This window comes from Anabrus simplex, chromosome 2 (genome assembly GCF_040414725.1).
Source record: "Anabrus simplex isolate iqAnaSimp1 chromosome 2, ASM4041472v1, whole genome shotgun sequence".
NCBI lineage: Eukaryota > Metazoa > Arthropoda > Insecta > Orthoptera > Tettigoniidae > Anabrus > Anabrus simplex.
Window position 1 is genome coordinate 858854639 of NC_090266.1, and position 288358 is coordinate 859142996.

General features: G+C 39.6%; 2 protein-coding genes across 5 annotated transcripts in view; both read right to left on the minus strand.

Moving 5' to 3' along the window:
• Window positions 1-22832: 22832 nt before the first annotated feature.
• LOC136864515 (E3 ubiquitin-protein ligase MARCHF6) lies at window positions 22833-175246 on the minus strand. 2 transcript variants are annotated; one of them, XM_067141581.2, is made up of 7 exons: window positions 175098-175246; window positions 174205-174607; window positions 139444-139686; window positions 126943-127569; window positions 88077-88352; window positions 64261-64461; window positions 22833-26084 (listed from the first exon to the last, which is right to left on the minus strand). In XM_067141581.2, exons 2-7 carry the CDS (start codon window positions 174583-174585, stop codon window positions 24879-24881), a joined length of 2934 nt encoding a protein of 977 aa, XP_066997682.2. In that variant the 5' UTR covers window positions 174586-174607; window positions 175098-175246; the 3' UTR covers window positions 22833-24878. The 2 variants fall into 2 exon arrangements, with proteins under 2 accessions (XP_066997682.2, XP_066997683.2); XM_067141582.2 differs by lacking the exon at window positions 175098-175246 and adding an exon at window positions 174752-174869.
• An 86753-nt stretch (window positions 175247-261999) lies between these two features.
• Dp1 (satellite-binding protein 1 Dp1) overlaps window positions 262000-288358 on the minus strand; it is a 344304-nt gene continuing 317945 nt past the window's right edge. For all 3 annotated transcript variants that reach the window (XM_068226305.1, XM_067141586.2, XM_068226304.1), the window contains exon 21: window positions 262000-263623. In XM_068226305.1, the coding sequence (XP_068082406.1) occupies window positions 263378-263623 (246 nt within the window). In that variant the 3' untranslated portion in view covers window positions 262000-263377. The remainder of the gene's footprint in view (window positions 263624-288358) is intronic.

The following is a 288358-nucleotide window of genomic DNA, read 5'->3' on the forward strand; positions in this document are numbered from 1 at the left end:
CTACACCACTATTTACATTCCAAGATCTTGCATCATATACAACCTCGTATTTCTTTCATACATTGCTTTTTCACTGCACATAAGAACTTATTCAGGCCGTTGCCGTTTCTCCACTGATTCGCTACCCATATAATAATTTTCTGTTCATCTTTTTGTCTACACATTTCCAGTTGCTTGGTATTTAGAAATTTTTCTCTTAGTTCCTCTGTTCCTCTACAGCCACAAAGTAAATGTAAATCATCATTCTTAGCTTTACATAGTATACACTGAGAGTTCTCTTTACTTCTGATCCATCCTTTGTTTCTATGCAGCCCCAACAACCACCATAATAACCCACTCTTAACTCTTCCATCTCCAAATCTTATGCTTAAGTTGGAGATCTGGTAGACCTTATAGAATAAGCTGAGCGAGGGCCTTTCTCTACATTCTTCCAAGCATTTCTGCATCTGAATGTCTTTAATTCTCAATGTCAGGGCCCTCTGCATTCTGCTATTATTCCCCTTCCATCCCTCTCGCCAGATATATCCCATACCCAATCCCTCAACATAACTTTTGATTTTTGCTAACCAACTCTCATCATACATTCCTTCCAGTTCATATCTATATACTTCCTGCACCAGAAAACCGCCATCTCCCCGTCTTAGTCTGGACCAATAATTTAATACTCTTTTGACACAGTTTAACTCGATAAACTCTCCGCATAAGATTAATGCCCCCACATTAGCTGTACATTGCGGTAGCCTCATAACAGCCTTACTGAAATTATATGTTATTTGATTCAGGCTTACCCTTTTCTTTTCTAATCCCCACAGTTCGACCCCATATAAAGCTCTGCTCAGGACTAGAGATTTCAGTATTAGCCTGAGTATTTTATAGCTTACTCCTGGATACTTAGCTACTAGAATTTTTATTGCTGCGAGGGCTGCTATCCCTCTAAGTTTGCATCTCTTGATGTGGTCTTTCCACCCTCGTTTCTTATTCAGTATCATCCCTAGATATTCTAATCTGTCTACTTCCTCTATTCTTGCTCCCTGTACCAACCATTCCTTTCCTTTTCTTACCCTCCTTCTCTTACTTACAATCATCACCTTCGTTTTAGTATAGTTAATTTTCAGTGACCATTTATTTGCGTAATCTGCTAGTTTATCCAGACTTTTCTTCAATCCTCCCCTAGTCAGCGTCATTAGCAAAATATCGTCCGCGAAAATCAGGCCTGGGATCTCCATATTACCTACCGTTGGTACAGCCCACTTTGCCTCACCGTGTTCGTCTAGTATATCATTAATAAACAGAATAAATAATATGGGTGATAGTTTGCATCCTTGTTTGAGCCCCAGCTTACACTCTATCGGATTACTTATTACATTGTCTTCTAGTTTAACGCTATTATATACTCTATGATATAGCGCTTCTATCGCACGTATCATTTTCCTAGAAACGCCCAGCTTCCCTAATTTTTCTATTAACGCCTTTCTGCTTACTGTATCAAACGCTTTCTCAAAATCGACCGCTGCCAAAAATATGCTGCCACTTCCCCGTACCGTGTATTTCTCGGTTAACATTTTCACAATCATGATATTATCTATTGTTTGTCTTCCCCTTCTAAATCCCCCCTGGTATTTTGAGATTATACCGTTATTTTCAGCCCAGTCCCTTAATCTATTAGCTAAGACTCCTGTGTAAATTTTGCTCAATGTATCTAAAAGAGTTATACCTCGGTAGTTATTAGGTAAATTTCTATTCCCTTTCTTTTTATATATTGGGCATATTATCCCATACTCCCATTCCTTCGGTACCTTCGCCCCGTTGAAAATCTTATTGAATAGCTTAACAATTCCTTCTACCATCGGACCGTATTTACTTATTTGTTTCCAGCATTCATTACTAATACCATTCCTCCCACCCGCTGATTTCAACTTAAGTTTCCCAATCACCCCCTGTACTTCTTCTATCGTAAAATCCCTATCTAGTTCGTGTATACTTACTTCCACATTAGACCACAAGGTCTGTTTTCTTTCCTTATACTCCCAATCGTCCCTTCCTCCTAATAGCTCACCGAAATATGTCACCCATTTTACATAGTCGATATTTCTTTTCTTCAATCCCTTCCTCCTTTATTGATCATATTTATTCTCCCATATTTTTTCCGTTTGATTATTGCTGCATTCGTTGTTTATTTGCTCTGATTGCTCCTTCAACCATTGTTTCTTCTTATCTGCAATTTTGCTTTTATACTCTTTCCTCAACCTGCAGAATGCTTCACGCTCTTCTCTCCCTCCTTTTGCTCTATACTCTTTTAGCGCTCCCAGCGTTGCTTTTCTGAGAGCCTCACATTCCCTGTCATACCAACCCTCCCCTTCCGTTTTTTTGCTTTTGCTGTGCCCGACTGTACGGGTCACTCTCTTCACAGGATACTGCAATAATTCGAGCGCTCTATCTGTGTTGTTTTCCATCAGCGCCCTTTCCCAGCCAATTCTAATTAGATGTATCTCTTTATCCATGAATGTATCTAGTCTTCTCTTTGAGTTCTCTGCCCATATATATTTAGTATAGCCACTACCCCACTCTGTCATTCTTTTTCTCTCTTCCTCTTTATTTTCCTCGCGCCTCACCAAATTGACCCATACCGGAGCGTGGTGCGATGCAATCCAGTCTTCCACTATTATGTTTTTAATGTAACCTAGCAAGTCCTGTGAGCTCATTACTAAATCAATAACGCTCCCTCCTTGTTCAGTGACATAGGTCATTTTACCTTCTTTGTCCCCCTCCAAAAAGCCATTCAAGATGCAGAAACTCCCGACTTCACATAATTCTAAGAGTTTTCTACCATAGTTATTGATTACCTTATCATTACTACTTCTTCCTGCTCCAACTGTCAATTCTTCTTCTTTACTATACCTTGGACTTCGCTCGCCTATTCTGGCATTCCAGTCTCCAAGTAATAATATACCGCCCTCCTCATACCTCCCTCTAATGATACCAATTTCTACTAATAATTCTTCAAAGAACTTATCATTTGCATATGGAGATTCCCTGGGGTGACAGTAGGCAAAAGCCAAGCACACATGTTTCTCTCTCCCTGCCTCTCTCCCCATATTAAATCTTATCCACATGACCCCTTCAATTTCACTCTCGATATGCTCTATACATTCGTTCAGCTCTTCTTTGACTAATACTACTATTCCTCCTGGCACGCGGCCCATTTTGCTTAATCTCTTCCTTGACTTGTGCCTTACCGTGAATCCTCCCCAAGTTATCTCCCTGCCTACTTCTAGCCATGTTTCTAAAAGCGCTACAATATCAAAGCTTTCTACTAATGTTTTTACTTTTATATTGTCTATCTTTCTCAGTACACCTTCAATATTAACAAATCCTATTTTCCAGCCTAGTTACAGCTTTTTCTCCCTACCTTCCAGACCGCCATCTTTAATCTTACTTCTCGTCACCCTCTCACTCTCACTCTCAGCTTCTGCCTCCCTTCCATCATTCCTCGACGGTTTATTGTCATCCTTCTTCTCTTTATCTTCTACACCTTTATTTCTTTTCCCCCATAGGTCTTTCAGGCTCCTGCTTCTTCCCCTGGTCGTAAGGTCTCCCTCTTTCTTATTCCCCCCCAGATCGGTAATCAGAGCACCCTCTTTTCCTTTCGGAACCCTGTCTGCTAACACTTCTTGAACCTGCACAATTGATCTTTCACTCACACTATCTTGCACTGTACTGATTTCTTGCCTCGTTGCTTCAGCCATGGTTACCACATTTCCTCCCTCCTCTTGAGCGTACTCCCGACTCTCTCTTGGCCGTTTCGAACGTTCCTCTTCCTGTTTCAGCCCTTCCTCCATCCTTTTTAGTTTTGTTACAGACCAAACACGCCACCATACACCATTTGTTACCACTAGCCTTTGATCCTTGATAAATGCTTTAAGGCCTTGATGTTTAGCTCTGCCTAAATGTTTCCGTAGGATTTTTATATTCTCACTCCCTTCTTTTCCCAAGTCTTTGTTTATCCAGATCCTTTCGCCTTGTAGGTTCTCTGCGTTTCTTAACACTATGTCCGCCATTATGGTTGACATCATCTTCACTTTCACTGGTCTCCTACCTTTCACTTTTCCTACTCTTTCGATGTCGTCCATATCCACTTCACTGAAGTTAAGTTTCAACTTATTTTGTATAAGGTCCACCACTTTATATATAAGCTTAACTCTATCTTCATTTCGTTCTTCCTGTAACCCATATATATATATATATATATATATATATATATATATATATATATATATATATATATATGCATTTCTTCATCCTTTGTTGGTTAACAATGCCGAGCTCGTTCTTCAGAAACGTCACTTCCTTTTCCAGATCTTTTACCTGCTCTTTTAGCACTCTCGTTGCTCTCTCATTCTCTTCTATTCTTTTTTCTGTGGCTCCCCACTGATCCTTGAACCAGGACTTCATATCTTCGAAACCCTTGGCTTGTTCCTTTTTGAGTTCATTTACCAATATCTCTCCAGTGCTTGTTTTTATCGCTTCACCTATCATTCCTTTAATTCTCTCCCAGTCCTCCCAGCTCATGTCAGGACCGGGATTCATCTCTACACCTCCTATAATTAGTAGCACCGTTATTACCGATGCTACGAAAATGACTTCACCAATCTTCCCCAGTTCTCCATTATTCGCCGCTAGCTTTGACGCCTTCTTCTGCCTGCCCATCCAGCCACCTATCGCCGCACGATATTGCTCTATGCCGATCATGATATGCTGCTCACACCTTACCTTGTCAAATACTCACTTAGTCTTGAGCTTGAAAACTCCTTTCTATCTCTTATACAGGACCACACGAGACCCCACACAACTTGGTTCACCCAGGGGATTGACACTGCGGTTGCACTAAGTGTTAGCGTGTAATAACCAAGATTGCATGCACTGACTCACTTTGGTAAGGGGAGACACCTATGCAATATTGGCACTCAGTCGTTCACACTGACGAGAAAAACCACCGCTGCAATCTGTGCGGCAAGACATTTACTGGTATCACGGTCGTGGGATGATTGACCTTGGCAGGCTCTTTGTTCAACTAGACGGTATGCAAACTTACATTACTTAACCTCACTATTAGCCCAGATTCACGTGCAACCAAAATTTCGCTTCCTACTCCACTTAACCCAAACTTTACCACTTACTACCACCTCCTCATATCCAGAACACTTAACTGCATCTCACTAATCAACTAAACATTACGTCTTCACTCGATCCTTCTTCTATTTCACTTATATATCACTCATTGCTCCCTCGCCAATCTGTAGTACTCCAATGTCCGCCGAAGTGTGTGGAATACCAGTATCTTAAACTGTTCACGAGTTATGTCAGGTGGACTTCTTAGCTGAATAACCCGTATAATTTGTTAATAATTTTTATTAGGATGTAATCCTACCTGGATGCCTCACAATCGTTGTCGGCAGGGTAGTTTCTTGTGATTCAGATCGGGCCGGAGGTGTTCTGTGACGATTCCTCTTCATTGATATTATGCGTTTGTAAGTGCCGGATCATCCACGAAGTATTTCTGCCGATGTATTTGACTTCTTTTGAATAAGCAACACAGTGGGCTGTGCTATGTGACATCTCTTAAAAATAACCGACATCCACGACTTACGTTGCGTTTCGGACATCGTCTTCTTGTCGCGTACAATTCGACACAGTTCATATTGCAACCTCATATATCGAAGTAGCTACCTAATTATGACGCGAATACTCTGTAGCAATTTAGATTGCACATTCCACTCATGCGTAATGGTGGTTGCATATGCAGCAAGGCGCATCTTGCTTCGTCTCGAGTTCGAATAATGCACGCCTCTAGTATCCAGTTGTGTGTACCTACAGTAGCCGTCATGTTCTGTACTTAAACCACTCATTCGTGTATCTACCAGTGCATACAATGCCCGATTGCGTACCCCTTATAAGTATGTTATACTTCGTCAAAATAGACCTCGGTGTAAATGAACGCCCTAGTCGCTTGTTGACACGTATTTAAGAAAATGAGAAGGCCCGTGGTTGGTTATTCGCATATTCGAAACAAACAACATTCAGCTCCGACTACCTCCAGGCCTACGACACGCTGCTCGCCGCACATTGTGGGGACAACGCTCTCGAGATTTCTCGCAAGAAATAATTGCCTGCGCTAGTCTCGAGTAATCCCGATAAATCTCGAGACCTCGTCTCAGACTGCCCATCACTAGTGCTGGCTTCACGAAAAGCTGCATCGGCTGCACCTCGACATTCCCTGACAGCAAAACAAAGCTTCTTCTTCTTCTTCTTCTTCTTCTTCACATGTGGCGCGAAATCGCCATGATAGGTAGAAGGTGCTAAATGCAGAGATTTCTCGAGCAGTAGCGAGCAAAGCCGATGATGGCTGCACCTCGACATTCCCTAGACACAAGTTTCAAAATTTTGTCCGCATAGTCGTAAAATGACACCGTCCACCCGCAAAACCATCAAATGTTGCAATTTCCGTACATTTTAAAGATAAAGTGTAAAAATTGGCAGGTATGTATTACCATCCTGGGAGAAATTGAAGTTATCTACCTGTTCCAGTTTTGTACCACCAATCTGACATTCAGTTCTCTTGGATTTCTTACCTACTGACATCAACTTAGTCTTTGAAAGGTTAATTTTCATACCACACTCATTGGACCTATTTTCAAGTTCCAAGATATTAGACTGCAAGCTTTCAGCACAATCTGCCATTAAGACCACCATTTAGTCGTCAGCATAGGCCAGACTGCTTAATACATTTCCACCCAACTGAATCCCCCCCCTGCCACTTTATACCATTCGGCAGATGATCCAACTAAACTATGAACAACAAGTGAAAGATTACAGCCTCGTCTAACTGCAGCCCAATTGTCAACATAAATACCTCTTATCGATTTTAATAATCTACATTTTATCCCACAGTCTCACAGTACGGCAAACATCTTTCCCCACAGGACCCTGTCATACACTTTCTCTAGATCTACGAAACAAACATAACTGTCTATTCCTCTTGTACCGTTTTTCAATTACCTAGCACATACTAATATTCTGATCCTGACGGCCTCTCTGTGGTCTGAAACCACAATGGTTTTCATCCAACTTTCTCTTAACCATTGATCGCACCCTCCCTTCCATGATGCCAGTGAATAATTTGCCTGGTATACTAATCAATGAGATACCTCGACAGTATTTACAAATCCTTCCTGTTCCCTTACTTATAGATAGGTGCAATTAATGCTTTTGTCCAATCTGAAGGTATCTTGGCAACACTCCATGCTAATCTTATTACTCTATGAAGCCATTTCATCCCTGCCTTCCTACCATACTTCACCATTTCAGGACTAATTTCATCTATTCCTGCTGCTTTATGAAAATGGAGTTCATTTACCATCTTTCCCACTTCCTCAAGCGTAATTTCACCAACATAATTTTCTTCCTTCCAATGAGCTTGGTTGTTCCCGACACCACAAGGACAATTTCTTTTTACATTGAGAAGATTTTCAAAATATTCCCTCCACCTGTCCAGTGATTCCCGGGGATCTAACACTGTTCATTTCCTTTTCCCCCCTATTTCCTAAGATTCTTTATTACTGTCCAGAAAGGTTTCTCTGCTGCTTGACCTAGCTTTTCCAGGTTATTACCAAAATCCTTCCACAACTTCTTTTTGGATTCAACAACTATTTGCTTGGCTCCGTTTCTTTCATCTACGTACAATTCCCTGCCCATATCAGTCCTTGTTTAGAGCCATTTCTGATAAGCCTTCTTTTTAAGTTTACGAGCTACTCTCACTTCATCATTCCACCAAGATGTTCGCTTTTTTTCCCATCTTTACACACAGTTGTTCCTAGACATTCCCGTGCTGTTTCTACTACAGCATCCCTGTATGCCACCCATTCTCTTTCTATATCCTGAATCTGCTTACTGTGCACTGTTCGGAACTTCTCACTAATCATATCCATACACTTCCGTCTAATGCCTCGTTCTGGAGAGTTTCTACCCTTATTCGTTTGTTAGTTGCTTTACGTCGCACCGACACAGATAGGTCTTATGGCGACAGTGGGACAGGAAAGGCCTAGGAATGGGAAGGAAGCAACCGTGGCCTTAATTAGGGTACAGCCCCAGCATTTGCCTGGTGTGAAAATGGAAAACCATCTTCAGGGCTGCCGACAGTGGGGTTCGAACCCACTATCTCCCGGATAGTGCAAGCTCACAGCTACGCGCTCCTAACTGCACGGAAAACTCACCTGGTCTTATTCGTTTGCAGACTGATTTCACTTTCTTTATCCTAGGCCTAGAGATACTTAGTTCACTACAGATCAGATAGCGGCCTATATCATCGAAAAATTCCCGGAAAACCTGTACATTCCTAACAGATTTCCTGAATTTGAAGTCGGTTAAGATATAGTACATTATGATCTGGTACCCCTATCCTCCCATGTGTAGTGGTGTATAGACTTATGCTTGAAGAATGTATTCGTGACTGCTAAACCTATACTAACACAAAAGTCCAACGAACGCTTGACATTCCTATTAGCTTCCACATCTTCCCTACATTTGCCAATCACCCTTTCATATATTTCAGTTCTATTTCCAACTCTTGCATTGAAATCACCCTTTAGCATTATCCCTGCTGTTGACCCTGACTACGATGTCATTCAATGCTTCATAAAACTTGTCAACTTCATCCTCATCTGCACTCTACATGGTAAATACACTGAGGCAATTCTCCTCTTAATTCCTCCAATTGCCAAATCTATCCACAGCATTCGCTCATTTACGTGCCCAACAGGAACTATGTTGCGTGCAATACTATTTCTGATAAACAGCCCTACCCCATACTCGGCCCTTCCCTTTTTAACACCTGTCAAGTACGCTGTATAATCTCCTCTCTCTTCCTTCTTATCTCCCCTTACCCGAATATCATTTACTTCTACCACATCCAGATGCATCCTCTTTGCTGACTCAGCCAGTTCTACTTTCTTTCTTCCATAAACCCCATTGATATTGAAGTTCCCCATCAAATTCCATTTTGTTCACCGAGTTTTTCCCAAGGAGTCCCTTGCCTGTCAAATGGGAGTGGGACTCCGTTACTCCCATAGGTCCGAGGCTTGCTTAAAATGAGAGTAAGGAAAGAGTAAAATTCAGGCCAGTGAGATGAAGTTCCTCAGGAGTATGGTAAGAAAGACAAATGAGAGACAGAGTAAGAAATGCTGAGGTAGGAAAAGAGATAGGGGTAGAAAAACTTACTGACAGGATGGAGAAGAATAAATTGACATGGTTTGGACATGTTATGAGGATGGAGGAGGGAAGGATACTAGAACAAGTGTTGGAGGTTAAGATAGAACGAATGAGGGCAAGAGGGAGGCCCAGAGCAAGATGGATGAGCTCTGTCAAGAACAGTATCAGGAAAAGAAGACTGGACTGGAATACAATTACTGAAGAGGAGTTGCGGAAGGTGAAGCAACGGGGGGGGGGGGGGGGAAGTACCATCAACGCCCCGACCTGGCAGGAGCTGGAGAAGGGGAAAAGAAAATGATGATTTCCAGCTATAACTTAATTAGGAATTGTGCAACAGCTACAACTAAAGATTTATACACGTTCCTTCATTCTTAAAAAATAAGTTCATTTTACTTTAATACAGAATAAAGGAGAAAGGAAATCTAGGTGTATGAATATTAAGAGCTCAGATGGAAAGCCACTTCTAGGGAAAGAAGACAAAGCAGAAAGATGGCAGGAACATATTCAACAGTTCACAGTCTAGCTTGAACAACCAAGGAGTGAAGTTGCGTGGTGCAGTGCGTGCCGTCAACATAGTCGGTTAGTCGATATTGAGCAGTACCGGGCTGCAATTGGGAAATGGCAGGTGAAGCAGAGGAAGGAGACCAAGAATGAACGGGTGTTAAGAAAAGAAGGAGTAAAAATGAGTGAAGCGGTGCTGGTAGTGAAAGTGATAGCGATGCTGCTGGTTATTGGGGGGGGGGGGGGGGGGGGAATTAAACCCAGGCCCAAATACCAGCAGAAAATTCAGCATGGAGGACTTGGCAACACTTAAGGTGGTAGTGAGTGAAGTAATACAGGAAAAGTGTCAATGGGATAAGATACAGGAAATAAAGGACATGATGGAGGAGCAGAGAAAGGAGATAGGGAACATGAAGAAATGGCTAGAAACGAAGACTGCGGAATCGAACAGGAGAGTGGGCAACAATGAGAAGGAAATAGAGTTATTAAGAGGAAAAGTGAAACATCTGGAAGAGGAGGTGATGACGATGAAGAGAGAAGCGGAGGGGTACAGGCAGGAGAGAATGAAGAAAGCCATATTTATATATGGTGAAGAAGGTGAGAGGGAAAGTAAGAATGATCTGTTATCCAAGGTGGTAGAGGTCATACAGCATAGGATGAAGATAAACTTCAGTGAAGTGGACATAGACGATGTGGAGAGAGTGGGGAAAACTAATGGATGGAGGCCAATTAGGGTAAAAATTTTTGTCAACCCTAATGGCAGAAATTGTGATAAAAACAGTAACAATTTACAGGGCCAGAAAGTAGGGGTGAAAAGAGACATGGGAAAGGGAGGAAGTGAAAATACGAAGATTCTGAACAGGCACCTGTGGAAAGCGAGACATCAGGGACTAAAGGCCCGAATAAGAGGTCAGAGGTTGGTGGTGACAAACGGAAGATGGGTTAGGGAGCACTCAGGGGCGAAACTGAAGGAGATGGACGAACATGTTAGTTCCGAGGGAGGAGAGATGACAAGGCAAGATGGAAGGAAGAAAGAAAGAAGTAACGAGGAGTGGAGCCGAGGAAGGAGAGATCAACTCAGGTGAGAATGGACAGTGCAGTGTGGATACAGAAGATCAGAACAGTGAAGGGGTGAGTGAGGGTGAGCAGCAAGAGATGGTGAGAGCAGAGTGCAGTGGTTTAGTGAGCACGAAAGGACATGAGAAGACTGATCGACAGGAGGGTAAAGCAGTTATCAGCAAAGGAAGGAGTTTAAAAGACCCTTGGGGTAAAGTATGTAAAGGAATGGAGGATACAGTGGGCTTGGAACGGAATAGGTTGGTAAAAAAAAGGAGGAATGGAGATAGGGAATGAGGGGGCGAGAACTACAAGGAGTATGATTAAAGGAGGAAACTTAGAAGGGAGGGAGGGGAAGTTATAACTATATTATAATAAATAATAATGCTATTTACTTTACGTCCCACTAACTACTTTTATGGTCTTCGGAGACGCCGAGGTGTCAGAATTTAGTCCTGCAGGAGTTCTTTTACGTGCCAGTAAATCTACCGACACGAGGCTGTCGTATTTGAGCACGTTCAAATACCATCGGACTGAGCCAGGATTGAACCTGCCAAGTTGGGGTTAGAAGGCCAGCGCCTTAACCGCCTGAGCCACTCAGCCCGGCTATAACTATATTGGAAAATAGGATGTGTGAATATTGAGGGACTAATAAACAAATTAGAAAATAATAAAGTTCGGGAAGTAATAGAAAGTTTCGATGTTGTAGCACTCTTGGAGATGTGGCTGGAAACAGGGAGGGAGATCTCATGGAAGGGGTTTGTGATTAAATATAAATATAGAAGAAAGGAGAGGACTAAGGGACGCGCACCAGGAGGGATGATAGTACTAATTAGGGAAGAAATTAGTGAACTGGTGGAGGATATAGAGACAGATATGAAAGAAACCATATGGTTGAGATTGAATATGAGAGGGGTAGAGGGAAGGGTGAAGAAAATAAATCTAGCATTCATATATTGCCATCCTAGTAGTTCAGTATATGCAAATAAGTATCTTTTTTAAGAGCTATTGGTGGATATTAGTATGATAAGAAAAGTTTGCAGGAGAAGAGGATAAGTTATTCGGAGAATGGAACACGAGAATAGGGGAACAGAGCCCAGTATATAGTAGGGAGGATGGAAGGTGTATGTTGAAAAGTAGAAGTAGCGAGGATAAAATTATGAACAGTTATGGGGAGAAGCTCCTAGAGACGTGTGCTGCAGGAAATTTGTATATTCAGAATGGATGGATTGAGGGTGACAGTATGGGGAAATTGACCTATGTTACCGAGAAGGGAGGTAGTGTGATAATGGTTTTAAGCTCGGAAGGAGTGTTGGAGGATATTGTAAGGATGGAAGTAGGAGATTCGATTGAATCACACCATTTTCCAGTGTGGGTTATGTTGAAAAGGGGGGAAGAGAAGCATTAAATGAAGGAACCTGAGACAAAGGATAAACAAGGGAGTGGATATAACAAGTATAAATGGTAGAGAAAGTGGGACGGGATTTGGATAGGGTAGCAAAAGAGGAATTACAATTTCTGAAATATGGTTGGGAAGGTGCGTTAGAGGAGAATAATACTTACAAAGCCTTGGAACTGCTGCTACATCCAATAAAGATGATAGCACAGAAGGTAGAATGTAGAAGGAGGAAAAAGAAAGAGGGTGAAGAATGGTTTAATAGAGAGTGTGAAGGAATGCGGAGGAGGGTGCTGGGTGCGTTAGGAGAGTATAGAAAGAAAGGTGGGATTGAAGAAACGAAGGTTTTCTGTAAGTTGAGGAAGGAGTATAAAAAGAAAATTTGTGAAGTAGAAAAGGCGTGGTTAGAGGAACAAACTGAAGCCATAAATAAAGATTGTGAGACTAACAGCATTGAAAAAGTATGGGAAAGGATTAATAGAATAATATTAAGGGTGGAAGGAGTATAGAGAGAATGAGCATTGAGGAAGTTCAGTGGGTGAGGTATTTTGGCGAATTACTCGGTGATAAGGGGTAAGAACGGTGGAGAGGGACGGGGGAAGAAGTAATTTGGAGGAATAGGAGTGGCAAATTATGAACTGGACAAGAAAATTACAAGGGAAGAAACCTTGAGAGTGATAAGAAGAATCAGGGGCAAGTCTGTGGGGGGATGTAATGGGTTAAATAACAAGTTTTGGAAAGAAATTAGCAAAAATATGACAATGATAGAGGGCATACGGTAGTTAAACTATTCAATAAGATCTGTGAGGGGGGAAGTACCCGAAGGAATGGGAAATAGGAATTGTATGTCCAATATATAAGGGAAAGGGTAGTAAGAACAGTTTGAACAATTATAGAGCAATATCTCTGTTAGACTTCTTAAGTAAAATTTACACGGGGGTGTTGGCGAACAGGTTAAGTGAATGGGCCGAAAGAAATCAAATATAGACAGATTACCAAGGGGGATTTAGAAAAAAGAAAAGAACAGTGGATAATATAATGATCATAAAGACAGTTTTAGAGAAGTACAGGAGCCTGTCTAGAAGTAAGGTATATGTGGCAGCAATAGATTTTGAAAAAAGCGTTTGATAGGGTGAATAGAGGCTCTATTGGAGAAATTGGGTAGGTTAGGGATTTCGGAAAAGATGATGAGGGCAGTGGAGGGAATATATAGGGTGGTCAGGTTTTGTGTAAAATTGGGAGTCGATAGATTGAGCAGACCCTTAGAGTCTAAGGTGGGTTTAAAGCAAGGGTGCAAATTATCGTCAATATTGTTTATTTTATTTATTAACGATATCTTGGATGGGCATGGGGATAGCAATTGGGCTGTGACGGTAATTAATGGATTGGAGGTACCAGGATTGATTTTTGCTGATGATGTGATATTGATAATTAACTTCAGGGGGGATGCAGAGAGCTTTAAATGCAGCGTCGCATTTCGTGAAGAAATGGGACTTGAGAATTAATGGGAATAAATCTAAAATGCTAGTAGCCCAGGTAAACAAAGGAAGAAGGGGGGACGGGAAATGGGTCCTGCAGCGAGAAAGGTTGGAACAAGTAAGGAAGTTGGAATATTTAGGAGTCATTATTAACAGTAAAGGAACTTGGAACAATCAGATTAGTAGGGCGAAAAGCAGAGGTTTGGCAGCACTAGCCTCAGTCAATAACTTGCTAGCTAAATATCCGGGTATCAGTTATAAAATCTTGAGGTTAGTGTTAAGATTGGTGATTTTCGGTAGGATATTGTATGGCGCGGAAGTATGGGGGTTGGATGAGAAAAGAGGTGAATTAAGACGAATTATTAGTAATTTTGGTAAGATAGTTTTGGGGCTGCCGCTGTGCACAGCTAATGCAGGGGCGGAATTAATGTGTGGGGAGGATTTGGAATCTGAGTGTGTGAAAAGAATAGATATTGGATGAATTTAAAAAGGCAGGAAGCGGGGAGGGTATTACAGGCCGCGTATGAACAACAACGGAAGAGTATGTATAAGGGAGGCTGCCTAGAAAAAATTAAGGGATATTTGGAGATGATATGTTTGGGGTACATGTGGGAAGAGGTGTGGACGAAGACAGCAGCTAGAGGGATGAAGGTGCTGTCAAAGAGAATTAAAGATATGTATAGGCAGAAATTATTGGCTGAAAGTAGAGTAAGAAGTTCTCTTAGTGTTTTTAATAAAGTAGAAGAACTAACGGGGATAAATATTAGATACATTGAGAGGTTAAACAGGAGAGGGTTGATATGGTGGATAATGAGGCTTCATAAAAATAAGTGATGGTTGAAAGGCAGAGATAAGTCGGTATGTACACTTTGTGGGGCAGAGAACAATGATTTTCACTTATTAAGCAATTGTGAAGAAACAAGTAAGATCAGAAATAGTCTATTGGGTGCCAAACATCGGAAAATGTTAGGAATAGGGGACGCGTGGAGTATTATAAGGTGGATTATTAAAGAATGGGAAGACAGGAAAATTGAACAGGTACTTATGTGTGATTAAAAATGCATGTGTGAGAAAAATGGAAGAAGGAGATTCATAGGGAGGTGGTGGTGAGTATAGCTTGGAAGGATAAGGGGGTATGTGTTTGGAATGGGGACAGGTGTTTATGATGTTTATGGGGGTCTTGTATAACAGTATCCGGTGGTTTGAGTTTGTTAGGTAATTTCAGCAGTAAGTGAAGTGCTGGTGATGTGTACATAGTGAAGGATGTAGAATTCGAGCCTGGAGGTGAAGTGGGACCGAGTGACAGCGATGCGCATTCAGATTGCGAAGCAATTAAGTAAATAATATGGTATGCCCGAAATGTAGAGGCCGTACCGATTGCGAGATTGCAAGTCAGTATGCGATTGTTGTCATTTGGTGTACTTTAAATCCAGGATAAGTAGGTTAAGAAACAAGGATTGCGAAGTAAGCAACTATGCATACTAGGACTGGAGTGGAATCTGTTGTAACATAATGTCAGCAGGTTTCTTTTTTTTTTTTTTTTTCAGAACTATCTGTTGTGACGGTCATATGGTGAATGCAAGGTCAGGGTAGGGCTAGATTAGTTGTTTTGTAGGTAGATTCTTGTTTATTATTATTATTATTATTATTATTATTATATTTAATAGGATTATTGCTTTGTGAATATGTATGTGGGCTGGAAGCCTGTTTTGTTCATTAATAAATACTGATACTGATTTTCAACAGTTGTATCAAGGTAAAGATGTAAATGATTTGGTTCTGGAACAAGAAGAGGCAGTTGATCCTGATGAAATGGGAGACCCAATTTTGAGGTCAGAGGACAGAGCAGCGAGTGACCTAAATAAGAACAAGGCACCTGGAATTGATGACATTCCCTCAGAATTACTGACTGCAAGGTTATTCCATTTAGTGTGTAAGATGTATGAGACAGGAGAAGTCCCATCCGATTTTCGGCAGAATTTTGTTATACCTATTCCCAAGAAAGCTGGTGCTGACAGGTGTGAAAACTACCGCACCATTAGCTTAGTATCTCATACCTGTAAAATTTTAACACGTATTATTTACAGAAGAAATGTGGGAACATGTGAAGCAATCCTGACTTACTTTACATCTGACCTTAGAGGATCGAATCAAGAAGGACAAGCCCACGTACATGGCATTCATAGATCTAGAAAAGGCATTCGATAATGTTGATTGGACCAAGCTATTTAAGATTCTGAAGTTGATTGGGATCAGATACCGAGAACGAAGAATTATCTACAATCTGTATAAAAATCAGTCTGCAGTGATAAGAATCAAGGGCTTTGAAAAAGAAGCAGCAATCCAGAAAGGAGTGGGGCAAGGCTGCAGTTTGTCCCCCCTCCTTTTCAATGTTTACATAGAACAGGCAGTAAAGGAAATCAAAGAGGAATTTGGAAAGGGAATCACAATCCAAGGAGAGGAAATCAAAACCTTGAGATTTGCGGATGATATTGTTATTTTATCTGAGACTGCAGAAGATCTCAAGAAGCTGCTGAATGGTATGGACGAAGTCTTGGGCAAGGAGTACAAGATGAAGATAAATAAGTCCAAAACAAAAGTAATGGAGTGCAGTCGAACGAAGGGATGCAGGAAATATTAGATTAGGAAATGAAGTCTTAAAGGAAGTAGATGAATATTGTTACTTGGGTAGTAAAATAACTAACAATGGCAGAAGTAAGGAGGACATAAAATGCAGACTAGCACATGCAAGGAAGAGCTTTCTTAAGAAAATAAATTTGCTCACTTCAAACATTGATACAGCAATTAGAAAGATGCTTTTGAAGACTTCCGTGTGGAGCGTGGCATTGTATGGAAGTGAAACATAGACGATAACTAGCTCAGAAAGAAAGAGAATAGAAGCTTTTGAAATGTGGTGTTACAGAAGAATGCTGAAGGCGAGATGGATAGATCGAATGACGAATGAAGAGATACTGAATCAAATTGGTGAGAGGAGATCGATTTGGCTAAATTTGAAAAGAAGAAGAGATAGAATGATAGGCCACATCTTAAGACACCCAGGACTTGTTCAGTTGGTTTTTGAAGGAAGTGTAGGTGGTAAGAACGGTAGGGGTAGACCAAGGTAAGAATATGACAAGCAGATTAGAGCAGATGTAGGATGCAATAGTTATGTAGAAATGAAAAGGTTAGCACAGGATAGGGTTGCATGGAGAGCTGCATAAAACCAGTCTATGGACTGATGACTCAAACAACAACAGAATAAAGCTATGAAAGATTTCTCTGTAAGTTAATTCACTACAAAAGACAGTTGCAGCAGGAACACTGTTCTTTTGTATAATGAAAGGATTAAAGATGATTTCAGCTGATACAGTGCTACTGCTGTTTGGATGTAATTGGTAGTATTTCAAATGCATCATCATCTTGGAGGTCAGTTCAAAAAATAAAACTTTGAAAAACTCTTTTGGGTGCTTACCTACAGACTTGGTAGACCCTTTCTCCTTTGAAGTACTCCCCTCCTCTATTAATGCAATGCCCCCAACACTGTTCCCACTTGTAGCAGCAGTCCTCTTAGGCAATTTGGAGGTCATGTGCAGTTCTGCCAGCAATTTCAACTTGATTTCTTCAGTTAATTGATATAGTCTTGGTAGGCCATGGCCCTTCGGGGCTGTTGTGCCATGGGGTTTGGTTTGGTTTAATTGAAAGAGTCATTCTTTCAGGCAGAATTTCAGTTAGGGGAATATAAAACAGTTCATCAAGGGAACAGAAAAAGTCTGCTGGACCTGGGTCAGGTGAGTAGATTGGATTCAAGAATCAAGTTGTGTGAGCTGGAGCAGACATGGTCAAGGCTCTGCACAGGTTTTTTCTCCATAAGTCTGGCCTTTTTTTCTCCTTACATTTTCCCTCAAATGCCTGCAGACTTTGAAAAAGTACCCTCAAATGGGAATTCACAGTCACATGACATTGACAGCATCATGAACTTATAACGTCTGTTGACTGTCCTTGAAACACTGGAACCACTACTTGTAACAGCGTATGACTAATGGACTGTTCACCATAAACTGTCTTCATAATTTGGTACGTCTCCACGAATACTTTCCCTGGTTTGAACCAGAAGCAAACGTTAATATGCTTCTCATAAAACTCAGACATCTAGGCAACCGCAAAAGGTTCACAAAATGCTTGTCAACTAACAGCTGCTGAGTAATAATTAATTGTTCCAGATGTGTGTCAAGTGGCTAGTTACTTAGGAAGGATACCACTATACAGCATCACTAGCTGGAAACCACTAACACACCAAATGTGTACATTTTCAAAGTTCTGTTATTTTTGGAACATATCTCCAGTATGCTAGATATTGACATACTATAAAAATTTCATGTGGCTATTTCTAGCCGAGTGCAGCCCTTGTAAGCCAGACCCTCCGATGAGGGTGGGAGACAGTGTTATGCGTGGTGTGCGAGTTGCAGGAATGTTGGGGACAGCACAAACGCCCAGCCCCCGGGCCACTGGAATTAACCAATGAAGGTTAAAATCCCCAACCCGGCTGGGAATCGAACCCGGGACCCCCTGAACCAAAGGCCAGTATGCTGACCATTCAGCCAACGAGTCAAGACATTGACATTACTACTATAAGGGGCAGTCAAATGAAAATGGAACACCCGCTACAACATGACTATGGAATGGTTGTATTCAAAAGTACCCAGTCTAGCCATAAAAACTGTTACAAACTTTTGACACACTGTACAACCGGTTTGGCAGGTAAAGAACTACCAATGTGCACACATTAACCTTGAACCATTGTTAACTTGTCTGTGAAAGAGGAATCATCTAGCTCCAGGTTTTCACCATGGAATGGGGTGACTATGAAAATCGTGTTGCAATAATAGCATTACATAAAGTTGGAAAATCTCCAAGTGACATTTTGAAGACGCTGCAAAAGCTGAAAATTTTTTTTTTCCTAGGGGCTTTACGTCGCGCCAACATAGATAGGTCTTATGGCGACGATGGGATAGGAAAGGCCTAGGAGTTGGAAGGAAGTGGCCGTGGCCTTAATTAAGGTACAGCCCCAGCATTTGCCTGGTGTGAAAATGGGAAACCACGGAAAACCATTTTCAGGGCTGCCGACAGTGGGATTCGAACTTACTATCTCCCGGATGCAAGCTCACAGTCGCGCGCCCTTAAGCGCACGGCCAACTCGCCCGGTAAGCTGAAAAATCAGTCTTAAGTTTGTGTACCGGACCATTGAGCGATTCACTGCAACCGGGACTGTAAAAGATCGTCCGAGGGAGGGTCTCCCACGCAGTGTCAGGGCTCCAGCAGAAAAAATAAGCAGTGTCGGCTTGTATTTGGAGAAATGCGGTGCGGAAGCAGGCTATCATGGCCCATGAAATGAACATTTCATAAAAGTCAAAGCTTCTGTCAGAGGACCGTGGACTATGGGCTTATACCCGTTGAACAGGACATTACCTTGACATCTCCTGCAGCGTTATGCACAAAATGGTCATCGAAACATCCTCTTCACTATGGAAAGGTATTCACTATTGAAGAATCTTTCAATGTGCAAAACTACAGGGTTTATGCATCATCATCATCATCATCATCATCATCATCATCATCATCATCTCGGGAAGCCAGTAAAAAGGTTCCGAAAGTTCAGAGGGCCCATCGTCCCTCCTCTGTGATGATGTGGTGGGGGGTGAGGTATTCTGGCACCACCCAGCTGCATTTCTGCGGAAAGGATGTTAAAACCAGCGCAAGAGTGTACGAAAGCACCGTTTTGGAGCCTATTGTGAAGAACTTAAGTGGCACATTGTTTCACAACCAACCCTGGACTTGCCAGCAGGATTCTGCTCCAGCCCACAAGGCTAGGTCAACTCAAGGGTGGCTTCAATGTCCCCGATTTCATTTCAACTGAAGATTGGCCCAGTAGCAGTCCGGACCTGAACCCTTTGGACTACTGACTGTGGTCAGTGCTTGAAGGCATCGTCTTCAAGAGACACCCCACCATTGGAAGTTTAAAGCGTTTCTTGTCAGCAGTGGCGGATTTCCCCCTGGATATCCTCCGTTCCGCCATAGACGAGTGACCACAAAGACTCAGAACCTGTATCAGTGCCACAGGTGACCATTTTGAAAAGTGATTGGTGATTTGTGTAAAGAATGCCTGTAAGAACAACATACTAACAGCAAATTAAAATACTTCTCAAAATATTTGCATTTTTCACTTTTTAAGTTCTAACAGTATTAATGGCCAGACTAGGTAATTACCACAAGTGTTCATACATTTTTCCCACTGGTAAATGAGATGTTCAATTCCAGTTTTGTAGAAAGAGGTAGGTTGCTGACAGATCCACAATCATACCCACTCTTGCAGTTCTTTATACGAATGAAACAGACGTCCTGTAAGGAGCATGTGGACGTGAAGCGAAGCCTTTGCCAGATTGGAAGTATGGGGGCGAGCATTATTATGCAAAGGGACAACTCTGTCCAACAGCATTCCACAGCAATTTGAATTTGTGGCACGTCAGATTTTCTACGAAGTGTCTTCGTAGCGCTGCGCATTGATTGTGGTTCCACGCTCAAGGACCTCAACAAGCAGAGGGCCCTGCAGTCAACTTGTGTGAACAGCTTTGGATTTATTTGGCGGGGGAGAACTGCGATGTTTCCACTGTTGGCTTTGCTGTTTGCTCTCGGGTTCAAGATGGTGGCACCACGTTTCGTCCGTGATGATACGGGACAGAAATGCTTCCTCTTCCTCGTGGTACTGCTGCAGTGACTCAGGTATGAGTCCATTCTGCAAATCTTTTGTCCCTCCACCAGTTGATATTGAACCAATACACAACAGACTCTGGCATCCAGAGCCACCAGAAAATGAACCACACCTTTCTGCCCTTCCTAGCTTGCCTCCATTTCTACAGCTGGAAAAACACACTAGACCAGTCCGCGCACCAACAAAGACAACCCAAAAACTGCGTGCACCTTTGAATTGTCACTATGCAGTTCTCCTACCACAGCGATGGCAGTATGGATATGTAACAACACTGTTGCCACCTTTCGTGTGGAATGTGTATTATGGCGGGTGTTCGGTTTTCATCTGACTGCTCGTGATAGAAAAAGATGAATATTTTCTAGGAATATCTTACCTTTCTAAAATGCATATTCCCAGCACAGTGAATTTCTTCCTTCTTAGATGTTTTACTTGCTTTTTGATGATTCTCTGAATGACTTTTTTGCTTATAATAGAATTAAATATCTTAAAAAATCCGTGTACATACATTGCCATAAAAGAGAAATGCTTTTATAATTACAGTAAAACCTCGTTAATTCGAAGTCGTTGGGACTAAAAAAATCGGACTTCGAATTACATGATTTCGAATTAACCGCCAATTTGCAATTCAGAAGTACCAACCCTTGCCGCGTTACAAAATATTCTGAGGCCCGTTACTGCATGCAGTTAACCTTGATTCACAGTTTATACCTTTCAAATGCCATGAAAAAGAACTGTTTCCAAAATGTATCCAAGAAGGTGCATTTACAGTATTCAAATAATGCACTCTGATATCTCACTGGCAAACATAACCTCACCCAACGAAAGAAAGAAAAAAAAAAAGCATGATTCAAAGACGAGGAGAAATCTATGCTGGCTCCCATGCAAGTGCTTTATTAATTGGATTACTATACTGTATGCATTTTAGATGCCTTATATTTACACAGAAAGTACCCAATGCCCTTAAAATCGAACTTTCCTATGACTATCCTAGTACGATTTCCCACCATGGCACTTCTCTCGAACCGGGCGAGCTGGCCGTGCGTGTAGAGGCGCGTGGCTGTGAGCTTGCATCCGGGAGATAGTAGGTTCGAATCCCACTACAGGCAGCCCTGAAAATGGTTTTCCGTGGTTTCCCATTTTCACACCAGGCAAATGCTGGGGCTGTACCTTAAGGCCACGGCCGCTTCCTTCCAACTCCTAGGCCTTTCCTATCCCATCGTCGCCATAAGACCTATCTGTGTCGATGCGACGAAAAGCCCCTAGCAAAAAGAGAAAACTTATCCCGTACTTCAGAAATGTAAACACTTGCCACGTCACAAAGTATTCTAAGACCCATTAATACATGCAATCACCTCGATTCACAGTTTAAACCTTTCAAATGCCATGCAAAAAACATTCTGAAATGTATCCAACAAGGTGCATTTACAATGTTCAAATAATGCACTTAGATAAATCACCGACAAACATAACCTCACGCAACGAAAGAAAAAAATCACACAATTCAAAGACGAGGATAAATTATGACGGTCCCCTGTGCAAATGCATTATTTTTTGGATTTCTGTACTGTTTGCAGTTTTAGATGCTTTGTACTGGCATGGAAAGTGCCCGACGCCCTTAAAACATTGTGGCTTATCGAACTTTTCTATGACGAGGGGATAAAGTTTCTCGCTTCCATGTGCATTGCAACGCACTACTATGATCCCCACCCCCACCCTTGTACGATTGTCCGGCTGGCACTTTCTCCTTTAAAACCATAAGACCGTTTGGGCTCGCATTAAAATAAAGCAATGCAGTTTCATCGGCAATTACAATATTGTTCGGTGCCTACGAATTTATTATATGAGCCATGTTTTTTCGCCAAATGTCGGCGGCGCCAGTGTTCGCGGATTCTGTTTTTCCACACACTGCCTTTTGCGTGATATTACAGTGTTCCTTAAAAGGTTGAATACTAAAGAATTCCGAATTCATTCAACTTAGCAATCATGAAGATTAGTGTAGACCCACTGAAGTGAGTTTAAGTGCAGAAAGCTGCCCCTCCATGTTCCGGAACGCGTGTTCTATTATGACATGGAGCGGATAAATTTCGAGTTGAAATTACTCTTTAACGTACTATTGTTTTAAAATGTAAAGGCAGTTCCGAATTAAAAGTCTGAATTTCGGTAATGGGGTCGACATTGTACTTCGAATTCAACAATTTAAATAACATGCAAAACTGTATCTCATGTTTTCGGGAACGAGAGCTTCTTCGAATTAGGCGGGATTTTGAATTAACAGATTTTGAATTATCGAGGTTCCACTGTATTGCCAAGTATTAATCAGTTTTCTGGTAACAGGTATGTATTGGTTCTTACATGAGGAATAATATTCAAATGAGGCAAAACAGGTTTATTGAAAATAACAAGAATCCTACATTGCTATTAACAACATAATGGCTTTATCTGTATAATTATACAAACAGAGGCCTCTTATTATAAAAATGGAAAATCATCTAAGCAGCATTTTCTTCCTATTAATCAAATAAATTTCAATAACCATAGGACTGCATATTACAGCTAACACTCAAGACAATCATGCAAACAGAAATTATCTCCGATTACCGGTAAATGAAATGTATGAGAAGGAAGGGTGAGTTAGATTTTTAAAAAAAGAAATATATCCCGAAATACAGAATCTAACATAAAATATGAACCGAAATGATTCACTTGCAAAATCATAGCATGATAAAACTCCATTTATATTGCTACTCAGACAACTGAGTTTAATTTGTTGCACTGTCTCAAATCTTGTGGGTAACAAGGTACAACTAGACTCAGAGAAAACAGAATTTTCAATAAATACGAAGTTCCTCTGATAAAATAAATAAAACCAAGAAAGAGGCACATTTGACTGTATAGTGAATCAAGACCAAGTGATTATCATTTGTTGGTACGATAACACTGCAGTAATTGTTTCTACTACTGCTCACTGATCTGCTCTAACAATCACATTCTGCTCTCACAGAGCATCTGATGAATGAAAAGGAAGCCAGATACTCTGTGATTAAAATAAAAAAGTGTTTTAAAAATAGATGATAGGGTTGAATGATCTGGTATGTAAGTTTCCAATACAGGGGTATAATATTAAATTCAAGGACACACAAAATGGAGCTCAAAAGGAACCATGCTGTTACAGCATGTTACATGAAAGGTAGGGGTGCTCTATAATGGACGTAATATTCACATATGATGTGGGATTGAATATCTTTCTCTATACCAGGCTACATTCTAACCGTTTGTACAAAGCTTTACAAATTCGTCCAGCATCTGTCTGTAATATTAATTAAAGTAATAACAAATTTGTTAAAAATACTCCCCATTTTTACTTTTTACTTAACATATATTTATATATATATATATAATATACACAATGCTTATGAAAGCACCTATACAAGATGATTCAATTAAATTGAAAACAAAAAAGCAATTGAGTGGCAACATCATCAGCCATAAAGATAAAATAGAGTAGTGTCACATCCCTGTATCAGTGAATTCCATCTTCTTGTTATGTTTCCTCTCTCACTGCTGGATTATCTTGTCACATATTAAAACTTTTTCTTAACAAGATCAATTCAATGTTTTCACATGGTTGCTGAGGTAGGAACTCACAAAGATGAGAGTTAATGTACTATTTCCTCCATGTGCATAGAAGAGTAGGCTTTCAACTTCAAAATCAAATCTATGGCTTTGTGAGAGTTTTTAAGAGTATACAAAGTCAATTATTTTAATGTAGTGCAAATGCCTATTGTAAGAGTATAAAAATGCACATTTCTTGCAATCTGTACTGTACAAATTTCTTAACTCGTTTTCTGGAAACGATAGTGAGTGAAAGGTTCTAAAACCAAAAGGTTCCATCCAGATATGTTTCCTGTGGTTAAGTACAGCACTAGAACATCTAAACGTTTATGTTTGTAAGATATTGCTGAACTTCTAAACTCACTGTGATTACGAAATTTTACTCAGTTTATGTAGTTTATTGACATTACACAATTTTTCATCTGTATGTACAATTGTGGTTCTTCTTTCATTTGTATTTTTTAAATTAGAAATTATCCTATGAAATTTTGAATTCCCATAAATTCAGAAACTAAGAGCAGGGATGAAGAAAAGACTCTTCCTAATACCAACTTGTGTCCACCATAAATGGATTTAATGATTATTTATATCTATTGTGAATTCTTCTAACGGGGTTGATGTTCCAAGGTTTAATTATTACAAAGTTATGCCTTCTTTAGCAATAACCACCTGCTTGGGACTACAGTCCATAGAAAATGAGCATAAAGCCCACTGAGCCAAGTGTTATGTAGTCCATTGCATTCTCATCTTGGTGAGTTGTACCTAATTTTAGCTCACTCAATTATAAATCAGGAGTAACAGTGTTTCAGTTATGAATGGATGACTGTGAAGTTGGTGGTTTATGTCTCCGATGATCGTAGTTGACAAGTCGCCTCCCGACAAGGTATTTGTCATTCTTGATGTGCTCATATAGTTTACGAAACTGTAACACGTGGAAAGAGACTACAGCACCAACTAATGCCACCAGCAGCATGAACGGGTACAACCGGCGGGCAATGAGAATACGTAAATGTGGATTGGTCACTACAAGAGGAACAATCCCATGTGCTACAGCATATGGGATCGCAAGAGCTAAACCAAAACAAGCCACAACTGGTGCTGCTAAGTCTCGCAATACAAAAGCTAGGTCCATACCCCGTATGCCATCCCTGTACGCTCTTTCAATACTGCGACGCAAAACCCAATCAGGTCCCATCATGGTCACAGCACATGCAATTTTGGTATACAGTACACCAAGTGCCCAATCTTGCCACACAAAAAGAACTGGAGTTTGATCTAATGGAACACGAAGAGGAACCACAACCACCAACTCAAGCAGCAAACCAAAAAGGAGAGGGATAAGGCCTAAAAGAATTGAGAAAGCTAAAGCTGCCTTGGCCCCTAATATGCACCACTGACGCAAGCGAGCAGTTATTGCTGCTCGTCCCTGTGGTAACCAACTGAGTAACAGTGCAATGGCTCGCGCAGATAACCAACACAAGTATGTTCCACAGGCAGCAGTATACAACTCATGGACGCGTCCACCATTTGCAGCTTGATCTCCCACTGGAGGTACTGCAGAACTAACTACAGGTGGAGACGGTGGGGGTGCACCAACTAACCATAGTGCCATAACTCGTCGACCCAACCAAACTGGCAGCGTGAGAGCCGTGAGACTTGCCAATACCAAGGAGATACACATTGCTACAAGCAGTCCAACCAAGCGTGCGTGAAACCAGCGTGGACGTACATAAGGTTCGAAACCCGTTGGTCCTTCCCGCTGAAGTAGAGCCTGATGTGCAGCACCCAATCCACCACCAACTGGGTTGCCTGGTCCACCAAACATGCCACCTCCACCTTGCAAGGGAACAGCTGGTTCAGCACGAGCACCTTGAGTAGCATCTGTACTTTCATCTCCCAGCAGATATGAATGAAGGTCTAACAGCCATGCTACAGCGCGGCACCATGCACGCAATAATCCTTTCAACCAGGTTCTTGTATGAGACTGCTCCAGAAGGGCAGGAAGTATCACCTGAAATGACAAATAACCAGAAGTTATTTTACTGCAAAAAATCCGACTGTTTAAATTACTGATCATATCAATCCAGATTTGAAAATAAAATTGACAATTTTTTCCCTAAAACCTTAAATGGATGTAGTCTATATCACGCAAAGTTACAAAAGTACAAAGTGCATGTGGTCTACATGCAATGTTCTGCGGAAAATTATTTTCCAAACAAACTTAAATTAAGTAAAAAACAAAAACAAAAACCCTACACATTTTACCTATAACTATTATTACTTCAAATTATTACCTTTTCCATTTTATATCACCAAACCAAACCAAACCAAACCAAACGACCGCTGCTCAGCCCGAAGGCCTGCAGATTATGAGGTGTTGTGTGGTCAGCACGACGAATCCTCTCTGCCGTTATTCTTGGCTTTCTAGACCGGGGTCGCTATCTCACCGTCAGATAGCTCCTCAATTCTAATCACGTATGCTGAGTGGACCTCGAACCAGCCCTCAGGTCCAGGTGAAAATCCCTGACCTGGCCGGGAATCAAACCCGGGGGCTCCGGGTAAGAGGCAGGCACGCTACACTGCGGGGCCGGCATTTTATATCACCAAGTAATTAAAAAAGTATCTCTAGGTATGGATAAAACAAAGGCTGCATTTACAAAAATTGCAGATACCTATTGCATTTATAAAAATTGCATATACCTATTGCATTTATAAAAATGGCATATACCTATATGTATTGCATAGCAAATGGAAAATAGTGAAAAAAGAGAAACATTGGAATATTAACTGAATTTTTTGTCCAGCCCCGTAGTGTAGGGGGCAACGTATCCGCCTGTCATCCGGCGGATTCAGGTTCGAGTTTCTGCCGGGTCAGAGGTATTCAATTGTAAATGATTAACATCCCTGGCCTGGGGACTGGGTGTTTGTGTCGTCCTTAATGTTCCTTTCCTCACATTCAACACTTATACACTTCTGCCATTTCCAAATACACGCACGTTCACAACATACGGTGCAAAGTAGGGGCAAAAGATCTCAGGTCGACGCCCCGAATAAATAGCATTAAAAAAAAAAACTTAATTCTTTTTCATTGAATGGTTAAATCAATAAGCATTAGGCAGAGTTACATGGTTAATGGTTTCCTGATCTTTCGCACCTCTCAGTCACAGTGTGTTAACTGTCCACTTCCTTAACATGTAGATGATAGACTGGATAAAGCATCCAGTCATACTGCCAGATCATCAGTCACCTACTCCGAGAGAAAAGAAGCAGAGATGCGTGTCCGTGTCGTACCATTTAGAGACATCCCTGTCAAATCTCCGGATGCCTCACCGATGGATTTCTGTGCCTTTGTCTCCTGTAAAGGGGGCTTTCTTCTAGACGTCCTGCCACTGTTGAGGGTCTTTGGAGAGTGCAGAAGGAAGATGTTACAGACATGAAACTTTTGGAAATTGAGATGTAGGGCAAGAGTCCGTGCCTGTGGCTATCACACCGAGCACATCTGGGTCTGGAGGAAAGGTTGATGATGATGATGCTTGTTGTTTAAAGGGGCCTAACATCAAGGTCATTGGTCCCTAATGGTATGAAATGTAATTTTGCCTGAGTCTCAATGTGGTTTCCGAACCTCCAGAGGCACAACAGATATGATCTTCTGTGCTAGACAACTTCAGGAAAAATGCAAGAGAGCAACAGCAGCCTCTGTATTTAGTTTTCTACGATCTGGAAAAAGCCTTTGATTCAGTACCAAGATCTGCTATGTGGAAAGTATTGAAACGTTTTGGATGTCCTGAACGTTATGTGGAATTGGTTCAAGCTCTTCATGATGGCATGTCTGGACAGGTTCTTCATGGTAACTCAGTATCACATTCGTTCCCAATCACTCACTCATGGATTGCAACAAGGCTGTGTGCTTGCTCCTACACTGTTTGCACAGTACATGGCTGCCATGCTGCATGAATCATCTGCAAACGACTCAGGTATGGAGATTAAATTTCGTTTTGATGGAGGCCTTTTCAATCTGGCAAGACTTCGCTCACAAAGAGGTACCCTGGTTACCCGGGTGACAGAACTGCAGTATGCCGATGACACCACATCTCCGGCTCTAACACCTGCAGAACTACAACAGTCAGTCAAGTGCTTTATAACTGCATGTGATTGCTTTGGTCTTAACATCAATGAAAAACAAAAAAGACAAAGGTACTTGTACAACCTGCCCCAGGATTAACTCTTGCTGAGTTCAGTATCTCTATCTTAGACACAACACTGGAACAGGTTGATCACTTTTCATACTGAATGACGACCTAAAACTGCATACTAAACTCATGGTGTACAAAGCTGTTGTAATTTCCACGCTACTGTATGGCTGCGAAACATCAACACTCTATTGCTGTGATATCAACAAAATTGAGCGCTTCCACCAACAGAAAATGAGATTCATCTTGAATATTAAGTGGGAGGACTATGTAACCAACACGGCAGTTCTTGACAAAGTGCAGCTAAATAGCACTGAGGCAAAAATCATTGCTCATCAACTGAGATGGTTAGGCAATGTTCACCGCATGGGTGATATCAAGATTCCATACCAAATTCTTTATGGTGAACTTAGCTCTAGCAGCAGACCTCATGTAGCCCCTCTTAAGCATTTTAAGGATTAGCTGAAACACATCATGAAGACAAGTGGTATAGATATACAGACATGGGAAGAATGTGTTGTGGACCGTTCACTGTGGTGGAACACTACAGCCACTGCTGTTAACTTGTTTGAAAGAGAACGCCGCAGACATCAAGAGGCCAAGCGACAAGCAAGAAAACTCCGCCAATTACAACCCCGCCCTCCTGCATCCATTCGGTGTGATTTGTGTGCACGTATGGTTTATGCCAGGATTGGTCTGTTTAGTCATCGTAAACACATCCATAAACTGAGCTGAACTGGACAATGTATGCAGGAATAAGTTATATATACTCAGATTGAGTTACAGCCAACGGCAATGACGACAGATCTAATATTATTATGTTTCTTTCCCCAAGTTTACATATTCATCTCTTTGTTTTATATATTTATGCACAAAACTGCTACGATATTAATTTTGTTGTAATGTCAAACTTAATTTACTTTGCAGAAAGGTGTGTCAGAATTTAATCTCTCTCTTTGTTATTTCATTTTGTAATCTTGTAGCTCTATGAAACACATTTGTGCCGACGATAGCTGCAATATATATATTTCTCAGAATGCAATTAATTTAGTCTCCCCTATTTAGTAGAATTTACGGTGCCAAAATATATTTCAAAAACATGTAATATAACATGTAAGCCAAAACATATACCATTTTTTCTTTTCTGTTTACACATTCATTTGTTTTAGATGTCTGGATATACAGTTGTGAACAGGAATACACAATTTATCATATATGGTATTATATATATAATACTTTCTGAATAAGAGGGAGTGGAATTGTGCTTTTGGAGTTTATGAGAATATAATCCATTAAATGAAATTTTCTACATTACTTGTGTTCCAATTCTTGCAGCATGAAGCAAGATCAACTCTCAACAAGCTCACTTTACATTGGTCTTTGGGCAGGTGGCTCATTCACAACTAGCAATCGAGAGTGCAACTCCCGCCCATTGCAAATGTATCCCCGAGTACTGACAGGCGTATCAGCTGCTTTTGACATTCTCTGCTTTGAAGGTTATTGGTTGGGGTAAACTAGCTGTAAAAGAGTACAGTAGAAGTCCGCTATAGCGAGTACGGCATATAACGAGAACTCAGTTATAGCGACAATTTCGTTCTGTCCCTTCAGAATTCCTATATTAAACTGTGTATCGTCCTTCGGTTACAGCGAGAGCCCTGAAGCATCCGTTACTACGAGTGATTAAGCGAGCACGATTTTTCTGTTCCCAATATTTACGCACCCCAGCGATTATATTGCATGCGATCGATTACCTTCGGTGTCATTTCCTCGCTATGTCCAGTAGCGAGTTCTCTCGTCGACATTCGAAGGCGATGTTGGAGTCGATTATAAATACCCATCGACTGCTGTTCCGTAAAGAAAATTCGAAATTAAAGAGAACATATTTTCGTAATAAATGCGTAAATAACGTGTCCGATAACGTTTGTTAACCCGTTAAAAGTAAAGGCTGACTAAGCGACCGCTTAATTTTAAGGCTAAATGCTCCAATTAAGTAAGAATGGGCTTCACCTCGAGGTATGGCAGGGTGCATAATAGATTTCAGAGGTTAGTTCATATTTTCTCGCGACTGTTTAAGTTACGGAAAAGCTATTATGAAAATTTATAGTGAAAAGTTTATCGTTTCTCTACTGGCGCTTGAAGTGTGTTTTCATCATATGTATAGTGCGGTTAAGTTAGGATAGGCGACACTGTTTGAATAAACAAAAAAAAATTTTGCCACAAAATACGATCGATCATCTTCGGCACGGTATAGTTTTTCTCACTATGTGCATTTGCGAGCTCTCTCGTCGACATTCGAAGGCAATTTTGAGGTCGATTAGTAATACCAGTCGACTGCTGTTCTCTAGAAAAATCGAAATAAAAGAGGATAACGCGTTTTCGTAATAAATGCGTAAATAACGTGGCCAATAGCAGTTGTTAACTGCTTAAAAATAAAGATTCAACAATCTCTTAATTTTAATGTTACATACGAAAATTAAGTATGAATGTGATACACCTCAAGATATGGCAGAGTACATCATTGATTTCAGAGGACAGTTCATATCTTCTCGCATCTAGTTAAATTTCGGAAAGGCTATTTACATGCCCATTTTTAGCGAGGAGATTATAATTTCTCTACATGTGTTTCAAATATGTTTTCATGATACATATACGTTTAGGTTAGGTGACGCCGCTTGAAGAAGAAAACTGAAGTGTTTGCCACACAAACCTCTGGAGTGATACCGTATTTCTCCAAATCCAAGACGACGATTTTTTTTCTTCCAGAATCTCATGCGAAACCTCAGGTGTTGTCTTGCATTCGCGGCCTAACAGTAAGTTAATGGTTACCACTAGCAACTACGGCAGTAACTACGCTGCTTCTTTTCTCCCCCACATGCGCACGCACACACAAAACTCGTTGACAATAAACGACCGCCTCTCTATTATACATCGCTAGCCGCGACAACCGGTTGTACAGTGCCTGTGTGTAACGTCACTGGATCACGGGAAATAGTGAAGAGGGAATGACGTTCTTTTAGCCTCTGCAAAAACGTTTCTCAGATCTGCAGAATGGCATCAAAACATGGGAGCCTTCGTTCTTAGAAAGGCCGGCTACTCAGTGGCAGAGTTATAACGCGTCTATTGTACTTGACGCTTAATAAAATTAAGTTTTATAGACAGCAGGAATATTTTCGTGATGAATAGTTGCTTTGTATACGTGGAAAAGGTATTGCTGGCAAATTTTCAACGGATTCTTGTCGATATTATGATGCCAATTTTAAGTTAATCGTTATTACACACTCAGAAATGTAGAATAATTGTGCAGCCGCAAGAAAATACGACATGGGCCTAACTAAAGCCAATATTTGGCGTTAGCATGAAGACAAAGAGCTACAAATAATGCGTACTGTACAAGAGAGTATTCAGAGGTCCGCAACAAGGACCCTTTAAAGAAGTCTAAGATGAAATTGTGAGGTATGTGCACGAAAAACGCAAGGGCGGAATGGCCATACCGTGGCGCAATAAACTCGTTTGTTGACTTTCAACGTCCGCGATTAGGCCTATCCTATACATCGCTAGCCGGCAAGCGAGATGTGCGTGTAGCGGTATCCGGTTATATCTGACGCTGAGTAAAAGTAACAGTTTTATAGACAGCAAGAATAATTTCCTGATGGATCATCGTATTGTAGAGACACATGGAAAAGGTATTGCCGGCAAATTTTCAGCGGGTTCTCTTCGGTATTATGCCAATTTTAAGTGAATGGTCGTTAAACCCGCGGAAATAAAGAATAATTGTGCAGCCGCAAAAAAAAAAAAAAAAAGGCACGACAAAAGCCAATGTTCGATGTCTAAAAATGTGCAGGCCTCCTGTACAACAAAAGCATTCGTATGATTTTACAAAGTACTTTTTGAGCATGATTAAAGTTTTTGAAGGAAAAAAATGTGGTGCGTCTTGTATTTGGAGAAATACGGTACTATATTTTTTTTCAAAATGAAATTAATTGTATCGGATTTCGAAAAATAACAAACAAATAAGCCGTAGTGTGGATATCGTCTGGGGAACCGTAAGTTTTGAACAAACTGGTTGCAATTTAAATCCGATTTTTAATGTGTGTGCGTTTTCCACCGGCTTTTATGCAAAATCGGATATAACGACAATGCGATATAGCAAGTAACTTTTCGCGGTTATAAATTCTCGCTATAACGGACTTCTACTGTATTTCATTTGTCGTTGCTTATTCGAGTGGCATATATTGTGCTTTTTTAATAACAACTCCAATGTTTGTTAGATTATCATGGATACATAAAATTTCAAAAATAATTTTCCACAATGAATGCTCACTTCAAGGCTTAAGTTTAAAGTTTATTTAAAACTTGTTTTGTGGTGTGGGTTACTGTAGTCATATCCTAGTTTGTGAACCACAAGGAATCGCTGAATGGCATACTAAGTGTTCCTAAGAGTTGGAATACCAGTTGCTATGGAAAAGGAACAGGCATCTCGGACATATTCCGAGTCATGGAGTTCCTTAGGACTATACACACCACCGATGGTCCCTAATCCATTAAAGGTGAGACTCTCGCTGGGATAAAGTTGGGTAGCATTCTTCTAACAGATTTTTACCAACCTCAGAGTCCCACTTCCATTAGACAGGTGAAGGCCTCCTCAGAATCAAATTGAATAAAATGGAATTTGATGGGGAGCTATTAATATGGAAGAAAGAAAGAAGGTAGAACTATCTGAGTCAATAAAGAAGATGCAATTGGATATGTTAGGAGTTAATGATATTTGAGTAAGGGCAGAAAACAAGGAAGAGAGAGGATATTATTGTTCGTAACAGGTACTAAAAAGGGAATGGCAGATTGTGGGGTAGGACTGTTCATCAGGAATACTACTGCACACAACATTGTTTCTCTTAGGAATGTAAATGTGCAAACGATGTGGGTAAATTTAGCAGTTAGAGGAATTAGGACAAGAATTGTCTCAGTCCATTCACAACGTGAGGATAGAGATGAGGATGAAATTGACAAGTTTTATGAAGCATTGAGTGACATCGTAGTCAGGGTCAACAGCAATGGGCTAATAGTGCCAATGAGCAATTTCAATGTGAGAGTTGGAAATAGAAAAGAAGGATAAGAGAAGGTTAGGGGTAAATGTGGGAAAGATATGGAAGCTAATAGGAATGGGAAACATTTACTGGACTTCTGCGCTAGTATGGGACAGAGTCCTGCAGAGAGGCCCAGCCCATGAGCTGCTTCGGCAATAGGCTGCAATGGGTTTTGAAAAGCTTGAACATACGAAACCTGTGACGTCATTGCACGGGCCGGTCTGGGCCAGCGCTCTGTCATTTGTACGCGGTGAACCAAGGACAGCGCTGTGGTAGTTCTATGGGCTGACTGCATCAGTGTGTACAGTGCACTGTGTGTCAGCGGAGTGTGCTGCATTACGGTCGAGTGGAGCCGATCAAATTTGCTGTGGTTTTCAGTTTGACTTCTCCGTCTATCCTGTTATCGGAAACGAATGTGGACTGCAGTTCCAAAAGAAAAGAAACTGTGGCATAAAATCCTGAAATGAAAGAAAAGAAGCAACAAACGAACTAAAAACCGCACAATACAAGACTCTGAATCGGATCCTAAACTTAAAAGTCGTATTTGGTTGGTATTCAAGCCTGCAGTTGACGGTAACGGGAAAGACGTTAATTTTGTATGCTGAACGATCTGTGGTGAACTATATGTACACTCTAGCAGTTACCCGCGACTTCTCACGTGGATTTCGTAATTTGATAAAAGTAATCGTTCTTCGGTACTGTACTAAGACATTATCTGAAAATCCCTGAAGTATAAAACCTCACTGAAATATTGAGTTTCATTTACCCCAGAAACTCTTTGTAAACCAAGTTTGTGGTATTGCATTTTGGGGCTGAGATGACCATGTGACATAGAACTGTACACGTGAGAGCGTCTTCTCTCAAGTAAAAAAAAGGTCTCTTTATTTTAAAGGAGATTACAAATACATATTTCCACATCTGTAACATCTTCAGGTTTTGAGATATAAGTAACCACATAAAAATAATTCAACCCCTTTATCAGCCCTTCCGCCATCCCCACCTACGTGGATTTTCCGAAAACAAAAAAGAGAGACGTGTTTCTTTATTTTTAAAGGACATTCCAAGCACCAAGTTCCATGTCTGTAACATGTAAAGTTTTTGACATGCAGTGTAGATATACCGGTACTCATTTTAAAAATTCATCTGCTTTTTCAATTCTTTTCAGTCCCTTAAGTGGTGTTATGAAAACAAAAAATACGTATTGTCCGATCCCAAGTCCGGAATGAGAAAGGAGGAGGGTTTGCTGGTCTGGCACCCAGCTGTAAAACTGCCAACGCCGAGTGTTGGGCGGCGGGAAATAACCCAACTCCCTAAGGGGGCCAACGGCTTCGGGCGAATGAGCCTCCTTGGGTGGGGTGATGGTCCCCACCGGTAAACTAAAAGTGATCACCGACATAATGGACCAACACAAAATCCTTATCATGGGATTACAGGAAATTAGAAACACTGACCTGGATGCCTTGGAATCTGAAGGGTACAGACTTTATAAAGGTATACCAGGGAAGAGAGTGATGAAGAATGTCCCACAATTTGGAACAGGATTTTTGGTCAGCCTTAAAATAATAAACTCAGTTCAAGAATTCAGATCACAGTCTCCACGACTCTCAACGCTCACCTTAGAGGCATCTAATAAAATCTATACTATAATAAATGCCCATGCTCCCACTAATGATAAAAACAACTCCTCAAAAGACCAGGAAGAAACAGGAGAATTTTGGGACCTATTGGACCAGACCATAGATAACATCCCCAAACACCATATAAAATTATTAATAGGCGACTTCAACGCTCAACTAGGCAGAGAAAGAACATACCGTGACATCATCGGAAAATGGTCAGCACACAAGAAAACCAATAAAAATGGAGAGAGACTTGTTGACCTGTGTAGAAACCATAATTTAATCTCAAAATCTACATGTTTTAAGAGGAAACCTCAAAAACTTAAAACATGGAAACACCCTGACTATACTAAAGGAGAATGGCAACTGGATCACGTCTGCATGGACAAATACCACCACAAAGAGATCTATAACGTCAAAGTCCTCCGAGGAATAGACATGGGTTCAGATCACTACGTAGTTAAAATTAAAATTAAACTCACTCCCCAGAGGAGGCAACAAAAGCAAACCCTTAAAACTAAAAAAGAAAAATAGATCCTACCCAGCTAATCAACAACAAAAATTACCAGAAAGCAACTGAAAAAATAAAAATCACAGATAAACTTGAAGACTTAGTACACAACCTTAAACAAATTGCAGAAGACCTGGCTCCAATTAAACCACGTAAAAAACACCAATGGTGGAACAGTGAATGTGATGAAACAGTAGAGAAAAGACATCAGGCATGGCTATTACATCAGTCCCAAAAAACAGAAATATCCTATCAAAAGCTAGTAAAACAGAGAAAAGAAACTACCCAAGTCTTAAGAAGAATAAAAAGACAACATCATAAGGACACCCTGCAGTTAATTGAAGAACAATTCAATAAAACTCAATCAAGGGAGTACTACAAAACCTTCAGAAAGCAGCTCCAAAAATATGAACCCCCGACCCTACTGATGAAGCATGAAGATGGTAAGCTGGCCCATAACAATAAAGACAATGCAGAAATTCTGGCTAAACATTTCAACAAGCTTTTAAATTGTGAGGAACCTGCAGAACTCCTTCATTTGGACACCAACACCCCGATAAAAACATCACCAGAGAACATCAATCCCCCCACAATAAAGGAAGTCTACCAAGCACTGAATAAATTAAAAAACTACAAAGCGCCAGGAGATGATCAGACCTTTGCGGAAATCTGGAAATATGCAGGAAAATCAGCAAAAGTTGCCCTCCATCAACAACTTGTCTCTATCTGGATTAAAGAAGAACTACCAGAACACTGCACAACAGCCCTCATTCATCCACTGCACAAAAAAGGAGATAAAACCGACCCTAATAAGTACAGGGGAATCTCGCTCCTAGACGTAACATACAAAATATTTTCAATAATCATCCTTAATAGGATAAGTTTTTTTTTTTTTTTTGCTAGTTGCTTTACGTCGCACCGACTCAGATAGGTCTTATGGCGACGATGAGACAGGATAGGGCTAGGAGTGGGAAGGAATCGGCCGTGGCCTTAATTAAGGTACAGCCCCAGCATTTGCCTGGTGTGAAAATGGGAAACCACGGAAAACCATTTTCAGGGCTGCCGATAGTGGGGTTCGAACCTACTATCTCCCGAATACTGGATACTGGCCGCAATTAAGCGACTGCAGCTATCGAGCTCGGTGAGGATAAGTTTACAACTTGAGAAAGAACTAGGTGGTTTCAGACCCTGGAGGAGCTGTCCTGATCAGATCATGAGTCTTAAGTTGATAATGGACTATAACAGGAGAAGAAACAGAGATATGGTGATGACATTTGTAGATTTCAAGAAAGCTTATGATTGCATCCACAGAAAATCTCTGTTTAAAATTTTAAGACACCTTGGACTACACCCCAAATTAATAAACATGATAAAATTGAATCTCACCAACACCAAATCAAAAGTGAAGTTTAGGGGTGAAACATCAGAGACATTTGAAATTAAATCGGGGCTACGGCAGGGAGATAGGCTCTCACCACTATTATTTAACTGTGCTCTAGAAATGGTAACGAGGGAATGGTTTAGGAAATGTCCCCCCAAAATAAAGATTGGCCGAAAAATCAAAACAAATTGCCTGGGTTTTGCTGACGATTTAGCATTACTAGCAGTGGACATGAAAGAAGCAAAAACCCAGATAACAGAACTTCAAAACATTGCAAATAAAATTGGCCTCAAAATATCATTTGTAAAAACAGAAATTATGCCGCAAAACCCAACGCAGCTAAAAGAAGTCACCATAAATGGTAATAAAATCAAAATAGTAACTCAATTTAAATATCTTGGAGAAGTAATAACACATAACCTAAATGAAAAAATCTCAATCCAAATAAGAACAAATAGATTAGCTAAAGCACAAAAGTTAACATGGGATAACTACAAAAAGAAATGTCTATCAATAAATACAAAAATAGAACACTACAACACAGTTATAAAACCAGAAGCTACATATGCAGCAGAAACACTCTTTCACCTGAATAAACAATCAAAGACTGACAGACTTCGGAAAATTGAAAGGAGGATTGGAAGAACCTGCATCAACAAAAAATACCAGGAAGATGGACAGTGGCGGTTAATACTTAACAAAGTCGTGTAAAAAGAGCTAGAACCCATTACAGATACTATGCTTAAGAGGAGACTGGGATTCTTTGGACATTTAATGAGGATGCAGGATTCGAGACTTCTGGAACAACTAGTACAACACAATCTCGTCTCAAAAAATATCACAACAGGATGTAAATGGATCAGAGAAGTAAGAGAGGATCTGAAGGAAATAGGCCTTACAACAGAAGACACCACAAATAAGATAAAATTGCATACAAAACTCAAGAATACAAACCTCCGCTTTACCCTTACAAAAAACAAACCAACAACACGCACATTTTCAACTGAGGAAAGGGCACGAAGATCGGAGCGTCTGAAGAAGTACTGGGAGGACCGCAAAGCCCGAACAATCCCTTCAAAGAGACCTGAACGACGGACTGACTAAAGTGATCCTATGTGGTCATAAAAGAAGAAGAAGAAGAAGAAGACGAAGAAGAAAGGAACTGCCAAATACCAACTATCACGACTGCAACATCTTTAGGTTTTTAAGATGTAAGTATCCTCATACAAATAATTCAACTAATATTTCAGTCCTTTTATCCCCCCTAAGTGGATTTTCCAAAACCATAAGTAAACGTATTCCTTTCTTTTTAAAGGAGACTCTAAACATCAATTTTTATGTCTGTAACAACTTCAGTTTTTGATATATCAGTACCCTAATTATTAATTCAACCCCCCTTTCAGTCCCTTTTACCCCCTCCCCACCACATTGTGGTTTTTCAAAAAACAAAATAATACCCGTTTTTTTATTTTTTAAATATTAAAAATACCAATTTTCACATCTGTAACATGTTAAGTGTTTGAAATATACTGTAGATATGCTCATCTTGAAAATTCATGCCAACCCACATTTCAGTCCTTTTTACCCCCCCCCCCCCCCCCTTAAGTGTCTTTTCCGAAAACCAAATAATACATCTCTCTTTATTTTTAAAAGAGATTATAAATACCACTTCATGTCTGTAACATGTTAAGTTTTTGATACATTTTGGAGAATATGCTCAGGGATTATGTGTACAAATTTAGGTTGGCAGCTATGCCCAAACGTACACGCATAATCTCGCTGCTGTAGAATCCTGGAGCTGGCGTTGCCATTGTTACGGCAGTTCATTTCCTTATCCGAGAGCAGGGGTAGTGTGGTGCCAATATCTCCATAGTGGTCGGTTTTAGGGCCTTAAAACAGGGTTTTTAGGCCTGTAGGGCTTACCGAGATTTGTTCTTTGGGTCAAGGGACTTAAAATGAGCTTAGTTTTTTCCTTGCACGACAAATTCAATATTTCGCCTATATTAGCCTAGTATTTTTATATCACCCCCGTCGCCCCCCACCTTGAATTGTTTTGAAAATAAAATACAGCCCATGTCCCTCAGGGATAATGTATATTTACATTAGTAAAAGGATTTTTAGAATCGGTCTGGTAGTTTCTGAGATTACCCTCCAGATATACACAAACTAACAAAATTCACGCTCTCTCTTTATTACATTAGTATAGATTAAAGGAGCCTGACTGATTTTGTCTTTTTATGATAAGATAAAAAACTTACGATGAACAACGTGTGTTTGAATGACGAGCATTCTAATATTTCCGTGTCATCAGACTCCACGACTATGCCACAACCTGCCAAAGTAATGAAGTTTTCTTCGTGGACTGACGTTCATGATGCTCCTATTCCAACAGATGAGCTGGAATGATATTTAAAGCAAAATTGTGGAATGGAAGAAGATAGTTATAGCATCCTATTGGAGAACAAATGGATAAAACTATCCAAAATTTCACCGGATCGGTAAGAAAGTAATATGTATGCAAGCATCAAGTTCAGCTTCAGAGAGAAATTTCAGTTCAGCGAGCTTCATTCTCAACGCACGACGGTCTCTTCTACAACCAGACAATGCTGATGCTCTTCTTTTCATTCACAGTAATTCCATTCCACCACATTAACAATGACCAATAAACTACGCACACTAAGTAAAAGCTATGTTCATGTTAGTTTTTGTTGTTGGCATATTGCACGTCATTTCTATTTGTATTTTATTTTGAGGTAAACGCGAATGAAGTCCTATGAATATGCTTCATGTTATTTAGATTCATTTTTAGTTAACTTGATGTCAATTCTAAACGAATATTAGTTCATAATAAAGTTTCAGTTTGTTTTCAATTACTATTATTATTAGTATTAATACAGTGCAGGAGAAATCTCTACCGCTTAATTTCAAAATGCGATTAGCCTACCTTAAAATATGTTATTAGCGTACGGGAATTCGTAAAGTGAATGATCCGAATAGTAGTGTGACATGAACATTTTACTGTGCATGGCGCACGTGTTATTGTGGAGAAGTACTCAAGGTTATTCTACTGAGCCCGCCCAGTGCGGTGGGCTGTATGAAACCAGTGTTGTGGGTCAGTACGCTGCCGCGCCAGAAGAGAATGGCACTGCACGGGCTGGGCTGCCGGAGCCTGTGGGTTTGAAGTGCTGCGCGGTGGGCCTGGCTGCAGAACTCTGGTATGGGATCAACAGATATGAATGCATTTTCAAGCATAAGACTATTCACCGCAGGTTTTTTGATGATACAGACCACTATCTGATCTGCAGTGAACTAAACATCTCTAGGTCTGGGACAGAGAAAGCGAAATCTGTCTGCAAGATGAATAAGGGTAAAGAATCTCCAGGACGAGGAAATTAGATGGATGTACATGGATACTGTTAATGAAAATTTCCAAAAATAGACAGACAGCAGGTTCAGGATATAGAAGGAGAATGGGTGGCATAGAAGGAAGCTGTAGTGAGAACAAATGCTTGAGGATGGGAAGAGATGTTTAAAAAAAACTGTATTGTCGTAAAGAAGAAGGAACAGCTTAAATTAGATCTGAACTGCAAGAACTACCGAGGTATTTAATTGATCAGTATACCACGTAAGGTGGTCACTGACATTTTGGTAGGGAGGGTGCGATCAATGGTTCAGAGCAAGTTTAATGAAAAGCAGAGTGGTTTCAGATCACAGAGGGGCTGTCAGGATCAGATTTTCAGTATGCGCCAGGTAACTGAAAAATGCAATGAGAGTAATAGACAGTTATGTGTATGTCTGTAGATCTAGTGAAGGCATGTGATAGAGTACTGAGGGAAAAGATGTTAATAATAAGTAAAATTCTTTCAAGAATAAAATTTACTCTGTCCACCTACTCAATACAATATATTCTGTAGTGATTAAATCCTACATGAATTACATATACTAATTAGGAACATGTTTCGCCCTAGTTTCGGGCATCTTCAGCCTAATAATCATCTTAAGGTCAAGTCTTTAAACCAATTAAACATTAGAACTTAAAACTAAATACAATGGTTCTTATGCTTAAAAAATTTTTTTACAAAAAGTTGTGCTTATGTCATATTTACATAGATTTACAATGTGTACATTAATTAAATCCAGAATTTGCAATTTAATTGCTTCCTTGTCACAAATTTGTCACTTTGATGAAGTGGTACACATAAACTGGCTTCAGTGGTGGATCCTGGGAGGTGAATAGAGGATAGGTTTCCTATGAGAATAATGGACTCTGTAATGGAGGGCAAGAGAAGTAGAGGGAGACAAATGACAATGGTTGGACTCAGTTTCTAATTATTTAAAGATGAGAGGTTTGAAACCAAACGATGCCACAAAGCTAGTTACAGAGAGAGGATTGTGAAGGTGTTTAGAAAATTCACCGGAGTCTTGCTGATTGAATGCTGAAAGGCATAACAGTCTATAATGAAGCTTCTGTTCCGTACACTTGCACCAACGTCACATGCATCTCTGTACCCATTTTTCTCAATTTGTAACAAAACATTATATTTATGTGTTGCTCCAGAGCACTATCACATGAGGACTTCACACGCACTATGTTTGGCAGCAACCGACTAACCTGCTTGAGCCCCATGTGTTCAATGCTACGTGGAGCTTCTCAAGGTGTCCCTCTATTCACATGTACACAGTGTTATCATACGTTGCCACTGCGATATCAGTCCATCCATCAAACTTGTTAGTCACACCTTGTATGAATGTACTGTATGTACGTACGTACAAACTGAACCAGGAACGCTGATACAGCGTCCCGCCTTGAAGTATTTATAGTTTAAAATCCCGCTGCGCAAGAGGTTAGCCGACTGCGGCTGGTGAACGAGGAGCGAACTCTGTGCTAGTTGGTCAAGGACAGGCTATGTCATATAGAATGTTCTATAGTTCCATGCCTCATAACTGAATAAATAAAATTAGCATCATGATTTGGGCTACATCACTGTGTAGCCAAAGCTAAATCATGCATAATTATCAAGTTTCAAACAAATCTATAAAAAATTGATGAAGTTATTGCAAGTTGAAGTTATACAGAAATCTCGTGACGCGACCAGCTGATTTTCTATAAATTGAGGACCAAGGTGACACGACAGATGTGTGATTCCACAGCCTACCCATGCTGGCTGACTGTAGGACGGTTGACGATGGAATTTCACCAGTGTGTTACTATGAACTTTGACAGAAATCCATCGTATAAAGGTGACTGAAAATTTTCTATCAGTTCATATTCCAAGTAGTGTACGTCAGACTTGCATGTTTCAAGTTACATTAGAACTGTGCGATTGAATTTATATTTTTGAACTGTGAATTCAAACTTAGTTGAATGTTAAGTGCTAATCTTAGGATTTGTGAAATTCAAATTATTTCTTTCTTCGAGTGGAGATGTTGGCTCAGTCTTTTTAAAACTAGGAGTTCATAAATACAGCTCGAAAGCTGATTAACATTTATTCTACATTAGAGTTGAACAGACTTAACCAAGTAGTTTCCGTCAAGAGAAATTACGTTCTAGTACAATAGTACAATAGTCATGACAATACTATGTGTAGTATTAGACATAACAAACTGGTCTCAGTGAACAAAGCTTTATTTACCTTCATACCTAAATACCCCATTTTACCAAGTGTGAACGGAACTAAATTCACATTACAGTAGAGTCTCGATTATCCTACCTAAACGGGACCTGGAGTACGTCGGATCACCGAAAATGTCGGATAATACAGAATAATTTTGAAAATGAACTAAAACTATGGTTTACGGTACTCTATTGACTTATCAATTCAATTGTACAGCAGATGCAGTATTGAACGAAAACATTCCAAATGTCTTACGAAAAGAAACTTGTCAACAATGTCCGCTTGCCTGCTAATTCACGTTTTCTTGGTGCAGGATCCCGCCATCGACGATAATCCTTCGCTGCGAGTCATCGTTTTCTCCTTTTGTTCTGCAATGCCTCCTTCTTGTTCATCATCCTCATTTTCGTTAGCATTCACAAAATCAATAATATCAGGGTCAGTTAGTCCAAACGGCTGATCTTGTGCACACCACTTACATCCCCACAGCCAGGAATGCAATTCGGTAAGGGAACAATGTGTTCCATTTCTTCTTGTACCACCTCCTCTCGATGTTCAACCTCACTCAACAATATGCTCCAAGACTTTCTAATGTTGTTGTTTCAACTTCTTTTCACGACTGCGCTATCCAGTACGCCACGTCTTTCATGTGTTTCGTTTTAACTTTTCTATCATATCGTTGCCATTGTCCATTTCCTCTATCAGGGATGAAAGGAGTTTTCGCCGATATTTCCTCTTCAATGTTTCCAGCACACCTTGGTCCATTGGCGGCATAATGACATCACGTTAGGAGGGAGGAACAGTAACATGAACAGGAACATAAGAGAAATGTTTTTAAATGTCCTAGGCTTTCTTTCCTTTACTGATCATAAATAATTTTGCTTTTAAGTTCCCAGTAATGTTACTATAGGCAAGAACAGTAAACCAAAAAAACAGAACCAAAGAAACAGAGCGTCACTTACTTTTTCGTACTCATATTTTTCATTGTTTTCCTAATTTTTAGTGCATCACTTTTCAATTTCTTCTCTCTTATGTTTCCAGTCTCCCACTGTAACACGTCCAACACCATAATCTCGAGCCACTTTTTGAAGAGTTTCTCCTTTTTCCGGTCTCTTTAACCCACTCAACTTTGTCTTCCACAGAAACAATCACTTTCTTCCGTTTACTCATCATACTCACAGAGGATATGAAAACTATAACATCCGCGCCGAACCAATACTACACTGAACAATGACTGAAAATTCGCTGCAACTGTCCTTGAGAAAAACCCGGTCCTACCGCATGACTGCCAGTGCTTGTCCCACGGTCGCACCCTCCACACCCGGTGTCCCAGAATTGCCTCCACCTAAAGTTCAAATTAAGACTACCAATGTCGGATAACACGGAATGTCGGATAAGCGAAGGCCGGTTGAGCGAGACTCTACTGTATATAAATATGAAGTGTAATGTTATAATAGGGTGTGAACGGAACTAAATTCATATGTCTGTACTTAAGATGTTGCAGTCTTACTGACTTGTAAATAATTCCGACAATAGTAGGACATAACGAAACTTCTTACACATTTGTGTACTCTTACTTCATGTACTGTGAAACGCATAAGTGAATCATTACTTGAATTTATTTAAAACTGTGCCCAGTGAAATTTTCAGAACTGTGCCAAGTGAAATGTTTCTTTTGAAAATCTTTAAAAACTGTGCCATGTGAATTTTGATTTTGAGTGCGCGTTTGATCCCATTAACATTTGAACCACACAATAATCTCTTTACTTTCGTAAGTGCAGTGATAGATAGTAAAGAAATGTTTGTGATAGATTCTATTGACATTCTACACAGTATAATGAAGTTTCTTTACTCCCTTCATGGGAACCATTCAATTTAATTTCTAACTGCACCAATAATAATCAGTCGAGTGTACACAATTGTACTGAACGAGTGAAACCTGGAACTTAAAACTCCCAGAGTGCCTGTGATCTTCCAGACTAATCAGAACTTCTAGTCGTCGTGAGAATTCACAAGCTGACCTATGGTGTGGGAACGAGTACCAGCAGCGAGGGACATCGCCTGCCACTACACAAAGGACATTCACTCCAACTCCAGCTGTATTAAAGGCGATATGAAACTTGTCTTCTTTTATGAATAAACAAACAGTTCAATTTAAAAAGTTTATTTCAAAAACCTCTCTCTGTATGCATTCCAACCATGGACCACACACGCCTTGTGTAAATCCATGCTCTCCAAGATAGCTAAGTACAGGCGTTCCTGGTACAGTATATATAAATTTGTTTAAAATTTAATTTAACAATTAAATAACTTACTAATTAATTAATTAATTTACAATTCATCGTAAACACTTAACGATTTACTATTTCTATTAGGAATTTCTCAAGGCGTTGTTGGCATTTATCTCAGACTTAATGCCACAAGTTATAACTAATAATTTTTTTTTCTTCCCTACCTGCTCCAGATACCATCCGACATGATTACATTCTTTTTTAATATATTATACCAGGAATATGGATATTGATAGGGAATATTTATGAACAGCCCTTTTGCTTTATTTTTTCATTTTATTATGTTATATTCAATTTTATCACTCCCATAAATATAAGGAGAGTTTAAAAAAAAATCATGATAAATAAAGCTCTTTTTCTTTTTATGTCCCCTCCTCAATGTATCAATCCGAACGTTCCATAACCTGACTTGAGCCCACTTTGTTCTTGTAGAACAGGTATGATATAAACTTCAAATTATGGGTTTTACTCCAGGGTCATGCGAGGATCATCCTGATACCGTATGTGACAGTAGACAGTACTACCTGCCACTGTCTGGTTGCCAGTACCAAACCAGGCAAACTAAGGGAGAACCAACGGTTGTGGGCGAAGGAGTTCTCCCTTAGCAAGTTTGATGAAACCCAGACGTCCTGTTCGCGTGCCCCGTTTAACGCAGCAACATCGCGCAGCTCGCCTTCTGTTTGCCCATACCCACATCAACTGCCAACTTCGCCAATGGAGACCTGTGTTGTTCACAGATGAGTGAAGATTTCCCGACACAGCGTGATAGACATCAACGTGTATGTAGACGCCGTGGTGAGCAGTACATGCCAAATGTTGTCCAGGAAGGCGACCGATTTGGACAAGGTTATGTGATGTGTGGGGTGGCATCTGTATTGATGGCCACACGGATCTTGTTGTCTGTGGTAATCTTACTGCTGGCGCGCGGTTGTGAGCTTGCATCCGGGAGATAGTAGGTTCGAATCCTACTATCGGCAGCCCTGAAAATGGTTTTCCATCTTCACACCAGGCAAATGCTGGGGCTGTACCTTAAGGCCACGGCCGCTTCTTCCAACTCTTAAGCCTTTCCTATCCCATCGTCGCCATAAGACCTATCTGTGTTGGTGCGACGTAAAGCAACCTAGCAAAAACAACAAAAAAAATCTTACTGCTGCGGGGCACATTGAACAGATACTGCTATAGCATGTGTTGGTTGCTGCATACGGTGTTGGCACTGAATTCGCACTCTTGCACGACAGTGCCAGGGCTCATGTAACGCGCATCACCAGAGCTATCTTGCAAGAACAGTACATTCAAGAGATGGAATGGCCAGCAGTGAGTCCCGACCTTAATCCCATCGAGCATGTGTGGGATAGGCTTGATAGAAGTGTTTGTGGGTGTCCTGTTTCACCACAGACTCTCCAAGATCTCAAACAGGCTCTCATTGAAGAATAGGACCTGATACCGCAATGTGACCTCCATCGACTTATACGGAGCATGCCACGTTAAGTGCCAAGCTGTGATAAATGCTCATGGAGGACATACACCATACTGAAGCTCTCCAACTGTGATAAAAATCCACCCTGGAGGACTTATCACATTGTTTTTGCCCCTGTTGGGACATTTCCGTTTGTGTTCTGAAAATGAACGTGAATCCATCGATGTTCTTTTGTATACTTCTACGGTAAAGAATAAAGGTTTAGTTGGTAATATACCTGGGTGTGAGGTATTGTTTTGTGGAGCATGGTATACGTTCAAAAACATGTTCCCCTAATTTTTTTGAACTGTATATTAATCCCACTGGGAGAGGAGACGGTCAATTCCAGTTTTGTAGAAAGAGGTAGATTGCTGATGGATACACAAACGCACTCACTCTTGCACTTCCTCGTCCGAATGAAACCGATGACCACAAATGTCTTTTTTCCTTTGTGATTCGTCGGTTTTCCCAGACAAGACCACCAATTCACCCTATCACATCAGGAGTAACGGCTTGATTGGCCTGTCCTGGGCGCGCATTGTCTTGCAGTGATGTATGCCCTTCTTGGAATCTCCTTTACTACTCGTGCACACTCGTCATGGACATGCAGTGTTCGCCATACACAGCAAACGTGCAACAATGAGTTTCATGTACTCCAGCAACCTCAGCCACCAGAAAAGGAACCACACTCCTCTGCTTGCCTCCATTTCTACAGTTAGACGAACACACTCGACCAGTCCGCACACCAACAAAGACGTAAGCCAACAACTGCAAGCACCTGTGAGTTGTCACTATGCAGTATCGCCTACCACAGCGATGGCAGTGTCGATACATAACAACAGTGTTGCCACCTTTCGCGCGGACTGTATGTTGTGGCGGGTGTCATGTTTTCAACTGAATGCCCCTTATATAATTCTGGTAAGGATGAGAGTAATAAGCCCAAAGTTAATCGGAATTATTCAAGGAAGAAAATTCCCAGATGGAAAAACAAATTCAAAATAGCAACATTCTGTCACCCTGACTGCTAAATGTGAGGAGCTTGTAGATCTCACAGAAAGCAAAAAGATTGAGGTTCTTGGACTGAGCGAAACAAAGAGGAAAGGGAAAGGAAATAAATTGCTGTGGAAAGGGTATAAACTCTACGGGCATGGAAATAAGAAAACAAGGAATGGTGTGGCGTTCATAATCAATTAGCAAGAACATCGATGCTGTGGCTGATACAGAATATGTTAATGAACCACTTATTAAGATACATTAAAAAATCAACAAAACCACCCTGAACCATTGTTCAGGTTTATGCTCCACAGACAGGGCATAGTCGAGAAGATAAAGATGACTTTCTTCAAGAATTAAGAGGACCATGTTAAACAGGAGTATTCTTGCTATGGGAGGACTTAATGCTCAGGTAGGAACTGTAAGGACAGGGTATGAGGCAGTGATCTGTCCTCATGGATATATCACAAATATTATTATATTATTTATAGATCCACCTGTTCAATACAATACAATACAATCCACTATTTCATGTGGTTAAAATTTATACATAATACATGAAAGTCATAGGTACAGATTTCACTTTTTTTTTTGTACGGGCATCATCAGCCTATATCAATCTTAAAAATTAATGGATATGGGATCTTTCTAATCTTATAAACTATCGAGTAAAATGTTGAACAATGATCTCATAAAATGTCATACTATAACATCTAAAATAGGGATATTGCACAGAAAGTATGTTAAAAATACTATGAATTAACAGTTTTTGAAGATTATAACGTGGTTAATCATGAATATTTGAGCGTTTAAAACCAAAATGGATCCTCTTCTTATACATCATTAGGACTGTGACGGCCTTGAATGTAAAAGCACAATCATCCAAGGAGGATGTTTGCTCAATTCCATAGCATGAGTTCAAAATATTAAAATCAATGTCAGTTATTTAAAATAGAAGTGTGAATGTATCAAATGTATTAAAATATGTAAGGTTGATTTACTATATATCCTATATATCCACGGTTTTCTAAAACAACATTATAAGTTTAATAATAAACATCCTTTAAAGAATTCAATCAAATTTTAAGTAAATTTGATTTACAACCTAACCACATAATGTGTTCCTATGATGTCGTAAACATGTATCCAAATATACCTACTAAAGAAACGGTCAAAATTATCTATGACAATATTTCAAAACATAGCAGGTTGAGTAAGGTGGAAATTGATGAATTTATGATCTTGAATTTTGTATTGAATAACAACTTTTTCTCCTTTAATGGAAAGATTTATCAACAGACTGGCTTAGCCATGGGTGACCCTTTGTCCGGCATCTTGGCTGACATTTACATGGATTCAATAGAGCATACGAAAATCAAAGCACATATAAAAGGTATATGTTTATGGCTAAGATTCGTGGATGACACTTTTGTGGTTATGACAAAAAATGTTACTAACAGCGACGAAGTTTTAGAGAATTTAAATAAAATTGACCCTAATATAAAATTCACTAAGGAAGACGAAGATGAACGTTCCTTAAATTTTGTAGATAAAACGATCACGCGCGTCAATAATACTTTTGATTTTCAAATCTACAAGAAACCCACACAATCTCCTATAACCATAAATAATTCCTCTTTACATCCTAATTCTAAAAAAAAGGCGTCATTCTATAACTTAATACACAGAGCTTTGAAAATCCCACTCTCGCCTCACAACTTAAAAATTGAATTAAAACTATATAAGGAACTTGGCTAAACTTAATGTGTTCAAAATTGAAATGATTAACTGGTTAATTAATAAAGTTAAATATAAACTATCCATGAATCTCATTCCGGATAAACCACGTTTATGTACAACAACCCAGCCATTCACCAGATCGCAAACACACTGAAGAAATACGACAATATTTCCTTCAGAACAATAAATGCAAATCAAAGTATATTTTTAAATCATAATGAAGTCAATTATAAAAACAACCGTTTTTCGAGATCTGGTATTTACAGACTAACTTGCGCTCAGTGTGGACTTAGTTATGTTGGTCAAACTGGGCGCAGCTTCTATATGAGATATATGGAGCATTACAATGCCTTCAAACATAAATATTCAGCGATGAGCTCAAATATGAGTGAAACAGGACACCAGTTTACATCAATTGATAAGGATCTCACTATTCTAAGATGTATAGGCAAAGGAAAACTTATGAATGAATTAGAAAGTACATCTGTTTAGACCAAGCCTATAACAAAGACCATAATCTTAATGATGCCATGGAAGCAAAAAATCCTTTATATGAGCTAACTCCAAAGTTATTAGGTATTGTGAATTCGAAACATAATACAATCCCATAGACTTTTAGAACTATTTGTTCTAAAGCTCCCACCACCTCGCCAAATGTTAGACCCACCCATCTTGCTCCTAACAGCCCTCTCAACAACAACACCTGAGCGCAAGGATCTGCCCACCCTTTCCCCCTCTCCGTGTCCTTCACCGCCTCAGCCACACCGGTATAATACTAGAAGTTGAAAGGTCAGTCAAGCTAGCATTGCTGAAACAGCCCAACGTACTTAACACGCACCTTAGGCATTTTTGACGTACGGGAAGTCTCATGCACAATACTAACACTCTAACATTTTGTTTCAGGTAAAACTTGATCATTTCTTCGAACAAATGTTTCAACAGGGTTAATAACACCCACTTGACCGTCTTTTGGATCCAATTGATTACTGAACTAACATAACTAAACACTGACATCAGCTAGCTTTGACCCAACATTTTATCATTAGCAACATCTCCACAAACAGTCCCATTTTCTTTTCTACGACTTTCCAATAAATCAACCGTACATATTTTAATACATTTGATACGTTCACACTTCTATTTTAAATAACTGACATTGATTTTACTATTTTGAATTCGTGCTGTGGGAATTGAGCAAACATCCTCCTTGGATGATTGTGCTTTTACACTCAAGGCCGTCACAGTCCTAATGATGTATAAGAAGAAGATCCATTTTGGTTTTAGATGCTCAAATATTCATGATTATCCACATTATAATCTTCAAAAACTGTTAATTCATAGTATTTTTAACATACTTTCTGTGCAATATCCCTATTTTAGATGTTATAGTATAACATTTTATGAGATCATTGTTCAACATTTTACTCTATAGTTTATAAGATTAGAAAGATCCCATATACATTAGTTGTTAAGATTGGTATAGGCTGATGATGTCCGTAAAAAAGGGTGAAACATGTAACTATGACATATATATTATGTATAAATTTTAACCACATGAAATAATGGATTGTATTGTATTGTACTGAACAGGTGGATCTATAAATATTATATTAATATTTGTGATATACGTCATCTTCAATACGGAACCAAAATGAGAATAGTAACTTGTAATCTCATGGATATGGAAAGAGAAACCACGAGGGTGAATGTCTCCTTGACTTCCGGATACAAGACAACAATCAAGAACACCTAGTTCAAAAGGCAGCTGAGCCAGAAGATCACAAGGTGCAGCTGGTAGAGAGAGCAGAAATCCTTTATTGAGTATGTCATTGCAGACAAAGTAGCTTTACATTTATTAGAGAAGAGGAAGTGCTGCCAGGAAAAAGTTTATGTAGTGACCACAGGTTCCTAGTAACCACCTTAGGAAACATGGTAAAAAAAGATAAATTACCAGGCATAAACCATAGATAAAAGTTTAGGTATTTAAAAAACCAGATAAAAGGTCTGAACACTAGATGAAAATGAGAGCCTAACAGCCCAAATGTGAAGTGGCAACAGGCGAAGAAAAATGGCTTGGATTTAAGAAAACCCTGATGAACACAGCAGTCAATACTGTTGGCAAAACAAGTAGCAGAGTAAGAGAGAAAGAAACCCCGCAGTGGAATGAAACAGTCCAAACAGCAATAAAGGAGAGAAATGAAATGAAGAAACTGATAGAGAATGTCAACAGTGTGGGCAGGAATGAAGAAGTTACAAGAACTCAATCAGCTGTACAGAGACCTGAAGCTTAAAGTTAAAAGAATGATTCCTAATGAGAAAGAAGAAACATGTACTGAATTTGCATAGAAATTAGAAGAGTACAAGTAAGAACAACAAGAAACTATTATATCTAGTGGTGAGAAGCAAGAAAAGCAACTATGAAGGAATGTGGTTTGTGGAGAAAGAGGATAGAAACATCACTTGGAAGGGCAAAGAGATAAGATGGGACAGTATTTTGAAAAATTATGTAATGGTGAAAATTTAAATATCAAACAACGGCAGACCATGGCAAAAGAAAATATTCAAAATGTAGAGCCTCCTATATCATGGATGGAAGTGGAAAATGCCCTAAAGAATATGAGTAATGCCAAGGCAACAGGCATAGATGAGGTAAGCGCTGACATTATCAAGCCTGCTGGAGTGCAAGGATTACAGTGGTTACTTGGAGGCTTAGCACCAATTGGAAAGAAGAAAATCTATCCAAAGATTGGACTAAAGGAGTCATAGTCCTATTTAAGAAAGGAGAGAGATGAAACCCAGCAATTACAGGGAATCACAGCAATTTCATGGAATCAGAATAATGGAACGAATCATAGAATGAGATTAAGAACCATAAATTAACCACAGCTTGAAGAGAAGCAGTATGGTTTTAGAAGGAATAGGTCAACAACAGATCTGACATTTTCTGTAAGGATGATCATGGAGAAGCACTGGAAAAAAAGGAAAATATGTCATCTTTATCTTCCTAGGTATTGAGAAGGCTTATGACAGTGTACAGAGACAAAAAATCTGGGAATGCCTTGAGAATACATCTGTACCATATGCTTTAATTAATAAAGTCAAAATGCTGCATGAACACAGTTGTGTACAAATAGGGGATGGATATTCGTAGTAGTTTGAAATTCGGCAGGGGGTACAACAAAGAAGAGGGCAGTATCGCCAATTTTATTCATCATTGTAGTGGATGAAATAATGAAACGAGCTAAGAGACTCAACAAAAACTCAAGAGTTTAAAGCTCTTGCCTTTGCACATGATATGGTGATATGGGGTGGTAGTGAGTCTGAAGTACAACAGAAGCTGAAAGACTGGAATACTGTATTCAAGCTATTTGGTCTCAAGATAATTAAGTCCAAGATGGCAGTGTTGCCTGTTAGTCGACAGAACATCTGTACTAACATCACTATATAAGGATCAAAGTTGGAACAAGTACATCAGTTCCGTTATCTTGGCAGAGTAGTAACAGATAACCGACCAACTGGAGACATCACTAGCAGAGTACAGAATGGAGCACAGTTTTATCACCTTGTGGGAAAACTACTTTGGGATAAGCAAGTTCCATTAAAATGAAAGTTAATACTCTACAAGAGCTTCTTTGTACCAGTTACTACAGACTCTAGAAACCTGCATGCAAACCAACAGAAATATCAGCAAACTACAAGCAGTGGAAATTAAGTTTTTACAAACTGTAACATATGCTTTAATTAATAAAGTCAAAATGCTGTATGAACAGAGTTGTGTAGAAATAGGGGATGGATATTCGGAACAAAATAAGAAATGACAAGAAATGCCATCTTGTCCAAGTGAAAAAAACACTTAGTGAGATCCATGTCAAAGCCAGGCTGAAATGGTTTGGTAATCTCAAAAGAATGGACCCCACAGAGGAAAGCTAGTGTAGTTTAAGAAGGAAATCAACAGGTTGGCCAAGGAAGAGATGGATCGATCAGACTAGAAATGATCTAGATAAATGAGGTATGGATTTGCAGCAGGTTATGGAAGAAGATCTCTAAATGGACGGAAGTAAACGGAGAGTATTCATTCACTGCACCCAGTAAACTGGAGCTGGTCCAAGATCAAGAAGATGATGATGACACCAGGCAAAACTTAGTAATAATTACAGGATGAAAAAAGTTTTTTTTTTAAATGTAACTCACAATGGTGGTAGAAAGACGAAGACTATGTCAGCAGATCAAGAAAAGCATTCAAAGGACCAAAGAGAGGAAAATTTAATATAACTGATAGGTGAATCACTGAATCCAACAAGAGTAACAAAACCAGAGTTATTGTAGATGGCATGCGAGTTTAAAGTCCAGAGCTCAATTTACAGGCAAGCATAACTTTATGTTAAAAAAAAAAAGGTGGTGTTCGGAACGGTGAAAGAGACTAGCAGCATATAGGTGAATTTACATAGGGCAGTGATATGTCCATTGCGAGTTTCCGCTGTTTGCTTTACATCGCACCGACACAGATAGGTCTTATGGGATAGGAAAGGCCTAGGAGTGGGTAGGAAGTGGCCGTGGCCTTTGTTAAGGTACTTTTTAGGTATGGAACATCCTGAGGTAGATAACCACTAATAATACATGTTATTTTTAAAGTACCACATCAGCTAAGGAGTCGGAATGAATCAGGTGAAGGCTACATGACGACTGAATTGAGGTCAGGGGAAAGCTTAGACTGTGGATAGGTGAGATAGGAGTAGCCAATGAGAGAGCTTTATTTGAACGGCCACATGACCCAATGACGTACACATCGTCCACTCCTGAAGTAGTGACAATCTGATACAACTGATTTTAACCACATGATTTACAATCGTAAGTTCTAGAAATAAACCTGAAAATTGTAACAGAATATATTACATTCCTTCCTCCTTAAGATCTTGACTACAACAGATCAGGCCAATGTAGTATCGGACGCATTCATTAGAAAACTCAGAAAACACACCAATATATACTAAAAACAATAAGTGATTATGTAACTAAACGCCTGTGTATTATTCATAAACACCGAGTTTGATAGCTGCAGTTGCTTAAGTGCGGCCAGTATCCAGTATTCGGGAGATAGTAGGTTCGAACCCCACTGTCGGCAGCCCTGAAAATGGTTTTCCGTGGTTTCCCATTTTCACACCAGGCAAATGCTGGGGCTGTACCTTAATTAAGGCCATGGCCGCTTCCTTCCAACTCCTAGCCCTTCCCTGTCCCATCGTCGCCGTAAGACCTATCTGTGTCGGTACAACGTAAAGCAACTAGCAAAAAAAATTCATAAACAACCATACAATTTGAAAAATCAAATCAAATTAACATACTATCTTGCTATACAGTACAAAAGAGTGACCTACTCTGAATTGAACCTTACAATAGGTTTCCTGTCTCGAATTGGATAGTGTCTAGTTGCGACAGGTGACGTAACAGTTAGCTGTGAGAGTTACAGAGATCGTCTGCTACCTGCAACTGGACTATGACGTGGTGGTGAAACAGGTTGTGATGGAGGAGCCGGGGAGCGAGAAGTAGGAGAACTCTGTTGGCACTCAGAGGCTGGTGTCAGCAGAGGAGTCGTCAGTGAGGGAGAGTCAACTATGATGTCCCTCGCTGTAAAGGATTAGCCCTACAGCGGTCAGGGCTAAAAACAACTGGCCCTGACTGTAACCCTATTAGCTGGTCTATATGTCTTTTCCAAGTCAACCCAGACTAGAATTGAATTAAATACGTAACTGGGCCTAGTCTATGTATAACCCTACCTTCTACCCACTTATCTCTTCCTCTGTAGTCTTTAGCTAATACCGGTTGTCCTATAGTTAATTGTCTGGTGTAACTACCTCCTGCATTAGTTATTTGTTCGTCCTGTTTATTTGCTACAGCTTTCTGCAAATTAGGTCTGATCAAATCTTAGTTCTCAAAGGACGATTGAACATTGGCTTAGCAGGAGTTTCATTAGTAGTGCTATATACAGCATTACAATAAGCTATTAAAAATCTACTCAAAGCTAAATTTACATCTTCATGTTCAAAAATTGCACATTTTAAATGTTTTTTTAACATTTTTAACTGCATTCTCAGCCTGCCTGTTAGAAGCAGGACGGTATGGTGCTATCAGCGTTTGCCTTATTCCGTTTTGTTCCAAAAATCGAGAAAATTCTTCAGAGGAAAAGGGAGGGCCATTATCACTAACAATGAGCTCGGGAAGACCAAATCTACAGAACATAGGACGCAATTTCTCAATGACTTGCTTAGCTGAAATTGAGTTAACTGTTTCAATTTCCAACCATTTGCTATGTGCGTCCATTAAAATTAAATAGAGTTTTCTTTTAAAAGGTCCTAAAAAATCTACGTGAATTCTTTGCCATACATTGGGTCGAAATTCCCATACATGAAGTGTACTTCTATTAGGACTTTCTCGCTGGGCAAGACACGCTGAACAACTGCTGGCTACTGCCTCGATGTCCTTATCAATTGAAGGCCACCATAAGTACGATCTAGCTAATGATTTAATTTTAACTACTCCAAGGTGTCCACTTTGTAATTCATTTAACAAGAACTTTCTCAATGACCTTGGAATTACGACTGTAGCCCCACATCAAAATTCCTTGTTCTACAGTTAGCTCAGCTTGCCTTTTAACAAAGTTGCTTAAAGTTGGATCTGGCGTAGTAGGCCATCCGTACAACACATAGCCTAGGATTTTGTTTAACTCCTGGTCTTTTTGGGTCTCAATACGTATATCGTTAAAGTTTATGGGAACATCAGCTTCCATTATGCATTGTAAATAACTACCTACATAATCTAAACATCAACGTCCTCAAAACGATTGACTGATAAAGGTAGCCTAGATAAGCCACCTGCATTGCCATGGCACTGAGATTTAACATACTGAATTTCATAGTCATAACCTGACAGAAACAATGCATAGCGTTGCAACCACCAGCAAAGGCTGGTAAACCCTTCTTTGGACAAAAAATGGTTAGAAGTGGCTTGTGATCTGTACACAGAATAAAATGTCTTCCCCATAGATACTGATTGAACTTCTTTACACCATACGCAACGCTCAAGGCTTCTTTATCAATTTGAGAGTAGTTTTTTCAGCTGAGTTTAAGACTCTACTTGCGAAAGAAATTGGTCTCTCAGTACCATCTTTTTCTATTATACTTAAAACACTCGCAATGCCGTAAGGTGATGGGTCACATGACAACTTGATTGGTAAGTCAGGGTTGTAATATGCTAGTACCTTAGCCGAAACTAATTTTTCTTTGACTAACTCAAAAGATTTTTGACAAGCTAAATTCCAGTGAAAATCTGCATCTTTTCTAAGAAGCTTGTACAAGGGCGTAAGAACAGTGGCTACATTGGGGATAAATTTAGCATAGTAGTTCACAAGACCAAGAAATCCTTTAAGCTGTGTAAACCATCTTTACTTAAGACATAGCCTAAATATTCTACACTGTCACAGAAAAACTTGCACTTATCTTTACCAACAGTCAACCCATGACTACTTAGGCGTTTACAAACTTCCCGTAACCTTAACAAATGTTCTACTGTATTTGCTCCAGTCACAATAATATCATCAAAGAATGAGGCCACACCTGGTACACCATGTAGTATTTGTTCAATAAATCTTTGGAAAATACCCAGTGCTGACAAGATTTCATAACAAAGACGGTTGTAAGCAAATAACCCTTTATGTGTACATAGTTTTTTACTTTCTTCCTCTAACGACAACTTTAAGCTGATGACAAATCTAATTTAGAAAACCGAATTCCCTTTTGTAAGACAACAAAGATGTCTTCAATTCTAGGTATTGGGTGTGTATCTACTTCTAGAAAGGGGTTTAAAGTGACCTTAAAATCTCCGCAAATATGGATTTTACCATTCTTTTTTAATACTTGAACAATTGGTGTGCCCCATTCACTTGAAGATACTGGGGAAATAATTTCCACATCCACTAAACTTTTCAACTCTTGTTCAACCTATTCTCTTAAAGAATATGGTTTGACCTAGGTTTATGGTACTTAGGTACTGCAGCATTTTGCTTCAGGTTTAGTTTTACTGGGTCTCCTTTAAAGCAGCCCAATTTAATAGTGAATACCTCTGGAAATTCATTAAAAAAGTCTTGCACTAATTTAGACTTTGCATTGATTTTTACATTAGTTAAGTTTACGTTGTTTACACTGCTGGGAATGCTTATAACAACTTGGAGCTCTTTTATCCAATCACGCGCCATGAGAGGATTAGATCCATTGCTAATAACATACAAATCTAAACTCTTTTCCAGGGACTGATATTTAACATTCACTTCTAACTTCCCCACAGGCTTAATTTTCTTGTTGGTGTAGGAATTTAAAACTAAGTCTGTGGGAATCAATGTTACATGACTTAAGTTAGCCTTATAAAACTTTTCAGAAACAACAGACACACAAGCACCTGAGTCTACTTCAAAATTAATAGCTTTCCTTCAGCAATTAAATTTACTCTAATGGGCTCAATATTTGTTATTTTACCTAATTTAGGCTGAATGATTTGCTTGTCTTCATCGCACTGAAAAATGTTAGAAATATCATACACTTCATCACACAATTTTTCTTGACTAACATTGGGTTCATGTAAGTCTACATAGTGCTGGTTGGGTCTAAGTCTGTTTCCCTGCTGATTCTTAGTTCCCTTAGAAAATGAAGGATTGTTTGTAAGCATGTTAAGTTTTACATGAAACTGAGACTTGCTCTTATTTTTTTGACTTGCAAACCCTCTCTAAGTGACCCTTCTTCCGATAAAAATTGCAAATACATTCACGATAACGGCACTGAGCAGTAGAATGCCCACCTTTATGACCACAACAAAAACACTGAGGCACTTTCACAACACGTGATAACACATTAGGTACATTGCTGTGTGGAGAATGCCATGCTGTAAACTTCTGGAGTCTTGGTGTGGTGTGGTAGGCCAAGGACACTGCATTCTTGACAGTTGCTTCCAACGATATCGCCAGCTGTTCTGCCTTCTGGAATGTGAGGCTCTCCTCCGACAGCAGTAGTTTCTTGATGGATTCATCACGGATGCCACTGACTAATCTGTCCCGTAAATAATCAGGAAGTTTGTCTTCGAACTCGCAGTACTTGGATAACTGCTTTAGTTGAACAATATAATCTGACAGTCTCATGTTCCAATTGATCTCGCCTGCTGAATTTATATCGTTCAATGGTAAATGAAGGTTTAGGATGGAGATGGTCTTGGACAATTTTAATAATGGTATCAAAGGGTTTATAATACCAATATAAATGGTCCGTTATTGGACATTATAAATTTTCCAGCTAACTCATTCTTGGTTGCCAGCGTTTCGCCCTCGTGTGCTAGGGTGGGCTCATCAGTTGGTACCTAGCACACCTACCAATACGCTGGCTAGTGCATACCGTGGAGGCCACTGCGTAGGCTAACTGGAGCCACCGGCAATGCCAATGCACTAAGAGACTTTGTCTCATCACTAAAAATTGATGCCTGCTTGGCCATCAGATGATATAGATGTTGATTCCCATAGGGAATTTGAAATATTTGTCCTGAATGAGTAAATTTATAATACCAATATAAATGGTCCGTTATTGGACATTATAAATTTTCCAGCTAACTCATTCTTGGTTGCCAGCGTTTCGCCCTCGTGTGCTAGGGTGGGCTCATCAACTCATCATATAGCGGTACAACTCACAGGCTACGCCCAGACCCGCGGTGTTGCTCAGACGGGTACAACGCACGGGTACCGGAATCCACCAGACCAGGCTTTTTACTGCAACTAATCACAAACCTATTTCGTACCAAAATAAAATAAAAACATGTCATGAAGAATGAATGGATGGACATGAACCCTACAAAAAAAAAAAAACAGTGGATCAGACTCAAAAAGAAGGTAGTTAGAGTATTACTGACCAAGGGACCATTTATAAAGCACAATGATGCTTGATGTCTGAAGGGGTGCTAAATTCATGTCTAAGGCCCCACAGAATGGTACATGTCGCGAGTAAAGTAGAACCATGTTATTTGTCATTTTGGGGTACTGATCAAAAGTAGCGAAGACTCACAGTGGTCCACACAAGATGGTACTACTCACAAGTATTGCTATTCGCACAGGGAATGCAGACCTATGGTGTTTCTCACACAATGGCGCCACTCATAGCCAACACAAACCAGTAAGGTTCCTCACCTAGGTGTACTAGTCACGGGCGCCGGTATTCCCGTGGTGATCCTCACATAGTGGGTACCAATCACAGGCAACGCTGACCCACGGTGCCGCTCATATAGCGGTACAACTCACAGGCTACGCCCAGACCCGCGGTGTTGCTCAGACGGGTACAACGCACGGGTACCGGAATCCACCAGACCAGGCTTTTTACTGCAACTAATCACAAACCTATTTCGTACCAAAATAGTGATACTACTCGCAAGTACATGCCACCCATGGTGTTCCCCGCATGATGGTACGAATCAAGAGTAGTTTCATGGTTTTAATTCAATCATCCCTTGGTCGCCCCTTGTAGTCGCCTCTTACGACAGGCAGGGGATACCGCGGGTGTATTCTACATGTGCGTCCCCCACCTGCAGGGGGTAGTGTGTTTGGTCCGCGAGAGGTATTTTATTTCCCTTAAGTCCGCCGGCAAGCCGGTTAGGACCCCCCTATCCGCCACCTGGGACGCGCCACGTGGGAGTATCACCTCTCCCCCTGCTACGCCTGCGTAGCAGGTTCGTGGCCGATACGACGGACTGTACTATGTTGCGCCATTCACTGTGAAAACACACAAGAAACGTTTTGTTGCCATGAGGAAGCACTGGCACTCGCTGCAATGTCATGACTTTTACCTCGTCGCCAATTTTTACGCATGGAACATCCTGAGGTAGATAACCAGAAATAATACACGTTATTTTTGAAGTACCACATCAGCTAAGGAGTTGGAGTGAATCAGGTGCAGGCAACATGACAACTGACTTGAGGTCAGGGGAAAGCTTAGGCTGTGGATAGGCGAGGTACGAGTAGCCAATGAGAGAGCTTTATTTGAACGGCCACATGACCCAATGACGTACACATCGTCCACTCCCGACGTAGTGACAATCTGATACAGCTGATTTTAACCACATGATTTACAATCATAAGCTCTAGAATAAACCTGAAAATTGTAACAGAATATATTACAGGTACAGCCCCAGCATTTGCCTGGTGTGAAAATGGGAAACCACGGAAGCCGCGTTTCCAAGGTGGTTGACAGGGAAAAGCAGTGTGTGTATACAAGATGTGCTCCAAGACAACACCTAGTCCCCGAGACATAGGATTGAAATAGATGCGGTTAAAATCTCTGACTCTGAAAAATAAAACACTGGTGATAAATTGATCGATAAACTGATTTACATGCAACCCAAATGTAGTCTAACCACCAGCGATGGTTGGTATAATGAGAAACCAAATAAATTACATGCTAGCAACAAAAGAACATTGGGCAGTGGCGGTGGATGCCCGCGGCTGTCTCATCTGTTAGTCCCATTCTTACCCTTTACTTAAAAGGGAGGAAAGCCCATAATATTTTATAATGAAATAAAATATTTGTTCTTAGATTTACCTAAGGGCTTATTAAATTACTTTATGTCATAGGCTATGCCTAAACGTATGCGCATAATCTCGCTGCTGTAGAATCCTGGAGCTGACGTTGCCATGGTTACGGCAGGTCATTTCTTTATCCGATTCGGAGAGCAGGGCTAGTGAGGTGCCAATATCTCCATAACGGTTGGTTTTAGGGCCTTAAAACATGGTTTTCGGGCCCGTGGGGCTTACCGAGTTTTGTTCTTTGCGTCAAGGGGCTTAAAATGAAGTTCATCTCGTCCTTGCACGACAAATTCGATATTTCGCCTATATTAGCCTAGTATTTTTTATATCTCCCTCGTCGCCCCCACCTCGAATTGTTTTTAAATAAAATGCAGCCCATGCCCCTCAGGGATAATGTATATTTACATTAGTAAAATGATTTTTAGAATTGGTCCAATAGTTTCTGAGATTACCCTCCAGATATACACAAACTATCAAAATTTGCACACACTTTATTATATTAGTATAGATTAAAGGAGTCGGACTGATTGTGTCTTTTTATGATTAGATAAACTTATGATGAACGAGGTGTGCTTGAATGACGAGCATTCTAATGTTTCCCTGTCATCAGACTCCACGACTACGCTACAACCTGTCAAAGTAATGAAGTTTTCTTCGTGGACTGACGTTCATGATGCTCCTATTCCAACAGATGAGCTGGAAAGATATTTAAAGCAAAATTGTGGAATGGAAGAAGATATAGCATCCTATTGGAGAACAAATGGACAAAACGATCCAAAATTTCACCAGGCCTAGAAAGTAGAAAGTAGCATGTATGCAAGCATCAAGTTCAGCTTCAGAGAGAAATTTCAGTTCAGCGAGCTTCATTCTCAACGCACGACGGTCTCTTCTACAACCAGACAATGTTGATGTTCTTCTTTTCATTCACAGTAATTCCATTCCACCAGCATTAGCAATGACCAATAAACTACGCACACTAAGTAAAAGCTATGTTCACTTTGTTGTTGGCATATTACACGTCATTTCTGTTTGTATTTTATTTTGAGGTAAACGCGAATGAAGTCCTATGAATATGCTTTGTGTTATTTAGATTCATATTCAGTTAACTTGATGTCAACTGCAGACGAATATTAAGTTTATAATAAAGTTTCTCTTTGTTTTCAATTATTACTATTACAGTGCAAAGGAAATCTCCACCGTTTAATTTCAAAATGTGATTAGCCTACTTTGAAATATGTTATTAGCGTATGGGAATTCGTAGAGTGAGTGATCCGAATAGTAGTGTGACGTGGACATTTCATTGTGCACGGCACACGTTATTGTGGAGAGGTACTCAAGGTTATTCTATTGAGCCCGCACAGTGCGGTGGACTGCGGTGGGCTGTATGAGCCTAGTGCTGTGGGCCAGTACGCGGCTGCATCAGAAAAGAACGGCACTGCACGGGCTGGGCTGCAGGACTCTGAACTGCCTTTCAAATATTCTGGGAAACTTTATACGCGAGGCCAGTGTTGCCAGATCCAAAAATAATAGGCCCGTTTTGGAAGATAGGGCTCAAAAATTTCAGAAGATTTTATAAATTGCCATAATAAGCTACTAATGATGTTACTTAAAATTATTACTTTTATTTATATTTTTATTTTTAAGGTGAGAACCATGTTTTTTAGTGTCAACATAATAATTTTTTAAGTCTTCCAATGTGATGAACAAAAAATACACATTCATAGAACACTAGTACTTACCTGCCTGCTTTTATTCTAAGAATTTACTAGTGTTTTACAATTTTGCTTCAGGGTTAAACAGATTGGTACATTTTAAGGTTATTTTAAAACTAAATAGTCATACAGTCATGACTTTTACATAATGTTCACTCAATCTACCCATCCTCTTCCTCTTCTCTGTCTTTATAGATGGCACCCATCAGCAAAAAACATTTGGACAGCTGGCATTATTTCAGATTGCTTTTTTTTTTTTTTTTTTTTTTTTGCTAGTTGCTTTACGTCGCACCGACACAGATAGGTCTTATGGCGACGATGGAACAGGGAAGGGCTAGGAGTGGGAAGGAAGCGGCAGTGGCCTTAATTAAGGCACAGCCCCAGCATTTGCCTGGTGTGAAAATGGGAAACCACGGAAAACCATCTTCAGGGCTGCCGACAGTGGGGTTCGAACCTACTATCTCCCGAATACTGGATACTGGCCGCACTTAAGCGACTGGAGCTATCGAGCTCGGTATATTTCAGATTGCCTACGTATCACAGACTCATACCACTGGCACATTAAAGATCTAATTTCGAAGAGGGTATTATCTGCATTCCAATGTGTCTTAAAACTGATTAGCAGTTGAAGGAAAACTTAAACACATATATTGCATTCAGGGACAATGGATGATATTTCCACTTACTTTGATGTAACTTAAAAGCACTGTTGAAAACACTGGTTAAAACATTTGTAACATTACAACATACCCTTAAAAAAATACTACTGTTAAACATGTCATATAGTGCGTATTAATGTGTGGTTTTGCACAGGTATTTTATAGTGTTATATATATTTTAAGTAGTGTTTTCAACAGACTGACAAGCTTTTAAGTTACATTAAACAAGTCGACACTGAAAAATATTGTTTCCTTCTTAAAATAAAAAAAAAGTCACCTTTATTTATGAAATGAGAACTGAGGATAATTTGGAAGATTTCCACTTAATTTAGTATTTTCTGGAATCTTTTTTAAAAATCAGAATATCTCCTGCAATTTCTGAGGACCTGGCAATACTGTGCGAGGCCATCTTATACTTGGGCCAATAAATATTTATTCAGATATAACTAACCCCAGGCCCGAAGGCCTGAAGATTACGAGGTGTGTTATTCAGATATAGCAATGGCAAATTAAATGCATCACAAAAGCCAGCCATCAGAAGTCAATCTTACTCAACTTCACCCTGTATTTTCCAAATCCTGAAAGGATCTTGGATGCAAACTGCATTGTACATGTGGATTTAGCCCCGTTTTATGGGCGGACGGTCATCCTGATGTCAATCCTATGTATTATATGTTTCTGTGCTGTGATAGTAAGGCATGCTGCGAGTGTACGAGATGTTGACCGAGACGAACACTAACACCTAGTGCCTGAACCAGAGGAATTTAACTAGATACGGTTAAAAGTCATAATCTCTGACCTGGCAGGGAAATCAAACCAAGGACAATCTGAAGACAATGACAGTGACCAGTGAGCCTAGGAGCCAGACCCTTGGATGTCTAACCCCCCCCCAACTAATAATAATGTTATCAGTTTTAAGACCCACAAACTACTTTTGCGGTGTACAGACACACCGAGATGGCAGAATTTTGTTCCATGGATGTTCTTCTACATGCCAGTAAATCTACCAACACAAGGCTGCAATATTTGGGCCCATTCAAAGACATTCAAACTCAGCCAGGATCATACCTGCCAACTTAAGCTCAGAAGGCCATTGCTCTACTGTCTGAGCTACTCAGACCAGCATATACACAAATAAGATACATCTAATAACATGGTGAGGAACTATATTCTTTCTAGAACAGGGGAACTGTAAGGTTCCACTGACATTTACAGAAAGTTAAAATGGTCTCTGATGGCATGAGTAAAATTGTAACCACTGGGCCCTTATTCAATTTTATGTGAGCTAATAAAAAAGTATTTAAAAAAATCATGTCAAAGAATGGGAACAAAGTACCCACCTGCAACAACAGCAACTCCAGAGAGAGTTCATTCACTTGGGCTTCACTCTGAAGGGCCACAGTGTAAGGCAGAAAGGTAGGCCATGTTGCACGAAGGATACGAATTGGCAACCACAACATTAGAAGTACAGCAGTGCCAAATATAACAGCAGAGGCAAGTAAACGACGAATATGGCGCACAATGGGAAGATGTATCATTTCCTGTAAAGAAATGAGAAGATGTATCAATTTCTATAAAGAAATTACTTGAATAAAATACAAAAGAACATCTGTAACAAAAGTAAATAATTCAAAATGGATGCACTTCAAAGAAATTAAGAATTTACTAAGGAACATGAAATTAATATTATTATTATTATTATTATTGTTTTTGCACCCCACTAACTACTTCTGAAGGTTTTCAGAGATGCCAAGGTGCCGGAAGTTTGTCCCACAGGAGTTCTTTTACGTGCCAATAAATCTACAGACACGAGGCTGACATATTTGAGAACCTTTAAATACCACCGGACTGAGCCAGGATCGAACCTGCCAAGTTGGGGTCAGAAGGCCAGCGCCTCAACCATCTGAGCCACTCAGCCCGGCAGAAATTAGATTAACTGTATGATTAAGAACTTGTCAATTATAATCTATAATGCATATAATTCAAGAAAGTAATATTCAATCAATGTGCTAATCATTCTTTTGGGGTTGGCTAGTTTAAACTAACTGGTTATTTTAACCAAAGTAGATTTTTATATATTTAATCCTGCTATTTTTACTATTTTTCAGTTCTATTACTGGAACAATGACTGTTTAACTTTAAACAATTTGAACAGTTTACTGAGTGACACTTTCCATTGTTAATGTCAGCCAATGTCATTGGCAGTAGATCATATCCTTGTTGCTTGTGTTGTGGTCAGGTTCTGAACCAAAACAGTAAAAAAGTTTAATTCTCATTTGATAATATACAAAATGAGAGCAGAAAAAGCTGTAGAGCCAAGTGCAAGAAATATGGGTATGAGTTAGCAGGCCTAGCATAGAGAATGAAAAATTGTATAATAAAATGCAAAGAAGACAATGGTGATAACTATGGTATGATACAAATTTAATTTTGCTTGTTATTTTAGCACTAATACCGTAGTTCCTTGTTAAGTTTTCTCACAATAAAACTTACGTCAACATACACTTCTTTAAATCTTCAATAACTTTCCTTTGTTTGTTGTCACTGTCATCATTTTACAGTACCAGTTTCCCGGGTGCTGTTGGCGAACCTCTTCCACTGTCTTATTGAGATATGTTCTGTTGTTAAAGACGTCCTCTAGTGTCCTTCCTCGATCTGCATCGTCCATCTTTATGATGGCCATCCAGTGGATTCTTGGTCTTCCCCCTATCTGTTTTCCTGCCACATGCTTCTCCAAGTTAACATAAGCTGTCCTTGTTGGCTCCATCCTCATTACATGCTTCAACCATCTCAGTCTGGATATGCTGACCTGATCAAACAATGATTTCTCAATCTCAGCTTCCTTCCTTACCATGTCATTCCATAACTCGTCCAGTTTTGTTTTTTGATTTGTGGAACTAAAGAGACTTCATCTCAGATGCCTGTAACCTTGATGAGTCCTTAGTGAGGGTGCATGTTTTGATACCATAGGTTAAAATCAGTATGAAGTAATGACTGAACATCACCAGCTTGGATTTTGTTGGTACTTTTGGTCCCAGAGGAGTGTTCTTACTTGCTGGTAAAAGGGAAAGCTCTTCTGCACTCTATTTGTCACCTCTCTTGTGGCTAGTGTGTCTCAAGAACTCACAATGTCAAGGTATATAAAGGTTTCCACACTTTCCAGTGGATGGTTTCCTAGCATGATGTTCGTTGGTCATCACTAGGGAGCGGATTTTTATGTGCTAAAAATGTGAAAAATATTTATTTTTTATGTGATGAAAAACTTTAAAATATGTGATAAAAAATTGAAATTATTTTCCTTTAAATATCACATAACTACTCACGCTCAAGAAATAAATAAGTATAATGTTTTGTATTAGAATATGGTGCTACCAAACGTGCTCCTTAAGGCAAAATGGTGTCTGTGTATGGAAACGTGCTGTATGGTATATTAATTTTTGATATGCCAGAGTAGATATTATGAATGGTTATTTTTTTAAAGGTAATGTTTTGTTTAAATATGGCAAAAGCAACCTACCATCTTTGAAAAAATAGTACCAGTTCGTACTCACCCATCACACGCTGGAATATTAGTTGCTAGAAGTAGTCTCAGAATTGCAGTGAACAACAAAGGTCATCTCCAAATTGTCCATCACAAATGCATGCCGATTATCTCTAAAGAACGCCTTATACTGCGAAAACGATCGCTCCACATCACAGGAAGTCAGACGAGCGTAGTTAAAGAGAGGAATGTCACCAACAATAACGCCATCAATTTCGCCAACATGAGCACCCTCTAATACACTAGAAATTTGACACATTGTTTGAAATCCTCTGTTTTTCCTGAACAAATTTTGATATTTGACCTTTAACAGTCCCTGTACCTGCGAAGCCGGGAGTGAATCTAATTTATTTTCAACAGCGCGCACTTCCTTCACTGTTTCGGACAACAGGTTAGTGGATTTTTCAAGTATGTCTATAGTTTTACACAAGAAGCTTCGATTGGCAGATATAAATGCCAAATCATTTTTCAAAGAGCTGTCTTTTAGTATCTCTTGAAGAATCTCAATTGACGACGCATCGTTTTTATCTAGCACGTTCACAACGGATGCAAAACTTTCAAAATTGTCTGCGTAGTATACCACAGCGCTAAGCCAGGTACCCCACCGCGTAACAATAGGCAGAGGAGGAAGCGCAAGATCCGGGTTTTTCTCTTTAAAGAGATCGATTCTTGAGGGTGCTTTCACGAAGACCTTTTTGCCATTAGACACTAATTTATCCACTTGAGGATACTGAGCCCGCACAGTTTCTCATAACCTGTGTAGAGCATGAACAACGCAAGTTACGTGTATCATTTTCGGAAAGCTCACAGAAAGGCCTTCGGCTGCCTTTTTCATGTAAGCTGCACTGTCAGTAAGGAAAAGCAATACATGGTCGTATTTTATACCTTTTGGCCAAAGTAAGTGCATGGCTTCATTGAATAACCTAGCTACAGTGATATGGTTTGCAGCAAGCATTTCTTTACACGCTAGCAAATAAGAACATTCGCAAGCAGTTTTGTCATTCTTCAACACACCAACTACAACATTTCCTACTTTTCTGCCACTTGAATCAGTGGTTTCGTCAATGCTCACCCACAGTTTTTCGCCATCACATACTGCCCGAATTCTCTGTAAAGTTTCTTCGTAACATTTTGGGAGATAGCTTTCCTTAATGTGGATTCGCCTGGAGGTTCAAAATTAATGTGCTTTGTTAGGAAATTTCTCAGTCCCGGATTATTTATTTTACCAAGAGGAATGTCGGCGCAAACAAATGCTCTGCACACATCTAAATAATACTGGGAATATTTAGATGGGCCTGCATTTGAAGTAGCTGGTTCAGCTATTAGTAATTGTCGCGAACGCACACGCGAAGCAGCCGCAGTATGCTTATTTCCAGACAAATGCTGGATTACTTGAGAACGTTGATCTGCACGTACTGTTTTACCACACGGTTGGCAAAATAATACTTTTCCATCGGTAGTGAAAATGCTTTTAAATTCCACTACATATTGTTGAAGACGCGACCTTATACTCAACTTCGCTTTTGGCATTATTTTGCAGGTTACGACACACACATTTACGGTGAATCACTGTTTCAATAAAAAGAATAGCAGCGTACACTGAAGGAAATATTTCTTATAAATCCATACAAAATCACACAACCACGGGAATGATATATGGACCCGAACAGCTAACCTTACTCTTAGGAGTGATGAAATTCCACTACCTAATGGTGGGGCAATATTCGTCCGAGTTTCCCATGTCATAACGGAATTACGTCACCTTATCTCTCCGTGATTGCCTTTCGCTGATATTCTATAAACAAAATCCGAGAGGGTTGACTCATAAAGAGTTGGAATGACATCATACAAGGAAACATCTTGTGCAGCAAATCAAATCGCTGTCTAAATGTAATGACGTAGCCAGTGACCAGCAAGTTTTAGAACTTATGGAGGGAAGTCCATAAATAGCCGAAACATTCAGATACATTATGTTAAATACACTGTTAAAAACAATACCGTAATCGTAAAATGAAAATATGAGCACTGTTTTATAACACAGAAGCATTTTAAATTTTATTGATCAACAAATATTGCTGATTTATGTGCTTATTATAGATTTTCTTAAAATATGTATTTACATTTAAAAAATGTGAAAATATGTGTTTTTATGTGAAATAAGATTCAGTTTTTACACTTGGGGATGCACAATAGGAATAATGAACTTCGTAACTTGCGTTAAAACTTACGCAAAAAAATATGTAATTACATAAAAATCCGCTCCCTAGTCATCACTCTTTATTTATTGCCATCACAAGTGTTTTGGCTTTGATTATCTTGAGACTGAATTCCTGGAACTAAATCTGCCATTCATCGAGTCTCAATTGTACTCATTTCCCAGTTTCTCCCCAGATCATTTATTTATTGAATGATGAACATAACAGACTTTCATCCAATTACAATATTCACAGCGTACAGTACAATTAATAATTACACTATTAAACATTACCTGAAAAAAACAAAAAAAAAAAGACAATACAAAGAATACAATGAACAACCCAAACAAGAGAAGTTGGTAATACGATAAAAATTATACAGTTACTACAATAATACCGTAATTATTTTATAGTGGTGCCAAACACAAAGTAACACATTCAGTTATGCAGTTAAATTATAAAGTTTTAGTCTTAGAAAAGAGTACGATGATGTAATCGGTGAAAACCAGTGCATTTAGTTCACCAAAGGTTTTCTTGATGGTCTTCAATTTGTCATTATGAATAATGGGGATAATACACTGCCTTACTGGACTCAACATTTGGTCTGGAACCAGGATAAATGTCTGTCACCAAATCGCACACAGCTGGTACAGCACTCATACAGTTTTGAACAATTATACCATGTTTGACGATGATTTGAGCACTGTTGAAAATGAAAATCCACAGCCTGTTTCCAGTCGTTCGACCGGATCAGGAATGGAATGAATGAAGCCCCCATCTAGCGGCGAGGATAGGAAATGTGCCGGCTGCCAAAGCCTGTCGCACTCCTCTGGGGCAATGATAAATGACTGATAGATGAAATTAAATATTAATGGACAGTGTTACTGGAATGAAAAGTATGACGGGGAAACCAGGGATGTAATGAATGAACCATATATATGCTATTATTACAGTGGGGTCGCCACTCCCAAGGTGATTATTAATGACTGATAAATGCTATGAAATGAGAATGGAGAGTATTGCTGGAATGAAAGATGGCAAAACCGGAGTAACCGGAGGAAAACCTGTCCTGCCTCAACTTCGTCCAGCACAAATCTCACATGGAGTGACCGGGATTCGAACCACGATATCCAGTGGTGAGCGACCGGCGTGCTGACGCCTGAGCCACTGAGGCGTTTGAAAGCCTCCCATTTTGGCCATTGACTTCTGAGTGTAAAGAACTATAAATTGTACATATATTATTTCTACACAATTCTTTAACAAATTTATGACTGTATTCTGGAAGGCAGAGTCTCTGAATTTAAAAATAAAAAAAACATAAATGGTGAACACATGGCTTTTAGGTCTACATATACTGTAAGTATAATCAGTTTTATTTACTCTTATATCACGCCATTCGTTTCATCTCGCTAACTCCTATGATGAGGTTGATGTCTGAACGGACATCATGTCATAAAATCTTGTTACGAAGATTCATCTCGCTTCATACTCGACCCCATAGAGATTCATTTATTTTATTATACATTATGCAATAATAATGCCTTTGCTAGCGAGTGTTTACAGTGCACTATGTCTTCTGATATGGGCTAGAATAAATTTGTAACTTTAATTGACCTGTCTCAGTCTCATCCTTGGCTTTGAAAATATGAAAGTGACCGAGGTATGAGTGATGCTGGCAATACCATTCCTTATGCAGCCAGTCCCTGTTATGAATGGTGTGAAAATATTCCTCATAGGGTCGGTTGGTGCATGAATTTCAGTGGGCCTGCCAGACTGATATACAATAGCAACTTATGACCTGGTGAGGAAAGCAACGGGAAACTAACTCGCTCCTCGTTTTCCTAGTATGCCTTTAAGTGACACCTAGGCTATCTATGTTGGCGGAGCTGTGGAGGATCAAACCAGCCTTTGGGCTAAATATCCAATGCAATAATAATAATAATAATAATAATAATAATAATAATAATAATAATAATAATAATAATAATAATAATAATAATAATAATAATACAAAAGAACTTAATGGCCAGTCATTTGTATGGCAGTTGAGCAGTAGGCTTATCACACAGTAAACCTAATCACTGCTTTCATTTGAATTTGTCGTCGTCTTGAGCTGTCAATTTCACTGGTACTGGTGCTGTCATCATACCAAATTATGTCATCTTCGCTATCGAGAGCACTCGAGATACCGGTCTTATAAAAAAATTTTTAAAACAGTATCGTTTGTTCCTGACTACAGAGTCCAAACAGTGAGAATATATTAACTAATGGTTTCTGGAGATGGTCTCTTTATTTTTCCAGCTCGTGTACGTGTAGCAGGAACCACTCCTTCCAAACAAAGCTGTGCTGCAGAAAGCGTGCCAACTCACCAGCTGATCACTAGCAAATGTTACGAGTTGTACTTCTGAATATAATACATAATGACTGGAAGCATTCTCTGGATAACTGAGACTGTTGATAGCTGGACCTATAAAAAAATATGTATATTTCATGCTAGTTCTCTACATTCATACATCAGGATGTACCTAAACAGCTGTAATCGAGATAAGAGAGACCACATTATTTATGTTAGGTATGCTATCAACGAAAAACAAGATACCTGGGACATATTATGAGAGGCGATAAATACCAGTTACTACAATTAATTATTGAAGGGAAAATTCATGAGAAAAGGCCTATTGGAAGACGAAGAAACTCGTGGTTGAAGGATATCTGAAGATGGCATTGTTGTACATCAGAGGAGGTCTTTCGTGCTGCAATGTCAAAATCAGAGTTGGCTGTGTGGATCGTCAACCTCCGTTCGGAAATGATGTCTGAAGAAAGAAGATGATATCGCCCGGATAGCGCCAGAAGTTCCACGAGGAAAATAATAATGGAAAGCTTGCTGTATTTATGAATATCTAAAGACATGGAAGTACTGCAATTTATTATAACAATGTTTATTTTTTTAAGTTCGTTGTCTTCATGTTTTTATTAAGACGTATGATTTGTTTGGCATGTCCAAAAACTGTAAAAATAGTTAGTGGGCCATAAAACTAAGTTATGATTGCAATGGTTTTTTGGGTCATGTTTTACACCTACTTCTCAAAAAATTACCTATATTTGCATGTTACGAGATATTAAACGATCACTTTGTCAATGATCTCCCCTGCTAAATTAACAGCAACAACCGTGAATATTTCTTAACTGAAGTAAACTCTTCTCCTCATCCCAAGGTTGTACAGCTCTTTTTAGGTACAACTCCACTGGAGGTGAGCTGCATTTACCATTTTACTGCATATCAACCTTCCTGCTATATTTAAATATCTGGCAGTACCGGGAATCGAACTCAGGCACCACAGAACGCCAACTAATTGTGCTAACCGTTACGCTGGCGGACATTCTTACTACTGAAACAGAGACACCACAAGACTGATCCATAATTGCAATGCACAAGTCGGATATACGAGACTGTCCACCTATTTGTGCGACGTCATCAGAACTGCAGTACGCTACGGGGGGGGGCATTTTTTAGCTATGGAATACAATGACGTACCACAAGACTTTGATGCGCGTTTTCATTGCGAGAGTTGGATGGATTAAACTATTCGCAAATTTGTGTGATGTCATCAGAGCTGCATTATGACCCGTACCTGCTTCGAAGCGAAATCGTTCTTCCCTGAATAATTACATAGGGGGTCTTATATGCAAGCTTCGAGGGGGGGTTAACACAGGAGGGGGTCTAATATATAAGGAAATACAGTTGTTATTATTAGTGTTATAATGGCATCTACGTTTCGATCAATGTCTTGTTGGGGTAGGCCATTACGAGGATAGGCTTGTGGAATAGTATATAATGTCGTGACTTATTTAAAAATTGTACCATAGTGTTGATATCATTGTATCTTACTTTACAGATCCATTTTCGATGTTGGAGCGTGAATTGGCTATTCCTACAGAAAAGATCAATACTGCTAAATTTAAAGTTTTGTCCCAAATTCACGTTATGAGGTTATTAAAATCTCACATACCTCTCCAACATTTGAGTCATGGTGCTACATGCTTACGACTTGGTGGGGAGAAGGCTGCACAGCATATAAATTACCACAGTAATTTTCTTTCTGGTAGCACTATAAGTGGCTCTTCTCAAATCAATCCATTTATCCATTGTTCTATTGGCAACTGTCAATACAAATAATTCTCTAATTCTGTGTTTCTTCAAAAGTGAACTAATGGAATTCTGAACATATCACAACCTGAGCCACTTCTAGGATGTAATTAAACTCAGTATGATTTTCTACATTGTATGACCGTTTGGTCAATAGAGTTGAAGGTTTTGAGTTTATAAAAGACAATTCAAGAACGAAGTAGTAAACAGTAGATAAAATTATGAAGGTAACATGTGTATCGCACAATTACTTATGAACTAAACATCTTAATATTGAAAAATTGGAAAAAGTGTGATAACATCTAAGAAATGTTCAGTTATTTCCCTCAATTTCACGTAGATAAGAGCAAGAGAAGCCTTTTACAGTAAGAAAGAAAAAAATATTATCAAGTGTTTTCATTCCTTAGAGGGTACATGGACAGCAATAAAAAGAAGCTTCACTGAAGTTTTCAGTAATGCACTATCTAACTAAATATTTTATGAACACTTTGTACCATTGACTGGTAAATAAGGAATGCTTACAAAAGCAGTGTTTGAAGTCATCTGTAATTTTCTTCCATACAACTCTAACTTATTCCTCATACAATTTTGGAAATTAACATCACACAGCATAGAATCATGTACAAAATAAAGTAAGGGTTCCATACCTAAATATAATGTAAATGGATCTACAAGCAAATAACTTTAAAAAATATACAACACAAGCCAAAACAGAACAATGATCATCAATTGCACAATACAGAAGAGGGTAGGTATTGCTAAGACTCAGCAGAGGAAAACTGAGCTGCTTCCACAAAGACAGCAAAGTAGCTCCCCCAACTTACTTCTTAACTATTGCATGAATTATTTTTCGTTTCCGTTTGGTGAAGAAAATTTCAAGCTTTAATGTTCAACATACATTCAATGTTTTAGATGTACCAGAAATTCTTAACTGGGCCTAATAGCTTAACACTCGTATGTGATGTGAATTGCTATATTGGAATACATATACGATTTTTCACGATTTTACGCTAAGCTTTTAACATTCAAAGACCAAACATTACTAACTACTTTTACGACACGGCAAGTTAGACGTACGGTTAGGGGCACGCGGCTATGAGCTTGCGTCTGGGAGATAGTGGGTTCGAATCCCACTGTCGGCAGCCCTGAAGATTGTTTTCTGTGGTTTTCCATTTTCACACCAGGCAAATGCTGGGGCTGTACCTTAATTACGGCCACGGCCGCTCCCTTCCAACTCCTAGGCCTTTCCTATCCGATCGTCGCCATAAGACCTATCTGTGTCGGTGTGACGTAAAGCCACTACCAAAAAAACTACTTTTACGGTTTTCGGAGTTAGGTTATTCTATTTACCGTATCAGTTTAATCAATCAGTATTTTTATAACTAGTTGATGTTCGACAATTAAGTACACTCAGCTCTCTAGCCTCGCTGCCTGGCAGAGTGGCTCAGATGGTTCAGGTGGTGGCCTTCTGAACCCAAATTGGCAGGTTCGATCCCGACTCGGTGCTATGATATTTGAAGGTGCTCAGCCTCGTGTCAGTAAATTTACTGGCATGTAAAACAGCTCCTGCGGGACTCAATTCTGGAACCTCGGTGTCTCCAAAAACCATACAAGTTGTTGTTAGTGGGACGTAAAGCCAATAACATTATTCTCTAGCCTACCCTATGACTATAAGTCAGGCTCATGACCACTCAAAATTGTCTGTTTTATATTCGGAAGAACCGCTCAGTAATTCTCTCAGTTCATATGTCGCATCATTGTACAATACATCAATAATCGAATCATGAGATCACCGGTGTACGTGGACAGTGAGCGAGTGAGCAGACTAATGCAAAAGCTTAAATAAAAAGATGTTTAATCAGAAAACCAATGGGCTACTGTACATCTCATGACAATTTAAAAAATCCTCTGCTGATAGAAAAAGATATTTTCAAAGATGATCGAGCTAGTTGGCCGTGCGTTTAGGGTCGCATAGCTATGAGCTTGCATTCAGGGGATGGCGGGTTCGAATTCTACCGTCGGCAGCCATTAAGATGGTTTTCCACGGTTTCCTATTTTCACACCAGGCACATGCTGGTGCCATACCTTAATTAAGGGCGCCTTCCCACTTCTAGCCCTTTCTTATCTTTTCGTCGCTATAAGACCTATCTGTGTCGGTACGACGTAAAGCAACTTATTTGATTTACATTTAATATGTGGGCTACTTATTGTGGACACAGGTATTTTTATATCTAATTCTATATATATATAAAAGAGTTTTGACTTTCAGAGAACTGTGGAAAACCATTAGGCAGTGCATAAAAGTTGAGTTATGTCAGTAATTATTATTATTTTTATTATTAACTATGTAAGTTTTTGTGCTGTAATATAATAAGGAAGTATAGTACTGAATCTGAAAGTTAGATGAGGCATAGGGAAGCAGTTCATAGAACGACGACCAGATGGCAGCAGCAAGCATTCTAAAAACCTCTGTTCAGGTGATGATGATGCAGTATACCATCGAAACTAGTACTGAATGAAACATAATATGTTGTAATTACATCTACACAACAAAATTGTAAGGTATTGAATAAGGTGGACCCAAAAACTTTTATTAAAACGTTGTAATTAAAATGAATCGAATATCCCATCACTACTCACTGCCAGTGAGGAGTCTGTATGATTTATAAAAGTGAAAGCATCAGGAATGGTTAAATTAAAATTATAGTGTAATTCAAAGCCCCTTAGACCAAGAACGAAAAACATGCAACTGAAGTACAGAGAACAACTCTGTAATGCTGAAGAACCAATGGTGGACAGCAAAGTTGATTGAAATGCAAAATCTGGTGAAGAGCAACAATTCTAGATCTTTCTTCACCACCCAAGCTATCTATGGATCATCAACTCAAAGAAATAAACCCTCTGTGATCCAAAGATGGCAGTCGACTTCTCAAAGACAAATCTATCAACAGCTCCTGTCTGAAAGACGCTTTGAGGAACAATTAAACAAGGATTCACACACTGATAAGAACATCTTTGTTACAATTCCTGAAAAAGCTACACAAAAACCAATCAGGTAAATAAATAAATGGCATATGGCTTTTAGTGCCGGGAGTGTCCGAGGACAAGTTCACTAATCAGGTGAACTTCCTTCCTACTTCACAGTTCAAGAACAACAAAGCAACAGGCTCAGATAGAAGTGTAGAATTTTTCGAGGAACAAGCCCAGGTAGTAGCTGAATATGCATATATGCTTATTGCCAAAATTTGGAACACTGAAATCATTCCTGCTGACCTATAAAATGCGTTAACCATCACCATCTTTAAAAGAGAGTCAAGTCTTAGTGCAGCAACTATTGAAAAGTATCACTATTTTTTATTGCTTGACAATTTTTAGTACTATCTAACGGTTTGCTGATACTTGTGAAAAAAGTTCCAACTAGGGCACAACTGATATGGTCTTCACACCAGACAAATGTAAGAAAAATCCAAAGAACAAAACCAGCCTCTTAACAAATCCTTTGTAGTTATTTTAAAAGCCTTTGACTCGGTAAACCGAGAAGTTCTTTGGAGAGTACTAGTTTTAACTGGGAATCCACCAATATACATCAGAATACTTCAACTGTTACAACATTTTTGCTACTAGTTTCGTGATCAACGGACTTCGAAAGCCCTTTAAGATCACAACGGGTGTCAAGCAGGGATGCGAGATTGCTCCGACTTTGTTCTCTATGCTTGTAGGGACTATATTGCACCTTGTTGAGGGAAGATTTCCCCCGTGTGTGGAAAAATGGTGTAAATTTGAAGCGGATTATTTCATTTTAGCAGAGTGCGATACAAGACCAAACTATCCTAAACTATAATTACCAAACATCAACAAACTTCAATACACACACGACAATGTCGCTTTAGCCAATACAATGGATAACTTACAAATTATTTTGAATGCATTTAACTGAGCATATACTAGTATCCACTTAAAACTTAACATAAACAAAACATTAAGTTCCTTACAAACCAGCACCAAATTCCAACGAGGCAGTTCCTTCCATCATGTTCCATGGCGAGACCTAGCACAAAATCAAACACTTCCCTTACCTCTCAACAAATGATAGCAATTTTCTTTTTTTGTTATCACAGAAGCCATTTCTTTTCAGTTTCAACTGAATAAACAGGCTGAATAACCTTGCAGTTACAGATAAAATGCTGGCCAAGACGCTGAATTTCAGTATGGCTTTCGATATAATAGTGCGACCTTCAGACCTCTCTGAAGAGAGTCTTAGACAATGACATTTCAAGACCAGACCAAGCTACACATTTACACTGCCATAACACCAACAATTTATTATGGGTGCCCGAGTTGGATTTTTTACAGAAGAGACACAAGATGTCCAGGAAAACATCATCTTAGAAGCATATTTCAGAGATAAATGGCACGACTGTTGAAAGAACTGTAATAATGTGCTTACATTCTGCCACTCTGCAAAACTGTATTCTTTTCAGATTTTTCATTTTCATGTCTCCTTCAAATATAAACTCGTCTTTCACTCAACCTCATCCCGTATCTTATTAACACAAACCTACTGTTTCTCAGATGTGGCTATGTCATTGCTTCTGGCTCTCAATGATTTCTTCTAGCATGTTCCTTTCCTCTCTTGCCCATACCTCTACGTTTTCTGCCCTACGTACCTCTGGAATCATAAAAATACTGGTGGTGTTCAACTTTTTCTTCATCTGTGGTATTGTGTTGCTCTGAAAAGGAGAGCTGCCCATTCCAAACTCTGCTTCTATAAGCTACAATCTTTCTACATTCTGGCACTATGCCTTACTAGTATGACACTGCCAGCCACATTAAATGTAGAAAGTACGGGGTGAGACTCTTTTACTCATAATTAATACACCGTATTCAGAAGATGGTTCTACCTGAAGGCTCATATATTTTGGAACATGCTTAATTTCTATTCCCACTGGAGTTATGGTGTCAATAAAACTGGGGCCATATCCATGTGTTGCATTGCACTCAATAAAATTTTCATAATAATCCTCCCTTTCCATTTTTTCTCTTCTCCAAATTCTACTGGCATACCTGCCAATTTTTAGAAATAAAAAATAGGAAGAAAAAAGGTCAGGATAAAAGGCATGCATATCTACAGTTACAATGCGAATTAACCATTAAATTTAAAATCTTAAACTAAGAAAACATAAAAATGGTTACACGAAAATGTACCTAATCATTCTCATTCATGACACATACAAATAACATTTATGTCACACTGACACATGCAACAAAATGCATAATAGTTTCCTTTATCAGACGGTAAAATGAACGCAAATTTATAGGTATCTCTGAACAGTTTGAGATAACATTTGTTATACTTTTTGGTCATAACGAGAAGAGAAAATACCAGAAACTGTCATTGACACAACCTCCTTAAATACAAAGCAAAGTCACCTCCGTACAGGCCATGAAGGCCCTTGGAGGAGTGGAAGGTAAAGGCTTCCACCATTGTTAACCTTGGCACGTGATGGGGTAGAGTGGTTAGCTCTACGCCCGGCCGCCTTTGCCCCCAGGAATTAACCTGGTACTCATTTTTGGTGTAGGCTGAGTGAACCTCAGGGCCATATGCACCTCCGGAAGCGGAAATCTTGTTTCTTAAATCTTACGACTTCCTGACGGGGATTCGAACCCACGTCCTTCCGGGCGAACCGAGCACGCCTTTACCGCCTCGGCCAGGCAGCCCTTTCTCCTTAAATACATTCAACTCATTAAAATTATGCACTTAAATACGTGAAACTACCACATACAAAACAATTCAATATGTCCCATACATTATTAACACATGACTTTGACACAAGAAAAAACACGTGGCCTACAACTCGGACGAAATTACGCAAAGAAACGATGTTAACAGAGTGCGAACAACACAATAACAAATTCTTTCGCCCCGATTAACTGAGTCGCTAGCGAGCACTAGCCTCTCTTGCTTGCAGGACGATTTCCGCCCCGAATCCCCAGCTGTATAAAGCGCACATGCTGCTATGGTGAGCGGGAAACACGATACATGAAGGCGACGGACGAAACACTCGCAAAACAAAGCATCAAATAAATACGCCTGAAAATGAGGTTTCGTAAATTACACAAGCACATAAGAATTTATCCTTTATCCTAGGGGAAGAGTATTGACCGTTATATTGGTCAAAAATAGGAAGAAGTAAAAATAAATCGGAAGATGAGTTAAAAAACAAAGTTTCCGGGTAAACGGAAGGGTTGGCAGGTATGTATTGGGAATAGCCCAAGTTATGTCTGTTACGTCCGATACTGTGCTGTGTGTGCCTTTCTACATAAACACTTGTTTTGCAGCGAACACTCGATACTGTAACATATTCTAATTCTCATTCTATCATGCAGTACGCATCTACTTAACTTTGATGAAGTTATTTGAATTTGACTCTTGCATGTTTGGGTTCCGCTGTTGGTATCATGGTCAGCTGTTCCCTATCTCTGTGATGATGACTGGGCTATCCTGTTGTTTTTTTTGGTCCTAATTTGCTTTTACGTTGGAGTATTAAGATATAAAAGTTACATAACACAAGTTGCAGGTTAGTTTTTGGGAGGAACAGTCACTAACTATACCTGCTGCCTCTTGCAGCCCCTAGCCACACCTGATAAAGTACCTACATAAATAGCAGTACTTTTTTTTTTTTTTGCTAGGGGCTTTACGTCGTACCGACACAGATAGGTCTTATGGCGACGATGGGATAGGAAAGGCCTAGGAGTTGGAAGGAAGCGGCCGTGGCCTTAATTAAGGTACAGCCCCAGCATTTGCCTGGTGTGAAAATGGGAAACCACGGAAAACCATCTTCAGGGCTGCCGATAGTGGGATTCGAACCTACTATCTCCCGGATGAATAGCAGTACTATATCTTCATCTCGCTTCCTTCTCTCCCACTATCCCTTTCAACAGCTTGTCACTCACATTCTTTACTCTTCCAAGAAATGTTTGTAATGACCCATTTACTTTCCCTGCACTAATACTTCGAAACCTTGATTTATTAAATATGCAATGGCAGCTAGGTATTCATAGACGTCAAAGGATCTGCAGTTAAACAAATGCTGAAACCTGACATAAAATATATCGATGAAGAAGTGTCACGCACTGTTCGTATGCTGTCGGATTGAGAGATGAAGCAATAGTCTTCCCATCAGGCAAAACGTAAGCAGGGTTTAATATGGTACATTATATGTTCCACCGACATAGACTTTTCTCATGGTGATGATCGAATAGGAAAATGGGAAACCATGGAAAACCATCTTCAGGGCTGCCAACGATGGAGTTTGGACCTACCATCTTCCGAAAGCAAGATCAAAACTACGAGAGACAAACTGCGTAGCGAACTCGCTTGGTAAATCCACTAAAATAAGCCACAAAATCATCTTCCACCATAGAAGAAGGCTGGAAATCTGCGGTAAACAACCGTGGAAGTAGCTTGTCCAGCTTCTCTTCCTGTATCTCACTCATTTTATTTTGTATTGGTATAAATAATTATAGCAACTGTTGCTTCAATGCCCCACAGGTTGCAGTTAATGATAAAGTTCTGGAAGGGCAGGTACTTAAGTTGGCACTTGCAATGGCTTTTCTGAACTTGATATCTGAGTACCATGAACATCCACAGAACTACATGCACAGGTAGAATTTTGAAATTTAAACTATCTTCAGTTATTATTATTATTATTATTATTATTGAAGAGCCTCCGTGGCTCAGACGGCAGCGCGTCGGCCTCTCACCGCTGGATACCGTGGTTCAAATCCCGGTCACTCCATGTGAGATTTGTGCTGGACAAAGCAGAGGCGGGACAGGTTTTTCTCAGGGTACCCCGGTTTTCCCTGTCATCTTTCATTCCAGCAACACTCTCCATTATCATTTCATAGCATTTATCACTCATTAATAAAATCATCTTGGGAGTGGCGACCCCATCAGCCTATATATGTTTCATTCATCACATCCCTGACCCGGTCAATGACTGGAAAACAGGTTGTAGGTTTTCATCATCATCATCATTATTATTGGGTGCCTTCTTTAAACTTATTTCTTAAAATCACAGAATGTTTCCCTGTAAATGAGACTCTGTCCAGAAAAACTGTATAGGATAAATTTAGTTGTAGAGTCTGTGGCAGTGAAAAGACCACAGAAGACTAGTTTTCTCTCTTTTGTTCATCGTCCACAACACTACATGAAACACAATGAAAGACCAAGTGGAACTGATTTGAGGAACTATGCCACTGTATGTTTTATCTTTTGTACGCCTAATAATAATGTTATTTGTTTTACGTCCCACTAACTACTCTTTTACGGTTTTCGGAGACGCCAAGGTGCTGGAATTTAGTCCCGCAGGAGTTCTTTTACGTGCCAGTAAATCTACCAACATGAGGCTGACGTATTTGAGCACCTTCAAATACCACCGGACTGAGCCAGGATCGAACCTGCCGAGTTGGGGTCAGAAGGCCAGCGCCTTAACCGTCTGAGCCACGCAGTCCGGCCGTAAGCCTAATAAAAAGCACTTCAAATAACTAAAGACTATCTGTGACCCTCCAACAAGCAACAGAGTGCGAATGTCAGTACTGCCTCCTGCACAGGATTACATACTTAAAGCAAGCTGCTGTGCTTCCTTACGGGAGCCTAATATCAACTAGCCAATTAAAAACATCCTCCCCTTCCCTTGGTTTCACTGAGAGATTTTCTTTTGTATTAGGGTCTTTGGTGGAACATAATATTTCTAAGAGCGGCTTACTGTGACGGAACAGGATACATTATCATGTTACGATATCTAAATCGCTGTCCTCGGACACTCCCAGCACTAAAAGCCATACGCCATTTCATCTAACTCCCATCTGTATCATTAAGAATGCACTTGTTGCATGCTATTAAATTTATCTTGCTTATTAATGTTAATTTTATTTTGTAGAAGATGGAAAATACCAATTGTTAAATAGTTTGGTAAGAGTTATAAGGAAATCACGTGAATTAGATTCTTGGTTGGGTTCTTGCTTATTTTTGTACAGAGAAAATACTACTGAAATGTTAAATTACTGTCATTGACGTAGGTGTATTAAGGGTTCAAACCATATTTGTTTATCTTAATAAGATTAGATCTGGCATGCCCATTAGGCATATAAACCTGTGGATATTCGTATATAACCAAGAGTTGTACCGATCTTGCTAATCATCATCATCATTATTATTACTACTTTATATCAATGACAGTAATGTTTTATCTGTTCAATTCTCAGCTAATCATATGGTCTAATCTCTGACTTACTTAGACTGTAAAACAAAGCCTCTCATTTGTGGTGAATGTCTGCGTACCAATCCTTGTAAGAACACTTTATTATTTGGAAAGTTTCTTTTTTGTCTGTAAGTCTTTGTATCTCTCTTCTAATATTGTCACCAACGTTAAAAATAAATTGTCAAAGACTTACTGGAAACTAACTTATGTATAACTATACAAATAATCTAACCCTTTGTACTATTTTTGGAGATCTGGGCCATGGGTCTTTGTGAATCACATAGTTTACCTTCATATTGTTATTTTGGGCTGTCCACTCCCTGAGTTCACTCAGTTTAAGAAATATTGTGAAACATATCTTTAGACTATCTGCTGACAAGCGCTGAAATTGATCAAAACACTTTCTACATGTACCATTCTTGCTGCTCTAGTGTGTTTTAAAAATTTAAGCTATGGAAAACCACAATTAAATCGGGTGTGAATACACTGTATATTTTAACCCCATAGCATCTGTTGCAGAATTTTGGTGTCTTGGAAGAGGCCAATACTAGGAGCATCGAGACAATAATTATACATACATACATACCTACATCATGATTATTATAGACTGTTATCCTTTCAGCGTTCAGTCTGCAAGCCTCTGTTAATTTACTAAATGTCTCCACAATCCTGTATTTGCAATGAGTGCAGTGGCCTCATTTAGTTCTATATCTCTCATCCAAAAATCGTTAGAATCCGAGTCTAACCTTCGTCGTCTTGGTCTCCCTCTACTTCTCTTATTCTCCATAACAGAGTCCATTATTCTCCTAGATAACCTATCATCTTCCATTCGCCTCACATGACCCCACCAGTGAATCCCGTTTATGCGTACAGCTTCATCCATCGAGTTCATTAGCCTTTATCTCCTCATTCCGACTACCCTCCTGCCATTGTTCCCACCTGTTTGTAACAGCAATCATTCTTGCTACTTTCATGCCTGTTACTTCTAGCTTATGAATAAGATATCCTGAGTCCACCCAGCTTTCGCTCCCGTAAAGCAAAGTTGATCTGAAAACAGACCGATATAAAGATAGTTTCGTCCGGGAGCTGACTTCCTGCTTACAGAATAACGCTGAAAGCAATGTGTTAGCTTTACTGCACCTTGATTCAATCTCACTTACTACATTACCATCCTGGGAGAACAAGCATCCTAAATACTGTTCCAGCTTTTGTATCACCAATCTGACATTCAATTCTCCAAGAACTCATTCTACCATCAATTCTCACTGAAGCCCAATTGTCAACATAAATGCCTTTGATTGATTTTAATAATCTACCCTTAATCCCATAGTCCCCCAGTATGGCGAACATCATTTCCCTCGGAAGCCTGTCATATGCGTTCTCTAGATCTACGAAATATAAACATGACTGTCTATTCCTCTCATAGCATTTTTCAGCTACCTGGTGCATACTGAAAATCTGATCCTGACAGCCCCCTCTGTAGTCTGAAATCACACTGGTTTTCATCCAACTTCCTCTCAATGACTGATTACACCCTCCCTTCCAAGATGCCAGCGAATACTTTGCTTGGTATACTAATCAATGAGATAACTCGATAGTTGTTGCAATTCTTCCTGTTCCCTTGATTACAGATAGGTACAATTACTATGTTGTTATTTTTTTTGCTTAACGTCGCACCGCCACAGATATGTCTTATGGCGACGATGGGATAGGAAAGGTCTAGGAAGTGGAAGGAAGCGGCCGCGGCCTTAATTAATGTACAGCCCCGGCATTTGCCTGGTGTGAACATGGGAAACCACGGAAAACCATCTTCAGGGCTGCCGACAGTGGGGCTTGAACCCACTATCTCCCGATTACTGGATACTGGCCGCTCTTAAGTGACTGCAGCTATCGAGCTCGGTGGTACAATTACTGCTTTTGTTGAATCCGAAGGTACCTTACCAACACTCCAAGCTAATCTTGTTACTCTATGAAGCCATTTCATTCCTGCCTTCCCACTATACTTCACCATTTCAGGTCTAATTTCATCTATTCCTGATGCTTTATGACAACTGAGTTTATTTACCACCTTTTCCACTTCCTCATGCGTAATTTCACCAACATAATTTTCCTCCTCCCAATGAGCCGAGTTGTTTGCAACACAACCAGGAAGATTTCCTTTTACGTCGAGAAGATTTTCAAAATATTCCCTTCACATGTCCAGTGATTTCCTGGGATCTATTATGAGTTCACCTGAATTACCAAAAACACTGTTCATTTCCTTCTCCCCGCCCTTCCTAAGATTCTTTATTACCGTCCAGAAAGGTTTCCAGCTGCTTGACCAAGCCTTTCCAGTTATTACCAAAATCTTCCCACGACTTCTTTTTGGATTTAACAACTATTTGCTTCGCTCTGTTTCTGTCATCTACAAACAATTCCCTATCTGCACCTGGCCTTGTTTGGAGCCATTTCTGATAAGTCTTTTTACGTTTACAAGCTGCTCTCACTTCATCATTCCACCAAGATGTTCGCTTTTTCCCATCTTTATACACAGTTTTCCTGGGCACTCCCTTGCTGTTTCTACTACAGCATCCCTGTATGCCATCCATTCTCTTCCTATATCCTGAACCTGCTTACTGTGCACTGTTCAGAACTTCTCACTAATCATATCCATGTACTTCTCTCTAATTTCCTCGTCCTGGAGATTTTCTACCCTTATTAGTTTGCAGACAGATTTCACTTTCTCTATCCTAGTCCTAGAGATACATAGTTCACTACAGATCAGATAGTGGTCTGTATCATCGAAAAATCTCTGGAAAAACCATACATTCCTAACAGATTTCCTGAATTCAAAGTCAGTTAAGGTCTGGTACCCCTACCCCTCTCCATTGTAGCGTTGAAAATAATGCTTGAAGAATGTATTCATAACGGCTAAACTCATACTAGCACAGAAGTCCAGCAAATGCTTCCCATTCCTATTAGCTTCCACATCTCCTCCACACTTACCAATCAATCACCCTTTCGTAATCTTCAGTTCTATTTCCAACTTTCGCATTGAAATCGCCCATTAGCGATATCCTATCCTTGCTGTTGACCCTGACTACGATGTCACTCAATGCTTCATAAAACTTGTCAAATTCATCCTCATCTGCACCCTCACATGGTGAATACACCGAGACAATTCTCATCCTACTTCTTACAAATGCAAATCTATCCACATCATTCACTCATTTACGTGCCTAACAGAAAGCATGTTGCGTGCAATAGTATTCCTGATGAACAGTCCTACCCCACACTCTGCCCTTCCCTTTTTAATACCGTCAAGTACACTTTATAATCTATCACTTCCTCGTTATCTTCTCTTACCCTAATATCATTTACTTCTAGCATATCCAGATGCATCCTCTTTGCTGACTCAGCCAGTTCTACTTTCTTCCATAAGCTCTATTAATATTGATAGCTCCCCATCGAATTCAATTTCATTCGCCCAGTTGTTTCCAAGGAGTCCCTCACCTGTCAAATGGTGATGATGATGATGATGCTTGTTGTTTAAAGGGGTCTAACATCGAGGTCATCGGCCCCTAATGGTACGAAATGAAATAACAAAAAAATCAAATTCATCCACTGACCAAAAAAAAAAAAAAAAAAAATGTCATGAAGAATGAATGGATGGACATGAACCCAACAAAAAACAAGAACAGTGGATCAGACTAAAACAAAAGATCGTAAATAATAGTATTACTGACCAAGGGACCACTTATAAAGCACAATGATGACTGATGTCTAAAGGGGTGCAAAATCCATGTCTAAGGCCCCACAGAATGGTACATGTCATGAGTAAAGTAGAACCATGGTATTTGTCATGTTGGGGTACTCATCAAAAGTAGCAAAGACTCAAGGTGTTCCACACAAGATGGTACTACTCAAGTATTTTACTTCGTACAGGGAACGCAGACCTATGGTGTTTCTCACACAATGGTGCCACTCACAGCCAACGCAAACCGATGAGGCTCCTCACCTAGGTGTACTAATCATGGGCACCAGTATTCCCGTGGTGTTCCTCACATAGTGGGCACCAATCACAGGCAACGCAGACCGACGGTGTCGCTTATATAGCGGTACAACACAAAGGCAACGCAGACCGACGGGGTCGCTCATATAGCGGTACAACACACAGGCTACGCCCACACCCGCAGTGTTGCTCACATGGGTACGACACACGGGTACTGGAAACCCCCAGGCCAGCCTCTTTACTGCTACGAATCACGAACCTATTTCGTACCTAATTTAGTGGTACTACTCGCAAGTACAGGCAACCCATGGCGTTCCCCGCATGATGGTACGAATCAATACGAATCACAAACCTATTTCGTACCTAATTTAGTGGTACTACTCGCAAGTACAGGCAACCCCATGGCGTTCCTCGCATGATGGCACGAATCAAAAGTAGTTTCATGGTTCTAATTCAAACATCCCTTGGTCGCCCCTTTTAGTCTTACGACAGGCAGGGGATACCACGGGTGTGTTCTACATGTGCGCCCCCCACCTGCAGGGGGTAGTGTGTTTGGTCCGCGAGAGGTATTTTATTTCCCTCAAGTCTACCAGCAGGCCGGTTAGGACCCTCCTATCCGCCATCTGAGACGCACCACGTGGGAGTTTCACCTCTCCCCCTGCCACGCCAGCGTAGTAGGTTTGTGGCCTGTCAAATGGGAGTGGGACTCTGATACTCCCATAGGTCCGAGGCTTGCTTAAAATGTTCCGAGCTTGGTAAATACATGAAGCAGGATGCTTCCCTACTTACACATAGTCCAAGTGAGGATCTCTCCTGTAACGGGTTAAGAACCACCAGTTGATTGTATAGTCCTAGCCGCCTGAGCACAAAGAGGGCCACGACTCAGAATATGTCCGAGATACCCACTTCGATTCTGTAGCAAGTGTTATCCCGACTCTCAGGACCACTTACTAGGCCACTCAGCCGTTGCCCATGGTTCACAAACTAGGACGTGACTACAGTAACCCACAATATGAACCATGATAATAATTATATCAAACATTAATTTTGAGGGCTGGCCATATCACGCCTTCCAAAGCAAGCAATGTTTTCTCAGCTGTAGAATGGATAAGGTAATCAAGTAGGACAGCACATGTGATATAAAAGTATGTTCTCTAGTGTAATAACGAGGAAGTGCCGAACTGACGACGACAACTGGGAAGATGGACTATTTGATTGGCTGATGCAGGTACATACTATCCATCAATACCCGTAACATTTTGAACAACAGCGATTATAAAAGAGGTCACAAAAGAATCAGAAAATCAAAGAAGAAATAACCAGCAGGTTGTACAATCTCCATAAGCATTGGCCATTTTGATGTGACAGCATTGTGCCAGAGCTTGTGGTTCTAGAATTGGATTCTTCAGCCATCTAAGGGCCCACAGTGGGTGACCCTGATGCACTCCGAAGACATCATTATACTTGGTGGGTGACCTTGATGTACTCCGAAGACATCATTATACTTAGTGGGTGACCCTGATGTACTCCGAAGCCATCATTGTACTTGTCAGTGAATGAATTCCTGATATTTTGTTTCTGTAGTTTACAATTCATTATTTGTATAAGAAAATCACCATGGGCTTGCTACGAGTTTTACTTCTAACTTGCTGCTGGAATTTTATATCACAGAATTGATTACGAATATTTTTGCATGAACACTTGATCTTCACACCTTTTATCATTTATTTGAAGAGAACCTGTGTGGTCTGCATTCATTTCATATGGTACTTAGGACATAAGATTACAAGAATTATACCAGCTAACAATATAGTTATGATGTTATGATTTTAAGCACACACTTGACAGTACAAATGGAACTGGGATGCAATGTTTCTTGACTACTGAGTGGGCGAATGCAACATTTTGGCATAAAACTCAAGATGATAGCAATAATTCTGTAGAATAACAAGCATTTTAACTATAGACTAGAGTTTACAAACAAGGTCTAAATACTCTTGCAATGATTAAAAAACTTACCTGAATTGGGCTGAAGTCAGGATCATTGAGATTACGTAAAAACCATAAGACACCCGGTCGCAGGACCTCCCGCAAAAGTAGAATGAAGGAAGCAAAATAATAAACGTACACCATGCCAACCAACCAATGAATGAACATTGATGTGCCAGGAGCTAGGCGGAAACTTGATTCACGATCTCGTAGAGTGGCGTCAAACATTGACAAAGAGCAAATGTCAAGCCACCATCCACAAATCAAAGGTAACACACCAATCTCTACCACTGAGAGCAGAGACACCTGAAACAAGTATAGAAGAGATTCACAAACATAATTACAGCTTGCGGATGATAAGACAGAGCTATTTATTTGACACTGTTATACTTCAACTGAAAACAACCATTAAAATTATCATTTTTTATCTGGGAATTCCATTAAGAACACTAATGAATTGGTTGAAAAACTAAATCATGTTACTATTCAACCCAGTTATTCTCTCCATTTCTTTGATATTGTTAACATGTACACAAGCATCCCGATTTCAATTTTTTTTTTGCATTATTCACAATAATTTAAATAAACACAGTGGCCTGAGCCCACTAGAAATTCAAGATTTCATCTCTATTCTAAAAATGGTTTTGAATAACAATTATTTCACATTTGACAATACCACTTATCAGCAAAATGAGCTATGGGATCGCCTCCATCAGGCATCCTAGCTGAAATCTATCTGGATCATTTAGAACACACCAAAATTAATAACATCTTTAGTACTATTATTTTTTGGACAAGATATGTGATCATGAACAAAAGTGCAACTGACTCCATCACCACTCCAGCCAATCTTAATCACATTGACCCAGATATCAAGTTTACACTAGAATCAGAGAACGATTAAAAAATTAATTATTTAGATCTAACGATCATCAGACAACCTCATTCATTGAGCTACAAGATTTTTAGAAAACCAATGCAAACCATGAACACAATCCATCAAGATTCCATATACCCTCATGCCCATAAATGTGCAGCATACCATAGTATGGTACATCATACTTTTAGCATCCTGCTGTCCAAAGAAGAACTTAAAAACGAATTAAACACCATTTGCAGTATAGTTAAATTTAAGGGCTAAACAGCTCCTTTTTACAGAAAGTCATTAATAAACAAACACCAAACTTCGACCGCCTTAACAAAAGAAAAAACTCAATTTTTTATCTACTTTCACGTTTAGTAATAGACAAGTCTACCAAATCATAAACATACTTAAAAAGCATGTAAAAATAGCCTTCAAAACTTGTAACAGAAACATCGATATTTTACACAATACCAATTCTATTAATCAAAGCAACAAGTTTACCAAGTCAGGTGTTTACAGACTCAATTGTAATAATTGTGACACATCTTATGTCGGTCAAATAGGTAGGAGCTTCCTTACAAGATACTTAGAGCAAGTGAACGCCCTGAAATATAACAGATTTTCGGCCATGGGACAGCACATGGGTAATACTAACCGTAAGTTCACTAATATCAAACCAAGACATCAAAATTCTCCAAGGTATAGAAAAAGGCCCCCCTGCTCAATTTTATGGAAAATTGTTTTATCCATCTGGAACAGTTTTTCAATCCTACATCAATCTAAATGAAATGTCAGAGAAATCAAACAATTTATTTGCCCATTTAATTCCTATCTTTAATAATCATGTCTCAGTAAAAAGAATTATTTCTTTTATAATCTCTTTAAATTCCCTTCTCAGCAGTCCTTTGTTCCGCATCCTTCAGATCCAACTTAGACGACACCCCTTCTCCCCTCACTTCTTAATCCCCCCTCCCCTCCTCTATTACTCCTTTGTTTCCATTGCCTGCTTCCCACAAACATTTCAGTGCTTGTTCCCTATCCACTCCTTTGTTTCCATGGCCTGCCTGCTTCCTTCAGCATGTCAGTGTTGGTTCTACATCAGACATTAGATATACTATACATTTCACTATAGAGGTGAGTCTCAAATATTTTTTTTCCTTCTTAATTTCTTTTCTGTTTATTTATTCATTCCTAATTCTGGCTATCATTTCCAGATTTACTTCATTGCCTGAGGTCCTAACTCAATGTAAAGACATCATATTATGACAAGATCACAACCATACTTTTTGTTATTATATGTATTTTAATGCTATAATTAATCCTGCAACATTGTCTTTGTCTTGTATACATATGTTTTAGTTATCAAATGATCTGTTTAATTTTTATTTTGGCTGAAGATGGCCACTAAGTGGCTGAAACTAGTTCTAAGCCTGATGTAATATTATTTACATGATATATTGAATATTGAAATCCATTCGGGATTTGGCAGTTCTAAGAGCGTGTTGATCAATCCCGTTGAGGGTGTCCTCATTTTGAGGTTTCAGAATATTGTAACCCTACGTAAAGGTTACTGTATAGGTACAGTCACATAATTACTTTTTTAAACAATATTATTTCAAGATTTATTTCATTTGTAATTTGTCGTACTATACAAATGGTAATTTACAATTTGGAGAGAGTCCCTGAGAATATTAAAGGCAATTTCTTCTAGTTTCAACACGATTCCAAAACTCTGAAAGACGTTCACGCAGAATTTAGATATCGCTCCTTGAGCAACACAGCAGCCCAATTACCTCCCAATTTTCCAATGGAATGTTGTGTGTTGTATCTCTCCTCTATATGTTTAAAGCACAATTCTTAGTGCCTCGTCTCATCTTTTCTGCTTGTGTTTTTTCCTCCTTCAAACCTCCCAGTTGAATCAATAACGAAACGATGTTGTTCTTTCTGTTGATCGCTGATGTTAGCACGCTTATTGGAGCCCTCATATGAAAAACAAGGCATTTCTGAAAAATTTAAAGCTTGTTTGACGTTTTGAGGCAACTAACAATACAGCTGCAGTGTCTACAGTTTCCCAATAGATTTGTGGCAGAAACCAACAACATGCCGAAGGGTTTCATTCTCATTGCAGTGACAGCAATGGGTTTCTTGGCTTCTATTACAGATATTGCGGTCTGCGATGATGTTACAATTTATTTTAGTGCATTACTGAAGTGCGAACTCAGATAAATGCAAGTTGGATTTGGTGGATTGTGTCACTGGCATAATTTGTCACCAAAGAATGGAGGTTCGTCTAGTCAGACATATCGAACCATAGTATGCACAGTATCAGTATATGGTGCCGAGTGCTGACTGTCCAACAAAAGCACCAAACATCAATTTCACACCATAGAGATGCAAATGCTCCGCTAGTTGATGGGCGTTTCCTTAATATACATCACGAATGTCACAATTCGTCAGCAAATGGGCATCGTGCCAATTATGGAGAAAATGCAGGAAATGTGCCTGCTATGGTATGGCCATGCTCACAGTGAAACACCTGGCACAGTTGTCGACCTTGCTTTCCACTTTGATGTCAACAGTAGGTATGCCCAGCTGGATGACCAAAAAGGTGCTGGCTTGATACAGTAAAAGAGGAATTATATCCCTTTCAGACCGTGTACACACAGTTGAGTGGGTTCGTATTTTATTTGTGTTTGAGCTTACTTGAAGTTTTCTTGGCGCTAGACTGAACTGCAGTGATTGTGCGGGACACGTAGCATGTACTTAAGTTTTTTTTTTTTTTTTTTTTTTTTTTTAAGCGCTTGGCCACCAGGGGGCAGGAAGAAGAGTTTAAAAATGCATTTCATTGGCAAGATGGTGGAAAGCAGTAAAAGCGTAATGTAAATATTAATTTATTGCATTCATATTAATCTAGAAGCTTCACTGAATATCAGAATGTAATATATGAAGTGTGTAAATTGTTTAGCAAACTTAAATGGTGAACTTATAACATCGTACGTAACATCATGAGGTTTTGAATGTTGATATGCACAACTGTGCGGGCTAGGTTTTCCTACAGGCAATGCATGCGGGAGTTCTGGGTGCTGCCACAAAAAGCACTGTGAAAGCAGAATTCGTACTCTACGTGAGAAATGTAATGTATAATATTTTAATTGTTTTAAATCATTCCACACTGTAAAATAGAACATCTGATCATGTATGTGTGTGTATTCACATGTGCCGAGCTGAATTTTCTTTCTGTAAGTAGTGAATTAAGTCCCAACACACACAATTGTGTGGGTGCCATTTTTCAGACGATACTATGTACAAGATGTATTACGTACCCATAACTACTTACGGGGAAGAAATTTGAACAATGACAAAGAAGGATGAGAGTTGAATACAAGCAGCCGAAATGAAGTTCTTGAGGAGTATGATACAGAAGAATAGAAGAGACAAAATAAGGAATGAGAAAATCCGGGAAGAAATGGGAGTGGAAAAAATGAATGATAGAATTGAGAAGAGCCGACTAAGATGGTTTGGGCACACAAAGCGAAAGAGTGATGAAAGAATGCCAAAAAAGGTGATGGAAATGCAAATGCGAGGAAGGAGAGGCCGTGGACGACCACGATTGAGATGGACGGACACAATCCAACGCAGTATTATAGGAAGAAATCTGGAGTGGGACACAGTGTTGGAGGAGGAGTGGTGGAAAGAGCAAAGAAAATGGAGAGGAACCCATATTTGCCCTACCCGGCTACAGCTGGATGAAGGGAAATGATGATGCTGATGATGATGATGATTTCTTATTTTGTAAAATAAACTGTAAACACGTGTATTTGAGAGCATTTTAGTACATTTTTGACGTACAAATGTAAATTCACACCTCCAGTTTCTTTTCAGGTCTGACAAGGTGCTGCCGCCAAACAGGCTGTAAAAGCAAAACTCGTCCACAGTGTAGAAAATGTAATGTATACTTGTGTTTGAACAAAGATTTTAATTGTTCCACACTGTAAAATAGAACATCTGATCATGTACATATGTATATTCACATGAACTGAGGTAATTTTTCTTTTTTGTAAGTAGTGAATTAAGTCCTGACACGCACAACTGTGTGGGTGCTTTTTCTCAGATGTTAATTTTCATTTTGTAGAATAAACTAAAAATATATGTATTTAAGAACATTTTTAGTCAGTTTTTGACGTATAAACAAACATTCACACTGCCAGTTTTCTGTCAGGTCTGAAAGGGATATGAGAGCCGTTGCCTTGAGGCCAAATGATACCCACGAGATTTTACTGATTTTGGTTTTGAGGTTCTGATACTTAGAAACAAGCAAATCAAAGTACGCAACCTTTACCTATATCAATCCAATCATACATCAAACTGCCAACCCTTTAAAGAAACATGAAATTAAAATAGCCTTTAAGACCCAAAACTCAAATCAAAAGTTGTTTTTCAACGGCAACAAGAAAAATTCTGACAAGAAATATTCAGGTACTGGCATTTATAGAAAAATGCGCCGAGTGCAATAGTTCGTATATCAGTCAAACTGGAAGAAGCTTTACAACCAGATATGCTGAACATTTCAATGCCCAGAAACATAACAAACACTCGGTAATGAGAAATCACATGAAGGATACAGGGCAGAGCTTCACCACCATCGAACAAGATCTTCAAATTTTAAAAAGATGATCAAATAATAATTATGTTTAATAAGTTAAATCTTCAAGACAAAACATTCTTCAAAGTTTTTAAGACAATATCAATAAGCACCCCCACTAGGCCGATAAATATATCACGCCCCTCTTCCTCTCCCAATGCACACAACTCCCTTCCATGCGCCAACCACAAGCCCACAGTCCCGCCTTCTCCGATCCACTCCCCTCCACCAAGACGTCACACATACAACACGAGGAGCAGAACGTCAGTGACTGCTACTATTTCAAAAACCTGTCACGCAACAGCAACAACGCCCAACAACATTAAAGATAAGAGTTACCACCATGGACTTAAAAACTTAAGCGTAAAACCTCCTCTCTTTTACTTCATTCTTTCAACTCAATTAATTATGGATTTCTCCTTCCTTTCAGAGCTTATATACATTGGACAGCTTAACACTGATTAAATCATACCACAGTTCGACAGCCACTTTCAACTAATAACCAACATCCGAATACTCCAACAACAGACGCACACTATCAACATTAAAATATCAGTCAAATGAAGAAGATATTAATGACACTTTAGCAGTCCTCATCAAGTTGATAATTTAATTATTCAACATAGGTTCGATTTGAATTACGACATGAAATTATCGTCTTTCTGCGCTAGGCACACCATTAATAAAGAGAGTGCTTAACGGAGGTGGATGGTCTAATGACAGTTTGGTGAACTCATTCGGTTGGTCTACAAAATATGCTCAACATAAGTGCTCAGGTTGAACTGTGACGTGAATACAACATCTTTCAGAGCTAGTCAAAAACTATAAATAAAAAATGTATAACTTGTTCGCTATTTTTGAATAGACCACATCAAGTACGATGTACCAAGGTCAAACATTATGGAAATTGGCACAGTATTGGAATGCTTTTCCTCATCATTTCGTACATAAACATTTGTATTGTTCTATACTCATTTCCACCATTTTGTAATAATATTTTAAACTTTCATTAACTTTTAGCATCGACTATCCCTCCAGGCCATCAATATTGTTATTTTTATCTATATGACTGCTTTTTTAAGTGAAGTTTTGTCCAAAGTATTCATTAGTGTAGATTTTTAATCAATTTGATACATAGTTAACGATATGATTTGTAGGTTTTTTAATGTATTTAATTTTGCAGCAGATTTTAGAACAATTTTCAACCAGGTACCTGGTAGGATTTGAGGCTTTGATACGACTGATGATGACCGATAGGATAGGGCCAAACATGTCTCAACTCTCATTTTAATGTTTTAACTCAAACATCAACATTTTGAATTGTATTGAATAGGTGGAAGTGAAAAAAATTTCTTACATTTATTATAAGAAATCGCCTTTTCGATCGTCCTCCTGGATTATTCTGCTCATGTCTATGAACGACTGCTCTGTGAACCTCCGGATGTTTTTGCTGGTAATTAGCTGCAGCTGCTCTGTAACTTCTCATTGTTTTTTTTTGTTGATATTTAGTAGAAGATTGTGTGAGCTTTTTTTTTCTAATGGTGTTGGTAAATCTAGTACAATATTTTCTAGTATGTTTCTTAAAGGCGAGTATTCTTTTTTTTTTGCTAGTTGTTTAACGTCGCACCGACACAGATAGGTCTTATGGCGACGATGGGACAGGAAAGGGCTAGGAGTGGGAAGGAAGCGGCCGTGGCCTTAATTATGGTACAGCTCCAGCATTTGCCTGGTGTGAAAATGGGAAACCACGGAAAACCATTTTCAGGGCTGCCGACAGTGGGGTTCGAACCTACTATCTCCCGAATACTGGTGAGTATTCTATCAGAGCTGTCACGTTCAGAAATAGATGTAGTCAACCCATCTTCACAAGGCACATACACATCAAAATGTCCATGCGAGAGGTCTTGCACAGAAGTAGAACTCTGTCTCTTTACGGGGTTCCCTTCTACACCAAATTTCTCATACAGCTCTCTATAGTGATAGACCTTGAAAATTGTGAAATATGTTTGTGCAGCAGCCACTAACTCACATAAACCTCCATAAGTATGAAACTGTGACATATCAGTCATACTAAATGTATTAGAATGCCTGAAGTGTTATCAATTGAACACACAACTGATTTACAATGCATACGGAAAACAATGAACACTAAATCAGGAAGTTATGAACTAGTGCTTGTTATGTGGTGCCTCAAAGCCACCGTTCCCACAGGACGATCCAACGCCCTCGTGAAATATTCCTTGAAGTGTAGAAGTAAATATAAAAGCACTTCTTTTATTAATTTAAAATATTGTGTTTATGTCACGGTTTAATTCTACGTATTCCATGTTGCAACTCTGCTATTATACAGACAAAGACTGAGAGCTCAGAGCAATCAACACGAAGTGAAACAAAGCGCTGTTGGCATCAGTTCCGTAGTTCATGTGCATGTCAGGCAACAAACACTACATTCTCCCTGCCCTACAGTACTAACTTATAAAGGTTAGCAGTTCACGTCAGTGGCAAAGAGGTGGGACTTACTCCTTGATGTTCAAGGATCTTCTAAATAAAATGCACCCTACTAAGTTTATAAGTGTATGAAAAGACAAAATGGAACTATAGCAGGCCTCCTTTAAGAATGAGTTCAGGACAGGAGATCCAATATGAACCAAACACCCACAGAATAACATCTTCGGTTTTAGAGATATACGAATCAATAATGTCATAAAATATTGCACAAATTTTTCACTTCATTTTACTCCCATTCACTGGATTTTCGGAAAATGTTGAAATAAGTGTTATTTTTAATTAGAGATACAGTAAAACCTTGTTAATTCGAAGTCGTTGGGACTCAAAAATCGGACTTCGAATTACGTGATTTCGAATTAACCGCCAATTCGCAATTCAGAAGTACCAACCCTTGTCGCGTTATGAAATATTCTAAGGCCTGTTACTGCATGCAGTTAACCTTGATTCACAGTTTATACCTTTCAAATGCCATGAAAAAAGAACTGTTTCCAAAATGTATCCAAAAAGGTGCATTCACAGTATTCATATAATGCACTTGCATATCTTTCTGGCAAATATAACCTCACGCAACGAAAGAAAGAAAGAAAAAAAAGGACGATTCAAAGACGAGGAGAAATTATGCTGGCTCCCACGTGCAAGTGCTTTATTCATTGGAGTACTATACTGTATGCATTTTAGATGCCTTGTATTTACACAGAAAGTACCCGATGCCCTTAAAATCAAACTTTCCTATGACTCTATCCTTATACGATTTCCCGCCATGGTACTTCTCTCGTAGGTACTTCAGAAATGTAAACACTTGCCGCGTCACAAAGTATTCTAAGACCCATTAATACATGCAATCACCTCGATTCACAGTTTAAACCTTTCCAACGCCATGCAAAAAACAAACTGAAATGTATCCAACAAGGTGCATTTACAATGTTCAAATAATGCACTTGGATAAATCAAAGACGAACATAACCTCACGCAACGAAAGAAAAAAACACAATTCAAAGACGAGGATAAGTTATGCTGGTTCCCCTGTGCAAATGCATTATTTTTTTGATATCTGTACTGTTTGCATTTTTTAGATGCTTTGTACTGGCATGGAAAGTGCCCGACGCCCGTAAAACATTGTAGCTTATCGAACTTTTCTACCCCCCACCCTTGTACGATTCCCGGCTGGCACCTTCTCCTTCAAAACCATAAGACCGTTTGGGCTCGCATTAAAATAAAGCAATGCAGTTTCATCGGCAATTACAGTATTTTTCGGTGCCTACGAATTTATTATATGAGCCACGCTTTTTCGTCAATTGTCGGCATCGCCAGCGTTCGCGCATTCTGTTTTCCCGCACACTACCCGTTGCGTGATATTACCAAATACAGTAGAGACAATACACGACACTTACGGATTTCGCCTTGCTAAAATGGGAGACAATTCGACGGTGGCGCTCCTAGTGACTTGACCTGAACAAATCGCGCTAAATTCAAATATCAATGGAAATGTATATACGGAAATGGATAAATAAATTACGTCTAGAAAGAAAGTGGTATTGAGATATTAACTTCGAAGTTGCTAAAGCAATTCTGGATAAATGATTGAAGAATTATTTAAAAGTTTATTATTCAAAGACTGAAATTAGACATATAAACAAGGTGTGAAATGGACTGCTGTGAAATGGCTTGATCTTTCATTTATGCATTACTTTTTCAGCTTTAGCATACCTGCCTGAAATCTTACGGTTGGATTTGCCTTTTTTCCTCATTTAAAAACAATGTATCATCACATTAAGACATTTGTCAATAAAAAAATCTGCACATTCCTTACACATATGATGCAATGAATTAACATTTAATAGCTGGACAATTTTCCTCTTAACATGAAGCCTACTAATAGAAAGAAAATCTATAAAATCCCGGCTTTAATCTGAGAAGAGGGATAAAAGAAAGAAAAGTTTGAAAATGTTGTCGATAGTGATGCTTTGAGGAATATTTACGTACAATTAGAGTAAAAATGTAACATACCCTTGGCTGTATAGTCGAGGATTTTTAAAGTCGCTGGCCTGGAAATGATCTGAACAGATCTTATAATACTTATACAAGCGTAACGTCCCTTCTTTCTTGTACACTTTATCCAAATCGCTACTGTGACATTTCACAACCCACAGATCACACCTACAACAACACATCAGTATTGAAGGTTAACTGCTGCACTATACAATAAAATACCGTATGCGTATTATATTTTAAGCCCGTTAAAACATGGGTCGAGCAGGTCAGAAGATTATGAAGTACTATAAAAATCTCTGTCACTGGAAGAATATATATGCAAACACAATATTACTTACATATTCTTGTCACGAGGGAACCTGAAGAACGAGCACGCATTTTTTCTCTACTACGTAATTACTGCAGCCAAACACAGCACATACCTTTCCCCTCATGTTGAGAGGCGATATCAAGGAATGACACACGCTACTATTTAATTATGTCAACTCACTGAAAACGCATAAATAACACCAAAAACTTCACACAAAAATACACGTGCTCCTATGACAGAATCAGTACCGTTCAGGTCTATCCGCTAGAGTGAGCTCCAATAGCTGTCCCTCGATATCTCGCTCAGTGTCGTGTATTGTCTCTACTGTATTTGATATTACGGCATTCCTTTAAAAGGTTGAATACAAAAGAATTCTGATTTCATTCAACTTGGCAATCATGAAACGCACTGTAGACCCACTGAAGTGAGTTGAAGTGCGGAAAGCTACCCCTCCACGCTCCGGAACACGCGTTCTATTATGACGCGGATAAATTTCGAGTTGAAATTACTCTGTAACATACTATTGTTTTAAAATGTAAAGGCAGTTTCGAATTAAAAAGTCTGAATTTCGGTAATGGGGCCGACATTGTACTTCAAATTACAAATTATCCGTATTTCGAATTAAACAATTTAAATAACATGCAAAACTGTATCTCATGTTTCCGGGAACGAGAGCTGCTTCGAATTACGTGGGATTTTGAATTAACCGATTTCAAATTATCGAGGTTCTACTGTAGTCTGTAGATATACTCATTTTAAAAATTCATCCCCCTTAAGTAGATTTTCCTAAAACAAAAAAGAAAATGTTTCTTTACTTTTAACCTGTTGACAAGTGCACCTAAGGACAGTCGATAGAGTGCGCACGGCATTTGCCGTTTTGTCCCACATGAGGGAGGCACGACATTTGTGGTTTTAGGCTAGTACTAAGAACTTAATTGCTTACTGACATAATATGAAATCTTGCAAAGTTTTTTGGAACTTTTTCAGTCATTTGAAGTGTCACTGTACACATCCTAGTTCTATATGGTGGCGGTCTCTGATGGAAATGCATATACTCCCTACAGTGTACGAGTTTGGCTCGCTGTTAGCCTACAGGTTACAGCAGTGTTACGATTGCCGCCGATGTGGACAGTTTCGTGTGCTCTTTGTAGTTATAAATATTTTTTGTTTTTGTAAATATAACTGAATGTTTCCTCTTTTGTAAATTACAAGTGATGCTGTGGAGTTTCTGGACACAAGTGATGATATTATAAATGATCTAGGTAGAGATATTAGTGAAGGTGATATATTTAAAAAGTTTTGAAATGATAGTATTTCCTCTGTCCAAAATGTCTTTTCATGTGTCTCAAAGTAGTAATAAATAAGTTTATTGTCATTTTTTGAAGGAAAAAAAATCTTACTCCCCAGAGGTTGTTTACCAGTCAAATACGTACTCGGACGCGGCCGGCAATAGTGGACAGCATATGCCATGCGCACTCGTCAAGAGGTTAAAGAAGATTCCAAATACACTGGAACCTCGATTCTCCGTTTTTGGAGGGACCACAGAAAAAAAAGGTACAACACGGGAAAACGGAAAATCCGGGAATGAATGAACCTTCAACAATTTGGCTAAACATTACAAAAATGAAATATGTATACTTATAATCTTACAAACGCGCCTAAACCAAACCAAAATTACAGCCCCATGGGCCTTCCGACTACCAAGCGACCACCCTCGGCCCGAAGACCTGCAGATTACGAGGTGACGCATGTCAGTGTGGCGAATCCTCTTGGCCGTCATTCCTGGCTCTCTAGATCGCGGTCGTCATATCACCATTAAATAGCTGCACAGTTAAAGTTAATCGTAGAATAACAACTCGGAAAAGGCCCTCACATTCAGGTAAAAATGCCTGACCAGGACAGTGATCGAACCCGGGCCCTCCGGGTGAGAGGCAGGCAAGTTAGACCGCGGGGCTAGCTTGAAACGTTAATTGCCGGCACGCGACTTAAAAATCTCGAAACTTTACTCTCAGTTTTACCGGGGAAACTTAGTCATATTCCTCTGAAAACTTCTTTCAGTTTAGCAACTTTGATCAGCCAAACTCTTTGAGAAATCTAATACCCGTAACACCAAGCCAAACAACAATCGACCACAGGTAGATTTCATTCTCTAATCTAACAAAATAAAGTACATTAGATACAAAAGCGTCCAGCATGATGGCAAAATTCTATTTTTAAATCTTCCATTGTAATTTGGTCACCAGTATACTGTTCCTACACAGTTTATGGAAATCTTGTACCACGTAAATTAGGCTTAGACTACATTGACTTTTAAAGGTTATGTTGAACTCGAGAATATGGTTTCGAAAGTATCAATCCTCAAGTTCTCGAATGCATTCTGCCCGTCACTAATAACAATCAATCCCACTATCGGCAGCCCTGAAAATGGTTTTCCGTGGTTTCCCATTTTCACACCAGGCAAATGCTGGGGCTGTACCTTAATTAAGGCCACGGCTGCTTCCTTCCAACTCCTAGGCCTTTCCTATCCCATCGTCGCCATAAGACCTATCTGTGTCGGTGCAACGTAAAGCCCATAGCAAAAAATCAAATTGGAAAGAGAAAATGTATCATTAACACTTCCGAAATTACGATTATTCGCGACCTTGAGCTCAGCTGGAAAGCGCGTCCGCCGTATAAATACAAGTCGGTACGAGTGCGAAATGATAAAGTTTTTAAATGTAACGTGCACATATAAAACGACCGCGGCTTTTATAACATTTTAACAAAAAAACGTGAAATTCCCAGTCTTATATTAGGACGAAAAGAGGTATAAGCAATCCCAAAACCTCCCATGGCTTTATGTATGGAAGGTGCAAAATCTGTTCTGGTCTCGATAACATAACCGTATACGAGAATATTAAAATACTAAATTTGTGTTACTTAAGAAGGAGCAGTTTCGATTCCTGCCTGAAAGCCCATTGACTATATAGTGCCCTGAGGGAAATGCCGAAAACCTGTTCGCTGATACATTCGAAAAAAAGTAAAAAAAAAAATAAACATCTAACCCTGAACATAATGTAGACATTTTGCAAGTACGAACATTTAACGAAAGTCATTCTGTCTTCAAATAGAGCTATCGAAGTGCGCTCTGTCTCCTTCCAATTGTCATGGGCACTCTCTGCTTTATGATTTCCGAGGATTCTCCAAACAATGCTACCCGAATGCTATGTTAAGGTGATCCCTTATGCAAGTTCACCGCCGATCGCTTTTCCAGTACAGTACTTCGTCAAATTACCACAATGACGGGACGTCAACACCAAGATCCGCAAGTATGCCGTAGCCGTCCTTTCGGACGATACAGTTTCTTGAAAAACCGTGTGATCGAGGATTTAGCGTTGATGAGACTGAAATTTCTGGACGGTTGATCCGGGAAATCGTTTCTTCGAGGAACAGATAATGCAGGATTTTTACAACATGATTTAATTAGGATGCTCGCGGGACCACGTAATTTGAACGAATAATACGGGAAAACGTAGTTTCCGGGAACGTATAATCGAGGTTCTACTGTACCAATTTTCATGTCTATAACATGTTAAGCTTGAGATATATTATCGATATACTCATTTTTACAATTCGCCACTTTTTTACTCTTTATCACTCCACCGCTTCCCCCCCCCCCACCCCCTCTTAAGTGGATTTTTCGAAAACAGAAATACGTGTTACGTTTTCACGTCTGTAACACCTGCAATTTTTGAGATTTTTGTATCACCATAAAAAGGATTCAACACCTTTTCCAGTCCTATAACCCCCCAAAAGTGGATTCCCCAAAAACAAAGAAATACGTGTTTCCTCAGTTTTAAAGGAGAAGTACTACTGTAACATTTTCAGTTTTTGAGATATAAGTATCCTCATAAAAGGAATCCAACTCCTTCACCCTCGCCCCCCTTAATCAGCCTTTCCGAAAAAATGTGTGTGTCTAATTTTAAAGGAGATTCCAAATACCAATTTTCACGTCCAACATTTTCAGTATTTGATATACGAGTATCTTCATAAAAATAATTCAACTCTTTCTTCACTTCTTTGCACCCTCCCCTGCATATGTGGATTTTCTGGAAACAAAAAATACTTTCTTTATTTTTGAAGGAGAATCAAAATATCAGTTTTCACATCTGTAACATCTTAAGTTTTTGAGATATCAGTATCCTAATAAAAACAATTAACCCCTTTTTCATCCCATTTACACACACCCTCAAGTGGTTTTTCCAAAAACAAAAAATATGTGTTCTTTATTTTGAAAAGAGAATCCAAATACCAATTTTCATGTCTGTAATAGTTTCAGTTTTTGCGATTTAAGTATCAACATAAAAGGTATTCAAACCCCTTTTCACCCCAGTTAAAGGAATTTTCCGAAAACAAAAAATCTGTGTATTTCTAAAGGAGATTCCAAATACCAATTCTTACATCTATAAACTCTTAAATTTTTGAGATAGACTCATTTTTATAATTCTCCCCCCACTTTTCACCCCCTTTTGGAAGGAATATCCAAAAATCCTTCCTAAGTGAGCACCCACACAGTGATATAAATGTATCCCCAAAATTTCATTCCTCTATGTCCAGTAGTTTTGGCTCGGCGATGGTGGATCAGTCAGGACATGTTTTTTAATATACAGTAGAAGTCCGCTATAGCGAGAATTCACAACAGCGGATGATTTACTCGCTATAGCGGATTGTCGTTATATCAGATTTTGGTCTAAAAGTCCGAAATCTCCCCATGAACATTAAAATCGGTATGAAACGGCAATCAGTTTGTGCAAAACTTGCGTTTCCGCAGATGATATCCACACTACGACTTACTTGTTTGTTAATTTTCGAAATGCGATACTACGTGAAAGTGTATGTTTAATTTCATTCTGAAAAATACACAGTTCCGTATTGCTCCGAATCCAAGACGATCCCCACTTTTCCCCTCAAAAATTTAAATCAGGCTCAAAAAATGCATTCTAAAATCATATGAATGCCTTTGTTTTACAGTACGCATTTTTATCCTATTTTAGACGCCGAAAATTGGAGTTCGTTATGCCGCATTTTTTGCGGCTGCACAATTATTCTTTACATCCGCGGGTTTGATGACCATTAACTTAAAATTGGCATCATAATACCAAAGAGAACCCGTTGAAAATTTGCCGGCAATACCTATTCCATGCGTCTCTACAATACAGCGATCCGTCAAGAAAATATTCTTGCTGTCTGTAAAACTGTTACGGTACTTTTACTCTGCGTCAGATATAACCGGCTACCGCTACCAACACCACCTAGATATAAGGCCTGAGCACAAAACCAAGATGGCTGATAATAGAGGCAATCATCATAATGTCACTATGGCATCTTACCATATGTTTTAATTGATCTGGCTACTTAAACCTCAAAATAATTACCCCAAACCCTCATTCTTTCATATAAAAGTCACACCTTCAAAAAACTATTTCTGAAAAAATCAGGAATAGTTGATACACAAGGTTTCTAAATAATACTGAAACTCAAGTGAGGTTCAAGAATTAAGGGAATGGCAGAATACCGAAATTCATAATAAATGTTTTATTTTGTCCCCCACCCACAAAAAGAAAGAATTGAAAGCAACAACACACTTATTTACATAAATGCAGATTTGCATGAAATTCAGTCCTGTTGACAAATAACACGTTTCTTCCTCGTCAATACATTCTTTGACATGGAGCTTTTTTTCTTACAATAATTATTCAAAAGAATGTTTGTTGAAGTCCATACCAGTTTTCTACAAACACATTCTGATGTATGTCTGTTATTACACATATCTGGCTCCCACAAAAGTTCATTATCATGAATAACTTTCATTGTAGTCTCACATGCAACCTCCCTATGATCATTTACTAAAAGAAACTCTGTTTCAAAATCTGTACATAATTTTGTTACTACCAGATAATTATGTATTATTACATTGATAACAAACATTTCAGGGAACAAAAGCCTACCCCTACTCTTATTTCTAATTAGATTATATGCCTCATCATCAGCATCAATGAAGTCCTCAGTAACAAGAATTGCTTTACAGTGTTCACATTTCAAATATTTTGAGACACTATAGCAACAATATTCTGCTAAATAGACTAAAATTGGCATGTCATTGTTAGAGTTTTCAATATCCTGTAAACTTATATGTACATCTATGCTCTTACACAATGAATTACCAAAATCCAAAAAGGCAGAGGATTCAGGAGGCGGGTCAGAGAACTCATCTACTTCAATCTCCCCAAATGCGTTTGATCTTATCTTTAGAGTCAGTGATGACAGTAACCTTAACTTCTTTTCAACTTCAAACAACTGCCTCACAGAAATATTGTACTGCCCTCCTGCAAGCTGCCTATATTTCCCAAACCTGTCCTCTAATATGTCTGAAATTTTCCTAATAGGACATATGCAAAATTAAGTTTTGACAAACAATATTCTATCAACATCAACAATCCTTCAGTTGTCAATATCAAAGCAGCCATTGTTTCAGATGATAATGAACCTTTTCCATCTAGATCTCTCCACTTTACTAGCCATTGTAGGAATTTCTTCAAATATTGAAGCCCTTCTCCTGAATTTGAAGAGACTGGACACATTAAGCTGTTGTTGAGCCTTACCCCTTTACCTGGTGTTTTGACATTGACAACAGCTCACCAATCTATTATTATTTTGATATATGAGGCTGTTTCTTTATAATATGGTAGCTTACACTTTTCACCTAACACTTTCAGCCCTTCTATAACATTGTCATTGAAAACTTGCAGAGCTAATTTTACATTCTGCCTTTCAAACGATGAAGGACTTAATGCTTTGGGAGACAGACCGTAACCATGTTTTATGAACTTTTCATGCTCAAGATCATACAATTTCTTAATTGTAAGAAAAGAAGCACACTGCACTGCACTATTATCTTCAAAATCAGGGAAGTTCATGCACATATTCTCATCCTTTCTATTTAACCAGTTATTGCGAATACATTTGAGCAAGTGAACACTATCAAACACAAAGAAAAGTGGTCTGCTCTCATCAGCAGGATGCGGATAAACACATTTCAATTCATTTTCAGGTGAAAATATTTGCATGCATTTTCTGTTTACAAAACTATTATCACTAACAACACAAACAACTTTAAACCCTGTTTCCTCTAATCCTACAATAACTTTTCTTAGTATACCATGCAAATATTCTCCAGTAATTGATTTTAAAGGTAATATGTGAGCTACTTCCTTAAAATCAGATAACAAACTTGAAACCATAAAACAATAAGCACCTGTTGCTAACTGCTCATCATCAAATGCTTTGCCAACAACATTACCACCTTTATATTCCATTAATGGTTTAACATGAATTTCATCCATCATAAGCACAATAAACTTATCACTATCATTGCCAGAAAATTTATCCCTTATATACTTCAGGAAATTATCATGCTGTTCTATTCTAGGATCTACTTTTAAAGAAGAAGAAAGCCTTCTTATGGTACATGGATGAGGCAGATACAATAAATTGAGATGTCTGAGGTATGCATATCAATGGGGTGAAATGGACTGCAATATTGAAGATAAAATCAGAAAGGAAGGACTACAACTCCTCCTCTCGTGTGACCAAAGTGCAATCTGTTCAATCATGAATTCAAGTGGTCCTTTTAGTCTCGGTTCTAACATGCTGACTTGTTTCAAAAGATATGCTGCTAAACCTAAAATGTCATTAGTGCTGTTTGCACTGTGAACCTCAGAACTTAACGTGTCAGCTTTTTCAAGAAGCACTGAAATTTCATCCAGGTCCTTTACAGACTGTGGGAAATGAAAGTTACCAATACTGTCTAATTTGATGTTCCACAGTTTCATTGATAACTATAGAACTAATTATTTCAGGTTCAGGGTTCAACACGATTTTAACTATTACTATATTTACACCTTTGTGAAGTATGTCCCATGATTCACCTACATTCAGATTATTTAACTTGTCTTTCAGGCCAGTGAAATGAGAAAATGTTATTCTATTCTTGTATAAATTATATTCTACTTCACTCTCCTCGATTGCTGCCTGGATATTTTCATTTTCTCTTCTTCTTCTCTTCTCTTCAGGACCTTCGATACGTTTTTGAACTACTCAAATACGCTGGGCAATTTGGCAAAAGTGAAGGAACAGCACTGGGGATAAGTCGTGGAACCTTCAGTGGTAGAGTTATAAGCTGTCCATCCTCACAGTGAAACTCAGTATGTTTCCTTATTTCGGACGGATTAAAATGTAATTCACAAACCTGCAATTACAATCAGTTAACCTAACCTGAACGAATTTCGCCATGCATGTTAGAGGTTAGATCCCGTCTAACCTAATAGCCATTTTTTCAGATATCTTATACTACCATCTCTTGATTATATGAACACAATATGAAATATAACATTTGCGAATAAAAAATGCATAACCTAGTATCTAGTTACTTACCACTGAATACTTCGTTGGAATGAAATTCTCGCGCTTTATTGCACATATCCATTTCTTTTTTAGATCTTCATCTTTCGGAAATCTAAAAATCGGTACTTTGCTATTGGCACTGTAGTTCCCCTACAATTAGGCACACAACATTTGTAGACCATTATTGTATTTTGTATGACAAAATTACCCTCAACAGTCCGCCATTTTCCTTTTAATCTCGACACCATGCACAGGCCTTATATCTAGGTGGTGTTGCCGCTACACATACGTCTAGCTTACCAGATTCGGCCAACTTCAGTGGCTAGCGATGTATAGGCCTAATCGCGAACGTTGAAGGTCAACGAACGAGTTTATTGCGCCACGGTATGGCCCTGCCCTTGCATTTTTCGTGCACATACTGGTACCTCACAATTTCATTTTCGACTTCTTTAAAGCGTCCTCGTTGAGGACCACTTAATGCATTTTTTGAATCTGTCTTCACACTGATGCCAAATATTGGCTTTAGTTAGGCCTATGCCATATTTTCGTGCGGCTGCAAAATTATTCTACATATCCGAGTTTTTAATAACCATTAACTTGAAATATCGCCGAGAACCCGCTGAAAATTTGCCGGCAATACCTGTTCCACGTACCTTTACGACTATCCATTAAGAAAATATTCTTGCTGTCCATAAAATGTAATTTTACTAAGAGTCAGGTACAGTAGACGCGTTATAACCCTGCAACTGAGTAGCTGTGGACTTTCTAAGAATTAGAAAGCTCGCATATTTTGATGTTATTCTGCAGATTTGAGAAACGTTTTTGTAGGCTAATAGAATGTGGTTCTCTCTTCACTATTTCCCAAGATCCAGTGACGTTACATACAGGCACTGTACAACCGGTTGTCACGGCTAGCGATGTATAATAAAGAGTCAGATGTTTATTGTCAATGAATTTTGTGTGTGCGTGCGCGGGTGAAAAGAAGTAGCATGGTTACCGTGAGAGTTGCCAGTAGTATTCATTACCGTTAGGCCGTGAATACAAGACGACCCTTGATTTTTCGCATGAGATTCTGAGGGAAAAAACGTTGTCTTGGATTTGGAGATATACAGTATCGTTCCAGAGTTTTCTTCTTCAAATGGCGTCACGTAACTTAATCGTATGTGTGTCCTGAAAACATAATTAAAATGCATGTAGAGAAATGAGTTATCCTCGCTAAAATTTTTATGTAAATAACCTTTTCGAAATGTAACTAGACACGAGAAAATATGAACTATCCTCTGAAATCAGTGATGTATTCTGTCATATCTTCAGGTGTATCACATTCTTACTTAATTTCAGTATATAACATTAAAATTAAGAGGTCATTTACTTCAGCCATTATTTTGACCGAGTTAACAACTGCTATCAGCCACGTTATTTACTCATTTATTAGGAAAACTTGTTATCCTCTTTCATTTCGAATTTTCTTTAGAGAATAGCACTCATTGGGTATTACCAAATGTATTGCTAATCGATTGCAACATCGCCTTCGAATGTCGACGAGAGAGCATGCAAATGCATATAGTGAGAAAACTATACCGTACCAAGGATGATCGATTGCATTTTGTGGCAAATGTTTGTTTCCTTATTCAAACAGCGTCACCTATCCTAACTTAACCGTACTATAAATATGATGAAAACATACTTCAAACGCCAGTAGAGAAATAATAACCTTCTGGCTATAAATTTACATGATAATAACCTTTCTGTAATTTAACCAGACACCAGAAAATATAAACTAACCTGTGAGAACAGTTATGCACTCTGCCATATATCCAGGTGTGTCCCATTTTTACTAAACTGCAGTATAAAGCATTAAAACTAAGCGATCGTTTAGTCAGCCTTTATTTTTAACGAGTTAAGAACGGTTTAAATCTAAGAATTTCATTTTTTGTCAGTATTGAACTGAAAACGTAAGATAGAAAACATAAAAGGGTCCACCTTTTCAAAACAAATAAATGTTATAAGTTTATTTACAACATATATTTACACTTGGAACTAGTTTCGACGCTGTTTGGCGTCATCTTCAGCCAAAATGTGGGAAATAGGCATAGGCGTAAGCATGTAGACATTTACATTATACAAGATGTTAAATCAGTGTGATTAAATAAGAGACATGATATAGTGAATTACAATGTCAGTTTTACAAAATGGTCATGAAGGGTGAGTCAAAATTGTATAAACATGAGTTAAGGCTCAAAAACATAATCACTTAAAAAACATATAAACCGCAACAAAACCACGCGGAAGTTGTAGATGATATTGGCATTGGAGATTCAAATTCTTTCAGACACTCTTCCATTGAATGTTGCTTCCCGCGAGTGTAGTACAAAACATAGGTTAGATTTTAACAAACGCAATCATCTCAAAAATGCACATAACATTTTAAAGATATTTTTGGGTTGAGATGAAATTTGGCAGTTAGGGATTGAAATCACTTATTCACTATGCGTCAATTCAAAACCAGCTGTGAAGGGTGAGGTAAAATTGCACAAGCGTGAGTTTGGACTCGATAAATGCAAAATCTGAAAACACATGCAACACACTCGAAACTGTAGGTTCGCGACGAATTTGGCGCATAAAGGTCTGTGTTCACTCATTCATTGAATGTCACTGGTGCGAGTGTAGTTCAAATACGAGTTAGGATTGAACAGAATCAAGCCTCTTAAAATTGCACATGATATCTGAACCCATGGTGCGAGATGAACTTGGCAGTAAAGGTTCGAATTTTCAGATATTCAGTAATGCCACTTCAAAACAGTCCATGAAGGGTGAAACAAAAGCTATAACTCACACGAGTTAGGACTAATTAAATACTAATTTCAAATACATATAACATATTCAAATTTTCGTAAAGCTATGGCGCGAGATGAAGAGGTACCGAGTACGGTGGATAGTTTAGGTCGGGGGAACGGCCATTGTTGGATTAGGACGCAAGAGGGAAGGAGGAGTAGCGGTAGGGGAGGAGGAGTGGAAGGAAGGGGACTATGGAGGGTGATGCGGTGAAAGAGTGTGGCGTGACAAAGTATTATGCATAATGTGAAAGACAGATCTGTTTTTCGGAATATTAATATTTTTGAAAAATTCAGTGAGAAAGTCGAACAGGATCTTTGGTTTCTCTGAGATATCATTTAAGTTTAGGTTTGGATTGAAATATTGATCTAAATGAATATAGCAGTTTTCAGTGACGTCTAGTAAAGAACCTTTGTTTAGAATTTCTAATACCTCAAGATCTTGATCTATTTCAGTAAAGTTGTGCTTAAATTCTTTTATATGTAGGCCGACCGCTGAATAACGATTGTGCTTTATGGCATTGACATGTTCTGCATATCTGATTTTAAAACTGCGTCCTGTTTGACCTAGGTAAGAGCTATTGCAGTCTTGGCAAGAAAACCTATATACACCTGATTTTGAAAAAGGACTACTTTTATTTATTGATTATTATTATTATTCCCGATCATCGAAAAAAACTTACTAGCTAACAACCAATTAAGTAAACTTGAAGTTCAAGACTTTATGACTATCTTAAGATTACTAATTAACAATAATTATTTCACATTTGATAAGATTATCTACAAACAAGATGGTTTGGCAATGGGTTCACCAGCCTCAGGAATTTTAGCAGAGATCTACCTCGATTTCCTAGAGCACACCGCCATCGACAATAACATCAAATCTGCCAATATCCAATTCTGGGCTAGGTACGTGGATGACACATTTATAATCCTAGATGAACGCTCCATAGACGCGCCATCCACCCTCAAAAACCTTAATAACATTGATCATGACATTAAATTTACCTTAGAATCAGAGATAAACAACTCCATCAACTTACTAGACGTAACAATCAATAGGCACCCCTCTTCATTTACATATACACTGGAACCTTGATTATCCGTTCCCGGAAAATACGTTTTCCCGGAATATGCGTTCAAATTACGTGGTCCCGCGAGCATCGTAATTAAATCACGTTGTAAAAGTCCCGCATTATCCGTTCCTCGAAGAAACGATTTCCCGGATCAACCGTCCAGAAATTCCAGTCCCATCAATGCTAAATCCTCCATCAATCGTTTTTTAATAAACTGTATCTCACGAAAGGACGGCTATGGCATATTTATGGATCTTGGCGTTAACGCCCCATCACTGCGATAATTAAAGCAAGTACTGTACCGGTACTAGAAAAGCGATCGGCGGTGAACTTGCATAAGAGACCATCTTAGCATCGCATTCGGGTGGTATTGTTTAGAGAATCTCGGAAAATCATAAAGCAGGGGGTGCCCACAACAATTGCAAGGAGACACGGCGCATTTCGACAGCTCTGCTTGAAGACGGAACGAGTTTCGTCATATGTTCGCACTTATAAAACGTCCATATTATGTCCAGGGTTAGATGTTTATATTTTTACATTTTTTCGATCATACTGCCGAAGAGGTTTTCGGCACTTTGCTCAGGGCACTGCAGAGTAACTGGGCTTTCAGGCAGGAATCGAAACTGCTCCTTCTTAACACAAATTCAGTACCTTTTGATATTATCGTACATGATATGTTAGCGAGACCAAAACAAATGTTGCACCCTACAATAAAAAAAAAAAAAAAAAAAAAAGCCATGGGAAGTCTTGGGATTGCCTATTACTGTTTAGGTCCTGATGTAAGACTGGGAATGTTACGTTTTCGTGTTAAAATACCAAAAACTGCAGTCGTTTTATTTGCGCACGTTGCATTTTAAATGGTTGGTATCATTTCAAACTCGTACTGACTAGCGCTGTTAACGGAGCGGTTGTTTACGGAGCGGAGGCTCCGGGCGCTTTCAATCGTTTGCCTCCGGAGAACCTCCGATTGAATTGCAAGCGCGTAGTTTGAACTTGGCACGGGAGAAATGAACGAGCATTTGTACAGGAATTTATAACTTGTCGCTATTAATGTGAAAAACTACGCCCCTCGGTTAATACTTCAGTTATTTGGCGATATTACAAATAGGCCTAGCATTCTTACGTACAGACATAATAATTATGTAACAGAACCTCCGATTGAATGACAAGCGCGTAGTGTGAACTTGGTACGGGAGAAATGGAAGAGCATTTTCTCAGGAATTTAAAACTTGTCGCTACTATTGTGCGAAACTAGGCCCCTCAGTTAATACCTTAACTATTTATCGATATTACACATAGCATTCTTACGTACAAACATAATTATGTATTTTCTTAAATATAAACATGTTATAATTTAGGCCTTGTCCGTGACTGTAAATTACTTCATTATGAAATAATTAATACTATTATCATTGCATGCCGGGCTGAGTGGCTCGGACGTTTGAGGCATTGGCTTTCTGACCCCAACTTCGCAGGTTCGATTCTGGCTCAGTCCGGTGATATTTGAAGATGCTCAAATTCGTCTGCCTCGTGTTGGTAGATTTAATTACACGTAAAAGAACTCCTGCGTAACCAAATTCTGGCATCACGGCGTCCCCGAAAACCTTATAAGTAGTTAGTGGGACGTAAAGCCAATATTATTATTACTATTATTATTATTATTATTATTATTATTATTATTACTACTAGCTGATGTACCCGTGCTTCGCAACGGGATTCTCAGAAAGACTGACTTGGTGGTTTTCCTATCTGAATTCAACATAGGTCATTACAAAAACGTCAGTAGGAATGTAGCGATTGAAAGCAATGTTGTCATATAAAATACTCGATCAAATGAAAAACCGCACACTTTTTCACTTTCAACGAACAGTACTACGGTGCCGATCTAAGAGTCCAAAGTTCCAGAACTGGAAAAACCAGGTCACAGACTGCCGTGACCACTCCTCTGTCATTATTTCGTTAAATATGCACACTACTCATTCCAATCAGTGGCTCAGAGTAGGGATTTTATAGCTCAAATACAATGATGAACCAGTGTGTTACGTACCAGATATATCAGAAAATGTATGAACCAGAAGAAAGTTATCTTACACCCCAGCTACTTCCCACCAATATACAGGCAGGCTGTTACAGTCGGTACGACCAAGCGAGTTGGCCGTGTGGTTAGGGGCGCGCAGCTGTGAGATTGTATCCGAGAGATAGTGGATTCGAACCCCATTGCCGGCAACCCTGAAGATGGTATTCGGGAGATGATGGGTTCGAGCCCCACTGTCGGCAGCCCTGACGATGGTTCTCCGTGGTTTCCCATTTTCACTCCAGGCAAATGCTGGGACTGTACCTTAATTAAAGCCACGGCCGCTTCCTTCCACTTCCTACACCTTTCCTATCCCATCGTCGCATAAGATCTATCCGTGTTGGTGCGACGTAAAACAACTAGCAAAGAAAAAAAAAACATTGAATGAGAAGCGCGTAGTGTGAACTTCATACGGGAGGAATGAACGAGCATTTTCACAGGAATTTATGACTTGTTGCTGTTTTTGCGCGAAACTACACTCCTTTAACTTTTTTAAATGCTATTTGTTCGGGGCGTCGACCTATGAAGATCCTTTGCCCCTATTTGCACCATATATGAGGAAACCTGCGTGTATTATGTAAATGGCGGTAGGGTAAAGTGTTGAATGCGAGGAAAGGAACGTTAAGGATGACACAAATACCCAGTCCCCAGGCCAGGGATATTAATAATTTACAATTAAAAAACTGACCTGGCCGGGAATCGAACCCCGGGCCGCCGGGTGACAGGCGGACGCGTTGCCACCTATACCGCAAGACCAGTGGTTAGGAGTCATTTGTGCCATGTTTTACAGAGCAGCATTTACAGATTTGAACCGCTTGAACTCCTCCCTCCGCTCGTAAATAATCATCCCTTACTTCTGCCACGTCTTTCACGTGTTTTACGTATGTCCAGAAATTAAAAACGAATTCAAATTTAACTTGAAATTACTGTATTCTAGCGCCAATATAATGGGAATATTTCCATAATAATGATAATAATAATGAACGAACCACTGTGTAAGTTCTGCACAGGTAGGGCCTGTACTTTTCTGAGGAACAACTGAACCTATTAAGATATATTGTTTGTTGTATCTACAGGGTTTATACCTACAGGTATATGGGGTATGTATTATATGTCGATATAATTGCATTTTCTTGATAACAAATTAAAGGATGCATTAATTATTCTGAATTACTATACGTTCTTTGTTAAGGGGTATTGTATGGAATATCGGTGATATAGATCAATTTTTGTTTTATGTAGGTAACGATTTTTATAGGGCGCCTACATTCATGGACGTAAGTTTGAAATTACAGCCCACTAAGTCCTTACACTCGGAGCTACTGTTGCGAATAGAGCTGGGAACGGAGCAGTTGCTCCTATGATTGCAATCGGTAGTGCGAGTGAGCGCTCCCTCCGGTATTCTCCGGTAGTAAACTGTTGCTGGGAAACCAATCGGTGCTTCGGCACGCGAGCGGAGGGCGAGCGGAGGACGGAGCAACAGTACTGAATGTGTGCCTCGCTTGCCGTTCCATCCGTGGTGCGCAACGGATGTGCTAGCGACATAGTAAATACTGCTTTATAAGTATGACGAAGGAGAATATAGGAAATATATACATTCTCATTTATCGTTCGTGTTTCATTTGTCGATTACTTTTGTAAAAATTTGCTTTACGTCATGCCGTCTTATGACAACGATGTGATAGGAACGGCTAAGGAGAGTAATTTCTAGGCGTGAAAATGGAAAACGACGTAAAACCATCTTCAGAGCTGCCGACAGTGGGGTTCGAACCCACTTTCATCCGGAAGATAGTGGGATCGAATCCCACTGTCGGCAGCCTTGAAGATGGTTTTCCGTGGTTTCCCACTTCTCCTCCAGGAAAATGCCGGGATGGTACCTAACTGAAGGCCACGGCCGCTTCGTTTCCACTCCCAAACCTTCCCTATCCCATCGTCGCCATAAGACTTATCTGTGTCGGTGCGACATAAAACAAAACCCAAAGTCTCACGCTCCAGGACACTGTCCTTGAGGCGGTATAGGTGGGATCCATCTCTGCGTCCGAGGGAACACCCAACCCTGGAGGGTAAATTGATGGAAGGATTATTATTATTATTATTATTATTATTATTATTATTATTGTACTCCCATAACCACTTCTGTGGTTTTCTGTGACGTTAAGGTGCTGACATTTTGTCCCACAGGAGTTCTTTCATGTGCCGGTACAGTAGCGGCGATTAGGGGGGGGGGGCGAGAGGGGACAGTCGCCCCCCTACTTTGTGGAGAAAACTTTGCATTTGTATTCCATTTTAGCTGAATGAAACAAGGTATTATAGGAATTATTAAAACAAGCAATTTGTACAAACCCTGTTGTCTTATCAGCTAATTATTTGCTTTAATTAATAACGAAATTATTAGCGGAAATACGCAACAAAGTCGTTCACGCGGTTAACCGATTTGTATAGCGCCACAGCGAGTACTGTAGTAGAGACTTTGTATGTGCTGTGAGGAAGGGTACGCGTGCATTCGTTAGTCTGGCAGTCTATTTAGTGTCAGTTGTTTTTTTTTTTAGTTTGTACTCAAATACTAAATGATTTTAATTATATAATCACGCCGTACATCTATTTAATTGTAATACATGTGTAATATTGTTCCTCTCGTTTTATTGTATAGTATTGAATCAAAATTTCAAATAAATATTATCAACACAGGTAAGTTGGTAGGCTGAGAATCTTTACCTCTCTGTCGAAATTCCATTTAGTAGCTTTTTTTTTTCAGTTTTAATGTATAACGTATATACCCCCCCCCCCGCTATATGTCTTTACATTTCCCCCCCCTACTTCTAATTCCCAATCGCCGCTACTGCCGGTACACCTGACCACCTTCAGGTACCGCCGAGCAAAGTCGGAATTGAAACCGCAAGCTTGAGGTCAGAAGGCCAGCGCTCTACCGTCTGAACTACTCAGCCCGGTACAGCATATAACCAGTTTCAATCAGTTCGTACTCTTCAGTAAAAATTGAAATGGCGTATGACTTTTAGTGCCGAGAGTGTCTGAGGACAAGTTCGGCTCACTAGATGCAGGTCCTTTGATTTGACGTCTTTAGGTGATCTGCGCGTTGTGATGTGGATGAAATGATGATGAAGACGACACACACACCCAGTTCCAGCGCCAGCGAAATTAGCCAATTAAGGTCAAAATTCCCGAACCTGCTGGGAATCGAACCCGGGACCCCTGTGACCAAAGGCCAGCACGCTAACCATTTAGCCATGGAGCCGGATGTACTGTTCCGTAATAAATGAGCTACGAGTATAATTAATGTAAGAACATCGTATATAATACATGTTTACATGCAATGGAATATAATTACCGCTTAAACTATTTTACTACCAGTATTAATAATATTGTTAACGCATTTGCAACAGTATAATATATGCCAATATTCAATCTACAGTATTCTATCCACCTGCACCTATTGCAAACTGAACGTCAGCAGATCAAAATCTGTTATTCATAACGTAACAAATAATGCGGCGATCTTGAAACGACTACATCATTTGAATGACAAACGTAGGGGAACACATGCATCTGTGGAATTAGTACTGAAATATAAATTGTAATTCCTCCTAAGATCACCGTTGCAACATTGTCCACATCAAAGCATTTGAATTTTCCGCCAGTGAATTCAATCGGAGGACTACCGGAGGTCTCCGGAGGAGCGCTGTAATCGTATTATCCGATTCAATCAACAGGAGGTCCGCCTCCTCTTCACAGCGCTAGTACTGACTACTGACGTGCAGCGAGCGCGCTTTCCAGATGACCTCAAGGTCAGGAATAACCGTAATTTCTGACGTTTTTACATTTCTTTTATCTTTCCAATTTGATTGGATTTGTGACGCGCAGAATTGAATACAGTATAATACATTCGAGAACTTTTAAGGATCGATACTTACATTCGAAACCATGTTTTCGAGTTCAACATAACCTTTAAAAGTCGATGTAGGCCTAATTTGCGCGGTACGAGATTTCCAGAAACTGACTACAAACAGTATACCGGAGACCAAATTACAATGAAAGATTAAGAAATGAACGGATTTCGCCATCATTTTGGGTGCTTTTGTATCTAATGTGCTTTATTTTATTAGATGAGAGAATTAAAAACTACTTGTGGTCGATTGTCGTTTGGCTTGGCGTTATTAGATTTTTCGAAGTTTGGCTAGCCTAATCAAAGTTGCTGAACTGAAAGAAGTTTTCACGGGAAACTGATGAAGATTCCCCTGTAAAATTGAATATAAAGTACCGAGATTTTGAACTCGCGTACCGGTAATTAATGCGGTTTCGCGGTCTAACATGCCCGCCTCTCATCCAGAGGGTCCGGGTTCGATTGCGACCAGGTCAGGCAATTTTACCTGGATATAAGTCTGGTTCCAGGTCCACTCAGCCTACGTGAATACCTTTAATTGTGGAGCTATCTAATGGTGAGATGGCGACCCCGATCTACAGAGCCAGGAATATTTGCCGAGAGGATTCGTCGCACTGACCATGCGCCCCTCGTAATCTGCAGGCCTTCGGGCTGAGCAGCGGTCGCTTGGCAGGCAATGTCCCACTGGGGCTGTAGTTTGGTTTGGTTTAGTTGTTTTTGTAAGATTATAATTATACATATTTAATTTTTGTGATGTTTAGCCAAATTGTTGATGGTTTTCATTCATTCCCGGATTTTCCGTTTTCCCGTGTTGTACGTTTTATTTTCATGGTCCCTCGAAAAACGGAGAATCAAGGTTTCACTGTAGTATTTATAGATAGCCCACTCAAATGGCCACTACTATAAGAAATTACAAAACTACATCCTCAAAAACATAAAGCGGCTACATATAATAGCTTAGTAGATCGAGCATTCAAGATTCCGATATCCAGAAAAAACTCAAATAAAGAACTGAACACCATTCGCTCTATAGCAAAATTTAATGGATATAGTGAAACCTTTATTGAAAGAATAATCAATAAATTCAGACACCGCCTAAAAACCACCCAAATGAAAGACAATACTAGCACTGCCACGTTTTCTACATTTACCTTTAATAAAGAAATTTACGTCACTAAAGTTTTAAAAAACACAACGTTAAAATAGTCTTTCGTACTAACAATAGAAGCACAGAGATCCTGCATAACTCTTCATCAATAAATAAAAGTAGTCCTTTTTCAAAATCAGGTGTATATAGGTTTTCTTGCCAAGACTGCAATAGCTCTTACCTAGGTCAAACAGGACGCAGTTTTAAAATCAGATATGCAGAACATGTCAATGCCATAAAGCACAATCGTTTTTCAGCGGTCGGCCTACATATAAAAGAATTTAAGCACAACTTTACTGAAATAGATCAAGATCTTGAGGTATTAGAAATTCTAAACAAAGGTTCTTTACTAGACGTCACTGAAAACTGCTATATTCATTTAGATCAATATTTTAATCCAAACCTAAACTTAAATGATATCTCAGAGAAACCAAAGATCCTGTTCGACTTTCTCACTGAATTTTTCAAAAATATTAATATTCCGAAAAACAGATCTGTCTTTCACATTATGCATAATACTTTGTCACGCCACACACTTTCACCGCATCACCCTCCATAGTCCCCTTCCTTCCACTCCTCCTCCCCTACCGCTACTCCTCCTTCCCTCTTGCGTCCTAATCCAACAATGGCCGTTCCCCCGACCTAAACTACCCACCGTACTCGGTACCTCTTCATCTCGCGCCATAGCTTTACGAAAATTTGAATATGTTATATGTATTTGAAATTAGTATTTAATTAGTCCTAACTCGTGTGAGTTATAGCTTTTGTTTCACCCTTCATGGACTGTTTTTTAGTGGCATTACTGAATATCTGAAAATTCGAACCTTTACTGCCAAGTTCATCTCGCACCATGGGTTCAGATATCATGTGCAATTTTAAGAGGCTTGATTCTGTTCAATCCTAACTCGTATTTGAACTACACTCGCACCAGTGACATTCAATGAATGAGTGAACACAGACCTTTATGCGCCAAATTCATCGCGAACCTACAGTTTCGAGTGTGTTGCATGTGTTTTCAGATTTTGCATTTATCGAGTCCAAACTCACGCTTGTGCAATTTTACCTCACCCTTCACAGCTGGTTTTGAATTGACGCATAGTGAATAAGTGATTTCAATCCCTAACTGCCAAATTTCATCTCAACCCAAAAATATTTTTAAAATGTTATGTGCATTTTTGAGATGATTGCGTTTGTTAAAATCTAACCTATGTTTTGTACTACACTCGCGGGAAGCAACATTCAATGGAAGAGTGTCTGAAATAATTTGAATCTCCAGTGCCAATATCATCTACAACTTCCGCGTGGTTTTGTTGCGGTTTATATGTTTTTTAAGTGATTATGTTTTTGAGCCTTAACTCATGTTTATACAATTTTGACTCACCCTTCATGACCATTTTGTAAAACTGACATTGTAATTCACTATATCATGTCTCTTATTTAATCACACTGATTTAACATCTTGTATAATGTAAATGTCTACATGCTTACGTCTATGCCTATTTCCCACATTTTGGCTGAAGATGACGCCAAACAGCGTCGAAACTAGTTCCAAGTGTAAATATATGTTGTAAATAAAGTTATAACATTTATTTGTTTTGAAAAGGTGGACCCTTTTATGTTTCCTATCTTACATTAAGAACGGTTATCGGACACGTTATTTACGCATTTATTAGGAAAATACGTTCTCCTTCATTTCGAATTTTCTTTACAGGACAGCTGTAGACGGGTATTACTAACAGACTCCAACATCGCATTTGAATGTCGACGAGAGAACTCGCTAGTGAACATAGCGAGGAAACGATACCGAAGATAATCGATTGCATGCAGCATAATCGCTGGGGTGCATAATTATCGACAACGGAAAAAATTGCGCGCGCTTACTCGCTCGTAATAACGGATACGTGAGTGATAGGGCTCTCAATATAACCGAAGGATAATACACAGTTTAATATAGGAATTTTGAAGGGACAGCAAAATATTGCCGGTATAACAGAGTTCTCGTTATTTGCAGTACTCGCTATAGCAGACTTCTACTGTATATATTATCAATTCATTGAATTGATGAGTTCAAAATGTAACATGATGTTCAACAGAAAATTTCAATGCACAATGAAATCTTTTAGAAGTGTAACACACACACTTTAGCATAAAATATTTCCTTAATAACATGAGGACTGTCAAGTACATCCCACAGTAATTAAAAGACAGAATTTGCAAAAAATACCTGCTGGTAGTGCTACAATTTACAATGTCATATGTAGTGATAGTAGTTTCATTTTAGGGCGCTGGGACATAGCAGGTCATTAGGAGTATGTACTTGCAAGTGCAGAAGTGACCACATGATCTGTGTTATAGTAGGGTCTATGGAACATACTGTGGCAGGCTAGCAGTTATGCGGATTCCTAGGCAGGAGAAGCAAGTCGGTCTGATACTCCCCACGAGTGATCAACGCCACAGCTGGACTAGTGACCATGACTGCAGGAAGGAGGGCCTTGTAGTGGGATATGGCGGTCTCTCTCTAACATCACTGAAGGCCCAAGATCACTAAATGAGAAGTTTTGCCAACCAGAGAACTCTCAAAACCACCTTGTTATGGAAAGTACAGTAAAAACCTCATTAATTCAAATTCGTTGGGACTCAAAATCAGACTTCGAATTACGTGATTTCGAATTAACCGCCAATTCGTAATTCAGAAGTACCAACCCTTGCCGTGTTACAAAATATTCTACGGCCCGTTACTGCATGCAGTTAACCTTGATTCACACTTTAAACCTTTCAAATGCCATGGGAAAAACCTATTTCCAAAATGCATCCAAGAAGGTGCATTTAGAGTAATCAAATAATGCACTTGGATAACTCACCGACAAACATAACCTCTCGCAATGAAAGAAAAAAAAAAAAAAGCACGATTCAAAGACGAGGAGAAATCTATGCTGGCTCCCATGTGCAAGTGCTTTATTCATTGGATTACTGTACTGTATGCATTTTAGATGCCCTGTACTTGCACAGAAAGTACCCGATGCCTTTAAAACATCGTGGCTAATCAAACTTTCCTATAACGAGGGGAGAAAGTCTCTCGCTTCCTTCTGCATGACAACACAATACAGTCACTATCCTTGTACGATTTCCCGCCATGGCACTTCTCTCGTACTTCAGATATGTAAACACTCGCCGCGTCACAAAGTATTCTAAGACCCACTAATGCATGCAATCACCTTGATTCGCAGATTTTTTTTTTTTTTTTGCTAGGGGCTTTACGTCGCACCGACACAGATAGGTCTTATGGCGACGATGGGATAGGAAAGGCCTAGGAGTTGGAAGGAAGCGGCCGTGGCCTTAATTAAGGTACAGCCCCAGCATTTGCCTGGTGTGAAAATGGGAAACCACGGAAAACCATTTTCAGGGCTGCCGATAATGGGATTCGAACCTACTATCTCCCGGATGCAAGCTCACAGCCGTGCGCCTCTGATTCGCAGTTTAACCCTTTCAAATGCCATGGAAAAAACTATTTCCGAGATGTATCCAACAAGGTGCATTTACTATGTTCAAATAATGCACTTGGATAAACCACTGATAAACATAACCTCATGCAACGAAAGAAAAAAATCGCACGATTCAAAGACGAGGATAAATTGTGCTGGTTTCCCTGTGCAAATGCATTATTTTTTGGATTACTCAAATTTTTGCATTTTTAGATACCTTGTACATGCACGGAAAGTGCCTGACGCCCTTAAAACATTGTGGGTTATCGAATTTTCCTATGACGAGGGGAGGAATTCTCGCGCTACAGTGTGCATTGCAACACAGTACAATGACTCTCACCCTTATACGATTTCCTGACTGGCACTTTCTCCTTTAATACCATAAGACCGTTTGGGCTCGGCATTAAAAGAAAGCAATGCAGTTTCATCGGCAATGACAATATTGTTCGGTGCCTACGAATTGATTATATAAGCCATGCTTTTTCGTTAATTATCAGCAATTATCCGTATTTCGAATTAAACAATTTAAATAACAAGCAAAACCGTATCTCATGTTTCTGGGAACGAGAGCTTTGAATTAGGCGGGATTTTGAATTAACCGATTTCGAATTATTGAGGTTCTACTGTATCTAGAGAAGCTGGCCTCCCTATATAAGGTGACAGCGTGTGACAGATGAGACATGGTACGTGCAAGTGTACCGCCGTGGAGTACGGAATAGTGTGTACTGCTGTGGAGTACAGTGGACTTTAGTACTGCGTGTCTACTGCCATGGAGTACGGAGAGAGAGAGAGAGAGAGAGAGAGAGAGTGTGTGTGCTGCTGTGGGAACCGAGTATCATGTGTGTACTGCCGTTAAGTACCATGTTATTGCTGCGGAGTTCAATCTATTGTGGATATGAGTCTGTCGCTCTATCCTGTAGTGTCATTAAGTTGGATCTCTGGTGTGTGGCTGCCGTGAAGCGAGTGCCATGTCTCTGGTGTATAACATTAAAAATCGACAGATAGGCAAGTGACATTGATTGAGGACAGTTACGAGTATACGACTGATGAAGAGTGCTGGTGGCTGTTGAGATGAAAGGTGCATGCCGTATATAATTGTGAGACTGTAATGTACATCTAGTGTGATTGTATTAGTTTGCAAGTGATAAAGTGAACAAACTGTAAAACCAGTATAACTGAGTTAGTACAAATTGAGAGACCACAAACTGTGAATCAGTGTGTGTGTGTGTGTGTGTGTGTGTACGTGTACGTACTAGTAGAATAAATGTTATTCATAGAATTTAAATGTTACCAGTTCTATCTTTACTTACTACCCCCATAACATTACAACTGGTGTTGGATACAAGATAAACTGGTAGCGCATTTTAGAGCTGGCCAAAATTTCTAGTGAATACAAAAATGATACCGAACAGTTCCACTCTTCTCAACAAGCTCTGCGAACTTAACAGTGAACTCAAGAGCAATCTTAAATCTAGGAAGTATCAACACATTAGTGAGCTAAAACTGAGTCAGGAAAAATTTAAGTGCGAGCTGAAATTCAGAATTAAGAGAATTGACGAAGAGACAGTTAAAGTTAGAACACGAAGTGTGCCCTCTCAAAATCAATTTTAAGTGTGATGTTGTGCAGAATGTAATCTGGATGAGAAGAAGTCTGAAGCAATACCCCAGGTTGCGGAATCCGGAGTTCAAGACTTAAGGAAGGAAGTGAGTGCCCAGCACAGAATTGTGATGGCCATAGAGAATCATACACAGCGCACCAGCAGTGATGGCGGCTCCAGCATCATGAAGATGAAATTTCCACGTTATAATGGGACCACTTCCTGGAAAATGTTCTGGACCCAATTTGAGACAGTCTGCGAGTACCACAGCTGGAGGTCGTAGGAAAGAGATGGACACGTGATCGGCGAACCATTTGCACAAGCAGTGGAGGTACTACACACCTTCCAGCTGGATGCCATCTATGAAGAGACTGTGGGAGTGCTCGACAGATGCTACGATGACTAAAAGCTGACAGCAGCCTAGCGTGTCCAGATACAGGAAAGGACCTAGTGCGCTGATGAAATACCATGGAAATTTGCTACCAAGTTCGAGCAACTAGCCCACGACTCTGGACAGGCTACCCCAGGATCACATCCAGTGCAGGGAGGCCTGCACACCTGTTGATGGGCCCTGCAATGCCAAGATCCATCAAGGGTATATGCTTGGCCAGAAGCGTACCCCCAAAGGACCTTTGACGATGGCCCTGCGGATCAAGGCAGTAATTGTGATGGCATGGTTGGAGAGATTCCCACAAGGAAACAGCATGCTGGTGGAGCTCAAACTGACAACCACTGAACAGAGATCCTACCAGGCCACGATGCTCGTCCCAGAACAAAACTGTGTGCCAGCATGAACATTGCATTCGACATCGCAAGATCAGAGGATACCCAGCAGGACTGAGCTTGGGACTTGTGAGCCGTACACGTGCCAGGGGATGACGAATACGCACAGACCCTGGACGCAGACAGAGATGTGGACGAGAGGACAGTCATCAGAGCTTCAGTCACCATGCAAGCGCCGATGAACTGTCATTACCAGGAGCAAGAACATTATCAATCAGACAAAGCAGACCCGCCCCACCACCAGAAACACGATTGCCATACAAAAAAATCACCCGGCACTGTATGGAAGGGAACTCGGGACAAGTTTCCTTAAGGAAGAGGTAATGCGGCGGACTGGTCGCCATACGGATTCCACGGCAGGAGGAACAAGCAGTACAGCCCTCGAGAGATCAACGCCACAGCTGGGCTACTGGCTGCCATTGCAGGAAGGAGGCACTTGTAGTGCGATATGCTGCTCTCTCACCAATGTTGCTGAAGATCAAAAATCACTAGACAAGAAGTATTGCCATCCTGAGAATTCTGGAAACCTTGTTACAGAAAGTATCTGCAGAAGCCAGCCTCGCTATATAAGATGACCGTGTGTGTGACAGTTGAGACACAGTGAGTGAGTGTGTTCTGTTGTGAAGTATTGAGTGGAGTGGAGTACTTTGTATGTACTACCTGGAATACTGAGAAATGTGTTATTGCTGTGGAGTCAGTTATGTGAGTGTTCGGTCTGTCATGAAGTTATGTCTGTTGTTCTATACTGTAGTGTCATGGAGATGAATCTCTTCTGCGTGACTGTAGCAAAGTAAACATCGTGTCCCCAGCGTGCACCGTGAGAGTTCGCCAAGGATCAACAATTGACATTGAATGAGGACTCTTACAAGTGTAAGATGGACGAGAGCAAAGAGTGTTGGTGGCAATTGAGATGGATGATGCACACATTGTGTATAACTGTGAAGCTTTGTAATGTGTGCTTTGTAGGTAGTGTGACTGTGTTAGTTTGTAAGCAATACAGTGAGCAAGCTGTGAAACAGGTACGACTTAGTGAGGGTACAGAGAGCACAAACTGAATTAATGTGTATGTGTACAAGCAATTAGTAGTAAGAATAAATCATAGTCATAGAATAAAACACTACCAGTTTGTGTGTTTATTTCCTACCCCCACCACGTTACAATAAGTAACTGTAGTGACTGGACAGGATTAGAAAAGATATGCTAAAAGTTAAAGATACTACTGGAGTGAGGTAAAGGAAGAAAAGCAATAATACAGGCAATCATCATTGTACCATCAGTAATGCCTCTCTCTAGTGCTAGGCAACACACTAAGCGCCCAAGGGCAGTGAAATCTTGTGGAAATATGTTGAACTTTCTAAAAAGTACTTGAGTTTTAAGTTTAACATATTTCACTACACCCGACTATGGAGTTACCACCTAGGGGCTTGGAATGTGTATGGTTTAGTCGCGTATTGTAACTGTTTCGGGTTTGGCATAAGAATGCTTAGTCTTCTGTTTCTAAGTTGTCACTACTGTGAGTTCAAATTAATTCAACCTATCATCACCCAGCTTACACCTATCTTGAAAATTATGTATTTATCTGGATCAGATTGCCAATAGTGCTATGAGCTATGAGGTTCTCCGCACAAGAGGCTACAGGTGAGCTGGAGCAGTTCTAAGGTAGGTGGCTATGTTTTCTCTTTCATGTGAACTTACTTGTGTGCGGCGCCGAGAAGACACCAACGTTCCCCCCAAGCATGTAACAGTTCGGGTTGAGCCATATTTACCTTTATTATAATGCAGGATATCATAATTCATTTAATTTTTGTAACAAATAGGTTTCTAGACTATCTGCAGACCCAAGTGGGTGCCATGCAAGTCTTAAGGATGTACGGGTATGGACCTTGGTTTCCCGTGTTCATTTTGCTTTTTGATGACTAGGTTTTTACTATTTTCTAAATTTTTCTTCTTGCATTTTGGTTAATAAATTTCTTTCCTGTCTTAGTCACGAATGTAGTAGGGCTTAACCACTGAATCTATGGGCCTTCTGCCCCATTAGGTTTTTTGTCAAGTCATGTCACAGGATTGCTTGAGTGGGCTCAGCATTCCATTATATATTGTTTTCAGCCTTTTGTGTTTAGGCCTACATTTTATTTATGTAATTCTCGGTCGTGTAGTATGAGCTACTGCTCCTGCTTTCCTGGATCATTCGGATTCCACACTTGTGTTGTTGCTTCCGCTTGTAGTAAGGCCAGCAAGTGTCTAACTGGGTGAAGCTGATAAGTTATCAGGGGTAATAAGTGATATCTGGATGTTAATTCTAAGCCTGTTTGGCCACTGAAAGTTAAATTTGAGAGTTTGGTATCTCTCTGAAATATAACATGTTGTCTTGGAAGTTCAAGTTTCTTCATAAAATACCAAAGATTCCCTTACCGAAGATGTGTAAAGACCAGCAAGTCTTATGAAATGGGAACTCCTCCTCCCCTGTTACTTTGTAATATCCTTTTCTAAATATTATTTGTTACCTTCAAAAAGAAAATAGAATCATAAAAGAAAAGAAAAGAAAAGAAAAGAAAAGGAGAAGATCCTTTAGCGATTCTATTCAAAATATGAAATTTTTTGTGTAGTCATTTGTCCAGTAACCTAGGCCCTGCTGCTTTTTCCACTGTACTGCCCTTGTATTCCAAAACGATTATACTGGGATGGTCGCCGAGTTGCACTTTTCCTTAAGATAATAATCACCACCACCCCAATTATTACATAAGTCAAATGATTTAAACCTTCAATCTATATTTTTATTTTTTGCTAGGGGCTTTACGTCGCACCGACACAGATAGGTCTTATGGCGACGATGGGATAGGAAAGGCCTAGGAGTTGGAAGGAAGCGGCCGTGGCCTTATTTAAGGTACAGCCCCAGCATTTGCCTGGTGTGAAAATGGGAAACCACGGAAAACCATCTTCAGGGCTGCCGATAGTGGGATTCGAACCTACTATCTCCTGGATGCAAGCTCGCAGCCGCGCGCCTCTACGCGCACGGCCAACTTGCCCGGTCCTTCAATCTATTAATGATGCAGGTTCGCTGTTCTATCCTGAAGCATGATTTAGCACACACTGATATAAATGTGGTGGCAACAGCATCTGAATCTAAAGCACAATCCTATAAGCTACAACACATGCAGATATATACTAAAAGGGAAAACCCATCAAACCAACATCATAAAATTACTAGTTCAGAAATAAATATATTTGAAGTATCCACAACATACCTTCACTACAACATAGCAGAGTCCCAAGACACGTCGAGACCGTCGTAACCCCAACACTGAAGCAAATGCATGAAGTATAACAAGACAAAGTCCAATAACACAATAGCCACACAACGTAGTCACAAGGCCTTCAAAATGAGAAGCTGCAGCATGTTCACGCAGGCTAAAACCTACAACTGCAAAATGGCCAATATGGTAGGGGCAGAATGCAAACACCAGTATAAAGAGTGTGTTCAGTGAAACCACCCAAAATACATGTTCTAAAAACACTAGAGATCCATCAAGACCCAAAAGCCGTTCCCATGTAAGTTCTTCGGCAGCTCGGTCCCACTCAATAGGGTTCCAGTTTCCTTCATCACCTGCAACACCACCATTATTACCACCTTCACCAAGTGGTTCAGGTACGTCTCCAGCATTGCCCACCACGTTAGGTCCTACCACTTCATCAAATTCTGGAAGCATTCCAGGAGCTCCAGCATTGCCCACTACATTTGGACCAACCACTTCTTCAAACTCGGGAACCACTCCAGGAGCTCCAGCATTGCCTGCTACATTTGGTCCTACCACTTCTTCAAACTCTGGAAGCATTCCAGGAGCAATCATCTCTGGATCACCAGCAGGTCCTTGCTAAAGGAAAGAAAAATAATAATAATAATAATAATAATAATAATAATAATAATAATAATAATAATAATAATAATAATAATAATAATAATGGGAATAGTTTCAAATTTGTGTAAAAAATATAATTGCTAAGACATCTACATTAACTAACCACATAGGCTAAAACCTACAACTGCCAAGTGACCAATATGGCATGGGTAGAATCCAAACACCAGTATAAAGAGTGTGCTCAATGAAACCAATCAAAATACATGTTCTAAAAACACCAAAAGATCCATAAGGCCAAAAAGCCATTCCCACGTAAGTTCCTCGATGGCTCGGTCCCACTCAATACACATCTAGTTTCCTTCATCGCCTCCAACACTACTATTATTAGATTTATTATTATCCTGCAAATAGGAACAGTGCTACATCTAACATTAGGGAACGAGCGAACGTTCCTATATTCTTGGCACATTACAAAGGTCAAGCGTAAGTACTGAAGTATGTCTCTAGGGAATCCAAAAAATACTGGTGCAGATAGAGGAGAAAGCATATGAATTTTACGTAACTTCTTATTTACTTTGTCCTCGAAAGGGAACACAAGGGAGATGAATGTTGCGCTGGTTTCTGTGTGTGACAATATTCCAGAAAATGATGCAATGGTGAAATGGCACAGAAGCGTTCAACATAGCCAGATGTGATAAGACATAAAAACAAGTGACGACTGTCTCTCAATGGGGGGCTGAGAATTCCGTAAGTGGAGGTCCTGGTACTCATAATGTGATGAATCACTATGGAGACAATAGTGGAAGAGGTCCTCCCCATTAGTCATGAGTTTGAACGTCTTGCACATGATGAAGGTGGTCATGCACCGATTTCAGCAATGCTCACACCCATGCAATAATAGCTCCAACAGGAAGCAGCCACAGAAACTCTGAGCGAAAAAGATCATGATGACCTCTTTGATTGCCTGATGCCACAGATGAGTTTTGAGTGTACCATCAAGATTTCAAGATGAAGGAACAAGATTAACAGAAGAATCATGTGGAATCACTAGCGGCACCCGTTTTTTTGCAAAGCACACAACTGCAAAATATTTCCCAAATTTTGGAAATTTGGCTGGCTCAAAAAGCAAAAATATCAACACAATTATGTGGAATCGCTCTTTGATGCAAGGAGCATAATGAAAGGTGTTTTAGAAAGTGATTATCTCATCCAATAAAGCAAATTTCCATCCTACGAGAACATTCAGCATCAGAATACACAGAATACCACACACAGTATTTAGGGATCTAGTTTGTTGTTCATGTAGAGCAGGTAAAGCTATTGATATTACTACCATTCTTCTTCCCCTGAAATAAGAATATGGGCATTTTTTGGAAGCTGCAGTGAAGGCTTTATGGATGGTTGATAGCGATAGGCCATTTGCAACATTTTGTAATATGTCTGCAGGAGAACAGCTCTGACTTCCAGTAATATGGAACTCATGGTATCTCTGTCTTTTATAGACAGATGTCTAATTCTACATGTAGGCTAGGCCCTTTTTGTTAATGTGGCAAGATGAAATTTTTCCAAATATCCATGCTTTCATATAATGTAATATGCAATTTCTGTAAAAGCTTCACCCTATTTGGAGTTACATATGCTTTACTTAATAAAGGTTGGCAAATCTCTTGCTAAAAAGGAAGTTCAATATTATGGGCATCAGCATGTTAACACAGTTTGTTTACTACAGTTCTACAAGATTTAATGGACTTTTAACACAAGGATGAATCAAATATATTCAGGAATTATTTTTTACAATTTTACTGAATTACCAACAAATATAAAACAGGTGCCTCATTTTTCTACATAATCTCACAAAACAGACAGATATTTATCATCGAATTAGCAACTTTTTGATGCTGTTCCCGAAGAAAGAAGAGGAATAGGTATTCATGATGTATTCCAATGCTGCAGCATACAGTATATACTTAAAGCTACAACTGCTCTGAAAAGGTTTTATCGAAATATGCTCCATTTTACGTGTTTGGCTCATGGACTGCAACATGTTGCCGAAGATATTACAGATGAGTTTCCAAACTGAATAGATTAAATTCAAAAGGAAAGAAAAAAGAACAGGTTTTCTAAAAGCCCCACAACGTGTGCTTAACTTAACAGCAATCGCCCGAGATACCACTTACCCCGGAACCAGTGTTAACGAGGTGGGGAACATGGAAAAAAAAAACAACATTTAAGTTCTATAGTGAGCATATAGATTCTATGCAGACTCCTGTACATACTTTTGATCCTGGAAGTGCTGTATCTATGTGAACCACAAACTGCCTTTTGTGACTACAAAGCAGTCTCCTTAATTGCCTAAATCAGCAGCAACTTCAGCTGGCTTCCAGAAAGCATCAAACATCTAAAAACATCAGGACTGCCACTGCAAGATTCTATTGCTGTTACAGAGGATGGTATTGAAAAACTAAGTGCTGTGAATGGGGAAGCTGGTGCAAGTGTATTTATTAAATTCCAAAGGGTATGAACAGAAATCATGATTATTCAAACATTTCACAGTGTGTACCGAATTCTAAATGGAGATGATGTTGATCCACCTGAGTACATTCCTCCACCAAAATTTCCTCTCCTAAAACTTGCCCCAGTTACATCAAGTGACGACGAAAGATCTCTCTCTGCATATAAGAACATCCTTAGTGACAAACTTCTTTGAATGACCCCCAGAGAACATTAAAATTGCATCATTGATCACAGTGCTACAAGATGTAATATGTAAATGTGCTTTCAGTGTTGTAACTAAGAAAATTATAAGTTTGAATTGAATATGTGTCAGATATAGTGATATAATATGGCTCCGGAGAACATTAAAAACTATATAATTGTTCACTATGCTACAAGATTTAAAATAAAGCGTGTTTTATGTGTTGTAACTGACAGGGGTGGTTATATTAAATACTGTATGTGATATTACATATTTTACCCATTCTACATATTTTACTACATACTGTATTTTGGTGATTTCTGTTATGTATTTATGTACATATTTTGACAATACTACATAAAAATCCCAGCTCTAGTCATAAATATACCAATGAGAAAAACAGATTTTAACAACGAAATTCAAATAAGAAAAAAATCATAGAAGAACAACCATCCACCGAACACACTAGACCATTTACGGTACTAAGAAAACAACAAAAAAGCCTAAGCAAAACCCCACCAGAGGACAATAAATATGTAGTTCTCAATTTTGTGAACAAAATATGTACAAAATAGGTAACATATTTAAAATGCAAGGTTTTAAACTAGTGTTCAGACCAAACAACACACTACAAAAAAACAACTCTGTAAATGCAATCTAAATTTTTTTAAAAGACCATTTTTCAAAATCAGGAATATATGAGCTCAAATGCCAAGAACCAAATTGTAATGGCACATATATTGGCCACACAAAACTTAATTTACACACCGTGAACAAAGAACACAATAACATAATTGGACACAACAGACACTCAGCCTTCTGTGAACACATGTACAACAATATCCACTACTTAACAAACATCAGTAGAGCCCGGGATTTCCATGCAAATGCATGTTCCTAAATAAGTTGCTTGCACTTCTCAAACTTTGCAAATATTCGTTTTATGACTAATCAATTTCAAATAACCGTACTTTTTCCATGCATGTTTGCATGTTTTGGCCTTTTTCGAAGAATACTCATGCATAATGCATATTTTGAACATTTTGGCCTTAATAGCAAATAATTAATTGGACATTTATATTGGATTATATGACTTTGCTTGGGAAGCCTCTGTGGCTCAGGCTGCAGCGCGCCGGCCTTTCACCGTTGGGTTTCGTGGTTCAAATCCCGGTCTCTCCATGTGAGATTTGTGCTGGACAAAGCGGAAGCATGACACGTTTTTCTCCGGGTACTCCGGTTTTCCTGTCATCTTTCATTCCAGCAACACTCTCCAGTATCATTTCATTTCATCTGTTAGTGATTAATCATTGCCCCAGAGGAGTTCGACAGGCTTCGCCAGCTGGCACTATTCCTACCCTCGCCGATAGATGGGGCTTCATGCATTCCATTCCTGGCAGGTCAAATGACTGGAAACAGCCTGTGGATGTCCATTTATGTGATTTTTCTTGAGAACTTGACGCATATATTTTGTCAGCTTGCATGACAGTGCCCTTTTTGAGCAGTAGTTTGCAGAATTTGGGGCCATACGTCCACGGCATTTGTCTATCATTGAGAGGGGAAGAAAATGTGTTCCTTGCATACTACTTGACAACCAAACGCATGGAGGTCCTATAATCCACTTAGCCAAGCACTTTATCTGTTGCTTGAGGAAACATTGACATAAACGGGAAGACCCCACGTCGACCGCTCTAATCCGTAGAAATAAGGTGTCCTAGTAAGAACTGAACGATAAATTTCGCATTACTAAATGAAGGCTATTACTTTTTTTCGTCTATGTTAGATGAAGAAATCAAAACTTGAATCACACTTCTGTGACGCCGCGTAACTGAGATAGCAGCTTACAAACTTTGGTTTTGTACTGAATCCTGTTTTGTTTCCTTCGAAATTCCTACCCTGAACTCCGAACTCTCACTGATCACATGCCTGAGGACAAAATAGTTGAGAAAATAAGGGAACTGGATGATAATAATAATAATAATAATAATAATAACAACAACAATCGTCGCCATAAGACCTATCTGTGTCGGTGCGACGTAAAGCAAAAAAAGTCTACGAACAAACCTCGTGTCTAAATGGACTTGGGGAAAGGAATTTCTAAGTGAATGTTTTAAAAGAGATAACTTCAGGTATACTTTGTCCTAAATGTCTTCATTTAAGTATCAACCTGTCACTTCTTGTGACGCAAGACGATCATTTTCTGTGTTCAGGAATGTTCAGTCAGATAAACGAAGGAACTTAAATGAAGAAAATGTGGAGAAATCAGTTGTTGTATAGTGTTTCAAAAGGAAATGAAAATGTAACAATGTGGAACTGAATTCTGATAGTGCATATTTTCTAGTTTATTGTGCATGTTCCGTCATTCGATAGTGCATGAATGCATGCATATTTTGGGATTTGATACTGCATGGAAATCCAGGCCCTAGACATCAGCATAGACTGTAAAATATTACAAATTTAGCAGAAAATCATTAAATATAAAGGACACAAGAGAAATGCACATTCCGAGAAAAGCCAACCAGAATAACCTCAAATATCACACACAACCGAAAGACTCTCCACTATTCCCTCTGAAAAATGAAATCACGTATCAGTAAGGCATAACAATTCAAACTCCATTAAGGCCCAATTTTGTTCAATGAATGTTAAGTGTTAACACTGCTGTTAAGAAGACTTAACATGCTATTTAACAAAATGGCAGTCTCATCCAGAATTGTTAATTCTAACAAATTTATTAATATGTGTGTTAAATTAACATGGCAGAAGCCTTGTGTTAAACCTCTTAAATGCTGTTCAAATTTCAAAATGATAGCATATAAAAGATGTAAGTTTGAAGCTTTACTGCTGTACGAAGACTAATTATAAAGTGAAGAAGGCAAAGGACGACCCATACTAAGAAAAAATGACTTCTTACAGTTGTCAGAAAAAAGATATCTAATTACCAAAGCCATAATGAACAAGGTATTAGAAGAAATTGAAAATAGGTTAGAGTTCCCAACAGATTGAATCTTATCAGTGCAGCAGTTGCTTATAATTCTTACAAGGAGAGGCCAGACCCTGCATTCAACCGATTTCAACGAGCTTCAATGTACCTCTTGGGGGACACTCAACAGTAACTCTTGTATAAGGGTTTAGTTCAATATGTTTTCAAAATAATTGAGGACATATGTCATGATGCAGGATCCGCTTCGGACCAAGTGGAGGTGATAAAACACCAAAAGGTGAACACATTTTACTTAAACATGTCAGGTCCACAACCTAATAATTTCTGAAAAACTGATGAATCCGTTGATTCCAATGTGCCGCATATGTACTTGGAGAGTAACAACACAGTCAAACGGAGCGGTGGTAGAGTGGTCACCGTCCTTGTCTGTGTATCTCAACAGCATGAGTTCGAGTCTCGTCGTAGCTATATTTTTTTGCACAAAATAAATTATTATTTGAGGGAACGTAAAGATTAAAATGTGAATAAAAATATTAGGCAAACTCGGTGAACTTTATTTTCTACTTCAGATTAATATATATATATACACGGAGAAAGATACAGCATTAACTGTGAGAACGTTTAGGCCTATATTAATTTCAGGCAGAAAATTTTTTGGGAATTATTACGTTGAAGACCTGACATGTTTAAGTAAATATTTTTCGCCTTTTAATGTTCTAATACCAATACTCATTCGGGACAAATATTTCAGATTCCCTATGGGAATCGACATCTATATCATTTAATGTTCTATCACTTCCACTTATTCCCAAGCGCATCCTACGTCATGACATTTGACCTCATATTTTTTTCAAAAACGAATGCGTACTGACCTAAAACCTTAAACATGAGTTACTGTTGAGTGTTCCCCCACAGGTACATTGAAGCTCGTTGAAATCGGTTGGACACAGAGTCTGGCCTCTACTTGAACGGCTCACCCGAACAACACTAACTGACAAAATGAAAATTTCGCAGGAGATGGAAAAAACATTCCTTGACTGTTTATATTGAAAGAATTCCAAACTAATTGCTGCTAGCTATACTTTATTTTGATAAAGTTGTAAAGTAGTTATTCTATTCATACAACACTTAAGTTTTGAAAAAATATTGCATTCAATATTTTTAAAATAGAACAACGTTAAAAATGACATGGATATTTTCTGCTTTTACTTGCAACATTACCAGCTGTTAATGTAATCCCCTTAGTTACAATGTCATAATTATCAGTAAATATCTTATGATTGGCATGTCAGAAAAAAAAAAAAAGATCACAATTACATTTTGTCACTAACAAGAAATAAAAACATGCTGAAAATTCTGTAAATAAATTAAATTTAATGAGAGCAGGTCCTCATAGAATTTTCTAGATTTAACTGGAATGTATCTACATATATCCAATAGGTCCTTCTTTGCAGCTGTAATAGGCATAGGTCCTGAACACACATTTGGAAAACTGTGCACTTTCACTGGAGGTAAATTTCTGTAACCAGTTCCTCTTGTCTTCTTCGCAATACTCTGACTAATCCACGGCTGGAGAATATTGTGACTTTTCCTTCCACGAATGGTTGTTGGGTCATCATTCATGATTTCGAGCCAAACATATTCAGTTATCTTGAATGAACCCTTACTGAAAGAATTTTCAACTATGCTCATATCTTTAAAATCTTCCTTTTCCATGATACAGACTTAAAAATGGGAGCTAGCATCGGCTATGACGTCCACCCAGTCATTAGGTTCATACACTTTTGCTGATTTTTTCTTCCTTTCTTTCTGTAACCTTCACTACAGTGGTTACACAAAACAAAGCACTAAACACAGTAAGGGGTGAAGGAAAGAGCAACTACACAACATCAGAAACCACTACACACTCAGAAACATTAACTGAAATTACGCGGATCTCCGCCGACCAAAACATACGTAAATATCAGTAGGGCCAACTAGTGAACAATAAACCAGGAAGGTGGAAGGAACTACGACCTACTGAGGCCAAGGACATGGCTTAGGTTGCAGATTCGGAAATAATTCGCCGTGATCCTTAAATTTGAAAAAAACATTATTTACAAATGAAATTTTACATTCCGAAACCAAATCCATGAACTTGCAACTTACAAACTATAAGCCTCGTGATACACCTAACTTAGAGGTTCTTTGGTAATATCTACGTACAAGTTACAAAATTCCAAACCAACTATACATCTAGTTACAAATCCAGTTGTACAATGCAATTTACAGTGAAGTAAACGTACTCTCCAAAACTCTAGCGTACATCAAGTGACACTGAACTACCAGAGGCAAACCCAAAGGTAACTATATCAAACTACAATCTACATATTTAGTGAAATAAGAAATGGGAATGCCTAGAAAACAAACAGGCAAGCCAGCTGAAAAGCTAAGGCGTCATAAATAATTTGGCGAATCTAGGTTAGGCTAGGGCAGACTCCTATACAAAATAGCAACCGAACATTATGGAAGCGTCGCACACGACATAAAAGTTCAGACAGACCAAGACAGACTAAGGCAGACCGAATTATTACAAACGCTGCCTCGCTCTCTATATGTAGTAAAACCCTGACCTTGGAGTAGCCAATCAGAATACATGAGTCCGCCCATCCCCTCCTAGGTTCACCAATCACAACTCCAACTTTAGTCGCAAACTCAACCTACATTCTCGAATACGCGATCGCGAACCTTCCATTTCCAGAACAGTCAGAAAATACATTCTAGAATACCTAACCAACAAAAGGCAACACACCCTGTTCAAAAATTTATGTAACAAAAGTTTCTGGATACTTCCAGTAAATATAGAACTGAATACTACTATTTACATATACATATGTTACAAATATTACACAGTACAGGTTAGGTCATTGCAAATAAAACATTATATCATACTTTACAAATAAAGTCTTCAAAAAAAAAAAAAAAAAAAACACTTTCCACTTCCACTACATGTTCACCTGTGACACTTTCCACTAAGGCAAAATCCTGGTGACAGGGCAGGAAGCTGTGACCAGTGATTAGAAATTTCTGTTCAATAATAGAGAAATACTTCTGCGGTATTAAATGTTGCAAGAGAGCAATAATCCGCCAGCTATTGTTTTGGTCTATACGTCTATCTGACCACAGAATGAGATGCCTTGATTCTCCTATTTTCAGTGGTTGGAAAGTCTCATTAATATACTTCAGTATTGAAGAAGAAACCTCAACAGAACCCCTTTAGGCTATGCTTTCATGCCAGAAGCACATAAAAGCAGTATTATTGTCAGTATTGTGGATAGAAAGGTTATAGCAGGAGTACTGTCTTTGGTAAAATATAGATGAATGATGCAAACTGGGACAGAACAAAACTTGTTCTAAGTCAACACAAAGCACTATAACATTTCCTTACTAACAGCAGTATCAGTTGTCAAAGATTTATATGCTGCCTCAGATCTGTGATGGTGAAGTTGACTTTCCTCCTCCATTTTCTGCATTTCATCATTCGATTGTGCTGAAAATAGGAGAATAAAAGGACGATCACAGTAAGCACAAGCATCAGATCTTGGAAGGCCAAATCTCAGCTTAAAGTCAGACTTAAAAATATCCCTATAGGTACTGTACTTTCTTTACACTCAACTACTGGGTACTGCTCACAGAAAAGTTTGTACATTTTCTTTAAGGTCAAATCAGGATTTAAGGAAAACCTTTTACTTTCATGTCTGGAGTAATGATTCTCTTGTTTTGGAAAAGACTATGTGCTGCCTTATTAACGATTTCATAACATGTGGTATCTTATATGGCTTATTACAGTGTTTCCCCACGCTCATCTTCTAGACGCTTTCGGAATTTAATTTTCTCCAGTAGAATTTGCAATCGTCGGGCAGTAATCTTCATTGCGTCACACAGTGTCTTTTGACAAACACACAATTTACCTTTTTCTGTAGACAAATAATAACTCACGCTGCACTGACTGTGTGAAATATCACCACTAGTTCACCGACGTTTAATATTGACCAACTCAGCACATTGCTGTGCAAGAAGTAGTGTTCAATTATCATAATTTAACTTATAGAATTCATCAAATGCTATGTTCTTATCACTTGCACTCAGTTGCCCGCACCGAAGAGAATGACGACAGATTCTTTCCTATAACAATGAAAGAGGTTATGTTTTACGTGCAATCAAATTTCATGCATTACTATATTACTACAGTTTATTAATTAGTTAATATCATTAGCAGACACTTTTGTTTAAATAATTATCAGAATAAACTCTTAGTCATTACGTCTGATTCGCAAAACTGAAAGTTATAGCACACAACATAATAGAATATTGTAGGTTAGTTGCAACGTTGTTCTACTCACTGAATGTGGAGGCAATTTTCCAGGAATGGGCTGCTTTCTCTTGGAGATATATGGACATCCACTATCCCAAAGACATTTGCAAATATCTTTCCACGAGCTCAATGATATCTTCCTTCTTTTCCCTTTATTTAACCTTTTTTCATCAGCTAATGCAACACATCTGACCCACCATTTTGCATGCAGTTACTATGTTGTTCTTCTCAACGCTACTTTCAAATTCAAACAGTGCTACCAATTTAATGATTTTAAGCCTAATATTTCTCTGATATGTCCACCATGGCAAGTACAATGTTGTTCCACACATATCTCACTCTCACTAAATTTGTCGGTTACAACATTGTTCGAGTGAGCCATTCATGACCTAAACCCTTATACAAGAGTTACTGTTGAGTGTTCCCCCACAGGTACATTGAAGCTCGTTGAAATCGGTTGGACACAGGGTCTGGCCTATACATGTCAGACATTATACTTCAGATTATTTTCATATAATTGGAGGCAACCATGTCCATAACTGCAAGACAAGACTGTGTAGAATTCTGCAAAGAATTCCTGCTGCCAGTGCAGCATTAACAAGACATTACATTATTTTCCTGCAATAAAAGAATGCCCAAAAATCATATCAATTATCACATTTTCCTGGTGATGTTGGAGCCTTAGATTGCACTCATATAAGAATATATTAAATGTTGTTATATAACAGTCCATTCTTTCATTTTTCATGCACACTCACATGCTTTCAAATTTAATGTATAACAACATTTGTCCCGTATTCATCATAATAACTCTTTTGTAGCCTCCTACTTGACACGTTTACGTCTCTAGCGATCTCTGCTAACCATAACCTATAATAATGTCAACCATGTGTGACAAAATAATACTTCAACATATCCCTAGGAGCACTTTATATAAAGAAACAAAAGACACTCGCTGCCAAACACATTCAGAAATCTCAGGGAAATGTGTTAATTTGTCTGTAACAATTGTTTCATAATGAATGTTGGAGATGTGTTTGTGAAACAGGATACTTTTAACTGAACTGTTAAATTAATAACAATTGTTAGTTAACATTTGTAAAGTAAAATTTAACACAAAGTTGAACAAACTGGTCCATAGTGTTGTTAATACGACTAATACCGGGTTACATTCTATTAAATCTGTACATCCATGACCGGCCAAAAACAACTTCCAAGAAGATACAGTTTGCAGACAATCTAGCTTTAATTACTGAGAGTATGGATTTGGCACGCAGTGAGGGTATACTTACGGAGGACCTAGCTACCTAGAGTAACTAGTTCTACAAATTAAGACTCCCGGCAAACCCAAGTAAAACAGAAGTAACATCATTCCGCCTGCATAACATGGAAGCTAATAAAAAGCTGCATGTGGTTTTTAACAGAACTGAAGTCTCCCACAATTTCTTCCCCGAATATCTGGGAGTCACATTGTATTGACCTTTGTTGTTCAAACAGCATTACTTGAACTTGCCCAAGACGCTGAGTAAAAGAGTAAATCTGCTGCATAAACTAGAGAGGAGCAACTGGGGTGCAGAATAATCAAACACTCTTCACACCGCTCTGCATCAACGAACAAAGTGCCAGGCTTCCTCAAAAAAAAAAAAAGAGAGAGAGTGTGTGTGTGAGTGTGTGTGTGTGTGTGTGGTGAGGAGCAGACATTGCTTCAAATTGTTGAGACCTGTCCACTGTCAGCCTTTAAGGATGGATTGCAGGCTCTGCATAAAGTGACACCAAGTGCAGTGGAATGGTCATCGAAGCAGGACATGTTCAATTATCTATAATGTTGATGATAATTGATTTTAAGAACTGTACACAGAAACAAGCGTATCACTATAAAAGTAAACAAACACTACTTGCCTGCTGAAGGAGAATATTGTTATTATCATGCGGATTTGCAGGTGCAGCAGCAAGATCCAGTACTGGTACAGGATTGTTGTTCTCTCTTTCAAGCCAATCTGGCCCTCCACCATGAAGAATTTGTTCCCGAAGCCACACCAAGCCAATGAACGCAAATAGTGTACAAGTCACAACAAAACATCCTTGGAAAACATCCGAGGCAATGTTCTCAGTTGAGAATATGTCAAGTGGAAGCGTCAATACCTGCAAGAAAAATACATTTTAGAGAAGAAAAGTAGAATTTGTTCTACCCAATACTGCAATGGGATAAAAGTGAACTTTAACTGAAAAAATATAATTTTCAAAAAGTTGTTCACATACTACAAGAGCCATAAAGTTGTAACTTCTGTCAATTATTAAAAGCTCACTATACACAGTAGTGATTTTTAATAGTTAGCAGTTTAATGTCACAAGATTACATAAGTTTAATGTCAGCAATACTGGTTTAATTAAAGTACAGCTCCTTCACTAACTTGGTGTGAAAATGGAGAAACCATGGAAAACTATTTTCAGGGCTACCTACGGTGAGGTCCAAACCCAACACCTGCTAAATGAAAGCTTACAGCAACTAGTACATGTTTCGAGAATATTATGCATTCTCTTCCTCAGCTAGTGGATTAAAATCCAGTATGCATAATATTCTCGAAACATGTACTAGATGTTAAGGTGAAAGGTAAATAAATGAATTGTATTGACTAGGCGGACTATCTTCCAACATATTTACTGTTACTAAGTCAATACGGATCCAATCCCGACCATCATGGTCAAGATTATTAACCCTTTCCAGCCCAAATTATCTGCAGTGATGGAAAAAAATATTTCCCTGTGAATTTCATCTAAAATGTGCGTCCTGAACATGAAACCACCAATATTTAATTTTTGTCGCACTCTCATATGCTCAAAATTTTGTGATGCCATATGGCATCATTGGGCACATGCGATGCAAGTCCTCATGAAATGTTCTTCAAATTGTGAACCTGAAATACAATCATAATACCATTTGTATAAATGCTCCATTGTTAAAACCGGTTCTCCTGACTATAAAATAGTACTTTTACCAACATACACTTCAAAATCGTAGACAATACCACTGAAACCAGCTTGAGCAAAAACTTTTACACCCCATTTATGAGGCTTATTTTTCATGTATCGTTTCAATGAACTTCGCCCTTTGAACGGTATTATAATTTCATCCACAGAATTGTCCGCCTCCGTAGCGTAACGGTTAGTGTTATTAGCTGCCGTCCTCGGGGGCCTGGGTTCGATTCCCGGTACTGCCAGAAATTTAAGAATGGCAGGAGGGCTGGTATGTGGTTGAAATGGTACGTGCAGCTCACCTCCAATGGGGGTGTGCCTGAAAAGAGCTGCACCACCTCGGGATGAGGACACGAGTTTACTTATCCACAGAATTGTACTCCTCGGGCTCAATATCAGCGAATCTAGCTCTGATGGCATCAATAAAAGGCCTGACTTTGAAACGTTTATCACACTCTGGATGATCACGTGACTTCATATTATCATCGTTGATGTGCAAGAAGTTTCTGAGTTTGTCAAACCTATTGCGGTACGTAATGTCAGCAATTGGGGGGAATCTGGTTGCTTGTGCCCAGTACGTTCTGTAACTTGGCATCCTGACTATGCCTGACAGAATGTGAATTCCCAGAAATTGCTCTATTTTATTCTTATTTGTGTTCAGTGAGGATCAAGTTTTCTGAACACAGTATAAATTTGAGTTGCCTACAAAATTGTCTATGAGAGAAGCTGTACAAAATTGTTTGAAATTTTCATATGGAGTCATTTCACCTGGTAGAACAGAGTGATTCACTGTGCACTCTGAATAAATAGGTTCTAAGATTTTACACCGCAACCTTGAGTCCCTCTGCCTCTCACTGGGTACTGGTGAGCCAGAAGTAGATGTTTTTGCCTGAAGTCGATGAGCCAACGGTATTACATCTTCATGCAAATTAGGTTCAACATTTACTTCAAAATTCAGCCCCACTTCCGGAATAGTATTTGGCACTGGTTCTGCAACTGTATTTGGTGTTGTTACTTCTTCCTTGTGATCATCATTACTGATATCAACGTCAGATATGTCACCTTCCAGAAGAAGAATGACCTCTTTCTCAGATAAAATTTTACACTTAATGGATTCATCTAGAAAAATAAAGTGAATAAATAGTACACAACAATTTGAAATGCAACTTCTAACGAAAATTTATTATGATATAATTTGGAATAGTAGGCTACTTATTTCAGTTGTGCTGTTTATTAGCAGGTTTTCTTACATTTAATGATCAAAATATACTGTTAAGCGTTTATATAATATCGCAAAACAACCAGTAATAATGAGAAAGGCCGCTGAATAAAAATCTAATTGCCTCAGATAAACATAACCTAAGACATGGCTGCTGCCCACTGACGCCATATGGCATCATACATATTTACACACACAGAAAACCTGTCAAGCTTAACATAACAAAAAATTACATACAGAATATTTATATTACATCCTTTATCTCCAAAATAACACAATTTGAAACAAAAATGAATAGTACTTACAATAAAACATGTTATAATGCAGTGCGGTGTGAAGGAGTCTCCAATTCCAAGTCGACATGATCATAGAACATGCACTATTCTTCGGCGATGTTCAACTACTGAACTGCTCCAGTGCTACCAATGAACTCCTAACACCACAACGTATCCTACCATAATGTAATATGGCATTCAAGATAATTTTCAAAGCACAGAAAAAACGTTAAATATCATGATGCCATATGGCATCATTGGGCTGGAAAGGGTTAATAATAGCTTACAGCAATACAATCTGGACTGCGTAGCCAACCCACTTGGTGTCTGGTGCCGTTTATGATGGTCTAACATCATACGTATTCTTTGTCAGTCAGTCTTGTTTCAGCTATATTCAAAATCGGTTCACTTTAACTAAATATCAAACAATATGTTGCAACTCTTTCAAATTGAGATCGAAGTTTAAAGTAAGAGGGTTGTTCCAGTGTAAATTTTATTTCATCAGAATACTGCAATTTTCTCTTGTTTTCTTTCTTTTCTTCCCCAATGGCATGTGACCTCTGGAGAGGCCTGAAGACTGAACAAACATACAGCCCCGAGCCAGAGGAATTAACTAATGAAGTTAAAATACCCGACCCGGATGGGAATCGAACCCCGGACATCTTGGACCAAAGGCCAGCATGCTAACCATTTAAACAAGAAGCCGGAGAAATACTGTAATACCCCTGTGGGTGGAGGACGCAGATGAAGAATACACCCACGGTAGCTCCCGCCTGTCTTAAGAGGCGATAAAGGGGGCGACCTAGGGATGATACTCTTGGAACCATGAGACAATCTGTGATTAGCACCTTTGCGGGATTAACACAATGGGTCAACTTTACTTGCGATTAGTACTATTATATGTGCTTGGTTGTGCTCCCTCTTATGAGCAATCATCACTGCTTTAGCTGAGACGGGCAACGCATACTCACCGGCATTGAAACAGTTCGGGAAATGTTTGACCTCTCGGCTACTTACTTGCCCAGTAGGGGGTGATTTATGATGGCAGTGGGCTTTAAAACAGAAGTTCTCATTCCCCAACAGAAATCCTTACAGCTCTGGTACTAACGCACCTCTTATTAAATAGACGTCAGCATTTTTTTTTTTCCAGCTCAGATAATTCGCACATGCTTTGTTCGCTGTTTGAAAGTCTTGTAACATTTTCTTTATTAATTAATATTTGTGATGTGTATTGCTTTTCACTTAGCTTCATGCAATAATGGGAATCAAACCTGAAAATTAACGCACCAGAAGATCCTGAATTAATTCTGCCAGTGTACACAAACGATCCTCAACCGAACAGTACTGGTTCGGTACCCATTAGTGATACGCGACAGAGTAGCGGTGGTTCCGTGCCCGCGAGTTATAATTTCATCAGAAGTAGGTGTTAATCATATATATTATTTCAGTAGTATATACTGAATCCCTCCCTGACATTTTATACCTTTCAGCAGATGATCCATGTAAACTATGAACAGCAAAGGTGAAAGATTACAGCCTTGTCTAACCCCTGTATGTACCCTGAACCAAGAACACATTCTACCATCAATTCTCACTGAAGCCCAACTGTCAACATAAATGCCTTTGATTGATTTTAATAACCTACCTTTAATTCCAGAGTCCCCCAGTGTAGCGAACATCTTTTCCCTCGGTACCCTGTCATATGCTTTCTCTAGATCTATGAAACAAACACAACTGCCTATTCCTCTCGTAGCATTTTTCAATTACCTGCCGCATACTGAAAATCTGATCCTGACAGCCTCTCTGTGGTCTGAAACCACACTGGTTTTCATCCAACTTCCTCTCAACGACTGATCGCACCCTCCCTTCCAAGATGCCAGTGAATACTTTGCCTGGTATACTAATCAATGAGATACCTCGATAGTTGTGGCAATCCTTCCTGATCCCTTGCTTATAGATAGGTGCAAAATCTGAACCACGGGATGTGAGTTACACCACAAAAATCACACATGCATTAATCGGGACCTGAACCCAGTCCGCCATGATGGTTGCAAGCAGCCTGAGACCGCGGTGACATCACGCCCCTTCTCTATTATTACTTACTGCGATATTGAATAAACATTTTTATCATTCAGTTATCATATTTGATGTGGAGCTTAAGATTTATTAGCCACTCATGCCAAGTCACCATAGCACAGATACGCGCGTGTAATCCTGCGACGCTGTCAAGTAAACACGCGACGATCGCCTTTAACTATATTGTGCAGAATTTATGCAACTTACTTTTTTTTTCTTTTTTTTTCTTTTTGCAAAATGTACATTTGGCCTTCTTGTAAACAATATCTTAACATTAGCAATAAAAGTTACCACAACTCTCAGAATTTAGAAACAACATAAATGTATGTGAAGTTAAAAGTCTGTTCCATGTAAACACTGATCGCTACGTTTTAAATATTATAAAACATCAAATTTATAACAATGACATTTGTGGAGGTGACTACCTATCATCTAGACATTATTATACATAAATCTCAATTTGTTTAGAATGTAAGATTCATATATATGTTAAAACAAAATATACAAATGTAAAAACGCAACGCCTGGAATTGGCCCAATGTAAACCCTGCCTGCTTCCTACAACAAGTCAGTGCTTGTTCACCATCCACTCCTTTGTTTACATGGACTGCCTGCTTCCTCCAGCAAGTCAGTGTTTGTTCTACATCAGACAGATATTTACTTCTTCACCTGAGGCCTTTAAGTCAACTTAAAGACATCATATTATGACAAGAAGATCATAAACATAATTTTTGTTATTATATGTATTTTAGTGTTATAATTATTCCAGCAACATTGTCTTTGTCTGGTATACATAGGTGCTTTGATAAGTTCTCGGAATGTACTAGAATTAAGTATCTTACCTCGGTGGAACTGCTTTTATTTTTCAACATAGTCTCCCTGTAGACTAATGCATTTGGTCCAGCAATGTTCCAATGCCTTGATTCCATCTCGAAAGTGAAATTCCTCCAGGCCTGCAAAATACCTCTCCAATTCAGCTGTCACTTCTTTGCTTGTAGAAAATCTCCGTCCACTGAGGAAAATTTTCAGCTTGGGGAATAGATGAAAGTCTGATGGTGCTAAATCAGGTGAATAAGTTGGATGTGGCAACAATTCGTACCCCAGTTCATGAAGTTTTGCCATGGCAACAACACTTGTGTGCGGCGGAGCATTGTCCTGATGAAAGATGACATTTTTCCTTGCCAAACCAGGCCTTGTTTCGCGTATCTTTTCCTGTAGTTGGTCTAGGAGGTTTGCACAGTATTGCCCCGTAATTGTTTGGCCAGTAGGAAGATAATCTATCAGCAGAATGCCTTTCGCATCCCAGAAAACTGAGGTCATGACCTTTCCGGCGGAACGCACTGCCGTTGCTTTCTTTGGTGGTAGTGAATCAGCATTTTTCCACTGCTTTGACTGCTGTTTTGTCTCTGGGGTACAGTAGTGGACCCAAGTTTCATCTGTAGTCACAAACCAGCGCAAAAAATCTTGTTGGCTGCACTGAAAACGGGCCAGACTTTGTTCGAACATTTCCAATCTGGTGTGTTTATTGTCCAATGTCAAGAGCCGCGGTACCCATCTTGCGGATAATTTTTTCATACCCAATTCTTTGGTTAAAATGTAATATACCCATTCAAAAGACATCCCTACAGCTTCAGCAATCTCAAGCACTTTCAGTCGATGATCCTCCATAACCATTTTATGCACTTTTGCGATAAATTCTGGGGTTGTAACACTTTTTGGCCTTCCACTACGCGGATCATCATCTGAGCTCTCCCGACCAAATTTAAACTCGCTGGTCCACTTGGCAACAGTTGAAAATGAAGGAGCAGAGTCCCCCAGTGTGTTCTGAAAGTCGGCATGAATTTCCTTTGCTTTTTATACCTTTCTTTACAAAGTATTTAATCACTGCTCGAATCTCAGTTTTTTCCATTGTCACAAACCACTACGCGGGAACAACAACAAAGAGTCGTCACTATCACACTCCTGCAGCTAGAGCACTGACGCGCCACGTGTTCACTCACAAAGGATGTGTGATTATAGCGCGGTAACCTCGTTGCTCTAGCACTGACATCTAGCGGTGATTCCAAGAACTTTTCAAACCGTCCTCCTACGTATGTTTTTAGTTATTACATAATCTGTAATTTTTATTTGGCTGAAGATGGCCCACTAGGTGGCTAAAACCAGACCCAAGACTGATGTAATATCATTTCAATATATTGTATTGAAAAGGTCAATGTATTTCTTATTATTTCACTTCAATACGGAACAAAAATGAAATTTATAGCTTATAATTAGAACACTGTAACAAAAGAAGTCTGTATATTCACCAAATCGGATAGTGAATTTCAATAAGAAACTAGAAGCCTGCATTTACAATTTGTAATTTTTTGATAATTCTTTCTTTCTTTCTTTCTGCTATTCATCATATTTCCCAGTGTACTGTTTTGTGTTTTAAGTTAGTTTGCTTTTTGTTTGATTTTTAACTTTGTTTTTGTTAAAATTTAACTTCATAGTTAGGCTATAGATATAGACGGATAATGAATGTTAAGAAGGTACTTAATTTGGTGTTAAACCTGTGTACTTTCAGATAAATAAATAAATAAATAAATAAATAAATAAATAAATAAATAAATAAATAACTACATTACAGTAATTCTAAACTTTGATTAGATGTATCCTAATAAAAACTCATTGAGACAACAGAAATGTAGTTAAAACTAAATCCTTATTAGAAGGTATTTTTGTTTTATTCCTACAAGCTAACCAAAATTAAAAATGCTCTTAAATGCTGAAGGATTGAGGGTGCAAGTGTAAGTCGCACCGGAGACTTGAACTAACCACTCAGAACCACAAATAAGCTATTGGAATACAGGAATCAGCTGATTTTTATTTTTTGCCTACATTATACCCCGGTCAATCAGTGACTAACAATTTTGAATATGAAGAGCTGAAATAATCGATAACAATACGACTTCACTACTTTGCCAACGAAGTACTGTATATTCAGTTGAAACTGTTTCTTTAAACAAAATTTACATGGGTATCGTGTTATTTAAAGAAATTATTACCTTTGTGATAGGTGCGACCTGCGAATTTCTCTTGGAGATAACTTACTGTGTCTACTGTCTGGACAAATGTAAATGCTGTGGAAGTTACAACTCGTTATAATATCCTATCAGCAAACCTATCGATATTTACATTTTTTAAAACATAATATTATTTCTTCTTTGTCCCAAACCAGAATCAAAAAGAGTAAAGCCTAACCATGACATGTAACCTACTGAACGCCTATGGAACTACTCAATATTAAATCTAAAAGTATATCACTACACCAATGTTTATAGAACTAAATGGATCTCGCACACAGAATTTAACAAAACTTCAGCAAGTATTAACTACTTTTTTTTTTTTGCTAGTTGTTTTACGTCGCACCGACACAGATAGGTCTTACGGCGACGATGGGACAGGAAAGGGCTAGGAGTGGGAAGGAAGCGGCCGTGGCCTTAATTAAGGTACAGCCCCAGCATTTGCCTGGTGTGAAAATGGGGAACCACGGAAAACCATTTTCAGGGCTGCCGACAGTGGGGTTCGACCCTACTGTCTCCCGAATACTGGATACTGGCCGCACTTAAGCGACTGCAGCTATCGAGCTCGGTATTAACTACTTTATCACTAAAATAATATGGAGCCCTTATAACACCTGACCACTCGGTACAGTGTCTAACAATTAGATTGCCTTCAGTGATGTGTCAGACGTGGACAGTGAAACAGTTACTTATAAAACTTACACCCATGTTTCTTCTTCTTCTAAGGGCAAAGTTGATGTCTTTCTTTGAATTTGTAGACTGAATTTTCTGAAGTTTTAGGCATGCTTCTACAATGTGGATGTTTTAGGCAAAGCTGTAGCGGTAGATAGGCTGGAATGGAATAACTAGTTATTTTAAAAATTTATCAGATTCAGATTGCAACAAATTTCTACAGCAACCCTTTCAGGCAGACACAGACAACTGCAGTAAAAAATATCCTTTAAAGCTTAATATTTTTTTCTTGTAATGTCTGTAAAGTTTTTAATAAAACAATACTTGAGCTCGAAATAATTAAACTTACCATTATTAAAACTTATAATACAATGTTAAAATTGAGGTCCAAGTTAATTTGTAGGAAAGATAATAACATTTTTCAGTGTGGAAGTTAAAGTCATTAATAGATCAACTTCTTCCTAACTTTCAGAATGAAGTAAAATCTAACCTAAAGAGCTTTTATAATATTAAACTAATTTTTCTGGAAAAAGTGAGAATTCTCTTCCCATAATATTGAATTACGTGATGCTGGAGCTAGATATACCTGTACTGATAGTGATTACAGTTGTAATGTGAACTCAAAACGGGTGATTTTTGTCTTTAAAGTTAATTTAGATGCTGTTCCAAATATACTAATGTTTGTATCTTACGTTCTAAGTATACCTGGTTAAAATGCACAAGTTGAGTTTTTTCAATTCTTAAAAACATATGCAATAATGAAATTAAGGGTGATTCAGCATTATTGAAAATAGGCTTAAAAAAAAAAAAAAAAAAAAAGAGTTTTAAACTTTTTATGTACAGTAGAAAATGAAGCAGCAAAATACTGTGATAAAGTTTGTGCCTATAATGTAAATAGTACAGTAAATTATATCTCAGTGTTGACATGAGCAAAGTTGACATGACCTGTTCCTTATTGGCTTTTCAAAAACCTGGTAACCCTATATGAGAGTAGTACATTAAACGTCTTATAAGTTAAGGAGGCCTAACCATGTCAACAACAGCAAGTTTTCCTTATTAAATAAATATGAACCCATGGTACTATTGCCCTGACGGGTTTCGGCCTAACAGGTGGCCACTGCTCAACCCGAAGGATTGCAGATTATGAACTGACGCGTGGTCAGTGAACGAAATCCTCTTAGCTATCTAGAGTAGAATTGTTATCCTACTGTAAGATAACTCCTTAATTGTTCTCATGTAGGCTGGGTTGACCTTGAACCAAACCTCAGAAACTGGAAAAATCCCTGACAGGGCTGGGAATCAAACCTGCAGCCTCCCAGTGAGAGGCAGGCTCGCTACCCCTAGACCGTGGGACTGGCATAATTAAATACATACACTGCACAAAAAATTTGATCGTTTATCATTATAAACATAATATAATATGAATGGTAGGCCTAGATCATTTGAATCCATGTAATTTATCTTTGATTTCATACTAAAGATTTCTATTTTAGAAGTGTAACCACCGAGCTCGATAGCCGCAGTCGCTTAAGTGCGGCCAGTATCCAGTATTCGGGAGATAGTAGGTTAGAATCCCACTTTCGGCAGCCCTGAAGATGGTTTTCCGTGGTTTCCCATTTTCACACCAGGCAAATGCTGGGGCTGTACCTTAATTAAGGCCACGGCCGCTTCCTTCCCACTCCTAGCCCTTTCCTGTCCCATCGTCGCCATAAGACCTATCTGTGTCAGTGCGACGTAAAGCAACTAGCAAACAAAAAACAAAAAAGAAGTATAATGGAAAAATCATACTGACAATACTGAGGCTACACCAGAAATTAATTCTGAATGAAAGGTACCCTCTTAATCTATAGACTACAGTGCTATTAAAACAAACATAACTGAAATAGGGAGACTGGCCAGAGAGGGTACTGAGAATGTCACTGCAGAAAACTGGGCATGGGCATCTGTGGTGAACCACACAAGGGAACCCAGTGTTCTCCCTAGGACCTTTTTTATGAGTGCACCGCCCTGCCGTTTTTGCAGACCACCCGGCTAATACAGGGTCTTTATTTATGCTTCGCAAGGAATTTCTCACTCGACCTTGGCCGCCAGTGATGGTTCAGTTGCCGGCTACCGCGCGTGCGTATGTACGGCAGAATGTCTGTCTGTCTGTCTGTTAGGTCATCAGCCCAGAGGCTGGCTGGATCCTCAAATAGCACCACCAAAGGCTATGCAGTTGTAGGGAAACTGCAAAAACCAATGGCAGAGCCAAATGAGGCATACTAGGCAAGATGAGGAGTGAGGTAGTTTGCCATTGCTTTCCTCACTGGACCAGAAGGTGCAGCACGACTGATCCTATGATCAACACCTTTCATAACACTCAGACACCAGTTGTGCTCGAAATGTCATTACTCAGCACCACCCATACCCCAGCAGCTTCCATATTGTCACAGCCATGGATGAGACTGGGACTTCAGTGGAAGCTACACTTTGCTCTGGCCTGTGCCAAGAGACGGATACAAAAATACTGTATCCATCAAGAAATGGCAACAGGCGGAGCGGCAGAATATGGGGCTCAAAATCATTATCATGCATTTTACTCCCCATTTTTACAGTTCATGCTGAAAATGTTCCACATGCGCTGCCAAACATAATCGGCATCTCCTAATTAAGTTTTCGATTACTCTACTAAGTTCTTCAGCACTGATTGCAGCTCTTATATTATCTTTAAGGTTAATGTGTGAGGGTTGTTCCCGTAAACTATATTTTTTATTTTTTTGCTATTTGCTTTAAGTCGCACCGACACAGATATGTCTTATGGCGATGATGGGATACCTAGGAAGTGGAAGGAAGCGGCCATGGCTTTAATTAAGGTACAGACCCGGCATTTGCCTGGTGTGAAAATGGGAAACCACGGAAAAACATCTTCAGGGCTGCCAACAGTGGGGCTCGAACCCACTATCTCCCGATTACTGGATACTGGCCGCACTTAAGCAACTACACATATCGAGCTCGGTACATTTTTTTAACATACCCCACAAATAAAAATTACATGCCGTTAAATCTGGGCTACGAGGGCTAGAGATTTTTACTTATGATCCTCGTACCAAACACGCTTCAGTAAGGAGATAACGACCTTTACGTCTATTTTTATTGTTTACTGAACCTGTATGTTTGAATCTCTTGACCAGTTGTTTTATTGTCCTATTGATAGGAATTGGTCTCCCTGGAAATTTCGCTCGAAACTTTTGTCTTGTCCTAGTGCACGATTTTCTGCACTGAATAATTGTGCAGATTTACACATTCATGTAATGAATATTTCACATACATTACAGCACTATACACAATCACAATAAAACACAATACAATACGACAAACAGTACACAGCAGTTTCATTGAACACCCTGCTATCTCGGAGCTCAGCTCTCAGCAACTGCAGGAAGTGCCAGAAAACGCGCGCGCCAGCAGCCGGTAGCGGCCTGTCATCGGCGGCCAAGGTCGAGCAAGAAAGTCCTTGCCAAGCATAAATAAAGACTCGTTATAACCTAGATATGTGCTAATTACACAATATTAATACATATTTGAGTCATTGCGTGCTCCAAATTAACATGTAAATACTGTAAACCTGTTAATTTAAATGATAAATCATTATTGTCAGCATAATTGCATCAATTACATCAGAACAAATGTTTAGCACCACCACCACATAGTGTTGTACACGAGCGGGGTCTGGATAAATGCAGAATCGCATGCGAGCCCTCTTATTCTGCATGATGTCACAAACCTGTATGGCATTCCACATGTCCACAGCAACCGAGTGGTAGGTGTAAGTCCCCTGTTACACGATTTGGAAGGAGCAGTTGAAAGTTCAAAATACTCTTAATGCTCTGAGGGGAATGAATTGAATTTTTTCATATTGAAGTTTTACATAGTATTCCGCACCCAGCTACTCATTCCTGCCACCTGGCTGACGATATTTTCTGGGAAGAGCACTGGGAACTGATGCACAAGCAGTGGGAAAAAGGAGTTTTGAAAGACTGTGTGAAAGAAACTATCATCTCCCTCGATTCCAGTTCCAGCTCTGCAGGTGAAGAAAGCAATTCCTCCGTGGGAGTAGCTCCACTGACACCGTGAAGGTGAGTAATTTTTCTACCATGATGAACTCCTCCACAGTGCAATTTAAGACTGGGCAAGCACTATGAGAGTCTGCTTCCTGATAATTAGTATAGTATTCATAAAATGTGATTTCAGATTTTTCTCAAAAATTGGTAATGCAATTTTTCCAGTTTTATCTTTAAGTTGACAAAAATTGCCTTGAAAAGCTAATATTTGAATTGAAGTACAACACGTGTTTCCAACACCCTTCAAAATGTTGATAATCTTTATTATTTTTGGTTTCTTAAAATAATAATTATAAATTATTATTATTCTGTGCTCCCTTCTCATTAAGGTGGATGGGATTAGATTTTTGGGATTTTGGACAAAGCATGTGAGATATTGGAAATTAAGAATCACGACCTGTGGTTAGAATGTAAGGCTTTCTTTTTTTGCGTAAGATTTCAATAAATAGAGGTCCCATGACTAATGATCGCAAGTTTAAATGCACTCAAAACGGACTTTTACCTCGCACAACTCTAATTTCAATCACAGGCGGGCATCTAAAATTGTGCCAACGCCTATGACAGGGTCCGACTGATTTCTCCTCTTTATATATACAAGAAACTTAGATATTTCTCCCATCCTCACCAGGATTTGAACCCAGAATGTTGAGCAGGCCAGTCAAAGTGCTATTCTGCTGCGGAAATCTACCTAAAAATGAAATCAATCTTCCGGAAATTGACTGATAAATAGTGCCCTGCGCGGATATACAAAATAATATCTGCATTTCCTTCATCACACCTGCATCCGCAAAACTGTTATCCGCGGATATTGTAAATATTTAACTACAGTATATTATACCCAAGGTATTGAAATGGATAGATCTGTTCACACAATACAATAGGCCTGACACCTGTTACCGGAACCCCTACAGTCACAGGTTTACGAGCGATTTTCTCTCGCAACAACTACCGTCGTATTGACCTTTATTCCTTCCTTCCATTAATTGCGGGCAGGAGCTAGTTAGGCTTAGGTCAGAGTTACGGCTTCATGGTCTCAAGGCTCTTTATATATCACTATTCTCCCATACCAATATCATGAGCCATCTAACTGCAAGCAGAAACAAGAGTATACTTGAGTAAAAATCAATGAACGTCATTATTTAGAAATTATCAGCAAAATTATCTGCATTGCCACACAGTTTGTATCCGCCAAGACACTAACTTCGCGGATATCTGCATTCGTGTAGGGCTCTACCGATAAAAGCCTATGAGGGAAGGGAACGAGGAGTAAGTCTAAATGATGTTTGAGATGATAAAATTAAGCTGAGCCAACTTGGATAATAGCAATACATTTAATATTATTCTAACATTCTCGTGATCTCGTACATGGATGTTATTTTCCGCAGCGCCTAAATCAGAACGAGAGCGGTTTATTGTGGTGGTGTACTATATCATGTGGCAACACAGCGCTCTCACTCCTTGGCTCGGCGCCAGGTGCTGCAAGCTGTCAGAACACTCACGTTATTTTAATAAGACTATAGTATACAGGTAATTCTCACTACAGCTGACTGTAAACCACACAAAGACTTTGGAGAACATACACAGAAACTTAACTTACAACGTTAGTATCAGTACATAATGAAGAATATAAATCCATACTACAGTAACATAATGCCTGCGCCAATAATAAACTGGAAGCATGATGAATAGAAGAAAAAGTGTGCTAAATGAGGTGGTTTTATATGTTCATGTCATTACACAGCGCTAGTACAGTCACCAGGCAGTTACTCCGTGATAGCCGATTGCAAATACGAGTAATATGCGGAATGTGAAGCTGTCAGTTAGAGTGTTTTAATCATAAAAAATGGATTAAAATATTTTTGTTTCCTTGGTTAATGTGTCTGTGACACAATTATCCGTTTATCAACTTGCAATTGAGTTTCCTTATCAAACACGAATGACATAAAACAAAAGTAAATAATTTGCAGTTGCCAGTGATAGCAACTTATTTAACAGTGAATTGTTAAATAACCATAATATTTTGTTTGTTTGTTTGTAGCTTTCGGTAACATGTACCAGTAACTAACCATCACGAATATATTTAAGTCTACTTGTGCTAATGAACTGAAGTTACCACGTAGTGATAAGTTATTTCTTGCCATAACCTGAAAGAGTCAGGCCTAAATATATCCTATCTATCTGAAGGAATACACTAAATGCATAATACAATTACAAATTACCCAATAGAGATAGTAGCACTTTATCACCACAGCCTACTGAAAACCTTCAAGTACATGAAAAATAATTGTCAGGTATAAATAAAACAAACTTGTTCCTACACTGACTTTTAAGTAGGAACGTTATAAAAACCTGTTTTTAAATTAGGATAAAGCTTACATCCTACCAGCAAACATAAAGTGTACTAAGTTCATGCCTAATTATTTACAGGGAACGGATTTATATGTAAATACATCTCTTTAGGAAGCTAACATTAATTATATTTTGCATTATCTTTGCGAATCATGACGTGTGGAGTTGGAAAATGGAGTAATCATTTTCCATATTTTTCTATATTTTGGAGTTCAGCACATATGTTCCATATTCTTTGTCATTAAAATCAATATAGTCCTTATTTCGGCTAAAAAGTATTAAATTATCAGTCCTCTCAATAATGGAGAAATAAATATATATATATATATATACAAATCTATATTCAAAAAATTAATATTTTAACTGGTTTGCAGGTCATTATCACGCCTGTCCATGTTTGGGCTGATAAAATAAGCTGATAAGCGGTGCGAAGAGAAAGAGAGGTTGAGTCCGGAAGTGGTGGAGATCAGCCGGTCAGTACCGTGACTATTTGAATCACACTTACAGCACTGATAAGCTGCATTACATAACATCGACTGTGTCTGTGCCATAATTTCGTAACTAGGGAAATCTCATTCATCAACGATGTGCTAGTGGTTTCCAGATTAGTTCATAATTCAGGCATTCCCTTTGAATGCTTCATAACTCTATCTAGTTTACTACCAGACATTCACAGTTTGAATTAGCAGCGAGACGGATCATAGTGTTCTTGTACGTTCAGTGTGTGCAGTTGTATATTGATATTCATTGAACACATTAACGTTGTTACAATATGCCTAAAGTAGCTCAGTCAACCACTTTAAAATTGAAAAGTTACGTATCAGAATTTAAAGAGGATGGTTTATCAACTGACAGCAAGATATTATTTTGTAATTTGTGTCATTGTACAGTGACATCTACTCAAAGGTTCCTTGTGCAACAGCAAGTTTCAACCAGTACACACCAGGCTAACAAAAGAAATTCCAAGCAGAGACAGTTGTTTCTGACACAACCAGCAACTTCCAGTGTAACGTCCGAGTTGAACACCGAACTCTGCTGACATACCGCTCTTCAAACTGAATAATCAGTGCTTCAGGGAATTCCTCGAGAAATATACTAAATGATCCATCCCGGATGAGTCAACGTTCAGAAAAACGTACTGTTCAGCCATATACAATGAAACTGTTCGGAAGTTAAGGCAAGAGATTAAAGACGGTCCAATTTGGGTTTCCACTGATGAGACAACAGACGAAGAAGGCAGGCTAATTGGCAACATAATCATTGGTTTGTTAAGCGAAGATTATTGTAAACGTATTCTCTTACACTGTGATGTTCTAGAAAGTGCGATAACAAAACTGTTCAATGAGGCTATGGGTATCCTCTGGCCACAGGGCGTTAAGTATAATAAAGTGTTATTTTTATTAGCGATGCCGCACCTCATATGATAAAAGCCAGAGAAGCATTATGTGTTATATATCCTAAGGACTCGTTTAACATGTGTAGCACATGCCTTTCATCGTGTGGCAGAAGTGGTAAGAGGCAGTTACCCCAAAGTAGATTTATTGATTTCCTCAGTGAAAAACGTTTTTCTCAAAGCCCACAGAAGGGTTCATCTTTTGAAAGAAATGTACCCTGAGATTCCATTGCCGCCTAAGCCAATTCTAACTAGGTGGGGTACATGGCTGCAACTGGCTGAATATTATGTTGAATATATAGACTGTATTAAGAATGTTCTGCATGCCATGCACTCTGAAGATGCAGCCTCAATTGAAGCCGCAAAAACAGTTGTCTGCGAAACAAGTGTGAGAAATGACTTATGTTACATTCAGCATAATTTTTCATGCATCACAAAAACAATGAAAAGGTTCCAAAACTGGCATCTCTCATTTTCTGAAAGTTGTGAAATTGTGAATACAACTGTGGAACAACTAAATCATGGTACAGGTAAAGTTGCAGATGTAGCAAACATGAAGATGGCCACTTTACTTCCAAAGAACCCTGGATATGGAGAAATGACAAAGGTTGCTGCAATGCTGTGTGGAGATTTAAGTGTAAAACTAACAGTGGATTTAACCCCAGCAGATACTGTGTTGAATTATGACCCCATTACCTCTTCCGATGTTGAGCGCAGTTTCATTCAGTATAAGTCTGTCCTTAGAGATAATAGGAGAAGATTCATTTTCTAGCACTTAAAAGAAGATTTTGTAATCCATTGTTTTGGTAAGAGAGAATAAAAGATTGTGTGTTCTTCAAATATATTAAAATGAGACGTGCAACATTATGTTGCATGTAGATCTACCTTGTTTAGCTTCTTTGAACTTCGATATTAAATAGAAATTAAAGTTATATATGTAATTTTAAGTCCATATATAATTCCATATATCAATAAAAATAACTAAATATATATGTACATATTTCAATAATTATTAATACATATAAATCTATTCCCTGATTTATATAATTTTCTTAAAGTAAAAGATTTGTTCCTATTCTTACCATGACAAGCAGTTAACTGGAAACCCTGGCAGCTTTCAGGTTGCTTTCAAGGATTTACTGGCTTGAATTTCCCTCCTCAGTTCTTTGTCATCACCTGCTTTCTTGGGAATACACCCAGTATAACGATATTCGGTCTAAAATCAGATGGCACTTCTCAGGTATCACCTCACGATGCCAATTTCTCCTAACGCAGTCGGTAATTTTGAGGGCGTCATCAATTCCAGGTGCTTTACTCCTACTTAGGTCTTGCAAAGCTCTGTCCAATTCTGACCTCAAAATTTGGTCTACTATTTTATCAGCATCAACAGCCTCTTCTTGTTCTAGATCCGTAGCATATACTTCTTTCCCTTGATACAAATGTTGAATATGTTCCTGAGGCAGTCATTATGCCTTGTCTTTTTCCCTAGAAGTAGTTCTCCATCTGAGCTCTTAATATTCATACACTTTGCTTTCTCCAAAGGTATCCTTGATTTTCTTATCTGCATCATCTACCTTTCCCACAACTACAAAACCTTCAACATCCTTGCACTTCTCTTTCAGCCATTTTTCTTTTATCCTGCACTTTCTGTATCCTTTTCTGCCCTCCTCATATATATTTTTTTTGCCTTCTTGTAATGTTGCCATTTTTCAATCAGGTCTAGTATCTCAAGTTACTGTACCCACTGATTCTTACTTGATCTTGCCTTCTTCCCAATCTTTCTTCAGCAGTCACGCTGATCTCATTTTTCATGACTGTCCACTCATCACCTATTGTGTTTAGTTCTTGTGCAACATGTTCTTTGAAAAAATCCCTTGCTCTTCATTTCCTTCAATTTGTCTAGATCCCATCTCCCTGCATTCCTTCCTTTCTCCAATTTCTTCAAATTCAGATGACATTTCATGACCACCATGCTGTGGTCAGATCCATGTCTGCTTTTGGGAAGATCTTGCAATCCAACTCCTGGTTTTTGAATCTCTGCCTAATCAAAATGAAATCTATTTGAAACCTTCCAATGTCTCCAGGTCTGTCCATTTATACAGCTGCTGCCTGTGGGCTAAATTGTGACTGGTACAGAATTCTACCAGCCGACTTCCTCAGTCATTCCTTTGTCCCGGTCCATTTTCTATTAAAACATTAACTTCTCGTCCTTGGTCTAGCACGATATTTCAATCTGCTTTCACAATATTAGATTCTCATCTCCTTTAACATATTGTATTAAATCTTCTCTCTTCAAATATTCTTTCAATTTCTTCATCCACTGGATTAGTAGGGAAGACCTGTACTATTGTGGTGGGCATTGGCTCCATATCTATCTTGACAATAATAATCCGTTCATTATGCTGGTCTTAGTGGCCAACCCAATGATCTATTTTCTTATTCATTATTAAACCAACTACTGCGTTCCCCTGTCTGACTTTGTATTCATAATTATGCAGTCGCCTGACCGAAAATCCTGCTCTTCCTGTCAACGTACTTCACTTACACCATCTACATCGAAATTTTCTCTATCCATTTTCCTTTTCAGATTTTCCAACCTACAGTACCACACCCATTCCAAATTATAACATTACAGACTCCAACTCTCAAAATATGAGTATTCATCTTCGTGATGTTGCCCCCTCTCACGTAGTCCCCACCTGGAGATCCGAATGGGATTCTTTTACCCTCCAGAATATTTCACCTGAAGGCAAAAGTTCAGTTAATGCAGCAGTTTTTCAGTGCAGATACCTAGGCACGATTGCACAGTCGCTTGTTACTTTCTCGCTGACTTAACATGATGGTCATGATATCATGCGGTGCACAAGGCTGCCAACTCTTGACCTTAAGAGCTAATCACACATTGTTATGTGCAGCAGCATTACTTCTGAACTTACGAACTAGTAGTTTGGTTTGGACTATGACAGAGGATGGAGGTTCGGGTGCGAGGGGGTGCGGGGGGAGGGGGGCAAGTCCCCAGGTTAGGGCCGCAAAGTGGCTGTTAGGCCTCTAGCATTCCGTACGGTGATAGTAGTGCATTCAAAAAGCTGAAGTATTTTATCATGCCAGCTAGTGACAAAGCTATTAGTCTGTATTGGTTAGGTCTGGCCAGTGGCAAAAACCATTGGTCTGGATTGGTTAGTTTAGTGACAAAACATTGGACTGGGATCAAGCAAAATAGGTTTAGGGGCGTAAGGACAAACAGATTCCCCTCCAATTCAAATCTACAGCTATAACACACATAGTAAGAGCTTGCCAGTCGTCAATAACTTTTCGCTCATAACATAACAAGTTACTCTCACCATCGTCAAATGATTTTACTTCTGATCGAACATTCAACACGTTAGCTACATTCTACTGTCACATTGCCTTTTCGACCAGCCTGTCAACAAACCCACATTCTCAACAACGTTATAACATCATATCAAATGAGATGGTCCATAGAGGTCCAATATAAACATCATATATTAACCTTCAACAACCACCTCTTATTTTTGCATCAAAGTGAACCACAACATCACCATATGCTATTGACTTTTAACTTACGTAAACAAATTATCACAGGTCACTTGACCATCCCTCAACTTTATTTTATTCAACATTATGTTTTAAAATTACGATTCTGATCGTCATTCTCATTATTATCTAGTTCCAACCGCTAGTCCATCAACATCATTTTACAGCAATTTTACTAGTAGTCTACAATAAACTATCGTTTTTATTCATATTAATAGTCTTTCAATGTTACTATTGTAAATACTTTCCCCAATTATGAACTTCTCACTCATAGCATTGTCTTTAAAACCAATATTGTACTAGTCTTTTACTATATGTTAATTTTCTTTCATGTCTCTTCAAGGCTTTTTATAAATCAGTTTTATCTTATTTATATGTGAATCATGTGCGTGATTTTATTTCAAGGTTAAACCCATGGCTGATGATGCCTATATGTAAGGCGAAACATGTACCATTTTAATTAACATGTCAATGCAATTTAACAAAGACAAGATTTATTGTATTGATTAGGTGGAAAAATTAATAAATTAATTTATTGTTATTTCACTCAAATATCATCAATACGTATCAAGAATGATATTTATCACTTGTAACATACCACTTAGTCGAGCAGCTCGTCTTCTTTCTCCCAATTCTTCCCAGCCCAAACTTTGCAACGTTTTTGTAACGCTACTCTTTTGTCGGAAATCACCCAGATCAAATCAAGCTGCTTTTCTTTGGATTTTTTCCAGTTCTTGAATCAGGTAAACCTGGTGAGGATCCCATACACTGGAACCATACTCTAGTTGGGGTCTTACCAGAGTTTTATATACCCTCTCCTTTACATCCTTACAACCACCCCTAAACACCCTCATAACCATGTGCAGAGATCTATACCCTTTATTTACAATTCCATTTATGTGATTACCCCAATGAAGATCTTTCCTTTATATTAACACCTAGATACTTACAATGATCCCCAAAAGGAACTTTCAACCCACCAATGCAGTAATTAAAACAGAGAACTTTTCCTATTTGTGAAACACACAACCTGACTTTTAATCCCGTTTATCAACATAACATTGCCAGCTGTCCATCTCACAACATTATCAAGGTCACATTGCAGTTGCTCACAATCTTGTAACTTATTTATTACTCTATACAGAATAACATCATCCACAAAAAGCCTTACCTCTGATTCCACTTGTTTACTCATATCATTTATATATACAGTGGGACCTTGGATTGCGAGCATAATTCGTTCCGCAACATGCTTGTAATCCAAAGCACTCGTATATCAAAGCAAGTTTTCCCATAAGAAACAATTAAAACGCAGACGATTCGTCCACAACACAAAAATATTTATTCGTATACCATTTCTAAAACAAAATATGACGTAAAATAAATTAAAGTGCACTTTTCCTTGCAACAGAATCATTGTTGATGTGAGGGAGACGAGAGATGATATGAGAAGAGTTACTGTGTAGCACGAATTTCACTAACGGAATCACTGCTATCTGTTGGCTCATTGGAATTGTTTTCTTTTCATGCAATTTTAACAAGGAACCTGGCCAATGACTGTTGCTTTTGCCTCTTTTTGAGGATTTCACGAAAATGTGACATTGCATAGTCATTAAACTGATTCATCACTCATACTACTCCAGCCTTATTCGGGTGATATTTTTCTACAAAAATTTGCACCGTTTCCCACATTTTGCACTTCTCGCGAATCTCAGTTGAAGTGACTTTTCCTCCTCCTCTTCCCTGGACGAGATCTCCTCCATAACCTCCTCCTATTGTTCGCGATGCAGGTCTATCAGTTCGCTGGTGGTCACTTACTGGCTATGTTCTTCCACCAGCTCTTGAATGCCCACGCCATTTACACCCCAGCCCCATACTCTTCCCTACGGACACAATTTTATCGACAATCGGTGGCTCATTATCACCAATAATCCCCTCAAAGTCACGACCAAGAACAGAGTCAGGCCACAGCTTTTCCCAAGCGTAAATGAGAGTTCACTTGGCGACTCCATCCCAAGCTTTATTGATGATCTTCAGGCAGTTCATGATGGGGAAATGATTTCTCCCAAACACTCGGAGGGTAAGGTTTCTTCGTTCGGTCACTTGGAGGCATCGCTGAAATAGTGCTTTAGTGTATAGATTCTTGAAGTTCGAAATGACATGCTGATCCATACGCTGGAGTAGTGTTGGGAGGAAGGAACTTAACATAAGCGAACTTGAATTCCTCCAGTAAGTCGTCCTCATTGCCTGGAGGATGAGCAGGAACATTGTCCATAACCAGCAAGACTGAGCGGCAGATTATGTTCTGAAAGGTATTTCTTCATTACAGGACCAAAGACCTCGTTCATCCATTCAACAAACGAACAGGGGAGCGGAAAACGTAGGCACACGTGACGCTCGTAGTATTGCGGAACCTCATTCGCTTATCAAGTTACAATTTATTTAAAATGGTTGCTCGCCTTGCAAAACACTCTTAGACCAAGTTACTCGCATTCTGAGGTTTCACTGTATAAGAAAACATAAAGGTCCAATAATACTGCCTTGAGGAATTCCCCTCTTAATTATTACAGGGTCAGATAAAGCTTCGCCTCCTCTAATTCCCTGAGATCTATCTTCTAGAAATATAGCAACCCATTCAGTCACTCTTTTGTCTAGTCCAATTGCACTAATCTCCCATGATGCACCCTACCAAATGCTTTAGACAGGTCAATTGCGATACAGTCCATTTGCCTTCCTGAATCCAAGATATCTGCTATATCTTGCTGGAATCCTACAAGTTGAGTTTCAGTGGAATAACTTTTCCTAAAACTGAACTGCCTTCTATCGAACCAGTTATTCATTTAGCAAACATATCTAATATAATCAGGAAGAATGCCTTCCCATAGCTTACATACAATGCATGTCAAACTTACTGGCCTGTAATTTTCAGCTTTATGTCTATCACCCTTTCCTTTATACACAGGGGCTACTATAGCAACTCTCCATTCATTTGGTATAGCTACTTCGACCAAACAATAATCAAATAAGTACTTTAGATATGGTACTATATCCCAACCCATTGTCTTTATTATATCCCCAGAAATCTTATCAATTCCAGCCGCTTACCTAGTTTTCAACTTTTGTATCTTATTGTAAATGTCATTGTTATCATATGTAAATTTTAATACTTCTTTACCATTAGTCTCCACCTCTATCTGGACATTATCCTTGTAACCAACAATCTTTACATACTACAGACTGAATACTTCTGCCTTTTAAAGATCCTCACATACACACTTCCCTTGTTCATTAATTATTCCTGGAATGTCCTTCTTGGAACTTGTTTCTGCCTTAAAATACCTATACATACCCTTCCATTTTTCACTAAAATTTGTACGACTGTCAATTATGCTTGCCATCATGTTATCCTTAGCTGCCTTCTTTGCTAGATTCAATTTCCTAGTAAGTTCTTTCAATTTCTCCTCACTTCCACAGCCATTTCTAACTCTACTTCTTTCCAGTCTGCACCTCCTTCTTAGTCTCATTATTTCTCTATTATATATAATAAGGTGGGTCTTAACCATTCCTTACCACCTTCAAAGGTACAAATTTGTTTTCACATTCCTCAACAATTGCTTTAAACCCATCCCTGTCTATTTACATTTATATTTACCTTTTTCCACCGATCATAGTTACCTTTTAAAAACTGCCTTATGCCTGCTTTATCAGCCACACGGTACTGCCTAATAGTCCTACTTTTAAGACCTACCTTTCTATCACATTTACTTTTAACTACGACAAAAACAGCTTTGTGATCACTAATACCATCTATTACTTCGGTTTCTCTATAAAGCTCGTCTGGTTTTACCAGCACCACATCCAGGATATTTTTCCCCTCTAGTGGGTTCCATCACTTTCTGAATCAGCTGTCATTCCCATATTAACTTATTTGCCATTTGTTGGTCATGCTTCCTTGTCGTTCACATTTCCTTCCCAATTGACATCTGGTAAATTCAGATCTCCTGCTATAATCGCATTCCTTTCCATGTCGTTTCCCACATAGCTGATTATCTTATCAAATAATTCTGAATCCGCGTCAGCGCTACCCTTTCCCGGTCTGTACAAACCAAAGATATCAAGTTGCCTATTATCTTTAAAAATGAGCCTTACACCTAGAATTCCATGTGTGTCATCTTTTTCGTAGCTTACAAATTCTACTTTCACCAGAATGAATACTCCCCCTCCCACCATTCCTATCCTATCTCTACAAAACACACTCCAGTTTCATGAGAAAATGTCTGCATTCATTATATCATTTCTCAGCCATGATTCAACTCCTATTACAATATCTGGTAAATATATATCTATTAAATTACTTAATTCTATTCCTTTCTTTACAATACTTCTACACTTCAAAACTAACAATTTTATGAAAACCCTACTTGTTTTCCGTTCCCTATTCCCTTATGAACGCTAGCTAGGCCAACCCGTTTTCCTGAATGTACCTCCCTATTACCCTTCCAAACAAATTTCATACTTTATACGTACCACTGCGGTTTAAGTGAAGGCCATCTGAGTGCAGATCCCTATCCCATACCCACCCATTAGGATCTAGAAATTTCACTCCCAGTTTCCCACATACCCACTCCATAGTCTCATTTAAAACCCCAAGCACTCTCCAGTCAGTATCCGTCCTACACAGTATTCCACTGATAATGATCTCCACTTCCTTGAACTTCACCCGTGCTGCAATTACCAGATCCCACACATCTCCAACTATGTTGGTACTTGTATCAGCTTGCCTTACGTTGTTGGTACCAACATGAAACACTGCCACCTTCTCCTTCCCCTCCTCCCTCTTTTCTACTTTCCTCAACATCTGCCTCAACCTAATTCCTGGATAACACTCTATCCTGGTTCCCTTTCCTCCACACACCTTCCCCACATGTCTAACGATGGAATCTCCATGATCAGAGCCTCAACCCTACCCAGCTCATTTGATCCCCTCCCCTCCTGGTCAGCCCTATCTTTCCTGATAGCTGCAGAAGCTACTTCCTCCTCCCTTTTCTCCTTTCCATGACCCTATTCCACCTGTCTTTTCCTGTCCTCTACATTTCCCTTTTCCACCTTTTCCCTTCCTCCTACTTCCACACGTCAGCAACAGTTCCCTGTTCTTCATCTTCCCTCTGTTGTTCTATCTCGAGTGACTCGTACCGATTTCGCACAGACACTTGTCCTGAATTCTGATCTGAATTTATGTGATTACCCCAATGAAGATCTTTCCTTATATTAATACCTAGGTATTTACAATGATCCCGAAAGGAAACTTTCACCCCATCAATGCAGTAATTAAATCCGAGGACTTTTCCTATTTGTGAAACTCACAACCCGAATTTTAACCCCGTTTATCATCATACCATTGCCTACTGTCCATCTCACAACATTATCAAGGTCATTTTTGCACCTGCTCACAATCTTGTAATTTATTTATTACTCTGTACAGAATAACATCATCTGCAAAAAAACCTTGTCTCTGATTCTACTTCTTTACACATATCATTGATATATATAAGAAAACATAAAGGTCCAATAATACTGCCTTGAGGAATTCCCCTTCACTTACTCTAATTCTCTGAGTTCTATTTTCTAGAAACAGAGCCACCCATTCAGTCAGTCTTTTGTCAAGTCCAATTGCACTTATTTTTGCCAGTAGTCTCCCATGATCTACCCTTTCAAATGCCTTAGACAGGTCAATTGCTATACAATCCAACTGACCTCCTGAATTCAGGATATCTGCTATATCTTGCTGGAATCCTACAAATTGAGCTTCAGTGGAATAACCTTTCCGAAACCCAAACTGCCTTCTATCAAACCAGTTATTAATTTCGTAAACATGTTTTATATAATCACAAAGATTGCTTTCCCAAAGCTTGCATGCAATGCATGTCAAACTGACTGGCCTGTATTTTTCAGCTTTATGTCTTATCACCCTTTCCTTTATACACAGGGGCTACTATAGCAACTCTCCATTCATTTGGTATAGTAGGCCTACCTTCATGCAAACAATAACCAAACAAGTACTTCAGATATGGTACTGTTGTTGTTGTTTCTATTTGCTTTACGTCGCACCGACACAGTTATATCTTATGGCGACGATGAGATAGGAAAAACCTAGGAATGGGAAGGAAGCGGTCGCGGCCTTAATTAAGGTACAGCCCCAGCATTTGCCTGGTGGGAAAATGGGAAACCACGGAAAACCATCTTCAGGGCTGCCAACAGTGGGGTTCGAACCCACTATCTCCCGAATACTGGATACTGGCCGCACTTAAGCGACTCCAGCTATCGAGCTCGGTACAAGTTAATAAGTAATAGCATCATTACCAGCACTTCATCATGTATTCCTCTGTACTATAGAAGCAGGTACTCAGCAGGAGATTTTTTAAAGCTGTGGTAAATGAATTGATGGGACTAATATCTTTAATCTTATTTGGAAGCTTATTATACAATCTGATTCCAACAGAGTCTACATGTCTCAAGGCAATGGTTTTACTCTTGTGCTTGATAAGAATATTATTTCTAGTTCGTGTCTGGTAACTGTGATTGTCAAAATTTGTCTGAAGTGATCAATTCTTTTTTCACGTGTAGAATGCATTGCATGATGTATATGGTTGGTACTGTGATTATCCTCAGTCTCCCCCGAAACCTTATCAATTCCAGCTGCTTTTCTAGTTTTCATCTTTTGTATTTTACTGTAAATGTCATTGCTGTCATAGGTAAATTTTAATACTTCTTTAGTATTAGTCACCTCCTCTATCTGGACATTATCCTTGTAACCAACAATCCTTACATACTGCTGACTGAATACTTCTGCCTTTTGAAAATCCTCGCATACGCACTCCCCTTGTTCGATTCCTGGAATATCCTCTCCCATTTTTCACTAAAATTTGTACGGCTGCCAATTATGCTTGCCATCATATTATCCTTAGCTGACTTCTTTGCTAGATTCAATTTTCTAGTAAGTTCCTTCAGTTTCTCCTTACTTCCACACCCATTTCTAACTATTTGTGATATGCGAGTACACGCAAAAATACTTTCTTTGCTGATTCCAAGTTATCCCTATTTGAAATTGGTTACTTTTCGGTTCTATGGTGTATTTTAGCTAAACCTGGGCCCTACTATTAATTTGGAGTTGGGTTTTTCTCAAGCAACTTTCGTTGATGGTGTAACTTTTGTTGGGAGGTTTGTATGGCGTGGGTGGACACAAATAAGGACAAAATAGGTGGTCCTTATATATTGGTTGAAATCAACAAAGTAAGTTTGGAAAGTCCTAGTACAATAGAGGAAGGTGTGCTGAAGGACAGTGGTTACTTGGAAGGGTGGAGAGAGACAACCATAAAAACCTTTTTACTGTCCCTGTTGAGAAAAGAGGTAAGGAGATGTTGCTCACAGTCATTCGAGTGGGCGTTGCCAGGCACGATCATTATTTCTGATTGCAGGAAAGCGTACGACTGCATTGGACAGGGATCAAGCAAAATAGGCATGCACCTTCGTGTCAATCACTCCATTCAATTTGTCAATAGCAGAAGGAGTGGTCATGTGACCAGGGGTAACAGGAGAGTGGTGCCTAGGAACAGACTGCTGGTACACACGCAAAATACAGAGAACAGGTGGAGGCATATCAAGCACGGGCCCTACTCCATTCCCGGCTTTAGAAGAAGGAAAGCTTATTTTGCCGGCTACTTTGCAGAATTCCCATTCAAGACCAACTTTCCCACTGACACGAGGGTGCACGAATTTTTTTAAAGCTGCGGGCATTCTAGTGTTGGCTACTGAATGTATGATTCGAAGCAGTGTATCGATTCATTCAAGTGTCCGAGTGAATCGATTCACAGGAACGGCGAGCTCACGGCACACGATTCAGCTTACTCCCAGTGGACAGCGCTGAGTGGCGCACTCACTGGACGTTGACGGGGAGCCGAGCTTCCGCTGCAGCGAGACAAGCGAATCATGGCACACCGAAAGAATCGTGAACGAGCGCGGCTCAGTGAGACACATGATACACACGGCTCCTTGTCGGCTCACTGGACACGCGAAGAGCCGAGCTTCCGCTGCATCGAGACATACAGTGAGCCATGGTACACCAAAAGAATCGTGAACGAGCCAGCTCAGTGAGACACAAGATACACACGGCTCCTTATCGGCTCACTGCAGCGAGACATACAGTGAGCCATGCTACACTGAAAGAATGGTATGCTATAATGGACTCTCGAACTCAGCTCATTTGAAAATAATACCCATTTGCATTCACTGTCCTCTTCGTACAGGGAGGTTTAAATAATAGATGGATTTATTTGCAGTGTTAAAGAGGTAGTCACAACATAATTCTGAAGTAGCTAGTAAGTAGATAGGCTATTAGGTTATACTATTTATTAGTTTAATGAATCTTAGTATTATAACTTAGTGGACATTTGACAAACTCGACTCTAGCCTGCCCTATAACTATGAGTCATGCTCATGACCACTCAAAAGTACCTGTTTTATATTGGGAAGAACGGCTCAGTATTCTCTCAGTTCATATGTCACATCGTTGCACAAGACTTCAATCATATGTGGACAGACGCAATAACTTCACCAACAGTATGCTGAATCAGAAAACCAGCGGGCTACTGTACATCTCGGGTAGCCTATACAAAATATGACGATTTAAAAAAATCCTCAGCTGATAGAAAAATACATATTTTCAAAAATGACTGAGCGAGTTGTCGTGCGGTTAATATCGCGTGGCTATGCGCTTGCATTCGGGGGATGGTGGGTTCGAATCCCACCGTCGGCAGCCGTTAAGATGGTACCTTAATTCAGGCCATGGCTGCTACCTTCCTAATCCTAACCTTTCCCACCCTGCGTCGCCGGAAACCTTCGATGTATTAGAGTAACTAGCATTTTTTCTAAGATAGGAGTTCATAGTATGAAGACCAGATGGCAGCTACGAGCACTGAATGCTGTTGCTGCTGTCTTACCAGCACATACTACACAGATGCAGTAGGAACGGTGACCAATGAGCCGTGAATCGGATCACTGTATCGATTCAGTAACGTGAACGGAATCAAATGAATCGATTCAGTAAAAGGAATCGAATGTCCCATCACTAGGGCATTCTCTATCCTTCCCTCCATTAGGGTAAGTTAAGTTGAATAGAAAATGATCGCTGTTCCGTATTGTACATTGTTTTCTTACAGATTGCATTTAGTTGTGTTTTTATTGTGTGCAGGTTGATAACTGAATACATTTGACTTGACTGCTGGGAATGACATCATATCCAATTGTGTCTTGGCCAACAGAAATGCTACTGCATGCTTTAGCAATGTAGAATGGCGTGTGATAAATTATATTAGGTTATAAAAGTAAATTTACTTCCGGCGTTGGCGGGTGGGTCCCTGGCTGCCGCAGTAAACACATCTCTCCTCTAAAAGGTATTCCACAAATGATTCGTAACATTTCAAATCCATTATGATGCTATAGAACTTATGCCGCACATACCGAATTTCTTTTTTGTAAGTTGCTTTACGTCGCACCGACACAGATTGGTCTTATGGCGACGATGGGACAGGAAAGGTCTAGGAATGGGAAGGATGCAGCCGTGGCTTTAAATAAGGTACAGCCCCAGCATTTGCCTGGTGTGAAAATGGGAAACCACTGAAAACCCTCTTCACGGCTGCCGACAGTGGGGTTCGAACCCACTATCTCCCGAATACTGGATACTGTATTAAATAACAATAGTATGTTTTTATTGTTCCCCCACCTATTCAATAAAATACAATCTTAAAAGTTCAGACTTTGTCCTTATCAAAATGTTAACGTAAAATTAATAGCCTACATTGGATGGTACATGTTTCGCCCATCAATAGTAGGCACCATCAGCCATTTTTTACCTTAGGAATAGATCAGGTACCTGATTGGGAATGACTTATGAATACTGTTAAGAACTGTCTTGTAAAATGGATTGGAGATCGTTAAACAACTATTACAAAATAAAATGTGGTATCCTATTACTTAACAATATTGTGTTAATATTTGAGTCTAAAAACATGACAATTATTTGAAGATTACAACATAGGTGGTTGGTTCTTGATATTAAAAGATACAGGGTGATTAATTTGAAAGTTCAGAGCGGAGTACCGAGGATTAGGCGCGCTGGGAAGCGGAGACAGCGAGCGCAGTGCCCGCCATGACAAGCAGGCATAGTCGGCTGAATGAAGCGGCATTATTACACCTATAGAAATTAAACGAAACTGAATTCACCGCCTACATAGATGCTCTGGACAAATAAGTCAATAAGTCAATGAATAAACAAATAAATAAATCAACTAGGAAATTAAACTGAGCTCACCAGTATGCACAGATGATGCTGAAAGTGATCTCCTTCAGCTGCAATGCAAGCTTCACATCTTGTAATGAGATTTCGAAACACACTTTGTAGTTCATGGACACCGATAGAACGCACAATTTTCCTAATTTCAATTTTTAATTCTTCTGCAGTTCGAGGATTATTCCTGTAAACTTTTCCTTCAAGATTTCCCCATAGATAAAAATCACATGTGCTTAAATCAGGCGAACGAGGGGGCCATAAGCCTTTACTTATGATCTGATCATCATCGAACATTTCCCGTAATCGTCGCATAGAGCTACGCGCCGTATGGGCCGTTGCACTATCCTGCTGGAAATACCTGTACCTTTTCTCTTCTTCAGTTCAGTTCAGCAAAAAATGGTTCCAGAATGTTGTGAATACAACGGTCAGTCATGTCCTGAAAAAATACCGGACCGTTAATTCGTCGGGCACTGATAGCACACCACACACCCACCTTCACATCGTGCAGAGGTCTCGGCTGTAAAATGTGCGGGTTGTCTGTATCCCAGTTTCTATTATTCTGTAAATAAACATATCAACTCAAATGAAGCCAGACTCTGTCGCTCATAAAAAAGAAAGTTTGGATCCACAATACCGTTGTGGACACTTCATCAGCCAACTACAAAATCATATTCTTGCATTGAAATCTGTAGGCAGTATGTTATGGACTGAATGAGTCCAATAAGAGCGTAAATGTCACAATTTTGTTGCATTATGTGCTGAAGAAGGTAAAATATCGCTTTCCTGAGCTACTCTCCGAAGCGACATATGCAGACTGACCTGGAGTCTTGACTGTATATCTTCTAACCTCTCCAGTGTGAGAGCTGTTCTCCTTCGCTTCTTTTTCTTATCGCTTACGGAACCGGTACTACGCCACTTGTAAATGAGCTGATGCACGTAACCTTTTGCTGGTACTATTGCACCGGGAAATTGTCTAGGGAATTTTTGAAGGCACATTTTAACTGGTTTCTTCTTCTTCTTGTGCAAATAACACTCGACAAAAAATATTCTTTGCTCTATAGTGTATTTATCCATCATGATAATAACCTCACAACACACCTTAAAAGTCCCAGCGAACTGAGGGACAGAGTGCTAAACAGCTGCACACTAGCAGTGAACACTTCTTATCTCGCCAGTGTTGACAGAAGCCATATGGCGCACGCTCGGGACTTCCCACGGCATGCGGGGAGAAGTCTGAACACTTAAATTATTCTCCCTGTATTACAATAAAGATAAAATTTAGAAAGCACATTCCATTAAATTGTCAAATGGCGTGTTGTTAAAAACTTGAGGAAAGTTGAGCATTGGTAATGGTCGTTGGTTCTTGAAGTTAATAAATATTGATTTTCATTTATATGCTTATCAATTTTTAAGAATTTTCATATGACCTGGTTCCTTTTAAGATAATATTAGTTGGAATTCTGGTGCCATAGGCTATATTGAAGTTTGTGTAGACGTCATTAGGCCATCTACTTTGATGTAGTATTTGTGGGAAGACTTTGTGATAGGTGTGGCTCTTTGTTGTTGAAAGTGTTGAGGTGAGCGTACTAGTCGAAAGGGAACATTGTTGTCAATCGGTGGGTAGCCAAGTGTGTGATGAAATTCCCTTTGACCGCCGAGATGTTCAGGGCTGCCAACAGTGGGGTTCGAACCTACTATCTCCTGAATATTGGCTGCACTTAAGCGACTGAATCTATCGAGCTCGGTTGTGGCAGTAAATATTATTACAGGGTCATATCATTTTTCTTTTCTTACAAGTTGCTTTATGTTGTACCGTCACAGATAGATCTCATGGCGACGATGGGATGGGAAAGGGCTAGGAATGGGAAAGAAGCAGCCATGGCCTTAAGGTACAGCCCCAACATTTGCCTGGTGTGAAAATGGGAAACCACGGAAAAACATCTTCAGGGCTGCCAACAGTGGGGTTCGAACCCACTATCTCCCGAATACTGGCCACATGTAAGTGACTGCAGCCACCGAGCTCAATCAAGGTCATATCAATCAACCAGCCAACCTTTCAACTTCTGAAAGTTTGCTGCCCCTACCTCAATGAACCATTTGTTAGTCTGGTCTCCCGACAGATACCCACCCGATATGGTTGCACATATGGCTTGGTTACCTGCTTCACTGGAATGCACAAGCCTCCCGGCTGTGGTAAGGTCACATTGTTGACTGGGGAGGATGTTGAATAATGCAGCTTAATTTAAGTATATATGTCGGGTAATCAGCCCAAAGGCTAGTTTGATCCTCAACAGCACCATCGTCAGCTGTCATAAATGGCCTACGCACCACTGAAGAAGCATTCTAGGTAAGTATGGAGTGAGGTAGGTTTGCACTGTTTTCCCCACTGAGCCAAAAGTGGCTATTACATATCAGTCTTGCCAAGCACACTGAAATGCGGTCCGGCTCGTTGGCTGAACAGTCAGCGTACTGACCTTCGGTGCAGAGGGTCCCTGATTCGATTCCCAGCCGGGTCAGGGATTTTAACCTTCATTGGAAAATTCCAATAGCCCGGGGGCTGGGGTTTGTGCTGTCCCCAACATCCCTGCAACTCACACACCACACATAACACTATCCTCCACCACAATAACACGCAATTACCTACACATGGCAGATACCGTCCACCCTCATTGGAGGTCTGCCATACAAGGGCTGCACCCGGCTAGAAATAGCCACACGAAATTATTATATTATTGAAATGCGCACACCAACAGACCCTATGAGTGACATGGTTACATCGCACATTCCTATCTACGAAAAATCACTGCAAAATTTTTCACAAATGGAACATAATAATTGCTTTTACTTAAATGAAGTGAAAAATCTGCGGTAAATTAAGAAATACCGTCGTTATTAGAGAAATACGAGTACATACTTAAGGCCTGTGTACAGGACACCTTTATGTCATATTTCGCTGCTGGTGCCGTCTTTTGTTACTTTCTTGAGGTCCAGGGCTAGCACCAAGAAATGGAAGTGCTATGTCTGTGGACTCTCATTATCTTTGTCCATATGACTAGAGCGGCCAGTTGAAACAGCAAAATGATCAATAGCTTTCACGATAAGAAAAATAGCATGATCCCTGGACCAATAAATACTTTTTTTGTTCGAACGAAAATAGCATGATCCCTGGACAAATAAATCACTAGTCCACAGAATTCTTCTTATGTACATGGGCCATAGCTTTTTGTCGCCTATTAAATCTTGCATATCGCGATACAATTCAGGAAATGATGTCATTGACACCTGAAGCAATAAAACGAAAGCAAAGAACTTCAGTGAACACAGACATCATACACGAAATTGTTGAAAGTGTAAGACAAACAAAAGACATACGTGTGTTACTGTGACCGTAGCACCAAAAGTACTTGTAAAGTAGTAAAGTAGGTATACATAATATTCACCAAAAATAAAATATTTCTTAATTTACCGCAGATTTTAGACTTCAACTATGTAAGAGCAATTATTATGTTCCATTTGTGACAAATTTTACAGTGACATTTCGTAGATAGGAATGCGCACCGTAACCGACTGACATTTTAACAACATTCACAACGGGGACTAGCTGCATAAGGAATGTAATTACTAGCATCACTCATACCTCAGTCGCTTTCATATCATCAAAGCCAAGGATGAGAATGAGCCAGGTCAGTGCAAGTAACAAATTTGACCTAGCCACACCAGAAGACAAAGTGCAATGTAAACACAAGGTCTCCCCAGCAAAGGCACCCTAATCCAAATGCGAAACTAATCTTGGGATCAAGCTTTTCCTGGTTAAAGCAAACATTAACGCAGTATAGATTCCGATCACTTACAAAATACACCCTAGTCTTTTGGTGGGGAAAAGTCCCTTTTCTTGCTTCTCATCATTATAACCAAACATGCAGCCTGGAATAAGAGTGTGCCAGCAGTTTCACATCACATCACACTACATATCGTCAGTAAGATACATTAAAAACCAATCAATCACTACTGATCTGCATTTAGGGCAGTCGCCCAGGTATCAGATTCCCTATCTGTTGTTTTTCTAGCCTTTTACTTAAATGATTTCAAAGAAACTGGAAATTTATTGAACACCTCCCTTAGTAAATTATTACAATTCCTAACTCCCCTTCTTATAAACAAATATTTGCCCCAATTTGTCCTCTTTAACTCCATCTTTATCTTCATATTGTGATCTTTCCTACTTTAAAGACAACGCTCAAACTTATTTGTCTACTGTCATTCCACGCCATTTCTCCAATGACAACTCGGAATATACCACTTACGGTATAACTCGTTCTCAACTTAAGAATGTTTTGTGAATCACATCACACAACACAAAAAACAAGAATAATGAGTCGGCTCACATTTTTACTGCTTTGCAAACCACAACAACAAGAACAGTCAGCAATAGCCCAATTGCAATAGCAGCACCACAGGTGACAATAACATAAGACGTCCTAAATATTAATGTGTGACCAAGTTGGCTCATACGTATGCTCTGTTCGTTACACTGGAAGTATAATTATGTATCTTACACACAGAAAATTTTTAAAAAGGAAGTAATTCATACATTTTTTAAAAGAAGAAACATTTCATAGTATAAAAGGATTTACATACCGAATCAACAGATCCAGTGAAGAGACACCTGTAAATGCGACATGCTGTCAGAGGAACAACACCAAGCCATGCCAGAGCAACTAGAGTATAATGCAGCCAATACTTTACAGCAGTGGCAACACTTGTTAATAATCCACCAGCTACATCTCTGAGTGGAAGTCTTCTTGGCATATCAGGAGAATATATCGGAGTGAAAGAGAAACGGTGCCCACATAGTTCACAATATTCCTTCCGGCTATACCGCATCCACTGAACTAGGCATTCTTGGTGTATCCATTTGATACTACCAGTACAAATACAGGGGTGAAACAGTGGGCGTTCAGCAAAACCTTCAGAACGGCAGACACGGCATATGTCTGCTCCTTGGATATCTTCCATCATATTGCTGGAGTTTCTTGTCACCCTGAAAAATTATGGAAAAACCAATACTAAATAAACACACACAACATGTTATACAGTATTTACAGCACTTCAATGGTTTTGCCATAATTAAAATGTGAACTAGCCTAGGCCAATTCCTAAAAAAAAAAATTACAATTATCAATACCCATTAAATGCGAAAGTCTAACACAGGACGGTGCAAAAACTATCACAATGAACTATTCTACGAACACTAACAACAGGAAATCAACGTAAATTATACGTGGAATGAATGAAAAATTGCAGTGACAGAGAATGAGAAAGTCATTATGTTAATTTTGCGGAATACAAAAGAAAATTACATAGAATATTAATGAAGGTCACGACGAACAATGAAGCAAATGAAATTTACCTTACAATTAACGAACAACAAAAGCGCGGCATCAACTAAAATAAATAGTAAACAAGGCAGTTCTACGATTAGCTTGTTTCACATATACGTGCAGCAAGCACTCAAATAAATGTTTACTTACCAGAATAACCAACAAGAAATAAATACGACGTGTCATTCGAAAAATATAGCCACAGATTGCAGACCAGAAGAATTCGATGAGAACATAGCGATTAACTATCACAGTATTTCACATAAATGAAGTACACAGCACCAATCATCATATCCAACACAGACCGACCAGACTACTTTCGATTAGCGCCTATCGATAGCCATGGAAGATTTATGAAATTGCTCCAACAAGGCGAAGTTCTCAAATCGCTCATAATACCCGATGGTGTTATATATGAGAAACAATAAAACCACACGCTCTTTCTCTAACCCTGTGTGGGTATGTATCAACGTCACTTCAACTAAATCCAGGCAACTCTCAAGAGCACTATTCTCTAAACCATGCCGACAATGTATAAGGTCTACTGTATCTTCCTTCTTACTCCAACAATTGCACTAAATATCGATATTGGACACCAACTAAAAAATTAATCATTATTTAGGTAACCTTCCTTATAAAAATCTGTTCTCTTGCTATTGTTATTTTTTAAACATTCACATAATCTCAATATATGTGTAAAACTAGTGGAACTGAAGGTAATGTTTCATAAGAAATCCATTGTAAAACGTTCTCCCTAAGGATCAAGTTCCTTTTGATACATTGTTATGTTTGGTGTGGGCCACATTCCTATCTAAACTTCGTCTTGTATTTTAGTCGTATATATTTCACTATCCTTTCTAAGTCCATTCTGTCTGTGTGTAAGATACATAATTGTACTTCCAGTGTAACGAATAGAGCATACATATGAGCCAACTTCTTCTTGGTCACACATTAATATTTAGGACGTCTTATGTTATTGTGGCCTGTGGTGCGACTATTGCAATTGGGCTATTGCTGACTGTTCTTGTTGTGGTGGTTTGCAAAGCAGTAAATGTGAGCCGACTCATTATTCTTGTCTTTTGTGTTGTGTGAAGTGATTCACAAAACATTCTTAAGTTGAGCACGCGTTATAAGTGGTATATTCCGATCTGTCATTGGAGAAATGGCGTGGAATGACATTAGCACACAAATAAGTTTGACTGTTGTCTTTAAACGTAGGAAAGATCACAATATGAAGATTTGGAGTTCAAGAGAACAAATTGGGGCAAATATTGGTTTATAGGAAGGGGAGTTAGGGATTGTAATAATTTACCAAGGTAGGTGTTCAATAAATTTCCAGTTTCTTTGAAATAATTTAAGAAAAGGGTACAAAAACAACAGAAAGGGAATCTGCCTCCTGGGCGACTACCCTAAAAAAAAGCAGATCAGTAGTGATTGATTGATTTTGTCCATAATACAGCTTTTTTTAGAATACAGTGATCTGAAATAAATAGGTACACGATAGTTGAAGTGCGGTATATTCAAGACTAAAATAAGTATACACGTTGCCCGAATTTAACGGTTATTTTGAGGACATCACAAGATTATTCGAATTTCTATTAATAACAAAGATTTTACTGCAACCAATGGCCATTAAAATATGTTTACATGACTAATTACATTCCATACAGAATTTGGTTAGACCAATCCGGCCTTTAGTACACGTCACAACATGATATAAATCGCAAGTATTCTCGCACAATACCCATATACATTCCCTTCACGGGGTGTAAAATGTTTCGTTAGTACACATTCAGTGATGAAAATCGTGTGTTGCTAATCTAGTCACTATATGTGCCTAAGATCATAGTCTGCCTTCATCCAATGCGTACTCTGTGGTGTAAAATATTTCCCATATATCTCCCCTCTTGGTTTGCAGCTCTGTTTGTAACTGGTTGAATGCATCTGTAGATGGCAATATTAGTTTGTCGAGTAGTTCTTCTGTATAGAAAAGTTCTCTTTCTCTTGAAGGAGTGAATTTGGACAAACATAATAGTCTGTTCACCTAGATTGCTTTTACACTTTCAATGTCTCGAATATTTCTTTTAGTGAGATGTTCCCATATCAATTCTAGTCCGTACGCCATTATCAATCAATCAATCAATCAATCAATCAATCAATCAATCAATCAATCAATCAATCAATCAATCAATCAATACTGATCTGCATTTAGGGCAGTCGCCCAGGTGGCAGATTCCCTATTTGTTGTTTTCCTAGCCTTTTCCTAAATGATTTCAAAGAAATTGGAAATTTATTGAACATCTCTCTTGGTAAGTTATTCCAATCCCTAACTCCCCTTCCTATAAATGAATATTTGCCCCAGTTTGTCCTCTTGAATTCCAAATTTATCTTCATATTGTGATCTTTCCTACTTTTATAAACGCCATTCAAACTTATTCGTCTACTAATGTCATTCCACGCCATCTCTCCGCTCACAGCCCGGAACATACCACTTAGTCGAGCAGCTCTTCTCCTTTCTCTCAATTCTTCCCAACCCAAACATTGCAACATTTTTGTAACGCTACTCTTTTGTCGGAAATCGCCCAGAACAAATCGAGCTGCTTTTCTTTGGATTTTTTCCAGTTCTTGAATCAGGTAATCCTGGTGAGGGTCCCATACACTGGAACCATACTCTAGTTGGGGTCCTACCAGAGACTTATATGCCCTCTCCTTTACATCCTTACTACAACCCCTAAACACCCTCATAACCATGTGCAGAGATCTGTACCCTTTATTTACAATTCCATTTATGTGATTACCCCAATGAAGATCTTTCGTTATATTAACACCCAGATACTTACAACGATCCCCAAAAGGAACTTTCACCCCACCAATGCAGTAATTAAAACAGAGGACTTTTCCTACTTGTAAAACTCACAACCTGACTTTTAACCCCGTTTATCAACATACCATTGCCTGCTGTCCATCTCACAACATTTTCGACGTCACGTTGCAGTTGCTCACAATCTTGTAACTTATTTATCACTCTATAGAGAATAACATCATCCGCAAAAAGCCTTACCTCCGATTCCACTCCTTTACTCATATCATTTATATATATAAGAAAACATAAAGGTCCGATAATACTGCCTTGAGGAATAACCCTCTTAATTATTACAGGGTCAGATAAAGCTTCACCTACTCTAATTTTCTGAGATCTATTTTCTAGAAATATAGCAACCCATTCAGTCACTCTTTTGTCTAGTCCAATTGCACTCATTTTTGCCAGTAGTCTCCCATGATCCACCCTATCAAATGCTTTAGACAGGTCAATCGCGATACAGTCCATTTGACCTCCTGAATCCAATATATCTGCTATATCTTGCTGGAATCCTATAAGTTGAGCTTCAGTGGAATAACCTTTCCTAAAACCGAATTGCCTTCTATCGAACCAGTTATTAATATCACAAACATGTCTAATATAATCAGAAAGAATCCCTTCCCAAAGCTTACATACAATGCATGTCAAACTTACTGGCCTGTAATTTTCAGCTTTATGTCTATCACCCTTTCCTTTATACACAGGGGCAACTATAGCAACTCTCCATTCATTTGGTATAGCTCCTCCGACCAAACAATAATCAAATAAGTACTTCAGATATGGTACTATATCCCAACCCATTGTCTTTAGTATATCCCCAGAAATCTGATTAATTCCAGTCGCTTTTCAAGTTTTTAACTTTTGTATCTTATTGTAAATGTCATTGTTATCATATGTAAATTTTATTACTTCTTTGGCCTTAGTCTCCTCCTCAATCTCGACATTATCCTTGTAACCAACAATCTTTACATACTGCTGACTGAATACTTCTGCCTTTTGAAGATCCTCACATACACACTCCCCTTGTTCATTGATTATTCCTGGAATGTCTTTCTTGGAACCTGTTTCAGCCTTAAAATACCTATACATACCCTTCCATTTTTCACTAAAATTCGTATAACTGTCAATTATGCTTGCCATCATATTATCCTTAGCTGCCTTTTTTGCTAGATTCAATTTTCTAGTAAGTTCCTTCAATTTCTCCTTACTTCCACAGACATTTCTAACTCTATTTCTTTCCAGTCTGCACCTCCTTCTTAGTCTCTTTATTTCTCTATTATAATAAGGTGGGTCTTTACGATTCCTTACCACCCTTAATGGTACAAACCTGTTTTCGCATTCAACAATTTCTTTAAACCCATCCCAGAGTCTGTTTATATTTACCGTTTTCCACCGATCATAGCTACTTTTTAGAAAATGCCTCATGCCTGCTTTATCAGCCATGTGGTACTGCCTAACAGTCCTACTTTTAAGACCTTCCTTTCTATCACATTTATTTTTAACTACCACAAAAACAGCTTCATGATCACTAATACCATCTATTACTTCAGTTTCCCTATAGAGCTCATCTGGTTTTATCAGCACGACATCCAGGATATTTTTCCCTCTGGTTGGTTCCATCACTTTCTGAATCAGCTGTCCTTCCCATATTAACTTATTTGCCATTTGTTGGTCATGCTTTCTGTCGTTCGCATTTCCTTCCCAATTGACATCTGGCAAATTCAGATCTCCCGCTACAATCACATTTCTTTCCATGTCGTTTCCCACATAGCTGACTATCCTATCAAATAATTCTGAATCCGCGTCAGTGCTACCCTTTCCCGATCTGTACCCTCCAAATATATCAAGTTGCCTATTATCTTTAGAAATGAGCCTTACACCTAGAATTTCATGTGTCTCATCTTTAACTTTTTCGTAGCTTACAAATTCTTCTTTCACCAGAATGAACACTCCGCCTCCCACCCTTCCTATCTCTACGATACACACTCCAGTGCCGTGAGAAAATTTCTGCATCCATTATATCATTTCTCAGCCATGATTCAACTCCTATTACAATATCTGGTGAATATATATCTATTAAATTACTTAATTCTATTCCTTTCCTTACAATACTTCTACAGTTCAACACTAACAATTTTATGTCATCCCTACTTGATTTCCAGTTCCCTGTTCCCTTATCACCGCTCCCTAGGCCTTCCCGTTTCCCTGAATGTACCTCCCTATTACCCTTCCAAACAAATTTCCTAACTTATACGTACCACTGCGGTTTAAATGAAGGCCATCTGAGCGAAGATCCCTATCTCCTACCCACCCATTTGGATCTAGAAATTTCACTCCCAGTTTCCCACATACCCACTCCATAGTCTCATTTAAATCCCCAATCACCCTCCAGTCAGTATCCCTTCTACACAGTATTCCACTAATAACAATCTCCGCTTTCTTAAACTTCACCCGTGCTGCATTTACCAGATCCCACACATCTCCAACTATGTTGGTACTTATATCAGCTTGCCTTACGTTGTTGGTACCAACGTGAAACACTACCACCTTCTCCTTCCCCTCCTCCCTCTCTTCTACTTTCCTCAACATCTGCCTCAACCTAATTCCTGGATAACACTCTACCCTGGTACCCTTTCCTCCACACACTTTCCCCACGTGTCTAACGATGGAATCTCCCATGACCAGAGCCTCAACACTACCCACCTCGTTTGACCCCCTCCCCTCCTGGTCAGCCCTATCTTTCCTGATAACTGCAGAAGCTACTTCCTCCTCCCTTTTCTCCTTCCCATGACCCTGTTCCACCTGTCTTTTCCTATCACCTACTGTACATTTTCCTTTCCTACCTTTTCCCTGCCTCCTACTCCCACACATCTCAGCAACAGTTCCCTATCCCTCATCTTCCCTCTGTTGTTCTACCTGGAGTGACTCGTACCGATTTTGCACAGACACCTGTCCTGAATTCTGATCCTAAATAGAGCTCTTAGCCTGCAATCTCCTTCCCCTTAAAACATTACATCACCTGTCTTCTACAACTCCTCCCTTTCCTTCCCCTCCCTCTTGTACACCTACTGTAACCTGTACGTTTTTTCAGGGAGTCCTATCTTCCTTCCTGTCTCTGTGAGAATCCTAATTATCTCCCTCAAACTTTCCAACTCCTCCCGCATACCCCTCAATGCCTCGCCACACCCACAGAAACTACACTCGCGGTCCTTAGCCAGTCCTTACGGGGGGGAAAATGTAATTTAAAATAAAATAACTTATTTGCAAAAAATAAATGAACGGAGGGATATATTGTCTGGGATAGTACACAACAATAAGGTAATTAATATACGACTACACTACAATACTACTTAGTCGTGCTCAATTTTTTTATCCTACAACCCCTGACAGGATAAAAACTGCTGTTAATTACTGAATATCGAAAGTAATAGCCTACACACGAACTACACAATTCCAAACTGCAATTAAGCCTATTCTAATTACAACAACAGTATTTTAGTACGAGTTTCCACGGATACCTCTACTACACCTGTACTACACATATATTTTATATTTTACAATAATAAAATAATCACACTAAATTCTAATAGGATATTACTCGTATACTACTGTACAGTACACTACAGTAATGTTAAACTACTTTCAGACGTATCCTAATAACGGAACCGTACAGTATGTCACTAAACTAAGCACAACGGATATGAAATTTGCAAGAACTACTGTACTCAAAGATTACCAACGAAGCTAAATGCTTAGACAAATTATTATTAGTATTACGGTCTAATAGATACACACGAATATAGCAGGCAAGATACGGCACTATCTAAATGTACGGTATCTATACTGCAATGTATGTACACTACACTACCCTGCGTTTGGTTAAATGGTTAAGTATCGAAAAGATTGCCGTACACGAAGAAAAACACGAATATAACTGGCAAGATACTATCTAATATATTATACCTTATCTTCACTAAAATTCTACTGAAATGTGGTTATGTGATTATTACAGCTGGTGGATTACTATTATTTTCCCTACTCCACGAGACGGAGAATAAAAGTGTCCTTAATTAGGCCTACTGAAAAATACGATGTTGTCTATAGTAATTTCTCAAATATTTCTATCAAAACTGCTACTACTACTACTACTACTACTACTACTACTAATCCAGGGACTTGAACTGCAATTACTGGGATATATGAACTTTATTATTATTAGCTAACCGCTCATAAATACTGAAAGATCGAGGGAGCGAAATATTAATTACGGATACTTTAACTACCTACTTAGAAGTACCAATCAATGGAATACAAGATCAGCTGATTTTCATTTATATTTACTTGACTACACTACACCCTTTGTTCACAACTTAGCCAACAATGCAATATTTGAATATGAGGACCGACAATAATCAATAACAATACAACGACTGTTAACTATTACCGTGTAATCTCTTCAACTTCTTTTTAAATGGAGGTTTACAGGCGTATCGTGGTTTTTTTTATATAGTAAATTATTACCTTCGCGATAGTTTGAACGGATATCTATACGAAATACCGGAGAAATTGCTGCAGAAGTTACGGTACTATTCCTTATGATAACCTACCTTTGTAAGTATAACCAACGAACCTACAGATATTTACAAATATTTTTAAAGTTAATATTATTACCTAAAGTATTTTCTAAACCTAAAATCGAAACAAGGTACACCTAGCTAGCCTACTTAACCTAGAAAACGTAATTTACTGTAGACCAACTGAATTACTTGTTACAAAATTTAAATAAATGTCACTACTCCCAATTTCTACCAACAAGCACTAAACACCACTATATAAACAGCACTAAATGAATCAGATATACACAAAATTTAGCTATTTCAATAGGTTTTCACTACTTTATCACTACAATAATGCAAGAGCTCTCTCAACAGCCAACCGTTCTCAAGCGCATCCAACAATGCAGTCCATTATCGGGGATAGCTTTGCAAGCAACTATTTCATAGCGACTTCAACCGAAAGTTTGCGTTAGATCAAGATGTCATTCATTTCTATTACGGCCGCAGTCACTCTATCCTTGATGTGTCTGGTATAAGTAGTTCCTGATGTTTGTAATGTAATGGCCAAATATTTAAAGTTGTTTACGATTGGCATAGTTTTTCCTCTGTTCTCATAGTAAATTTTCTCTGTTAATTTTACAGAACATCAGTTCGTATACAGTTGTTTCTCACTTGGACGGAAACAGCTCTACTGGCTCGTCAAAATCTTACAGTGCGGTTAGGTGCTTGTACCTAAACAGCAGGAGTAACTTATCCGAAACAAACTTGAGGAAATAGAAATTCTGTTGCACATTATAGGTCAGGTAGATATATTGGTTGTGACAGAAACCTGGGTAAAAAGTGAGGAGGCGAAATACTATAACATACCAAATTATAGAAGCATCTTTTCACACAGAGACGGCAAAGCTGGAGGTGGCTTAGGTATTTACATTTTGCACTGTTAGAAAGCAAACGTGAATTGTGAACTTGATCATAGCTTGATATGGGTTGAAATTTATAGGGATAAATTTAGCAGTAGTAAATATAAAAGTACTGATTTAATTGCGGGATATAACCCAAATAGGAATAATGCCACACCATTTCTAGCATCCCTAGAAAATTTTCTAAGTAAAACAACTAACAACTTATGCCTATTTTTGGGTGACACGAATATTGATATCTTAACTAGTGACCAACTAAAAAGAAAATACATGAACCTGCTTTCTTTCTATGATTTCAAGCAATGCAATAATGTATATCCAACACGAATATGTGATACCACAAGCACTTTAATAGATCATGTGTCTATAAATAATTCTGGAATATATTATTATTTATCAAATGTTGCTGGCTATATAAGTGACCATAATATATTAATATTTGATATTCTTTTGCCAAATTCTAAATTTCCATCACAATCGCTTGAACTGAAAAGGCTGAAAGCAACTAATGTAGACCGAAAAGATGATAGACCTGAAAGTAGTAATATCACTGAACATAACACAATAGTCATAAACAACACTACCGGTACTAGAAGAATTGACATAATGTATAATTCCTTTATTGACCAGCTACCGCTTAGTACACAAAGACAGAAAGCACTAAGTCATCGAACACAAAGAACTGGCAGCTTGCCATGGATATCATCTGAACTTCTCAGCCTTATTAAGCGACATGACATTTTAATGCAAAACTTAAAAAATCCCACCCTAAAGAATAACATCAATCTCAATCACGAATACCGCAGGTATAGAAACAATGTGACAAATCTAAAAAGGAAATTGAAAAATTTAGAATTCATAACAAGAACCCAAAGGAAACGTGGAAAATAATCAATGAAATCATGCATAACAGAAAAACAACAAAAGGCGATAATTGTACATCTCTAGAAATAGATAACAAGATAATTACAGACAGTCAGGAAATATGTGAATCATTAAATTTATATTTTTCAAATATTGCTAAAACCCTGGCTTCAGCAATCCCTCCCCAGAGCACTGTAAAACTTGGGGTTCCTAGTTACTTGAACTCATTTTACCTATATCCAACTGATGAAACAGAAGTAAGATCTACAATATCAAATCTAAAGAACAAGAGTAGCTGTGGGCAGGATGGTATAACTACCGACTTTCTAAAAGAATTCCAGGATTTCTTAAGCGGGATGCTAACAGATATCATTAACGAATCCTTAGCATCTGGTACAGTACCTAGTGAGCTAAAAATAGCTAAAGTAGTTCCTGTCATCAAGGGTGGGGACGGGAGGAATCCTAGTATTTATAGGCCTATCTGTATTCTTTACATAATCTCCAAAATATTAGAAACTATTATTAAAAAGAGACTTCTCACTTTTTTAAAGAAAATTAATTTCTTTTACAATGCACAATATGGTTTTCGTGTGAAATCTAACACTGAAATAGCAAGCGTAGATCTCATAAATATGCTGCAAGAGTCAATAGATTTTAATAGTTTTGCTGTTGGGTTGTTTATAGATCTAAAGAAGGCCTTTGATACAGTGGACCATGAAAGACTGTTAGCTAAATTAGAGAGAGCAGGAGTTCGTGGTGTTACTTTGAAGTGGTTTGATAATTATCTGTCTGATAGAAAACAGTATATAGTGCTGAATAACTGTAGGAGCTCAGCAATTAGGGTAACCCACGGCGATCCACAGGGGTCGGTATTAGGGCCGATTCTCATCCTAGTCTACATCAATGACATTGCAACTTGCCGCTTGAAATGACGTATCACACTATATGCCGACGACACAAACTTGTTCTATATTGGTTGCAATGTAGACTCCATTGTTAAAGATATGCTGGAAGACCTCAATACTGTGTGTTTTTGGTTTCAAGCAAATAAATTAACAATTAATGTGCAAAAGACTAATTATATGATAATGACAAAACAAGGTCAGAATGAAATCCCACACAGTAAAATATATATGCAGAATACTGAAATAAAACTAGTTAGTACTGTCAAATATCTTGGGTTGGTGATTGATAGGAACTTGAACTGGACAGACCATGTTGAATACATTACTAAAAAGATCACACCTGTTGCAGGAATTTTAAAGAAACTTAGTTATCTTATCCCACAACATCTTCTAAAACAGATCTACTACTCTTTAATTCATAGTCACCTACAATATTTGAATATAACCTGGATGCGCTGTAAGAAGTCTGACTTGAATGAGCTAATGGTAGTACAAAATAGAGCTGTTAGAAATATACTTAATCTTCCCTACTTAACGCCAATAAAATATGTATACCTAAGTGCTAAAATACCACCCCCTAAGCATGAGTGCAGAATTCAATACAGCTGTACTCATGTATAAAATAAAATATAAATTTATACAACACAACACTACATATACTCTGAATTCTGACAACCATCCATATAGTACTAGGCATGCGAATGACTTTGCCTTATACAGTGTTCGCTCTTATAAATATGGTATAAACAGCTTGAAGTTCTCTGCGATCCAGTTATTTAATAACATCCCTGTGGAGATAAAAACAGCACCAACTTTGGCAAAATTCAAACAATGAGTCAAGCATTAATTTTGGGAAAGGTACAGTGCTGTTTAAATCAAAATATCAGTTGTCATTTAAGTCATTCTCCCAAACAATCTTCCAAACTGTCTGGAACTACTCTTGTACCTCGGCAACTTTTATGTTATGTAAATGTAAATACTCTGTAATCTGTTCTTGTACCTCTGCAACTCTGTGTTATGTATATATATTGTAAATACTCTGTAATCAATTCCTGTACGTCTGCAACATTTATGTTATGTAATTGTAAATAATCTGAAATCTATTCTTGTACTTCAGCAACTGTTATGTTATGTAAATGAAAATACTCCGTAATCCATTCTTGTAACTTTGCAACTTTCATGTTATGTAAATGTAAATACAGTCAGAAATAATTATCTGTAATCCTCATATTGATGATGTACATATTTTATATATTGTATCTGTTTATATGCTCAACCGTTTACTAATAATCTTATATACACAAACTATATTTTGATGTGTAAGTGCCCGCCAGTATGTAATGTCCTGTACAATTCCTATGTATGAGCCTGCAGGCTCGTTGGAATGAATGAATGAATGAATGCTGTTCTGCCTCCCTTGCGGATGATCATCTGTACCGTCTTCTGTCGATTAATTCTGAATTTATTGTCCTCTGCCCAAATGTACAGCTTGTTGAAAGCAGCCTGTAGTTATTCGGGTTTTTTTAAACGAGTAGCCTACCATGTCATCTGCATACATGTATATATGTACCTCGCCGCCTTCGACCTTTATAAGGTCTGTCAGGTCAACAGCCCAGGGGCTGGTTGGATCCTCAAATTGCCAAAGGTTATGCGGTTAAAAGGAAACCCCAAAACCAATGGCAGAGCGCTAAATTGAAGAGTATGGGGCTCATTGGATCACCCTGTAGTACTCCGTTCATCTGCGTTAAGGGATTTCGAATTTCTATTAAAGAGACAATTATCTTACCTTTCGGCATTTACAATAGTATATTGTATTCAGGGAGAAAAGTTTGATGGCTAAATATAATTCGAGGTGCATGCGAATCCATTCTCCAGCACTGTAATGCAGAAGCGCGATCGGGAATTAGAAATGGGGGTGGGGACAAAATGTGCAGACAACAAAAATTACAAAAATTACTCGGTTTTGGGGATATAGCTTGGGGGGTATATACATCAAAACTGAAGAGAAAATGCTACAAAATGGTAATTTTTATGCTATCGGCGCGAATTTCGACAGCCAGAATTACGACGTGATTATACAATTATAAAACATTTGGTATTCGACTACACACTAAGAAACTAACAGACACTAAAGAGACTGACAAATGTGCGCGGCAAGTGAGTAAACCATACCTCAGTGTCCATGACCATGGAAAAAAAGTGCACCCCTGCAAGCTTTCCACAACAGCACTTGCAAAGTATTAATAACTTGCTGTGGCGCTATACAAATTGGTTAAACGCGATTAACGATATTTTTTTTGCGTATTTCCGCTTATAATTTTGTTAATGTTTAACTAAAGAAAATCAACGAAATGATTAGCGGGGCTTGCACAATTTCCTTGTTTGAATAATTCCTAAATTCAGCCGGCTAAAATGTAATAAAAATGTCATGTATTCTCCACAAAGTGGGAGGGGGGAACTGCCCCCACTTGATTCCCCTAATCACCACTACAGCTGTAATGTCTGTATAGCGATAATCAGAACTGATAACATTGGAAAAAGAGTTTACATTTCATGTGATAGCCTTAATTTTCCTCCAGTTACAATTACGCTGTTGATGGGGTGATAGTACAATATATGGAACATCTAAGTGTTAAGATAAGGAATTATCTTCTTCGGGGTAACCGTATAGACGAGATTGTTTAGGAATGTTACAGATATTTTCACATGGTTATGAGACAGTATTTAGGGGTTGTAGTAAGGATGTAAAGGATAGGGCATATAAATCTCTGGTAAGACCCCAATTAAAGTATGGTTCCAATGTATAGGACCAAAACCAGGACTACTTGATATGAGAAATTGAAAAGGTCAAAAGAAAACCAACACGATAAAGGAGTACTCTTACGGAAAATTGCAAACATTGAGCTGTGAAGACTTGGGAGTAAGGAGACGAAATGCTCGACTTTGTGGTACCTTTCGAGCTGTCAGTGGAGAGATGGCGTGGAATGAAATAGTAGAGGAATAAGCTTTAGCGGGAGCTTTAAAAAGTAGATAAGATCATAAAATAAGATAAGGTTGTAATTCAAGAGGACAAATTGGGGCAAATATTCGTTTATACGACGAGGAGTAAGTAAATGGAATAAATTATCAAGAGAAACACGCGATAAATTTCCAAGTTCTTTCAAAACATTTAAGCAAAAGCTACTGTAGTTAAACAATTGATAGGGAATCTGCCATCTGGACCACAGCCGCAAGTGCAGATCATTGATGACTGGTGATAACGAAGTCATTATCGATCATATTCCGGGAAGAACTACGTATCCGCGAGTTTCAAACTTAGAAATCTATGTCTAGAAGAGGTGTGCTTGCCATTGACTACCCCAGAGAAACCTGAATTCCCTGCTCAACTGTTGGTGAAATTTTGCAGTAGGTTAAAGAAGAACGAGAGAGGAGATAGCCACACCAAAAAACTAAGTGGATTACTTGAAGCGATGTAGGTATTCAAGCAGCTACCATAACAATGTACATAAATGAACACATGGCCCCGAACAACATGTACCGAAACAAATTATCCAGAGATCTCAGGAAATATAGTAACAAGTACGTTTCGATTAAGGAAAGCAAGATTTTTATAAGGAAGACGGCCAATGACAGTTCCATAAAGACAGGCAGCATAGAAGATATCAAGTGAATTCAGAATGGAGACGAACGAGTGATGGTAAGCCAGAAAACTATATCAGAACTGAGTAATGGCGTCACTACAGAATCAAGGTAAAATTCAATCCAGTTTCCCATTGGGGGGCTGTGAATTGAAATATGAATCTTTAAAGGATTTTATCTTACAAAACCCGAGTAACTTTACAGTGGAATCGTTTGCGAATACAAGAATTAGTTCATTAGGATCCTACAACAACGTTAGGTGTTTGTACGTAAACAGTAGAAGCAGAACGAATCAAGGGCGCCTATAGGATAGTTTCTGGGGGCCTAGACCTGGGGGGAGGTAGTATTTTTTATATTTTGGAAGATGAATGGCGACTTATATTCCGTGGTAGAATACCACCCTTACCACTTCTACGTAATACCGACTTTTTAATCATTTTCTTAAAAGAAAAACAAAGAAAAATACCGGACTATATTCGATTTTTCTTTCCCTGAGAGCTCGGGGGGCGCCCCCCTTGCTCCTGGGCATGGACGCCCATAGAACGAATAGATATGTATAGTGTGACGACTTGTGCTGCTTGATATGTTCCTTCAATACGCAGAGCTGGTGTATTGCTATAGGCATTAGCTGACTCTGAACAAGTCGTTATAAATGAGATTGTTTTGGTTAGTTGCTTTGCGTCGCACCGGCACAGATAGGTCTTATGGCGACGATGGGGCAGGGAAGGGCTAGGAGTGGGAAGGAAGCGGCCGTGGCCTTAATTAAGGTACAGCCCCAGCATTTGCCTGTTGTGAAAATGGGAACCACGGAAAACCATTTTCAGGGCTGCCGACAGTGGGGTTCGAACCTACTATCTCCCGAATACTGGATACTGGCCGCACTTAAGCTACTGCAGCTATCGAGCTCGGTAATAAATGCGATTTGTCATCACTTAATTCGGAATTCACCGTATCAATAAATGATCTAATATAGTATATTCATTTAGTGTTGTATCAGGATTGGGCATTCTGTTTACTGACGGATGACTGTGTTTATGTGCGTTATATGTTTGATGAAAAATAAGATATAGTGTCCCCAGTTTTGAAAGAAATCTGTGAAAAATACGAAGGAAACATTGCACAGGTAGAAACGACATAAGGACATTACTCCAGAAATTGCGTTGTCAGTATCTTAAACAATATCTCAAACGTTTATGTTCGTTCTTTCAGTAATTCATCACGAAATCAAGCTCAGATGCACTTATAAATGATAATATTACAAATATGTCAACTGTTTAGTGTACATGCTATGTAATATAAAAGTAGTATAATAAAGGGATTCGGCCGCCTCCTCCTCCTCCGGCTCACAAGGGCCTGCTCCTCCTCCTCTTCCCGAGGGGCGTTCCCAGGGTCCTGCTCCTCCTCCTCCCGAGGGGCCTTCCCAGGGGCCTCCTCCACCGCAGCCAGGAGCCTCTTCCAGTGCTGCCAACTTAACCACACTAGCGCGATATTTGAATCGGTAAACAAATCCACGTGCTTTTTTGACAGCTGTCATCCGCCATCTCTCATCAAGAGAGCACCGTGCTATCCTCTTTAGCTACATATCTTTGAAATGTGGTGGCGGATAATTTGAGAAATGCTTTTTGATAGCAGCCATCTTTAATCGACAGAACACCGTGCTGCACTCTGGTGGCAGGCAATTCCACGTGACAGCAGCCATCTTTAATCATGAGAGCACAGTGCTGCATTCTTTAGTTGAAATGTGGTGGCGGCAATTTGAAAACTTCTACGTGCTCTTGTTTCGAAACAAAGCCACGTGCTTTTTTGACAGCTACCATCCGCCATCTTTAACCAAGGGAGCACCGTGCTGCACTCGTTACTTGAAATGTGGTGGCGGTAATTTGAAAAATTCCACGTGCTCTTGTTTGGATACAATGCTACATGCTTTCGTTTGACAGCTACCATCCGCCATCTTTAATCAAGAGAGCACCGTGCTGCACACTCTGGTTGAAATGTCGTGCTGGCAAATTCGAAGTGCTTTACAAACTCACGTGCTTTTTCGACAGCTGTCATCCGCCATCTGTAATAAAGAGAGCACAGTGCTGCACTCTTTAGTTGAAATGTGGTGGCGGCAATTTGAAAAATTCTACTCGCTCATGTTTGGAAACAAACCTACGTGCATTTTGACAGCTGTCATCCGCGATCTTTAATCAACAGAGCACCGTGCTGCCCTCTTTAGTTGCAATGTGGTGGCGGACAATTTGAAAAATTATTTTTGACAGCAGCCATCTTTAATCAACAGAGCACCGTGCGGCTATCTTTATCGTAGTAGTAGACAATTTCTACGTCACAGCTGTCATCCGCCATCTTGCATCGCAAACCTCAGTGCTGCAGTCTTTGGCTACTGCCTTTGAAATATGGTGGTAGATAATTTTAAAAAATTCTACAGCAACCATCCCTCGACGCTAATTGCACAAGATTGTGGCTATACATGACTCCCTAAGGGTGCTTACGCAAGATGGCTGCTACACATAGATTCTTATGAGACTCCCTTGGGATGCTTGCGCAAGATGGCGGTTATACAGTACATGGCTCCTTATGAGACTCCCTAGGGATGCTTGCTCAAGACGGCGACTGCTCTAATGAGACGGCTTAAGGGTCCTTGCACAAGATAGTTTGAGACACCCTAAGGATGCTTGTCAAGATGGCGGACACAAAATGGCGGCTATACACGACGCCTTAAGGGTGCTTGCGCAAGATGGCTGCTGCTCTTATCAAGAAAGCTACTTTAGAGGCTAACGTGTCGTGCTAGTTCGATTCATTAAATTTGGGGCTTAAATGCAAAATGTTAAATATCTCAAAAACGGTGCATCGTAGAGCAAAACGGACAAAATTTTCTCGCCTATTCGCTAGGTTCGCAGTATGAGGAACATGATAGCATAAGTAAAACATAGTCTAATGATGAGATCAACGGTTCGATTCCTACTTAGGCGCTTTGACATTGACGGCTATCTAATTCTACAAGATGGCGGCTATACATAGCTTCTTATGAGACAGCTTAAGGGTGCTTGCACAAGATGGCTTGAGACCCCATAGGGATGCTTACACAAGATGGCGGACACAAAATGGTGACTATACATAGCTCCTTATGAGACAGCCTAGGGGTGCTCGCACAAGATGGCGGCTACTCTTATGAAGAAGGCTAGCTTAGAGGCTACTGCGCAAGATTATGGCTGTTATTATGAATGTGGTGGAGGGAAATTTGAAAAATTCTATGTGCTTTTTTGACAAGCTGCTATCCTTAATTAACAGAGCACCGTGCTGCTACCTTTAGGTACTACCTTACGTACGTGGTAGCAGGTAATTTGAAAAATTCCACGTGCTTTTCTGATAGCGGTCATCTTTAATCAACAGAACACCGTGCTGCTACCTTTAGCTACTTACCTTTGAAATGTGCTAGCAGGCAATTTGTGACAGCTCTCATCTTTAATCAACAGAGCATCGTGCTGCTATCTTTAAGCACTAAATCTCATACTTTTGAAATGTGGTGGTGGGTAATTAAAAAAATTCTTCGTGCTTCTTTAACAGCTACCAGCGGTCATCTTTAAACAATAGCGGTTATACATAAGCTGTTAAGGCCTCTTCTTATGTCAAGGCATTGCTCTATCGAACAAGTTTAAACCTGCACCGCGAAGGCAAGAGTGTGCAGCGATAACATCATTATGCATGTTTAGACTTGCAGATGATAAAAGAAACATAACAAGACTAGAATCAAACGCTGTACTCGATACAAGATGTGTTTAGAACATTGCTTGGTGTGTTCAGAACACTAAATAAGTAATCAAGACTAGAATAGAACACTGTACTCGATGTCGTTAAGTTCAACATGTGATCAGAACATTGATTGATGTGTTCATAACACTAAATAAGTGGTCAAGACTAGAATAGAACACTGTACTCGATACAACATGTGTTTGGAACATATCAGGGGATGACTTTGTTCTAAGAAGATTAGATTGAAACATAACAAGACTAGAATCGAACACTGTACTCGATGCCGTTAACTTCAACATGTGATTGATATGTTCAGAACACTAACATAGAACATATAACGCGATCTTATGCATAAGGCAGTGCACATACTGCGTAACCAACTCGCTCGGTAAACGATAGAGCAAAAGTACAACTTGAAATTATTTGCCTTCTATCATTTGTCTTGTGCGAAAAGCAGTCGAACAAGTTATCGCATAAACATGTAACGTGAAATATCAGCTCGGAAACCTATTGTTTCAATCTGTTGGCATGGGTTACAAGCATGCAGCTCAGGCGGAAAGTAAAATTAAACAGAACACTTAGTGCTATAATAAATACACTGCTTACATTTAAGTCCCTAGCAGTTGAACAAGTTATCGCATAAACATGTAACATAAAATATTGGTTCGGAAACATATTATTGTTTTAATCTGTTGGCATGGGTTACAATCATGTAGCTTTTGTAGGAGAGGACTACTATGCAAAATGTTAAACCGAAAAAATAATTGTGAAGGAATGGAACCCAGGGGTTACTCCATATCAGAAGGGCAAAAAGGATGAAAGGACTCTTCCTCCTCCTTATCCTCTACTACCTTACCACGCCCTCATCCTAGAAGGAGTGAGCTGAAGTAGGCACATACTAACACCCTCATCGATCGCTATTAGCAGGAACGCTTCTACTTTGTTAAATGTAGCAAATTAATCTTTATTCGTAAATGGTTTTTGTTCAGAACAAGGAATGGAACCTAGGGGTCACGTCTTATCAGAATTGCCTAATAAAATTCCCGAGCTGCAATGAGTTGCGTTTTTCTAACAGAAATCAGTATCTGCTCGATAGTTTTTAGTGTTTGGAACACCGAACTTTTCAAGGAGGCAGCAGTGAGCTTAGCGATGTTCTGTTATTGGATTTTAAATTCCGCGCTACAACATGCGTAAGGTGGCAGCCTTGAGGTTTAGCGCCGTAAACATGGCAGCAGTGAGGTTAGCGGTGTTCTGTTGTTGGATTTTAAATTTCGCGCTACAACATGCATAAGGAGGCAGCCTTCAGGTTCAGCGCCGTAAATATGGCAACAGTGAGGTTAGCGATGCTCTATTGTCCTTCAAAGTGAAGTTAGGGTCCGTCAAGATGACAGCTGTCAAAAAAGCACGTGGTTTCTTTACCAACAAGTGCGCGTGGTCACTACGTTACGGTCACGTGGTATGCTACGTCAGCATGTGAAGTACATAGCCCACGCCTACATAGTTAAAACTTTGCTATGTCCGTAGGTTTTTACACATACCTATTCTTTATGCTTTATGTTCGTACACTTACGTTATCTTAAGATAGCAGCACACGTACAAGCGATGGTCGCACACTCTAGTTAAAGATGCATGCATTATCAAAAGGTATTGTGCACATGCTTTTAAACGTTGCTATTCTTATCGCTGCTATGTTCGCAAGATTTTTAAACATCGCTATTCTTTGTGCTTTAAGTTCGTAGCCATAGGTCATGTTAAAATAACAGCACACACACATGTGAACGTTGTACATTCTAGCGGACAAAGTTTAGTACGATAGTTGATACATGCATTATTGATAGGTGATGTGTACACGCTTTTAAACCTTGCTATTTTTACTGCTGCCATGTTCACAAGATTTTTAAATATAGCTATTCTTTGTGCCTTAAGTTCGCTTACATAAGTTATGCTAAGATAGCAGTACACACATGCGATCGTGTACATTCTAGTAGAATAAGTTTAGTATCATAGTTGATGCATTTATTATTGATAGGTGATGCGTACACGCTTTTAAGCATTGCTATTCTTACTGCTGCTATGATCACAAGATTTTTAAACATCGCCATTCTTTGTGCTTTAAGTTCGTGCGTATAGGTTATGCTAAGATAGTAGCATAGGCTAGCAGGAAAAGTTCAGTACGATAATCGATGCATGCAAAATCGATAGGTGATGTGTACACGCTTTTAAACATGGTTATTCTTCGTACTTTAAGTTCATGCGTATAGGTTATGCTAAGATAGCAGCAAAATCTAGCGCAAGAAGTTTAGTACGATATTTGATGTATGCAAAATCGATAGGTGACGTGTACACGCTTTAAAACATGATTATTCTTCGTACTTTAAGTTCATGCGTATAGGTTAGGCAAAGATAGCAGCACAGTCTAGCGTAAGAAGTTTAGTACGAGAGTCGATGAATGCAAAATCGATAGGTGATGTGTACACGTTTTGAAACATAGCTATTCTTTGTACCTTAAGTTCATGCGTCTTCGTTATGCTAAGATAGCAGCACAATCTACCTGAAGAAGTTTTGTACGAGAGTCGATACATGCAAAATCGATAGTTGATGCGTACACGCTTTGAAACAAATTGGATAGAATAGAATAGAGATGAAACTCAATGATAAATTTCGGTTCCAAGCCACTTGGCGCTAGTAGTTTTAGTCTCTTTTCCGAGATAGCGCCACAGTGTGCATTCTGGTGCAATACCTTAGTATTACTATCGACAGCGCGCAAAATTAACATCCGGCGCAGTGACGCACATCCGGGTATGCTTACGGCTCCTCCCCCCTCCTTTCCCTGCAGTTTTCGATTCCAGCCTTGTTACGTTTCTTATGTGATTTGCAAGTCTAAACATGCTTAATGACGTCATCACTGCAGCACGTGCTTACTCTAGCTATTCCGATGCAGGTTTAAACTTGTTCGATAGAGCTATGCCTTGACATAAGAGGAGGCCTTAACAGCTTATGAAAAAGCACGTCGAATTTTTCAAATTTTCAAATTACCCGCCACCAAATTTCAAAGGTATGAGGTTTAGTGCTGTAAAAATACCTGCACGATGCAAAACTAGCTTTCTTCATCAGAGCAGCCACCATCTTGTGTAAGCACCACTAGGCCGTATCATAAGCAGCTGTGTATAGTCATAGTCATCGTCTTGTCGCTGCTGCCTCCCGCAAGCACCCCTAGGGCTTCTCATAAGAGCAGCAGTCATCTTGTGCAAGCGCTCTTAAGCTGTCTCATAAGAAGCTATGTATAGCCGCCATCTTGTAGAAATAGATAGCTGCCAATGCCAAAGGGCCTAAGTAGGAATCGAACCGTCGATCTCACCATTAGACTATGTTTTTCGTATGCTATCATGTTCCTGATACTGCAAACCTAGGTATGAGGTAGAAAAATTTTGTCCGTTTTCGAGATATTTAACATTTTGCATTTAAGCCCCAAATGTAATGAATCGAACCTGCACGGTACGTTATACTCTCTACCATAGCAAGACCTGATCATGTTACGAAGTCTTGCTTCATTACAAGCTGAAACAGAGCTAATGCCAAAGGGCCTAAGTTAGAACCGAACCGTTGATCTCATCATTAGACTATGTTTTTTTATGATATCATGTTCCCCATACTGCAAACTGAGGTATTGGGTAGAAAAATTTTGTCCGTTTTGCGCTACGATGCACCGTTTTCGAGATATTGAACATTATGCATTTAAGCCCCAAATTTAATGAATCCAACTAGCACGATACGTTAGCCTCTAAGCTAGCTTTCTTCATAAGAGCAGCAGCCATCTTGCGCAAGCACCCTTAAGGCGTCTCATAAGGAGTCGTGTATAGCCGACATCTTGCGTCCGCCTTCGTGCGCAAGCATCCTTAGGGCATCTCTAGCCATCTGGTGCAATGATCCTTAAGCCGCCTCATAAGAGCAACCGCCATCTTGCGCAAGCATCTCTAGGGCGTCTCATAAGGAGCCTTGTATAACCGCCATCTTGCGCAAGCATCCCAAGGGCATCTCATAAGAAACTATGTATAGCGGCCATCTTGCATAAGCACCTTTAAGGAGTCATGTATAGCCACCATCTTGTGCAATTAGCGTCGAGAGATGGCTGATGTAGAATTTTTCTTTTTAAATTATCCGCCACCATATTTCAAAGGTGTGTACCTAAAGAGTGTAGCACTGAGCTCTATAGATTAAAGATGGCGGATGACAGCTGACAAAAAGCGCGTGAGTTTGTTTACTAAACAAGAGCACGTGGAATTTGCCGCCACCACAGTTCAAAGGTATCTAGCTAAAGATGGCAGCACGGTGCTCTCTTGATTAAAGATGGCGGATGACAGCTAACAGAACTTTTCAAATTGCCCGCTACTACAGAGAGCAGCACGGTGCTCTGTAGATTAAAGATGGCGGATGACAGTTGACGAAATTGCCCGCATGATAGCAGCACAGTGCTCTATTGATTAAAGATGGTGGATGACAGCTGTCAAAAAAAGCACGTGGCTTTGTTTACTAAACAAAAGCACGTAGAGTTTTTCAAATTGCCGCCACCACATTTCAAAGGTATCTAGATAAAGATGGCAGCAAGGTGCTCTCTTGATTAAAGATGGCGGATGACAGCTAACAGAACTTTTCAAAATGCCCGCTACTACATAGAGGGCAGCATGGTGCTCTGTAGATTAAAGATGGCGGATGACAGCTGACGAAATTGCCCGCATGATAGCAGCACAGTGCTCTATTGATTAAAGATGGTGGATGACAGCTGTCAAAAAGCACGTGGCTTTGTTTCTAAACAAGAGCACATAGAATTTTTCAAATTGCCGTCACCACATTTCAAAGGTAACTAGCTAAAGAGCGCAGCACTGAGGTTTGTGATGCAAGATGGCGGATGACAGCTGTCAGAAAAAAGCACGTGAGTTTGTAAAGCACGTGGAACTTGCCACCGCCACAAAGAGGGTAGCACGGTGCCCTCTTGATTAAAGATGGCTGCTGTCACTTGGAATTGCCTGCCACCACAGGTATCTAGCTAAAGAGGGCAGCACGGTGCTCTCTGGATTGAAGATGGCTGCTATCAAAAAGCATTTTTCAAATTATCCGCCACCACATTTCAAAGGTAAGTAGCTAAAGAGGGCACCACTGTGCTCTATGGATTAAAGATGGTGGATGACAGCTGTCAAAAAAGCACGTGGATTTGTTACCGATTCAAATCTCGCGCTAGTAAAGTTAAGTTGGTAGCACTAAGGTTTAGGCCCGTTAAGATGGCAGCACTGCGGATGACAGCTGTGACGTACCACATTTCAAAAGTAAGTAGCTAAAGAGGGCAGCACTGTGCTCTATAGATTAAAGATGGTGAATGTCAGCTGTCGAAAAAGCACATAGCTTTGTTTCCAAACAAGAGCACGTGGAATTTGCCGCCACCACATTTCAAAGGTATCTAGCTAAAGAGGGCAGCACTGTGCTCTGTTGATTAAAGATGGCGGATGACGGCTGTCAAAAAAGCGCGTGAGTTTGTTTCCAAACAAGAGCATGTAGAATTTTTCAAATTCCCGCCACCTCATAGAGGGCAGCACGGTGCTCTCTTGATTAAAGATGGCTGCTGTCATGTGGAATTGCCTGCCACCACATTTCAAAGGTATCTAGCTAAAGAGGGCAGCAGGGTGCTCTCTAGATTAAAGAAGGCTGCTGTCAAAAAGCATTTTTCAAATTATCCGCCACCACATTTCAAAGGTAAGTAGCTAAAGAGAGCACCACTGTGCTTAATAGATTAAAGATGGCGGATGACAGCTGTACGTGGATTTGTTTATCTATCGCTAGTGAGTTTAAGTTGGTAGCACTATGGTTTAGGCCCGTTAAGATGGCAGCACTGCGGACGACAGGTGACGAATTTGCAGCTACTGCGATAAAGAGGGCAGCACAGTGCTCTGTGGTTTAAAGATGGCGGATGACAGCTATCAAAAAAGCACGTGGATTTGTTTATCTCACGCTAGTGAGGTTAAGTTGGTAGCACTAAGGTTTAGGCCCGCCAAGATGGCAGCACTGCCGATGACAGGTGACGAATTTGCAGCTACTGCGATAAAGAGGGCAGCACGGTGCTCTGTAGTTTAAAGATGGCGGATGACAGCTGTCAAAAAACACGTGGATTTGTTTATCTCGCGCTAGTTAGGTTAAGTTGGTACTACTGAGGTTTAGGCCTGTCAGGATGGCAGTACTGAGGTTAGCGATGCGTTGTTGTTTGTCAAAAAGCACGTGGCTGTCAAAAAGCACGTGGATTTGTTTATCTCGCGCTAGTTAGGTTTAGTTGGCACTACTGAGGTTTAGGCCCGTCAAGATGGCAGTACTGAGGTTAGCGATGCGTTGTTGTCGATGATAGCTGTCAAAAAGCACGTGCCTTTGTTTACAAATTCAAATTTCCCGCGGGTTGTGGAGGAGACCTCTGGGAGGCTTCTGGCTGTGGTGGTGGTGGTGGAGGAGGCATCTGGGAGGCCTCTGGTTGTGGTGGCGGTGGAGGTGGCCTCTGGGAGGCCTCTGGCTGTGGTGGCGGTGGAGGTGGCCTCTGGGAGCCCGCGGTGGCGGTGGCGGCCGAACTGTCCAATTATAATACTTGCGAACCTGGGTATGAGGCGGAAAAGTTTTGTCCGTTTTGCTCTACGATTCACAGCTTTCGAGATATTTAACATTTTGCATTTAAACCCCAACGTTACTGAATCGAACCAGCATAGCATGTTATACTCTCTACCATAGCTAGACCTGATCATGTTACAAAAACTTGCTTCAATACAAGCTAAAACAATGCAAATGCCAAAGGGCCTAAGTAGGAACCAAACCGTTGATCTCATCATTATACTATGTTTTTGTTATGCTATCATGTTCCTCATACTGCGAACCTAGGCATGAGGTAGAAAAATTTTGTCCGTTTTGCTCTACGATGCACCGTTTTCGAGATATTTAACATTTTACATTTAAGCCCCAACGTTAATGAATCGAACCAGCATAGCATGTTATACTCTCTACCATAGCTAGACCTCATCATGTTACAAAAACTTGCTTCAATACAAGCTAAAACAATGCGCTTGCCAAAGGGCCTAAGTAGGAACCGAACCGTTGATCTCATCATTAGACTATGTTTTACTTATGCTATCATGTTCCTCATACTGCGAACCTAGCGAATAGGCGGGAAAATTTTGTCTATTTTGCTCTACGATGCACCGTTTTTGAGATATTTAACATTTTGCATTTAAGCCCCAAATTTAATGAATCGAACTAGCACGACACGTTAGCCTCTAAAGTATCTTTCTTGATAAGAGCAGCAGCCATCTTGCGCAAGCACCCTTAAGGCGTCTCATAAGGTGTCGTGTATAGCCTCCATTTTGTGTCCGCCATCTTGCACAAGCATCCTTAGGGTGTCTCAAACTATCTTGTGCAAGGACCCTTAAGGCGTCTCATTAGAGCAGTCGCCGTCTTGAGCAAGCATCCCTAGGGAGTCTCATAAGGTGCCATGTACTGTATAACCGCCATCTTGCGCAAGCATCCCAAGGGAGTCTCATAAGAATCTATGTGTAGCAACCATCTTGCGTAAGCACCCTTAGGGAGTCATGTATAGCCACCATCTTGTGCAATTAGCGTCGAGGGATGGTTGCTGTAGAATTTTTTTAAATTATCTACCACCATATTTCAAAGGCAGTAGCCAAAGAGTGCAGCACTGAGGTTTGCGATGCAAGATGGCCGATGACAGCTGTGACGTAGAAATTGTCTACTACTACGATAAAGATAGCAGCACGGTGCTCTGTTGATTAAAGATGGCTGCTGTCAAAAATAATTTTTCAAATTGTCCGCCACCACATTACAACTAAAGAGGGCAGCACGGTGCTCTGTTGATTAAAGATCGCGGATGACAGCTGTCAAAAAGCACGTAGGTTTGTTTCCAAACAAGAGCGAGTAGAATTTTTCAAATTGCCGCCACCACATTTCAACTAAAGAGTGCAGCACTGTGCTCTCTTGATTAAAGGTGGCGGATGACAGCTGTCAAAAAAGCACGTGAGTTTGTAAAGCACTTCGAATTTGCCAGCACAACATTTGAACTAGAGAGTGCAGCACGGTGCTCTCTTGATTAAAGATGGCGGATGGTAGCTGTCAAAGAAAAGCATGTAGCATTGTTTCCAAACAAGAGCACGTGGAATTTTTCAAATTACCGCCACCACATTTCAAGTAAAGAGTGCAGCACGGTGCTCCCTTCATTGAAGATGGCGGATGGTAGCAGTCAAAAAAGCACGTGGCTTTGTTTCGAAACAAGAGCACGTAGAAGTTTTCAAATTGCCGCCAACACATTTCAACTAAAGAGTGCAGCACTGTGCTCTCTTGATTAAAGATGGCTGGTGTCACGTGGAGTTGCCTGCCACCAGAGTGCAGCACGGTTCTCTGTCGATTAAAGATGGCTGCTATCAAAAGGCATTTTTCAAATTATCCGCCACCACATTTCAAAGATATGTAGCTAAAGAGGGCAGCACGGTGCTCTCTTGATGAGTGATGGCGGGTGACAGCTGTCAAAAAAGCACGTGGATTTGTTTGCCGATTCAAATCTCGCGCTAGTAAGGTTAAGTTGGCAGTACTAAGGTTTAGGCCCGTCAAGATGGCAGCACTGAGTTTTGCGATACGTTGTTGTCTGTCAAAAAACGTGGCTGTCAAGAAAGCACTTGGATTTGTTTGCCGAATCAAATCTCGCGCTAATGAGTTTAAGTTGGTACCACTAAGGTTTAGGGCCGTCAAGATGGCAGTACTGAGGTTAGCGATGCGTTGTTGTCTGCCAAAAGCACGTGGCTGTCAGAAAAGCACGTGGCTTTGTTTACAAATTCAAATCTCGCGCTAGTAAGGTTAAGTTGGCAGCAATGGAAGAGGCTCCTGGCTGCGGTGGAGGAGGCCTCTGGCTGCGTTGGATGAGGCCCTTGGGTGGCCCCTCGGGAGGAGGAGGAGGAGGAAGAGGAGGAGCAGGTCCCTGGGAAGGCCCCTCGGGAGGAGGAGGAAGAGCAGGCCCCTGGGAGCCGGAGGAGGAGGAGGCGGCCGAATCCCTGTATTATACTACTTATAGACATATTAAAACTCTGCATTTTGGCACATAATTATTACAAATGCTATACAAGTGTAATTACTACATCATTGTTGTACTTAACTTGATATATCTATTAAAATACTCAACATAATCATGAATCATGCCAGCACTTTAACGTAGCAGTCAGTTAACTAGATATCTTGGAAATTTTGCGGATATGTTTTGCGGTTAAAAAAACTTGCATTTCTTTCGGTACCGATATTTAATTTATTCAGAAATAGAAAGGCGTCTGATGCAGTGAAAATGTAATTTTTGAACCAAGTGTTGAGCATGGTCACTACAGCAACGTAGTCCATGAAAAACAGTAATCAAAAGCAAACTATCCGGGTATTATTGGAATATTTCCCCCCACAAATCAACTGGTTCATTAAAATTTCTCACAACAAGTTCCTCTACATTAGAAAATGTCAATAACATTCCATTAAATGGATAAATGTTATCGTTGGGTGATATTATATCTTCTTGTAGACTTGTGAAGGTTGAAGATGGATGGCCTTTTGGCTCCTATGAATTTTTGCGAAAGAAACCGACACTTGCTGCAGAGTTGGTCACTTTGATAGCAATGTTTAATAACATATCCATGGAAGTGATGAATTACACTCATTTTTGTATCACTGAAAGTAGCTATTCATATTCCTATTCCATTTGAGGTTATGTTGAATCCCTTCAACCTATCTTCTCTTTCCAGTTTTAAGACACCGAAATCGAAAGTGGTGTTTGAAATTTCTCAGTCTTGTGAAATTCGTAGCTATCATGTCTAATCCTCATTGCAATTATGGATGTCCTATTCAATTTGAGGTCATGTTGAAACCCTTCTTTTCTTCTCATTTCACAAATTTTGAACGAGTGTTAAATGTAGAGAAGTATAATTGTACTGGAAAATTATAATTATCCGCAATTGTAATAGTCACAAAATCATTTTGCCTGCGCATTGATTTCAACAACATTCTTTTAAGTTTATGCAACGATGTTACTAATTGCATGTATTTGTCGCAGTGCTATCCGGAACAAACAATTCGATTTTAAAATGGGACTACTTGTTTTCTCTACAGATTCAGTTAAAAGATAAATTAGCTAGAGTTCCTTCTGGTTCTTATCAGAGCGTACAGCAACACATCCGTGTGAGCAGAGGTAAACTGTCACATCCAAATCATACATTGCTCATATGATATTTTTCGATAAACTGGTATGTTCGTAAGGCTGTGCGAGCGAAGAATGGTCGGCTAGTAACTGCTGCGTGGACGTGTTAGTGACAAACTCCCAGTGGTCTAGTGCGATAACAGTTTCAAAAATATTACTGTTCAGAGAGAAACGTAAGCATACATGTAGAATTAAAGGTACCGGTAATTAAAAATAATGTAATAAAATACAGATGCGCAAAATTCTCCAAATGGCATATCACAAAATAAACTGCACGCGAAACATTATGTCATACTATGAATGAAAATATTCAACCTGTTTTCCAGTCATTGACTGGGTCAGGTATGTAATGAATCATATATAGGCTATTAGTACGATGGAGTCGCCACGTCCAAAGTGATTTATTAATGAATGATAGATGCTATGAAATGAGAATGGAGATTGTTGTTGGAATGAGAGATGACAGGGAAAATCTGAGTACCCGGAGAAAGACCTGTCCCGCCTCCCCTTTGTCCAGCACAAAGTCACATGGAGTGACCGGGATTTGAACCACGGTATCCAGCGGTGATAGACCGACGCACAGCCATCTGAGCCACGGAGGCTCCAATGTAATACAATATGTAAAATTTATTTAAATTAAAAATTTTAAATAAATTAAAATTAAATTAGACATTTTCCATATACTCACAACATCATTCTACTTATACACATTGGGGATCAAAATAAGAGTAAAATAACGTTTCTTGTTTATATAACTGATGGTTCCAGTGAAGATGATTTGTTTATGGTGTTTCAGTACCAATTGAAATATTCAAGTAACACCAATCAACGTGTGTGTGCGAATGTTGGTCTGAGTGCACGGCTTTATGATTCAAGACAGACCGTCAGGATTGTGGCAGGGAAAGACAGAAACTGCTCTCGTCAAATTACAATGCTTCAAGAGGGGTATTATCATTGGTAAGTTGCCAGATTGATGGGTGGACGTACTCCCTATAATTATTGAATGTTCCAGTGGTACGAGACTCGAAGCTACCTCTCTAATTCCTTCAGTGCTGCATTTTAACCAATATCTCGTGAGACCGTGGGATAACATTATTTCTAGTCCCAGTACTCCGAAACCGACTTCACATGAGAATATCCAAAACGCCATTAAATGTCTAAAGCACCATGCTGAAAGAAGACAAAAGGGTACGAGAAAGGAAAGTCCATCGACCTCTCAGGTTAAATGAGTACGTTCTATTCAAGAAACCAATTATGCCCGAACCAACCAGTAAGATTTACGCTAAGTTCGCAAAATCGTTTGTTGGATCTTACAAGATTATCAAGGTATTTGGCAATCATTCTTACAGGATTCAAAGCTTGGACAAGTCTTATGAAGCGGCCCACAACGCGGAGAATATAAAGGTTTACCATCCGCCTAAATAGAGGACAAGCCGTCAGGTAAACATCTGTTTAGAAAAGAAAATCAGCCGCCGAGGGAGAGTACCCGAAACCTCACATAATATTCGTATGGCAACTGGTTGACATGCCGAGGAAATTTATAGAGAGATGCCTGAATTTATGAGACAGCCTGTTGAAAAGTGGGTGTTACTCTGTGCCGCGTTCCTAGCAAGACATCAGAACCTAAGGAACAAGAGCTGTGTCGAGTTAACACTATAATAGTGCAGCACTTATTCCAAATTTGCAGGAAAATTATTTATTAAAAACAGCTACATCATAGTTTACCCCACTGTATAAATTATTCCACAACCAATGGAGAAATGTACCCGACAAATTGGGCGACTGATTAACATTTACTTGTGAGCCAGCATAAATCCTTTGATTTAGTACGAAGGGGTTAGAGTTTAATAACATCGAGTCTTCCCAGCGTATAACAAGTTGTTTGACGAGTTCTTGCGGAGCTAAGTATTGACCAATTTTCGATAGAGCTAGACTGTTCGTCACGTGATAAACTGGATTCTCAAAGCAGGGCACTGCGCGTGTAAACAGCAGCGCGCTCGCCAACACGTCTGGAATAATCCGAGCCAATTAAAGTGGCCCATTGAACCAAGGACCTGTCGAGCCACCGACACACCTGCGAGGCAGAGGTTATAAAACATATAGCAGATATTAAATCACTATCTTATATACTCTTACATTCTTACATTCCCATACTCCCATAAGCTTACGCTCTGAAGTTTCTGCTATTATTATTCTACTAGGCTTTGAGCAGATTACGTACTCGTACGAATATTTACTGGACTGCATCTTGCTAAAATTTAACGAGGAATTCGTTACATTTTTTCAACATGAACATTAACTTACTTACCACATCGATTGATCTTCTAAATCATCTAATTTAACAAAATAATACCACGTTTCTTTATACGAACGTCGAGACCTCAGTTAAGTGTTGTGTTCATCAATTCATTGTAATTTTACTTGGCTCGAACATGCACTAAAATTTTATTGTGTCAGTTACAGTTACATTTCAACTATGTACGTGAAGGAGACAGCAATTCAACAGGAATCGTCGCCTCTACAATATGCACTTCACCATATCAAGAGGAACATCAAGATCATCGTGGGACATCAACCTTCCTGCCAGCATGAAGTATTAAACGTGTGTGGCACATCTAACATCGAGAGGATGGACGTGATGGACATGCTGATATAACGGAGGCGCTGATCGAGAATCGAATCCCATCGTAAAATTTATGTACCATATTTGAAACTTTCTCTACCGATCTCTATAGCTGCAGTCGCTTAAGAGCGGCCAGTATCCAGTATTCGGGAGATAGTAGGTTCGAACCCCACTGTCGGCAGCCCTGGAGATGGTTTTCCGTGTTTTCCATTTTTACACCAGGCAAATGCTGGGGCTGTACCTTAATTAAGGCCACGGCCGCTTCCTTCCCAGTCCTAACCCTTTCCTGTCAGATCGTCGCCATAAGACATATCTGTGTCGGTGCGACGTAAAGCCAATAGCAAAAGGAAAAACTTTTTTCTGTTCCATCTATGTAGAAACTAGATGATCTCTCTTATTTAATCAGTATTTTTGCTAACTTTGTCATATGTAGTGATATTTCACACCTCCTATTCTTTAGTTAGTGGTAGATTAGTTACATGTATGATTGAGCTTTGACATTCTATTAGTGTAGTTAATCTTCGGAATATTTTCCAATGTATGTCTAACGTTAGTTGAAGTTTAAAATAATTGACCATTCGCTTAACATTGAATTTAACCAGTAATCGTGACAGTTTGGGAATTTGAGATTGAATGGATTGTTGTTCCATTGCAGTAGATTGACTTAAGATTCATCTATGCATCATTTGAGACTTTGCCAAGATGATGTCGTATGAATTCCAGATTTATTTTGAGTTAAGTGATATATATATAATAATCGTTAATATTAATAATAAACTCCAATTACAACACCGCGTTAAAGACTAAATTAAAGGTCGTAAGCATAAATGGTAATTGATTATTCATGTGAATGAAGTTATTGTGCTCTTAAAGTGAATTAGCGTGGAACATTGGTCGATCCTGGGGGATTAAATTACAGTTATTTAGAAGCATGTGTCCTGGGAACACTGCGTCTGATATTAATTTGGAGCATGCTTGAGTGACATTTTGAAGTGAGAATAATAATTAATTAATTAAATCTTACTGACCACGTGTTTGTCAATTCGAATCGTTAATCAATATGATGGTAGTGATGATTATTTTCCTATCAGATCCTAGAGTTGCACCTAATTCAGATCGATCGCCGTCGAAATATTATTGTTATATTCTTTCAAGTGATTACCTTAATTCAATCACTTGTCACGCACATTGCCGAGCATGTTCGTGGACTTAAAGCACATCTGTTTGATTCAGGTAACACCGATTAGGACGTAAAAACCATTCGGTAATAATAACTTGACTAGGATTCGATTGTAAATCATGTATATACAAAATGTTTCGTGTATCCTCTGTGTGAATGAATGAATGTTGTAGAGAGTTATATTTTCAGATATGAATTTTGTGCATTGAGTTGTTGTCTGATCATGCGTTCACCGTGATTATCTACAATATTCCAGCGTTGTATTGGTCAAATTCTTGTTGTGGAAGTGCTTATTTCAACATTTATCGTCGTTAAATCACACTAGTGATAGGATTTGAAGCCAATGAATTTAAATATAAGATGAAAGATCATTTTGTTTCAATTATAAAGGCAATAATTTAACCATGTAAAAGCTAACTATCTGGAAATTTAAATTAGGCGTATCCAATTTAACGAGTAAAGATGTTTAATTTATAGTGAAAAATGAAAACCTACAACCTGTTTTCCAGTCATTGACCGGGCCAGGGATGTAAGAATGAAACATATATAGGCTGTTATTACAATGGGGTCGCCACTCCCAAGGTGATTTATTAATGAGTGATAAATGCTATGAAATGATAATGGAGAGTGTTGCTGGAATGAAAGAGACAGGGAAAAATGGAGTATCCGGAGAAAACCCGTCCCGCCCCCGCTTTGTCCAGCACAAATCTCACATGGAGTCACCGGGATTTGAAGCACGGTATCCAGCGGTGAGAGGCAGGCACGCTGCCGTCTAAGCCACGGAGGCTCTTAATTTATAGTCAATCATCTCAAGTGAACATAAGGTTATTAGACGAGAATGTGCACAGTCAAGAATAAGGTTTTGAACTTTTGTAGTGAATAAACCGGGAATAGGGATTTTTCATCCAAAAAATATCAGTCAAATCATAACGTAATTAATCTTCAACTAGGCAATTGGCTAATTACCAATGTTAAAAATTTCTTAATTACTGGAGTCAGAACATAACTTACCAGAATTATGTTAATTGATGAATGAGCTAACAATTACCTAGATTTGAGCAGAAGTGGTAATAATTAATAAAATCAATAATTCGTAACACGAATTTAAATAAGTTATTCACCACGCGGTTGACTGAAAGTCTGAGTTTATTTGTACAAGTGAGGAAGTAGATAGAGTGAATTTTTTGTTAGGAAATGATTATGTAATGACAATGTTTCCTCAATTATTTGATTTTTGGAGCCAGTGGAGACGTAATTTTGATTTTGTTATCTTTACAGCAGATAATCTTTGCCTATGGAACTGAAGAACAATTCCAGATCAAGTACAGTCAGTCCCAGTATTGTCTACGTGAAATGTTAAATTTTGGAGTCACCACGAATGTTTTTAAATTATATTTAAAGATGGCTTATGTAACAAATATAAAACCTGTAGTTAGGATTTATGTTTTCCTTTGTCGTCAATCCTACACTTTTTAAAAGGCTCTAAAGAAGGACAGCCCGTGAACGAACGGTCCACATTTGTGATCCCTCATGCGCAGGCTGAGCTGGAGCAGGAGAAAGTGGGCAATATGTCATCTTTGGAAACGTTTCCAAGACACTGGAAAATTGCTAGGCGCCCTAACACAGGTCAACAATGGAAAACTATTCCAGCCCAGTGCCAGCTCTGTGCGTCTACACGCTTTGCGAAACCGACAAGTTAGAGCTTAGGCACTAGAAGTGGACCTATGGCAAATTTTCATAGTTCAAATTAATGGTCAAACCAATAGAAATAGACTCCCTGATGCTGGAATGTATCTACAACCCGCCGATAATAATAATAATCGTATGGCCTCAGCTACCGTGTGCAGACAATTCAAGTGACGCAGTCTGGCTGTCTGTTCGCCAATTTCGACATTCCGTTTTACTCTAGTTCCACTAGATGGCAGACCGAGTAAACCGAAACTCTCTTGGGCGTCTGTGGCTGAGATTTAATTAATTTTGTCGGGTAAACACCAAATGTGTCACCAGAGATCTTTTACATGCCGACATCGTACGACATGGAGTGCCGAATGGACTTTTTTCCGCCCTTCAAAAATCCGATTACCTCTGCCGGGTTTGAACCCGCTGTCTTGGGGTCCGGAGGCCTATACACTACCACTGATCCACAGAGGCAGCTAACCTGCCAATACTCATGGAATGGAATGAAAACATCACCGAACGAGATTGCATTTCGCAAGAGGTGGTATTAACTGGCAGCTAAGGCACTGGACCTAGGCTTTTTACTAACGAGTCAATATTCTGTTTATATTATTCAGATGGTCGTCTGTGTGCTTGGAGAAAACGTGGAGATCGAATTCATACAAAAACTGTTCGAGTCACATTTGTTTTCGAAAGTGGGTATGTAATGCTTTCGGGAGGTATGAGTCTTGACACAAAAGCTAATCTTGTTATCGTTCGGTACAGATCTGTAACTTCTCGGCGGTATATGCATGAGAACATAGCGCCTCATGTTACTCAGCATGTGGTATAAATGTGAAATCATGTACTTTGCATGATCGACAATGCTAAGCCACACGATGCCAATGTCGTTGGTCGATTCATACAGAAGCACAATTTGACAAAAATGGAGTGGCCATCCAAAATACCAGACTTTAATCCGACCGAGCAAGTCTGGGACAAACTGGAGTAACAGATTTGACGGCGAACACAAGGTCCTCAATCGCTGCAAGCCCTTAAAGATCTTGTGAAGTAGAGGAGAAATCTGCCTTGATTGAATTTTTGGCATCTAGTCAGAAGAAGGAAAAGGCATTGTGAGACTGTAATTCACGCCAGGGAAGACAGTAAACTTTACTAAACTGATTCCATAAGAGCAAGTCACCAATTAGACTTACGAAGTACTGAGTATTATAAGGATATCTTCAAAATTATTTCTTTATAGTTTCAAGAGCAAGTACCGTGTTTAATATTCTTACAGTACTGTTTCCAGTTTAATGTGGAACATTGTAACAGAATTATGAGCGAAGAACGAAGCATGTAAATTTACTTTTTTGAGCAGTATATAATTTGTAGTCCGCCTCTGTGGTGTAGTGGTTAGCGTGATTAGCTGCCACCCCCGGAGGTCCGGGTTCGATTCCCGGCTGTGCCACGAAAATTTGAAAAGTGGTACGAGGGCTGAAACGGGGTCCACTCAGCCTCGGGAGGTCAACTGAGTAGAGGTGGGTTCGATTCCCACCTCAGCCATCCTCGAAGTGGTTTTCCGTGGTTTCCGACTTCTCCTCCAGGCGAATGCCGGGATGGTACCTAACTTAAAGGCCACGGCCGCTTCCTTCCCTCTTCCTTGTCTATCCCTTCCAATCTTCCCATCCCTCCACAAGGCCCCTGTTCAGCATAGCAGGTGAGGCCGCCTGGGCGAGGTACTGGTAATTCTCCCCAGTTGTATCCCCCACCAAGCGTCTGAAGCTCCAGGACGCTGCCCTTGAGGCTGTAGAGGTGGGATCCCTCGCTGAGTCCGAGGGAAAAGCCGAACCTGGAGGGTAAACAGATGATGATGATGATGATATAATTTGTAGGTTCATTGTAACGAAATAGAACTGCCTTCGTAAGAGTATGTCGCAAAACACTCTCCTTCGAAATAAACTTTCAACGTATTACGTCGCATTCAGTACATATAGTATTTATCGGAGTGATTTTAAGTAAAGTACAATGGCCAACCACACACCAACGGTACCCGAACTCACCACCTTTCCATTTCGTGTCAGATGCTTTACCCAACTGATGTGCGGTAGGCTATTTTTGTTCTGTGCTGAACATCCCTTCGATATGTACTATATTTACTGTACATGACCTTGTACGTTTTAAATGAATTTCGAGTACAATGCATCGTGAAGTATAAATATATTTACTGCATTGGCCCCCAACGGGCGACTTACTAGAACTCTACAGCGTAATAGCAGAAGTGCTAGACCTGTAATTTTCACCCTTTCCAGTAGGACAAATGTAAGCTAGGTCAACATAGCTCAATTGGGTAGAGAATCCGACATTAAATCAGATTGTGGGTTCGAGTCCCACTCGTGTCCGGTTTTTCATTTTCGTTCTGTACTTAACATCTCTTCTTCCTTTATCACTATATGGCAAATATGCAATTCGTGCAAATTCGACAAGATTTTTTGGATTATTTTTAGATTAAACAACCTCTTGGTAGTTAACCATGTAAAAGGAGGTGTGATAAGAAATTTCCTGCTATAGGTATTGAGCAGGCTGAAATACAGCTTAACCCATCTACTACTGAAGAGTATCATACACTTATTGAGAAGCAAATCTCTTACATGATCCATACTTGGGCATGTTGCAGGAAGGAACAATTTGAAAAAATCAATACCTTGCATAAGAGAGCATTAAAAACTCTTCAGTCTACCCGCGTCGACTCCAACTGCACCTTCTTTATAAATATTGTAACATCCTGCCACTCACTAGTCTCCGTCAGAAAGCCTCAACTATCATGGTGTATAAGCTAAAGTACAAGTTGATGCACTCCAATACTTCCTGCAAAACTAATCCTGATATCCATAAGTACTATGCCAGATGTGCTTCAAACATTCAGTTTACCCAAGTAAATACATGTAAGTTTGGTGCATATTCAAAATGGAATTACTCTGTACATATTTTGATAGCCTACCTGAAGACATCAAAGAGACGTGCACATTGTTTACTTTTAACTACATCATTTCAGACACTGTATATCATTCAGATGACATCAGCTACGTAATTGAATGTATGCACTCCACGATTACGAGCTTAGCCTCAAGTTCCCCTTATAGGAATGAATGAATGAATGAATAAAATAAATACGCTATTTGAACTGAACATGACCCAGTATATTTCGAATATAATGCGGTTATGAAAATTAAATATTCAGTACTGCCAGACCTGTTGCTCAGATCCTTTTCAACAGGACAAATATGACCTAGGCCACAGCTCAGTTGAGTAGAGCATCCGTTGCGAAATCGAAACTTTGTGGCTTCAATTCCCACTGGTGTCCGGTTGTACATTCTTATTCTGTTCTTAACATCTCTTCGATGTGTACCATATATACTGAACACGACCTAATAGGTCGAAAGTTTATTTCGAGTACAAAGCAGTTATGAAAATTAAATATCTATTCAATGTTCTTCATTTTTCTCTATGTTTTCTAGTTACCACATTTCACTTTCAATGTTTTCCGTAGCATGATATAGGCACGCCTTTTTCCCAACTCTCAGAAGTTTACGTTCGTGTTGGTTCTTTCAGAACTTCGCTCACGACGGAAAAATTATCTCTTCTGCTTTTCAAAGCTACATAACCTTTAATAAAGACCCAATAATGTTAGATGCCTGTCATAAGGACGAAGTAATAATACAAGAATTCCCGTATTCCTACACAGTACATCAACTGCATGCGCATCACTTCTTAATTAACGTTGTATTTAACAAGACTGAATAATTATTCTCTATTATGTCATCTTCGAAATCAATGTTCTTTGATTTCAGTCAGCCTCTTACTACATGCCAAATGGAGTTTCCATTAAGAATTACTACATTATTACATGTGTGGTAAGGTGCAGGGTCAAGCACTATTTCGGCAAGCTCTTCAGGCGGGGAAGACAATATTTACGTCATTCTCAAAGGAGAGACTTCTAATGATAATATACATTGGGTTTCGATTAAAGAATGCACGAAGTTCCTTCCTCAGAACCTGAATTTTTTCCCAATATCAGTGATTAGGGTGCGTTCTTGTTTTCCTGAAGAGCTTCCATCACCTGCGTAAATAATCCAGACATGAAATCTTGTTCGAATGATTTTATAAAGGCAACCACCCAGAAGGTATTCCGAATGTACCTTGCGTTCAGCCATTTAACATCCATGTAATAAGTTTGTCTTCATCCATCTCGGAGGTCTCATTTCATGACCAGTTGTTGAAGGTAAAACAATAAGCTGTTTATTAACACTGCGTTAAATATTAAACATCAAGCTAATGTTCTTACGTTTCTTGAAACGAAATACAGTATAGAGAATACCTTACGTGCCACTTTGCGAGATACCGCAGGACACTGTTTGTCAGCGCACCTAAAGGTCGAGCTTGTATTAGGAAGACAAAGTTTAGTGGTGATACTGATCAGCTGGTGAAGTGCAAAATTTTGTTCTTGGGTTTGCATTAAGGCGACACTTTTCTTGATAATGTAATTTTGCCGCAGAAGAACATTTTATGAAATTGCAAACAGACACTCGCTGTACTTGCAAGGTTTGTGCTTATTTTTGGCTACAGAAACGTGTTACGTTTAGAGTATGTCGGGCAGAATATGTAGAACTGTACACCACTTCGTAATGAGTTTGAATATATACCCAACTGGGACTAATTAAAAATATAGCAAGGGACAACCCAATTGGAAGCAAACTGGGACTAGTGAGGTGTCCGTGGAGGGTACAAGAAAGAATAAGTGTAACATATAACAAAATAGTATATTCTTTCCACTAGAAACATAACCAAATAAACTCAATATCCTACAACATTTGAATGAAAATGACGTAATTACAACTGATAAGCAGAGTCCTAGACCATACACAAAATATTTACACAGGACAATAAAAAGGATCTTGCGAATTTTCCAAGTCTCAGCCTAACAAAGAGAAGGAACGCCATTTCAACAGAATAGTGTAACAAGGAACGTCAGGATGGAACGGGGCGGGATCACAACACCGGGAGTCGCCCAAGAACATAACCATGTGAAGTGCCACACTTTTTCAAAGTTTACTTGGTGAAGTCCAGGCCCACATTCGATCATTCAAGCCTCACCTCTCACTGCATGATCTTGGTGCCTTTTTTTGTTTTAAAAGTTATACTGAAGTTAAAATACTCATACAGAACTGAAACTGTTCATGCTCATGAAGTTAAAGTTACGCCCGTATAATAAAGTTGACTGGGCAAATAATAATAATAATAATAATAATAATAATAATAATAATAATAATAATAATAATAATAATAATAATAATAATAATAATAATAATAATAATAATAATAATAATAAATAATAATAATAATAACACTCTGTTGCTCACCCAATACAGAAGAAACAGAAGTAGAGTTTCCCAGCAAACTACTGGGAACTCGTAGGACGACCCTCCAATCAGGGGCGGCCGTACCTTATGTGCTGAATTGCTGCAGCAAATTGCCTATTGGGAAAATAAATTAGTTTAAATTATCTACAATCAAATACAATGCATTGAAAAAGACGTCAGCCAAAGAATAGGAAATTATTCAACTCCCCTCACAACCAGGTAACTACTGGTGCGCTCCACGCCGGCTGCTGTGCGATCACAGCTCAGCGAGCTTTTGGCCAGAAACCAGGAACTCTGCCTTTTGCGCATGCGTGCCGAATTTCTCCCATAGAAAGAGAATGTGTTCCGATAGGCTGTGGAAACAACAGCCAAGACATCACTTCAAAGCGATTCTTCTTTTGACCACAGAGAGGCAGCACTTGCACTAGTCACACTTGCACTACGACCGATATGAGAACGTGGCAGCTGGCACCCTCTTGACTCAGCGGCAGTATTTAAGAGGGGATCGCTCAAAGAAAACGGGAAAACAAAATACTATAGAGCTGTTCGCGCTAGGTCTTTTAATACCAAAGAGGGTAGAATACTACCAACTTGCTTATTCCATAGCCACATTTGTAAAACGATGAACTATAAAAATTGTACCATTTATGTTGTCAAAAGGACATGATATTGTGATTTTCTTTAATTAAAAATGTCTAGTTTATAAATGGCACTATACAAACATAACATATAATTTTGCATTACGACGTTGCTGGTTTTATTTCAATGATGTTGGTAACATTGGGAAGTTCTGTTTTTGCGCGCTCACACTAAGTGTTTGAGATCGTGAGTATTTTGCCATTGCAGGTGTTATTGTGCGTTTAATAATATAGTTTTATAGTTTTTAATGAGGAATGTGTATATGCGTTGGGGTTGTTTGCGTGTTTGTTCAGTGTGGAAAACTCAGTGGAGAGCCTCTTGAAAACCACATACCGGTATGTTTCTAAATATTTTTATTTTTTTGGAGTGGGGATGGGTTACAGCACACAACTGATTTTCTGCACCAGCCGCCACTGCCTCCAACCTCACTCGGTGTCAGTGCTGGACTGAAAACCGAGCAGTCGGTGGAAGTATTTATGGGGCGAAAGAAGGTTCGTGAAGCACACAGGTCTTCGAGAAACAACACATAGTGACGTGGCGAGTGACGTAAGCCAGTGGTAGTTCAGTACGTAGCGACGTGTTTAGCAAGTCGGGCGATGTGTGAAGCAGCAGCGGGCGTACGTGGTTCAAGTAGATGAGTGCTTGTTACATATTCTATAACGTAGCGGCGTGTTGAGAAAGTCCAGCGATGTGCGGGGCAACTGCGGCCGTATGAGGTCAAGTAGGTGAATGCTCGTTAAAAACTTTGAACTTGGGAAGGTATCGATTTTTCTTTCCACCTTTCTCCAAACAAAACAATGTAAGTGTAAATGAATTCCGTCATTATAAAATACAGTATCAGGTTTAACATTTGGTTGTTCAAATCTATTCTTATCTTAGATTATTTATATAAATTGATACTAATACTTTATTCACTATTGAATACAGATTGTACAATACGTTTCGGCATACATTTTAAAAGATATCCAATCTTAAATATACACACAATAAAATATGTTAATACACACACGGAACATTTACAAACACAAAGGACACATTGCATGTGTTCCATAGTTTCATCTTAGAGTCACGTATTCCAAGAAAACATTGCTTCTGGGATGACTTACCTCGATATAGAAGAGAAAGGCGGATAACATCGTATGCGAAGATAATGAGATTAAGTTAACCATATCAGTTTAGGTATGTAGACTATTATTACGTAGCCTACACTTTTACCAGAATAAAGTGTATGTTTAGGAATTATTATGTTAAATTGCATTAAATTCATTTTCTCTGATGTATTTCAGGAATTCAGACACAGTATAGAAAGCTTCATGTTTAAGCCAAGTGGAAAGAACTCTATTTAGTTTTAACGCTTCAAGGTTTCTTATACTGCGTGGGAGCGTATTAAAATATTTTAATTGTAGATAAGTGCGTCTATTAATTCTAGTACTCATGGCCTACATGTTGCAATAATAAATAATGTTATTTATTTTACGGTTCATGAACTAAATTTATGGGTTTCGTAGACGACAGGGTGCCGGAATTTCGTTCCACAGGAATTAGATAACGTGCCAGTAAATCTACCGACCAAAGGATGACGTATTTGAGCACCTTCAGATACCACTGGACTGAGCCAGGATCTAACCAGCCAAGTTGGGATCTGAAGACTAGTGATGGGCAACACTCTCACAAGAGACTCTCGAGACTGGCGTCACAGATCTCGAAAATCTCGCGAGCATCTCGGGACCGATTCTCCTATGCTGCCTTCTGTGCGACGTCCCAGTAACTACGAGTGTAAACGTGATAGTATACCATAAGCAGTTAGTGCGTGAAATAACCTTTTCTTATGGAAAAGTGTGAGCCAATAAATTTTGTTAAAAGTCTGTAAATGTACTGCATGTTCAACTATGAACATCTTAATACCGTTAAGGAAAGTGGAAACAGAATGTCAGTATCTTAAACTGTTCACGGCTTATTTAAGGTGGACATCTTAACCGAATAACCCTGTACAATTTTTTACTAACTGTAGATAGGATGTACACCTACCTGGATACTAGAGGCGTGCATTATTCGAACTTGAGACGGGGAAAGATGACCTTGTCGCACATGCAACTGCCATTACGCATGAGTGGAACGTGTAATCTAAAATGCCTGAGTTTGCTCCTATTCTTTCGATGGGCAATTCTCTTGAGCCCGATTCTCATGTGTCGCCAACTGTGCGACGTCCCTGTAACTATCAGCTTGATAGTACATCATAAGCAGTTATTGCGTGAAATAACATTCTCATATGGAAACGTATGAACCGATACATTTTGTCAAAAGCATGGAAATGTACTGCATGTTCAAATATGAACCCCTTAATACCATTAACAAAATTGAAAATATTATGTCAGTACCTTACACTAATGAAGACTTATTTGAGGCGTACATCTTAACTGAATAACACTCTATAATTTGTGAATAACTGTGAATAGAAAGTACCACCTACCTGGATAATAGTGGCGTGCATTACTCGAACCTGAGAAGGGGAAAGATGTGTTTTGCTACATATACAACCACCATTACACACGAGTGGAGCGTGTAATATAAAATGCCAGAGTTGGCTCCAATTCCTTCGACAGGGGTGATGGGCAACTCTCTCGAGACCGATTCCCTTTTGCTGCGATCTGCACGACGTCCCAGTAACTACGATCGTAAGCTTGATTTTATATCATCAACAGTTCTCATGTGGATACGTGTGTGCTGACAAATTTGGTCAAAACCCCAGGAAAGTACTGCATGTTGAACGTCGATCCCCTTAATACCATTAACTCAAGTGAAAACAGATTGCCAGTGTCTTAAACTGTTCACGACTTTTTTGAGGTGGACATTTTAGCTGAATAATCCTGTAAAATTTGTGAATAACTGTAGAGAGGATGTACGCCTACCTACCTACCTAGGTACCAGAAGCGTGCATTATTCGAACTTGAGACGGGGAAGGATATGCTTTCCTGCATTTGGAACTACCATTACACATGAGTGGAACGTGTAATTTAAAATGCCCGAACTTGCGCCAATTCTTTCGACAGGGAGACTGATTCTCCTTTTTCGCGAGCTGTGCGACGTCCCAGTAAGTACGAGTGTAAGCTTGATCGTATATCACCAGCAGTTCTCATATGGAAACGTGTGTGCCGATACATTTTGTCAAAAACGTAGGGAAGCACTGCATGTTGAACTATGAGCTCCGTAATAGCATTAACGAAAGTGAGAAAAGTATGTCTCGTCGACATTAGGCCTATCTGTGTCGGTGCGATGTAAAACACATTGAAAAATTATGTCGGTATCTTAAATGGCTCACGAGTCATTTCACGTGGACATCTTAGCTGAATACCTCTTACAATTTGTTAATAACTTTAGATAGGATGTACACCTACCTGGACACCTCGAAATTGTTGTCGACAGGGTAGCTTCTTGTGATACAAACCGGGCCGAATGTGTTCTGTGACGATTCCACTTCATTGATATTATGTGTTTTAAGTGCCGGATTATCCCAGAAGTATTTCTGCCGGCGTATTTTACTTCTTTCGAACAAACAACACAGCGGTCTGCGCTATGTGGCGTCTCTTCAAAATAACCGACATCCACGACTGACGTTGCGTTTTGGATATCGTCTTAAAATCGTCGCGCACAATTAGACACAATTACACATTGCACCGCCATATACCGAAGTAGTTAATTGTGACGCGAATATTCTATAACATTGTTATCAATTATTTCATTCGCCACCAAAATATCGGTAAACACAAGCAGTCGTATACGATATTGAATGTGGAGTCTGATAAAGATATTCACCTACCCGTCGAAAGAAATGGAGCAAACTCAGGCATTTTAGATTAAACGTTCCACTCATGCGTAATGGCGGCTGAACATGCAGTAAGGCGCATCTTGCCCCGTCTCGAGTACGAATAATGCACGCCTCTTGTATCCAGGTAGATGCACACACAGTAGACGTGAGTTTCTGTACTTAGCCTACTCATTCGTGTACTTACCGTTGCATTCAATGCAGGAATGCGTATCCTTTATAATTACGTTATAATGCGTCAAAATAGACCTCTGTAGAAATGAAAGAAATGAACGCCCTAGTCACACGAATTAACGGAACGAAGATGGACCGTACTTGGCTATTCGCATACGCGGCACAAACAACGTTCATCTCCGTATACCTGTAGGCTTACGACACGCTTTTCGCCACACAATGTGGTGACAACGCTCTGGAGATGTTTAGAAATTTCTCGCGAGAAATATTGCCTGCGCTTGTCTCCAGATATCTCGAGAAATCTCGGGACCTCGTCTCAGAATGCCCATCACTACTGAAGATCATCGCCCTTCTTTTCGAGCTACTCATCCCGGCTACATGTTGCACTCATAGGTTGTACCATAGATAAGTTGATTTTTCGATTATGTTTTTAGTTCGACAGTCTGATTTACATAATCTACAGTACATCTTCCAGTACATGCAAGTGATATATCCCTGTAAATATTATTCAGCAATGTGCAGATTCATGTTATGCAGCTGTATACGTGCAGAATTGTCCCATGAGGAATGTAGAAATTGACTGGTAGATTTTGATTGATTTATTTATCGTACGGCTTTTAGCGGCAGGAGTGTCTGAGGACAAGTTCAGCCCGTCTTGTGTAGCTCTTGTAAAGCAGACCCTCCAGAGAGGATGGGCGGCATCTCCTGTGTATGGTAACTGCGTGAATTTTCAGTGGAGGATCGTACTGTGTGTGAGTTGGAGGAATGTTGGGGGCAGTACAAACATCCAGTGTACACAACACATAAGGCTTAATACTTGGTTGTTCAAAGATATTCTTATCTTATATTATCTATAGAAATTGTAGGTAGACAATGGACTACAAGTTGCAATAATAAATAATGTTATTGGTTTTTGTCCCACTATCGGAACCGGGGCTCTCCGAACCAGGGGTGTCTACCCTCACCATTAAGCCAAGTAGCCGGAAAGAGTGATAAATTGAATGGTGTGCATGTTGCCCTGAAGCAGTATGAAAATACTGCACTCCTTTTCCCAAAAGGAATTTGCTCATATTATGTATAACAGAATTAATAATTTGTTTATTTACTATATTTCTCAGAGTACATTCAGAGTAAATTTAAGACTAAAGAATTTTGGTGTGTTACCTTCTCACTTACGTGAAAATTGTAGATCTGTGTTTACTGACAAAGGATTAAATATTTAATACAACGTTTGTGAATTAAGGAAATGAAAAAGAAGGAACGGGTATCGAGGAAGAAACATCAGGGAAAAGACCATGCATGTGCAAACAGTTATATTGGAATACGCACCTCGGCGGCGGTGACTGTGTTAGGACATTCTGTTTTATATATAGAGGGATGGTTTGTTAGAGATTTCATCGTTGACAAAACACAGTCTGTTATATATTGTCATTTGACGATGAAAATAAGAAAACAATAACACAGAAGAAATTATTATTGAGTTTCATTACTTCTATCAGTATTAACGTGCAACTTTCGTAGTTTCAAATCTTCCACATGTTTGACAAGGTCTGACTTCCAGGTGGGCCAATATAGCATGTCTCCGCTTTAGTATAGGAAAAAATCCATTATTATCTATGATGTATTTATCCAAACTTTTCCTGAGAAATATTAGCTAACAGACTTTAGTAGAGGAGCAATGCCGGTTCAACACCACCTCGTCAGCATTTCTTTTGCAGAGTCAGCACTCGAGGTCATTGAACCCTAGTAGTATACCTACGTGGGTCCTGACCTCGAGGGCATTGACCCCTAATACAGGGTGAACTTTAATAAAACCGACAAACTGCAAGGACTGATTCCTGACTGGAAACTGAGGAAAAATGTCCTACGAACATGTGTCTGGAAATGGACGGTGTGCGTGCAACGACAACAAATAGTTCCGGAACACAGTACATAGCTGAATCGCATCCACTTCACAGCAGATGTTCAAAGTGGCCTCCATGGGCTGCAATGCACGCGTTCAGACGCCGGACTAAGGACTGCCTCACCCTTTCCACGCTCCGGCCTCTCGTCGATTAACGTCACAGGGGTCGTGAACACGCTGTTGAATGGTCTGCACATCAGGAAATAGTTCAGCATACACAACGCTTTTCAGATGTCCCAAGAGATAAAAATTGAGGGGGTTTAAATCCGGTGATCTAGGAGGCCATACAACAGGGCCTCCGCGTCCTATCCAGAGCCTGAGGAAGATGTTGTTGAGCTGCTGGCGAACTGTAATGCGGAAGTGGGTTGGTGCTCCATCATGCAGAAACCACATAACCTGTCTTATTGCCAAAGTTACATTCTCAAGCAATCCAGGCAGAGTATTCTGCAGGAAGTCCAGGTATGTTCCTCCGTTGAGGCGTTGTGGAATAATAACTGGTCCATGTATGTAGTCGCAAAGAATCCCTGCCCAAAGATTGATGCTGAACCGATGCTGGTGAGATGCTTTCACCATTGCCCGGGGATTTTCTGTAGCCCACAGATGAAGGTTATGCAGATTGACGATGCCACTTGTGGTAAAGGTTTCTCCATCGGTAAAGAGGACTGACGACAGGAATCCCATTACTGTGATGGTCTGGTACAAAATCCATCGACAAAATCCTTCCCGTAGAGGGAAATCCGCTGCTGACAATCCTTGCACTCGTTGCAGGTGATAGGGATAATAGCGGTTGTCATGCAGGATACACATAATCGTAGTCTGCCTTACACCATGTTGGCGGGCCACTTGCCTGGAGCTTCTACTAGGGATCATCTCAATGTCCTGAAGAACCTGTTCCTCCAGATCTGGTGTACGCACAGTCCGCCGCCTCCGTGCACGTCCGTCTGCCTTTAAGTGCCCATGATCACACAAACGCACAAAAAGGACTTGAAACGTTGTGTGATATGATTGGTGTCTGTGAGGGTACTTGTTTTGGTATAGCCGTGCGGCTTCTCGACCGTTTCCATTGGCTTGGCCGTACACAAACACCATCTCGGCTTGTTTCCGACATGAATACCGGACCATTCTGCTTCCGACAGTACGCTGCTTCAATCACTCTATCTGCAACAGCAGAAACACACTTCAAGTAGTCAGAGAAAGTTTCATTTGGTCAGCGCCAACTACCGTCGCAACGATGCATTTCTGGACACATGTTCATAGGACATTTTTTCCTCAATTTCCAGTCAGGAATGTCCCTTCAGTTTGTCGGTTTCACTAAAGTTCACCCTGTATAGTAGTATGGCTAAGTCGATTCGCAGATTTTGCATAAGAGAGCAAGCTTAACCTCACATCCGCAGTCTTGGAGGGCCCTAATATCAGTTTCAAGGCTAGATGCCTTTCCTGACGTGGGTTTTGCTTAAGAGAGCGAGCGTAACTCACAGCCGCCATCTCGGAGAGGCTTAACCTCATTTTAAAACTAGTTCCCTTCCCGAGGTGGATTTTGCGTAGGAGAGTAAGCCTAACCTCACAGCCGCCATCTTGGCTTGGCCTAAACTCAGTTTTACGGCTAGATGCCCCTCTCGACGCGGATTTTCTCTAACAGAGCAAGACAAACTTCACAGTTGCCATCTTCAAGGGCCTATCCTTAGTTTTACGGCAAGGTGCCCTTTCCGACGTGGATTTTAAATAAGAGAGCATGCCTAACCTCACAACCGCTATCTTGGAGGAGCCTGACTTCATTTTTACTGTGAGGTGCCCTTCATGGCGTGGACAGTCGCTCTCTTGAGGGGGCTAACCTAAATTTTACGGGAAGATGCCCTTCTCGACGCGGATAGTAGCTATCTTGGATGGGCTAACATCTGTTTTAAGGCTAAATGCCCTTCCCGACGCCATCTTAAGTAGTAGGCGACTGGGGATTCTCGCGATGCCATCTTAAGTAGTAGGGCAATATGATTCGCATAAGAATGCGCACCTAACCACATGGAGGAGCGCAACTACACAGGACCGTAGTTTTACGGCCAAATGCCCTTCCCGACGTGAATTACACAAGATGGTGGCTACACACAGACTCTTGTGAGACTAACTCCTCGAACCTGGGTCAGGGATTACTGTGCAAGGTGGCGGCTATACATAGGCTCTTATGAGACGGCCTAGGGGCGATTGCGAAAGATGGCGGCTATACAGGGTCCTATGAAGAAAGCTAGCCCAGGGGATACTACGCAAAATGGCCGCTATACATAGACTCGTATGGAGAATGCTGGTCTAGAGGAGACATAGGACTTAAGGAGACGGCTTAAGGGCACTTGTGCAAAATGGCGTCTATACGCATGCTTTTATGGAGAAAGCTAGCCTAGAGGCTACTGTGCAAGATGGCGGCTATACATAGGCTCTTATGGAGAAAGATGGCTCAAGGGAGACATAGGACTTCAGGAGACGGCGTAGGGGCGATTGTGCAAGATGGCGGCTATACACACGCTCTTATGGAGAAAGGTAGCCGAGGGGCTACTGTAAAAGATGGCGGCTATACATAGGCTCTTATAGCCTACTCCTCCTCCCACGGGACATAGCCGCCCTCCTCCTCCACCTCCGACGGGGTGTAAGAGGTCAGCTCATAGCTTTATGTCTCTATTTGACAAGTCTAAACATGCATAACTATGACGTCACGATCGTATGCTTAAGGCTTTACGCATCACAGGAGTAAGCACGTGCTATTATTCTGTTTTTAACCTGCTGTGTTGACGTCATCATGGTTGTCCATTATTAAGGTCACTCAATCAAGCCTTTATAGATGGAATGGGTAGGTGTAAAGAGGCCAAGGAATGCATTATGTACAACATTTTGAATTTAATGAAATATTTATTTACAAAATTAAACAATTTACTACAACAGTCTTGGTTTTGCTGCCAACAAGTTTGCTATGCTCCTTAAAAGCTTTCTGCTTCCTAAATTTTAATGCTCCTGCAACATTCAAATTAAACAAAACATTTATTGATTGTGACATATATTATGCTATGTATGTTATGCTTTACAAAGAAGTTAATGCCGTTCTCACCTTGTTGCTATTCATGCTGTTTGTTCCTTTTCTGAATCATCGTCATCATGTACTGTAATAAATGGGAAAAAGTTCATCCATGCACTGTGTACAGTTTTCAATCCTCGGATTTGGTCCATCCCAATCATCATCACCATTTTCACCTCGATGCTCGTAATGACGTTAAGATGTTCGGCATAAAGCTACATCGATTGGCATCTTACTGTGTAGAGGAAGGATGACCCAAAATGCATTTACGAAAAGTTCAGTGTACGTAGATAAAAATCCTGGTGGTAAACATTGAATCAGATGTGTTGGCATCTGATATAAGGTTCTATGTTTATAGAACATCTTAATAGCCTCAGCCACGTTTACTTGTTTAAATTCCGCGCCCACGCGGTTTTGACCAGACAGCTGTCAACTTACCATCAGTTAACTAATATTGTTGCAAGACTGTAAATGATGATAGCCCTTTATCATGAACATCAGTGTGTGCTTCGACATCGTACGCTATGGAACATAAAGAAGAAAAAGACTACACGGTTACAGACAATCGTCTTGATAACAAACAAAACTGTCAATGTGCATTCCGTTCGCATGCTAATACGCAACATCTTATTTATCTCACACAAATAAGTGAGGCTATTAAGATGTTCTATAAACATAGAACCTTATATCAGATGCCAAAGCATCTGATTCAATATTTACCAACACGATTTTTATCTACGTACGCTGACCCTTTCGTAAACGCATTTTGGGACATCCTTCCTCTACACAGTAAGATGCCAATGGATATAGCTTTATGCCGAACATGTCAACGTCATTACAAGCATCGAGGTGAAAATGGTGAAGATGATTGGGATGGACCAAATCCGAGGATTGAAAACTGTACACAGTGCATGGATGAACTTTTTTCCATTTATTTCAGTACTTGATGACGACGATTCAGAAAAGAAACAAACCACATGAATGGCAACAAGGTAAGAACGGCATTAACTTCTTTGTAATGCATAACGTACATAGCATAATATATGTCATAATCAATAAATGTTTTGTTTAATTTGAACGTTGCAGGACGCATTAAAATTTCGGAAGCATGCTACCTCTTCGCAGAAAGCTGTTAACGAGCATAACAACCTTGTCGGCTGCAAAACCAAGAATGTTGTAGTAGATTGTTCAAATTTGTAAATAAATATTTAATTAAATTTAAAATGTTGTACTTATTGCATTCCTTGGCCTCCTTACACCTACTCACCCCATCTATAAAGGCTTGAGTGAGTGACCTTGATAACGGACAAGTCTAAACAAGCATAACATGACGACGTCAACACTGCAGGTTAAAAACAGAATAATAGCACATGCTTACTCCTGTGATGCGGAAGGCCTTAAGCATAAGATCGCGCTGTCATAGTTTTGCATGTTTAGACTTGTCGGATAGAGACATAAAGCTATGAGCTGTCCTTTTACGCCCCGTCGGAGGAGGAGGGCAGCTGTGTCCCGTCGGAGTAGGAGGGCGGCTGTGTCCCGTCGGAGGAGGAGGAGGAGGCCATAAGAGCCAACGCATAGCCGCCACCTTGAGTAGTAGCCACTGGACTACCTTTTTCCATAAGAGCCTGTGTATAGCCGCCATCTTGCACAATCGCCCCTAGGCCGTCTCCTGAAGTCCTATGTCTCCCCTGAGCCATCTTTTTTTAAGAGCCTATGTATAGCCGCCATCTTTCACAGCAGCCTCTAGGCTAACTTTCTCCATAAAAGCCTATGTATAGACGCCATCTTGCACAAGCGTCCTTAGGCCGTCTCCTTAAGTCTTATGTCTCCTCTAGACCAGCTTTCTCCATACGAGTCTATGTACAGCCGCCATCTTGCCCAGTAGCCCCTGGATTAGCTTTCTTCATAAGACAGGTGTATAGCCGCCATCTTGCGCAAACACCCTAGACCGTCTCATAAGAGCCTATGTATAGCCGATATCTTGCACAGTAACCCCTGACGAAGGTTCGAGGAGTTTGTCTCATAAGAGCCAGTGCATAGCCGCCATGTTGTGCAATTCACGTCGGGAAGGGCATCTAGCCGTAAAACTATGGTCCTGTGTAGTTACGCTCCTCCATGTGGATGGTGTGCTCTCCTATGCGAATCCCCATTGCCCTACTACTTAAGATAGCGTCGCGAGAATCTCCATTCGCCTACTTCTTAAGATGGCGTACGGAAGGGCATCTAGCCGTAAAAAGGACGTTACCCCCTCCCAGACAGCGACTGTCCACGTCGGGAATGGCATCCCACAATAAAACTGAGGTTAGGCGCTTCCAACATAGCGGCTGTGAGGTTAGGCATGCTCTCTTATGTAAAATCCAGGTCGGGAAGGGAAACTTGCCGTAAAACTAAAGATAGGCCCTCCAGGGTGGCGACTGTGAGGTTGGGCTTGCTCTCTTAGGCAAAATCCGCGTCGGGAAGGGCATCTAACCGTAAAACTGAGTTTAGGCCCTCCAAGATGGCGGCTGTGATGTTAGGCTTGCGGTCTCGTGCAAAATCCACGTCGGGAAGGACAACTAGCCGTCAAACTGAGGTTAAACCCCTCCAAGATGGCGGCTGTGAGGTTAGGCTCGCTCTCTTAGGTAAAACCCACGTCGGGAAGGGCATCTAGCCGTAAAACGGAGGTTAGGTCCCTCCAAGATGGCGGCTGTGGAATTAGGCTTGCTCTATTATGCAAAATCCGCGTATCGGCTTAGCCATGCTACTATACTAGGGGTCAGTGGCCTCGGGTCAATGATCTCGGGGGTCAGGGCCCGCCTAGGTATACTGCTAGGTGTCAATGACCTCCGGTGCGACTCAGAAAACAATGCTGGAAAGGTGGTGTTGAACCGGCATTGCTCCTCAACTAATTTTTAATTGTCGCGAGTGTGGCAGCACCAGCGTGAACTAGAGCTGGGAACGGAGCAGTTGCTCCTATGATTGCAATCGGTAGTGCAAGTGCAGCGCTCCATCCGGTATTTTCCGGCAGTAAATTGTTGCTTAGAAGCCAATCGGTGTTTTGCGGTGGCGGAGCGGAGGATGGAGGAACAGTACAGAATGTGTGCACCCTTGCAGTTCCAGTAGTGGTGCGCAACGGATGTGGTAGCGACGTAGTAAAGAGTATAAGTATGAAGAAGGCGAATATATGAAACATATATACATTTTCATTCATCGTCAGTGTTGAATAATAATAATAATAATAATAATAATAATAATAATAATAATAATAATAATAATAATAATAATAATAATAATAAATTAAAATAATTATATTATATTACACTGACTGACAGAGCAAATGCAACACCAAGAAAGAGTGGTTCGAAAGGGATGAAAGTTGGGGAAAAAACAGAGTCGGCACGGACGAATAATTGATGTTTATTTCAAACCGATATGCAGGTTACACAATGCGCACGGCATCGACTCAGTAGGATGTAGGACCACCGCGAGCGGCGATGCACGCAGAAACACGTCGAGGTACAGAGTCAGTAAGAGTGCGGATGGTGTCCTGAGGGATGGTTCTCCATTCTCTGTCAACCATTTGCCACAGTTGGTCGTCCGTACGAGGCTGGGGCAGAGTTTGCAAACGGCGTCCAATGAGATCCCACACGTGTTCGATTGGTGAGAGATCCGGAGAGTACGCTGGCCACGGAAGCATCTGTACACCTCGTAGAGCCTGTTGGGAGATGCGAGCAGTGTGTGGGCGGGCATTATCCTGCTGAAACAGAGCATTGGGCAGCCCCTGAAGGTACGGGAGTGCCACCGGCCGCAGCACATGCTGCACGTAGCGGTGGGCATTTAACGTGCCTTGAATACGCACTAGAGGTGACGTGGAATCATACGCAATAGCGCCCCAAACCATGATGCCGCGTTGTCTAGCGGTAGGGCGCTCCACAGTTACTGCCGGATTTGACCTTTCTCCACGCCGACGCCACACTCGTCTGCGGTGACTATCACTGACAGAACAGAAGCGTGACTCATCGGAGAACACGACGTTCCGCCATTCCCTCATCCAAGTCGCTCTAGCCCGGCACCATGCCAGGCGTGCACGTCTATGCTGTGGAGTCAATGGTAGTCTTCTGACCGGACGCCGGGAGTGCAGGCCTCCTTCAACCAATCGACGGGAAATTGTTCTGGTCGATATTGGAACAGCCAGGGTGTCTTGCACATGCTGAAGAATGGCGGTTGACGTGGCGTGCGGGGCTGCCACCGCTTGGCGGCGGATGCGCCGATCCTCGCGTGCTGACGTCACTCGGGCTGCGCCTGGACCCCTCGCACGTGCCACATGTCCCTGCGCCAACCATCTTCGCCACAGGCGCTGCACCGTGGACACATCCCTATGGGTATCGGCTGCGATTTGACGAAGCGACCAACCTGCCCTTCTCAGCCCGATCACCATACCCCTCGTAAAGTCGTCTGTCTGCTGGAAATGCCTCCGTTGACGGCGGCCTGGCATTCTTAGCTATACACGTGTCCTGTGGCACACGACAACACGTTCTACAATGACTGTCGGCTGAGAAATCACGGTACGAAGTGGGCCATTCGCCAACGCCGTGTCCCATTTATCGTTCGCTACGTGCGCAGAACAGCGGCGCATTTCACATCATGAGCATACCTCAGTGACGTCAGTCTACCCTGCAATTGGCATAAAGTTCTGACCACTCCTTCTTGGTGTTGCATTTGCTCTGTCAGTCAGTGTATATTATATTATATTATATTATATTATATTATATTATATTATATTATATTATATTATATTATATTATATTATATTATATTATATTATATTATATTATATTATATTATATTCAGTGATTTAGTTGGAACAAAATATTTACAGGAACTCACCTTACTAATTCAGCAATTTCTAAATGGTCTCGTATTGGGTGTCAAAATCAGCGGCCTCAATGTTTCCGACAAGTTGTTTCATCGGCTGAACGTTTCCCCTGTCGTAGCCATGACTTGACATATGGTTGTGGGTTAAATATATGCACAGGAGGTCCAACGCTGCTTATGAAAATAAGTCCGCTTGATCTTGCAACCAGCAAGATCATTCATGGTACTGAAAGCTCCTTCAGCTTCTGCTGAAGAGATGGGAATGGTCTGTACAGTCTTGATTGAAGGCTTCAGCTCCACTGAAATTTCCTTGGTCTCGACATACTTTCTAAAAGCATTAATGTGCCCCCTCTTGTCTGACATGTGGAAAAAGTCACAAAGGTTGCCAACACTCTCATCACTAGAGACGGGAATTTGCCTATTTGCCTATTTTATTCCTGTGTTCTGAAACATAGGCTTTTGAGATATAAATCCGTTTTAGGGTCTTCTTAGCTATATGTCATTGGTTTTATTGTGACTACAAATGCCTATTTCAGGTGTTTGTGCCTATTTGAAGTATAATTGCCTATTTGATGCCTTTTGACTGTATTTTTAAACGGCCGATTTTCTTCCAGTGCATTATATTGTAGCTAGTGTGCTCGACAGAATTATCTTCTCTTTTCTCAATATCTGTTTACCCCACGAATAAAAATAGGAATGTTCAGAAGTCACCAGAAATAGTTCTAGGGAAATTTCCATCAGGAGAAACAAGGAACAATTTGACCTCGAAGCTTTCAACCCCTCCAACCTCCTAAGACATACGCGAGAACCAGTCAACGTCGAACTATGTCGCACAACACTACATGCCCTGTACCTCCCTTTCGATGCGAACTGTTGTACGCATACGCTTTATGTTCAGAACGTGTTGTGATTTATGGTGAAGAGGAATAAGAAGAAGTGTGTCTGCGGCAATGCCCAAAGAAAAATCGTTGAAATCCTGCTGGCTGAAGCAGTGGATCACAGGGAATCCCAGTTTCACTACGGATGGAAGGGTAGTCTGTCAAGCTTGCTGTAAGGAGGTGAGTTCGTTTGTTCCTTTTATCTTTTTATGATTGAGAACTAAGATCGCATTTCATTGTAGCATATATAGGCCTATTATTTTATGTATTATGGCAAGTTGTTATGTTGAAATTCTGTATTAGTCGTGAACGTTCAGTAATTTATATTGCTAAAATGGAAATAATCATTAAATTACTGAACGAGGAGTTACAACGCCGGTGGTCTTTTGTCACAGAATGGATGAAAATTAAATCGGTATTTTGAACTGTGATTCGTTTTCTATGAAAATATAGATTTACAACTGAAATGCAAATTTTAAAACTCCATTTAAAAAATCGTGCATTCTACTACACTTCCTTTAAGCCTTCGCGAAACACAGGTTGCAGATCCAATGTAGCGAAAAGACAGTTGGTCTGGATTGGTGAGGTCCGGTTAGTAAACGTTGTGCTTTGGCGGGGAGGGGGGAAAAGATAGTCTGAGGGGTGTAAGCTCCCAGGTTAACAAGCCTCTAGTGTCTTGCTAATTTGTGACAAAAATAAGTTTATGTGCGCATCTCACGAGAATTTCAAATTACGCGGTTTTTAATTTTCAACGAGGATGGCGGCCTTGTGGGCACACATGATGCAGGATCTATTGCAGGCAACATAAATTAGTCTTTATAACAGCTGACCCGGCTGACTAAAGCCGGCGAATAGAAACAAATAAAATGTTCACAAATCTGAGATGTATAGTGCCTCCGTTTTCGTTCTTCTATATAAGAATACTGCAAGGTAGGTCCTTGGCAAGCATAAATGACGGATATCTCCTCCACGCTTCTCCGGTATCGTTTCGCGTCATTTTTATTATATTTTTCACCCGGCGAACTTGACACGATAATGCCAAATTATAACTGAAAATCCTTGAGGACATATTTCCATGTAAATTATTAATTCCCTTGTTCCTAATTTAAAGTTTTGTACTTCTAGAAACATCATCCCTAATAGTTTTCTTATGAAACAAATGCATGGTATACTGTATACTAAGCATTATTGCAAATTAGCCCAACTATAGAAATTTAAGATATATGGGACAATGTCATTTGTGTGAATTTTATTATTATTCAGATCAAATGTGAGAAAAATAACACAAAAATACTGCGATGCATGTGATACGAGTAAAGAAATCTGTATCAACGCAGCCTTTCTACCAGTCCACTTTGAGCAGGACCAGTGGCGGCGCGTGGATAAAACATCTGGGAGTTCAGTACTTTGAGAAATAACGTGTCCAAATTTAATGTTACTTGATATTTACATAGATGTAAAACAGTGACATTGTTTGACTAGAAAGGTGACTTTCGTTTGAATGCACACGGCTGCAGCTCGAAGAAGTTACCAGAATGAATAATGAAGGACAGAGAATATAAAGTGTAATTACCTTAAGTTGATCCAGTTTCGTCTAATGTTGAAGACGTTGGTATAACAGCTGTCGTCTGTGTGTACAGGAAATCCATCCTCTTTCCTTCCTGGCGGCGAATAAGTCCATTACCTTCTCATTAAAATCGACTAATTTATGAGTCATCTCCTTCTCGATGGACAACATAGCGAGAGCAGACAGTCTTTCTTCATCCATTGTACTCCTTAGGGATGTCTTAATCCGCTTTAAAGTGGAAAAACATCTTTCTGCTTCAGAAGTAGTCATGGGGACAGTAATAATTAATTTCAAAAGTTTCATCACTTCTCCGAAAGGTTCCTTGAGATTGTTCTCTGTCAGAAAAACAAGTAAGTCAGTTTCATTGTTCATTTCTTTAAAATCACTTCTTGAGTAAATCACTTGCAGTTCGGTTTTCAGTTTATGTTTGTCAAGAAAAGGATAGGATTGTGTAACATACGTAAGATTCTCCTCTGGAAAATTATTTTGGAAGGATGGGAAGAATTGGTGATCAAAGAAGCTGGAGGCCAGTAAGTAGTTAGAGAAGTTGAACCTCTCTTTGCTGTGATTTATAATCACGTCACATATACCTCCTTTGCCGCAATGTTCCTCGAGTAGTAAATATTTTCGCATCTTCTTTTCCCTCTGTTGTCTTCTTGTACATTTCCCTCCACAACAATGTTGTCAACATTGTCCCTTACTTTCGAAATTGCCGTTTCAAAGGAGCTTACTGCACTTCGCACTGATACAGGGTTAGCAGAACGCTTTTGTACTTGGTTGTATAGAATGTCCACGTGAGGCATAACCCTGTAAAAGAACTCTAACCAAAACGTAAACGTTGGCTGTTTATTTTCAGACGCAATCCGTGTGCTTGGTTCATAGTAGCTGTTTGCCTGCTCGTGTCTTCAATTTTCTCCAAGCATTCCACTATTGCTTCCTTATGCTCATGCAGTGTAAGAACACATCTTGGTTTAAAGTTCCATCTCGTATCTGAGCCTTGCGGAACTCTTCTACCCACAACCTCATCAAGAATAGCCACTCGCTGAGGCGAATGAGAAAAAAATGCTGGAATCTCCCCAATGGTGGCAAAGAACAATCGCACTTCTTTGCTGTGGTTAGCAGCCTGGGCCAGAATTCAATTCAATTGATGGGCGTAACAACGCACAAAGTAAGCAAATGGTAATCTTCCCTTACAATTGTTTCTACTCCGGAGTGTCGGCAGCTCATAACATTGGCACCATCGTAACTTTGGGAGACTACTTTTTCTTTGTGCTCTCCAACTACTTCAGTGAGGACCCTTTTTATACAATCGGCTAATGTGAAGGGGTCGTTTCCTGCTGGGTTTAAGAAAGTCCAGAACCTTTCAACAGGCTCCCCATTAGCTAATACATATCGAAGTACAATGACTAACTGACACTTTGAAGACACATCAGATGTTTCATCTGCTATTACGGAGACGAAATCTGCAGTAGCTACTTCAGCTAAAATATTCTCGCGACACACTTGCAGCATGCATTCCAGAATGTCATTTTGAATGTCCTTCGACGTACCCTTGAAGACTGTAGCACTGTTGAATTGACCCCTAACAACGGTACCCAATGCCGAAGTAAAATTAATGAGTCCTCTGAATACGCCTGGATGGTTTGAATCGAGTGCTTCGTCATGACCTCTCAAAGCAAGTTCAAATTCACCACAGAACTTCACGCAGTCAATGATCTTCGAGAGCACGTACCTATTTTTCTCACACTATCATTATGTCTCTCAATGTTCCTTCTGAAAGCGCTACTTAGCTGCTGCCTAATATCTGTTTTCCCCAGAACTGAAAGATCCAAACATGCACTCTTATGTGTAATAGGTGTTTCGTGCTTTTTGATCTTTTGTGTTAAATGGCTGAGATCTGATACCCCTGTTTTTGTCCAATTCGTGTCCTTACCCTTAGCAAAAAGCAAGCACGGGAAACAGACAAGCCTATTAATGGTGTCGCAACCATATAGCCAAGTACTCCTCTCGTAAATCTGTGGCTTAAATGTTCTACAAAAGTCCTTACCTCTACTAGTTTGCTTCTGAATAATGTTCAGGGAGAGAAGAGGCCTGTCCAGCTGCTTTATTCTGCATTTTTCTTCTAAACCAAGTGTTGGACAGGTATTCTCTAGAAGAAACTGAACGGTATTCATTTCCAGACTGATGAATACACGACACATGCATCAAGAAACGGCTAAACACCGTGATAACGAACGTCAGGTACAATAGGCCCTCCATTAAACACAGTCTTGAGTAGATATTCGCTACGGTACTGTTCCGGAGGTGTTTGCACTGATGGGTCAGAAATAAATACTGCTTCAAGAACGTGTTAGTCAGCCTGTTGTTATTTATGTTCTTTTATTGACGTAGTTTGCTTTTATGAGCACTTCTTACTGAATAAAAGTTTACGATAATTACATTCGCATAGGCTACGTATGCCTATTTATGTTATAGAAATCCTAGTTACCAAAGTATTTTGATTCATTGCGGTTACTTACGTCTAAAACTTAAAATCGAGATTTTAAAATCCCTTCAAAACGTACCATATACAGCAAATTTTAACCGCACACTTTGAGACAATACATCGGCTAACTTCGGGCTTGTGTCGAGCGCTGCCAAGAGCTGGCACTGTCAGCAGCGATAGTTTAGCTTTGTTCTTGGCTTACCCCACCTTGCCCCACACGTCCCCGCACCTACCTCATCCTCCTTACGTCCCACCGCCGCGCGCCCACAATCCAGAAATTGAACCTTTTGGCTGGTTCCGGAGAGCAATCGAGTGTTGATGTCAAAATTATCGCTCCGAGCGCAAATTTACAGACGTAATTAAAGAAATATGCACTTGATTAACCATTTTACTAAGAGTTATATATTTCTAGGGGCTTCACTGAACCACTGAACACATAGAACGCGCCGCCACTGGCAGCGACCAACAACCATTTTCTTCACACCTATGCACTGCAATGCTGGAAGCTAATATTCCCCTGCATAAACAAGAGCATCTTCAAATTTGAACAAACTGCCGGGAGCAATCACCAAGTTGGAGAAGAATGGCATGCCCCCGGTGGAGTCATTTTGGATTGTGGAAGAAGTCAGGGGAAGTTTTGACCGAACCTCTGGGAAGGCAGCCGCTGTCACCGAAATAAAACCAGATGAAGTGACTTCATAGAAGTTTTGTCCAATCATTTCATGTGATGTTGAGATATATTTCTCTCAGAAAAAAAAAACATTATGAATAATACGAGAACAAGATTGTTACCGGAAAAGATTGAAACGTTGCTTGCAAATTCCTTTTATAGTAATTGAGTGTTTTACTAAATTATAAGTAATTTTCCCCCTTCAAAACGTACCATATACAGCAAATTTTAACCGCGCACTATGAGACAATACATCGGCTAACTTCGGGCTTGTGTCGACCGCTGCCAGGAGCTGGCCCTGTCACCAGCGATAATTTAGCTTTGTTCTCGGCTTACCCCACCTTGCCCCACACGTCCCCGCACCTACCTCATCCTTCTTACGTCCCACCGCCGCGCGCCCACAATCCAGAAATTGAACCTTTTCGCTGGTTTCGGAGAGCAATCGAGTGTTGATGTCAAAATTATCGCTCCGAGCGCAAATTTACAGACGTAATTAAAGAAATATGCACTTGATTAACCATTTTACTAAGAGTTATATATTTCTAGGGGCTTCACTGAACCACTGAACATATAGAACGCGCCGCCACTGGCAGCGACCAACAACCATTTTCTTCACACCTATGCACTGCAATGCTGGAAGCTAATATTCCCCTGCATAAACAAGAGCATCTTCAAATTTGAACAAACTGCCGGGAGCAATCACCAAGTTGGAGAAGAATGGCATGCCCCCGGTGGAGTCATTTTGGATTGTGGAAGAAGTCAGGGGAAGTTTTGACCGAACCTCTGGGAAGGCAGCCGCTGTCAGCGAAATAAAACCAGATGAAGGGACTTCATTGAAGTTTTGTCCAATCACTTCATGTGATGTTGAGATATATTTCTCTCAAAAAAAAAAAAAAAAATTATGAATGATACGAGAACAAGATTGTTACCAGAAAAGATTGAAACGTTGCTTGCAAATTCCTTTTATAGTAATTGAGTGTTTTACTAAATTATAAGTAATTTTTTCATGCCTATTTTTGCCTATTTTACACGACAGTGCCAATTTAAATGTCTATTTTTTTTTTGCTAGGGGCTTTACATCGCACCGACACAGATAGGTCTTATGGCGACGATGGGATAGGAAAGGCCTAGGAGTTTGAAGGAAGCGGCCGTGGCCTTAATTAAAGTACAGCCCCAGCATTTGCCTGGAGTGAAAATGGGAAACCACGGAAAACCATTTTCAGGGCTGCCGATAGTGGGATTCGAACCTACTATCTGCCGGATGCAAGCTCACAGCCTCGCGCCTCTACGCGCACGGCCAACTCGCCCGGTAATGCGTATTTTAACTGTTTTTACTGCCTACAATTCTCGTCTCTACTCATCACCATCGCAGATATCCAAGGTATGTAGAAGTGGAGGGCCAATTATTTTGTAAAGTACCTTTGAATCAGTGATACCTTTTGTCATTCTCTCATGTCTCTGCCGACTTGATCTGGAACTAGGATGAGATGATGTGGACACATTTTCCATAAGCCCGTTAATTATATTGTTCACAAGACATCTGAATAACTGCTTTCTGTCAATTTTTACAACATTTTTAGTATCATATAATCATATGTTTCTAAACTTTTTGTTTTCTGCTCCTCTAAGAACTGTTCTGTAGTATTCTCCAGAAGCTGAGTTACACATAGATTCAAACACTTTTATAGTGGGCTTAATTGCATTTTGAGCCTCTGTCAGACTTTTCTCTCTTTTATGCAACTATAATGACAAATCTACTAACTCAACAAGAGCATTATACATAATTGCAATATTTTCTAGAAATTCTACCCATGCTAACATATTTTCTAGACCTTAGAATTTTGACATTTCTTTGGAGTCTCTCTGGTGGTCATTTTTTGCCTCAGTAAAATGCTTTTCTAGTGCACTACAGTTTTTCCAGACAGCTTTTACAGTTCTCTGGCATGTAAATAATCTTATTGTAAATATTTTCCCAATCTACTTAACACTTTGTTCCAGTGAAGCAGCACAAATGTTGAGTTCCCTTTTATTTTTGGGAGACATGCTGTATAAAGAATACAATTTGTCAAAGAAAGAATGGAAATGGTTAACACCTGTAACTTAATTTCTTGTATCAGAAACGGCCAATTCCAAGCGATGGTTTAAACTGTGCCAGATTACGATATCTGGAAATAACTTTTAAAACTGTGCTCCAACTCCATTCTTTCTACCTAACATTACAGAGGCCCCATCACATGCTAGACCAACTAAATGTTTTGCTAGAAAGTTTTCATTCATCCCATATGAAGAAAGATTCTTCAATATCTCTCGAGTAATAACATCTGCTGTAGTTGTTTCAAGTTCTATCAAGTCCCAGAAAAAGGAAACAACTTCAGAATTAATTGAAAGATCACATCTCAAACATAATAATAAAACAGATTTTACACTAATTGTTGTTGATTCGTCAATCATAATACTGATTCTCCTCTGAATTTCTGTTATAGACTTCGTTATTTTATTTCTTGCTAGATACGGTGGCGAGATCTCCCTGTTGATTGGGTTATGGACACAGTTTTCCAGCATTGATAGTGACGCGGAATTTACTAACGAGGAAAAATTCCAATACCTTTTACAGGCTACAGTACCTAAATCGAGGGCCAGGTCCATTGTAGAAAGTTTTCCACCTTCAGGCGAGAATTATGACAAAACGATTCGATCATTGAAGGAGAGGTCCGGTCGTAAGGATACCTTGGTACAGCATTACATTAGGGAATTGTTATAACTAGTTACTGGTCATAAGAATATAAAACTGTCAGTACTGTATGACAGATTGGAAGCACAATTACGTGCATTAGAATCATTGGAGATAAAATTCGATAATTACGCTAAGATTCTCTTCACGTTAGTGGAGTCATGTTTGCCACTAGAAACGTTGATGCAGTGGGAGCGTACAAATGGAGATTGTGATGTGCCCTTAATGGAACAGATCGATAATGTATTACTTTTGCGGCCAGTATCCAGTATTCGGGAGATAGTAGGTTCGAACCCCACTGTCGGCAGCCCTGAAAATGGTTTTCCGTGGTTTCCCATTTTCACACCAGGCAAATGCTGGGGCTGTACCTTAATTAAGGCCACGGCCGCTTCCTTCCCACTCCTAGCCCTTTCCTGTCCCATCGTCGCCGTAAGACCTATCTGTGTGGGTGCGACGTAAAATAACTAACAAAAAAAATTATTACTTTTGTCAGGAGAGAAGTACAGACGGAAGAGAGCGTATCCCTTGCTAATGTTCAGTTCGGTACTTCTAACTCACAACCAATGGATAGAGGAAATTATTCTCGTTGTCAGGCTCAGTTATACGCTACCGCAGTTGACTTACCCAATCTCAGTCTTAGGAATCAACGCTAAATTTGTGAGGGCAAGCGCAGTACTACTGACTGCCGGAAGGCCGTGACCATGTATATTGATGAGAAAAAGAAGCTTCTCTGCTACGGTAGCTGACTTACCCAATCTCAATCTTAGGAATAATGCCAATTTTGTGAGGGCAACCGCAGTACAACTGGCTGCCAGATGGCCGCGACCATGTATATTGATGAGAAAAGAGAAGCTTCTGTCTCAGGCTGGCTATTGTTTCGCCTGCACCAAGAAGGGCCATCTTGCAAGTCGTTGTCGGGAGAGGGGTATTTCTTGTAGAGGGCATTAGAATCACATTCTGGTGATGTGTAATTAAGTCACGGCCAGTTCAGAGGTAGAAAATGGAAGTTTTCGCACGTCTTTCGGAAATGGATTTCCTTGCTATTAATCATAACCTGAATTTTGGTGAATCAAGTGAAGCGTTCTTGCAGTCCTTCGTTACTATTTTGTTCAATGGCGATATGCAGCGAAGGGTTCGTGTTTTAATAGACAATGGACCACAGCGTTCCTGTATTATAAATAGCTTGGCAGAAGAAATGATGTCATTGGTGAAGAAAGTCTGATTCGTTCTCTGTTGGAGGCTGTAACCTAGGATTGGTGAAGCACCGATGTTATAAAGCTCGTTTACGAGGGTTGAATGGAGCCTTCCCCTGCATGTTTTCAGTACTGGACCAAGTCAACATTGCTTCCTTTATCCCGTTGGCCAGACCCACCACGAAAATGGAGGAAGAGTTCCAACAATTAGGTTTCAAACTCATTGAAGACATGCCTGTCCCACAAATGGACCGATAGCAGGTGATACTGCGGGCAAGATCTGGTCGTGCAACAGAGAAATTCCAGTCTGCCTTGAGCAACCGAGGAGTGAAGTCGCGTGGTACAGTGCATGCCGTCAACATGGTCGGTATTGAGCAGTACCGGGCCGCGATTGGGAAATGGCAGGTGAAGCAGAGGAAGGAGGCCAAGAATGGGCTGGTGAGAAGAAAAAAGAAGTAAATATGGGTGAAGCGGTGCTGGTAGCGACAGTGATAGCTGTGTTGCTGGTGATTGGGGGCTGGATTAAAAACAGGCCCAAATGCCAGCGGAAAATTCAGCATGGAGGACTTGGAGCACTTAAGGTGGTAGTGACAGAAGTATTACAAGAAAATTGTCAATGAGATAAGGTACAAGAAATAAAGGACATGATGGAAGAGCAAAGAAAGGAGATAGGGAACATGAAGAAAGGGTTAGAAACGAAGACGGTGGAATCGAACAGGAGAGTGGGCAACAATGAGAAGGAAATAGAGTTATTAAGAGGGAAAGTGATACATCTAGAAGAGGAGGTGTTGATGCTGAAGAGAGAAGCAGAGGGGTATAGGCAGGAGATAATGAAGAAAGCCATATTTATATATGGTGTGGAGGAAGGTGAGAGGGAAGCCAAGATTGAACTAATTCACAAGGTGGTAGAGGTCATACGAGATAGGATGAAGATAAACTTCAGTGAAGTGGACATAGATGATGTGGAGAGAGTGGGAAAAACTAAAGGGCGGAGGCCTATTAGGGTAAAAATTTTCTCTACCTTAATGGCAGAAATTGTGATAAGAAACGGTAACAATTTACAAGGTCAGAAAGTAGGGGTGAAAAGAGACTTGGGAAGAGAAGGCAGTTAAATTAAGAAGATATTGAACAGACACCTTTGGAAAGCGAGACAACAGGGTCTTAAGGCCCGAATAAGAGGCCAGAGACTAGTTGTGACGAATGGAAGATGGGTAAGAGAGTACTCAGTGGCGAAGCTGAAAGAGATGGACGAAAGCGTGAGTGCCGAGGGGGTAGAGATGGCAGTGCAAGATAGAGGGAAGGAAGAAGGAACAATGAGGAGTGGAGCGGAGGGAGGAGAGGAAATCAACCCAGGTGGAACTGGACAGTGTTGTGTGGATACAGAAGATCAGAGCAGTGAAGGGGTGAGTGAAGGTGAACAGCAAGAAACGGCAGGAGCTGAGTGCAGTGTTTTAGCGAACAGAAAGGACATGGGAAGAGTGATCGACAGAAAGGCAATGCAGTTATGAGCAAAGTAAGAAGTAGGAGTTTGAAAGACTTATGGGGAAAAGTAACTAAGGGGATGGAGGATACGGAGGGCATGGAAAGGCAAAGGTTGCTAAAAAAGGAGGAATGGAGATAGGGGATGAGAGGACGAGAAGTACAAGGAGTAAGAATAGGGGAGAAAATTTAGAAGGGAGGGAGGGAAAGTTATAACTATATTGGAAAATAGGATTTTGTGAATATTGAGGGACTAATAAGCAAACTAGAAAATAAGAAGGTTCGGGAAGTAGCAGACAGTTTCGACGTTGTGGCACTCTGGGAGACGTGGCTAGATATAGGGAAAGAGATTACATGGAAGGGGTTTGTGATTAAATATAAATTTAGAAGGAAGGAGAGGACTAAGGGACGATCCCCAGGAGGGATCATAGAATTAATTAGGGAAGAAATGAGTGAACTTGTGGAGGACATCGTGACAGATATGGAAGAAACCATATGGGTGAGATTTAATAAGGGATGGGTAGAGGGAAGGATGAAGAAAATAAATATAGCGTTCGTTTATTGCCACCCTAGTAATTCAGCATATGCTAATAAGTATATTTTTGAAGAGCTATTGGTGGATATTAGTATGATAAGAGAGAGGTTTGCAGAGGAAGAGGATATGTTGCTATTCGGGGATTGGAACGGGAGAATAGGGGAACAGAGCCCAGTATATAGTAGGGAAGATGGGAAGTATTTCTTGAAAAGTAGAAGTAGTGAGGATAAAATTGTAAACAACTATGGAGAGAAGCTACGAGAGATGTGAGCGGCGGGAAATTTATACATTCTGAATGGATGGATTGAGGGTGACAGTACGGGGAAATTGACCTATGTTACAGATAAGGGTCGTAGTGTGATAGACATGGTTTTAAGCGCGGAGGGAGTGTTGGAGGATATTTCAAGGATGGAAATAGGAGACTGGATTGAATCTCACCATTTTCCAGTATAGGTTATGTTAAAAAGAGGGGAGGAGAATCATATAAGGAAGGAAATTAAGATGAAGGATGAACAAGGGAGTGATATAAGAAGTACAAATTGTCGAAGAAAGTGGAAAGTGAGTGGGATAGGGTAGCAAAAGAGGAATGACAAATTCTGAAATATGGATGGGAAGGAGCGTTGGAGGAGAATAATATTGATAAAGCCTTGGAATTACTGCAACATCCAATAAAGATGATAGCACAGGAGGTAAAAGGTAAAAGGAGGAAAAAGAAATAGGGTGAAGAATGGTTTAATTGGGAGTGTGAAGGTATGCGGAAGAGGGTGCTGAGGGCGTTAGGGGAGTATAGAATAAAAGGTGGGAGTGCAGGAAGGGAGGTCTTCTGTAAGTTGAGGAAAGAGTATAAAAATAAAATTTGTGAGGTAAAGGAGTGGTTAGAGGAACAAACTGAAGCCATAAATAAAGAATGTAAGACTAACAACATGGAAACAGTTTGGGAAAGGATTAACAGAATAATAAAGGGTGGAAGGAGTCTAGAGGTAAAGAGCATTGAAGATGTACAGTGGGTGAGCTACTTTGGTGAAATACTCGGGGGTAAGGAGGAAGAATGCTGGAGGCAGACGGGGGAAGAAGTAATTTGGAGGAATAGAAGAGTGGAAATTACGATCTGGACAAGGAAATTACGAGGGAGGAAACCTTAAGAGTGATAAGAAGAATCAGGGGCAGGTCGGCGGGGGTTGTAATGGGATCGATAATAAGTTCTGGAAAGAAATTAGCAAAATGAGACAATGATAGAGGGCATAGTGAAACTATTTAATAAGATCCTTGATCAGGGGAAGTACCCGAAGGAATGGGAAACAGGAATTGTATGTCCAATATGTAAAGGAAAGGGTAGTATAAACAGTTTGAATAATTATAGAGGAATATCTCTGTTAGATTCCGTAAGTAAAATTTACACAGGGGTGTTGGCGAACAGGTTGAGTGAATGGGCAGAAAAATATGAAGTATTGTCTGATTTCCAAGGAGAATTTAGAAGAAAGGAAAGGACAGTGGATAATATAATGATAATGATGACAGTTCTGGAAAAGTATAGGAGCCTGTCAAGAAGGAAGGCGTATGTGGCGGTAATCGATTTTGAAAAGGCGTTCGATAAGGTGGATAGAGAAGCTTTATTACAGAAACTGGGAAGGTTGGGGTTTCGGGAAAGATGATGAGGGCAGTAGAGGGGATATATAGGTTAGTCAGGTTCTATGTAAAATTGGGAGACGATAGGTTGAGCAGACCATTAGAGTCCAAGGTGGTTTTAAAGCAGGGGTGCAAATTATCGCCAATTTTGTTTATTTTATTTATTAACGATATCTTGGAGGGACAAGGGGCAAGCAATTGGGCAGTGCCGGTAATTAATGGGGTGGAGGTCCCAGGATTGATTTTTGCTGATGTGATTTTGATGACTAACCCCAGGAGGGATGCAAAAGGCTTTACATGCAGTGTCGGATTTTGCGAAGAAATGGGCCTTGAAAATTAATGGGAATAAATCTAAAATGCTAATAGCCCAGGCACACAAAGGAAGAAGGGATGACGGGATATGGGTTGTGCAGGAAGATCAGTGATTTTCGGGAGGGTATTGTATGGCGCGGAAGTATGGGGGTTGGATGACAAAAGAGTTGAATTAAGACGAATTATTAGTAATTTCGGTAAGATGGTGATGGGGCTCCCGATGTGCCCAGCCAATGCAGGGGTGGAATTAATGTGTGGGGAGGATTTGGAATCTGAGTGTGTGAAAAGAATAGTTAGATATTAGATGAATTTGAAAAAACAGGAAGGAGGGCGGGTATTACAGGCCGCGTACGAACAACAACGTAAGAGTATGTATAAGGGATGCTGGCTAGATAAAATTAAGGGATACTTGGTGATGATAGGTCTGGGGTACATGTGAGAAGAGGTGTGGACGAAGACAGAAGCTAGAGGGATGAAGGTACTGGTAAGGAGGATTAGAGATTTGGGTAGGCAGAAATTAATGGCTGAAAGTAGATTAAGAAGTTCCCTTAGTGTTTTTAATGAAGTTGAGGAAGTAACGGGGGTAAATATTAGATACGTTGATAGGTTGAGAAGGAGAGGGTTGGTATGGTGGTTGTTGGGGTACATAAAAATAGGGGGTGGTTAAAAGGTAGAGATAAGGCAGTATGTATACTTTGTGGGGCGGAGAACGATGATTTTCACTTATTAGGTAAGTGTGAAGAAACAAGTAAGATTAGAAATAGTTTACTGAGTGCCAAACATTGGAAAATTTTAGGTAAAGGGGATGAGCAGGGTATTATAAGGTGGATTATTAAGGAATGGGAAAACGGAGGAGAACTGAACAGGTATTTATATGCGGTAAATTTCCTGTGTGAAAAAATGGAAGACGAAGGGGCATAGGACGATAAGTCAGGCTGAAGGGAGAAGTGTTTAAGAGTATGAGGATATTCAGTCGATGGAGTTTGTTGGAAAATTTAGAAGCTAGCTAAGTGTGGGTGATGTGGATATAGTGAAGTAGTTTGAATTCAAGCCTGGAGGCTAAATAAGACCAAGTGATAAGAAACGTCGTTGAGGTGGCGAGGTAGTTGAGTGAGTAAATGTTATGGTATCTTGGAAATGTAGATGCCTTAACGATTGCGATACTGAAGATTGTACGCAATTGTTGTCATTTGGTTTACTTGAACCCAAAGGAATTAGGTCATGGAATAAATAATGCGGAGTAAGCAATAGTGATTACAAGGGAGTGAGTTGAAACTGTTGTAAAGTACAGTCAGCGGTTCTTGCAGCATAATCTGTTGTGAAGGTCATGTGGAGTGTACAGTCATGTGGTGAATGCAAGGTCATGGTAGGGACAGATTAGTTGTTTTGAGGTAGATTTTTGTTTATTATTATTATTGGAACTTGGTTGTAAACATTAGGGCATGTGCTTTTTTCTCACTATTCACACATGGTAGGAGCTGGTAAGGAATGATGGGCAAGGGAGAGTAGGACATACCCGCAAGAAGACGGGGTGGGAGAGAATTGTGAGAGGCGGGATATGGGAGGAGAGCGGCTCCAGTTTCACGTGGCGGGCCGCAATGGAATGGTGAGAGAAACGCATTGTCATCTGGTAGGATTGTTGGGGTCTTCCTTAGTGCCCCACAGATTGGGCCGGTCGTGTCATCGTCGGGAGGGCAGCCTTCTTCTCACCAGGGGTGATGACATGGCCGGACAGTAGCAGGAGTCACCAATATTATTTCTTGCTTTATTTTATTATCATTTATTGTTCATTTTATTTTGTGTATTGATATTAAGTGGACACGATGGGCGTGGCATGAGGGACTGAGGATGACTGCCGTGGTAATTCTACCTTGGGAGTGTCATGTTTCCGGAGTATACAGTGAACCTCATGGCATGCCCGGGGAATCCGGTATTTCTTTTCTTTTGATGTGAGTTGTCCATGTGAACATGTATCGGGGCAAATTCGCCTGTTATGTTCAATAAATATCTATATAACAGAAAAATTCTTTCTGTTGAAACTTTATTTGGATGTACTCTAATGGGCAGTGAGAAGAAGATACTCATTGCTAGCTGCTGTACCAATCTTTCCACAACCTATACTATGACAACTATAATTGATGGGGACATTGCTGATCTGTAGAAATTTGAGGCCATTGGCATCTTTGACCCAGCTGAAAAGCAGGACCGAAAAGATAAGCGATTAACTGCTATGGGCCATTTTACGATAACTGTTAAATCTGTGGACGGTCGATACCAGGTTCGACTTCCAAGGTCCTTTGCTTCAGAACTGCACTCTAACCTTGAAGTGGTGGAGGGTCGGCTGGTGATGATAACAAGAAAGATGCGCCGATCCAGCAGTTTATTTGAAGATTACGGCCCGATATTTCACGAATGGTTGAAGCTTAATATCATTGAGAAGGCGAAGAATAACGGCAAGGGACACTACTTGCTTCCTCGCTCAGTTCTAAAAGAGACTAGCAGTACCGCAAATGTCTTTGACACCACTGCAAAAATTTCTGGTTATTTTTCTCTTAATGAATGATTGGAGCAAGGAACGAATCTCATTGAAGTATTACCGGACATTCTGATGCGATTTTGAGAGAAAACCGTGGGTGTCTCAGAGGATATTGAGAAAGCCTTTCCACAGATTGTGATACATCATGAAGATAGATACTCTCTATTTCCTGTGGTGGGACCGAGACGGTAGGTTAACGACACTGAGACACTCCCTCGTGGTTTTCGTGGTGAGCTGTAGCCCTTTACTCTTGGCCGCAGTTCTCGATCATTATGTAAATGTATTGAGAATTATCCTGTAGAAGACGGTGCAATGTTGAAAAATTGAGGACCGGATTCTATGTTGATAATTTAGCTATGAGTGTAGACAGCCCTCCAGATGCTGAGTATCTGCGGACTCTTGCTATACGTGTTATGGCTAAATCAGGCTTTAATCTCAGAGGGTGGGAGTTCTCAGGTGACTCTTCTGAAGAGTCGGCTCCTATGCTAGGCCTGAAATGGGACCGTAAGGGTCACAAGCTCAGTCTAAACGTCACTTGATGGGAGAAAGCTATTCAGGTGGCCTGTCTTAAAAAGAGGAACGTTCTCTCCATGACACGGAGAATATTCGATTCAAATGGCTTTAGCAGATCTGCAACCTTGAGTTTGAAGCTGATGGTACAGAACCTATGGGAGAAGAAATTGGACTGGGGTGATACTATAGATTATGATGGAACCGAAAAGATTTTTAACGCTTGGCTTCAGCGAGTTAATGTGTTTAAAGAAATAACCATCCCTCGAAATATTGCGACGTCTCATGATCGTTCACTGCACCTCTTCGCTGACGCAAGTTACAAGATGTATGCTGCTTGCGTAATTTTGCGCAGTGAAACTGAAGAGGGTGATGTCATTGTCAATTTGGTGCTTTGTAAGTCGAGAGTCATGCCAACTAAGAAAATTTCAATGGGAGTTATCATCGGAACGAGATGGCTGAATTCTGTTCAAGATGCCATTTGTTGGACCATTAAACTCATTCATACATGGAGTGATTGGAGCACGGCGTCAGCATGGATCCTAAAAGAAGAGTGGTCAGTCTTTGCCAGGAATCACGTCAAGGATATAAGAAAATTAACTAAAGGGTTTGAGTGGAAGCACATCCCTGGTACTTTAAATCCCGCTGACCTCACTTCTAGAGTATTTACAATTGAGTACCTCGTCGCTTGACATTGGTGGGATGGGACCCCATGGATGAGACATCACACTTCTTGGCCCCCGTCTTCGTGTACATACATTGAGGAAGAAGTAATCAGCGGAAAGCTTAAGAAAACTTCTGTACTTCTCGTTGTGCCCAAGCACCACGGCTTGTTATATCACTACTTCAGCAAATATGAACAAATTGTTCCCATGGATTTTTCGGTTTATGCATAATGCCGTTTGTCGGAATGAGAAGATGTGATTACCATTACCGGCAAAGGAACTTCTACTCACTGAGAGCATTGTTTGGAGACTTGTACAAGAAGAAACATTTCGTTCAATAGAAGACCACAGGATGTGTGACCTTTCCCCTTTCAAAGATGAAGCAGGTGTGATACATGTAAAAACGCGGATGATGGAAAGGGATGATGCCTGCTCATTTTCAACTCCTGTCGTGATTCCTCCTGACCACCCGATTGTGAAGCGTTCATTCCCCATCACCACATACAGGAAGAACATATTGGTGCTCTTACGCTGTGATCAATTTTAAGAGAAAATGTGTGGATACTAAAAGGACGTCAGGCAACACGCGAAGTAGTGAAAAAGTGTGTTGTCTGTCGTCGCAATGCTAGTAAGAATTACGGAGCCGATTCTCCGCCGCTCCCTGCATCCAGAGTAAACTACGCCGCAGTGTTTGAAGAGTGTGGGATTGATTACGCCAGTCCTCTCATTCTGAAGGATGGCCAAATAGCATGGGTAACCCTATTCACGTGCGGAATCTACGTGGCCATACATTTAGAAATTGTCAAGTCTCGAAATACAGATGCCTTTTTGTAAGCTCTGCGGCGATCTTTTGCACGTAGAGGAAGACCGAGTATGATTTATTCTGACAATGAAACTTGTTTTCGATGTGCTGAGAATGCTTTTGCAGGTCTTGATTGGGATAGAATAAAGTTACACTAGTCAGTTGAAAGATTTCAATGGAAATACAACCCTCCCGACTGTCTCATGGTGGGGAGGATTCTATGGGAGGATGGTTCAAAATACTAAGCGGGTTCTTCGATGCATTTTGAAGAGAGCATCATTGAACCAGTATGAGTTGTATACTATTCTCTGTGAATGTGAAAACATTGTCAATTCCAGGCCAATCACTGTTTCATCGGAAACAAATCAAGATACTGTCGCCTTGACACCGGAGATGTTCCTAAAATATTCGCAACATTGGAACCGTAGATATTGACCAAATGGAAAATATCCCTTTGGAGCGTCGTTTATGTCATCGACACAAACTTAGGCAGCAGCTGAATATCACAATCTAGATCTAATAAAGGGATATCTGACAACTGTTTAATCATATGGTAAACGACAGCGAGTGTTACGAACAATGTGAATCAAGAAGGCTGTGCCATCCAGTTTTCCGCATTTCAGCGTGCTTCGATTAGGTTTTGTTAGAGAACAGCTATAAGACATGCTGCCTTCTATCAACACAAGACATTTTTCTGGAATTTGATTCGCAATCCAAAGCTAAGGATGGAAGGTGAAAGACCTACTTTTCCAAACCCATATAATCCTTTACACGCTGATCTTTGGCCTGATTTGTTCTGTATTATAACAGTTTTGACGTCATTTTTCAGAATGTAAGTGGAATGAGAAAATATATTTTCTGAAAGGGAACGCACTATCGCTTGTTGGGAACACTTCGTTAATTGTTCCCAATTCAATCTGTACTATGTTATGGGAGTCAGTTAATATCGTACTATCGTGTACAGGATCTGGCCATCTAGCAACTACATCACTGATTTGGAGGTTATGATTTCTAACTACATGAACATCAAACACAAATTTATCACTTCCGATAACGGCATATTTCAGCTCTAATACCAAACGGTGACTGGATTCACAAGTGTGTGCAATTTATTGCATAAAAGACACGAGGAAAACGCCATGGTTAATAGAAGTGGTAGATAATCATTTGACGTTCTTCTGTTGCAGCAAATACAGTAGCGATAAGACGCGACACTCTGAGATATCGAGGGACAGCGATTAAAGCTCTGTCTAGCGGAGTGCCCTGAGAGTTAATGATTCTTTCATAGGAGCACGTGTATTTGTTTGTGAAGTTCTTGGGGTTATTTATGCGTTTGCATTAAGTTGACATAAGTAAATAGTAGCGTGTGTCATTCCTTTATATCTCCTGTCAATATGAGTGGAAAGATATGTGCTGCGTTTGGCTGCAATAACTATTGGAGTTGGTCTTGCTCAAACACATGTGTTCCTTTTCAAGCGATAGCCGATGCTCTGTGATTGGTGTTCTGAGTCCTATACAAAGGATTCAGCATTGCAAAATGGCGGACGAATTTACTTAGCCTGTAGATGAAACTGATCAGTAAATTTGTTCAGTTAGAAAGAATGAAGTGCTGTACAGTCCGAAGCTTCCCGTGTATAGCTACAGCTATACGATAGATTTTGTACGGAATTCTCCCGCCTCAAGAATCGAGATCGTATCATATCTTAGCGGTCAAGTAATCAGAATAAGAAGTTCTGTTTTCCTTATTAAGTATATCTTGGCGTTTAAGTGAAAAATATAAGTAGCATGTTTCCCTTAATTTATATAAGTTTGAAACAAAATTAGCACTTAACCTCTATCATAGTTAAGAGATGCAATGGACACCCGTATTTCCTTTAAACACGAAGAGCAGCCTTACAAGAAGAATTTCAGTACTTTTGTAACAACATTTTAATTCTTTGTTTCAGCAACACTTTGTGCCAAGAAGTGGGAAATTTTGAGAGGTAGCATTTAGGGCAATATCCAGGGTAACAGAATTTATTTTTACTGCATGAGAATTGATGGTAGAATGAGTTCTTGGTTCAGGGTACTTACAGGAGTTAGACTAGGCTGTAATCTTTCACCTTTGCTGTTCATAGTTTACATGGATCATCTGCTGAAAGGTATAAAATGGCAGGGAGGGATTCAGTTAGGTGGAAATGTAGTAAGCAGTTTGGCTTATGCTGACGACTTGGTCTTAATGGCAGACTGTGCCGAAAGCCTGCAGTCTAATATCTTGGAACTTGAAAATAGGTGCAATGAGTATGGTATGAAAATTAGCCTCTTGAAGTCTAAATTGATGTCAGTAGGTAAGAAATTCAATAGAATTGAATGTCAGATTGGTGATACAAAGCTAGAACAGGTCGATAATTTCAAGTATTTAGGTTGTGTGTTCTCCCAGGATGGTAATATAGTAAGTGAGATTGAATCAAGATGTAGTAAAGCTAATGCAGTGAGCTCGCAGTTGCGATCAGCAGTATTCTGTAAGAAGGAAGTCAGCTCCCAGACGAAACTATCTTTACATCTGTCTGTTTTCAGACCAACTTTGCTTTACGGGAGCGAAAGCTGGGTGGACTCAGGATATCTTATTCATAAGTTAGAAGTAACAGACATAAAAGTAGCAAGAATGATTGCTGGTACAAACAGGTGGGAAAAATGGCAGGAGGGTACTCGGAATGAGGAGATAAAGGCTAATTTAGGAATGAACTCGATGGATGAAGCTGTACGCATAAACCGGCTTCGGTGGTGGGGTCATATGAGACGAATGGGGGAGGATAGGTTACCTAGGAGAATAATGGACTCTGTTATGGAGGGTAAGAGAAGTAGAGGGAGACCAAGACGACGATGGTTAGACTCGGTTTCTAACGATTTAAAGATAAGAGGTATAGAACTAAACGAGGCCACAACACTAGTTGCAAATCGAGGATTGTGGCGACGTTTAGTAAATTCTCAGAGGCTTGCAGACTGAACGCTGAAAGGCATAACAGTCTATAATGATAATGTATGTATGTATGTATGTATGCATGTGCAATAATTAGTTATATTTTATTTTTGCTATTGGCTTTACGTCGCACCGACACAGATAGGTCTTATGGCGACGAAAGGACAGGAAAGGGCTAGGACTGGGAAGGAAGTCGCCGTAGCCTTAATTAAGGTACAGCCCCAAAATTTGCCTGGTGTGAAAATGGGAAACAACGGAAAAAAATCTTCACGGCTGCCGACAGTGGGGTTCGAACCCACTATCTCCCGAATACTGGATACTGGCCACACTTAAGCTACTGTAGCTATAATTAATTATATTAATTGGGTAATGTTAGGAGAGGGGATTCTGATCTGTGACATATTGCGATTTGCTTTGTCACCCAAATGTTTCACTTCTATGAACACAGTACAGAAGATTCCCATCTCAGCAAATATTTTTGTGTTCCATGTAACACATCTTGTGTCTAGCCTTTACCATGTGCAGTGCATAGAAGAGAGGGAGAGGACCTCCGTGAAGTTTGTGACTGACGGTCTGTAAATGTTTGTAGACCTACGTATTGTGCTGTACTGTTATATTGATATTTTATTACTAATTTAGATCAGTGTATATTTATTTCATTTAATGATACTATTTCTAACCTGTCATATTTTCCTGGACATTTACAAGAATTCAGACGCATGTTCTTTTATTAACATAAATGTACAATAATAGCATTTGAAAATGTTACAGCAAATGAGTTGTTGTTATCTAATTCTATAACAAACACGCCAGTAGAATCAAAGGCCCCTGAGAAGGAAGTAAACCTTTCGTCAGAAGTTGCAGAATATATATATATATATATTTGCTAGTTGCTTTACGTCGCACCGACACAGATAGGTCTTATTGCGACGATGGGACGGGAAGGGGCTAGGAGTGGGAAGGAAGCGGCCGTGGCCTTAATTAAAGTACAGCCCCAGCATTTGCCTGGTGTGAAAATGGGAAACCACGGAAAACCATCTTCAGGGCTGCCGACAGTGGGGTTCGAACCTACTATCTCCCGAATACTGGATACTGGCCGCAATTAAGTGACTGCAGCTATCGAGCTCGGTAAGTTGCAGAATAAGAGGACGACGACGATTCAGAACTTCTGACAGAAGAGACTTCTGCTACCACGTTTACTTCTAGGTCTAGTGGAGATATGGGACATAACAGGCAGTTCACTAGAAAACGGAAGAGAGTTGATAGTGATGTACTAAACGAGTGCCGGTACTTAGAGAAAAACTTAATAATAAAAAGTCATATGCTATGCTATTTTTGGGGAGTTTGTATGGGGACATAGGTTAACTTAGTGCGAGAGGTCAAAGGACATTCCAACTGAAGGTATGCGAACTCCTAAACTATATGTTAGATGCTGAAGATATTTTGTTATTTCAAATGAAAATGAAAATCCACAGCCTGTTTCCAGTCATTCGACTGGGCCAGGAATGGAATGAATGAAGTCCCCCATCTAGCGGTGAGGATGGGAACTGTGCCGGCTGCCGAAGCCTGTCACACTCCTCTGGGGCAATGATTAATGAATGATAGATGAAATGATATTGGAGAGTGTTGCTGGAATGAAATGTGAAAGCCAAAATCGGAGTATCCGGAGAAAAACCTGTCCCGCCTCCGCTTTGTCCATCACAAATCTCACATGGAGTCACCGGGATTTGAACCACTGAACCTAGCGGTGAGAGGCCGACGCGCTGCCGCCTGAGCCACGGAGGCTACTTGCAATTTAAAATATTTTTTTAAATTTTAGATAATAAATGTGTCAGTAGGTAAGAAATTCAACAGAATTGAATGTCAGATTGGTGATACAAAGCTAGAACAGGTCGATAATTTCAAGTATTTAGGTTGTGTGTTCTCCCAGGATGGTAATATAGTAAGTGAGATTGAATCAAGGTGTAGTAAAGCTAATGCAGTGAGCTCGCAGTTGCGATCAGCAGTATTCTATAAGAAGGAAGTCAGCTCCCAGACAAAACTATCTTTACATCGGTCTGTTTTCAGACAAACTTTGCTTTACGGGAGTGAAAGGTGGGTGGACTCAGGATATCTTATTCATAAGTTAGAAGTAACAGACATGAAAGTAGCAAGAATGATTGCTGGTACAAACAGGTGGGAACAATGGCAGGGGGTACTCGGAATGAGGATATAAAGGCTAATTTAGGAATGAACTCGACGGATGAAGCTGTACGCATAAACAGACTTCAGTGGTGGGGTCATGTGAGGCGAATGGAGGAGGATAGGTTACCTAGGAGAATAATGGACTCTGCTATGGAGGGTAAGAGAAGTAGAGGGAGACCAAGACAACAATGTGTAGACTCGGTTTCTAACGATTTAAAGATAAGAGGTATAGAACTAAATGAGGCCACAACACTAGTTGCAAATTGAGGATTTTGGCAACGTTTAGTACATTCTCAGAGGCTTGCAGACTGAACGCTGAAAGGCATAACAGTCTATAATGATAATGTATGTACGTATGTATGTATGTATGTAATAAATGTGTTGCTTTTTGTGAACCTAATGTCTTACATTTTTAAATGGAGTCGAAGCAACTATTTTGCGTTGAGGAGGGCATGAAGTTTAGACAACTTGCAGGCTAGGCGATTCCATGTTAAAAATAACTATTTTTAGTTGAACTTCAGCACAACCAGGTCAAATACAGTAGAGACAATACGCGACACTCAGCGAGATATCGAGGGACAGCTATTAGAGCTCTCTCCAGCGGGTAGACCTGAAAACTACTGATTCTGTCATAAGAGCAGGTATATTTGTGTGTGAAGTTTTTGGTGTTATTTATGCATTTTTAGTGAGTTGACATAATTAAATAGTAGCGTGTGTCATTCCTTGATATCTCCTCTCAACATGAGGGGAAAGGTATGTGCTGTGTTTGGCTGCAGTAACTATGAAGTAGAGAAGAATGCGCGGTCTTTCTTTCCACTTCCCTCGTGACAAGAAAATGTCAGTAATATTGTGTCTGCATATACATTCTTCTAGTGACAAATAGATTTTTATAGTAGCCTACTTCATAATCTTCTGACCTGCTCGACCCACATTTTAAGTGGCTTAAAATATAATACGCATATTTTATTGTATAGTGCAGCAGTTAACCTTCAATACCGATGTGTTGTAGGTGTGATCTGTGGGTTTTGAAATGCCACAGAAGTGATTTGGATAAGGTGTACAAGAAAGAAGGAACGTTACGCTTATATAAGAATTATAAGATCTGTTCAGATCATTTCCAGGCCAGCGACTTTAAAAATCCTCGACTATACAGCCAAGGGTATGTTACATTTTTACTCTAATTGTACGTCAATATTCCTCAAAGTATCAACATCGACATCATTTTCATAATTTTCTTTCTTTTATCCCTCTTCTCAGATTAAAGCTGGGATTTTATAGATTTTTTCTGTTAGTAGGCTTCATGTTAAGAGGAAAATTGTCCAGCTTTTAAATGTTAATTCATTGCATCATGTGTGTAAGGAACGTGGCGATATTTTTATTGACAAGTGTCTTAATGTGATACAATGTTTTTAAACGAGAAAAAAGACAAATCTAACCGTGAAAGTTCAAGCAGGAACGCTAAAGCAAAAAAAGTTATGCATAAATGAAAGATCAACCCATTTCACAGCAGTCCGTTTCACATCTTATGTCTAATTTCAGTCTTTAAAATAATAACCTTTTAAATAATTCTTCATTCATTTATCCAGAATTGCTAATACTCTCTTTCTAAACGTAATATTTATTTATCCATTTCGTATATGCATTTCCATTGATACTTTAATTTAGCGCGACTTTTCAGACCAAGTCACTAGGAGCGCCACCGTTGAATTGTCTCCCATTTTAACAAGACTAAATCAGTAAGTGTCGCGTATTGTCTCTACTGTATTTGACCAGGTGCTTCACTAGTACTGGATCAGGTTGTTACCTCTTCAGTAGTTCCAAATACGTCAAACTTTACCCCATCTCAATTTATACTTTGTTTATCTTCTGGTGATATTTCTAAGTTTTTCAGTAGGCGAAGTTGATAAAATAGTTCATTTGTCCAAAAAATATCATGAGAAATTGTGCGTAACAGCGAGATAAAACAAAAATTTACTTTATATTAATTACAAAACATAGGCTACACATCATATAGGCTACTACACTTATTCTCAACGTCATTAAAGAATAATTAAATGGGACGGAAGTTAATGTTAGTCCAAAGTGAGCAAGTATTCGAGTAATACTGCACCATATAAACTCGCGGTGATCAGTTATGCCGAAACATACGGGAATAGGGCAGTGGGCCGCAAGTATTCAGTGTCCGAATGCAATGTTCGCTACCGCGTAAACAGAGAAATGCACTTCAAGCGACCAAGAAATCTCCCAAAACATTTCGCGGACCAAAAAGCGGCAAGTTTCCGAAAGTAGGGGAGGATCTGCTTAAATATATGATTTTGTTATGCAACGTTGGATATGCCCACTATCTCCCGGATGCAAGGTCACGGCCAACTTACCCGGTCCCGCAGATCTGGCTCCTTAAAAATTACATTCAATTGTCCAGATATATTATTTTCATCATAATTAACTTTTGTTATTTACGTTTTTAAGTTATATCATTTTCCTCAATTTATTAATGTCATAATATTCAGGCTATGATTTCCTACCTTTCAGACAGCCGATGGTAGGGTTATTCTCCCCATGCATCTGATTCATCAGCCGCTTCTCCCATTATTTTAACGATGTGCATTTGCTTCCCGTAATGTACAGGCCACTTGCAATGGAAAGGAAGAATTCAACCAGTGTAGATGTATCACGGCCTGACGCTGTCTATGTCTACTTTATACACTGAAGAAAATGGAAATTGTAAACATCCAGAAGGAGTGGTGCTACATTGCTGCAATTGAACATGCAGGGCGAGTGTTCGGTTGTGCTTCGATGATTACACTTTCAGGTCCCTCTGACCGCAAGTTTGAACAACAATCAATACAGGATGTGCCCACCACGAGCTGCAATACATTGATGAATTCGTCGAGGCCTGGAGTCAATAAGACCCTGGATCGCTTCCTGAAGAATTGTGGCCCATGCTTGCTGCATTGCACGGGTCAGTTGTTCCAGAGTTGTGGGTGGCTGCGGACGGTTGGCCAGTTGTCGACCCATCATGTCCCACACATGCTCAACAGGACTGAGATCCGGGGAACTGGCGGACCATTCTAAGGTTGTGATGTTGTGGAGAGCTTCTGTGGAGATGCATGCAGTGTGAACCCGGGCAATGTCCTGCTGAAACATCCCATTAGCAATGTTCGCCATCATAGGGACAACCACTGAATTGAGTACCCTATCAACGTACTGTCGGGCAGTCATAGTGCCCTCAACCACTAATTGTGATTTGACATTAAAGCCAATAGCTCCCCAGACCATAATGCTTGGTGCTGGCCCTGTGTGCCTCTCGACAATAAGATCTGGGCGGCCCCTCTCCCTGATATGTCGACGCACACGATTCCGGCGATCACTGCGGGCAAGACAGAAGCGCGATTCATCACTAAAGACGATCCTATGCCACTCGTTGACCCACGTCTCGACACGTCGCTGTTGTGGGGTCAATGGAACACCTTCTGCAGGGACACGGGCTCGTAAGCCAGCTGCATGCAGGCGATTACCAACTGTTTGTTGTGCAACGTGGGGTGCCACAGCTGCTCGAATTTGTGCTGCTGTTGCATGGGGTTCTATCCGGGCCATCCGAATGATGCGGCGATCCTCTCTCACAGTTGTCTGTCGCGCTGGGCCTGTGCCAGGTCTACGAGTGTGGGGTACCTTCATTTGACCACTGCTGTCATACACGCTGTACAGTAGATGCCTGTCGGCTAACACGTGCAGCGACAGTCCTTAGCGATAATCCAGCCTCACACAGCCCAATTATCCAAGCCCTCTCAAACGGCGACAGTTGTTGATAGCGTGCTCTTCTCTGTCGTTGAGGCATGTTTGACGGGGAACACTTCACTGCACAGACTGCAAGTCAACTATGCTACACCAGAGTCCGTATACTGGAGTTGATTCCTCCGCGACCAATCACAAGGGGAGACCTGTAGCAACAATCCAATGGGTCTGAAACTTCGATCGTTTACATACCTACATGACATCGTTCCATATCTTGAAAATCAACTCAAACGACCAATGCCTTCATGGTGTTGCAATTTCCATTTTCTTAAGTGTATTTCAGGCTTGTTTTCATGTTTTGTAATTTTTTACCAACAGTTGTTGGACGGGAATTCTTCTTCTTCTTCTTCTTCTTCCACCGCTTTACTCACCTCTGTCGGGATGCGGGTGCGAATTGTGTTACACAGGTGGATTTGGCCCTGTTTTACGGCCGGATGCCCTTCCTGAAGCTGACCCTAGAGGGAGGGATGTAATCACTAATGCATGTTTCTGTGGTGGTTGGTAGCGTGTGTGTTGTGTGAATAAGAAGAGGAAAGTGTTGGGACAAACACAAACACCCAGTCCCCAGGCCAGAAGAATTAATCAGAGGCGATTAAAATTCACGACCCAGCCGGGACACCCTGAACCGAAGGCCTCAATGCTGACCAATCAACCAGAGTCAGACAGCTGCTGGACGGAAATGTTTAAGTTAAATTTAGCAAGTAGTTCATACTGAACTGTATTTATTGCACTCGTTTTCTTGTGCTTCTTATTCAGTAACAGTGACTTTGAAAACATAATTGATCGAGCTCGATAGCTGCAGTCGCTTAAGTGCGGCCAGTATCCAGTATTTGGGAGATAATGGGTTTGAATCCCACTGTCGGCAGCCCTGAAGATGGTTTTCCATCCTTTCCCATTTTCACACCAGGCAGATGCTGGGGCTCTACCTTAATTAAGGCCACGGCCGCTTCCTTCCCAGTCCTAGCCTTTTCCTGTCCCATCGTCGCCATAAGACCTATCTGTGTCGATGTGACGTAAAGCCACTAGTAAAAATGAAACAATTGTGTGTTCCTTTAAAATGGAGATAAAAGCAGACTGGAATTCCACGCTGTTGTCTGCCATGTTAATCATTGAACTATCCGGAAGTCATCTAAGTGTTATCACAGTCTAAGGTGTTATATACATGGCATGTGCACGACCTTGATCAGTGATAGAGAGTGGCTGCTCCAGACACTCGAGTGTACGCTGAGCTTCCGCTCCACATTTTTATTCACTGCAAATGTGGATTAGAAGCTCATCGGCAGGGAGACACTCAGGCACTCAGCGAGCATATGCTCACTCGCTTAGACTTATTTTTATTCACACCACCCAATATGCGACACTTCCGGATTTAGCCTTGTTAAAATGGGAGACAGTATCCAAGTGGCGCTCCTAGTGGCGTGACATGGAAATTTGATCTAAATTCAAATATCAATGGAAAAGCATATACGGAAATGGATAAATAAATTACGTCTAGAAATAAAGTGTTATTAAGATATTAACTTAAAAGTTGGTAAGGCTATTCTGGATAAACGAATGAAGAATTATGTAACAGGTTATTATTTAAAGACTGAATTTATACATATAATCAAGATGTGAAATGGACTGCTGTGAAAGGGCCTGATCTTTCATTTATGCATTACTTTTTTAGCTTTAGCAGTCCTGCCTGAACTTTCACAGCTGGATTTGTCTTTTTCTCATTTAAAAAACATTGTATCATCACATTAAGACACTTATCAATAAAAATATTGACACATTCCTTACACACATGGTTCAATGAGTTAACATTTAAGATCTGGATAATTTTCCTCTTAACTTGAAGCCTACTAACAGAAAGAAAATCTATAAATTTAGCCTCAAAAACATTCAAGATTTCCCTATAAGCAATACCTGCCATTGCATTAGGATAAAGCAAATTTGCATCATCATTTTGTTTCAACAAAATATGTACATTTCTTAAGTCACCCATATTTTCTTCAGTGCTTGACAACGCATTACACCGAGCTCGATAGCTGCAGTCGCTTAAGTGCGGCCAGTATTCGGGAGATAGTAGGTTCGAACCCCACTGTCGGCAGCCCTGAAAATGGCTTTCCGTGGTTTCCCATTTTCACACCAGGCAAATGCTGGGGCTGTACCTTAATTAAGGCCACGGCCGCTTCCTTCCCACTCCTAGCCCTTTCCTGTCCCATCGTTGCCGTAAGACCTATCCGTGTCGGTGAAAAAAAAAAAAAAAACCAACAACGCATTACGGCATTCCAAATGGGATAACTTGGAACAGAAGCAGCCACACACACATATGCACATGCATTTTCCTAAATTAAATCAAAACCCACAGATCGCACCTACAACAACACATCGGTATTGAAGGTTAACTGCTGCACTATACAATAAAATAAGCGTATTATAATTTAAGCCAGTTAAAATATGGGTCGCGCAGGTCAGAAGTTTAGGAAGTACTACAAAAATCTCGTGTCACTTGAAGAATATGTATGCAAACACAATATTTACTTACATTTTCTTGTCACGAGGGAAACGGAAGAAAGACTGCAAATCCTTCTGCACTTCATAGTTATTGCAGCCAAACACAGCACATACCTTTCCACTCATGTTGAGAGGAAATATAAAGGAAGAACACACGCTACTATTTACTTATGTCAACTTACTGCAAACGCAAAACTTCACAAACAAATACACGTGCTCTTATGACAATCATTAACTCCAGGTCACTCCGCTACACAGAGCTGTAATCGCTGTCCATCGATATCTCGCGGAGTGTCACGTATTTTCTCTACTGTATTTGCTGCAGTGAAGATGACGTCACTTGGAATGCCAAGATGCTGCTAGCAGGGCAGGGAAGTTGGCAGTGCAAGCCGATAATTCAAATGAAAGCAGTGATCAGGTTTACTGTGTGGTAGGCCTACTCTGAACTGACAGAGACCAATGACTCTCCATTAAGTTCTTTTGTATCAATATTTAATAATTTAATAACATGATACCCTTATACCTTTTTTCTACGGGGTCGAGTACGAAGTGAGATGAATCTTTGTAGCGAGTTTTTACGGCTGTATGCCCTTCCTGATGTTAACCTCACCCGAGGAATTAATGAGATGTAACGAATGACGTGATATAAGTAACAAAAACAAATTTTTATATGTACCGTAGGCCTAAAAGTCGTGTTCACCATTTATTGTCTTTTTACATTTAGAAATACTGTCTTCCGACGAAAATAGCCAGTATAACTTAAATACATTCTAAGTTTGTTAAATAATAGTATAGAATGTTTACGCGTACAACTTATAGCTCTTTATAGCCTAGAAGTCATGTGTTCGCTGCACAAAATTTTGAGATAATCGCATATTGGACCCCCCCTTTACTATTTTGGCTGTAAAAGTAGGGAGAAAAGGGGTCTAATACGCGAGTAAATACGGTAACTAGGCTTTCAGGCAGGAATCAAAATGTTCCTTCTCAACACAAATCTAGTATTTTAATATTATCGTATACAATAATGTTATGTCCAGAGCAGATGATGCACTTTACATACAAAAAGCCATGCGCATGGGAGATCTTGGGATTACCTATTACTGTTTTGGTCCTAATATAAGACTGAGAATTTTACGTTTTTGTGTAAAAAAAAAAAAATTGCAGTAATTTAATCAGCGCACATTACATTTAAATGGTTTGTATCATTTCTAACTCATACCGACATGTGCAGCGAGCGCTCTTTCCAGCCGAGCTGAGCTCAAGGTCACAAATAACCATAATTTCTGAAGTTTTGATGATTTTTTTTTCTCTTTCCAATTTGATTGGATTAGTGACGGGCAGAATTGAATATAATGCAGGAACTTTTGAGAATTGATACTTGTATTCAAAACCATGTTCTCAAGTTCAACATAACCTTTAACAGTCGATGTAGGTTTAATTTACGCGGTACAAGATTTCCAGAAACTGACTACGGACAGTATAGTGGAGACCAAATTACAATGGAAGATTAAGAAAAGAAGGGATTTTGCCCACATTTTGGGTGTTTTTGTATCTAATGTGCTTTATTTTATTAGATGAGAGAATTAAAAACCTACTTGTGGTCGATTGTCGTTTGGCTTGGTGTAATTCGATTTTTCGAAGAAGAGTTTGGCTAATCAAAGTTGCTGAACTGAAAAAAGTTTTCACGGGAAGCTGACCAAGTCTCCCCTTGTAAAATTGAATGTAAAGTATGGAAATTTTGAATTCGCGTACCAGTAATTAATGTTTGATGCCGGTTGTGCAGTCTAACTTGCCTGCCTCTCATCCAGAGGGCCCGGGTTCGATTCCCAGCTAGGTCAGGTATTTTTACCTGGATATAAGGGCTGGTTGCAGGCCCACTCAGCCTACATGATTACATTTGATTGAGGAGCTATCTAATGGTGAGATAGCGACCCCGGTCTAGAGCCAGGAATAATGGCCGAGAGGAGTCATCACAGTGACCAAGCATCACTTTGTAATCTGCATGCCTTCAGCTAAGCAGCAGTAGCTTGGCAGGCAAAGGCCCATTGGGGCTGTAGTTTGGTTATTATACATATTTCATTTTTGTGATGTTTAGCCAAATTGTTGATGGTTTTCATTCATTCCCAGTTTTTCTCTTCTCCCATGTTGTACGTTACATTTTCATGGTCCCTCTGAAAACGGAGAATCGGTGTTTCACTGTAATTACAATTAACATGGGTGAATTAAGAAACCAAAAAGGCACTTGGGATAAGCATTATTCATTTTATCTATAATGAACTGAGCACGCATTGGGTAAATCCGGTCAGTGTAATTTGGGATGTAAATACTGTTAATGCCTTCTTGAAGAGGTTAAGTAAGCTTGGCTTTGGATGGGTGGTATTCTCTATGATAGAAACAGTAAGAGAATTTTGTGACCAATATGTCGGGTCACTGTACTTTATAGCTGTGCACCAATGTATATCCTTGATGCACCACAACAGTTTACAAGTAGCAAAGGGCTATTACACAGGCCTATGTGACAATCCTTCAGTAGGCCAACATGTTCAACATCAATGAAAATAAGCACAGAGGGTAAAGTTTTAAGAATAGCTCTCAAATTCACGTTACTATGATATTTGTTCTGGTGATGTATTAGCAATTGTATGGATGGACAACAGTTGAATCTAAATTCACATAAAATTAAAGCCACTACAGGTGAAAGGACAGCAAGTAGGAAATAAGAGAAGAGACAGAAGTGAGGTAGCCTTACATAATCTGTAGATAGAGAATACTATGTAGACAGAGAATACTACTGTATAACATTGCATATTTACATGGAGATTGAAACCTTATTTGAGTACAGTCTAACGCCCCAACAACTTTCGGAAATCAAGCAGTTCCATAAAATTCCATCTGTACAGTCTTGATTTCATGTTCAGTGTGTGGCATTCTAATAAACTGAGGTCGCAGGTGTACAATTGCCCAGGTGACTTGTTTGACAATTGCACATGTTGATGACTTGCTGACACCACTAAAATCACCAACAGCTAGGAGCACTGTCCCAGTTACATAAAAATGCAATGTTAACAACAGGCAGTTCATGGGTAAGACTGCAAATTTCCTACAAAAGAAAAAAGCATACACTTAATATCACGCGAAAAGAGGTTTCCATTCTTTATATATAGACGTTCTCAGCACAATATGTAATTTACTAGGGATAAGAGTAATAGGATAATTTAAAATATTTCAGCACATAACAATGACAAAAATGATTCTAATTTAATAATAATAACACATTAAGTGAATACTCTAAATCCTGGAACTGCTCAATTTTCAGTGCTCTACCAAAACTAACTTCTTGTGAACTGTAACCCAACTTGTCATTGCTGAACCATCAAACCTAAAAGTTGTTCAACGTAAACATCAATTACTGGCCTAACACAAATATGAGCAAGGAAAAACCTAAACATTTAATCTTGCTATAAATATCAATTTGCTGCAAATGTATATGGTACACGTCTTCACTGAACATGTTATCAAAGGAATTACATTTCAGTTCAGTTCAATTCTAAAATCTTTCCCGTGATAATGGTGTGGCTCCAAGAATTACATCGAACTACTGACACAGTTAACGTAACTTACTAGTCACTGATGTTTCGTACATCACTTTGAATTAATTGTATTAAGTAGAACACAGTCGGCTTTCTAAGCCCAAATCTGGCAAAAAACTAGGCGTCTGTGCAGATATGAATGTTCCGGTCTCTCTCTTATCCGCCTTGGGCGACTAATTGGTAATAGTTGTTCACCGTCGTCATCATAAAAACATCAATAACATCAAGAAACTCATCCATGATTAAAACCTGCTAACTAAAATCATAATGAATTACATTACAAATTTACGTATACCATGACAAAATCTTAAATGAGTGTATCCTGCCGAGGTTTTACTTACTGCAATATAATATCGAACTCTGATGCTGTCACAGGGTCTTCTTTTTATTAACAAGTCGAGGTAACACAAGATGTAAGCAGATTAAAAAGCAATCAACAGTTTTCAGCCCTCAAGCCCCTTGCCTGGCAGGTGAAGGTCTTATCTGAACCTTGAAGCGGCCAATAATTACGTGCTGTGTAACTATGATTTATGCTGCCAACAGCGCTACCCAGGATGTGGGAAGGGTTGAACGAAAATAATCTTTTACGCGAAGCGCAAGTTACGCATTACTTTAACTACAGGTGGTTGAACCAGCCCTTGTCACTTGTTTTATTCCATTAATTATACTCTTCACTTGAACACAATCTTCCTTCAGCCTGCAGTCCTACATTGCTTGACAAAAGATCCTATTGCTACACCAATGCAGTGATGTCCAGCTATTGGGTCAACCTGTTTTTTTCGTATACATGATGACCATTTCATCATAAAATAATGAACCGGATTTTTTTCATGCTCATTTTACTTTCCATGCAACTGTTTAGCTCAAAGTTTGAGCTATTATATAGTTAATAAAAGAGTAAACACAGTACATGGGTGAGAGAAGAGGGAATTATTGTAAATAATTAACCCCACATATAACATACGAACTTTATTCTCAAATTGCGCCTGTCATAGCACCACAACTGGAGGCTACAATGGAGTTGTTACACGATACCTCAGAGAATATAAATATCAGTACAATTTATAGAGTCCTGAACTCTACTGCACAGTTCTTGGAGTGTTCCATGATTTTATACAAACTCAACAATGAATAAATGTCTAAATCTCTTCTTAGTAATAATAAGTCAATATATATATATTTATATATATATATATATAAATCTCCTTCACCCTTACTTTGCTAAGGCAGCTTCTTCATAAATAGCAAAATCAAGACTGATACAATTTGATAAACTCAAGCCCCACTTTTCAAAAATCCCAAGTTAAAAAATAAATCACAGTTAAAAATGGGAAGGCATCTCTGCCCTTATCTGAAAGAGGAAGAGGAAAAGGGGAAGGGAAGGAAAAAAGTCACATGGATCTCAAAACAAGGTCATAAGAAGTAACAAGCAATAACCACCCCATTACAGGACTACAAAAGAAATAATTCTATGAGGAAAGTTATTGAAAATATCATTGCTTTAATTTCAAGGAATGGAGGCAGGCTGATATCCTTAATTTACTACACAAAATTACACATATTGTTATTAAACCAAACAATGAACAAATCATTTTCTTGCTACAAGTCCTTGGTTTGAGAACCACACTCCTCTAAGGAGGATTTGATAAAGTGTTGAGAATCCATTCTCAAAGATATATGAAAGGGGGGGAAGACCTTTGAATTAATGTCCAATCAGCAAATACCATGTGTCGCAGTCCGGAGTTCAGAGGCCAGGGTCGTTAATGCAGCAGTCAGTGAGGGACAGGGGAGCCACGTTACAAAACCAACATTCCCCAGACTGTTAACAGTAATGTATGAGGAGAAAGGAGGGCCATTTTCAAATTACTCTCTAGTAATTATGTTAGTTTACATAAGACTGAGGAGAAATTAATTCCATGTTAATTGTCACTAATGTTCCTCAGATCCTAGATAATTTATTTCACTTTCTTTCATGGTGCTGAGTTTGAGAAATTAGCCAAAAAAGTTACTAGCAGAGGTCAGAGCTTTGTTATTACAAAAGCAAACTGAGATGTCATAAGTATACGATGGAAGCAATCACAGCAGAAATGTGAAGTCAGGCCCTTGTAGCAACAACCTATTAAAATAACCAATTAAAATGGTATTGCGTTTTAAAATCCACATTTCTTCCACCACATTTTCCATCCATCAACACACTTCTGTATCACAAAATCCCACCACAATTATTTCAAAAATAAGAGGTACTAACGCAAAATTAATTTTCTTGCTATATAGCTGTGATAGTACTTCTGATAAGTGGTAGCCAACCAGAATGAGGAAGGACAGGGCATCTTTAACGGCGAGGACCCCAGGCTCCAGCTGTAGGGACATTCCTAGGTGCATCTCCAGAACTCCCAAAGGAGGGGAACTCTGCAGTACTAGCTGTATCAGGGGCACGTTGCTCCCAGGGACCACCTGTCACCACAAAGCCAGGGCCACTACCTGGATTTCCTTGGCCTAAGTTAACACCATCAGCATCTCCTTGACCAAAGCTCGGACGGTAGCTTTCACGAGGCTCAGCATCATTAATATCTTGCATCTGAAATTGAAGAATGCAATTTGAGGAACACACACTATTATAAAAAATTTGGTGCACAAAGCAGGTTGTCACATAATCCCAGCAAGCACCAAGGCTCAGAAAGAAAATAAATCTCTCAAACATATTTATTCACCTCTAGCTGGGCTTGAGAAATCTTTGAAATTGTTGTTCTTACTTAATTCAGTCATTCAATTAACCGAAGGGGATAACAAAGGCACCGTCTCCAAATGAGAAGTAGTAAAATACATATCTTTTCTGCTGCTTTGTGTTAGTTTCCTCATTTATTTTTATAAAAGTTTCTTTGCTTCTTTCTTCTTATAAGGAGTTTTAAAGTAATTAGCTGTAAGTGGTGAGGAAAGAAAAGAGAAAATTCTGTTCGGTATGAAATTTGCTATTGGCTTCATACAAAATTCCTCTATAGTAATACAGAAGGTTTCATATATTATGCTGCTGAATTTGGGACACCATAATTAAAAGTTCTGTGCTTTTCAAGCATGTGAAATCTGTCTAACATTGCTAAACAAGGATTTTGCCAAATAGAAGTAAATAAATATTTTACATTAATTTTTACTAATTTTTATATACTATTAATGAATAATTTGTTAAGAAGGGCACCTTACTTTTCAGTGTCGACTTAGTTTAAAGATAAACTTTAAAGCTTTCTAGTCTGCTGAACACACAATTTTAGTATAAACATTACACTGTAACATACCTGGAAAACAAAAACATTAAAAAAACAAGGAAAAATACATTATTAAACAAAGAATGGCATGTTTCGTTCTTAACACTATGAGCCCGGACGTTTCAAGATGGCGTCCCTACCCTGTGCCGGCGTAATTTAGAATCTCAGAAAAAAAATTTCACAGTTCGGTCAGTTTTCGCATTATAAATTAACAAATTTATATACATATTGTACAAAGAGTGGGCTATCCCACGAAATCAAATAAAAAATGCACACCTTCAGCATTGGAAAGAAACTTAGGCTACAATATTGGTCCATTCTGATATCCTTGTTCACGCACTTGAATTTCTAATTCACTAGAATGATAGTTTATAGTCACTGAATAACAGAATTACACATTGTTATTCCCAATACTTAGCTTTGGTATGGTAACACTCAAAACATTCTCCTATGCAAAGACCTACGTCACATTTACAACAATATATGGTTGTCATTTTCTTCACAGCACGACCGGTGTTATGTTTGGACTTGTCGTAGCAAACCTTGCACATACGCTGCTCGTGTCCTTCCTTTTTCGCGCCTACTGCAGGTATTCTGTGTGGAAAATGATCTCTACTTACTAGCCTTGCCGCAGTTGATGCTCGTGATTCTTCAGTAATTTCAGCCCCAACACTACTCCTCACCAAATCATCTGCTAAACGTTCACAAAATTTTGAAAGGGGAAGTTTTTGTGAAGAAGCCTTACGGTACAGTATATAGGCATTCAAAATGGCAAGATCAAACAGATGGAAGAATAATTTTTTCCACCACTTGATCGATTTCCTTGTGAATGCATAATATGCCAAAAATTGGTCGACTTATCAACACCAATTTTGAATTTGTTATAGTCTACTACTGCTGATGGTTTGGATTTCTCGTGGCACCCTCTTGCTGCGGGTACTTCAGTCATGTCATCACGTGCAGTGCTCAGCATATACAAGCCTCGAACATCTCGCCACTTTATTGCTAGGTGTTCTTTCTGCAATGACATTTTTTCACCCTTTTTCAGTTTTTTTTTTTTTTTGCGAACTCGTGATCTTGGCATTCCTTTCCGATTTGGCATCACGGTGCCAGCTGCTTTAGTCTGACAGTCCCACAGATGGTCATAAATGGTGGGGTTTGAAAACCATCTGTCCATATACACTGTGTGCCCCCTATTTTTTACTGGTTCACACAGTCTGTCAACAACATTGAAGGAGGAATTTTAATCCTCCACTGTGACATGGGCCCCAGAATACACTTCCATGTTGCACATGTAACCACTCCTCGCTTCACAGAGTTGAAAGATCTTGATTCCATACTTCTGTGGCTTTCCTCTCATGAACACACGAAAAAATATACGTCCCCGAAATGGACATATTGCTTCATCGATTGTCAATGATTCATCAGGAGAGTAACAATTCTGAAAACTTGTTTTGAGGCAGTTTAGTATTGGTCGGATTTTGAACAGAGGATCGTAGCCTGGATGGCCCCTTTGTTTTTGCTTATCATTGTTGTTCAGATGCAACATTGTCAGAATACCGAGAAATTGGTCTCTCAACATTCCAATGGACTTTGCGTAGTCAGTTTTTAGAATTGGTGTTGTGCTCCAGTAGTCCCGGAGAAAAGGTTTACGAATCAAACACATGTGATTTACTAATGCAAAAAATAACTTTAGTTCATTCAGAGTCACTGGTTTCCACTGTGCATGCACTGATTTAGGTTTCAGAGGGCCTTCTTGCTTCTTTAGATGTATTTGCTGTAGGGCATATCTGTTACTTTCCACTCTGATAACATTCAGTACATTACTGTCAAAAAATAAACTAAAGAAATCTAGAGGTGAAGATTCTGCAGAAATACCAAGGTTATTAGCATTCAGTCCTGGTGCGCCAGTAAAAATGGGCCTGTTCACAGGAGTAATATCTTGTTTCCATTGTGTTCCCGTGCTTCTGACCTCCCTTCATCTTTTTGCAACTGGTTCTTCTGGTGATGAATCTGATGATTCAACATCCTGAGGGACTTGTATATTTTCATTTTCTTCTTCACGATCACTTTCATACAGATCAGAATCTGAATCATTCACAAGTTCCGTAATAATCTGTTCACATATCCATGGGCTGTATGCACGCGTAAGATTTCCTTTACTTGTTCAAGGTCCGGGATCCATATCTCAATAATTATATAGTATAAATCTACTACTTGAGAGATGATTGCAGACTGTTGCCTCACTACACTTTCATTCTAAATCTGTGAAGTCATATAATCTATCATTAGAACACATGCACATAAATTGGAGCTTATCTAACCAGAGCGCACGAGGAGTACATGTCAGCAATTACGTAAGATCTAACTGAGTGCACGTGGCTACGAAACATCGTCACTAAGTTGCACCACCAATCACTATCGATCGACAACACCACCTAACGATAGTAAAGGAAATCCACAACACGTCAAAGCAAAAACTAATTCGATAACGTGAATAGCTTTTGAGTGGCTGAATTTCAAAGATCGTGGTAGTAGTATTACTAACAGCGGTACTCAGGCGCATGCCGCGTGGTAGTAATATTACTACCGGCGGGCGCATAGTGTTAAAAGAACATCAGATTCTATCAAGTCACATTCAGTATTTGGAAATATTTATGTTTATTTCTGTCCAAACATATACGAATTTGAAGTATGGAACTTATTTTAATGAAACCCTGCTTTGTCACCATTACAGCATACAAAGCAAAGTGTTCAAAATACTGTTGGTCTTTCGTTGGCTCAAATCCAAACAGCTGTCAGTCCGCCGTCCTTCCATTACTTCGTGCCTCCCACCCTGGTGAGGTCAATGACATGCTTCACTTCCCCTACAGGTGCTTTACCCTTAGGCCCAGTTTCTTCAACTCTATGTTAAACTTTACTTAACAAATGTTAACTAACAATTGTTATTAATTTAACACTTCGTTTAAAAGTGCCCTGTTTCATGAACACATTTCCAACATTTGTTATGAAACAATTGTTAAAGACAAATTCACACATTTCTGTGAGATTTCTGAACGCGTTTGGCAGTGAGCGTCTTTTGTTTCTTTACATAAAGCGCTCCTAGTGGTGTGTTGAAATAGTATTTTGTCACATAGACACATGGTTGACATTATTATAGGTTATGTTTAGCGGAGACCGATAAGATGTAAACATGTCAAGTAAGAGGCAACAAAAGCGTTATTATGATGAATGCGAGACAAATGTTGTTGTAGTTTTAATTTGAAAAATGTGAATGTGCTTAAAAAATGAAAGAACGGACTGTTATATCAAAACATTCGATATAGCCTATTCTTATAGGCTATTCTTATATTCCTGTACCAGGGAAAATGTGATAATTGATATGTTTTGAATGATTTTCGGATATCTTTTATTGTGGGCCAAATAATGTAATGCCTTGTTAATGCTACAGTGGCAGCAGGAATTCTTTGCAGGATTCTACACACTTTCTCTTGCACTCGTGAACATAGTTGCCTACAATTACATGAAAAGTGTCTCAAGCATAATATCTAACAAGTAGAGGCCAGACCCTGCGGTCAACCGATTTCACCGAGCTTCAATGTACCTGTGGGGAGACACTCAACGGTAACTCGTGTATAAGGGTTCAAGTCAATACACTTCCGTTTTCGAAAAAAAAAAAAAAAAAAAAAAAAAAAAAAAAAAAAAAAAAAAAAAAAAAAAGAGTTCAGATATCATTACACAGAATCCGCTTCGGGCAAAGTGGAGGTGGTAGAACAATAAAAGGCGAACAAATTTTACTTAAACATGTCAGGTCCGCAACCTAGTAACTTCTGAAAAACTGATGAATCCCCGATTCCAATGCAAGGCATATATACTTGGGAGTTACATCACAGCGAAACGGAGTGGTGGCCAAGTGGTCACTGTACTTGTCTGCGAACTTCGTAGACGTGAATTCGAGTCTCGTCGCAGCTATAATTGTTGCACAAAATAAATTAATATTCCCGGCTCTGCCACGAAAATTGAAAAGTGGTACGAGGGCTGGAACGGGGTCCACTCAGCCTCGGGAGGTGAAATGAGTAGAGGTGGGTTCAATTCCCCCCTCAGCCATCCTGGAAGTGGTTTTCCGTGGTTTCCCACTCCTCCTCCTAACATAAGGCCACGGCCACTTCCTTCTCTCTTCCTTGTATATCCCTTCCAATGTTCCCATCCCCCCCGCAAGGCCCTTTTAAGCATAGCAGGTGAGGCCGCCTAGGCGAGGTACTGGTTATCCTCCCCAGTTGTACCCCCGATCCAGAGTCGGGAAGCTCCCAGGACACTGCCCTTGAGGCGGTAGAGGTGGGATCCCTCACTGAGTCCGAGGGGAAAACGACCCTGGAGGGTAAACAGATAAAGAAGGAGAAGACGAATAAATTAATATTTGAGGAAACGTTAAGATAAAAACTGGAACAAAAATATTACGTAAATTGTAGTACATTTTATTTTCTACCTGAAATTAACATAGGCCTAAATGTTCTCCCAGATCCTGCTGGATCTCTTTCTCTGTATATATATATATATATATATATATATATTAATTTGAGGTATAAAATAAAACTCCACTGCAATTTGATTATTCATTTTATTTGCATTTTTACCTTCACATTTCCTGAAATAATGATTTAATTTGTATAAAAAAGTACGCAACGAAGGGACTCGAACTCACATCATCGCGGTTCGTAGGCAAATACGATGACCACTCAGCGACTGCTTCACTTGTCGGGGTTGCAACTCTTCAACTTATAGGCTATTCATAAATATTTTTAAAATTATTAGGTTACGGACCTGACAAGTTTTAGTAAAATGTGTTCGTATTTTAGGGTTCTATCACCTCCATGTGGTCCGAAGCAGATCCTGCCTCATGATATTTGTCCTCACTTTTGGAAACTCTGACCTATATTCAATATTGTCTAGTACCTTGTTCATTATGGCTTTGCTAATTAGAAATATATCTTCGGACAACTCTAAAAAGTCATTATTTCTTAGCATGGGTCGTCCTTTGCCTTCTTCAGTTTATAAATAGTCATCAAACAGCAGTAAACCTTCAAACTTACGTCTTCTACATGCCTCCATTTTGAAATTTTAGCAGCTGTTAAGAGGTTTAACACAGGGCTGCTGCCAGGTTAATTTAACACAAGCATTAACAATTTGTTAGAGTTAACAATTCTTGATGAGATGACCATTTTGTTAAATTATGTGTTAAGTCTCCTTAACAGCAGAGTTAACACTTAACATTCGTTGAAGAAACCGGGCCTTAGTATTATCATTGTTGTTGCTATATTTCTTCTTATTATTATTTTTCATATTTTATTCTTAAAAACTACGTTAGAGTTCTTAATGAGCACATGCCAACTTTATAAAACCAAAAATCAGGAGATTTTAATATGAAAATCAGGAAAAATCAGGAGATACAACTGGTCAAAACTGCTTATTGTACATGTCTTGTACAATACAGGAGTACTGTGGTATATAACACCTATTGTCTCAAAACCCAACTGTACAAGGCTACAAGGCAAAAAATTACACACCTCTATTCTCTCACAGGAAGTATGCGAGCAAGATGATCGATCTGTGATAAGCCTTCCGAAAATAGTATGAACTCATGCTCCACACGTATGAATCAGTCATGCACTTAGATGCAATTATTTAGCAAATGCACATATTAATATATTGCATCACGCACCTGCGCGATTATGCGAAGTGCAATGCTATTTTTATCAATTAAAATTTGCCAGAATTGTCTCAAAATAGCGCCTAAAATTTCTAGAAAAATCACTAGTCGCTATCCTTGAAATTCTGTCACTAAATTACTAAACAAATTTCAAATCTAGCAACTAGTCTCTATAATAGATTAGACTGATGTGAAGAAACATGAACATAGCACGCAAGAACGAGAGATTGACGATTGAAATACAGCTTTCAATAAACATCGCACATTCACGCGCATTTCTCGTATTAATAAAAGTTGATATTTCACTTGAAAGCGGCCAATGAGCGAAGGACTTCCGGCCACTGGCGTGCAAAGCTGAAATGGTGGGATTTGAAAACAAATGTTTGAAGTTCACCTAAAAATAAGCAAAAATCCGGAGAAATAATAGAATAATTAGGAGGCGGGAAAAACCGTCGAAAATCGGGAGTCTCCTGCCTAAATCGGGAAAGATGGCAGTTATGCGAGCATTTAATGGTCTGCCTATTATCTTGGTAATTTTTTAAATCCTTGTAAGATGTCATTTTTAGTGATAAATGATAATCTATTTAAATATCACCTCGAGTGGCGAAGAGAATTTATTAAAGATAATAATATCCATATCGTAACCCATATTCCAGACCTTCAAGCCAAAGATTACCTCCTGTGGGATTCAGTAAGCACTAATGCAAAAATGTTCTGCCACAAATCTTCTCTGCACAGCAGACAAGTGTGTTTTTAAATTAAGCCCATTCTTTTGCTACACTTTCTATTTCTGATATAGAGATGTGCAGTTTTAATTCCTCCTGAGCTCCTTTATCTTTTAATTTCCATACTTTTATTTTCTTGTCTTATTTCTTTTACCTATTGCAATTTTATTACCACTACTCTGTGGTCTCCATTGAATGTCTCACATGGTAGTGCTGTTACATCTATTTTGCTCCCCATTGTTGAAGAACGAGAGCAGCTTAGTGAGCAAGTAGGGGGACGTGCACGACGTAGTACGCACTGAAGGTCAGTGGCGCAAAGGTATAGCACATCTTTCTGGACAGGTTAAATTGCAACACGATACGCGTGAACTCATGTGAGGTCACAGTAGTGTGTTCCCACCTTTATCCCAACACCACACGGTGTTCAAGTCTAGTCGGTAAATGTTGGATTTACTATGGAAGAGAGTTCAGTACAGCATAGGCCATCGAGGTCAACAAGTTTGAAACCTTCTTGGGAAGAAGAGTCTTTGATACTTCAAAAAAAAAAAAAAAAACCACAAAATGTTTAATATGTAATAAAACATTGAATCACATTAAAAAATTTAATCTGCAGCGCCGTTGTTCCTTATGTCATGCCAACAAGTATGATAAATATGAAGGCCGAGAAAGGACAGCATTACTAGAAAAACTTTAAAATACCACATTTGAGGATGTACGTACAATTCATATTACCCTACTTAACTCTATATTGTAATGTTTCATAATTCCTGAGATAATTTATTTATGTACCTTAGGGTGTCCCATATTTTTCAAAGTTTTAATTTTGCAATGCATCGGTTATTGTTTTATTCATTTGGGCCTAAATCACCAGAAAACAATTTTTTTCCTTATTTGGAACAGTGCAACCCGGGCCGACGCGCGCGAACATATCCATACAAGTTGCATCACAAGAGTGGCGAGCTCTCATTGTTATTGTCACTTAGTTTTCACTTATTGGGTAGCTAGCAGGGATTGTTTTATATTTCGAAGATGTCAGCGGAACTACGGAGCAATAAAAAAAGTATTTTCTTGGTTGGTGAAGTAAATCACCAAATAACAGGCGCAAAATTATCATCTAATCGTCAAGTTCCCGCAGTTCTATTTTTCAACATTTGTGAGGTTAAGTTGACTGTTAGTGAAAGCGCAAATCTTGTCATTCGGGAGTGTAATAGATTCTCAGAAAAGGCTAGAATACCTACCAGAGCTGTGCCTAATTGTGTTCAGAAGTTAGTGGATCTTTATCAGGTCTGGTGAGAACTGCCAAAAAAATAGCAAGAAAATTCAGGATTTACATAGGCACCACGAGGAGAATTTTCAACTCGAATTATATAATTTATTTGATATTACACATGCTGATGCTCTTGAAAGAATAAAAATAAAAAAAGATAAAATATTTTTGCAAAAGCAAAGAGAGCTTTGCCTAGCGGGTGTTGACAAAAAGATTGCTAAAATTGAAGAAAGGGCCAGGCTGAGAAAACTCACAGAAGATGAAAAGAGACTAAAGCAAATACTTTCCGCGAACTCATTGGAATCTGCAACTTTACAGACCTTTGATACACATAGACATAGAAGAACAATCTACAAACTCTGAAGGAAGCCTGGAAGAATCTCTGCCATCCACATCTCAATCTGTAAGTTCTTTAGCTACGTGGACAAAAAGAGGAAGAAAAGATTTTTTCACATCTAAATTAGTTGCAACTTTAGACAGATGTCAACTAAGCATCAGAGATTCTGTTTATATAATTCAGTCTGTAGCAGAAGCCCTTGGTCTTAGTTCTGACAATTACGCGATCAACAAATCTTCTATTCAACGCATTCAAACACAAATGAGAAAAGATAGAGCAGGATCCATTAAATCCGATTTTCAGAATAACATGCCCGAAGTAGTTACTGTTCATTGGGATGGAAAATTGTTACCTGCTCTGGACGTAAGAAGTTCTAAAGAAGAATGCCTACCAATTATTATTTCATATGACGAGGAAGAACAACTTCTTGCTGAGCCGAAGTTAGACAACTCTTCTGGCAAAGAGCAAGCGAAAGCAGTATCAAATGCCCTTCATGACTGGAACCTGGATGATAAGGTACAAATAATGTGCTGTGATACAACAGCATCTAATACAGGGCACTTGAAAGGGGCTTGTGTGCTTTTAGAGCAAAAACTAGAAAAAGAGTTGTTACTCTTTCCTTGCCGCCATCATATTTACAAAATGGTTCTCAAAAGTGTGTTTGAATCAAAGATTCAACAAATTACTAGCAGCCCTGATATTCCCCTGTTCAAAAAGTTGAGACAACTGGAAGAATATTAATCCTAGTGCCATCGAACCGTGCACTGATTTTGTCCAACAACATCTCTGTGAGGCAAATATTATTGGATTGGTGACGTTTTTTAACAAAGAGCTGGCAAAATTGACTGTACGAGATGATTATCGTGAGTTCATGAGCTCGCTATTGTTTTTCTGGGTGGAGACATTAAAAATAAAATAAAAATCAGACCTCCCAGTGCAATGCATCAAGCACGATGGATGGCAAGAGCTATTTACTCCTTAAAAATGCGTTTACTGCAGTCCCAGTTTAAAATGAGCGCTAAGGACAAACAAGCTTTACAAGATGTTTGTTTATTCATTGTGGCAGTTTACGTGAAGCCTTGGCTTGGATGTAGTTTGGCGATAAAAGCGCCGAATCAAGATTTTTGTTTTTTAAAGACCTTACTTTCATGGTTTGATTACTGCAGATGAAGAACAGAAGCAGTTCTTATTACATTGCATGGAACAACAGAGAAAAATTTACCCAGACTGTACAAAGAGAAACTTTGAAGAGGAAATATCCAAATGAATTAAAAATTGTTTCTTTTTTGTTACAAGAAGAGCATTATATAAATTCCTCTTTTCATTTATATTTCTCTAAAATAATTGTCTTGAGTGATCATCTACAACTACATTTAATAGACACTTTAAGCTGCTATTTTCTAAAACTTTCAGGCCCCGTCGGCATGGATTAAAATTAATGTAGGAAGTTGAAATTCTGTACTTGGGTAACTAATAGACTAATAAACACAATAACGGGGTATGCGTTTCAAAAAAAAAAAAAAAAAAAAAAAAAAAAAAAAAAAAACCCCTTTTAAGGGACACCCTAATGTACTGGCATGTATTTCATTGCTGTTGTTCAGATGGTAACATTTCCGAGCGGCAAGTACAGTACCACCACGGTATCCAACCCGCCTGTCCATGCTCTCGTCACGTGACTGAGCCGTCCCGAGCGGAGCAAGTAACACCGGCTCCCTAGAGCAAACTACTTGATGATGTCTGAAATTATCTACATCGCCATTTCTTTCTCCATATCCAAATGGACCAATCACTTCTTCTTTACCAATTCAGTCATTTCCAACCTGCACATTGAGGTCTCCCATAACTATCACTTCCATGTCGGTGATTACTTTGAGTGTCTCCAAGAATTCATCTATATTTTCCTCACTGTTTCCAGTTTGGGGTGCATAAACTTGGATGAAATCTTCCACTCCTTCCGCCCTCCGTCGTACTCTGATTATTCTGTCACTAACGTAGTCTACCCTATCCACATTTTCATCCAGGGTTTTGTTAATAATCACACCTACTCCATTCTCTGCCACACCTCCTCCACTCCAGTATAGGGTGTACCCGTTACTCATTCTCTTCACTCCTTTTCCCCTCCACTTGACCTCACCCAGTCCCATCATAGCAACATTTTCTTTCTCCGTAAAATCAACTCTTCTGATATTCCTGTCAAGGTCATAAGATTTATCATTCCCACCTTAAAAAATTAAATTCTTGTATATCAGTTTTTAAATGGGCCTTTTTCTGTTGAATTACCATGTTCTCTTTAGATTTTATCATAATTAATGTTACTATTAGAATCAAGTTTCAACAAAACTTTTATTTCAACTATACCGCTGTGCAAAACTTATGGGCGAGATATATATCTAAAGCAACATGACATATCAACTTCGCGGTGGAAATGAATGAAAGTGTGACAACACGTTACCAGAGGTCTCCCACACATGCATAGAAACCTGGCGCGAGGTCAGTGCGACTATAGCGCTAATTGAGTCTGGCCCCACAAAACGAGGCAGTAGAAGGAACTGGACAAGACAGTGTGAGTCAATCAACAAGCTGTTATGGTGCGTTATTCATTACAACATGGTCCGGAGACAACATTTCGTAGACTTCACATGGGGTAGAATCGTCGGGAAACTGGAAGGAGGACAAAGTGTGACGAGTGTAGCCCAGGAGTTTGGTATAGCTCGCAGCATTGTTTGACATGCATGGAGAGCATTCCGAACCACAGGGACTGTTGCCGAAAGAAGAGACGCACATCAAACAGCGGGTGCAATTGCAAGCACATTTAACAGGACTGCAAGGCACCCAGTCTCACGCTACACAGTAGCACGGCGAATGCACGTGGGGGGGGGGGTCTTTTTGCCCGACAACCATTACGTTTTGTTCCGTTGACACCTGCACATCGGCGGCAAGAGCATCAGAACTGGACTGACGAGGAGTGGGGTCGCATGCTCTTCTCAGATTAGAGCAGATTCAGTCTGAGTAGCGATTCTAGACGTATCCTCATCTAGTGAGAGGTGGGAACACATAATGCACCCAGGAACATTGTTGAATATGATCATTTTGGTGGTCCGAGTGTTATGGTGTGGGGAGGCATAATGTAACATGGGCGAACTGACCTCAAAACCTTTGAACGGTGTACACCCACTGGTTAACGTTGTTGTGACAGTGAGCATTCGGCCCTGACTTCATAATGCATGACCTCATCGAACAGCGCAGCTGGAGGAGCTCTTGGAACGCGAGGATATTCGGCGAATGGACTGGCCTGCCTGTTCCCCTGACTTAAATCCCTTCAAGCACGTGTTGACATGTTGGGCAAAGATATTGCAGCAAGTCCACATGCACCAACAACCATCCAGCAATTGCCAACTGTGCTGGTGGAGGAATGGAACGCCCTACCACAAGAACTCCTTACCAATCTTGTGGCCAGCATGAGAACACATTGCAGAGCATGTATCGCATTCCACGGTGATGACACCCTTTTAAGAACCATGTCCCTTCTTTTGCGATGTTCAGGAGACCATCATGAGTCGCAGTGACTTACGTGCAATTTATTGTCTCTGCATAAAAGTGTAATTTCTGTTTGTCTCATCACATATTCCTATCACTTGCCTGCCGCACAATACATAGCAGTTCTTCCTACAATAGCAGTTTCATCGAACTATGTTACGTGGCAGTGACACAAGATGCAAAAGTTACCTTCGACCTTAAGTTCTGCATAGCAGGTTTCTTTTGTAAAACAGAACTTGTACTTCTTTCAAACTTTTTAATACTGTTTTAGTCAGGGTTTTTTCCATCATATGCACAGTATCACATAAAATTGATAATTTCATGCAGAGAATTCACCATACCCTAACTAGCAAAAGTTTAAATTGCAAATAAATTTTGAAGCATGCTCTTGAAAAACTATGGCACTGACTGATGTTTTAAATGATTTTGTCTGCTATTTAAATAGAGTGCATCAAATTAGTGAAAAAAGAGAGGAAGAATTGGGAGAGTAGTGCTCCAGTTCATGAAAAATTATGACAAATTTCTTAACCAATGGTTTACAAACATTGGTTAAATTATGAAGGGCTTGAATGGAGCTCCAATTATAAGAAAACAGATTAAGAACAATTACGAACAAACAATTTGGATTCTGAACAATTCCTGCCTGAAATTATGTAGCATTTGTTCCTGAAGGAAAAAAAAAAAAAAGACGACAAAAGCACTTAATTCTGGCTCTGCTTTTCTACATTACTAGTCTTTGCCTGCAACACGTTATGGAAAGAGGCCTGATAACTCTTGGAGACAGACAAGAATAACATGAAACTTAAATGACATCTCATCTACGGCTATGCAATTTCATAAAATGTTCTTCTTGTACCTTGAAAAAGAACAATAAGAAATTAAAAACATAGGAAAAATAAGAGGTTAATAAGAGGTTTGGATGGGAGGAGCTGAAGCAGTTCTCCTTACACTATTGAATATTCAAAAATTGTACCATAACCGATATCATGTTCTTGCCTTAAGTTAATCATCCAGGATAAAATTCTGAAAAGAACTTACTTATACAGTCGAAACTGCTTAAGACGTCCCTCTGTAGCGTGCTTTCCTGGTTATTACGCCATTATTCCTAAGTTCCAGGATGTGTCCCATTAAATACATGCTAAAGAAACCTGGATAGCACTTTTACGTCACTCTTTAGTATGTTGCACCTCCCACCATGAAAAATTTAAATTAGCGTTCCCGGCCACGTTGCGCGCACGACAGGCCAGCGACAACTGGATTTGGTAGAGAACTTAATTTCATGGCCCCGGAGCGCGGTTGCATGTCGGCCTACAGCTGCAAGGAGTGTCAGTCGCAAGGCAGTCTTATTCTCTTTGCGTCTGACGTGTTGGTGTTTAATTTTACGTTCGTGAAGCCTCTTTCATACGGTGCGGATTCGACCCACTTCCGTGTTTAGCCGCTAGTCCGCCTAGGCCTAAACTAAGAACCGATTGTTCAAACAGAATCTTTTAGATGATGCGGAGGTGAAGAATAACTGTGCGGAGGAGAAATGTTGCAGCGGGCAGTCCGTGGTGAGTCGCGGTCCCGTGCCCTAGTTACTAGTTATTGCTCATGACATCAGTACTGTGTCCTGTACCGGAACCCGATAGTGTAACTGAAAGAAGGTAGAAATGGATTTAGACGATAAAAGAAAATTGGCACGTTCTCACCCATTTGACATATTTATTTCCCATCTTGAATTTAAAAGTTATTCATGTGCTTTTTTCCTTTTCCAGTTTGATTTACAGATAACGGCATGTGATATAACTCACATCAATAAATTATTATTGTATTGAAAAGGAGGATCCGAAATACCTTCAATTCACTGTAATCCCAGTTCAATATGGGCCATAATGAAATTTCTTTCAATGATTTATAGCGGTTCTTATGGAAATAAAAAGACCTTTAATGTCGGAAATACCAGTGGTGTCACTGTGTTCGGGAAAGCGTGATATCATTTAGACCCGTAATTGAGAGAGTATCTTCAAAATTGTACCCATCTCCTTCTCTAACGAAATCTGAAGGACACAGCATGTTTGAACTATTTTCGTATTTTCTTAGGTGTAGAAGGTACACTAAGACAACGATGGTCCATATTTATTACCTACAATGAAAAGAGTGCTGGAAAGGATCCGCAGGAAAGCACAGGGAGTTTTGCACCGCTCAACCCGCTGTGTGTGCAAGAGTCAGTGGAAGCGGGTGAACCCATGCATACACACGTAGTGAGTTTTACTCCCGTGCCGCCTGAAAGAGGCCCGAGTGACTTTTATAACAATGTACGTAAATTAGGCCTACTGTACTTATGTGTATAACAACGTACATGTAAATTAGGCCTACTGTATTTAAGTATATAGCTGACATGTTGGTCTTAATTTTACGTTTTAAGTGAGTTGTGTAACAACATACATAAATTAGGCCTACTGTTACTTACGCATTGTGATTTGCAGGACATTCAGTTATGAAGAAGAAGAAGAAGAAGAAGAAGAAGAAGAAGAAGAAGAAGAAGAAGAAAGCTGGACAGTTTATAGATGATGAAAAATTAAAGTTTATTGAGAAAGTGGATGCTAATCCACACATGAAATGTGTGCAAATCACTCAGATGTTGGGCTTTCCTGTGACAACTTTAAACCATAAGTGTAAGCGACATGTAGATTTCAGGTTTCTAAGAACATTTTTCCTCGATGTTTTGCTATGTTCGTGTTCTTAAAATGTATTATTTCTTTATTTTATTAATTATAATAATTGTAAACACTTGTTTATTTGTTTTTATCATAATTTTTTTACGTTCAAACCTAACCTTAAATTTAACAGCGAAATTGTTTTTCATTTCTTAGCATGTTACCCCTTTATGACCTTTTTATTTGGTCCCCACAAAAACGTCCTAACCAGTTTTGGCTGTATTAAGTCCACCTATTCAATACAAATTATTGCTATTTAGTAAATGGTCCGTCTGAAATGCTACATAGTAGGACATGTTTCACCTAGCCCAAGAGGTCATTTCAGCTTAAAAATACACAAGGATGAAAAACATGTATGAAAACAGTGATACATAAAAAACTTAAAACGAGATAAAATACAATCAATAACTGCAATAAAAATCCATGCTTAGAAATATTCATTGCTTCAATCCTGTTGCAAGATGAATCTAGTTGGAACAGATGTGGGTCCAACTGTATTTACCACAACTATTGATTGGCCGGTGGAATACTTTAAAATTATGAGGACTTAAGTTTTGAGCTTTGTAAATTTCTTCACGGATTTAAAAGTGAAAGTGAAAAGACCAAGAGTGAGAATGAAAAATATGAGGTTTAAAAAGTTAATAAGAGGAGACACAAAATTTACTCACTTCCTCTTTTCTTCAGCCCCATGTTTGTATAGTTCAAGTTGGGTCAGTGTTCACCTTCAGACTGACTGGGGACTGCTCTGAGATTGTGTTGGTTAGGGGGAATGCTGGGCGAGGGGAGGGAGAACAAGTAGAAGAATGGGAGGATGGACCTGTAATGCGTGTTGCGATAGACTTGATTGTATGCTGCTTCAGATCTTTTTTGATTATTACCTCAATCACGATGTTCGTTTCTTCTTGAATTTCATTAAGATTCTAGATGGGATTAGATTTTTGTTCGAGGTTTATGTAAATACGGGGTGTTTCATAAGGAATGAACCTATTTTGAAGGCTTATTGCGTCGTACTCAAGCCACGCAGTGGAACGAGTCGCATATCGTTACAAAGTGCATGGCCTCACATTTCTATTAGCAGTCAGTAGAGTGCTCCCGCGCCTCCCCCACTCCATTAAACTTGCACAGCAGTGAGCTCACTCAATTGCCGTGTGAGTCTAACAGTGGCAACATCTCAGCACAAAGCGTTCTGTTGCATTCGCACGGACCGGGTCTGTGGCAACGGTGCAACGAAAGTTCCGTAGGCATAGCTGCCAACTTTTAGAAATCAAAAATAGGAAAAATTTTTTAAACTCTTGGATTTCATCACATATATTGTGCCACGGTCTAAATGAAAAAAGGACAGGATAAGAGGCACACGTATCTACAGTTACAATGTGAATTGACCATTAAATTTAATATTTTAAACTAAAAACAAAACAAAAAAATGGTTACAAGAAAATGTACCTAATCACTCATTTATGACACATACATACGAAAAATAATACAGTCGAACCTCGATATCTCGAACCACCATCACTCAAATTTTCAGTATCTCGAAGCAACTTAAATTTTCCGACCGTTTGTTCTATTCCTCATGTGTTTTTATTTCTCTACTAGCTGCTGTACCCGTGCTTTGTTACAGGATTCTCAGAAAGACTGCCTTTGTGTTTTCCTAACTGTAGTGAACTTAGGCCATTACAAAAATGTCGGTAGGAATGTAGGGATTAAAAGCAATGTTATCATATAAAATACTCGCTCAAATGAAAAACCGCACATTTTCTCACTTTTAACGAACAGTACTACGATGCCGATCTATCAGTCTCAAGTTCCAGTGTTGGAGGCCGCACACAGCCGTGAACACTTCTCTGCCAAATAAAAAACTCTGTATACAGAAGTAATTGCATCTATCAGACATGACTGGCAACAGAATGCCCCAGGGTAGGGATTGAATAGCTCAAATGCTATGATGAACCAGTTTGTTACGTACCAGTAGTATCAGAAAATTTATGAACCAGAGAAATGGCATGCTTAAGAAAAAAGTTATTTAACTCCCCAGCTACTTCCCGCCAATGTTCAGGCAGGCTGTTATACTCGGTACAACCGGGCGAGTAGGCCGTGCGGTTAGGGGCGCGCAGCTGTGAGTTTGCATCCGGGAGGTAGTGGGTTCGAAAACCACTGTCGACAGCCCTGAAGATGGTTTTCCGTGGTCTCCCATTTTCACACCAGGCAAATGCTGGGGCTGTACCGTAATTAATTCCAGGACTTCTTCCTTTCCACTCCTAGCCCTTTCCTATCCCTACGTCGCCATAATACCTGTCTCGGTGTGGCGTAAAGCAAATAAAAATAAAAAACTCTGTATACAGCAGTAATTGCATCTATCAGACATGACTGGCAACAGAAGACACAAAGCACATCACAACAAACAATGGTCAATGTAATGTTATTGTTGTTCAATGTTATGAGCTTTTTGTATTGTAGGCCTTCACATTTAGTTTTCTTTCAACTCTGTGATATTAGGGCATCTTACGAAATTATTTATAGCGAAGGCTGTAGTTCCTTATTCCGTGACTTGACATAATGATTTTCATTAAATTCTGTTTACCCATTTTCTGTCGACTTGGCGCTGATATGGACTTAGCAACAAAAATCCAAATTCATGAATATCTCGGTTATCATAGCTGGTACTGTAAAAATGTATAAGACATAAATGATTGGAAATTTAATACAATATAATTTTAGTAATGTAGTATTTGTCGACAGGACCACTAATAACACAAATATTTTAGAATTAAATTTTAGGCCTTCCACTAAACTACCATTCCAACTCAGCGTGAATAAAATTACTTATGGCCTAGATTGTAGCGACTTACCATATAATCTCGAATACCACCCGCCACCGAATAAAACCCGCACCCTTATTTTGAAAGAAGAAAATTTAAAAAAAAAGTGGTCAAAATTATTTAGGCCTACAATCTTTACTAACACACATCAAATGATTAGAAAATACAAATAAAAGTAAACAAACATTTCCAGAACAATATCCAATGAGTTCATTCATTCATTCATCATCATCATCATCATCATCATCATCATAGGTACCAACTTCAGAACTTTCATCACCATCACCTTCCCACAAAATGTCGTCATCGCTGCCATCCATATCATTAGAAATGCTACATTTCCTGAAGCTCTTCTGTATGAGGTCTCGAGGGATACGATTCCATGCCGTCAAAATCCATGAACACAGCAGCTGAACTTCCGGGTGCTGAATGCGACCAGTTGGCGTCAGTGTGCGATTATCAGCTGCCATCCATTCTGTATAGAGCTGTTTCAAGGCTGCTTTAAATGGATGGTTCACGCAGACATCCAGCGGCTGTAGCATAGACGTCATCCCGCCCGGAATGACTGCTAGGTTGGTTTTCCCATCCTTGATATGTTTCATCACAGCGTCTGTTGTGTGGCCGCAGTAACTGTTGAGAACAAGCAAGCTCTTTTGTTCCAATAAAGCACCAGGGCGACGTTGCCAGACACACTTTATCCAGTCTTCCACAAGTGAACTGTCCATCCGGCCGGAGTTCTGAGATCTGACAATAACACCAGCGGGTAATTTTTAGGAAGAGTCTTTCACTTGAGAACAATGTACGGCGGCAATTTGGTTCCGTCGGCGAGAACACACAACATTACTGTACACCGTTGTTTTTCATTCTGACCTGTTCTAATGGTAACGCTTTTCGCCCCCTTAACATTCACAGTCCTGTCCACTGGCATTTCAGAGTAGACTAGCGTCTGATCTGCATTGCCAATTTGGGAAAGCAAATATGCATTTTCCTTCCGCAAATGAATTGACGCTGAAACAACAATAACTTCTTATCGTAGGTACCAGGAAGACGCTGTAAAATTGAGGTACGCTTTTGCACGCTCAACCCATTTCTTTTATAAAAATTACAAACCCATCCTTGGCTTGCCTTAAACCCTTCCGTTGAAAGTTCCTTTGCGATCTCAAATGCCTTTAGCTGACACATTTCGGCTGACACACCATATCTCAATTCCCGCCTTTCTGTCACATTTTTATAAAGTTTTTTTTTTTTCAATTTCTAGAAACTGTACACTCACTCCACGAAAAGCTCTACGATCACCACTACATGTTAATAGCACATTTTTCTTCTTTCTCCAATCGCGTATACACTACTCGTCGATATCGTATTTCCTAAGGGCGGCACGATTTCCAATAATTTTGGTTTCCCGAACTACTTTCAGTTTCTCACTCGCAGTAAAAGATCGCAAAAGCTTTGTGGAATTCATGTTAATACTCCGAGAACGTGCTCGAGACTGACACCAAGCGCGGAAGTAGCATATACTGAGAGCGGAGAGAGCATTTTTGCCAAGCTGCGCCGGCGATGATGCCCGATTTATGCGCATTTGGAAGGATAAATTCCCCAAAATTTTAAATAAGACCCGCACCCAATTTTGGAAGCGATATTTTCGAATATACAGTGAGGGTGATACTTGAGATTATATGGTATTTTCCAACTTTTCATACTGATTTTGATTAGGATAGGACCACTAATAACATAAAAATTTGAGAATTTAAATTGAGGGTTTCCCTTAAACTACCTTTTCTTTCTGCGTGAATAAGATTATTTATGACAGGATTGTAGCGTCTTACTTTCCAACTTTGCATACTGATTTTCATTAAGATAGCACCACTAATAACATAAATATTTGAGAATTAAATTTTTAGGCCTTCCCCTAAACTACCATTTATCTCAGTGTGAATATGATTATTTATGGCCTACATTGTAGCGACTTATTCCCGGACACTACATAGCGATTTTCATTAAATTCTCTTCAGCTGTTTTCTCGTGATGCGTGTACATACATACATACAGACAGAAATTCAAAAATAATGGTGTTCATTAATCCACGTATTCAATACTGTATTTCCACTTATAGTGGTTACATAAATACAATAACACTTATTTGGGACATGTTTCGCCCTCAATTTAGGGCATCTTCAGCCTAAAATAATCTTCAAAAGTACATATAATATTACAAATAGAAGCTAAAAGATTAGCTAGTTATTAAAATTTGGTATATATAATGTGAATATTGATACATTATTAAAAACATGTTAATGGAACATTGACTGTGTTCCAAATTTTAATAACTAGCTAATCTTTTAGCTTCTATTTATAATATTTTATGTACTTTTGAAGATTATTTTAGGCTGAAGATGCCCTAAATTGAGGGCAAAACATAAAACATAAAAATAACTGTTATTGTGTTTATGTAACCATTATAAGTGGAAATAAGGTATTGAATAGGTGGATTAATGAACACCTTCATTATTTTTGAACTGTAAACTTTCAATACGGACAAAAAATGAGGTTTATAACATGTAATACAGACAGAAATTACGGAAAATTAAAAAGTGCATTTCCTTGCTACTATGGACACGATTGATACAGAAATACCATCCTTTTTAAATTCTGAGCAATGTACAGACAAAACTCTTATTTTATACATATAGATTACTCAAAATTCGGTTACATGAATTTCTCCATTTCTCGAAGCAAACATTTCCTCCTTTGAAGCAAAAAATACTCTGTAACTCGAATTTCCTGCAACGTTAACTGTGCAATATGGCATTTGTGGTCTGTGAGGAACAGTTAAGAAGTAAAGATAGGGTTACAGTGAAGCTGGGAACTAATATGACGTGAACCAAAAAACTCGAACTTCTAGTGGTCGGCAAATCGGCAAAGCCTCGCTGTTTCTCGGGTGTCAATTAATTACCGGTCACATACCAAAGCAAGCCCAGAAGTCGCGGATCACAAGATCCAATTACGAAACTCGGCTGCATAGTATTGACGAGAAGTTTCAACGTGAAGGGAGGAAAGGTTAACCGCAACAAACAGAAGAGACTATTTTTTTTTTTTTACCAACGGTGTTAACGGAGCCTTGTTTCTTGTTTCACTACTGTATGTAATGTATCCTGTCTTCTAAAAAGTTACCGTACTATAAGTGTTGTAATTAAACTGATGCCATAAAATAAAATATTCATTGAAAGCCCGTAGATACATATGATTCAATTATGTGCTATATATACATGCTCAGAAATGGTATTCTTTATATCTCGAAATCAAATTTATCTCCTGATGTGATTCGAGATATCGAGGTTTCACTGTATATCACACCGACACACGCAACAAAACGCATAATAGTTTCCTTTATTAGACTGTAAAATGAACGGAAGTTCAATTTTATAGGTATCTCTGAACACTTGGAGATTACATTTGTTATGTTTTTTGGCCATAATGTGAAGAGAAAATAGCATAAACTGTCACCGACACAACTCCCTGAAATACATTCAACTCATTAAAATTATGAAGTAGGAATAAACAAAAATGCACTGAAATACGCCAAACTACCACATGCAAAACAGATCGGTATGTCTCATACATTATTAACATATGACTTTGACACGGGGAAAAGCACAGAACCGCTAGAAAAAACACGTGGCCTACGACTCGAACGAAATTACGCATAGAAACAATGTTAACAGTGTGCGAACCACACAAGAAGAAACTAATTCTTTCGTCCCGAATAATGAGTCGTTAGCGTGCGCTAGCCTCTCTTGCTTGTAGGACAACTGCCGTCCTGAATCCCTAGCCGTAAAGCACACATGCTGCTGTAGCGAGAAGAAACACGATACACGAAGGCGACGGACGATACAATCGTGAAATAAAGCATCAAATAAATACGCTTGGGTAAATTACACAAGCACATAAGAATTTATCCTTTATCTTAGGGGAAGAGTACTGACCGTACTGGACGTTATATTGGTAAAAAATAGGAAGACTTAAAAATAAATTGGAAAATCGGAAGACGAGCCAAAAACACGGAAAGTTTCCGGGTAAATTGGAAGGGTTAGCAGGTACGCGTAGGAGATTTAATGACGACGTGTACAGACCCTCACCCAAGAACATCCGACTGTAGTTCCAACAGTTCCAGGAAACAGGATGTTTGTGTAAAGGAAAATGCCCTGGTCGACCGCAAACTTGTCCCGAGCGCATCGAACGGGGTTTGATCTGTGACCTCCCAGTCAGAAATCCCTAATAATCATGAGTAATTTAAGTGTAACATATAAAGAGAAGATAAGGCAAGAACAGTGGAAGTGAGTGATTAAGAGTAAATCAAATATCAGTGTAGTGAGTAAGTGTAGAATTACAATTATTATTAAAAGCATTTCTTAAAGCTCGTCTCAACTTGGAACATACAGTGAGCCTGAGAGTGAAGCAAACTTGTGCAATCAGAATATTTGTCAGAGAAAGAAGTAAACATACTAGAAGGTCCTAGTTAGAGGCTCAAATTGGGTGGACCAGGAAAGCAAGCCTGTTGTTAGTCACGTAGCAAGGTGCCCTGTAAAATAAGAACGCACATTGTGGTGCAATCATTCCTTCTAGAAGGAATCTGTGGAAGGTCACCAGTCACACGTAGATGCAGGAGATGGGTGGGACCACACTTGAAGAAACCAATGGGAAACTAACAGATCAGTCATGTGAGGGAACATAGTAGCAGGGGATGACTTGTTCTAGAACCTCAGAGAAGTGATAAAGGGGAGTGACAAGGGAGACTCGATCATTTTTGGTTGTCATTCTGGTGGTCATTCTGATCAGGCATTCTGGTCAGTCAGCCATTCTGGTAATCTTGGAAAAGAGCATTTTCTCAGGAAGGGATGGTCATTAGGTCACTTGGCAGAGAGTAGACTCTGTAGAGTAAAGTCAGTGAAGATAGCAGTCTATGGAGTTATTCAGATCAGGCAGCAGTTGAGCCTGCCATCAGTCAGTGAAGACAGCAGTATAAGAAGTTATTCAAATTAGGCAGCAATTAAGACTGTCAAGCAGTAGAACTGGTTAGCAGTATCCCACAGGGTAAAGTACAGGGACAGTACGTAGAGAACTCGCTGAGTGTTCGAAGGAGACAGTAGCTTCAGTTTGCGTTCACCTTAGACTTCTGTGTTCAAGTCCTGAAACCATCAGGGAAGATTGAGAGGAACCCTACAACGAGGATTCAAGAAAGAAGCAAGAGAGAAGCTTCAAAACCCGTTAACTAGTTAAGAGACCTTAAAGACTGAAGGGAATTTATGAGTGTTGTATAGTGAAATGTATAAGTGTGTGTATTTTCCAAAGAAATCAAAGACTGTTAAAATAATATTTAAAAGTAATGCTGAGAGAAGAATAATTACAGGTGTGCTGTAGTATTATTGAAAAGGGTATATTTGATAATCTGTTTAAATAAATCAGAGTAAGAATTTAATGGTGTCAAAAAGTGTTTTCTATCAAGGTCAATCTGATATTTGAACACTAATGCCCAACCTGTCCATTTCCTAGGACACGACAAACTGCACAGTCAGAAGAAAATGTGAGAAGAATCCAAGAGGCGTTTACTCGGAGCCCCCGGAAATCCATATCTCAAGGTCGCCGTCAGTTTCAAGTGAGCAGTACCAGTATCTGGCGTGTTCTGAAAAGATGCCTACATATGAAACCGTAGACTTCAGCTGGTTCAGGCAATGAGACATGTTGAAAAAGGACAACGGATGGAATTCTATGCTGCGATGCTGAACACGGAAAATGATGATGAAGACACCTTTTCGCACCTCATTTTTAGTGACGAAGCAACCTTCCATATCAATGGCTGTGTCAATCGTCAGAATGTTCCGTTCGGATTTGGGGAACTGAACACCCCATGCTACAATCAAGCACGAAGGGAATTCTCCCAAGGTAAATGTTTTCTGTGCGGTCAGTAATGTCAGGGTCTATGGCCCTTTCTTCTTCAACACCAACACTGTCACAGGACAAACCTATCTCGCAATTTTACGGACCTGGCTCTTCCCTTTTCTGCAAACACACTCATGAGACTTCATTTTCCAACAATATGGAGCCCTGCCCCTTTGGAGCTTACCAGTGCGAGCATTTCTGAATGAAATATTGCTTCAACGGTAGATTGGTCGACACACTGCTACGGTTAAAAATAGGAGAGGATTTCCACCAATCAATACTTATTTATTGTATATATATTAAACTACAGGACCGGTTTCGACCTCATATTCAAGGTCATCTTCAGCTGAACCATATATACATATTTATATAATGAAGCTTTGATTAAGATTGTGGTGTTGAAGGAATGTCATATGATGATGATGTACATTTAGTTACATACAAATGGGGCACGTCTTAGCGTGTACTGGCGTATATGTCATTCTGTACAATATTGCAACTGTATGTCTAAAATGTTGAACGTCTTAAAACTAGTGTATAAAACACGTCTTTTCCTAAACTAATATATAAGTACAAGATAAAAACAATATATAAAAACACTTCATGCATATGAACATTCGTTCTTGCTTGGTGGTCAATACATCGACTAACTTCCGTATTTAAGTCTTATTCACAGTTGTACACTTCAGCTGCTATTCTTGGAGTTTGTAAAATTGCATGATAAAAGTTTTGTCTTCCTGTGCGTATGCGAGACAAAACGCTTTCAATTTTTAAAAGGTGCCAAATGTATGGATGAAATTCAAGTAAAATATGTTCAGCTCTGCTGTGCGTGTTGCCCTTTTATTAGAACCAATTCATGTTGTCTTTTTGGCGTCCATAAATTTGGATGACATTGGTTTCAAAGTAGTGGCTCCTATCCCATTTGTAGCTGTGCAATGATGTTATGTTTATCTGTGGAAGATAAGATTGAGTTATAAGTGATATTGTGTGGAGGAATGTCTAAGGGTTATGTGTGTGAATTGGAATAT

What these genes read in the sequence shown, in the direction of transcription:
- LOC136864515 (XM_067141581.2), bottom strand. Translation starts at nt 174,585, where the DNA reads ATGATGGAAGATATCCAAGGAGCAGACATATGCCGTGTCTGCCGTTCT. An exon ending in TCTGCTATGTTGTAGTGAAG is followed by an intron (nt 88,353 to 126,942) that starts GTATGTTGTGGA and finishes TACTTGTTTCAG; the next exon opens with GTGTCTCTGCTCTCAGTGGT. An exon ending in TGGAGTTGCTGTTGTTGCAG is followed by an intron (nt 26,085 to 64,260) that starts GTGGGTACTTTG and finishes TTGTCATTTCAG; the next exon opens with GTGATACTTCCTGCCCTTCT.